Below are 288,358 nucleotides of genomic sequence, written 5' to 3' on the forward strand. Positions count from 1 at the left end.
TTCACATAAGGCTATTCTTACCAATACACTGAGTGTAAGATATTTAAAATAAGAGCACTGAAGAAGCAGATATTTTTTATTTAAAACTCAAAATACGTTTAAGGTTCCAAAAAAATAATTATCAGTTTGAAACTGCATTCTGCATTTAAGATACACTTACAGAAATAAACACATTCTAAATAAATAACACCCCATTGCAAAAGGAAATCACATGACATGGGGTTTGATATACATCTGGAAATTTCCAATGAACTTATAATTATGTTTTCTTGCTGTTGATTATAAGGCATTCAGTCAAGCATTCATAACTAAATCAATCTTTCCCACCAGTTTTAAGTAAATTTCCAGATTTACTGTAAGACAAGCAATATTCATGTATATATATATTTTTTTAATGAGTGTGTTTACATTTTTCCTCTTCATAGATGAACTAATTTTTCTTTCATTTATAAAATCATTTAAGAATATGGTATGCATTTTGACAAATACAATCATTTAATGTGTGAATTACTTTCTACCTAAACTCTATTCACAGGTCTATTATTCATAAAAATGGCAAGGAACTTTGAAGAAATAATCAGAATTCTGCAAAACTGAATAGGCTTCATACAGAACTCAGAATCAGTAAGGTCTTCTTCCATCAGTTCTACATATCTCATGTATTCATTATAATGTGTAAGTACAGCTGGTCCAGGGTCACAATCCAGGGACTCCTGAGTTAGTAGTATTGGTATGGGGCCTTAGATTAACCATTCCTGTGGTAGGATACCCTTCAATCTCAAAATTTTTTGGGGTCCACAATTACCAGTTTTCTTTGTTTCTCTTGAATCTTCATCTAACCTGTCTGTTAAATATAAACAGGATTATTTTAATATTTAACACAGATTAGATGAAGATTAAAATAATATTAAATTATTAAAATAGTCCTATTCTTTACATATCTTTCAAATAGTTTCCAAGAAACTTTATTATAGGTATTATACACCTCCTGCAATCACAAACACAATGAAGAAAAAAATAATTCATATACATTGCATCCATTTATAAAATTTGAATACATTTCACTTAGAAAATTGAAGTTGGGAAATTTGAACAACTGTGTTATGGGCAATTTTAGTTTTCTTTTAAAAATATTTCAAAATGTGCAAATATATTCCATAAAATCTTTAAGAAAATTAAAACTGTGTAAAATAAATGAATGATTCATCTTTCTTTTGATTTACTGTCTCACGTGCTTCTGGCAAATATGCTCACCTGTACACCCCAGTACCTGTAACATTGGTTTGACTCAATGTATGAGCTGAAATGTTAGCCTCCTTTCTCATCTCATAAACTCCTGTTCTTACTCATCTCTATCACTTCTATTCACCACATGCCTAGGTCAATCTCTGGCACTAACATGATTCATTAAATCACCATTTGCCCAATGAGGCCATGGTTTGGGTTTGAAAAAGAAAATATCTGTCATCTTTTCAGAGAATACCCAGGCTTTAGGAAAGCTGGAACCAACTCTTGTAATGGCTGGAAAGAGATTATTTATTGATCCATCCCTAACTTGCCATGATTTCTCAAGAGTCCTATATAAATTGAATTTAAGCTCAGATATTTGGATACCTCCTGAAAGCACATGGAATATCCACATCAAAAGGAGTACCTCCCAACTGCTGGCAACAGAGGTGCAATTTCAGTTAAAGAATTTCACACTCACATGTGATTGCATTTTCAATACCTCAGTTGGCACCTATTTTCCTCTGGATTTTCACTCACAACCAGAGAAACAGAAGGTGGGCAAACCTGAGAATGCAGAAAGAAACCCTAAGATTCAATCTTGACTATAATCTTCAAGTCCACCTGTCATGAATGCCAGCCCTTGACCTGGGAGTAATCACAGTAGAATCAACAACAGGAACATAAAGAGTGTTCCAAAAGAAATAAGGTGGGGACTCTACCATCCCAGGGTCAAGAGTCTGGAGGTCTTATCTTCTCTTGCTAATAAAGGTTATATTGTTATCTTCATTGTACATGTAACAACATGAAAATCCATGAATTGTATTTATTAAGTATTGCATGATGTTCGGACACTTTTAATTCATCCCTGGTTCCAAAACATAGGAATCCCTGATCAAAATCACAACTGGAATTAGGTTCTCACCACTGGAGATAGCAGACTGGAATTTCTCACTTATAGTTATTCTTGGTTTTTGCACTAGCATTAGTTCTTTTACAATCATTTCTGTGTTCTGGACTTTCAGTCCATACTAATGAGAATTGAAACACCAAGCTTTTCTTGATATTAACAAAAGTAGAAACTAGAGAAACTCCCAAGCCCATTCCCAGAGATCTCAACTCAATGATTAACTTTCTTTTTTTTTTCAAAACAGCCCATCTAAAAGCTGTAAGAAAATTGACAAAATGGAGGCAGATTTGAGATTGGTTAGATTCTTGTCTGCAACCAATGAATCCACTTTTCCTTCTTTCATAGTTTGGTTTGTTTCTCAATTATGCCATACCCCACAATAAGCCTGTCGGGCATTCTTGTTATCTTCAATTTGGCAGTCCAAATGAGATGGGTGTTCTTGTGAGAATGCGGCTACTCAAGAGCGCCCTGGATCCTGAGGTAAGACATTTATGGTCTCTGGCTCTGTGGCTATAGGAGTATTTTATTCCAAGTGTTGGAACAGGAGTCTCTTGCCTTAGGCATGTAGGATTCCTAAAGCGGCAGACTATGAAGGAAAGCAGGTCCCCTTTTGTGTGTATTATGTATGCGTTGTACTGATCTTTTTCTCAGTGGCCCAGTAGACCTTGCTGAAACTGTAAGTTACAGTTTGTCATGCTTGGTATTGAGCTTGGAATAGGAAAGGGAGCAGCCCTTGGCATAAGGAGGTATTGCTGAGACTGGGTGCTTAGGCTTTCCTTTCTTGGTACTTGTTTAGCTAAACAACTGAAATGAGAAATAACAAATTCTAAGTTGAGAGAAAACAGCAACCCACTAAGTTGCATTATTAAGCATTGGATTGGTTGACAACTTGGGTATGAAATTGTGACAAAAAAGAGAATGACCCATCTTTGTAAGGAATTTTGCCTCAATATGCATTATAGGATGAAGAGAAATGATGAGCACAAGGGTCCACAGAGTATAACACTACTTTGCAATTGGATCTATTCTGTATAAGATTAAGCAAATGGGATGAAATTCCTTAAATTCAATTTTTTTTTTTTTTTGAGTTAGCACACAGTGACAACCTTCAAAGAGAATGTTTTGTACACAGTGTACTGCCAGTTAGTCATCTTTTGGGTTCCCAACATAAAAAAGTAAAAAAAGGTGAGGGCTCATGACCCCAATCATCTACATTATTGGTTAATCCTCTGAACTAGAGAAGGAGTTAAATAGCTGTAAAAATGGATGAGTAAAACAAAAGCCCTCCTTAATTCTATCCTCACTGATGATGTTTTAGATACTATCATTATTTTAATTCCTTAAGGTGTGAGGCTGCCATTGCTCCTGTATCTCCTCTACCCCCATAGCAGGGGGAGGGAAATTAATCTGAATTACCATTAGATCCCCCAGAAATGGTCTGCCCCCACCAAAACTAGAGTTGTGTAACATTTAGACATGGTGTCTTTATCTTGGGAGAGCAAATTCAGGAGTAGTTCCCTCTCTGAAAATACCTGCAGGAATAGAAGAACTAGGATGACCAATGGATTATCTAAATTTTCACACTCAATTTTCAACATTGGATCTCTATAATTGGAAATGCTAGCTATATAAATTCCAAGCTATAAAGAAGATGCCAGAAAGATGGAAAATCTCTTCAAATCTATATTTGGAACCCAAACCCAAATTTGATAGATATCCAGTCTTTACTGAGTGTAATTTTAAAAAATTAATTTACTGAAGTACATCACTCACACATAAATATATATAAATAATAATTGCATAATAAGAGTTACGAACTTATAAAACAAACATTTATAACATCATACAGGACTCTCATAATTCAACCCTACCCCCTTATTTTGCATTTTTGTTAAACTTGCTTAATCATTATAGAGCATTGTCAAAATACTACTACTAACCAAAGTATTTTCCTGAACCAAGCTTATTATTTTCTTTATATCATTTATATATAAACATACACAAACAATTAATTTTATAGTAAGAGTTCTAAACTAACAAAGCAAACATGCATAACATCAAACATGTGTCTCATACACCAACTCTCCACCAACACCTTGCATTGTGGTGAAAGGTTTGTTACAAATTATGAAAAAATATTGTCAAAATCTTACTACTAATCATAGTCCTTACCTTACATTTAGTGTGTTTTCCCCCAACAAACCCTATTATTTATTTTAAATTTTTGACCGAAGTTGTAAACTTTTAAAATAATCATGCACATGTGCAGGTTTCCCAAACAACAGCCCCCCATAAACACACCACTCTGATGGAATATTTGTTACAGAAAACATAAAATCATCTGATTGTTACCATGCCCATAGTGTACATTTTGCTCATATTTTCCATACTGCATCATTATTAACACAGTATATCTTTTACATAGATAAAAGAATATATTTTTACTGCTAACCACAGTTCACAGATTACTCCAGCTGTATTTTTCCCATGCTTCTCCACATTTGCAAAACCCTGCATTAATGATGTACACTTGCTCTAGCTCACAAAGTTCACTCTTTCATCTGTGTCATCAACCACAATTCTCATCCACCTCTTGGTTTTTGCTATTCAGTTCCTAGATTATTCTCTAGCATTCTGTCAATTGGCATTTACATACCTAGACAACCATTTTCAGCCTCATCCCCATTTATAAACAAGCTGTTAATCAATATGTATTACCATCCACTCTTTACATTTCCAAACTTTTACAGTAAAGCTAATTAAAACTTTTACATACATTAAACATAAGTAGTTCATCTCAGGCCTCCTCTTAACTCCTTTAAGAATCCACCTACCACCAGGTCTTGAAGATATTTTCCTACAACTTCTAGAAGTTTCATGGTTCTTGCTTTTATTATTAGGTGTTTAATCCATTTTGAATTAATTTTTGAATAAGATGTAAAATAGGTGTCCCTTTTTCTTTTTTTGACTATGTATATACAATTCTTTCAGCACCATTTGTTGAATGCACTGTTTTGCCTGAGCTGTGTGGATTTGACAAGTTACTAAAAAATCACTTGACCATATATCGAAGGTTTGTTTCTAAACCATAAATTTGGTTCCCTTGGTCTATGTGTCTGTCCTTATGCCAGTACCATAGTGTTTTTACCAGCATAGCGAAGTAATATGATTTAAAGTCTGAAGATGAAAGTTTGCTTTACTTTTTATGATGTTTCTGGCTATTCATGACCAGTTACCTTTCCAAATAAATTTGATGATCATGTTTTCAATTTTTTAACGTTTTTGCCTCCCTTTATTTTTTTGTAAAATGTTATATTCAAAAAATATAAGAGGTCCCCATATAAACCCCACTGCCCTCACGCCATGTATCCCACAACAACAATCTCTTTCATCATCGTGGGACATTCATTACATTTGGTGAATGCATTCTGGAGCACTGCTGCACCACATGGATAATGGTTTACATTGTAGTTACACTCTCCCCCAGCCCACCCAGTGGTCCATGCTGGTGGAAATTTTATCATGGTTGCATTGAATCTGTATATCAAATTGGGTAGAAGTGACATCTTAATGATATTTAGTCTTCCAATCCATGAACATAGAATGTTCTTCCACTTATTTAGGCATTTTTAAATTTAACATTGAGTTTACGTTCTCTGAATACAAGTGCTTTATATCATTGGTTAAGTTTATTCCTGACTATTTTTGTTATATCTGTTATGATTTATTTTCACCACTCTTGACAATTTTAGTTACTTTTATTGATATAATCTTCATTTCTAGGCTCTCTTCCAGTTCTCTCTCTCTCCTGTTTTTTCAGACTCCAGCACACCCTTTAGTACTTCCTGAAAATCTGGTCTTTTGCTTAGAAATTCTCTCAGATTCTGTTTATCTGTGAATATTCTAATTTTGCCCTCATTTTTGAAAGACATTCTTGCTGGATATATGATTCTTGGCTGAAAGCTTTTATCTTGTATCTTAAATGTTTCAGACCATGGTCTTCCTGTTTCCAAAGTTTCTGGAAAGAAATCAGCACTTAATCTTATTAGGTATCATTTAAATATTATGCATTGCTTTTCTTTTGCTGTTCTCAGAATTCTCTTTTTCTTTGTCTTCTATCATTATTTCTTCAAATACTCCTTCTGCCCCTTTTCCCTACTCTTCTCCTTCTAAAACACCCATGACATATAGGCTTGCATACCTTTTACTGTCATTTAGTTCCCTGAGACCATGTTCAATTTTTTTCCATTCTTTCTTCATTTATTTTTTGGTATGTTCACTTTCAGAGGCCATTTCTTCTAGTCATCAATCCTTTCTTCTGCATCCTCAAATCTGCTAATATATGATTCCAAAGCTTTTTATTAAATTATCATTTTTAAAGATACATAGATCATAAAAAATGTTACATTAAAAAATATGAGGGAAGCAGACTTAGCCCAGTGGTTAGGGCATCTGTCTACCACATGGGAGGTCCACGATTCAAACCCTGGGCCTTCTTGACCAGTGTGGAGCTGGCCCATGTGCAGTGCTGATGTGCGCAAGGAGTGCTGTGCCACACAGGGGTGTCCCCCATGTAGGGGAGCCCCACGTGCAAGGAGTGCACCCAAAAAGGAGAGCTGCCCAGCGCAAAAGAAACTGCAGCCTGCCCAGGAATGGCACCGCACACACGGAGAGCTGACAAAACAAGATGATGCAACAAAAAGAAACACAGATTCCTGTGCCACTGACAACAGAAGTGGACAAAGAAGAAGAAACAGCAAATAGACATAGAGAACAGATAACTGGGGCAGGGGGAAGGGGAGAGAAAAAATAAATGAATAAATCTTTAAAAAGTATATGAGGTTCCCATTTACACCACAACTCACATGCCACTCCTCCCACATCAACAACTTCCTTCATCATTATCGCATATCACATATTGAGAAACACATTTTGGAGCATTGCTGCACCACATGGATTTTAGTTTACATTGTAGTTTACACTCTCCCCCAGTACATTCAGTGGGTTATGTCAGGATATATAATGTCCAGGATCTGTGTAATATCATCTGGGACAACTCCAAGTCCTGAAAATGCACCTACATCTCATCTCTTCTTCCCTCCCACTGCACTCAGGAACTACCATGGCCACTTTCTCCAAATCAATGCTAAAACTTTTTTCATTACTAGTCACAAGAGTTCTATAGTAGAATACCAGCAAGTTCACTAAAATCCATATTCCATTCCTCCATCCTGTGGACCCTGGGTTAGTGATGTCCACTCCACCTCTATATCGAGAGGGGGCCAGTGTTTTTTTTTTTTACATTTCATTCATTGCATCTTTCATTCCCATGAGATCTGCTATTTTTTATGTATACTTTTAAATTCTTATTTGTGCTCATTCAGTGTCTTCTTAATATCCTTAATCTCTTTAGCCATCTCACTGAATTTATTAAGTAGATTTGTTTGAACATCTATGATGAGTTGTCTCACCTTCTTTATGTCATCTGGAGGCCTGAGTAGAATTGCAATTTTTAGTCTCTGCCATCCAAAAGTATGTGCAGTTACCTGGATAGGCTGGTGCAGGGCCTACCAGCCTCCTCCCTGCCAGAGGCAGGGAAGAAGCCTTGTCTAGGGCTGCAGACCAATCTGGGTGACAGAAACTGGTTCCTACCATCACTTACTTTTTGTCAGGTGCACTTCCCCTTAGGCTGAGGGCAGAGTCAAACTAGTGGCCACCAGGCTCCTTTCAACTTGGGCAGATTCACACTCAAGTTGTTCCCAGGGTTATATCTTAGCCATTTGAGTCTACCAATCGGTAGCTGAAATCAGCAGGTAACCATCTCCTCCTCCCCTGTTTTTGGGAAATGGAGGTTCCAATTCCAGCCACAGAATAGCTCCTGGGGTGGCTCATGCCACCAGAGTAGGATTGGCTGGTAATTTCCCAGAGTCTGTTACAGGTCCACACATCTTCCTCACTTCTGGAAGTGGCACTGCAGCTTAGGCTAGAGCTACAATCTGATTTGGATGGAAAGAAGCCAGGCCCCCCACCACTGTGATTGACACTTCACCCCACTTCACCTCGAGCCAGGAGTAGAGTCAAGATGGTGGCTATCAGCCTCTTTCTGAATTGGACTGGCTCAAACTTTATCTCTTTTCAGGATTATACCTTAACCCACTGAGTTTACAGAACAGTAACTCAAGTTGGTGCCAAACTATCTCTTCCTCCCCTGTTTTTGGGAAGTGGAGCTTTCAGTTCCAGCCACAGAAGAGCTCCCAAGGTGGCTTGTGTTTCCAGGGGAGGATGGGTACTGGCCTCCATAGTGTAGAGCACTCTACGTATGAGTCTTCTCCGCAAATGGGCAGTCTCCTCCTTCCATTCTTCAAGTATGATGCAAAAAGCTCTTCTGGGCTCCTGGAGTCCACAAACAGGTGCTTTAGCCAGCTCAAGATAGCTCAGGGTGTTTACTAACTGCCCCGTAGCAGAAGCTGACTCTATATGAGTTCCTTATTCTGCCCTAATATTGCTGGTCATCTACTGAATGTAATTTTAACCTCAGAGGAAAAGCAAACTGAACTAGAATAGGTTGAAGATCATGATGATTTTCAAGGCAATAGTAACCACCACAAAACAATTCATTTCTTGTGGAGTTTGGCAACTCCAATAGTTGACACCAGTTCATACCCAAATGAACAACAGGACAGAACTAAACTGGAGCATTACAAAGCTTACATAACTGATGACATCCTAAAGCAGCACAATGTAAGTAAAATTCAGGAAATTGTTCAAAAGTCAGATAAGCATCTGCATTACTCAGGGTTCTCTAGGGAAACAGATATCTGTCAATAGTATGTGATTAAATAAGAGTCTCTCATGCAGCCATGGGGATGCAGATGTCCAGGTTACATAGGCAGGCAATGAAAGTCCAATGAAGGTTCTTGACAAGTTCTGGGAGATGTTGGCTGTTCAAAGATCAGCTGGGAAATTCTCTCATTGCTGTAATTACTTCCCCTTTTAAGGATTTCAACTGATTGGGTTTGCCATCATTCATTATTGATGGTAATCTCCCTCACTGTGTAATTATAACCAGGTATCTATGATTTACCACTGCAATAAAGTCAATGGTGACTAAAGTCCATAATGGTCCTTGCATTATAGTTAGCCCAGTGCTTGCTTGACCAAACAACTGGGCACAATTAAGTGGCTTAGGTGACACAATAGCCTAACCATAACAATCCACCCCTTCTCACCTCAGCAACCATATACATTACCTTAAACCATACTTAGCCTCTAAATAAAAACAATAACAGACATGTATATATATATTTCTGCCTAACAATGTTCAACTTTCCTGTGTACAATTGGAAATGCATGAATTCCATACAGAATAGGGTGCAAGTTCTTAGGTAATATTTACTCTCAAACTTGATATCCTCAAATATTATGACATGAAATGGATACAACTTGTTATAAGATAAGGGGGAAATTTGGGGAAGACAAAGAAATTCATTTTGCATACATATACAACCATAATCATAATGAAACAAGGCAGAAAGATTCATGACAACTATAGTCCTTGTTTCTATAACTGGTCATGTGGTTGAAGTTCATATATACATATTTTAAAGACTTATTTATTTCCACCCCCGTTGTCTGCTCTCTGTGTCCATTTGCTGTGTGCTCTTCTGTGTCCACTTGCATTCTTGTCAAGTGGCACCAGGAAATTGTGTCTCCTTTTTGTCACATCATCTTGCTGCCTCAGCCCTCTGTGTATGTGGTGCCTCTCCTGGGCAGGTTGAGCTTTTTTCACATGGAGTGGCTTTCCTTGCAGGGTGCACTCATTGCATGTGGGGCACTGCTACACTGGGGACACTCTTGCATGGCATGGCACTCCTTGAACATGGCAGCACTGCATGTGGGCCAGCTCACCACACAGGCCTGGAGGCCCTGGGTTCAAACATTCTGCCTCCCAAATGGTAGGCAGACACTCTATCAGTTGAGCCACATCTACTTTCCTGAAGTTCATATTTATACTACTTTCTTCCACTACCTATTTCATGTTCCCATTACCCTCAGCAAACACTTCAGCTGCCCGTGATTCTTGGCCTAGTGGGATGACCCAGACTTTCATTCTTGAAGATTCTGGGCCATTGTTAGTCCTGCTTGGATTGGGTTGTTGCAATTTTCCATTGACTTTAATCACAGGACATGGCAATAATAGGAGATCCCCTAGAGGATTTCTTGTATTCCAGGCAAATTCTTCTTTACCCCTATTATGTAGATGCAGTCCTATTTCCCCTTGATAGTCAGATTCAATCACCCCAGCCAGTACAGCAATTCCCTTCTTTTGACTGTTGATTCAGAGGTGACAGGAGCTCAAAGTGGCCAGGTGACAGTTTTAACTTCCAGTTCAATGGGATCGTTGTGTTCCCTCGTGACAGTACTCCTCCTTTTGGGGAATAAAACCTTCAGACCAGCAGAATTTGATATTGCAGGAACAGGAAGCAAATATTTTCCTAGTGGGTCACTAGGGGTAAGAGTGAATGGTGCCACTGCCATTTCCACCTCTTGATTTCTGTACCCATGGATCCTGGTTATGGGAGAAATAGCACCATAGAGTGGACACTGATTTAAAACAAACACAACCTCCTGGAGAACATTGTCCCAGGCCTGCAAAGTATTGCCACCTAGTCTGCACCATAATTGAGTCTTCATTAGGCCATCCCACAATTCTATCTATCCAGCTTCTTCAGGGTGATGGGGAACATGGTAAGACCAGTGAATTCCATGAGCATGTGCCATTCCTGCACATCATTTGCTGTGAAATGAGTTCCTTTTTCAGAAGCAATACTGTGTGGAATACCATGGTGGTAGATAAGACATTCAGTAAGTCCATGGATGGTAGTTTTGGAAGAGGCATTGCATGCAGGAAATGCAAACCCATATCCAGAGTATGTGACTATTCCAGTTAAAACAATTCATTGCTCCTTCGATAGTGGAAGTGGTCCAATGTAGTCAACCTGCCACCAGGTGGCAGGTTGGTCACCTTGAGCAATGGTGCCATATCAGGGGGTGCTGGCAGATTGGAAACTCTGCTGCTGGCAGATTGGACACTCAGTGGCTGTAGCCAAGTCAACCTTGGTAAGGGGAAGTCCAAGTTTCACATTGCCTGCATAATCTCCATCCCTACCTCCATGGCCACTTTTTTCATCAACCTGCTGGGCAATGACAGGGGTGTCTGGGGAAGAGGCTGAGTATTAGCCACAGAGCAGACCACCTTGTCCACTTGATTATTAAAATCTTCCTCTGCTGAAGAATATCTCAGTCTACATATAATAACAGGAGTTAAAAATGCTTTTTGACCTGAATCAAGGGGGAAATGAAAGGACAAATGAGTTTATATGGCTATGAGTCTCCAAAAAAGAGCTGGGAGGGTATCAGAGGGGTCACCCTTATGCACACCTCAGCAGAGTCGCAGAGACAGATAAAGTAGATACAACCCCGGGTATTGGTTCTTCTGAGGCCTACAGAGACCCACAGGTTCTATGGTCATGGCAGATGGAGTTCAATGCCATGTCAGTTGGCCCTTCCTTGGAGTTTGTGTTTCTGTGTGATGGAGCTGGACTCAGATGTGATATTTTTTCACAAGCCTTTCCTGTAACTTTACCAAAATTGTAGTTGGTGCTGGGGATTAATATATACCCAGGGGATGTGAATCTCTGAACTGTACATGTGATAGTCAGGCCCTGAGCCTCAACAGACTTCAGCTCCTACACTCTGGTTTATTGGACTTACCCCACTCAGCTAACATTGAGTTGAAGGTCAACCACCATACCATGGAGCCAAGAGTGCCTACAACTGAAAGCAGGAGGATTGCATCCAGCATCCATGTGGAAACTAAGCACCCTCTTGTTATAGATGTGGAGTGGACATAACCAATCCAAGGCCACAGGATGGAGGAATAGAGTATGGATTAGAGTGGACTTACTGATATTCTATTCATGAACTATTGTGACTAGTAATTGAAGAATATGTGGCATTGGTGTGGATAAAGTGGCCATGGTGGCTGCTGGGAACAGGAAGTGAGAGGAAGAGATGTGATGTGGGGCCATTTTTGGGGTTTGGAGTTGTTCCTGGATGGTGCTGCAGGGACAGTTATCAGACATGGTATGTCCTCTCATGGCCCACTGGGTGGACTGTGTGAGACTGTGGGCTAGGGTGTGGACCGTTGGCCATGGGGTGCAGTGGTGCTCAGGGATGTGTTCACCAGGTGCAGTGAATGTCTCATGATGATGTTGTGGGGGGAAGGATGGAGGAAGGTGGGTGGGGGGTATATGGGGACCTCATATTTTTTTAACGTAACATTAAAAAGTAAAAAAGACAAAAAAATACCATAAGGGATTTAAAAAGTAAAAGGATGAAAACCAAAGAAACAGGGAAAAAATAAAATAAATAAAAGGCCATATATGTGAGAGGTTAGGAAGACAAACATGGAAATGGCAAAAGGAAGATAGAAAAGACGGGAGAAAAATGAGAGAACAAAAAAGGAAAAATTAAGAGTTAGGAAAGATAAAAAAGAAAAAAGAGAGTAAAAAATAATAAAGAAAAACTTAAAAGGATGCCAGAAAGAAAAAAGAGTGAAAGACTAAAGAAATGGGAAGAGAAGAAAGAAGAGAAACAAGAAGAAATGAAACTAAGAAGAGGAGAAATAAAAGTAAACAAGCCAAATGAAATAAAAGGAAACAAAATCTGGGTCTCCCTCTCAGACCACTAGGATAAGCGTGACCCTCCTCACAGGCTGCCTGTTCTGACCAACAACTCCCACACACACACACACACAATATTGGCCTCCCTCTCAGACCACCAGCGACTCACCAGTCTATTTCTCTGCAACTGCTTGTACCTGCCAATCAATCATTCCATATCCAGCCTCTTCATCAGTACTTGGATGAAGTTTAAAAAAGAAGGAAATAAGAAAGAAAAGAGGGAAACTCATCTGACTAACGTTCCCTCAGTTATCTCTGTGGCTCACTGGTCTCTCCCCAGCCCAATGTAGGTGATTGCCATTGTGATTGCTCCTCAGTATCTCCAGGTTCTTCCAGGAGAATTCATGGCCCCTCTTCCCCCAGGGACACCTGGGTGGTTTTCTTCTCCTCTTGGGCTGACTCCCAACTTCTACAGGGCTGGTGGGGTGGCTCCCATTTTCCTTAGTACCGAGCTGGGACTTTTTCCTCTCCAGGTACTCTTTCCTAACACCCAGGTTTTGCTTATTCCTGGCAAACCTCCCTACATTTCCACAGCTTCTAGAGAAAGATTGCAGCCAGCCATTCCCTACTCCACCATCTTGAATCCCTTCAGTGTGATAAATCCTTTGATTTCCATTGTCTTCTGAGATAGTCAATCAAAACCAGCTTATACTGGTTTAACTCAGTGAAGAGAAATCACACTCAGCCTTCCATTGCACCCTCCCTCTACTCCAGGAGGAATATGTCATTTACCCTATCCATTAGCTTCTCAGCTGCAGTGTTTACTGAGGCTGCTTTCCATGGGGTGGGATGGGTGTCATTCCTACTCATGGGGCCAGCAGCTCACAATTTTCCTTTGGGCCTCTTAGTCTCTGCATTTCCAGTCCCACCTGAATGATGTGTGCAGTACTTTCCTTGTCTGCACATCCCTGGTATGACTTCTTTGCTTTCTCCCTATGCTGTAAGAGAGCTTCACCCTGTCTGAGCTACTGCAATGCTATCTTCTCAGAACTCCCCATTGGTTCTTGTTATTGGTTTTTGCTTTTGCCCAAAACTCTAATTTCTCTTTATTTCAGGCCTTTAAGGATATCTATATCACATACTGAATTTTACAAAGCTTCCCATTGGCCTTTTCTATATTTAAAAGGAACTATGTGTCACCTTCATATTAATGAGGATTCTGTATACATGAGACCCTTCTATGATATTTTTCCTCATGAACATGGATTTTCTATCTTGCCCCCAACCCATTAGTACTAGAGACCAGATTAAGACAGATACTTTCCTTTATTGACAGATTATCATACAGTTCCATCATCTGTTAAGTGACCATTTGTTATGGGACACATTTAAACCTAACTCCCTACCACTTAGTAATGTTCCACATTTTTCAGGATATAAGAGATGGATAGTTAATCTTCCCTCCATATCTCTTTAAATTTAATTAAAATTTAAATTATTGCTCTGGGGCAATTTACATTAATTTGTGTACCACCAATATGGGAGATAAGCAAATCCACTTGGTAAGCAATAGTCAAATTAGAAAATAATGGGGGAACAAAAAACCCATCCCACCATGGTGAAACCAGAAAATATTACCATTATTATTATTTGTAATATACTTATTGGTAATAATTCCTGCCAATGTGAAGGGGAGCAGCATAAAACAAGGACAAGCCTATTGGATGCAGCTCCACAGCATTCTTTAGGCTCTTTTGGGGAGATGCCTGGGTAGTTTCATTGGTTTCCAATCCATAGGGTCAAACCCTCCAAATAAGCCATTCTCTTAGCGAAAAATGCTGAGGACTACATGCCATCAAATTTGGCTAATAAATAACTGTAGCCCAAAGACCTTTCTAGCTTGTCTTATCTCCAATTGAATCAACAATTGAGGCAAATGACCCATAGGAATTGGATAAATTCAGAGAGCTGACTACAGGATAATGCTTGATTTCCAACTCCAGTCATAAGTGTTCTAATTACCAAACAATGTAACACTTTATTAGCAATGTGCACCCAAACCAGGCCATATGCTTTATAACCTATTTGTGGGAAGTGGATGTGGCTCAAGTGATTGGGCTCTCACCTACCACATGGGAGGCCCCTGGTTCAATTCCTGGTGCCTCCTAAAGAATACAGCAAACTGGAATGACTGGCAGGTGCAGTAAACTGATGCAGAAAGGGACACAAGAAGAAAGCCATACTGAGAGAAACAAACAACAACAACAACAAATAAACAGGAAACAGATGTGCCCAGTACCTCCTAAAGAAGATGAGTAAGACAGCAAGCTTACAGAATGGGCAGCATGGCATGCTGGTGCAACAAGATGATGCAAGAAGAGACACAAAATTAAAATATAATGAGAGACACAACAAAGCAGGGAACAGAGGTGGCTCAAGATATTAGGTGTCTCCCTCCCATATCAGATGTCCTGGGTTCAGTTCCCAATGCCTCCTAAAGAAACAAGGAAAAAGAACAGATACAGCAAGGGCAAACAACAACAGGGTGGGGAGAAACAAATAATAAAATAAATCTTTAAATTCAAAACCTATTTGCAACAGAGTCCTTCTCATCCATCACTTCTCTGAGTAAAACTGTGGACTGTTTGCAACTTTTACATACAGGAACCATCGGTTGTGGTTTTAAGCATGCTAACTGGGTCCTGGCTCTTTGGGCAAGTTACACCAGCATCAGATTTGCTAGTTTTGCACCCACAAAGCCCCTTAGTTTAATAGATATTTGCAAGTCAGACTCTCTGTCTAATGCTGCCTTCAAATTGCACAAGCAGTTAGAGTTCAGGAGAAGTGTACCACTGGCCCTGTATGAGAAGTGTTTGGGCATGGACCCTGGCACCCATGTAGGGCTGATCCTGCCCTGGCTACTCCCCTCTCTGGTGGACAATCAGTCTTATCCCCACCTGTCAGTTTACCCAGTCCTGCCACAGATGGTGTCTTGGTGCAGCACCTGGAGATCTAAGCCCTGAGGAGTTGGGGGGCTCAGCAATACTGCTGGACAGTGGTGGCTCCCATTGAAAGGTGGTGGCACCAGGTTCCTCTGCAAGCTGCCCATACCCAAGTTCAGATCCTATCTCCCAATATTGATATGTTTAATTCAGAAACAAGGATTAAAAAACTGAAGCCATTCCTTTTGCCAGGAGAAATGGTAAATGAAGTTAATTTTGTACATAAATGCATTGTGACAGACACAAGTCAATGTTATTTGTGGGAAAAGCTGATATACAGCAACTTCAAAATTTCCTTTAACACAGATGATCCAAAGCCATTACAGAAATTCCATTATAAAAGCCTCCTTCCTGGTGAAATAATGTCCCTTTAAGATGTATTAAGCAATTTGTCACTATAAATGACCATAAAAGGAAGCAGAAAATCCTAGGTTCGAAGCAGAAACTGAAATTTAATCCAACACTTATTTAAGTGATAATCCAATTATTTATTGCAGAGATTTCAGGATTGTCAGATTTCACTTTGATGATTCAGATCCCAAAAGTGCCAAAATGTTATGCCTTGCAATTTGCTCATTATTCCCAGCCAACAGATCTGCAGCTAATCCATTTGAATACATTGGCTAAAAATATGCCAATTCAGCTAAAAAACTAAATGGCTAACATCAGCAAACAGGGAGGTGAATATGGTTAACCACCATAACAAGAAACTGAGAGGCCCTACAACTTCAAGCAGGAGAATCATATCCATCAACCATGTGGGATCCAAGCCACCTCTCAATATAGAGGTGGAGAGGGCATCACATCTCAGGGTCCCCAGGATGGAGGAATAAAATCCCAGAGTCCACAGGATGGAGGAATAAAGCATGGATTAGAGTGGAATTACTGATATTCTACTATAAAATTATTGTGACTAGTAATGGAAGAAATTGTATCATTGATGTGGAGAAAAAGACCATGGTATTTGCTGAGGGCAGGGAGAAGGAACAAGAGATGTGATGTGGATTTTGCAGGAATTGGAGTTATCCAAAATGACATTGCAGGGGCAGATGGTGGACATTATATATCCTGCCATGACCCACTGAATGTCCTAGGGCAGAGTTTAAGCTACAATGTGAAGTATAATCCATGCAGTACAGCAGTGTTCTGAGATATATTCACCAAATGCAATGGATGTGATGCAATGGTGGAGGTTGTTGATGTGGGAGGAGTGGGGGTATGTAGGAACCTCTTATATTTTTAATTTAACATTTTTTGTGATTTATGCATCCTCAAAAAATACAATAAAAATAAATGTTCCTATATATATATGAAAAAAATCTAAATGGTTCCCATCAGGAGGTGGAGGAGGAGGTGGTGGTGATGGTGGTGGCAAGAACCCAAAACGTCTCTGTTGAAACTTATTCAGATTGGGGCTCAGAAATCAAGAGGTTAGGTGCTGCTGGGTGGATAGTTTTTCCCATGAATGTGGGTTACATGATATTGATTTCCCTTCCAGAATACTTTGTAGTGCCAAATTCTGTACCCAACCGAGACCTGAAGATCTTTTCCAATTGTTTTGTTGGAAGAAGGGTGCCTCTTCTGTGTTGGAGGCACACTAATGATTGTTCCTTGGTGAGAATGGCCCTCATATAAGATTTGTTGCAACAGAAAAATTGATCAAAGTTCTGTAATGCAGTAAGTAAAAGTCATCAAGAGAGAAGTGATTTTTCAAATTTTATTTGAATAAGACCTTGCCTAATAGCCAAGAAATACAGACTGTGTTTGTAAAACTTAAGCAATCATGTGTTAATGACCCTTTTGAAGAAGCTGAAGAGAAATGGCTATCTTCATTGGAAAGTACTCAGTGGTTAGAATATGTAAGGCCATTCCTTAACCATTCAGTAGAACTTGTATATATACTCCAAAGGAAACATCTTTCTGTAATCATTCAAGAGGAAGAGGGAAAAGATTTGTTTCATAGCTTCTCTTATTCAAGTGCTGCTGGAAGCCTATTTTAGGACAATTACTCTATTTCAGAGTCAGATACAGAAGGAGTGGCTCACAGCTGGCTATTAGTTCCTGGATAGATATAGCCAATTAAAGAGATTGGAAATAGAATTTCCCTTATTTTTGCTATTCTTGGATGCCACATGGCAACTGTTAGAAAAATATCCAGTGGTGTTCAAGTTCTCTGAAACTTCTTTAGTGATTCTGCACTGACAGAACCCACATTTTACTCTTAAGTGGATTCCTTTTCAACTGTCCTTGCAAGTGGGTAAAGCAAAAGAGTTTGTTATAAATGAAAATATCCAATCGGGTGATGAAAATTGTTTAAAATTCTCTTCTATTTAGAATTGGTCTCTTCAGCAGCAAAGGATTGCACTCTTTTCCATAACCCATTTTATGTTGGGAAGAGTTTGCCTTATGTACAGAAAGGCTCTGTGAAATATTTTAAATGGACAAGAAAACCTACAGCTCCATGCTAAGAGGACTGCTATCCTCCTTTAAGAAGGGACTTATTCTTAAAGAACTGCTTCCAAGGAGAATTACAATTAAATTGAAGTCACACCTTCTTCAGCACATGGAAAGCGAGGATGGCAGCTTGGAGTAGTATTTTAGGGAATGGTTTTCCAAGCATCTACCTGCATGGTGTTCTGTATTCTTCTGCCATGACTCTCTGGAACATGTGTGAAACTGTGGAAACTGCCAGGTTCCCTGAATTCCCAAAGCATGGATCAAAGTTGGTACTTCATCACTGCCTTCCACAGACTCTCTTTGCTGCTGGATGAAGTCTACCTGCTGGGTAGGATGCTCCAGCAGCATAGGGGTGGCCCTTTGCAGCCTGAAGCACAGAGCTGAAGCAGAGAATCATGTAATTCTGAACCAGCAGGCCATGCAAGACCTTGGGGACTCCAGAATATCTCTTATCGGCATTTCCATTTTCTCTTGCAGGGAATGTATGCAAATGATGCATTCTAGGAACACAGTATGCACATTTTTAAGTGGGATCCAAATATGTCTATCTACTGAGACACTAGCAAATGAACACTAACTGTAATATATTTTGAACATTTTGAGAGAAGTTGCATTTTTCCCTCTAAATTGTAATCGCTAACTTAGGCATTTGAAGCTCTAATAATTTTAAATGTAGAATAATAGTCGAAAAAAGAATAGTTGAAATTTTGACTATTTAAAAACCTGCTGAGTCATATTTCCTTCACATTTTCTAAATAGGCATAAATTTTGGTTTTTATGTCTCTTTGCCATTGGGTCCTATTTATTTTTAGATAATTTGCAGGCAGACATCCTCCTATTTTAACTGTGGTGGAGCTTACCAGATTTTGTTACTGGATTTATTATTTTTTTGCACCCATTTTTCCTATGACCTACTAACAGTTACATGATCCTTGCTCAGATGAGCAACCCAGAGAAGCAGACAGCAGGAAATGAACAAGTTAATTTTTAGTACTTTTCCATAAACAACTGCTAACTCCCTCAAAAGGCAATTAGGTTTTCTTCTTTTCTGATTATGTTCTGATATCTCAAATGGGAATCAACTGCTTTATGTTCAGCTTTCCAAAGCCATACTTTATTATTCTACATCACCTTCTTTGGGACTTTAGATCACTTTTTAAAATCATGAATTTGCTTTTACTTCACCAGACTAATTTTAAAGTGACAGGCAGGGAAGTGGCTGTGGCTCAACCAGTTGGGCTCCCATCTACTATATGGGAGACCCTGGGTTCACATCCCAGGGCTTTCTTGTGAAGGCAAGCTGGCCCATGTGCCACAGAGGGGTGACAGGCCATGTGCCAAGGAGAGGTGATGACCTGTGTGCTGCAAAGAGCTGATGGCTCATGTACCTTAAACAGCTGACGGCTGGTGTGCGATGGAGATCTGTTGCAGCATGATGACCCAACAAAGGGAGACAAGCTGATACAGAAAAAATGTGCAGCAAATGGACACAGAGAAGAGACAGCAAAGAAAGGAACAAGCCACAAGAGGGGAATAAATAAATCTTTTAAAAAAATAAAGTGATAGGCACTGTTCCCATTAAGGCCTTTGGTGTATATAATATAATTAAACTTAGATGTACCTCTGATGTTGATATTAAGGTATGAATAAGAGTGAAACACAATTTCAGTTTTCAAAAATAGGGTGTGTGGTAGTTTGATCTTATTTATGAATTCTGAAAGACATCTAGATTATGTCTGTAAGCTATTCTGTTTTTTGGACATGGCACCCTTTCATTGTACTAGATTCATTTGAGATAACTGATTTAACTATGTAAGATTATGGCTTTGATTCAACCATTTCATTAGACTGTGACTCAGCATTGTGCCCCAGCCAACTTGGGCTGATAAAACACTCTCACTTGGAAGTAGCCACACACAGAAGATACACAGAGGATCCTGCAGCCCCAGCAAGAGAGATGAGTCTGATAGTCTACAGCTGACCCTGTGAAGAAACCAGAGCCCCTGAGCCCAGAAATTAATGAACCCAAGGGAGAGACAAACCTTATACCAGCCTACAGCTGAGATCAGAAGTTGGGACCATAGAACTTAAGAAGGAAGCAAACCCTCACAGACATCACCTGCAATCTTTGCTGCAAACCAGCTCAGTGATAGGTTGGCTCAAAGGGAAGGTGATGCAGAACTTTACAAAATAACAGGATAGAGAGACACAAGAGAGGAGATAAAGTTGGGACCAGGGGACTCATAGATTCTGGAACTGAGAGTCTCGACCCTAGTTTCCACCTTGTATTTATTGGAAACTCCAGCAGCTGTTTGCTATCTGAACTGCAACATCATCTACAATAATAGGGAACAATTGCAACATCTAGAATAAGGCAACATCAACAATAGAACAGGTGAAACTCTTTTTCCCACAATCTTATTACAACATGTGATGATTGACTTTGGGTAAGAATGTACCTCTTACAGTACCTTGACTTGGACTCTTTAGGGCCTTGTGTCTGTAAGCATCTACCCCAAATATATATCCTTTGTAATAGCCAAGAGAGTTCCGGTACTTTGAATCAGCACCCCTTTGACTGATTATTACAGGCTGTTAAAACCCCACTGCATATTGGAAACAGTCTTTGCCCCAGAGCCCACATTCCTTTCCTTCTGAAAGTCACCAAAGACACAGAAGGACTATAGGTGTTATTCTTAGAGACTCAGGGGAGCTGCCCCTTTGGCTGAGAGTGCTGTTTGCACTGGGAACATGCTCCTTGAAAATACAGGACTTGCTTGGAGGCACTTGGGCTGGCCTGAGTAAATGTCAATTTTACACTCTGGTAAACTACCCTTGGCATTTGCCTTGGAAACAGTGGAGGCCACAAGACAGGTCACTTGCATAGAATTTCCTCTTCTCCCAGACAAGATTATTAATGCTAAGGAAACAGAAAAGAGAACAGGAGAGATAAAAATGTACTTCCCAGAATACTGCCATATTTTTAATAAAGGGAAAGAGAAGCCCCCACCACCCCATTCCTGACTTTTGACAGCAATATTAACAGAGACTGAGAAACAGACAAAGGGGTCATCTTAAGTCTGAATCATCCTTGTTTTCAATGTCTATGTTTGTCTATGTTTGGGAGCATAGACAAAGCTGTGGGTGGAGAAGCCTAAGCTCATTACCATAATCACATTTAGCACCATTCCTTCCCCTCCCCACTGCCTGTTTCAAAGTTAGATGTTTTCAAATTTGGTTTTATTATTTAAATTTTATTAAATTGCCATCTTAATTAAGACTGTAAACATATTTATAATAAAGTGTCCAGTTTATTTCCTTTTCTAAAACAAGTGTTTTTGAAAATACCATGTTTTACCTTTATATGTAAAGAAAAATGGGTACTATTTGAATTATTTCCCTATAGAAAATTGTATTATAATGCTCTGGGTTGAAGAAACAGGAGATTATATTTTTAAAATGTCTTAGGAAATTAATCATCTTGATAAAGCCAATGTTTCTGTCAACTGTTACCTATAAAGTAGGGATTATTTTCAATTTATACAAATAACATTATTTATTGTCACTAAACATTTAGAAGACCTTGATTGGAAATTTGCTCCAACCCCTGTAAAATATAACAGCATATCCTGCCTTGAAAGTGTAATATTTCTCCCTTTTTCTTTAAGCTGTTTTTTATTAGAAATTTTTCTATGATCTTTATTATTTTTTTGCTGGACATTTATTTGTCTATAATTTTCTTCCCTCACATATTCATTTCAACTCCCTTAGTAATTATTTCATTAATTTACAAAATTTTTTTTAAAAAATAGGTACTGTGTAAAAATACCTATAAAATTAATAATGTATTAAAAATAGATGTTCCTATTCTTGAATGACAATCAAATGTAAAATATATTTGTTTTATTTTTGCTGGTCAGTTTTTATATCATGATTATTGTACCAGAATTTATCATGCATAATATGGAAAACAACTATAAGCAGCCTTAAATCTTGCCTATTGTAAAACTGCTTGGCAATTCTGCTAGCAAAAAGGACATTGTGGTGACAGAAACAATGCATGTGGTTGTGTGCACTGTGCCAAAGAGAGCTCAACACTCAACAAAGCAAAGCCTGTGAGTGAAGTCTATAATCCCAAAATTCCTCCAGGTGTCTAATGGCTTTGAAATTTGAGCTTGAGTTTAAATATGTACAATGTCTTACTGTTATTCTCCAATGAAAATCAATTTTAAAATAAAAATGTCTAAATTTTTAAAGGAAAATTATATTAATTTATACTAACTGATAGTGAAAACTTCAACATATCCTTCAACAAAAATCTGCTTACTATAGCAGTAATATCAAGTAGTTAAAAATTGATTGTGAAAGAAAATTAAAACCTTTGTGCCTAAAACTTTTATGACTAGAGTTAAAGTAGGATGAGCAGGAAGGCAAACTATCTTGCTGTTCAACAAGTGATGAATGTGATGAATGTGAAGGAGATTCTGAGCACTAAGCAAAATGTCCACAGGGAAAACATTCTACTAGCAGCTCAGCCTCATTTTAATGCCATAGAGCTAAAATCAGACACTCATCAATTCAAATGGGTCTCTTTCTGGGTACAAACCCCTTGCCCCACATCCAGATGATATCATCCCATTCCAGAAGCTCACTGCTACAGCTGACATCAGTTCCCCAACCTAAGAGGTCACTGATGCAGTTCATTCACTCCTGATCCCTAACCAATTGTCAGGAATCAAAACTACACCAGAAGAGGAAAGTCTCACCACTCATGAAAGACCCCAGATACTCTCAATTTTTCAGAGACTAATCACACTGTCAACTTCTGTTTTAAATAGAGATCCACCAGACTGCGAAATTTCCCAGACAGTTCAGTTTTCCATGTGACCCAAACTTGCTTGGTGATATCTAAAAAATTGTAATTTAATTTATGCCCATTATGATTGTAATACTACTTTTATCATGTTAAGTTCCTGTGGGGCTCATTCTAATAAATGCACAGTGCTCCCAAAATTAAGGTTCTTGCTAATATCATCTCTCTTGTCTAATGAGTGGTTTTACTGAGGTGTCCATTCTACATGCTCTCCCTGGTAAAACAGGAGAATTTGTCTGACTTCATAATGTGCTATTTTTATCTCTCACTCTCTTTCCCTCTACTTCTGTCATTATTCGTCATACATATTCTGTCCTCAGGCTTTTCTGTACTAATAATACCTGCCCCTCTAGCCCTCCAAAAGACTACATGATAAAGTAAATCCAAACCCATCATCCTAGACCCTTGGGTACATACACAGATTTCCAATCTATATATACATTAATCGAACTAGTCTCTTATGCATTGACTATAACTGATATATTTATCATCATTCTGCTTCCAAACATTTATCCAGTTCATATATGACCCAGAGATGGAAAATATTGGGAAATTAAAACTTCTTCCAAACTGCCACCTCCCCTGAATTTGTGATGCCCACTACCTCATGGCAGCTGGTTATTGCTGTCATGTTTCCTCAATAAATAGCACACATAAGTGACCTAATGGACAACTCCACATACTTTTGGCTGACTTTTTTGTCACACTCCTGGGCATGGCTGTCATGAGGGAATATATTTAATTAGCATCCACTTGAGTCAGGAATGAATCTGAACAAGTTCTCACTCCCAGGAATTTATGATCTATACCAATCACCACTGGGGATACTTAGAAGGAAATTACAATTTACAACTGCAAATGTGGACATAGAAAATATATGAATATCATAATTTTTCTGCATTAGTTCAAAGGTCAGTGTAAAGAAGGGAGAAAAGATTTGCAGATTTTTGCAAATAATGCTAAGAGAAGCAATTTTATATTTCATTTGTTATATTATGACATTATTTTAAATATCTTTCATAGATGAATTATTTTCCTAAGTAATTTAAGAACAGACTATAGCTATTTTCCAACCAATAAAACAGTTCCACTAAATGTACAAACTTACCTAAGATCAGATGAACCCATGCCCCATTCATTTGCTGTGGGAATAAAATGCAAATTCATAAAATTTTGAAGAAAGCATTTACATTGACCTTATACAGAATTCAAGACCATTTTTAGTCCATTTAAAATAATGGCACCTAATGCATTGTAAGAAAACAGGCAAAATAATGGAATGCATGAAGCTCTCTTCTATAGTTACCCATTTATCAACCCTATGCAGTGCTCTTGTTACCATTGCTGTCATCTCCTTTCATATGTAGGAGTTCCTTTAGTATTTCTTGTAGAAGAAATCTTAATCTCTTTGTGGTATTTAACATCTTGGAATGTGTTTATTTCACCTTATTTTTTTAAGAAACACTTTCTATTTTGAAACAATATTATATTACATAAGAAATAGCTTACATAGAAAAGTTCATATAATGTTCCCAATTTCCCTTTTACCAGTGATGTGGGCTATGGGTGGGAGGCTCTTTGTCTCTTTGGAGATAACTGTAACCTAAGCTGTCTCTCCTGACTTGTGGGTATGGGTTAATGAGAGGCTGCAGTCCTGCCCTTGGTGATCATGGCAATGACTCCAGTCCCAGGAAACAAACCCGATGAACTTTAAATATTCAGGGGAAATGCAAACCAAATTTGCTAAAAGCTTATCTAGAATTTTTGAAGTCCATGCTAAAAGCTTATCTAGGATGTGGAAGATATATGCTAATTCAAGTCTATTGAGAACTGAAACAAAAGAACCATTTGGCCTTTCCTCTCTATATAAAAGGGACTCAAAAATCTTGTTAGGGGCTAGAGTTTGAAACAGAAAGCTCCCGAGTCCAGCTGGCCATCAATAAACCATTTTTCCTTCTCAAAATCATTCCCAAGTCCTGGCCTTTCTATATACAAATAATTGAAACTCTCTCAAATTCTACAACATTTTGGGGGGCTCTCCTGGGATTGCAAACAAAGGCCAGAGACGGTAGCATTTTGCTGCCCCTTCCAAACCCCTGAGAAAGCCAGGAGGACTCAGGTGAACCCCAAATCTGGGCACTCCTGGATTAAATTTAATCCAGGAAAGATGTGGGCTTCACCAGAATCTTCCCAACAAAAATCAAGGGCAATGGAAGGTCTGAAGAGAAGTATTCTGGAAACAAAAAAGAACTCCAAACATGGAAGATGGTAAGACTCCCTGGGTGAGCACAGTCTGGAGAACCCTAGCTTTAATTTCTAGGAGGGGAAGGCTGATCACCTCCTGAGAGAACCCTAGCAGCCCCAGAAAATTGGGGGGAAGCCATTCTCTCTAGGTCTGGAAAAAGGAAAAGACCAGGAAAAAGCCTGGGGTTTTGGGTTTGTCTAACTGCATGTTAGAATCTGGTACTGGTCTTATATTCACTGAAGGAGTGAAGGCTTGATTTTAATAGGAAGGACTATTTATAGGTTCAAGTCCTAACATCCTGGAAATTGGTCTGGATTTTTAAAAAATCTTGGCTACAGGAAAATGTATCAGCTTTTCTAGTGAAGCTTGATCTTGGTGTAAAGTTAAACAGTGAAAAAGGTCTAGCTGGAATCATTTGTTATGGTGCTGAATTGTGAATGAATTGTCTTTATACCAGATGTTAATGTTAACTGTTCTCTCTAAGGTTTGTGATGGCTGTGGGGGCAGCCATGCTGAAAAATATATATATAAAACTTGGGGATCAGATTAGTGACCTTTGTACTTCTGTCTGTGTCAGCTCAATGCTCATGTTGCAGTTGTGTGGTTATGTAAAGTAGTGAAATTTAACTGAACTGGAACCCTTCCTTGCCATTGGCAAGGGGTGAATTGATTATGAGGCAAAACTGAGGAGTCTGGATGTTTGCAGAGTCTAGATGTGACCTTTGCCAGGGCTTGGAGGCCATCTGTGTCCATGCCACACATCCAGATTTGTTGGGGCTGCCCCAGTCAGAATGGCTGGGTCCCTGGGAGGGGTGCTGAATTTGAGTAGGTTCTGTCTGCCCATTTGGCAGAAAGCTGGAAAGGGGGGAGCGGCTTCCCCCTTTCCAGTGAGTCCACACCTTCTATTCAAAAGCAACATTCCTATTTGATTGTTGTGCATCCAACTGCCTGGAAGGTGGAAGATGAAGGGGATGAAAACCAGAATCAAAATAAGTGCAGTAAAATTCCCTCCTTAGGGTGTCGAAAGGCAGAAAAACGTTTGAATTCTGCCCAGGTTGTTTACTTTTCCAAATCTCTCTCTCTCTGTAACACCATAAAAATACTTTAAAATGTTTTAGAACTGTAAAGGTGTCTGAAGAAAGGAGGTTATCATTTGAAACAATAGACACCTAATAACTTGATAGCCTTTTCAATGGTCTGGCTAGGAACTCCAGGGTTGTGAGTCTGTAGAGGGAAAAGAAAAAAAATGAAAGTCCACTTTGAAATCTATGTTTGGCTTTTGTCAGTTGCTGGCACCTAAAATTCACAGTAAAAAGGTAAAAATGTAGTTTAAAATGAATCTTTAAATGTCAGTACTCTCTTGCTGGTGAATTAAATGCATAACTTGCAGATGAGAATTCATTCCATTACTAAGAAAAGGCATGACTTCAAAGAATTCTTACTAATAAAATTCTTGTAGCTTAATTAATAAAGGTATCCAATTCACCTTAAGGTTTAAAAATTAATAAAAAATGTAAGAGTTAAGATCATTTATAGATGCATTTATATTATAAAACAGCAGAAAAATAATAACTGAAATTATAACTGAGTGAATTTAGCCTGAAAATATTATTGTAAGTGTAAATTCTAAACTAACCTTTCCTTTGTTTATGGTTACTTCAAGCCTAACCTCACCCCCTTGCCTTTGCCTATGGTTATTTCATAATAGCTTCTGCCCCTACAGCCCAGAAAAGAGCTGGGACATCCCTGTCTCCTGTCCTGATATTAGTAACCCTGCTTTCTCTCATGAATCCAAGTGTAAACTAAATTGCTGCCTGGCGGAATTCTTAGCTGTCAGAGTCGATGGACCCAAAGGGTATCAGGAATGAAAGACAAAGAGAGAAGGGAGAATGAAACAGGGAAAGAAAGAGCAAGAGAAAAAGAATGAGAGAGCTGAGATCAGGGGATCTGCGAGTAGAGACTCATCAGACAACTTTATAGATTACAAGGGGCTCTTTATATACCACAGTGTACGTTTCTACAAGCAGGTCCACAGCAGCCTATGTGCCATTAAGCATAAACATTAGTATTAACATAGCATACATGACATTAAGGAGCAACACTATTAACTATCAGCATTACCTATAGTCTAAGGAATTTTAGAAAAAAACCTTATCTCAAGGTACAAAGTCTAAGTGTTCTATACATTACAAAAGGTATGAGCTCATCTTTTCTTTCAGCCTTTAACAGCTTCAGCCCATTTGCTGGGAACTCCCAATCACTGCATTCCTTAGGTTGCAAGTGTAGTCATGGCAACAGCAACAGCATGGAGACAGCACATCTCTCCTTGAGAGGCCACTGTGCCTCAGTTTCCAACACTTAGCCCTTAGGGTTAAATGACCACTGGAGTTTTACTATCTCCAAGACTGGAAGGAATAAAGGAAGTCTCCTGCTTTAACTGTCAGTGTTCCTAAGAGTGGCAATTCATGAGAGAAACCAGTCTGTCTCCCTGAGGCTTCAAGAATTAATCTTGTTGCTTATCCAAAATTCTGCTAAATTCAAGGTAAAATATAAAGTTCTGAAACAAAAAAAGAATTGTTAAAGCATTGGGAACATTTTCGTTACAAGCCATTTGTTAAGAAACAAAATTATTGTGCAAAACTGCACATTCATAGTGCAAATTAAGAAAAGTTTCAGTCGTGGGAAAGTGTGGGCTATGGTGTGGAACATGGGACATGGGGTGCAGTGATGCCCGGAGATGTACTCACCAGATGCAATGGATGTGACATGATGAAGGGGGAAAGTGTTATTGGGGGGGGAGTGGTGGGATGGGGGTGGTGGGGGCGAATGGGGACCTCATATTTTTTTAATGTAATATCTTTTAAAAAAAATGAATAAATTGAGTAGAATTTGGAAAAAAGTTTCAAGAGTCTTTGAAATGTTTTGCAGTCACACATATTTTGTAAAAAAGAATGAAAGTTTTAAGTAACTAAGCTTATGTTTTTGTGTCAAACTATTCATGTCTGCCTATTTGCTCAAATTGTTGAAGGTAAATATGCAGTTGTGTAAGTAATATATATTTCTGGAACCCAAATTAAGCTAAACAGTGTATAAAACAATGCCAATTATAAGTAACATCAATGAGTTGTGTTTCTGTGTCTAACTCTATTTGTGTCTGCCCATTTCCTCAGTGTATGTCTTCATACATCAGGACTATATCAAATTAACAAGTGAAAATTCCTAAAAGAGCTCTATTCAAATAGTTAAAAATTAAATATGCAGTTATATATGTGAATAAATATTCTTGGAGCCCAAATTAGACTAAGCTGGATGAAAAAGTCATATAAAAATCTGACTATAGGAACTTTTGGGAAAGGGCCTCCTTTGCAAGAGCTTTGAAGGCAAGACTAGGTGTGGCAGATTAAACCTACCTACTAGACTGGGGAATTAAAAATCAGTTTGCCCTGTAATTCCTCAGTTTAAACCTTTTGTCAGCCATAAAATAAAGGTAATTAGTGGCTCTGCTGACAAATTTCAGTAAGTAAAGAAAAATCCATAAAAACTATGGAGAGATCTTTCCTGGATTATGATTACACAAATTAGGTAATTGTGTAATGTGTTTTGAAACATGGTAGTCAGTATGCTCTTAAAAGTTATTCATTTTCATAACTTAAACAAAAAAAAAAGTTTTAGTTTCCTGTAAAGAAAAAAAGAGAACATTCCTTGCATAAACTATAATGGTTTCAATTTTATTTAGCTTGAATATAATCTCCCATAGTTAACTTATCAACTAAATTAACATTATATGTACAAAATCTTTAGAGTAATAAAAATTGTAAGTTCACATTAATAAAATTAAGCTAAAGAAAAAAGATTATAGATATGCTCTCAAATAAATAAAGTAAATTTCTTTGGTTAGTAATTGTAATTTAATAAGTTTATTTAAACATAAGGTAACTAGTCAATGTGGTTGTAGTCAATTATAAAGAGTTTGTAAAACATCTTCCAAACTGAAAATGTTTAAATAATTCTAGTTCTAGAAGTCATTGTTAACTAAAAACTTGGATTAGTATTGATTGCAAAGAATAACTTCTTGGTAATAAAACCTGTCTAAAGCCACTGCAAGGTGCATATTTAAGTAAATGGTAATAAAAAGTTATCTTGATTCTATTGGGAATCTCCTGTTTTCATTTTAACAATGAAATATAGTTTTTTCCCCTCTATTATGAAAGTAAAATACCTACTATTATCTTAATTTTAAAATTGTATAAGTAGTCAACTGATATATGACGTGTTGCTTTAAATTGTTTAAAATATATATAAGAACAAGAAATATGCTTTAACATTGTCAAACTCTTTTGTGCATTCAAACCAGGCCTTGAAAATATTGCAGGTTGCCTCTCCATGTGAGTTGTTGGCTAGGCTGGTCACTGACCCCTCAATTAGAAATATTTGCTATATCAGCCTCTGGTTCTACTCCTGAAGTCAATGGAAACTACATTGCAGTTTCAAGCTCCTGCAGCAGCCAATGATGACTCAGTACAGCCAAGTGTACAATGAATATCACCTCCAGACTGGCACTGTTCCATAGTGCCAGAGAGCACTATGCACCAGGCTGGAAGAATACTGGAAGCTCTCTCTAGGATCAATGATGCTGCAACTTGCTTATTTTGAAGAACATGCTAAGTGGAGCCATGATACCAGGATACTGTTAGTCAAACTTAAACACAATTGGCATTATGGCCTCTCCCATGGAGAGATAACATGTAAAGTATTACAATCCTGAAATTTAAAACTATTAATTGCAACTCAGAATCCTAATACATTAGTTAATATTAAAGTGCTGTACTTTTATCCTGTACTAAATATATGCCTAATAATTATAACATTATCTTTTCTATTTTGAATCAACTGCAAAAGTACATTAGACATGTTAGATTCCTAGTAAATTCATTTTCTAAACAGTTAATAAACATGTCTATGGAATAAGGTGGCAGTCTCAGCCAGGCTCAGTCAACTTACTATTATACTGTACTCTACTGTGTAGAAAAAATGAGGCTCGCTTGCTAATAATGAGTCATCAATTAAACAAGTCAAAATTACCAGAAATTGTAAAACCAAAATGTAAAAAAAACCTTTATTCTGTAGTTCTGATCACTCCCACAGCTAAAAACTAGGAAAGTTTCCAATTTGGTGTACTAATCCTGAATGAAACCAATTACCCAAACGGTGCCAGTTCACCAGGAGCATCTGACAGAGCACATGAGTGCCAATCATTAAACAGCTTGAAATGTGTCTTCAAACAAAGCTAAGTATCTATTGTAATTTCTCTCTGAAAATAAATAACTTAGGAAATATATATATATACTGTTCCCACCAGTTTTTAAAAAGGGGTGCCATCTTTACAGGCACCTAACCTTGTCTATCTCTGTAATCCAATGTCCTCTTTTAAAAATGGGTATTCCAAAATTTTAATTGAGCTTGTTTCTTTCAGAATGAACATCTTATTAACCATATGAAAACTTCATGCAACTTCGTGCAGAAGGCCAGATCCATCTTCCTCCAGTTAAAATAAAATAAGAGTTTTACACCTTGTTAGGTAATGACTATAGCCTTTCTGTACAGCAGTTACAGAAAAGAGATCATCTCCCTTCAGCACCCCTTTTAGATTAAAGGTGTAAACTCTTTAAGGGTAAAACAAAAGTAATAGAAGGATCTGGAACCTGACTGGAAATCCATGTGAGTGCTCGTGGCCCCAGGATGACTGCAGGGGGGCCCCCACCCCAGGATTCTGCTGCCCAGAATGAAAACTTCTAAACTTCTAAAAACAAAGTCCTGGATGCTACACTAAAGATTGATAAATAATCAATCAAAACAACAAACAACCATCCACCTCATAGCTCCAACAATAATTATGCCAAAGCTTAGCAAGTTCAACTTTGGCAAAGGGGGGAAATGATGTGGGCTATGGGTGGGAGACTCTTTGTCTTTTCAAAGATAACCTAAGCTGTCTGTGACTTGTGGGTGTGAGATGGTAAGAGGCTGCAGTCCTGCCCCAGGTAACCATGGCAATGACTCTAGTCCCAGGAAACAGTTTAACAATGCAAGGTCTATAAACTTTAAGTATTCAGGGGAAATGCAAACCAAATATGCTAAAAGCTTACCTAGAATGTATCAAGTCCATGCTAAAAGCTTACCTAAGATGTGGAAGATATATATGCTAATTCAAGCCTATTGAGAACTGAAACAAAAGGACCATTTAACCTTTCCTCTCTGTATAAAAGAAACTCGAAAGTCTTGTTTGGGGCTCAGGTTTGCAACAGAAAGCTCCTGAGTCTAGTCAGCTATCAGTAAACCATTTTTCCTTCTCAAAATCATTCCTGAGTCCTGGCCTCTCTATATGCAAATAATTGAACCTTTCTCAAATTCTAAAACACTACCACGATACCTTTTAAAACTTGCCATTTCCATTCAAGTTGTTTTACATACTTTCATTCTGATTTTATGAAAACCAGCCATCTTATCTTAGGACAAAACATACTTTTGAACAAACTTATTAAATTTCAGTCATTACTCTTACAAACTTTTTACTTCTTTCAATACCTTACATTTTATTCTGTGAAGAAAAATAAACTTCATTTTAATTTAGGCAAGAACCATCATTTAGGAAGAGATGTGTAGCAATTTCATCAGTCAAGACTTACAATATTTATTACTCATACTTATTTATTAATATAAGTGCTTGTTTAATTTTTGACCATTTGAATAGAGCTCTTGTAGGAATTAATATTGCCATCTGGAGATATTAAAATATATGCTGGCACTGAACAAACAGACAAACACAAATAGAGTTATGTCACGTGGATCACGTGGACAGAAACATAAAGTTCATTAATTTGACTCATAATTTTTAGTCCTTTGGCATGGTTATTTTCCTGCCTTTAAGCTTTTTTGGAATCAGTGCTGCTTGAAATATGCAACTTTGTTTTTGGAAACATGTTTATTAGTAATAGCAGCAGTTAGGAATATTTAAGCATGATAAATGCAGGTAAACTTTAGTTTAACAGTTTAGATAGATATTTAGCACATATATTTTAGACTAAGGAGTCAGCTGAAAGCTTACTTGTAAGAGGCAAGCAATTGTAGGTTAAAGAAAGTTATTAGGGACAACAGGGTATTGGTAAGATGTGAGGGATCAGAAGAATAAGGTCTGAGTAGGTATCTGATTTGGGAGAGAAGGGGATGTGTTTTCTGCCTCAGACACTTCCTGGAGAGGGAGAACAGGAGCTAGGGGAAGGAGCCTGGAGAGTGGAGCTGGGCTGGAGAATGGATGGTAGTAGGGGAAAAGGGAGCAGTTTTACAGGGAGATGTGGGGGAACTGGAGGAGGATGGAACAAATTGGGGGTGCTGATGAGGCATACAGCAGTAGAGGAAGGGCATGATCAAAGAGATCTGAGTTGGAAGAAAGGTTTACTGTGTACCTATGGCAAGGAGGGGTGGGGAGAGAAGGCAAGTTCCAGCTGTACCTATATGAGAAGGGGAGAGAGTTGGGATGGAAGGTGGTGAGGACCACAGGGGGAAGAAGAGGAGTTAGTGGACATGATATTGAGGAATATATGGAAGAAGAGCAGGGGAAGTCTGATCAGTTAAATCAAAGTCGAGGTTTTTGGGGAGATTTGGGGGCATAAAAGAAGAAGAAGAAAGCTTTTGAAGAGGTTTTTGGTATAAAAAAAGAACAGGGTACAAAGATGAGAGAAGGCCTGAGCATATGGAATCTCAAATGTATGCCACTGCTCTGGATAAAGTTTATTAAGTTTTGGAGAACTTGGGAATTAAAAGTGCATTTATTTTCATTGCCCAATTGGTATTGTGGCCACACAGAAGTTGAAAAGATAATGAGGTTTTTTTTGGTCTGATGTCTCCTTCTGGGTGTGATGTGGGCTATGGGTGGGAGGCTCTTCATCTCTTTGTAGATAACCTAAGCTGTCTGAGACTTGGGGGTGTGGGAGGGTAAAAGGCTGCAGTCCTGCCATTGGTGACCATGGCAACAACTCCAGTCCCAGGAAGGAGTTTAACAATGCAAACACTATAAACTTTAAATATTCAAGGAAAATGCAAACGAAATGTGCTAAAAAGATTATCTAGAATGTATAAGATCCATGCTAAAAGCTTACCTAGGATGTGGATGATATATGCTAATTCAAGCCTATTGAGCACTGAAACAAAGAAAAATTTGACCCTTCCTCTCTGTATAAAAGGAACTCAAAATTCTTGTTTATGGATCAGGTTTCAAACAGAAAGCTCCCGAGTCCAGCCAGCCATTGATAAATCAATTTTCCTTCTCAAAATCATTCCTAAGTCTTGGCCTTTCTATATGCAAATAACTGAAACTCTCTCAAATTCTACAACATTTTGGAGGCTCTCCTGGGATTGCAAATGTAGGCCAGAGATGGTAGCATTTTGCTGCCCATTCCAAATCCCCAAGGAAGCTGGGAGAGCTCAGGTGAACCCCAAATCCAGGCACCCCTGCATTAAATTTAATCCAGAAAAGATGTGGGCTCCACCAGAATCTTCCTGACAAATATCAAGGGCAATGGAAGGTCTGAAGAGAAAGATCCTGGGAATGAAAAGGAACTCTAAACATGGAAGAAGGTAAGACTCCCGAGGTGAGCACAGTCTGGAGAACCCTAGATTTAATTGCTAGGAAGGGAGGCTGATCTCCTCCTGAGAGAACCCTAGCAGCCCCAGAAAATTGGGGGGAAGCCATTCTTTGTAGGCCTGCAAAAAGGAAAAAACTGGGGAAAAGCCTGGTGCTTTGGGTTTGTCTAACTGCGTGTAGAATCTGGTACTGGTCTTATATCCACTGAAGGAGTGGAGACTTGATTATAATAGGAAGGGCTATTTATAAGTTTGAGTCCTAATGTCCTGGAAATTGGTCTGGATTTTTAAAAACTTGGTTACAGGAAAATGGATAGGCTTTTCTAGTGAAGCTTGGTCTGTGTAAAGTTAAACAGTGAAAAAGGTCTAGCTGGAATCTTTTGTTATGGTGCTGAATTGCAAATGAATTCTTTTTATACCAGATGTTAATTTTAAGTGTTTTCTCTCTAAGGTTTGTGATGGTTGCAGGGCCAGCCATGATGAAAAATATATATATAAAGAACTTGTGGGTCAGATAAGTGACCTTTGTGCTTTTGTTTGTGTCAGCTCAATGCTGGTGTTGGAGTTGTGTGGTTATGTAAAGAGGTGGAATTTAATTGAGCTGGAACCCTCCCTTGCCATTGGCAAGGGAGTGAATTGATTATGGGGTAAAACTGCAGAGTCTGGATGTTTGTGCATGCTCTGCTGTCTCATCTCTGGTCCACCCCTTTGCTGGGGCTTAGTGGCTGTCTGCGCCCAGGCCACACACCCAGACTTGTTGGGGCTGCCCTTTTAGGGTGGCTGGGTCCCCAGGAGGGGTATTGAATTTGAATAGGTTCTGTCTGCCCATTTTGGCAGAAAGCTAGAAAAGGGGGAGCTGCTTGCTCCTTCCCAGTAAGTCCACACCTTCTATTCATAAGCCACATTCCTATTTGATTGTTGTGCACCCTATTGTCTGGAAGGGGGAAGATGAAGGGGATGAAAAGCAGGATCAAAATAAATGCAGTAAAGTTCCTCCCTAGGGTGTCAAAAGCCAAAAATACATTTGCATTCTGCCCAGGTACTTTACTTTTTGGAATTTCTCCATAAGACTGAAGAAATACTTTGAAATGTTTTAGAATTGTAAACCTGTCTAAAGAAAGGAGGCTATCCCTTGAAACAATAGACCTCTAATCACTTAATAGCCTTTTCAGTGGTCTGGCTGGGAACTTCAGGGTTGTGAGACTATCAAGGGAAAAGAAAAAAAAAGAATGAAATGCCACTTTGAAATCTATGTTTGGCTTTTGTCAGTTGCTGGCACTTAAGAATTCACAGTAAAAAGGGAAAAATGTAGTTTAAAATGCATCTTTAAATGCCATTACTCTCTTGCTGGTGAATTAAATGCATAACTTGCAGATGAGAATTTGTTCCATTACTAAGATAAGGCAGCACTTCACAGAATTGATACTAATAAAATTCCTGTAGCTTAATTAATAAAGGTATCCAATTCACCTTAAGGTTAAAAAATTAATAAAAACTGTAAGAGTTAAGATCATTTATAGATGCATTTATATTATAAAACAGCAGAAAGATAATAACTGAAATAACTGGATAAATTTAGCCTTAAATTATTATTGTAAGTGTAAATTCTAAACTAATCTTACCTTCGTTTATGGTTACTTCAAGTCTAGCCTCACCCCTTGCCTTTGCCTATGGTTATTTCATAACAGCTTCTGCCCTTATAGTCTAGAGAAAGGCAAACTTGGGGACATCCCTGTCTCCTGTCCTATGGGTATTGTTGTAGAATTTGAGAGAGGTTCAATTATTTGCATATAGAAAGACCAGGACTCAGGAATGATTTTGAGAAGGAAAAAGGATTTATTGATGGCCAGCCAGACTCAGGAGCTTTCTGTTTCAAACCCAAGCCTGGAACAAGATTTTTGAGTTCCTTTTATACAGAGAGGAAAGGCCAATTGGTCCTTTTGTTTCAGTGCTCAATAGGCTTGAATTAGCATATATCTTCCACATCCTAGGTAAGCTTTTAGCATGGACCTATACATTCTAGATAAGCTTTTAGCACATTTGGTTTGCATTTCCCCTGAACACTTAAAGTTTATAGAGTTTGCATTGATAAACTGTTTCCTGGGACTGGAGTCATTGCTGTGGGAGTCAATGACCCGAGGGTATTGGGAATGAAAGACAAAGAAAGATTGGGTTCAGGGGATCTGAGAGCATTGATTTCTCAAGCTCATCAGACAACTTTATTGAGTCGAGGGGCTAGTATATATACCCCTAACATACGTGACATTCAGCACAAAATCAAGTTACCTATTACCCTTACCTCATTCTATATTAACTAGATGAACACCAACAAACTTTACTGGAACTATTATTATAAAAATCAGTAAATGTAATCATAAATCTTGTTACTCAGGTCATTCTGTTCTATATGTTATTATTCTGCCTGCAGGTGTGTTTTCCCTGCCAAGATTGTGATCCGCACCGATAATCACAAGGGACAGTTTGACTCAGTGGTCAAGGAAGTAACTTGCTTCCATGGAAACAACATGCCTTTGTTTCCCACAATTGCCATGGTTACCAAGGGCAGGGCTGCAGCCTCTCATCTTCCCACACCCACAAGTCAGGACAGGCAGCTTAGGTTAAGGTTATCTCTGAAGAGACAAAGAGCCTCCCACCCATAGCCCACATCAATGGTGAGCACAAAGAGTGTAGCTACACATTAACAATACTCATAAATGAAAGAATGTATCTCAGAGTACAAAGATTCAGTATTCCTTTCAAACTGCAAAATAAGTTTGCTCATATTTCTCCCTGCCACAGGCAGTTTTGTCCTGTTGACCCAAAAAGCTTAATTGCTGCATTCCTATGTTAAAAGCATAGCCATGGAACAGCATGTCTCTTCCTACAAGATCGCTGTGCCTTTGTTTCCAACAGTAAATTTTATGTGGTCAATCTGTCAGTGTTATATACTGCCTTTTCCCCCTTTCCTTTTCAAATACAGTAAGTTTTCCTGCACCCCTTGTGTTAATGAGCTGTTTTTTGTTTTTAAAAATAATCATTAAATATATTTCCCAGCAAAGTGGCAGCTGCAGCTCTACCTGAAAACATCATGGCAGGGGTGGGAGGGCTGCTGGAGGTGGGGGTACATAGGGTTTCTGGACTCATGCAGGGACTGCTGGGAAGCCTGGGGCTGCACCTTGCTGATGTCTGCACCTCAGATGTTCTCATTCACAACATTGGGCTGGATTAACCAAAGTGTATAGTATGCAAGGTACAGCTGTAGAGATGTTGGAGTACCTGAAGACACTTTTGTGGACCAAAAAACCCATTTCTAAATTATCTGACAAAGCAAAAAAAAAAAAAAAAGTTTTTAGGTCTATTCTAAACCTGAAAGAATAGAACAGTATACTATTTAGTTTCTCTGTTGAGGCACTTCCAAATGTTTCCTAAAATATTTAATGAACAGAAGTTTATGATATGAATAAAGTATGATTTAAAATTTTATCTTAGGAAAGTGTTGGAAAGTATTGAATGCTTCATATTATTTAGTCTTCATATTGAACATTGTCTTTGGAGATATTTCAAAGTGGGACCCTAATAAGCTCATTAAAAGTTCTGTGCCTGTGGGTGAGTTTTCTCAACTGTGGGATTCAGTGTAGAGTGGGATAACTGGACTCTACCCTGAGGAACTTTCCTTGTCAGGATCTTTATGCATTTCTCCTTGGGCTACTCATATTCCCCAGAGAAGGCTCCCTTGCAGAGGTCATCTTGGACCCCCATACTCTCAGAAAGAAGTCTGAGGCCTGATATTTATTAGGCAACTCTTCACTTATTCCATCCCAATTTAAGTATTGTTTTCCTGCTTTCAAGTGTGGCTACTGATCCCCAGCTACCACCCTCTTTTATGTAGAATAAAACTTCAGTATTCTACAAGGATGGGGGTGGGGTAGGGTGATCTGCAGTGTTGGAGGGGCTCCAGGGATCCAGTTTTTTCTTTTTTTTTTAAGATTTATTTATTTCTCTCCCTTTCCCTCCCCCCCCCCCATTGTCTGTACTCTGTGTCCATTGGCTGTGTGTTCTTCCACATCCACTTGCATTATCCGGTGGCACTAGGGAACTGTGTCTCTTTTTTGTTGTGTCATCTTGCTGAATCAGCTCTCCGTGTGTGTGGTTATGCTCCTGGGAGGGCTGCACTTTTTTTTTTGCATGGGGTGGCTCTCCTTATAGGGCACTCCTTTCATGTGGGGCTCCCCATGCCACACATAGAGGTCCCCTGCATCATCACAGCACATGGGTCAGCTCACCACATGGGTCAGGAAGCCCTGCATTTGAACCCTGGACCTCCCATGTGGTAGGTGGATGCTCTATCAGTTGAGCCATGCCCGCTTCCTCAGTTGTTTCTTGAACAAACTTTATTTTTTTTTAAAAGATTTATTTATTTATTTCTCTCCCCTTCCCCCCTCCAGTCCGGTTGTCTGTTCTCTGTGTCTACTTGCTGCGTCTTCTTCTTTGTCTGGTTCTTTTGTTGTCAGTGGCATTGGAATCTGTGTTTCTTTCGGTTGAGTCATCTTGCTGTGTCAGCTCTCCGTGTGTGCGAACCCATTCCTGTGCAGGCTGCACTTTCTTTCATGCTGGGTGGCTCTCCTTACAGGGTGCACTCCTTGCACATGGGGCTTCCCTACATGGGGGACACCCCTGCGTGGCAAGGCACTCCTTGTGTGCATCAGCACTGCACATGGGACAGCTCCACATGGGTCAAGGAGGACCCGGGTTTGAACTGTGGCCCTCCCATTTCATAGACAGAGGCCCTAACCACTGGGCCAAGTCTGCCTCAATGCTTTTTAAAAAAAATAATTGAAATGAGATTATAGCAAGATGGCAGTAGAGTAAGGAGCTCCCAGAGTCAGCTCCTGCTACAGGGCAGTTAGTAAAGACCCAGAACTCTCTGGAGCTAGCTGAAGTACTTGTTTGGGGGTTTCAGGAGGCCAGAAGGGCATCCTGCAACATTCTTGAAGGAATGGAAGAAGTAGGCTGCCCATCTGCAGAGAAGACTCATAAGTAGAGTGCTCCACGCCCTGGAAACCATGCCCATCCTCCACCAGAAGCTCAAGCCACCTTGGAAACAGTTCTGTGGCTGGAATTGAAAGCTCCACTTCCCCAAAACAGGGGAGGAAGAGATGGTTGGGCACCAACTCCAGTTACTGATGAGTAAAATTCAGCAAGCTATAGTATAATCCTGAGAACAGCTAAACTTTGAGCCTGTTCAAGTCAGAAGGAGGCTCTGGGAGCTGCCATCTTAACTCTGCACCTGGCACAAGGGGAAGCAGGCTGGACTGAAAATCCCAGTACTAGTGGGGACAAGCTTCATTCCATCCAGGTCAGATTGCTGATCTAGCCTAAGACCCAGTACCACCTCTGACAGGGACGAAGCTGCAGGAACCTGTGCCAGCCTCTCCAGGAAATTGCCAGCCAAGCTGCAGAGGCCAGTGATTGTCCTACTCTGGTGGTGCAAGTCACCCCAGGAGATATTCTGTGACTGGAACTGGAAGCCCCATTTCCCAAAAACAGGGGAGGAGGAAAGAGTTGACTACTGATTTCAGCTACTGATTGGTAGACTCAGATGGCTAAGAAATAACCCTAGGAAGAGTTGGGGTGTGAATTTGTCCAAGTCGGAAAAAGCCCAGTGGCTGCCATTTTGACTCAACCACCAGCCTAAGGGGAACCTGGCCTGATCAAATATCACAGTGATGGTAGGAACTGGTTTCTTTCACCTGGATCAGCCTTCAGCCGTAGCCTAGGCTTCTACCCCACCTTTGGAAGGGAAGAGGCTGGCTAACTCAGCACCATTCTATCCAGATAACTCAGGGTACCTTTGGCTGGCTCAAATTGAATAATTGAAAGTATACTCAGACAACTGCTGCCATCTTGGATCTGCATTCCATAGATTTCTGCCCACACCTGCAGCTCCATCCATGCCCCAGGCAGGGGAGAAAGGGGCGTGAAGCTTCATCAGTCTCTGGTCAACTATAGTCTAGGCCTGCACAACTTGGATTATTACACACAACTGTGACTCTGTCCCTACCTCTGGGAAATGAAAAAGTTAGAAGATTCATCCATCCCTGCGGCAATGAGTACAGTTTGAGCCTCCATGATTTATAGCACCAATTACATCCTTGGCTCCAACTGCACAACCATCCTGGGAGAAAGGGCAGGAAGCCCTAACCTAAAGAGAAAAAACTGCACCCAGAAAAAATATTTTAGTAATCCAGATGCCAAAACACCAACAAAAAATTACAATCCACGCCAAGAAACAGGAAGATATTGTCCAGTTAAAGGAACAAGGTAAGCCTCCAGATGACATAAAAGAGTTGAGAAAACTAATATAGATGTTCAAACAAATCTCTTTAATAAATTCAATAAGATGGCTAAAGGCATTAAGGATATTACAAAGACATTGGATGAGCACAAAGAAGAATTTGAAAGCATGCATAGAAAAATAGAAGATCTTATGGGCATGAAATGCTCAATAAATGAAATTTAAAAAACATTGGAATCATATAAGAGCATATTTGAGGAGGCAGAAGAAAGGATCGGTGAGCTTGAAGAAATGGCCTCTGAAAAGGAACATACAAAAGAACAGACGAAGAAAACAATGGAAAAATTGAACAAGTTCTCATGGAACTAAATGACAGCCAGAGATGTGGAAACATACATGTCATGGGTGTCCCAGAAGGAGAAGAGAAGGGAAAAGGGACAAAAGGAATATTCAAAGAATAATGTTAGAAAATTTCCCAACCCTATTGAAGGACATAGATATCCATGTCCAAGAAGCATAAATACTCCTATCTGAAAAAATCTGAATAGACCAACTCCAAGCTACATATTAATCAGAATGTCAAAAGCCAAAGAAAAAGAGAGAATTCTGAGAACACTAGGAGAAAAGCAATGCGTAACATATACAGGATACCCAATAAGATTAAGTGCTGATTTCTCACCAGAAACCATGAAGGCAAGACTGTGGTCTGATATTTTTAAGATATTATGAAAGAAAAACTTCCAGCCAAGAATTTTATATCCAGCAAGACTGTCTTTCAAAAATGAGGGCAAGATTAGAATATTCACAGATAAACAGAAACTGAATTTTTAAGCTAGAGTCCAGATTTTTAGGAAATACTAAAGGGTGTGGTAGAGACTGAAAAGAAAAGACAGGAGAGAGAGGCCTGGAAGAGAGTCTTGAAATGAAGATTATATCAATAAAAGTAACTAAAAGAGTCAAAAGAGTGGTGAAAATAAAATATAACAGACAAAACTCACGTAGTCAGGAATAAACTTAACCAACGTTGTAAAGCACTTGTATTCAGAAAACTGCAACCCAATGTTAAAAGAAATTTTAAAAATGTCCTAAATAAGTGGAAGAACATTCCATGCTCATGGAGTGGAAGAGTAAATATCATTAAGATGTCAATTCTACTCAAATTGAAATACAGATTCAATGTAACCCTGATAAAAATTCCACCAGCATTTTTTTAAAAATTGAAAACACATTTAGCAAATTTATTTGGGAGGGTAAGGGGTCCTGAATAGCCAGAAACATCATAAAAGGAAAAGCAAACCCCATCTCCAGACTTTAAATCATACTACCAAGGTATAGTGGTAAAAAACAGCATACATAGACCAATGGAACCAAATTGATGGCTCAGAAAAGACCCTCACATGTATGGTCAAGTGATTTTTGACTTACCTATCAAACCCACACAGCACGGGCAGAATAGTCCATTCAGCAAAATGGTGCTAAAAGAAATGGACATGTATAGCCAAAAGAAGAAAAGAGGACCTCTATCTCACACCTTATCTAAAAATTAACTCAAAATGGATAAAAAACCTAAAAAATAAAAGAAAGAACCTTAAAAGTTCCAGAAGAAATTGTAGGAAAATATCTTCAAGACCTGGTGGTAGGTGGTGGATTCTTAATGGAGATAAGAGAAGGACTGAGATGGACTACTGATGTTTACTGTATGTAGAAATTTTAATTAGCTTTACTGTAAAATGTGGAAATTTATAGAATGGATGGTAAAAATAGTAATAGCTGGTTTATAAATAGGAATGTGGCTGACAATGGTAGTCTAGGGATGCAAATGCCAATTGACAGAATGCTAGAGAATAACCTAGGAACTGAATATCACAGTAAACCAAGAGGTGGATGAGAATTGTGGTTGATTGTACAGATGCAAGAGTGTCCTTTGTGAGCTAGAACAAATGTATATCACTACTGCAGGGTGTTGGGAATGCATGGGAAAAATACAACTGCAATGACCTATGGACTGCAATTAGCAGTAATAATATAATATTCTTGCATCTATGCCAAAGATGTACTGTGTTAATAATGGGGCAGTATGGAAAATGTGAGCCAAATGAATACTATGGGCATGGTAAAAGTCAGACATTATCTTATCTGTAACAAATGACCCACCACAGAGTGGTGTGTTGATAGAGGGTTGTTGCTTGGGAATTCTGCACATGTGCATGATTGTTTTATAAGTTTACAAATTCTGTCATAAAAAATATATTTAAAAAATAATAAGGTGTATGAGAAAACACACCACATGTAAGATAAGGACCATAATTTGTAGTAAGATTTTGAAAATATTATTTCTTAATTTGTAACAAACATCTCACAACAATGCAAGGTGTTGGTGGAGGGTTGATATATGGGACCCCTGTGTGATGTTATGCATGTTTGCTTTGTAACTTCACAACTTTTACTATACACTTAATTGTTTATGTATGTGCATATATAAATGACATAAATATAATAATAGGGAGGGTTGGGGGAAAATATTTTGGTTAGTAGTATTTTGACAATGCTCTTTAATCATTAGTTAAAAAGTTTAACAATGTAAGGTGTTTGTGGTAAGGTGAGTTATGAGAGTCCTGTATGATGTTATATATGCTTATTTTGTAAGTTCACAACTTTTACTGTACACTTAATTGTTTATGTATGTTCATACATAAATGACATAAATATAATAATAGGCAGGGTTGGGGGAAAATATTTTGGTTAGTAGTATTTTGACAATGCCCAATATTTTGACAATGCTCTTTAATCATTAGTTAAAAAGGTTTAACAATGTAAGGTGTTGGTGGTAAGATGAGTTAGGAGAGTCCTGTATGCTGTTATATATGCTTATTTTGTAAGTTCACAACTATTACTATACACTTATTGTTTATGTACGTTTGTGTGTGGGTGATATATTTCAATAAATTATAAAAAGGAACTGAAGTATATCACTCATACATGAACATACACAAGCAATAAATGCATCATAATATTTGTGAACGTAAAAAAACAAACATACATAATATCATAGAGTTCATACCTTACCCTACCACCAATAACTTGTGCTGTTGATAAACATTTTTAACAATGATTCAAGAGCATCCTCAAAATATTACTACTAACCAAAGTATTTTCCACTGTTGTAGAAAAATTGGGTGTATGCGGTATTGAAGGCCAGGACACCAGAACTCTGAGAAGGAAGTTGATTTATTTTGACTGGCTGGACTCGGCGGGCTCCTGTCCTAATAAAAACCGAGCCCCAGATAGAATTTTGGGTTCCCTTTTATACAGAAAAGATATAAGGGTTAGGAGTTAAATGGTGCCCTTTTGAAAGAAAACGACTTTCCTGTTATTTAAGTGTTTTTCTTAGCACTAGCTAGGTTTTCAATTAAAGTACCTCCCATCCCCATTTCAGGTGAGCTTGAATTAGCATATCCTCCACATTTCAGGTGAGCTTGAACTTAGCATATCCTCCACATTTCAGGTGAGCTTGAATTAAAATCCCCACCCTCCCACACACATTCTATCTGGATGCAACCTTGAATATACATATTCAGTCTTACATCCTTTCTGAACATTCAAAGACTGTAGGGCCTATATTACTTATTTGGATTTCTAGAGAATAGGTGCACTTAGAAACAATTTTGAATTTATGCACAGGCTATATTACCACCAATCCCCAACCCACCATATTATTGTTATTATTTTTATACCTTTTATACATGAACATACATAATAAGTATATAGTAAATGTTGTGAAGTCACAAAACAAACATGCATAACATCATACAGTGGTCCCATACATGAACCTTTCACCAACACCTTGCATTTTTCTAAGATATTAGTTAGAAATTATGAAGGAATATTGTCAAAATCGTACTAGTAATTATAGTCCTTATATTACATTTGCTGTATTTTCCCCAAGCCCACCCTATTTTAATTTTTTAAAATATATTTTTATGAGAGAAGTTGTAAACTTACAAAACAATCATGCACATGTGCAGAATTCCCAAACAACACCGCTTTATTAACACACTACACCATACTGGAGCATTTGTTACAGATTATGAGATAATACCATCTGATTATTATCAGGTCCATAATGGATATTTATTACACATTTTCCATACACCTCCATTATCAAGACAGAACATCTTTTGCATAGATGCAAAAATATTATATTATTACTGTTAACCACATTCCATAGGTCACTCCAATTGTATTTTTCCCATGCTTCTCCACATTCCTACAAACCTGCAATATTGATGTTCATTTACCCTAACTCACAAAGGACACTCTTGCTTCTGTACCTTCATCCACAATTCTAATCCATCTAATCCTGTGCTTTTCAGTCCCTAGATAGTTCTCTCACATTCTGTCAGTTGGCATTTACATCCCTAGACTTCACTTTTCAGCCACATACCCATTTATAAACCAGCTGTTACTCACTATAATGTGTTACCATAAACTGTACACTTCTGCTCTTTTATAGTAAAGTTAATTTAAACATCAGTCCCTCACAGTCCTCTTCCTATCTTATTAAGAATGCACCACCTACTACCATGGCTTAAAGATACTTTCCTACATTTTCGTCTAGAATCTTCATGATACTTGCTTTTATATTTAGGTTTTTTATTAATTTTGAGTTAACCTTTGTATAAGGTGTGAAATGGGGATCTTCTTTCCTTCTTTTGGCTATGGATATCCAGTTCTCTCAGCACCATTTGTTGAATGGACTGTTCTGCATGAGCTGGGTGAGTTTGACAGGCTAGTCAAAAATCACTTGACCATACATGTGAGGGTCTGCTTCTGAAACACCAATTCAGTTCCATTGGTCTATATGTCTGTCTTTATGCCAGTACTGTGCTATTTTACCACTGTATCTAGAAAATATGAGTTAAGGTTTGGAAATGGGAGTCCTCCAAATTCACTTTTCCTTTTTAAGATGTTTCTGGCTATTCAGGAACCCTTACCCTTCCAAATAAATTTTATAATTGTTTTCCATTTATTTAAAAAGTGCTGGTGAAATTTTTATCAGGATTGCATTGAATCTGTATTTCAATTTCAATAGAATTGATGTCTTAATGATATTTAGTCTTCCAATCTATGATCATGGAATATTCTTCCAGTTATTCAGGTCTTTTTAAAATTTCTTTTGGGAAGCAGACTTGGCCCAGTGGTTAGGGCATCCATCTACCACATGGGAGGTCCATGGTTCAAACCCCAGGCCTCCTTGACCTGTGTGGAGTTGGCCCACACACACTGCTGATGCATGCAAGGATTGCTGTGCCATGCAGGGGTGTCCCTGCATAGGGGAGCCCTACATGCAAGGAGTGCACTCCATAAGGAGAGCCACCCAGCATGAAAGAAAGTGCAGCCAGCCCAGGAATGGTGCCGCACACACAGAGAGCTGACACTGCGAGATGATGCAACAAAAAGAAACACAGATTCCCATGCTGCTGACAACAACAGAAGTGGACAAAGAAAAACACACAGCAAATAGACACAGAGAACAGACAACTGGCGGGGGGGGAGTGGGGCGGGGAAGGGGAGAGAAATAAATAAATAAATCTTCTAAGAAATAAAATAAAATTTCTTTTGAGAATGAGTTGTAGTTTTCTGAATACAAGTGTTTTGCATAATGGTTGTTTATCCATGAATATTTGGGTTTTATCTGTCCTATTTTATTTTTGCTGCTCTTTTGAAACTTTTAGGTACTTTTTCTGATATACTATTCATTTCTAGACCCTATTCCAGGCCCTCTCTCTCCTGTCTTTTATTTTCAGGTTTTAGCACACCCTTAAGTATTTCCTGCAAAGCCAGTCTCTTGGTTACAAACTCTCTGTTTCTGTTTATCTGTGAAATCCTAAACTTGTCCTCATTTTTGAAAGACAATCTTGCCAGATATAAAATTCTTGGCTGGAAGTTTTTCTCTTGCAGTATCTTAGATATATCATACCACTGTCTTCTTGCCTCTGTGATTTCTAGTGAGAAATCAGCACTTCATCTTATTGGGTATCTCTTATATGTTATGCATTGCTTTTCTTTTGGTACTCTCAGAATTCTCTGTCTATGGCATTTGTTATTCTGATTAGTATGTGTTTCAGGTTGATCTATTCAGATTTTTTTTTCAGATGGTACTTCACTGTTCTTCTTGGACTTGGATATCTAAGTTCTTCGATAGGGTTGGGAAATTTTCTACTGTTATTTCTTCAAATATTCCTTCTGACAATTTTCCATTTTCTTCTCCTTCTGGGATATGAATGACATGTATTTTTGCATGTCTCTTGCTGTTGTTGAGTTCCCTGAAAACTTGTTCAATTTTTTCTATTCTTTTCTTCAAGCTCACCAATCCTTTTCTCTGCCTTTTCAAATCTGCTCTTATATGATTCCAGTGTGATTTTAAATTTCATTTATTTCAACTTTCATTCCCATAAGATCTGCTATTTTTCTATGTTTGCTTTCAAATTCTTCTTGGTGCTCATCCAATGTCTTCTTAATATCCTTAATCTCTTTAGCCACCACATTGAATTTATTAAGGGGATTTCTTTGAAAATCTATGGCTAGTTGTCTTAACACCTTTATGTCATTTGGATGCTTATCTTTTTTTTCAACAAACCAATTTTATTGATACATATTGATAAAGCATAAGTCCATCCAAAGTGTACAATCAATGGTATTCAGTATAATCACATATTTGTGCATTTATCACATCATTCTTAGAGCACTTTCATTATTCCAATAATAATAATAAACAAAAAACAAACAAAACTCATCACCTCTCAATCTCCCTATGCTTCCTCTTTCATACATAGTTACTATTCTTTTTCCTTCTTTCTAATATATTTGTATTTATATTTTGTAAAATCAGTCTTACATAAGCATTATCACTCTTTATGGTAATTTTAGCAAGCATTTACTCAAGATGAAATTAAGAAGGTTAACTTATTTAACTGATAATTTCAATATACACAGTTACTTCAAAGGGTTAATTTACACTTAGCTTTTAAAAAGTGAAAGAAATACAGAAGAAAAATAATGATGTGGTAAACATCTTAACCATACATTTTTACTCATAAAAATTTATAAGCTTGTACAACTTTTAGCTTTGTATTATGGAAATGAATAGAATTGTCTCAAGAAACATCAGCACAACATGCTTTTGACTTTTAAAAGTAAATAACGGGCAAGTGGTAACAAAACACACCCACCCACATACACATACCTCAGACTTAACCAAATCAAAGAAGACTGAAAGACAAAGGCCTAATTTGTTTTTAAAAAGTACTTTTTTTAATTATCAAAAGTTATTTTCTGCTTTAACAGCAAAGTTTTTGACTTGTAAAAATTGCTTTACAATTTAAATCAATGACAGCAACACTAATAAAATAAAAAAATACAATTGACTATTTGGATATCTAATTTAAAAATACATACTACCAAACTAGAGAAGTATATAAATAAGGAAATACATTTCAAAATCATTAAAACATACCAAATGATGACTATTTAAAAATAGATATTTTTAAAGGTAATTATGTAACATTATACTTAATCATAAAATTTGTTAAGCAGTCCTTGTGATTTATAAAATTACAAAAAAGAAAAATTTTAGCTATATTAACAACCATACACTTTTACCATTAGCTTAACCTTTAATATATCATATACAATCACTTTCTGGAATTTGTGGTAGCTCAAGTAAGACTATTTCATCAGTTCCCATTGGACATATAACCTGAACTTTGACAAATAATCTCACTGAAAATTGAAGATTAGTTTAATTTCACTAACTTCTGGACACAATTACCATAGAGAATGACTACTTAAGCTCAAAACCATTCAATGATTTATCCATATCAAACTAGGTTAACATGTTCAACAGATTTCTCTGATACATACAGATATCTACTTCCTGGGACTAAATTATAATCTCCTGAATAGATATCAGAGAAAAATCCAGAATGACTCTGTAAGAGAGTCAGAATTAGAGACCAAGGTCAACAATGACCCCCATTTGGTCAAATCAAGCAGCAATTCTGTAATATCAACATATTCAGACTCTCAGCACATCTGACATAGGTTGACACTCCCTTCTTGAACCACTTTCTTCTTGAGACTATTGTAACAACATAATCTCTTAGTTTTCCTCCTTCCCTGCTGGTTGCTCCTTCTCAGGCTCTTCTTCTGGTTTCTCCTCTCCCCTGAATCACTGATGTCTAATCCCTGAATATCACAAGGCCCACGGACCTCCAGTCTCCTCTAGCTACACCTCTTCTACAAAATGAATATATTCAGTATCATGGCTTTAAATATAATTAGACATTGATTATTACCAAATCTATAAATCCAGGTCTGATCTCTCCCTAGGTTCTTTTATCCAACTGCCTCCTCAATAAGTCCACTGGAATGTTTAATAGGTATCTTAACATGTTCAAAACAAAACTCATCATTTTCCACTATAGCCCTGTGCTCTTCACCAGTATTCCCTGCAGAAGCAAATGATACCACCATTCACCCAGCTGTTCATCTTTTTTTCTTCACACTCTACATCAACCAATCAGCAGTATTTACTTTTAAAACATTGCACCAATCAGTGCACTTCTCACCTGTATGTTTAATTACCTATAGACTTAGGTTTCTTTAAGAAAGAAAAAGAGAAATTGGTCACAGATGCTACAGCATTTATACACATTGAAAGACTGAAAGTTTCTACAGAAACTATTAAAGGTGCTTCCTTAGAAGTGCCCTAGATGCAACCATAGAAGAAACATAAAAACCCCAAAGAGAAGGGTAATAGAAGCTACATAATAGTAAAGAGTCAATTTAGAAGCAACTACGCTCCACAAGTCTAAACCCATCTCATCATCAACCTTTACCATTTGTGGATGAGTCCACCAGTTTCTCAATAAGGAAAGGAATAACATGAGAGAAAATGACATTTGGCAAATACATTTCATTTTATTTTAGTAGCATATTCAAATATGCTAAGAGAAATAGAATATTCACTTAAAAACTAAAAGAGAGACATAAGAATGATAATTAAAGTATTACATACTGTACAGAGATCTTTATATTGTAGCTTTTAGAATTTTGTATCTGTGTTTCCTGCACATAGTTCCACATAACCAAGAACAACTTGAAACACAGTATTGTGGATGGCTTGGGTGAAGGGCATATGAAGTTGATTCATTGCTGTCTGTGTTATTCCAAGAAGTCAATAAGCTTGTTGAACTTTGGTATAATGGTTAATGTCAAGATATTTGCAGATTTTGGAAAGAGCTACATCCAACTGTTTCTCAGTTTGTTCTAAAGTATCTTGCAGCTTTAAATTCATTTCACTTATACAACTGTAATGTTTAAAAGTGCTGGCAGCTTTCTGACATTCCAGGCATAACTGAATAGCTCCTGGATAGTCTTCCTCCTCCAGCATTTCACTTAAGTTTACATCTGTTCTTTGCAATGTTTTTATAGTTCTCAGAAATTTCAGAAGTCCAATCAGCAACTGGCATTTCCTTTGATTTGCAAGGCCTAAAGTAGCTTGAGTAAAACCTTCCTTTGCAATATTCAAGTGCCTCCTCCCATTTGTGCAGATAACAGCAGCTAATTGAAGATCTGTCTGTAATGAGGTAACTTTTTCAAGTTCCTTTACATAAGCAGGCTGTTTTTCAAGGATTAAATCTACTCCTTTTTTAGAGACTGCAGCTTGCTGTTGTTTCAATTTGTCTCTGTACTCCTCTAATTCTTGCAAATTGAGAACAGGAGGGATCTTCTCTAGCTCATACTTAACAATATCAAATAAGTCCGTAGAAAAATATACTTGTTCAATATTATTAATTAGTTTTTGTTCAGCTTGAGGGTCACTTGGCTGTTCTTGAAGTTCTCTGAATTCTTCCTTTCCAGGGACCTGGAGACTCTCAATGGTACCAAGATCACTGAGGCTCTCTGAGGGCTTTTCAGACCCTGTCTGGTCATGAGAGATTTGATTTTTTGCATGTCAAAATCATAAAGGGGCACTCTGCCTCTAAGAACGAACAAATCATGAAGGACCACCTGAAAGCTGGTCCAGACAAAGCTATCATGGGTGGTCACCTGGATGCTTATCTTGTTCCTTTAACTGGGCCATATCTTCCTGTTATTGTGGGTTGTAATTTTTTGTTGGTGTCTTGGCTTCTGGCTTACTAGAGCATTTATTCTAGGTGAAGTCTTTCTCTTTAGTTTAGGGCTTCCTGCCCATTCTCCCTTGATGCTTGTGTAGTATGAGCCAAGGATGTAATTGGTGCTATAAGCTGTGAAAGCTGAAGTTGCCCTGATTGCCCCAGGGACAGACGATGCTTCTCCCAACTTTCTCCTCTGCCAGGGGTTATGAAAGAGAGCTGTGTGGTATAATCCAAGTCATGTAGACCTACACTGCTGTTACCCAGAGAGACTGATGAAGCTTCATGCCCTTTTGTCCCCTGCATGCTGTGGAGATGCAGCTACAGGTGTGCATAGCAATATATGCAGTGTGGGTCCAAGATGAGCACAGTTGCCCTGGCAGACTTCTGATTATTCTGTCTGTGCCTGCCAAATGTACCTGCAGTTACCTGGATAGCCTGGTGCAGGGCCTGCCAGCTTCCTCTGTCCTAGAGGTGTTGCTGAAGCTTAGACTAAGGCTGCAGGCCAATCTGGGTGAAATAAATCAGTCTCTACCAGCACTGTGACTTCCAGTCAGCATGGCTTCCCCTTATGCTGGGGGAGGAGTAAAAATACAGCTACTGGCCTCTATCCAACTTGGACAAGTTCAAACTTTAGTTTTTCTTAGGATTATACAGTAGCCAGCCAAGTTTAATAAGCACTAGCTAAAGTCTATCTCTCTTCTTCCCTTGTTTTTGGGAAATGGCATTTCCAACTCCAGCCTCAGAATTGCTCCTGAGGTGGCTTGCACTGCCAGAGTAAGATCATCACTGGCCTCTCTGGAGCGGACTGTATTTTTCTTGAGAGCCTGGGATAGGTCCTTTTGGCCTCCCCCCTGCTGGAGATGGAGCTGGGGCTTATGATAGAACAGCATTCTATCTGGATTGAAAGAAGTTAGTCCCTAACAGCACTGTGATTTTGAGTGAACCCCACTTCCCCTCATGCCAGGCATGGAGTTAAGATGGCAGCTACTGGCTATCTCTTTCTGACTTGGACAGGTTCAACCATTAGCTGTTCTCAGGATTATACTTTAGCCCATTGAATTTACTAATCACTTGCTGAAGTTGTTGCCCTACCATCTCCTCCTGTCCCATTTTTAAGAAGTGGAGCTTCCAATTCCAGCCATGGAATAGCTCCTGAGTTGGCTTGTGCCTCCAGTGGAGGATGGGCACCAGTCTCCAGGGTGTGGAGTGCTCTACTTAGGAATCTTCTCTGCAGATGGGCAGTCTCCTGCTTCCATTCTTTCAAGGATGTTGCAGGATGCTCTTCTGGTCTCCTGGAGACCCCAGGCAGATGCTTTAAAGAGCTCTGGTTGATTACTAACTGTCCTGTAGCATGAGCTGACTCTAGGATCACCTTACCCTGCTGCCATCTTGCTGACTGTCTCCCTCTTGTTTTTTTACTCCTGCCTTCACCCCCATTTCTAGATGTATTTGGTGCTGCCTATTTCTGAGCCCTTTATTCTGTGATATAACCTGGATTGCATTTCATCCTCTCCCACTGCAATTTAGGGTTTAGCTTTCTTGGAACTGCTAAGTGAGTTACCACTTGCCTTTTACTTTTCAGCTTCCAACATTTTGTTGCCATTGTCTCCTTTCCTGTTCTGTGTTCCTGGAAGGTTTATGTCCTTTAAAAAACAAATCCCTATAACAATCATTTCACTGGAATTTGAAGAGAGAGCAGAGGCCAGATGCACCATCCAGTCAGTCAACCTTTCACTGGCAGTATGTCCCCGGTTCCTAGCATATTGCTTAGCACATGGTAAGTACCCAATAAATATTTGTTGGTTGAAAAAAGTATTATTTAGCATCATTATCTTTCCCATCTTTGAGAAGTTAACAGAGAGAAATCTTTTAAATTACAATTTCCTTGGTTATGATATTCACCACATCTAGCTTGCAGCTCTGAAGACTATCTGAATTATATATTAGACAACAAAGCATAGTGAAAAATGCTGGATTCTAGATACTAGGAAACACTAATTTGTGTGCCCTTGTACAAACCATTTCTACTCTGGAGGCTTCTTCCCCTCATCTGTAAAAGGGGAATGTATTAGTCAGCCAAAGGGGTACTGATGCAAAATACCAAAATTGGTTGGCTTTTATATAGGGTATTTATTTGGGGTAGATGCTTACAGATACCAGGCCATAAAGCATAAGGTACTTCCCTCACCAAAGTCTGTTTGGAGCAAGATGGCTGCCAATGTCTGTGAGGGCACAGGCTTTCAGGGTTCCTATGTTCCTGGGACTTGCTTTTGTCTGCATTCAAGGTTCCTTTCTCCCTGGGGCTGGATTCTGTTTCCTCTGTGTGCTGACTTCCTGGAGCTCCAGTTTAAGTCTTTAGCATGAAACTTCAGCATCAAAATTCCAACAGCAGAAACCCTCAACTCTGTTCTTCACTAGGCCTTTATCTGTGAGTCCCCATCCACCATGGCATGGAGACTCAATGCCCTGAACATAACTCAATCATGCCCAGGTACAGATCAGATTACAAGCATAAGCCAATATTTCTTCTTGGAATTCACCAATAATATTAAACTGCTACACTCTACCCTCTGAATTCCAAAAAGACATTACAATATTAAAAAAAAAAAAAACTTTACATCAGTTACAATGCAGGTACTGTCATATCACAATCAATTTAAAGAAATACAGTTTGTCTTGGGGCAAAGTCCTGTCTGCTATAGACCTCTGAAACTTACAAAACAATTTATCTGTTACCAATACAGAAATAGACAGTGGATAAACCTTTTCATTACAATAAGGAGAAACTGGGAGGGAAACATGAGAAAAGGGTCTTCTACAATTCAGTAAAGCTGTCAGGCATCTTCCATTTGATTTCAAAGTCTGAAAGTCATTCCTAAGAAGATGGTTTCTTCTCCTTGAGGCCATATTGGGACCCTTCCTTTCCACTGGCTTCCCCAACAGTTGTTTTCTTGCTTCTACCCTCATCAAGCATCTAGGTGCCCATCAAGCTCCAGAACTCTCCCTCCAAGAGTGTTGGGTTGATTGCCATACCTTACCCAATATTTGGGTTAGAGTCTTAACCCCCCTAGTACAGTGATGTAAAGACAACATTACCCCTAACCTTTGGCATACAGGCTCAAGATTGTCAGAGCAATGAGTTGGTCACCTGGTCTTCCCTAACTTTTGGGGGACAGGCCCACCTCTCTCAGACCTGTGGGGTGCTGACATTAACTGCCCTAATCCTTGAGAAATGTGCTCCACCCTCTCTGCACCCTGGGGCAGCAAAACTCTTACAGAACATTGGACAGGAACATCCACTGTCTTTAACTGCTGGAGCAAACTCACCCTCTATGTATACATTGGTGGGGTTCCTCTCATGGCCCAAAGTGAAGTCTTAATTCCAGATCTTAGCTTCCATAGTTGTCCTCTTAAAGCTGTTTCTCTTTCAATTTCACCTTTCCATGTTCTTTTTATTCCAGGATGACAGTGGTTTTGTTTATATAGCTCTCTCAAAAACCTTGTTGGTTTAGCATGCAGGAAGCAAGGGTCTAAGCCATCACACAGTAAGACTTTCCACAAGTCTTTCCTAGATAACTGCATTTTTAATCTTGATTTACCAGTTTCATGTTTGGTTAAGTCCTCCAGTGGGGCACTTTGATCTGAGAGCTTAATTTCTAGAGGCTTGGAATTTCCAGAATCAGTTTCTGTTTTCTTTGTGCCCTACGGTTCAGTTTTTGGCATTTCTCCCTCATCTAGCATTTTGCTATAAGCTATAAGCAGAAGCCAAGTTGCATTCTCCAGGTTTACTTCTACTTTGGAAATTTCTTCAGTTAAATGCCCAGGCTCACCATTTTCAAATTCTGCCTTCCATAGAACATCAGGAGTTAATCTTGCTAAATTCTCTGCAACTTTAAAACACAGATTGCCTTTCCTCCAGTTTCCAATAATAGTTTCATCATTTACTTCGAAGGCATCATAAAAAGTCTCTTTAGAATCCATATTGTTATTAACAATCTCTTCAAAGTGATCTAGACCTCTTTCATCAAGCATTTCACAATTCCTCCAAAATATACCCCTTATCCATTTATAAAACCATTCCAGCATTTTGATAATTGCAAAAGCTCTTACCCACTCCTCAGTACCAAATTCTGTAATTGGGTGCTGATGCAAAATACCAGGAATTGGTTGTTTTTTATAAAGGGTATTTATTTGGGGTAGGAGCTTATAGATATCAGGCCATAAAACGTAAGTTACTTCTGTCACCAAAGTCTGTTTGGAGCAAGACGGCTGCCGACATCTGTGAGGGTTCAGCCTTCCTGGGTTCCTATGTTTCTGGGGCTTGCTTTTCTCTGGGATCAATGTTCCTAATTTCTTGGGGCTGGCTTCTCTTTCCTCAGGATGCTGACTTCTCGGGGCTGCAGCTTAAGTTTCAGTATCGAACCCCAACATCAAAACTCCAACATCAGTAACCCTCAACTCTGTTCTTTTCCCTACCTTTTATCTGTGAGTCCCACCAAGGGTGGGGACTCAATGCCCTAATCATAACTTAATCATGCCCAGGTACAGATCAGGTTACAAGCACTGTTGTAGAATTTGAGAGAAGTTCAATTATTTGAGTATAGAGAGGCCAGGACTCAGGAATGATTTTGAGAAGGAAAAATGGTTTATTGACGGCCAGCCGGACTCGGGAGCTTTCCGTTTGAATCCCAGAGGTGAACAAGATGCCAAAGGGTCCCTTTGTTTCAGTTCTCAATAGGCTTCAATTAGCATATATATCTTCCACATTTTAGGTAAACTTTTAGCAAGGACTCCAGATATTCTAGATAAGCTTTCAGCATATTTGTTTTTTGCATTTCCCCTAAATACTTAAAGTTTATAGCCCTTGCATTGTTAAACTGTTTCCTGGGACTGGAGCCTGTAGCTATTGTCCCTAAGGGCAGGACTGCAGCCTCTTACGCGTCCACACCCACAGCCTTCAGTTTAGGTTATCTCTGAAGAGACAAAAAGCCTTCCACCCATAGCCCACATCAGCATAATCCAATATTTCTTTTTGGAATTCATCAATAATATTATACTGCTACAGGGAATAATAATAATGACTTCTTCAAGTACCTTGCTCAGAGCCTAAAGCTTGGGAAAGTTTTGACTTTGTGGTGTGCAAGGACTCAACATCAAAGAAACAATTCTTAGAAAGCCAGTGTTTTATTAAGCTTAAAATTATCCTTCACTCTTTATGGGATTTGCTACTTTTTTGCACCTATACTCTAAGTTTGGAATTATTTCAAAATAAAAATGTTTAGACATGAAAATTTAAAAAACAACAAAAATTTTAAAAATTAAGTGTTTTAATAAATGTAACCAGAGAATAAAGCTTTATTCTTTAAGAAAAAAAAATTAGCCTTCACACTTAATTTGCTAATTGGTCCCTAATTAATGCCCTTCAGCATAAAATTTGTGTTTAATCCGACTTGATGTTTTGAGATAAAACCTTTTTAGCTAAAAGAGGAAACTAACATTAATTACTAAACTTCACTGTGTGTCAGCGCCCCTCCTCAGTCATGCTGGCAGATTCACTAATTTGGATGTTATTCACATATATTTACAGTATGTCTGTCATGCAGGCCTTGTTCTAAGCGACCCACACTCATTCTTACACCTCATCCTCTCCTACTCCTGCCCAGGCTCAACCTCAGAACTGGTTTGTCGTAAGGTGCCTAGTGAAGGAGCCCAGATTTTCTTGGGCCTCCACAGAATAAATTGGGTCAGCAAGCTAAGCAAACAATTCTGTGTCCCCTAGGTTCATCTCTGGCTCCCCCCAACTCAGATTTCATTCCTTCCCAGGCCCCTGACTCCTTCCAGCGCATGCAGGGACCATCCGAAGTGGAGGAGCAGCCCAGGATTTGCCTGGCAGCGCGGGTGAGAGGGGCCTGGGGATAGAAGGACGTTCCCTGTCCCCTCCCCCCACACCCCGAGGCCCCGAGGGTTGGCCCCGCCCCCACCACCTCTCCAAGCTTACCACGCCGCGCAGCAGCGAGCTGGCGTGCTCTGGCGCCTCCCTTTCCGGCTGTCCGGCGCGCACTCCTGCCTCCTTCCCTTCCGCTGCTGAGGAGGCGGGAGCCGTGTCTGCACCGACCAAGCTGAGGTCTTGGGCAGGAGTCGGCTGGCGAAGTAGAAACTCCGGTAGCGGGGCGGCAGCGGGGGTCAATCAGGCTGCGACGGTGTTGCCGGGGCTCCGCTGAGCCCGGCCGCTCCTGGCACCGGGAGCCTGCGGTGTGAGGTGGCCGGAGGAGGCAGCAAGTGAAGCTGTGAGATTAAGGCTTCCAGGGCAAAACCTCGGGCACCTCCATAATCTCGGGCTCCAGCCGCCGTTACTAGCCCACCATCAAGCCGACCCCAACTACTTGTGCAGCATGCTTGGCCGCCTCAGGATCGTCCAAGTGGTAGGTGCCATGTGGGGCCCCACGTGTCGGGCGAGAAACCTAAATGTGTGCCTTCCCTACCCGCTCCAGCTCTGGGGACACGGGCCCTGAAGCCTTGACTCTGCATGCGCCTCATGGGCCAGAACCCTGCTCCTGCACCCCTTCTTCCTAGCAGTGGGACCTGGGCAGCTCTTCATCCTGTGCTGGGGATCCCTTCCCTGGCCTGAGATGGCCAATCTCCTCCCCAGACCCTCAGAAATGGAGGACTTGACATTTGGACTTTGTGATGCATGCAGCATGGCACCCAGCTCTTGCTGTCCATAGGGGCACTAAAGATCTAAATAACTTGTGGCATATTTTTGTGCTGCACAACTTCAACCCTCCCAAAGGGATATTTCCCTCTCAGTATCTACCACTAGGGATTGGGTCCTGTTTCCTCCCCAGCACCTAGAAAAGTGTGGGGCATATGATAAATACCCAACAATTATTTGTGGAATGGAGAAAGGTTGCTGAGAAGCAGTAGGACAGCCCACATCTTCCACAAAGTCTCCAGTTTATATTGTAGAGTTTTGACTCCTCATAATTAACCTAAAGACAGAAGTTATTCTTGAGCCCACTGCCACAGCACAGTGACTTGAATTGCCCAATTGGTACCCAGAGTTAAATGACTTGGGGAGGGCAGCCAGTGTTGGAGGTAGCAGAAACAGAAGTTTCTGTTGGACTTGTCCATAGTACAGCCATTTCACAGAGTATTTCTGCTCTGCCCCTGTCTTGTGGTTTTGTGGCAGGCATCTCTGGGCAGTTGCTTTGTCAGTTGTGGATAGGGAATACTCCAGTTTAGAAAAAAACTGTGTGCAACCTAAGTTCCACTCCCAGGTAGGCCTTGCTCTGAGGTCTGTCAACAAAACCTCTCATTCAGAGGTAAAGTTTGCACAAAGCTGCAATGTATGTGTATTTCGTTTCTTCCAAGCATTTGTCATCTTGTGCTTGAGTGCACAGATGAACATTCCTTGCAAATAATATAATGTACTGACAACCTTTAAATAAAGGTCTCAGTGTTTGTAACTCACAGAAGCATAGATTGTTTTATATTTCTCCTGGGTGAAAGGCTTGTTCTGCTGATGACTGGAGAGTAGTTTTGAAGGATTCTAAGGAAGGACAAATGAAGCAGGCTATCCCTCTGTAGAATTTTAAACTGATCTTTTTAAAATAAATTTTAAAAATTTGTCTTTTTCTAAGAGATATATAGACCACAAAAACTGTTACATTAAAAATATAAGAGTTTCCTATATACCCAATGCCCCACAAATCCTTCCACATCAACAACCTCTTTCATCATTGTGGCACATTCATTGCATTTGGTGAATACATTTTGGAGCACTGCTACACTGCATGGATTGAGTGGATTATGGGAGAATTTATAATGTCCTACATCTGTCCCTGCAGTATAACTCAGGACAACTCCAAGTCCCAAAAATGCCCCCACATCATATCTTTTCATCCCTCTCCCTGCCCTCAGCAACTACTGTGGCCACTGTTTCTACATCAATGATAAAATTTCTTCCATTGCTGGAGTACAATAGTTCTACAGTAGAATTCCAGTAATGCATATTTTATTTCTCCATCTTGTGAACCCTGGGATGGTGGTGTTCACTCCATGTCTAAATTGAGAGGGTGCTTAGATCCCACATGGCTGATGGATGCACTTCTCCTGTTTGCAGTTGTAGACACTCTCAGTTCCCTGGTGTGGTATTTGACCATCTTCACCTCCCTGTTAGCTGACCTGGATAAGTCCAATGAACTGGAGAGTGGGTGTTACAACACTCCTGAGGCTCAGGGCCCAGCTGGCACATAGCCAATCCAGAGATTCAGGTCTCCTGGATACACACAAAACCTAGCACCATCCACACGTTCAGTGAAAGTGACAGAAAAGGCATGTGTAGAATGATAACATCTGAGTCCAAATCCATCACACTCAGGAGCACAAATTCCAAAGTACAGCCCACTGGAAAGGTATTGACCTCCAGAGCCATCTGCCATGACCATAGAGCCTGTGTGTTTCCGTAGCCCTCAAGGAGCAGCAGTACCTGAGGTTGTATCTATTTTGGCTGTCTTTGGAAACCTGCTGAGACATGCATAAGTGCATCCCCTCTGATGACCTCCTGACTCATTTTCAAGTCTCTGCCATATAAACACATTTGTCTTTACCATTTCTACCTTTTATTCAATGTCTTTTTCTAGTTGCATCACCAGCTGGTGATTGGTAGTAATCCCTTGACACCAGGGAGGCTCATCATGGGAGTCATGGTCACACTGGAGGGAAGATAAGGCATTTACATGCTGAGTTTGGCTTAGAGAGTGGTCACATTTGAGCAGTATGGAGGCTCTCAGGAAGTAACTCTTAGGTACCTGCAGCTCAAGGCCTAGTTGAAATTTCAAGCACACTGGCTCATAAGAATAGTAATCTGTATCAAGGGCCCATCATGGGACCATCCTTCTCCACTGGTGTTTGTCCTCATACTTGGGGGATTGTTTCTGTGCCATGTGACAAATCTATATCTAGTTTTTGAGGAACCGCCAAACTGTCTTCCAGAATGACTGGATACTTCTGTATTTCCACCAGCAGTAGATGAGGGTTTCCATTTGTCCACATCCTCTCCAACACTTGTAGTCTTCTGTTTTTTTAATAGTGACTAGTCTAATGGGTGTAAGATGGTATCTCACTGTAGTTTTGATTTGCATTTCCCTAGTAGTTAGTGATGTTGAGCATCTTTCCAGGTGCTTTTTAGCCATTTGTATTTCTTCTTTGGATAAGCATCTATTTAAATCTCTTACCCATTTTTAAAATGGGTTGTCTTTTTATTTTTGAGACATAGCATTTCTTTATATATGCTGGATATTAGTCCCCTATCATATATCTATAATATATATGGTTACCAAATATTTTTTTCCCATTGGGTAAGCTGTCTTTTCACTTTCTTTTTTTCCTTTTTTAGATTTATTTTATTTATTTGTCTCCCCTTACCCCCCTGCCCCAGTTGTCTGTTTACTATGTCCATTTGCTGCATGTTCTTTTTGTCTGCTGCTGTTGTTGTCAGCTGCCCAGGAATCTGTGTTTCTTTTTGTTGTTGTTGTTGCATCATCTAGCTGCGTCAGCTCTCCATGTGTGCGGCGCCATTCCTGGTCAGGCTGCACTTTCTTTCGCATTGGGCGGCTCTCCTTATGGGGCACACTCCATGCGCTTGGGGCTCCCCTATGCGGGGGGCACCCCTGCGTGGCAGGGCACTCCTTGCGTGCATCAGCACTGTGCATGGGCCAGCTGCACACGGGTCAAGGAGGCCTGGGGTTTGAACCACGGACCTCCCATGTGGTAGACGGATGCCCTATCCACTGTGCCAAGTCCGATTCCCTTTTTACTTTCTTGATGAACTCCTTTGAGGTGCAAAAGGCTTTAATTTCGAGGAGGTTCCATTTATCTATTTTTTCCTTTGCTGCTCTTGCTTTGTTTGTGAAGTTCATGAATCAGTTTCCTATTACAAGGTTCTGTAGATGCTTCCCTGCATTTTTGTCCAAGGCCTTTATGGTCTTTGCTCTTACATTTAGATCTTTGATCCATCTTGAGTTGATTTTTATATAAGGTGTGAGATGGTAATCCTCTTTCATTCTTTTGCGTACTCATCCATTGCTGGTGGGAGTGCAGATGATCCAGTAATTCTGGAGGACAGTTTGGTGGTTCCTCAAAAAACGAGCTATAGGTTTGGCATATGACCCAGCAATTCCACTGCTGGTTATATACCCAGAAGAACTGAAAACAAGGACACAAACCAATATATGCACACCAATGTTCATAGCGGCATAACTCACTATTGCCAAAAGTTGGTATCAACCGAAATGCCCATAAATGGATGAATGGATAAACAAAATGTGGTATATACCTACATACAATGGAATATTACTCAGCTACAGGAAGAAGTACAGTACTAATACATGGAATAGCATGGATGAATCTTGAGAACCTTATGTTGAGTGGAGCAAGCCAGGCATTAAAGGACACTTATTACATGACCTCTGTGATATGAATCAAGCAAATCAAACTGTCTTAGAGAGCTAGAGACTGGCTACTTGGCTTATAGGAAGTTGGGGGGAAAGGAAAGTTGTGAACTTACACCTACATGGGTGAAATCTATTATAAATTGGAGCTAAACTGACCTTTTGCAGTAAGTTAGAATGCTTAGGTGTTGCTGTGGACAACGTGAGTGGGGGAGTTGGGCCCAGGTGAAATGCAGGGCCTTCACTAAACTTGCTCTGTTTAGGCTGTGGCCTTTTATTAAACATTTTATTTAAAATAATGTGTACTAAAGATACATTTTTTTATACCTAAGAATAATAAAATATAGTTTGTAGGTGGATTTAAGTAATTTACATAACTGTGGGTGGACCTTCACATGGATACTGTTCTATGTGAAAAGTTTTGTTAAATGTTTTGATATTTTGTATGATGATATCCAGTTAAGGGCCTTCTGAAGAGCAAACTACAGGGCAGAAGTAGTCAAGAATCTGAAGTTATGACAATTTCATAGTAGCAAGGTTTTTTGTAATTAAGATCTATGAACTTTACAAAGAAAATGTTATTCTAAAACCTTTTGCACAGATATTTCACCTCAATTATAGCTCCTTATTACTGTTAGAAATAGTCTATTTTTCTCAGGCACCCAGTCATTTTCCACTACAGTGCTCTGTTTTCCTCAACAGTCTTGCATTCTTCATGGTACATCTACTAAGGGTGAAATTAGTTCACACAGATTTCCAGCCTCCTTGAAACATCTACTGTATTTGTTCGAGGAAGTATAAGGGCCAAAAGAGGGGCCAATTGAGAAAAGCTTAATTTTCCTGCACGAGAAAGATATTATGTATTCAAAACAAACTAAGAAATATTGGTACTGGTCATCTTTGTCTATCTCTGGTAATAATCTTTCAGAGGTGCCTTTTAAAATGAACCATCATATTTGAAGCATATTACATATATTTAGAAGTACTCTTTAGGCAATTCTATAAAGTTTTGAGGAATGGGAATTGCCACTAGATTTCTTTTGCTTTGTTTTTTCCTTTGTATTCTTAAAGCATTTATATTTAAACACCAAGACTATCATAAAGAAACCTATAATTAAATGTTTTTCAATTTAAATTTCAAACAATAATTATCCTATCAAATTCTACAGGAGCCAATGAAATGGAATTATTCAGAACAGCTATAGAAAACAAATATTTACTTGTAAAATGCTACCCTAGCTATTGTAGTAATATAAAATTTCAGTAAAAGCACCCATTAAATGACAGCAGTTAAACTAAAATGAGATAAATCAAAATTACTTTTTAAAGCAGAAACTCAGGCATATGTCTTACTGTAGTTGAGAAGGGGTAGAAGTCAGCAGCTTTGAAAACTGAATCAAAGATGCATGCTCCTGAAGTTTGCAGTTGGAACATCAGAAATAGTAGGGCCACTTGGAAAAAATGAAGTATCAATTCTACTTTTGACAATATTCTCAGTTGTAATAATTTTTCTTTCTTAGCACATTGTGATTTCTCTCAGTGGATACATCTTCCTGAATTTTCTGACTGTGAAGGTACTTGCTCATTCTGTAGACTTTTGATGCCCCCTCTAATATCTTCAGTCTCTTAATTTTCTTCACATACTTTAAAAATATTGTTTTTCTCCTTCTGACCTTTTAGAAGAAACATTCACAAAATTAATTATTTTATTTTTAACACATTTTTTCTTGAAGTTAATAGATCACATAGAAAATACTAATAATTTTATTCAAATTAACTTCTAATTGATATACTAGGTGTTCTCCATTTTCTGATTCTCTCTTTTTCCTAATTCCAAGTTGCTGTCACCCATGTAATCTTCTCTAAAGTGGTGAGACAAATTTGTGCTCTTCACCTGAGTTTCATTGAGAGATTTTACCTGGCACTCTTTATCTTCCACAACCTCTTTCATTCTTTATTGAAGTGTTCCAGCACTTTCATCTATTTTTAGTTTAGTTTTTTTTTTAAGTCCTTTCTTCTTTTGCTTCCATCCCACAGCTTCTTGGGCATTCACTTGTATATTTTTCTGAAGAAAAGTGTTTTCATTCACACCAGTTGTTATTTTCTTCTGAAGTTGTTCTTCATTCATTTGAGATGCTTTTAAGGTCTTTATGTTGCATCAGTCACTTGGAATTGGAGGGATTCTGCTGGCTTGTGAGAGACTGAGTCTGTTCTTGATGGTGAGCCAACATCATTCCATTAGGCTGTGACCTTATTAAAAGTAAATAGAACTTGGCACTAACAAAAGTGAACCAAATTTTGTTGCAAAATATTGCAATATAGTAATTTGTAGAATATGTTATTTCATTGCTGGGAGTTTCTCACCTAAGGTCAGGGATGAAAGCCAATGGCTTTTATTGCCTTTCTGTAAGGTACTGTTTTGTTGTAGGGCTTTACTTTTCAACTGGAAGTAATTTTGGGCCCAGCTCCTAAGATTCTGCCCAACTCTGCCAGTTGTGTAATCTCTAGAAATTTAAAAGTGAGAGGTTCTGTGTATGTGAGAGATTAGAAAGGACCTGTTTGAAGGGTGTGGCAATGTGCCACAGTTTTCTCTGTACTTGGCTTTTAAGCCTTAATAAAAATCAGGGATGGAGTAGATATGGCCCAAGCTGTTGAGTTCCTGCCTTCCACATGGGAGGTCCAGTTAAGTTTGGTTCCCAGTGCCCCCTGAAAAAAACAAAAAAGTGAACAACATGCTAAAACAGATGTAAAAACCACTGAGGGAAGCCAGTGTGGCTCAGTGGTTGAGCACTGGCTTCCCACATACGAGTTCCTAGGTTGAATCTCTGGCCCTGGGTACCTCAAAAAAACATCAGGGGCTTTAGGGGACACTCCCTGTGTCCTTTCCCTGGAAAACTCCAAGTAATTTGATTCTATATTTTAACTGAAAAAGAAAACAGGTTGTTATAAAATCATCCTAAGGTCTTAGAAAGCTCAGAATCCCATCATGATATATGAATATTTCTAATACAAATCCTGTAAATTTTTTAGAAAATTTTGATTTAAAAATTTGAGTTTTTAAAAGACTTTTTGCAGGTGTGATTTGTGGCCTATTAGAACTTGTTGATCCTTGCTATCAATATGTGTACCATATACTAGCAGCCTCACCAAGTGAGAATTTATTAGAAATGCCTCACCCCAGACCTTCTGAATCGTAATAGACATTTGTACAAGGTTTTCCAGGTGATGCACATGCCCATTAAACTATGAGAAGTACATATCTGGAAATTTTTGTGCTAAAAATCTCAGATGGATGAGAGCCATCAGCTCTCAGAACCATTTAATAATCTACTTCAAGGCTGAGATATTTCTGGAAAAGGAGGTTGCACCTCTATCAGGGATTAACTGATGAGATAACCTATAAAAATAGCACCTAGCTTCTTCAATTGCCATGTAGTAAATGTTAGCTATTACTATTGCTAATTAATATTCTCTGTCTCTAAAGAAATTTGGTGAAAATGTCACCCCAAATCATTAAGATATATTTCAGTTAATTATACCTTGTTCCCTAATGATTTAAAATTTAAATAGACAGTTTAAATGGGATGTTATTTGATAGTAAAACAAATCTGAAATATGAAAACTAATCTTTGGAATAACATAGATTATATCTTTAGAAAGTGAGACCTATGCCTGTCTCTTAGTTGTGAGAATGTCTACTGTGGACAATAGGAATGTATTTTTTTGTGGAAATGAGGTGATTTAAACTAGTTTACATTAGCTTCTTCCTACTCATGAGTCTGAATTGTTTGAAAGCTTATTGTATTTTAGCACCCATATATCATTTTATGAAATAATTAATGTAAGTCTTTTGGTTTGAAAAATCTAGATACTTCCTGTTAGTTTTATAATGTTGATTGAAAGCAGAATTTTGCTTTCAAAAGGGGGAATACTATCATATATACTATGATATCAGGCCCTGAATTGGACAAGTCTTTCTGAACAACAGTAATAACAGCTATCATTTAGTGTGTGCTTTCCTTACTGTTGTCACTTTATGGATGAAGAAATTACACAGCAGCTGTAGTTCGTTCAAGGTTACATGGCTAGTGGATAGAAGAGTTGGAATTTGAATCCAGGAAGTCAGGTTTCTGTGTGCTCTTCAGTGCCTTCTGAATGCATTGTTTTGAGTTGTTCCACATAGTGGTACAGGAGTCCCTGAGCCCAAGCATGTTTCTGTGACCTTTGGGCCAGCATCCAGGCACCTGTATTGCTGACTTTTCACATGCCAAAGTGACAGAATGACAAGAATTTCCATTTCTTTGTAGGCATGTGGTCTTCTCAGGTATGCAGCTCCTCAGCGGACAGGCCAGCCTTCTTCTGGTGAAGGAGAGGGCCAGCCTTCTCAAAAGTGCCCAGGGGAGAATCAGCATTTCATTTTGGAAATGGTCCTTCAGGGAGCTCTTGCTGCTTCAGATCTCTTCCTTGAATGACAGATGTGTAGTGCCATGTATCTGTCATTACAGTATCATATAGAACAATTCCAATGCCTTGAAAATGCCCTGTACAGCCATAAAACTACAGCACAAAGTGAAATCATAATGTAAACTATAGAACTTGGTTACTAGCAATGCTTAAAATTGGTTCATCCATTGTAACAACCGTACTTCACTAATATAAGATGTTAATAATAGAGGAAATCATATAAGTGTTTTGGGTGTTATATGGGAATTCTCTGCACTTTGATGTAACTTCTATAATCTAACACTTCTCTATAAATTTTATTATTAAAAAATAAAATAAGAAAAAAAGCAAAGCATTAGAAGAAAGAAGAAGGAAAAAACAAATCTGGGTGCTAGGTAGCTAATTGCTATTGGGTTGTCACTGCTTACAGGTCTTCTCAGTGGGCAGAGCTAAGGAATATATGAATGTTTATACTGTATTTATATATCTATACATACATACATACATTTACATAGACAATTATATATGTTAACATCTATATATATTGAAAACCGCAAATCCACATAAGACCACCTACTTAATTTACAGGACCCAGTAAAAATGAAAAGTGGGACCCTTGTTCTAAAAGCAGGAAAAAATGTGCCAATAATGATACAAAAATACAAAAATTTTTCATTTCTCTCACAGTATCTCTACTTTTCATGGTATTTTTTGCTTACTATTTAATACCATTCTAAGTAAAGAAAAAATTAAAAGTTTAAGTGATTAACATGAATTTTACTGTTCTTTTTTATTGTACAGTCACTTTTAAATGCAATAAGAGCATTTAACTTGTATGTAACATCACGCAATTTCTATTTCAAATTCTTTCATTGTGCATGTATTTTGTTCTTAGAATAGTTGAAACCCTGCACAAAACTAAAATGGTTGTTTTTATTTTCCTTTTTGATATGTGCACATTTGTCCAACATACTCTACCTTTTGCTTAGAGATAAATATGTAAAGACTTAAGGAAAGTTGCGCTATCCTTCTGTCATCATTTCCCCTGTAAGTGGTTGGCTAACATAAGGGAACACATGTAACAAAGGGTATGATAGGGTTCCTTGGTTGTTTCGTGTTTTAGAAGGTAATTTTCTTCCTTTTATCTTGGAAATAAATTCTAATTTGAAAGGAAAGGTTGACTCTTTGGAGTGATAGCATCCCCTTTACTCATAGAGGCAACATGCGTATCTTTGTACACACACTAAGTCTTGCTGAACACCCATCCATCATATGTTCACTGTAATTTTGTGCTGATGGGATGTTGTGAATGCAATAGGTTAATAGGGTAGCACGTAATGATAGATTTGCATATTGCACCTCCTCTTCTCCACTGCCCTGTTGGACTTAACTTACAAAACACAAGTTAAAGAAAAATGGTTAAGAATTTTAGAATGCTGAGAACAGAGCATTAAACAAAACAGAGCCCTTCTGACAGTGGGTTCCTGTGCATCTGCACAAGTTATGGGTCCAGGAAGCTGGCCTTCACAGTGGCTTCTGGCAATCCAAATAAAATCCAATTAAAATCTGCCACTGAAGATGTCATAGGTTTACTAAGAAAAACCTCACATTATACATGTGTAAGTACTGATACATGGAAAAATACTCACTATTCATTTTGTAAATGTAACAAAATTTGGTTAGTGTATTTATCCATGCATGGTTGGGGAAAGGCTCCAAATAGGAAGCTTCAAAATATGTCCAAGGTGAGTTACTATGAAAAGTCAATTTGAATTCTCAATGAATAGTTCTCCTTTTCTTAGACAAGAGTTTATGTTTCATGTTCTATTTCCAGATCATTTATGGTAACCTTTTTTAGGTTAGTATCGTGACATACCCAGTGTTCAGACATTTTACTGAGGACCTGAGTGGGTGTTGAGAAACACTGTGTGGATGTCAGTCATGATGTTTCCTATTTATTTCTTCCACTTACTGCCAAGGAGTTTCTTTCAATATGAAGGTAATCTGATTTGTGTGGGTTCTGATTCTCAGTTTCCGCTTCATAAATCTTTCAGCTGTTCATCTCACCTCTTATTCTGAAAAATAATAATTCCCCTTATTATAAATAATTATAAATAATTATTATAAAATAATAAAATCCCCTTATTATTTTAGAGTGGATGAAATGATACCTCTTCTTGACTGTCCAGGGAGAGTTGATCTTTCTCTCTGTGTTCTCCTCTGCTTCTCTCAGTGTGGAACTTAGCGGTTTATCAGGTAATAATGGATTTCTAAGTCTGTTTCCTCAATAAGGATTTCAGATTTCCCCAGGGTAGCTTTAGGGTCTTTTTCCTTTCTGTTCTCTGATGCATATCACAGTGTCAAGCACATGGTCAGCTTAAAAAGGGAACACTTAACAGCTCTTTATTTTTTGGATATTTTCTTCTCATATTTTAGTCCTAGCATTTTTCTCACTTGAGATGGCATATTTGTTTAGATATTGAAAACGAAATGAAAAGCATGATCCCATATGATTATGATATGGTTTTATTACCAATAGCTAGGAGTTGTCTGAATAGACAGTTATTGTCTGAGAGGATAATAATGTAAATAATTTCTTCAAAAACTGAACTATTTTAGTGGCCCCTTTCTAACCATTCTGCATAGTTTAATTCATTTAAGCTGCTTGATATTTCTGGCTCTTTGCTAAATTACTTAAGAAATCAACATTACTTTATTTAATGGCACAACCAGAATTTGATAAAATATTTTTAAAGAAACTTCCTTGTAAGAATTAACATAGGGATCTTTATCCTTAATGGTCTCCATCTGAATTCTAAGTGTCCAATTGTCTGTGGTTGAAGTATACCTAGAATTGTCCCTTGGAGATGTTAAGGCACTGCCTCCAGTCATTCTTTTGGCCACGTCCACATGGAGGCAGTGACCTTCTGTTCATGTGCATTGTAGTTCATCCTACAAACCCTACCTGAACTTAACTCATGATCAGGTAGTGTGAACTGCACATAGATTGCAATGTGGTATTTGCACTTAGCATAGTTGTCAAAGCAAAACTGCAAATGATCTCCTGACAAATACTTATCAAAATCAAGACAGAATATTTATAGAAGTTGGTCTGATGCAGGGCAGCTTTGTGTATCCCCTGTCAGTCTGTCAAGAAATAATAGAATTTTCCCACTCACCATCATGTGCTTCTTCCTCTGTATTGTTAAATTGTTGTTATACATGTAGATAAATGTGATCTAGTCCATTTGTTCTCTATTTTTGCCAGAACCTCTGAAAATCCTTCTTAGACCAGGCAGACCATTGGCTTGCAGCTGACATGCACCACATTATTGTGGTCTTCTGTAGACCTGAGTTTATGGAATGGGTAAGTAGTATAATTTGGAAATTGAGAGCTTGAGGTTTGGTGACACATTCCTAAGTCCCACTGTTGTCTGGGCTGTTCCTTGGCCACTGTATGTCCACTGTGACTTCTGACCATTTTAAAGTGCAGTTTTCCCTTCCATCTGTAAAATAGGGTAAGATGACTCCTCACAGGGTTGCAGAGGCCATTAAAGGAATTATTCATGTATACCACTTAGCACAGTACCTGGCTATATTTGTCAGCCAAAGGGGTGCTGATGCAAAATACCAAAAATCTGTTGGCCTTTATAAAGGAATTTATTTGGGTTAGAAGTTTACAGTTATGAGGCCATAAAGTATAGGTTACTTCCCTCACCAGTCTGTTGCCATATGTTAGAGCAAGATGGTTGCCAATGTCTGCAAGAGTTCAGGCTTCTTCTTCCTCCTAAGGCTATCTGGTCTTAGCTTCTTCCAATATCAGCTGTAGGCTGGGATAAATCTCTTCTCTTCCTGGGGCTCATTTTTCTCAGGTCTCAGCTGCACTGCTGTTCCACAGTGCCAGCTGTAAACTATCAGGTGAAATCTCTCTTCCCTGGACCTCTACCAGGCCTAAGAAACCCTTTTCTCTTTCCTCACATATCTGATTCTCTGTATATTTAATTCCTAGGGCTCCAGCATTAAAACTCCAAACTCCACCTCTGCCATGCCATTTTCTCTGTGAGTCTCCATCCAGTAAGGACTAATCAAAGCCTTAATCATAATTTAATCAAGTAGAAGTGAAACCTCTGAATCCAAAACAATATAATATGCCCAGAAGAGACCAGTTCACAGACATAATCCAATATCTATTTTTGCAATTCATAAACAATATCAAAGTGCTACAGTGACCCATAGTAAGTGCTCAGTGTATACTTAAAAAAATATCTTAATGTGATTTTTAAGTGCACCTTGGTGTATTGCCTTTGATATTCGTGGCATAACACTATATGACAGAGACAACCTTGGCATTGCAGGGATCTTCATTTATTTAACAAGTATTTGTGGATGGTCTGTTTTGTGCCAAGCATAATTCCTCTTGTGAAAATAGAGCAATAATAAAATTGGAAATAATTCAGTCCTGAAGGAGCTTATATTTTAGATGGTGGGGATATATATAATATATAAGCAGATTATTAATATACTTATTAATGGGCAGGGATTCATCCTGGAGCCTATGAGAAATTGAGAGTGCTAGAGAAATAAAGTGAGAGCAGAATAGTGGGTGTGGGGAGTGTTGGGGAGAATAATGTATTTTTAAAAGTTGTCATCGAGGAGGGCATCACCAAGAAGGGTCACTTGAGAAATACTTGAAGGAAGATAAGTGAAGCACGCAGATTTGTGGGGAAGAAGATCCCATCAAAACATTTGATATGGGAATTAGTTTGTGGTGTATTCTAGGAATAATCAGGGTACTAATGGGGCTGGAGAGCAATTGAGTGGTTATTCAGTGATGAGGTTGAAATTGGGAGTGGGCAAAGGTGGGACTGGGATGAGGTGGGGAGGGGGAGCTCACTTAGGCCTTGGGTTCTTCTCATAGTGAGATGGAGCCATTAAAAGGTATGGGTGGAAGGCAAGTTGTTCAACTTGTATATATTACAGTGTGTTCCTTTCTCCCTCCCTCCCACCCTTCTTTTCTTCCATCTCTTTCCTCCTCCCCTTTCCTCTTCCCATTCCTTTCCTTCCACTTCCTTTCCTTCCCTTCCTTTCTCTTTAATACCTGTCTCTCACTCTCTATATCCTTCTGAGATAAACCCAACATCTGTTGGCATCTGTTGGCATCTGTTGGATTTTTTTTCATTCAAGTTGACAATTTCCTTATTCTTGGTATGACCAGTGGTATTTCATTGTACCTCATACAGTGTGGTTAGGAGATTCTGGATCCTATTTAGCCTTCTCCTTTGCAGGCAGTTGCCCTGTTGAAGTAAAGGATGCAGTCCAGATAGAGGTGGATTTTTAAATCCATACTGGGCTCCAATAGGTACCACCCCAGCAAAAATGAAGCAACAGCTGGCCTCACCTTGTCTTGCCAATTGGCATCCTCTCTGGCTTGTTGCTGCCAGCTGGGGTGGATATTCAATTGTATGTTAAGACCAACTGGCAACTATTGGGTGGGTATTATTAGAAAAGTTTTGTTGTGCCTTTTCCTGGTCCTTTGATTAGAGAGGCAAGCCTCTTTGTCTGCAGCAGTTGGTTTTGGATTGTGTTCTTTTGTACCCTATTTGGGTATATGGAAAGCACAGAGAACTCACCACTACCATTTTTCCTCAAGGTCTGAGGTCTTTGGCTAACTTGCTTTCTTCCTTCCACCCATCCCTGTCTTCCTATGTTTATTGTATCCAAGGACTTTTTATTTTAAGAGGGAGGACTAGCAAGCAATGTGGCTACTCCATCTTGCCTGGGGCCAAGCATCTGATAGTTGCATTTAGCAGACAAACTGCCACTTTTGAGACTGAAAGAACCTGATGTCTGGATGCCTGAGTGACAGGCACAAAACAAGATATGGTCATTACATCTGTTATGCTTGTCCTGGGCTAATCTCAAATAGGAATCACTTTGTTACTTGAGTTTCAACCACTTTTTCAAGGGCCCCGTATTATCAGTTGGTGTGGAGTTTCTTGATTGCTTATCTTGGCTACTACTTGTGGGATTTCTAGTCAACACTTTTTTTTTCCTTCTCTGTAATTAAAGAAAGATCAGGAGATATAACACTAGATATAGGGAGGTATGCTGCCCATAGCCTACACTTTTTCTCATCAATTTTGATTTTTAGGTGACTTCCAAGGAAGGTCACTAGCTGATAGGAGTTTGTGCATCAGTGCCTCCAAGATTCTCTGCCTTTGGTACTCACTTTGTGTGGCAAGAGATATTTCTAACTACAGGCCTCTTGTGTTTCCAGGTCTCAGAAATATCTAAGTTTTTTTGTTGCTTATTTGTTCCATTCATCAGTTAGTCTCTGTCAGATGTTCTAGGGGTTGCTCCAATGTGAATCCTGCCTCATTCTTTACAGTTACCTCCCAGACCTTTTCAACCTTCTGGGTCCTGATTAGAGGTACTTTATCTCATGGTGATTATTTATGCTTTCTTGAGAATAAATTCCATGCAGAAGATCACCCTGCCATTTCCCTGAGATATAGCTTAGTCTTACTTATCTAGGTAATGGACTTCTATGGATCCATGGGGAACTGGTTTTTCAGACTTAAAGCAACTTTGTTACTCCTCAATGTCCTTCACTTTGCTGTTATATATGAAACATTTTTAAATAGTTGTTGGTACTTTTGGACAAGGGACAAGACTTCATGTGGTTACCTAAGGTTTTGAGGCATCCTGGATGGAGCATATATTTAAGTGAAAACTTACGAGTAAGAATTAAGTTTAAATCTGGACAGAGTGTAGTAGTGACTGTATTTGGGTGGAAGACATTTTGGACTGGATATCCATATGGCATATTATTCCTCTTTTGCACAAATATTTGTGCCCTTGAAGAATTAAATTTAAATCTGGACAGAGTGTAGTAGTGACTGTATTTGGGTGGAAGACATTTTGGACTGGATATCCATATGGCATATTATTCCTCTTTTGCACAAATATTTGTGCCCCTGATGTATAGGAAATAAGCGGTCAAAAATGGTTAATTTGTATTATTTCTCAAGAATTCAATTTATATTTTATTTTGATCTCAAAGAGGCAGAATAATATAGTGGTTAGATCATGGACTCTGAAGTCAGAAAGGCTGGATATTTTTTTAAAAATTAAGATTTATTAATGTGTTTATCCCCCCTTATTGTTCTGCACTCTCTGTCTGCTCTCTATTTCCATTCACTGTGTGTTCTTCTATGTCTGTGTTCTCTTTAGTCAGCACTGGGAACCAATCCTGGGACCTTCTGGAGTGGGAGAGAGGTGCTCAATCTCTTGAGCTACCTCAGTTCCCTGGTCTACATCATCTCTTACTGGCTTTCCTCTGTGTCTGTTTCTGTTGCATCATCTTGCTCTGCCAGCTCTCTGCTCCAGCCAGCACTCCTGCATGGGGCAGCATTCCTTCATGGGCCAGCACCCATGTGGAGAATGGCTGGGTTTTAATCCCAGCTCTGCCTTTTACCTCTGTGTGTCTCTGATTCTTCACCTAAAGTAAAAGCAAAGTACCTACCTGATCAAGAGAACACTTATATGTGTATTTATATAATGCTTAGAATAGGGCCTAGCCCACTGGGTGGACTGGGGGAGAGTGTAAACTACAATGTAAGCCATTATCCATGTGGTGCAGCCGTGTGCCAAAATGTATTCACCAAATGCAATGAATGTCCCATGATGATGAAAGAGGTTGTTGATGTGAGAGGAGTGGGGTAAGGGGATGGGAGTATATGGGGACCTCTTATATTTTTTGAATGTAACATTAAAAAAAAATAGGGCCTAGTGTGAAGTAAGTGATGCTTTTTAGTTAGTTTTATTATTTTTACTTATTTGAATAAAAATGCATATTATATGAGTTTATTCACTTTTGTCAAATTCATAAATTAATTAAAAGTATTTTTTTGTGTGGAAAAATGAAAGTAATGGTACATGAAAGCATGGAAGGCTATTCAGAGAGACTGAGAGAGACTGCCTGGCACATGGTTTCAAAGAAATCTTGTCAGACTAAGCATTGAGTGAGGAGTTTAAAGACATTTTCTTTTTTGCTTTTTATTTATTTTTAAAAGATAGATAAATTACATAAAATGTTACTTAACAATATAGTGAATTCTCATATGTCCCACTCCCCACACCTCCCACTTCCTCACATCAACATCTTCTTTCATTAGTGTGTTATAATTCATTGCAATTGATGAACACATTTTGGAGCATTTATGCTCCAGGGTGCAATTCCCTCATAGAATTTTGAACAACTGACAAACTCAGAAATATCATCTTTCTCAAATCTCTGGTAATGGGTTAAAGTGCTGCAGTAGCAGGGTGATTCCTGAATCGAGACAGTACAGGTTTAAGCTTGGTAGCAGCCCATGGCACCTTCTGGCCTCTCCCCTCTCAAGTTCCTGGTATGATAGGGAGCTGGCCTGTACTCCCATTGTGAATTCCTGGCCCTGTTTAAGAGAGAACAGAGTAACCCATTTGCACAAATTTGGGCACTTTTATGTCAGCGCCAGTTTCCACTGGTTGGGAGCCTGAAAAGCTAACCAGGAAACTAATCTGTGGCATGGTCTCCTATAATTTACCCTGGAAGCAGTAGCAGATTGCAGTTATCTAATACAGTGTAATAAACAATTAAGTCAAAGTGGTCTAGGCAAAGGATTACAGGTTTTAAGAAATACAATAGAATATGAATATATAGAGGGGGGAAATGCTAATTCACAGGGTATAGTAGGTCATATGGATTGCTGTAAATGGGGGAATTCCTAAGATCATAAGTGAGCACAAGTCCGGACCAAGAGAAAGGTTCAGAAAATGCAGAGAAGAACCTCCACTTCACTTTTTAAAAAATATATTTTTTATTGAAGTATATCATTCATACATGAACATGCATAATGATAAGTTTATAGTAAAGGTTGTGAACTTACAAAATAAACCTGCAGTACATCATAAAGGGACCCAAATAGCATCCCTCCAGCAACACCTTGCGTTGTTATGAAATATTTGTTACAAAATATGCAAGAGCATTGTCAAAATATTACCACTAACTATAGTCCGTATCTTAAATTTGGTGTTTTTCCCCCAACCTACCCAATTTTCAAAAAATATTTTTTATTACAGAGGTTGTGAACTTAGCAATCATACACATGTGTGGAATTCCCATACAGCATCCCTTCACCAACACACCACACCATGGTGGTATATTTGTTACAGATTATGAGAATATATCATCAGACTATTACCACCAACCATAGTCCATAGTATATATATGACACATTTTCCCATACCCACTCATTATCAACATAGTACATCTTTGGCATAGATGTAAGAATATTATAGTATTGGTGTTAACCACAGCAAAGAAGTCACACCAACTCTATTTTTCCCATGATTCTCTACATTCCCTCCATCCTGCAATAGTGATTAACATCTGCTCTAGCTCACAGAAGGGCACTCATGTATATGTACCATCAACAATAATTCTCATCCATCTCTGGATTCACTGTGTTATTCAATCTATATTATTCTCTAGCTTTCTTTCAATTGACATTTACTTCCCCAGACTACCATTTTCAATAACAATCCAATTTATAAACCAGCTGCTAATCACTAAAATGTGTTACCGTCAACTCTATCCATTTCCACACTTCTACAGTCAAGTCAATTAAAACTTATACATACATTAAACATAAGTAGTTCTTCTCAACCCTCCTCTTATCTCCTAATAACCTGTATTCTAGGTTTTAACTCCATACATGTGTTCTTCATATTTTGTTCATATTAATGAGACCATGGAATATTTGGCCTTTTCTCTCTGGCTTATTTCACTTAGCATAATGTCCTCAAGAGTCATCCCTGTTATCATATGCATCCCAATTTCTTTTCTTCTTACCGCAGCCTAGTATTCCATTGTATGTATATACCACATTTTGTTTATCCTTTCATTGGTTCACGGACATTTGTGTTTCCAACTTTTGGCAATTGTGAATAATGTCATTATGAACATTGGTGTGCAGATATCTGTGTCATGGTTTTTAGTTCTGAATATATTCCTAATTGAGGAATTGCTGGGTCATATGGCATTTCTATATTTAGCTTCCAGAGGAACTGCCAAACTGTCTTCCACATAGGCTGCCCCATTTTACAGTCCCACCAACAGTGAAGTGTGTTTTTATTTCTCCACATCCTCTCCAATGCTTATTGTTGTCTGTTTTTTTAGTAATGGTCATTCTATATGGTGTTAGATGTTATCTTGTTTTGATTTGCATTTCCCTACTATCTAGTGATATAGGACATTGTTTCATGTGCTTTTTGGCCATTTCCTCTTTGGAGAACTGTCTGTTTAAATTTTTTGACCCTTTTAAAATTGGATTGCTTACTCTTTTATTGCTGAGTTGTATGATCTCAAGGGAAATCAAACCCTTATCAGATATGTGGTTTCTAAATAATTTTCTCCCATTTAATGGGCTGCTTTTTCACCTTCTTGATGAAGTCCTTTGAATCACAGAAGTGTTTAAGTTTGAGGATGTCACATTTATCCATGTTTTCTTTCATTGCTTGTGCTTTCAGTAAAAGGTTTAAGAACCCACCACCTACCATCAGGTCTTGAAGAAGTTTCCCTCCATTTTCTTCTAGGAACTTTATGGGTCTTGCTTTTATATTTAGGTCTTTCATCCATTTTAATTTTTGCATAAGCTGTGAGATAGGTATATTTTTTTCTTTCTTTTGGCTAAGGATATCCAGTTCTCCCAGCACCTTTGGATGAATAGATGGTTTTGGCTAGCTGAGTGGGTTTGACAGGCTTGTCAAAAATCACTTGGCCATAGATGTGAGGGTCTGTTTCTGAACCATCAGTTTTGTTCCGTTGTTCTATGTATCTATCTTTATGCCAATGCCATGCTGTTTTTGTTTTTGTTTTTTTTGATCAGCCACTGTAGCTAGGTAATATTTAAATTCTGGAATTGAGAATCCCCAACCTCACTTTTTCTCTTTAAGATGTTTTTGGCTGTTCAGTGCCTCTTACCCTTCCAGATAATATTGTTTTCCATTTGTATAAAATTGCTAGTGGAATTTTTATTGGGATTGCATTGGATCTGTATATCAGTTTGGGTAGAATTGACATCTTAATGATATTTATTCTTCCAATCCATGAGCATGGAATGTTCTTCAAATTATTTAGATCTTTTTAAAATTTATTTTATCAATGCCTTGTCATTTTCTGAATACAAGTACTTTACATCCTTGGTTAACCTTATTCCTAAATATTTGATTCTTTTACTTGTTGTTGCAAATGGAATATTTTTCTTGACTTCTTCCTCAGATTGCATGTTAACAATTGTATAGACACACAATGATTTTTGCATATTGATCTTGTAACCTGACAATCCCCTGAAATCTCTTATTTGCTCTGGCAACTTTGTTGTAGATTTTTTGGGACTTTCTAGATATAGGACCATGTCATCTAAGAATAGGGAAAGTTTTACTTCTTCCTTTCTGATTTGGATGTCTTTTATTTCTTTTTCTTCCTGTTTGCTCTGGCTAGAACATTTAGCACTATATTGAACATCAGTTGTGGCAGTGGGCATCCTTGTCTTATACGTGATCTGAACAGGAAAACTTTCAGTCTTTAACCACTGAATAAAATGTTAGCTCTGGGTTTTTCTTATATGGCCTTTATAATGTTGAGAATGTTTCCTTCAATTCATATCTCATTATATTTTTCTCTAGAAAGGATGCTATATTTGTCAAATGCCTTTTCTTCATCAATTGATAAAATTGTGTAAATTTTCTTCTTTGATTTATTAATGTGGAGTATTATGCTGATTGATTTTCTTGTGTTGAACCATTCTTGCATGCCTGGTATAAAAAACCCAATTGATCATGATGAATAATCCTTTAATGTTTTGTTGGATTCAATTAGCACATATTTTATTGAGGATTTTTGCGTCTCTATTCATTCGAGAAATGGGTCTATAATTTTATTTTTGGAATCTCTTTATCTGGCTTTGTTATTAGGATGATATTGGCTTCATCGAATGAGTTTGATAGCATTTTTTCTGGTTCAGATTTTTGGAAGTGATTGAGTAAGATTGTTATTAAATCTCTTTGAATGCATGGTAGAACTCACCTGTGAAATTGTCTGGGCCTAGGCTTTACATTTTCAGGGATGGATGATGACTCTTTCAATCTTTTTTATTGTAATTGGTTTGTTGAAGTCTTGTATTTCTTCTAGCATCAGTGTAGTATGTACATTCCTAGGAATTTTTCCATTTCATCTATATTGTCTAGATTTTGGCATAAAGTTGTTCATAATATCCTATTATTATGTTTCTTAGTTCTGTGTGTTAAGTAGTAATCTTCCCATTTTCATTTTTATTCCATTTATTTGCATCTTATCTCTTTTTTTCGTAGTCTAGCTAAAGATTTGTCAGTTTTGTTAGTCTTGATCAACCAACTTTTGGTTTTGTTAATTCTACTTTTTTTTGTTGTTGTTGTTGTTCTCAATTTCACTTTTTTCTGCTCTGATCTTTGTTATTTCATTTCTTCTGCTTGCTTTGGGATTAGTCTGCTATATCTTTTTTCTTCTTCCCCAGCTGTGTAGTTAGGTCATTGATTTTAGCTCTTTCTTTTTTAATGTACTTATTGAGGGCTATAAAATTCTCCTCAGTACTGCCTTTCCTGCATTCTCATAGATTCTGATTTGTGGAGTTCTCATGTTTATTCATCTTCAGATATTTATTGATTTCTTATGAAATTTCCTCTTTGACCCACTGGTTAAAGTGTGTTCTTTAATCTCCATATGAATGTGAATTTTCCCTTTAACTGCCTTTTATTGATTTTCACCTATATTCCATTATGATCACAGATTGTGCTTGTATAATTTTGATCTTGTTGAATTTATTGAGATCTGCTTTTTTTTTACACACTCAAAGGAGATCTCCTTTGTGACCTAACATATGGTCTATCCTGGAGAAAGATCCTTGAGCACTAGAATATAATGTATATCCTCCTGTTTTGGGTGGCATTGTTCTGTATATGTCTATTAATTTTAGTCCATTTATCATATTAGGCAATCTCTCTGCTTATTGATCGTCTTCTCAGATTGCTGAGAGTGGTGTATTGAAGTCTCCAAGTATTATTGTAAAGATGTCTATTTCTCACTTCTGTTTTGTCAGTGTTTGCCTCATGTATCTTGGGGCATCCTGCTTAGGTATGTGTACATTTATGACTGTTATTTCTTCTTGGTGAATCATCCCTTTTATTAATACGTAATGTCCTTCCTTGCCTCTAATAGTTTTTCTTTTAGAGCCTATTTCATCCAATATCAGTATAACTACCTCAGCTTTTTTCTGGGTACTCTATGCCTGGAATATCTTTTTCCAACCTTCACTTTCAATCTATTCACTTTCACTCTAAGGTGAGTCCCTTGCAGATAACATATTGAGGGCTCATATTTTCTTATCCATTCCAGGAGTTTGTATCTTTTGATTGGGAAGCTTAATCCATTAACAGTCATATTACTGTAAAGCCAGTACTTATTTCATCCATTTTGACCTTTGGGTTGTATCTGTCATTTTGTTTTCACTACCCTTGACACTTTTAGTTACTGTTGCTGATACAATCATAATTTCTAGTCTCTCTTCCAAACCCCTTTCTCCTGCCTCTCTTTTCCATCTGTAATACTCCCTTTAATATTTCCTAAAAAGCTGATCTTTTTGTTATAAACTCTCTCATTTTCTGTTTATCTGTGAATATTGTAATTTGCCCTCAGTTTTGAAAGATAATCTTGTTGGATACAACATTTTTGGCTGATAGTTTTTCTCTTCCAGTATCTTAAATATATCATAACACTGTCCTTTTGCCTCTGGTTTCTGATGAGAAATTGGACGTAATCTTATTGGACATCAATTATATGTTATTCATTGCTTTTCTCTTGCTGATGTCAGGATTCTTTCTGTCTTTGGCATTTAACATTCTGATTAGTTTGTGTCTCAGAGTTGGTGTATTTGGATTTATTCAAACATGTGTATGATGTGCTTCTTGGACATGCCTATCTAGGTCCTTCAATAGGGTTGGGACATTTTCAACCTTTATTTCTTCAAACCTTCTTTCTGCCCCTTTTCCTGTCTCTTCTTCTGGGACACCCATAACATGTATATTTGTATGTCTCCTGCTGTTATTTAGTTTCCTGAGATCCTGTTCAATATTTTTCAATTTTTTCTTCATCTGTTCTTTTGTATACTTACCTTCAGAGGCTGTTTCTTCAAGCTAATGAATCATTTCTTCTACCTCCTCAAATCTACTATTCTATTATTGCAGGATATTTTTAATTTCATTTATTGCACCTTTCATTCCCATATAGTCCACTGTTTTCTAGTGATGCCTTCAAATTCTACATTTTGCTCACCCAGTGTCTTCTTAGTATCTTTAATCTCTTTAGACAGCTCATTGAATTTATTAAGGAGATTTATTTGAACATCTATGAATAGTAGTCTTAAATCCTTTATGTTATATTCAGGTTTACCTTTTCCTTTAACTGGGCCATATCTATCTGTTTCTTGGTGTGGACTGTAATTTTTTGTTGGTATCTTCATGTCTGAGTTACTAAAGTGTTTATTCTGGGTACAGTTTCTCCCTTTAGTTTAAGGCTTTCTTGCCTTTTCTGCCTTTCTGATTGTATAGGAGGAGCTGAGGATGTATTTAGTGCTGTAAAGTATGGAGGCTGAAGTTGCCCACCTTGCCCCAGGAATTGCTGAAGCTTCTTCCACCTTTCTCCTTTGCCAGAGGTAGGGACAGAACTGTAGGTGTGTGTAATAATCCAAGGTATGCAGGACAAGACTGTAGTTGCCTGGAGAAACTGATGAAGCTTCACACCCCTTCATCTCATACCTGAGGCAGGGATGGATCTGCAGTTGTGGGAAGCAATCTATGCTGTGTAGTTCCAAAATGATCACAGTTGCTCAGGTAAATTTCTGTAGCACCAGTCCCCCTCCATGCCAGGGGTGGGGATGTACCCTCTGGAGTGGCTAACCCATGTGGAACAGATATGCCTGCAGTTGCCCTAAGAGGCTGAGGAACTGCTGACCCTTCTGCCATTTAAGTGGTGGAATTTAAACCACCAATGCCCAACACTTCAGTCCCTTTAGGCCAAAAGCACCCACTGTTGTCCAGAGAGGCTGAAGGAAACTGTTCCCTACTATCCTTTTGGGTAGTGGGTGTGTATCTAGGAGTGTCCAACAGTTTAGTCCCTTTAGGCCAAGAGTACATATCATTGCCTGGAGAGCCTGAGGAAATACCAGCCCTTATCTATCCTCTTAGGGCATGGGGTTGGATCCACAGACACTCAGCAGTTCAGACCCTGAAGCCAAAATGTTCCTACCATTTCCCAGAGAGGCTGTGGAGACTCCAGACCTCACCTATCCTGTTGGGTGTGGAGGTAGATCCTTAGGCATCCAACAGTCCAGTCTGTTTAGGCTGAAAGTGCCTGCCTTTGCCTGGAAAGTGTGTGGAAACACCAGCCCCCTCCTTTCCTCTTGGGCTTGGTGGTAGATACACAATTACCCACCAGTCCAGGCTGTTTCAGTCAAAAGCACCTGCAGTTTTCCTGAGAGACTGAAGGAACATCATCGCCTTCTGTCCTATGAGGGGCAGAGATGCAGATGGACTCGGAGGCACTCAACCCATTCATGTGGACTTACAATGTCTATAGTTGCAAAGAGAGGCTGAGGAAACCCAGCTTCTCTCCTATCTTATTGAGGTGTGGTGATACAGCCTTAGGTGTTTTGACTAGTCATTCTTTGTTGGCTGAAAGCACCTGGAGTTTCCTGGAGAGCCTGGGACTGGTCCCTCCAGCTTCTTGTCTGCTGTAGTTAGGGCTGGAGCCTAGGCTAGGGATGCCATGCAGTCTTGGTGGAAAGAAGTCAGTCCCTAACTTCATTGTAATTTTCAGTCACCCCACTTCCCTTCATGCCAGGGGCAGAGTCAAAATGGCAGCTTCTGCCCTCTTTCCAACTTGGACAGTTTCAAACCCTAGATGTTCCTAGGATTATACTTAGGCAGCGCAGACAACCAATCAGTAGCTGAAGTTGGTGGATGACCATGTCTTCCTCTCCAATTTATGAGAAATGGAGCTTGTAACTCAAGCCACGGAATAGCTCTTAAGGCAGCTTGTGCCACTAGTGTAGGTTAGACACCAATCTCAGCAGTGTGGCTTGCAGTTCCCAAGAGAGGTGGTGCAGGTCCCCTATCTTCCTCCCTGCTGGAGGTGGGGCTGGGGTTTAGGCTAGACCTGCAATCCGGTCCGGGTGAAAAAAGCCAGTTCCTACCAGCACTGTGATTTTTAATCAGCCCTGCTTTCCCTCATTCCAAGGGAAAGTTAAAGTGGTGGCTACTTTTCTGATTTGGGCATGTTCAAAGTTTAGCTGTTCTCAGGATTATACTTTAGCCTGCCAAATTTACTAATAGGTAGCTGAAGTCAGTGTCACACTGTGTCTTCCTACAATGTGTTTTGGAAATGGAGTTTCCAACTCCAGCCATGGACTATCTCCTGAGCTGGCTTGTGCCAAGGCTGTTGGCCTCTGCCAGTATGGCCTTCTCCTTCCATACTTCCAAGGTTGTTGCAGGATATTCTTCTTGTCTACTGGGGCCCCCAAACATTTGCTTTTGATAGCTCTGCATGTTTAAGTGTCCTGTAGGATAAGCTGATGCTTGGAGCTCTTTACTCTGCCCCGATTTGGCTTTCTCCTTCACATTTTCCTCTCAGGGATCTTCTTGATGGTAAGGTAAAACTCTGAAGGAGAATAGCAACCAAAGCAAAGTCAATTTCCGAAGTCTATAGAAGGTTTTTTTGCACTGATATGTTTTTGTTAGCTCCTGGTATTCTGTGAAATCCCTAGCTGGATACAAACTTAAGGAAGAAACAACTTGGAATATATTCAGAGTTAACTCCTTAAAATGTCCATTGCTCAACAAAAGATTGCAAGGCAAAGAAATAGGAAATGGTGGCCCATTTAAAGAAAAAAGATAGTCCCAAAACCATCAACAAAGAACAGACTTTGGGCATACCAGAAAAGGAATTTTTAAAAATGATCTTCATTGTGGCCAAGAATATAATGGAAAACATGAAGAAATGTCTAAAATATATCAGGAAAACCAAACATGAATAAAATGAAACCTCAGGAAAATGAGGTGAAAACCATTACAAATGAAACAAAATATTCCTTAGGAGGGCTTGTACAGGACCATGGCACTGGCAGAAGAAAGCATCAGTGAACTTGAAGAAAAGACAATTGAAATAATTTCAGGAAAGCGGACTTGGCCCAGTGGTTAGGGCATCCATCTACCACATGGGAGGTCTGTGGTTCAAACCCCAGGCCTCCTTGACCCATGTGGAGCTGGCCCATGTGCAGTGCTGATGCGTGCAAGGAGTGCCGTACCACACAGGGGAGCCCCACGCGCAAGGAGTGCGCCCCGTAAGGAGAGCCACCTAGCATGAAAGAAAGTGCAGCCTGACCAGGAATGGCACTGCACACACAGAGAGGTGACACAACAAGATGATGCAACAAAAAGAAACACAGATTCCTGTGCTGCTGAGAACAACAGAAGCGGACAAAGAAGATACAGCAAATAGACATAGAGAACAGACAACTGCAGGTGGGGGGAAGGGGAAGTAAATGAATAAATAAATAAATTTTTTTTTAAAAAAAGGAATGATTCCAGCAGCATAGCAGAAAGAAAGAATTAAGAAAAGTGAACAAAGCCTGAGAGAACTGAGAGAAACAATAAAGCAGACCAATACACATAATGGAAGTAACAGAAGGAAAAGTGAGAAAGGGGCATGATGAATATTTGAAGATATAGTGGCATAAAACTTCTAAAGTTTAACAAGAGACATGAATATTGACACTCAAGAGCCCCAAACAGGATGAAATTGAAAGAGCCATGACCAAATACATGATAAGACTGGTGAATGCTAACGACCAAGACAGAATTCTGACAGCTGCAAAACAAAAGCAACATGTCACATACAAGGGAGCCCCAATAAGGCTAATGCAGATTTCTCATCAGAAAGCAGGGAGGCAAAAAAGGCAATAGGCAGTGGGGTGATATATTTAAAGTGCTGAAAGAAAATAATGGGCAACCAAGATTTTATATCCAGGTTGTGATAGACTCAAGTGTCATCTTGGCCAGATAATTGTGCCCAGGTTTTTCACCATTCAAGCATTGTTCTAATTGTTATTATAAGGACATTTTGTGGACTTAAATCACCAGTGAGTTGATTGTATCTCTTGCTGCCTTCATCTACAATCTACTGAGGAGTTTACCTTCAGCAACGAGAGAAATCTCACCCAATCAGTTGAAGACCGTAAAAGGAGAAAAGATTTCGGCAGTCAGAGAGAGAATTCCCATCTCTACTTTAGAAGCCAGCTTCTCCTGGGGACCTAGTTCATTGAGCACCTTCATCACAGTTCCAAGCTTGCAGTCAGCCCTACAGAATTTGGACCTGTGAATCCCCATGGTGCATGAGACAATTTTATAAAATCTCCTTAATACGTGCAGGTATCATATATCAGTTATGTTTCCCTAGATAACCCTCAATAATAAACAGTTGAAATTAATTTATCAAATAATCTTGGTCATTATTCATTCAGGAGGTTAAATATAAGCCCCATATAATCACAAAACAAACATCTGAAAAGTATACACAGAAAGAAATGACTGAAAATGGTTCACTACAGAAAAAATCCGGGCGGTGGACTTGGCCCAGTGGTTAGGGCGTCCGCCTACCACATGGGAAGATGGTGGTTCAAACCCTGGGCCTCCTTGACCCGTGTGGAGCTGGCCCATGCACAGTGCTGATGCGCGCAAGGAGTACCGTGCCACGCAGGGGTGTCCCCTGCATAGGGGAGCCCCACTCACAAGGAGTACGCTCTGTAAGGAGAGCTCTCCAGCACCAAAGAAAGTGCAGCCTGCCCAGGAATGGTGCCGCACACATGGAGAAATGACACAACAAATGACGCAGCAAAAAGAAACACAGATTCCCGTGCCGCTGACAACAACAGAAGTGGACAAAGAAGATGCAGCAAATAGATACAGAGAACAGACAACTGGGGTGGGGAGGATGGGGAGAGAAATAAATAAATAAATCTTTTTTAAAAAATTCAATCATTAGGAAGGTAGGCAGTAATGGAGGAATTGAGGGATACAAAATATTTAAGACTTACAAAGTTAAATGGCATAAGTATACTATATTTCAAAGAAGTTTTTAAAAATCATATTTGGACTTCTCTGTTTTCTCCCATGAGATATCATTGGATATCATGGGAGAAAACATGTCCACTTCCCTGACAGTACTGCTAGACTGAATAAGAGTGACACAGAGCACATAGAATGTTGACGTAAAGATGACAGAGTAGAAGACATGCTTTCATAATGCGCAGCTTGACTCTCTAAGTGTAAAGATGGAAAATGGCTATATTAGTGAGATCTCTGGTCTGTTGAAGGTATAAACCTACTCCAAAGAAACTGAGCCCAACTGTAAATAAGAAATGTAAATATGAGACCTATCTTTCCGTCAGCATTATAGATGCTATAATTTACCTTATTATGCTTTAAGCAACAGAACACTTCCTTATGGAACCCTGATCTCACTTAAGTTGAGACATCACATTGAGTCTAATCATACAGAGTTTCAGAATAATGCATTGTATATTTAAAATGTTAAAATTATGTGCTCTTTCAAAGTTATAGATCATTTGTTTTCAAAGTAGAAATATAGAAGGTAATGGAGCATTCTAGGTCTGTTAAGGGGAATATAGATAGCTGTAACCCACATAAACACAAAAACTCTTCGAGATCCCCAGTATTTTGTTAATAGTGTCAAGAGATTTTGAGATCAAAAAGTGAGGAGAAACCAATGAGGATGATCCACAGCCTGATTGTTAAATTTCCTATGATGCCTTTACAAGGAACCATTGTTATGGAACTCCAACCCCCTAGATAAGTCCCTTGATGTTGGGTTTGGGGTCTGCTAACCCAGGAAGCTGTTTTTGGTGACCTGTAAGATTAGGATTGATTTTAGTTTCTCATTCTTGTGGATTCTTTTTTGTTCAGTATATTTTTCTTTTTGTCCTTATTCTTTTTTCTCAGATTTATAACAATTCTTTGCTTTTTAATTAAAAAAATCCACTTCTTAATGTTTTGTTTGAAGTATGAATTTATTTTTTCTTTTTAAAAATAATATATATTCTTATTTTTAAAAGATAGATTAAATAAATGTTACACAGAAAATATACGGATACCCATATACCCCACTCCCCACACCTCCCTCACCCTCCCACATTAACAACATCCTTCATTAGTGTGGCACATTCATTGCAATTGATAAATACATACTGGTTCATTGCCACTGAGCATGGACCATAGTTCTCATTATAGTGTACACTTTCTCCCACACAATTCTGCATGTTATGAGAAGATATAAAATGGCCTATATCTGTGGTTGCAGTCTCATTCAGGACAATTTCCAAGTCCCAAACAAGGCTCCATATTACATGTTTTTCCCTCTCCCTGTCCCCAGATCCTCCAGTGGTCACTGCTTCCACATCAGTGTTGTAATTTCTTCCATTGCTAGAACCACAATAATTCTATAGTAGAACTCCAGTAAATCCACTCTTGTGCATAGTTCATTCCCCAATCCTGAGGATTCTGGGAGGGTGATGTCAACTCCACCTCTAATTGAGAGTGGTCTTTGATCCAATTCCATACAGCCAGTGGATGGGACTCTTTTTCCCTTGGTATGGTGATTGTCAATCCTCACATCCTTGTTAGTTGTCCTGGGTGAGTCTAATGAACTGGAGAGTAGGCCTTGCAATTCTGCTGAGGCTCAGGGTCCAGCTGGCATATGGACAGCCCAAAGATTGCAGTCTCTTGGATATATACCTATAAACTTCAGCACCAAGGGTAGGTTTAAATAGAAGGAACAGATGAACTGTGTGTAGGGAAGCCATAACTGAGTCCAACTCTGTCACTCACAGGAGCAGAAACTCCAAAATAGGGTCCACTGCCAAGGCACCAATCTCTGGAGCTATCTGCCCTAACCAGAGGACCTGGGTGTCTCCAGAGCCCTTAGGAGCCCCACTACTTGAGGTAATGTCCTCTTTGGCAGTCTATGATTTCCTCTTGAGATGTGCATAAGTGTTATATCTGTGATAACTTGCTGTTTACTTTGAAGTCTCTTACTCATATAAACTCATTTGTCTTTATATTTTCCCCCTTTTATTTGAGATCTTTTTCCAGTTTCATTAATAGTTGGTACTTGGTAGTAATCCCTCAGCGCCAGGGAGGCTTATCCCTGGGATTCATGTCTCTTGGTGGGGGGAACGTAATGCATTTATATGCTGAGTTTGACTTAGAGAGAGACTACATTAAGGAAGAAGGAGGCTCTCAGGAGGCAACTTTTAGGCAACCTACAACACTAGGTTACGTTTCAATTTCAAGAGCAAAGACTCACAATCATAGTCGTCAATATCAAGGGCCCATCAATGGACCATCCTCCTTCAGCAGTCATTGCTCCTTCACCTTGGGGACTGTTGCTGCTCCATTAGAGAACATGGGAGAGCTCTCCAGGATGGGAATTCAGTATTCTCTTGGTTTTATGTGTGTCTCCACACACTGTGACAGTGTTGCATGCACATTTGAACATATTTATATACTTTACATGTATACCCATATACATATATGGATATATGTATAGCACTTTTGTTAAAATTGATATACAAATAGTGAAAAGTAGCTACTAACCATGGTCAATGATTTACATTATGATTACATTATGATTACATTTACATGGTCAATGGTTCACATTTTAGACTGTACGCTTTTATTAATTTGGATATTTAACATGGCCTGCATCCATCATTGTAAGATGATGAGGAACACTTCCATTGTACACTAAATAGCCCCTGTTCCATCTATTCTCTTCCTCCCTTCCCCTCCCTTTATGGCCCACAGCCCCTCCAGCTTCAGTCCTTGGATGAGAAGATTCATAGTTACTTGCAACAACCCTGAGGTCTTGATACACTGGTTTGTCCTCACCTATTAAAAACCATCCATGCTCTTGAAAGACTCCCACCCCTATGTTTGTGAATACATTGGTCCTCCCCAGGATGGGAGTCACAATCCTTCCCATCCATTCTGTGGGTCTCCTCCAAATGATACAACACATTATGAAAAAATGATCAGTCACACACTCCCTAGAAGCTGCTCTAGGTGCACCCTGTCCCAAATGCTCTCCCATCCAACAACCTAAACAAGTAACCCCTCCGTGTCATATTACCATAAGAGTGTTCCCAACTTAGAACTTTCAACCAAATACCTTCTAATCCCCAGTGTTCACCTAGTCCGTCTCCCAAACCTCCAGCCAGTTCCATGGACATTCCAACCCTCCACATTCTACCCATCTGTCAAACCTGCACCATCCAACCCAATAGTATCACTACCCTCCTGTCATATCCCTTCAATGGCCAACTGCACACTTTCACCTTATCATTGATTACATCCTTATAGGCATTGGCTCACAACCTTCTCCCTGTCTATTCCTTGTAAATTTATCTTCCAGACAATAACTCTCTGAGTCTGCTTGATTTACTTAATGCATATCAGTGAGGTCATGTAATATTTGTCCTTCAATGCCTGGCTTGCTTCTCTCAACATAAGATCCTCAAGATTCATCCATGTTATCCCATGTGTTAGCACTGTATCCCTTTTTGCAGCTGAGTAATATTCCTTTGTATATATGTACCACATTTTGTTGATCCATTCATCTGTTGGTAGGCATTTGGGTTGATTCCAGCTTTTGGCAATAGTGAATAATGCTGCTGTGAACTTTGAAGTGCATATGTCTGTTCATGTCCTTGCTTTCAATTTTACTGGGTATATACCCAGCAGGGAATTGCTGGGTCATATGGCAGGTCTGTTAGTTTTTTGAGGAATCAGCAAATTGTCCTTCACAATGACTGAACCATTCTACATTCCCACCAGCAGTGGATGAAAGTTACCTTTCCTCCATATCTTCTCCAACAATTATTTTAATTAATTTTAAATTTACTTATTTTTTCTTTCTATTTTTAAATAAATTCTTTTACATTCTTCTTTTATCTGTTTCTCTTTTTAAGAAAATTTCTTTTTTCTTTTTCTCTTGTTTTCATTTTGTTTTTTATTTTGATGTTTGGATTTGTTCTTTTTTTCTCTAAAATTTGGTTTTTAAATAATTTGATCATTTATTCATTTAGACTTTGGAATAGTTTGTGTTTTTGGTTATTTTGACTAATTGTCACCAGCTCTTTCCATTTGAAAGTCTACCTATGGTCACTGGGTCTCCAGGCCAAGAGAAATCCAACAGACTGCACACTCTTTCAGTCATGTGTGCTGAGGAGGAGACCCACATTGGGAACAATTGGTTCCTGAGAACCATTGGAAAGTGTGGCTTTTCCTTTGTGAAATTAGCACAGACATCCTCACTGAACACTAGGTAGCCATGAATATCATCCATAAAAATGAACATAACTCTGCTGGCCTCCACATGCTTTCCTGAGAGATGTCCATTTTGAAGGTCTGCAAACATTCAAATGTAATCAAGTTATTGAAGTCATCAAGAATGACAAAACATGGGAAACGGACTTTGGCCCAGTGGTTAGGGCGTCCGTCTACCATATGGGAGGTCCGCGGTTCAAACCCCGGGCCTCCTTGACCCGTGTGGAGCTGGCCCATGCGCAGTGCTAATGCGCGCAAGGAGTGCCGTGCCACGCAAGGGTGTCCCCCGCGTGGGGGAGCCCCACGCGCAAGGAGTGCGCCCGTGAGGAAAGCCGCCCAGCGTGAAAAGAAAGTGCAGCCTGCCCAGGAATGGCGCCGCCCACACTTCCCGTGCCGCTGATGACAACAGAAGCGGACAAAGAAACAAGACGCAGCAAATAGACACCAAGAACAGACAACCAGGGGAGGGGGGGGAATTAAATAAATAAATAAATCTTAAAAAAATAATAATAATAAAGAATGACAAAACACTATCATAATGAAGTATGCTAGTGGAGGAGATCTCTTTGAATATCTGATGGCTCAAATCTTTAAAGAGGAATAAGAAGCTTAAGCCAAATTCTGCCAGGCAGTATCTGCTTTGCAGTATTCCCACCAAAATTTTACTGCCCACAGGGACTTAAAAAAAGAAACCTCCTCCTGGATGCTGATGGTAATTTCAATCTTGTCAATTTTGGTTTGGATGCTGATGAGAATATCAAACTTGCAAATTTTGGCATAAGCAAAAGTTTTATCAGTGACAAGAAGCTGGAAACCTTGTGTGGCAGTGTCCTTTTTATTACCCTCAAAATCTTTCAGAGACAGATGGCTCTGCTGTCATTGTCTGAAGCATGGGAGTGATTCCTTATACTGTGGTGAGTGAGCACCTACCTTTCAGTTCCCTGATCTTCCAGGACCTGTGGAGGCAGGTACTCAGTGAAGAGCTGATGTTCCAGTGCTCTTGTCTATGGACTGTGTTACTCTTATTTTAAAAAATGACTTAGCATACACCTTTTTCCCCCCTCTTCTTATTTATTTATTCATTTATTTATTTAGGTTTTAACATATTTTTTAACTTAAAGTTAATAGGTCACATAGTATGTTACATTAAAAACACTTAAGATACCCTGGCCAGCTGACAGGAAGGTGAAGAGGGTCAACCACCACACCAGGGAGCCAAGATTGCCTATAACTGCAAGCAGGAGAATTTCATCCATCATCCATGTGGAATCTGAGCTCCCTCTTGATGCAGAGGGTGACTGGACATAACCATCCCAGGGTCCACAGGATGGAAGAATAGAGTATGGATTAGAGTGGACTTACTGGTGTTCTGCTGGGGAACTATTGTGATTAATAAGGGAAGAAATTGTAGTAGTGATGTGGAGAGGGTGCCCATGGTGGCTGCTGATGGTAGGGAGATGGAAGAAGAGATATGGTGTGGGGGCATTTTCAGGATTTGGAGTTGACCTAGGTGGACTAGGGGAGAGTGTGGACTACAATGTGGACCACTGTCCATATGGTGCAGCAGTGCCCCAGAATGTATTTGCCAGGTGCAGTGGATGTTCTGCAATGAGGGAAGAGGTTGATGATGTGGGAGGGGTGATGTGGGTGGGGGGGGGGTATATGGGGACCTCATATTTTTTGAATGTAAAAGAAAATAAAGAATTAAAAAAAAAAACACATAAGAGGTTCCCAAAGAACCCACTCTTTACCCTGCCACCCCCATCATTTTGGTAGATTGCATTTTTTTGAAGATATAGACATCACAAAAAAGGTTACATTAAAAAAAATGTAACAGGATCCTGTATACCCTCCACCTCCCCACCCCATTCCTCCCGCACCAAGATCCACTCCCATCATTGTGGCACACTCATCGCAGTTGGTGAACACATTTTGAAGCACTGCTGCACCACACAGATAATAGTTGACATCGTAGTTTACACTCTCCCCCAGTACATTCAGTGGGTTATGGCAGGATATATAATGTCCAACATCTGTCCCTGCAATATCATTTAAGACAACTCCAAGTCCCAAAAACATCCCTGCATCACATCTTTTCTTCCCTTTGCCTGCCCTCAGCAACTACTGTGGCCACTTTCTCCACATCAATGCTACAATTTCTTCCATTACTAGTCACAATAGTTCTATAGCAGAATATCAGTAAATCCACTCTAATTCACATTTTACTCCTCCATCCTGTGGACCCTGGGATGGTGATGTCCACTCCACCACTAGATCAAGAGGGGACTTAGATTCCACATGGATGATGGGTGCAATTCTTCTGTTTGCAATTGTAGGCACTCCTGGTTCCCTGGTGTGGTGGTTGACCATCTTCACCTCATTGTTAGCTGACCTGGGTAAGTCCAACAAACTACAGAATAGGAGTGGCAACTCTGCTGAGGCTCAGGGCCAACTGGCACATGGGCAGTCCAGAAATTCAAGTGCCCTGAGTATTTACCTACCCTAGTGCCAACCACATGTTCAGTAAAAGTGACAAAAGTAGCATGTGTAGAAAGGTCACATCAGAGTCTAGCTCAATCACTCTCAGGAGCAGAAATTCCAAAGTAGGGCCCATTGACATGTCACATAACTCCAACTCCATCTGCCATGACCATATACCCTGTAGGTCTGTGTAGCCTTCAAGAGAACCAGTACCTAGGGTTGTAACTACTTTGGCTATTTCTGGGGTCCTGATGAGGCATGCATAACTCCAACCCCTCTGATGACCTCCCAACTCTTTTTTGAAGACTCTTAGCCTTATAAACTCATTTGTCTTTGCAATTTCCCCGTTTTAGTCAAAGTCAAAAAGCCAATTTTAATGCATGATTTTCCATGTAGGCTGAGATATTCTCCTGGTCTGAGTTGACCCTTTTATTCAAGGTCTCTTTCTAGCTGCATCACCAATTAGTGATTGGTAGTAATTCCTCGTCTCCAGCGAGGCTCATTACTGTGATTCAAGTTCCATGCTAGGGAGAAGGTAATGGATTTACATGCTGAGTTTGCCTTAGAGAGTGGCCACATTTCACCATCATGGATGCTCTCAGGAGGTAACTCTTAGGCACCCTGCAGCTCTAAGCCTACTTCATATTTTAGGCACACAGGCTTATAAACATAGTCATCAATATCAAGGGCTCATTATTGGACCATCCTGTCTTGTTGGTCTTTGCTGTTGCACTTGGGGGATTATTACTATTCCATTGGGGAATGTGACAGAGCTTCCCTGAGTAAGAACCAACACTCAGTTGTCATTTGTTATTGTAACTACTATGAAAATACAGAATATGCATCAGAACATTTTTATGTCCCCTGTATACATGCTCTTGAGAACTCCCTCCCATCCATGTGCCCCCCATCAATAACACCCTACACCAGTGTTCCTCCCTAGCCATAGATGAACCTCTCTGTGGTCCAAAACTTCTTGAGACAGTGAATCCTAATATATTACCAAATTCATTTAATAGGAAAATGAAATATAATGATGGGTTTAAAGATTAGAAATATGCATATTAAATTTGGAACTACTAAAATAAAGTAAAAATAAATTGGTGCATTAAAAAAATGAAAAATACTATAAAGCTATTGGTGTTGCCCTGTTTGTACAGTGGAAAGGTACTTTCTTTCATTTCTTCCTCAGTGTCTACATCTTTTCTTTCTTTTTTGTTTTAATTTTTAATTTTGTATTCCAAAAATTTTAGATTGCAGCAATTGTCATATGCAATATAGGGGCCTCCCATATATCCAACATCAAACCCTTTTCCCCCTTCCCAGCAGTGATCTTTTTACATGTTCATGTTACATTTGCTGCAGCTGATGTACAGATTTTGAACCATAGTTTTCAAACATGGTTTCATTTTGGTTTACATTATGGTTTATATTTTAGACTGTACAAATTCTAAATTTTTAGTTTCCTTATGCTTTACATTATGGTTTACCTTTTAGCTTATGGACTTTTATACATTTTTGGTTTACATTAACATGTCCTGTATACATTGTTACAGCATAGACCCTTGTAAGAGAATAATGCTACAACATATAATGTGTAATCCCTGAGTAAATGCGGGCTATGAACACCAAGAACTGAAGCCCTATGTGGATCCTTTACTGGATTACCAGGACCCCCACTAGATAGCATTCATGATGTCCTTGAGATATAACCCTGAAGAGGTAAGAAATCAGTGACTCATGAAAAGCATGATAAAGTCATGGCAACCTATGTGTTCCTGGGCTACAATAGATAAGAACAGGTTTCCACCGTGGCCCTGCAGTCCCAGCCCTCACCTGATCAGAAACACAATTCTGCTCCTTCCACACACCACATGGAAGAGCACAGAATGCCTGCCAAGTCCATGCCACTAATATACAGTGAACCTGCACATCTCCCTTCTGATTCCTGATCCATAAACATTAAGGAATACAGGGAACTCCAGTGCACTAAGGGCCAGAGTTCATGGTGAAATGCATGGAACATGGCCAAAATTGATCCGTCTTCTGCCAGGCCAGGTTGGGCAAAACTTACCTCTGTCCCTTTGAGGTGCAGACTCCCTTCCAGCACTAGTCAATCATGTTTTATTCCTCTTTTGGAGAGAAGCAGCCTTAGCCAGGCCTTCATTCAGAAGGGCAGAGAAAGCCAAAGCATACCAGAGTTGGGGGCATCCAAGATTTCTGCTTCATTTACAGAGTCACTGTCCATTGCCCCCAGTGCACCCGCAGCCTGATGGCCTTGGTGCAGGCCATCCAGGCCTCTGGGTTGTGCCCCAAGGTGAATAATTAGGAAGGCCCCCACCTTGGCTCTGGGACCTCCCCCTCTGACCACATCAGCTGCAGTGGAGATGGAGATGCTGAAGAAGTAGTTCCCCCCTAGCTCTTCCCAAGGGAAATAGAGGGGTCAACATCAAGTTTAGGGCAAGCAGCAGAATTTACTCTGTCAGAAGAGGCCAACCTTCACTTCTGGCAACAGCCAGGGCCAGCAAGGGATATTTTGAGGCATTTCATGACATTTATTTGAAGTAATACATGCTTGTGGTGTGAGGGTAGGAAGGCAGACCAGTGGTAGAGGAAATAGCAAGGAAGCTCTCAGGAGGCCCAGCCAGGCTTATAGAACTATAGATGAGGGAAGAGTATCACGAACTCCCTGAGGCCCCAAGAGATGATGCAGGAGATTTTGCATGGTGCTTGATGCACTTGGCTGTGAGTGGGACCTGACTGAGTGCTACCAGCTGCTTTTCATGAGCAGCACACCAGTCAGGAGGACTTCTTCAGTGAAGGATGGAGGTGTCCAGACTGGCATAGTGCAGTGCCCATGGAGTGCAAATAAAAAGACTATCTGGGGTTTTGGGAAGAGGATGTGACTCAACCACTTGGGCCCCACCTACAACATGGGAGGTATCCAGTACCTCCTAAGAGAAAGGAGAAGATGCCACCTCCCACTGCAACAGAGCCAGACATGTCCTCTCACCACAACAGACATAGATGGCACTGCAACAGAACTAGATGCCTCCACAACAAATCTGGACACTACTTCCCACTGCAACAGAGATAGATGCTGCTACAAACAAGCTAGATGCTGCTCCCACCACAATGAGCAGAGGCCACATGCCCAAGGATGCCACAGCCTGTGGGAAACCAATGTGGCTCATTCTAATGGGCACTCCCCTCATGTGGGAGGTCCCAGGTTTAGTTCCTGGTGCCTCCTAAGAGGGTGAGAAAAAAATGAGCAGACAGATGAACAAACCACCTGGGGGATGGGGGGTAAATAAAGTAAAATATTAAAAATAAATAAATCTTTTTAAAAAGGTTATCTGGAACCTCCAGGGCCTTTAAAGATATTGTTACTAAACTCACAAAACTGCTTCAGCTTTAGGCAGCTCCCAGGAGCAGACTGCTCAACCACCGGAGTCTGCAGACCCTCACTGCCAGATAGCCTCTCCATAAACCACCTGTGTGGAAATCCAGAGACTACACTCATTTCCCCTGCATCATTCTTTCCCTCTCCTGTCCTCTCAGTCTGGTTTTGATAGGGGCTGGTGACTATCATCTTGACTCCCACATGTCTCCTGGAAGCCTCTTAAAGCAGAAGATCTGTTATTAGTTTAGTGGTAATGATTTTGTAGGCTATGAAAGTGCTTGAATCCTCCTCATTGGAACCCTACTGGGACCCCACCATGGCATCAACACACCTCCATCCTTCCCTATGCAAGTCCTCCAGCCCATTGTGACCCATGTCTCAGGATCATTTATTTGTTGTTCATGTCCCACTTATGGTTTGTGTTTAGCACCTACCAATCACCAGTGTCATTTCTGGGCTCCATGAAGGTCTTGGACTTCGTCCTCCATGGTAAGTCTAGTGAGTTTACCTTGGCTTCCTGAGGATTACGTCTCCTAGTTATTTGTTTTGAGGTTCATTGAGGTACCTCCTGGCAACCTTGACACATATATAACTGCATTTAACATTGAAGAAGTTCCCTTTGGTCCTTGGTGGCCCCAGCTGTTGCTAGAGTAAGAGGCTCAGGCTCCACTGCAGGAAAATTTTCCTGGTCTCCTGCCTGTGGGAGCTGCCATAGGAGAACAGAACTCTCTTTGAACTTAGCCTGGGGAAAAATGGTTCTCTTTTGGATTCCATCCCTGGTGCTGATGTTGTAGGGGAGGTCAGGCCATTGGGCCAGGAGGCAGGACTTACAGGTTCACAGTCTCCCCCCTTTTTCTCTGTGGGGCCCATTCCAGGGAGCCTGATGGCCTGCTGTGAACTGTCTTGTGTGCTGTCTTTGATTCCTGGTGCTGCTGGTTGTGTCTGGGAGATGGCAGCAAAATCAGAAATCTGTATCTATAAACCTACAATGAATAGTCCAGAAAGCAAGTTAATAAAGGAATTTCATATATGATATGAATTGAAAGAATAAAGTCTTAGGAATAAATTTCACAAAGGAAATTAAAGATTTGTATTCTAGATACTACAAAATATTCTTGAATAAAATTAAGGACCTAAATAAATGTAAGGGCAAACTGTAATCAAGGATAGGAAAATTTGTACTGTATAATGTCTTTATTACCCAAAGAAATGTTATGGTTTCAATACAATCTCTATCAAAATTCCAAAAGCCTTTTTTTAGGAGTTGGACAATCAGATCTTCAAATTTATTTGAAATTGCAGAAGGTTCTGAGTAGCCAAGACAGTTTGCCAAAGAAGAATCAAGTTGGAGGACTGACAATTCTGTATTTCAAAAGTGACTATAAATCTACACTAATCTGAACAGTGTTGTATTGGTCTATGGACACATGTATAGGCCAAAGGAGTAGAATTGATGATTTAGAAATAAGCCCATATACTATTGGGTAATGATTATTTGAAAAGTGTGTTAAGTCCACTCAATGGGTAGGAACAGTCTCTTTAGGATATTGTTATTGAACACCTGTATTTCCGATATAAAAATGAAGATGGACTGACTTTATGCTATGAACAAAGATTTACTCATAATGAATCACTGACCAAAATATATGGCCTACATCCATAAAATTCTTACAGAAAAATGTAGGAATAAACCTTAATGCCCTTATATTTAGTAATGGATGTGATATCAAAAGCACAAGCAACAAAAGGAAAACACAATAAATGGAATGAGGAAGAACACACCAATTCCCTCAGGGAATAGCAACCTCAACACCAGCAGAAATCAAAGCAGGAACTCCTGACTGCTGGCAAAGCCAGCCTTATCTAGCCTTATCCTCCTAGAATGGCAAAGACTTCTGATCCCAGGTGCTGCTCTTACTAAACTTTCCATGGAGGACGTAGAAAATAGGGTACAAGGAACCTGAAAAGATGATGTGTGAGATGTGCATGTGCTGGACACAAAGAGCTGTAAATTGGACCTAAACAGGAGTTTCACACTGCTGGGATTGATGGTCATGCCAGGCTGGAGGACTTCAGGCAGTGGAGGATGAAGGTAGGCATCAACTGTGGTGGGGTCTTCAGAGGGGTTCACCTTCAGATTATATCCTTACCTACAAGGCCTTCAAAAGCATTTCCTCCTAAGTATCCAAGTGGCTTCAACTTCCAAAGTTGAATGAAACTGCCTGGGGCACCAGGGAAGCTCGAACTGCCTGGTCGCCATTTCCCCCAAATACAGGCTGCAGAAACTGGCCTGTTATGTTTCTTTTGGGGTGCTGCTCCGGCTCCTGCCTTTCTCCAACTTTTCTTCTGTTTCTAGGAGTGTGGAGTTGATTCTGGAGAAATAAAGATAATTCAAATGAACCCAGAGGCTGTGTATTCAAAGCTGGCTATAGCAAGGTGTGAGTAGCCATCTCTTGTTTTTCACAGAGACCCCAAAGTAGGCAAGACCAGGGGAAAGCTTCATAGTGAACAGTACATTGGCTCAGGTGTGTTCCATTGTAGGTTGTTGGCAGTGAAGCTGGAGGGTGTCTACATAAAAGGCATCTTATGTGATTATTGAGGTGCGTATTTCTTTTCCCCTGTAGGCCCTTATTTGGAAGAGTGGATGACAGCAGGACAGCTGGTTATCATAAACCAAATTCTTCCCCTCCTGGGCCTGATGCTTATAGAGATTTTGGGTCTTTCCCATCTTTTCATGCCCACATGTCCCCGCTCCCACCCTGTCCCCTACAGATGTGCATGAAAGTGGAGGAGGGGAAGGGGTAACATGGATCTCCCACGAAACAGGTTGCACAGAATTTCCTCTAAACTAACAAATATCTATATAACTAAAATTATATGGTCTGTTTTTTTTTTTTTTCCCATTTCCATGTGTAAAGTAGAGGCTTGATCTTTGTGGGTTGCTGGGAGGCTGACTCAGGCTGAACACTTTCAGATCTGGTGGTGTGGTACCCTATTAGCCCTTCCAAGACTCACATAGGCTTCTACCATCTCTTTCCTCCCCCTTCAAACAAATCATCAAGGCAGCCTGTCCCTGACCTCAGGACCTTGGGATCCATGCCTGGGCATCTGTGGACTTGACCTGGTACAGCTCTAAGCATAAATGGCTCACAGCTGCTCTAGGATGTAGAAGTGAAGGTAAGGGGTTATGACCTGTCTCCACACTGAAACCTATGCCTGGCCCTCTTCCCCACAGCTGGGCATGTTATCCCCAAGCTGCTGTGCAGGAGACTTGTCCTCCAAAGAACCTCTGCCATCACCTCCCACAGTTCTCCAAGGTAGAAATAAGGGCTGACCTAGGCTGGGGATGATCAGAGGGCTGCAGGACTGATGGACTCCCCCATGCCATCAGAAAGCTGCTCTGTCTGCTCCTCTCCATGTTGATGGGTCACTGAGACTTCTGTCTTTCTGGAGAGCCATTGCCTGAAAGAATCTACCCTGCCTCTCCTCTCCCCAGGGGATGCCCTTGGCTGTGGTTAATCCAGCTTGTGACACACAGTGACTTCCTCCCACCCCATTCCACCCCCCTGTCCCATCTCTGTTTCCTTGCTTTCCCTTCCCAATAGTATGGTCCTGCAATAGCTAAGGTATAGGCAGGACAAAGAGACTCCACCTTTCTTTCCTCAAGGCCATTGTGGGAGTGTCAGTTGTGGGCACTTAGCTAGTGATAAACAGTATATTCTTATTTTTTTCTCTGTTGTCTTGATTTGTTTGAGATAATAGGGAAGGGATGCATATACAGAGGTGCCCCCATTCCCACCTGCGCTGTGCATTTTTGGGGAAGTATTTTTTCCTTCTTAATTTAATGGATTCACGGTGAATCCACAACCATTAATCTCATTCCAGGCTCTGAGGAAGGTCAAAACCCTAGAAATGTGGGAAGTGGACTTGGCCCAGTGGTTAGGTCGTCCGTCTACCACTTTGGAGGTCCGTGGTTCAAACCCTGGGCCACCTTGACCTGTGTAGAGCTCGCCCATGCACAGTGCTGATGCGCACAAGGAGTGCCATGCCACGCAGGGGGGTGCCCTGCTTAGGGGAGCCCCACACGCAAGGAGTGCACCCCATAAGGAGAGCTGCCCGGCGCAAAAGAAAGTGCAGCCTGCCTAAGAATGGTGCCTCCCACATGGAGAGCTGATATAAAAAGATGACGAAACAAAAAGAAACACAGATTCCCATGCCGCTGACAACAACAGAAGTGGACAAAGAAGAACATGCAGCAAATGGACACAGAGAAGAGACAACCGGGGTGGGGGGGGAGGGGAAATAAATAAATAAATCTTAAAAAATAAAATAAAAAAAATGAAAGAATACAACCAAGAAAAATATATTTAAAAAAGACTCTAGGAATGTGAAGGAGGCCTCGGCAGCTTCAGCCCTCCTGCCCTACACCCACTGAGCACAACTCCCTCCTCCCTTCCTGCCTGTGAAACAGACCAGATGATCTGAGGGTCCGTAAGGGACTTAGCTTAGTTCATGCAGTGGGTGGGGGTCAGGGTTACTCCAAAAAGTAGACCCTCCTCTGTAGCTTCCCATCCTGCTCTAGCTTGAATGAGTGATTAAATACATGGTCCAATAATGAGCCCTTGATATTGATGACTATCCATATGAACCTGTGTGCCTGAAATATCAACTAGGCCTAGTGCTGCAGAGTGCCTAAGAGTTACCTCCTGGGAGCCTCCATATTGCTCAAATGTGTCCACTCTCTAAGCCAAACTCCGCATGTAAATGCATTACCTTCTCTCCAGTGTGGGACATGACTCCTGGGGATGAGCCTCCCTGGTGCCAAGGGATTACTATCAATCACTAACTGGTGATTGAGACCTTGAATAAAAGGGTCAACTCAGACCAGCAGAATATCTCAGCCTGCATATTGGATCAAGAGTTAAAAACTGCTTTTTGATCTTGAATAAAAGGAGGAAATGGCAAAGAGAAATGAGCCCTATGTGCTGGTTCTTTTGAAGGCTGTGGAGATCCACAGGGTATATGGTCATGGCAGATGAATTTGAGTTGTCCTAAAAGATATTGTAGGGTCAGATGCTGGACTTTATATATCCTCCTTTAACCTACTGAATGTACTGGGAGAGTGTGTGAACTACAGTGTAAACTATTATCTGTGTAGTGCAGCAGTGCTCCAAAATGTGTTCACTGAGTGCAATGAATATGCCAAATGATGGAGGGGCTGTTGGTGTGGGAGGAGTGGGAAGGGGAATGGGATTATAGGGAATCTCTTATAGTTTTTAATGTAACAATTTTTTGGTCATGTATATATCTTCAAAAAATGCAATTTACAAAAATGATGGAGTGGGGGTATGGGAACCTCTTATGTTTTTTTATGTTTTAAAAAAATTTTTTAATATAACATTCTTTGTGATTTATTAACTTTAAAAATTGTAGAATTAAATAAAATGAAACAGGATGTTTTATAAATCAGGAATAGATACAATACAGTGTTGTCTAGACTGGTTATGCAAGAATAACATTCAAATTAATTCTTCTAATCTTGCCTTTAGGGCTTTCTGATTGATAAAAGAAAGTGAAAACCAGCAGAAGCGATGTCACCCTCTATCTGAGGAGTCTTCAACTAGTCAGTGTACCTCTTTGAACTTTAACTTCCTCATCTAATAAGTAAGAGATTTTGAAGAGCTGAAAATGAGAATTTTTTAAGTGATAGTGGATTTTGAACCCAGAACCTTATAAATGGAAAGGAGGCACTCAACAACTGAGCCTCATCTGCTCCTTCAGATTTTTTGGGAGGTAAAACCATGTGGTACCTTACGGTTCATAAAGACTTTTACCTGATAAAATGGGGAGGTATGGAGGGTTTTCATTAATAACAAATACAATTGGATGTATATTTTAATGTTTATGGAAAGAAGGAGGTGGATACTAGGAAATATTGCCTTAACCAGGTGTTGTTGCTCTACTTGATCAGTGAGGCATCGGTGGAAGAGGAGTGTGTCCTGTGACTGGTAGCTTGCGCCTGATGCATTGACCATGAGCTGACCCAATTCATGATGGACGTCCAGAAGGGCTCTGCCTCCCAAGCTCAGTAATGCATACACTCTTCTTTCCATCTTGTTTTGAGCTAATACCAGGGGACTCAAATAACTGAGTCAAAAAACTAAGATAAGGATTATGATAATATGGAATTAGAAAAGAGAAAATCAGAGGAAGAGATGGTTATCCAATCAGGGGGCTTAGTTGCAGGTAACCAGATAAACTCAGGTTGATTTCAATGGGAAATCAATCTATAATGATATTGTGTAGATTGCAAAATTGTGAGACTGGATGGAGAATCAGGTCTTATGAAACTCAGAATTCATGCCACAATGCCATAGCACAACTCTTCTACTGAGGACATTCCCATCCACCCCACTAATGAAAAGATTCTAGGATTGTACCACACCACACCACTAGTTCTGGACACTGACACCACCCCTACACCATTAGTCCAACTTTCCTAGGAACTCAATCCAATTGAAATTTCCCAGTCTCTAGCTTTCTGGATCACTGGATTCTGCTTCCAAGGCTGAATTTGATTAGTGAAATGTCCATCACTTGTCCATGCCCTCTCTGCTGAAGAATCTGGGAAGAAAAAATGCCTTGCACTTCCATCACCATTTTGGTGAGGCATTCTCTGGCTCCCAGTGTGATTAACAAAATTGGGAAACCCTAAACCTAAATGGGATTACAGATGCTAAGTAGACTAAAGACCACAAATGCTCCTTAAGAAAAGTATGTCAGAGTAGAACTAGGAAATGTGCTTTGAGTATAAAATGAACATGCTTTCCTTTTGTGGTATTAATCTACAGGACCAGAAGGAAATTCTGAAAGTAAAATCACAAAAATATTTCATTCTTTCCTCCTATGAATTAGCCTCTGGAGGGAACAATGTCAAGTGATGAGACTTGTTTGGATGCTTGTATAAATATTAGTGTCAAAAATGTAAAAGTTATATATAAATCATAATTATATATACCTATATACATATAAAAATTCTTTTATATATATATATGTTTAGCTGTACCTATGGCTGACCAGTGTCTCAGAAATCCCATGTTTGCATAAACATTAGTTACCTTCTGCGTTACAGTTAGTATGCAAAGAGTTTTTGTCATTTGCATCTAAGACAGTTTGGAATATATACCCAACCATATAAATACAATTGAACTTAACTCTCAATTTTACTTTTTGCATTACTGACTTAAATATGCATAGGTGAAACTATGTGTAGGTACTATAAGAAGGAAATGTGTGGTAAAAACTGAAATTTTAGATTTATTTTTATAATCCTCTATATTTTTTCAGTTAGTTTTGAAGGTTTAATTTTCTCTTACTGTGTGGCAATGAGACACAAACATGTTTGACAAAAAGAAGATAGACTTCTGTTGTATTTAGAAAATTTATTTTTAAGTTCCAATTAGGGCAGTTTTTAATCAGTCTTTGAATGTTACTCATTTGACAAAGATTTAATATTATTTGCGAAAGAAAGATCCTAAATCTTACACAAATTTAAATTGTGAGGGCAAAAGAATAAGAAAAATTATATTTGGGCTTAAAAAATATTTTATGAGCATAAAATTTAGGCTCCACTAAGAATCTGAGTCCAGTGCTCTTCCTCAGTACACAACACACAGGCACATCATATTATCCTTTAAGGGTTCTAGAACATTAAATTAAACATTTGTAAAGAATTTTACAATAATCACTGAGAATAAACATGGACTTTTGACTTTTTTTTCACATAACTTCACTGATATGATAAAATGATTAACTTTAAAGATTGAACCACAAGGATAAATAAACAGATACAGAGAAAAGAATAAAATTTTGAAAGCAAGAATTTGGATATATGACTAGTAACTTGTTAGCATACAGTAGAAAACCCAAACCTGAGACACCAGTGGCAGAAGCACAAGCATGTTGATTTTTGCTGCTGATCCCTGCAATGCTCTAACCTGGAGACACTTCAGGTCTCCTGTGGTAGAAGAGATGGGGTAAAAATAGGAGGATTACCTGGAACTCAGGGTATAGAATGGTGAAGAGGCGATACCTTCTCCCCACTGCAGAAGACAGAAGGTTTACTCACTGGAGATGTTGTTTAAGTGAAGCACTGGAATTAAGCAACCAGTTGCCTGCATGGGAATATGTAGAAGTCTACTTGTGAAACAGAGAGACTTCTAGTACTGAATATTGCATTGTTTACAATAGTTCTTTACTAGAAAAAAATTGTGTGGTGAGCAACCCTGAGAACATACTGTCTTTCCTCCTCCTGCATATTTTCTGTGTAAATGCTTTTTCATAATCTATTTGGTAAGAGTGATTTCCCAAGTGTGATAAAATTTGGTGAATTGAAGAAAAGATTGTGTTTTTTAAACTATTGCATTCCTTTGTGTTTTAAGACCTTTGATTGCATTAGATTTGGTTAAAGGACCTTGATTATATCATGTGACTTTTTCCATTTGATTGTATTACATCAGTGATGTGTGCCCCTGGTTCAGTTTCCAGCCTCTTTCTGGACCTTATATAAACAGACACAAAGAGGAGACACAGATAAACGAAGCCGAAATTTTGACCCTGCTATGTAAGAGAGGACTTGTGAATTGCTAGCAACTGAAGGTGAAACAAAAACACTCCCAGGAGGCCGAGTCTTCAGTACTGAAGAGACAATCTATATGCCTGATCACCCACAGCTGAGCTCAGGGAAACGGTAAACTTTGAGGCAGGGACCAAGACAGATAGCTGCCAGTTTGCTTCACCACATGGCAGGATGCCAGGATCACCTGTAATTGAGTTTTTAGAAAGCATCTATAATGATGCTTTGATTTGGACATTTTCACAACCTCAGAAATGTGAGCATTTACCATAATAAATTTCCCTTTATAAAAGCCAACCCATTTCTTGTATTTTGCATTGGCAGCCCTATGTCAAATTTAAACACTAAGTTTTTCCATTTCATTTTTCTTTTTACTTATATTTTAAAATTTTTTATTTAATTGCCATTTTTATAAAGAATCACAAAAATTATTACATTAAAAAATATGAGGTCCCCATATACCCCATACCCCACCCCACTCCTCCCATATCAACAACCTCTTTCATCATTGTGACACATTCATTGCATTTAGTGAATACATTTTGGAGCATTGCTTTACCACATGGATAGGGGTTTACATTGTAGTTTACACCCTCCCCCAGTCCACCCATTGGGCCATGACAAGACATACAATGTCCAGCATCAGTCCCTGCAATACCACCCAGGACAACTCCAAGTCCTGAAAATGCCCCCACATCATATCTCTTCTTACCTCTCCCTACCCTCAGCAGGAACCGTGGCCACTTTCTCCACATCAATGCTACAGTTTCTTCCATTACTAATCACAGTAGTTTCATAGTAGAATATCAATAAGTCCACTGTAATCCAAACTTAATTCCTCCAGACTGTGGACCCTGGAATGGTGATGTCTACTTTCCCTCTATATCAAGAGGGGGCTCAGATTCCACATGGATGATGGATGCAATTCTCCTGCTTGCAGTTGTAGGTACTCTTGGCTCCCTGGTGTGCTGGTTGACCTTCTCCTCCCTGTTAGCTGGCTGGGGTAAGTCCAATAAACCAGTGGGTAAGAGTTGCAACTCTGTTGAGGCTCAGGGCCTGGCTGTCACATGGACAGTCCAGAGATTCAGGTCTCCTGAGTATCACTAATCCCAGCACCAACCATAGGTCTGGTTAAAGTTACAGAAGAGGCATGTGTAGAAAGATCATATCTGAGTCCAAGTCCATCACACTCAGGAACACAAACTCCAAAGTAGGGCCACCTGACATGGCACTGAACTCCAGAGCCATGTGCCATGACTGTAGAAGCTGTAGGTCTCTGTAGCCCTCAGGAGAACCAGTACCAGGGCTTCTATCTACTTTGGCTGTCTCTGGGACCCTGCTGAGTCGTGTGTAAGCATTACCCCTCTGATGACATCCTGACTCTTTTTTGGAGATTCGTAGTCACATGAACTCATTTGTCTTCTCCATTTCCCCCTTTTATTCAAGGTCAGAAAGCAATTTTTAACACCTGATATTACATGTAGGCTGAGATATTCTGCTGGTCTGAGTTGACCCTTTTATTCAAGATCTTTTTCTAGTTAGATCATTAGCTCGTGCTTGGTAGTAATCGCTTGGCACCAGGGAGGCTTATCCTTGGGAGTCGTGGCCCACACTAGGGGGAAGGTAATGCATTTGCATGCTGAGTTTGACTTAGAGATTGGCTAAATTTGAGCAACCTGGAGGCTCTCAGGAGGTAACTCTTAGGCACCCTACAGCCCTAGGCCTAGTTCATATTTCAGGTGCACAGGCTCATTCGTAGCCATCAGTATCAAGGGATCATTGTTGGACTATTCGTTTTTATTGGTCTTTTTTTTTTTTAAGTGGATTGGTTTTTTTTTTTTTTAAAGATTTATTCATTTATTTATTTCTCTCCCCTTCTCCCCCTGATCCAGTTGTCTGTTCTCTGTGTCTGTTTGCTGCGTGTTCTTTGTCCGCTTCTGTTGTTGTCAGCGGCACGGGAATCTGTGTTTCTTTTTGTTGCGTTATCTTGTTGTGTCAGCTCTCTGTGTGTGCGGCACCATTCCTGGGCAGGCTGCACTTTCTTTTGCGCTGGGTGGCTCTCCTTACGGGGTGCACTCCTTGCACGTGGGGCTCCCCTGCGTGGGGACACCCCTGTGTGGCACGGCACTCCTTGCGTGCATCAGCACTGCATGTGGGCCTGCTCCACACGGGTCAAGGAGGCCCGGGGTTTGAACCTCGGACCTCCCATGTGGTAGACAGATACTCTAACCACTGGGCCAAGTCTGCTTCCCTTTATTGGTCTTTGCCATTGTACTTGGGGGACTTTTGCTATTCCACTGGGGAATGTGATAGTGATCCCTTGGCTAGGAACTCAGCATTCCCTCAGTTGTCGTTTTTAATGGAAACCACTATGAAAATATCCAAATATTTTTATGTACCCTCTATACATGCCCTGGAGAACTCCCTCTCTACCATGTGCCCCTGTCAGTAACACCCCATGCCCATGTTCCTCCCCTGCCATTGTTGAACCTCTCTGTGGTATGTAACTTCTTTAAAAATGAAGCCTAATATATTCCCAGGTTCCATTAATAGTAAAATGGAATATAGTGATGGGTTTAAAGGTTAGATATAGAATACATACTAATTTAGAAAAATTACATAAAGTAAAAATAAATTGAGATATCAAAAAATGAAAAAATGAAAAAGCTTTGTTTTTGACGTTTTTGTCTTTCATCACCGCTATAGGTGTTGCCCTGTATTTCCAGTGGCAAGGCAGTTTCTTCCATTTATTCCTCAGTGTCTGCATCCTTTCTTTTTTGTGTTTTTTTCTACTTATTAAGTTTGTCTGCTCAAAAGTTTTAGATCACAGTAATTCACATATACAGTATATAGTACTCCCACATATCCAACATCAAACCCTTTGTCCCTTCCCCAGCAATGATCTTTCTACTTGTTCATATTATATTTTCTATATCTGATGTACAGATATTGAAACAATAGCTACCAAACATGATTCCATTTGGGTTTACAATTTGGTTTATATTTTAGACTACACAATTTTCTAAATTTTTAATTATGTTATGTTTTACATTATGGTTTACATTTGAGCCTATAGACTTATATACATTTTTGGTGTAATTTAACATGTCCTATATCCATCATTGCATGATCTTGTGGAACACTTCCATTGCACCACAGTTACACTGATTCCATGTACTCAATACCTGTTTCCCTCTCCCCTCAGGACCCACAGTGACAATTAGTCTTCATTACTTGAAGGGCCATATTCAGAGATACTTGAAACAGTGTTGAGAGCTTGACATACTCGAGTGTCCTAACCCACTGGGAGCCACCGGTCTTCTCGAGAGAAACAATTCCCTCTTAGAACATCAGTCTTCCTCGGGATGTGGGTATACCTTCACTGTTATTGTATGGGTCTCCACCCTAGTTTTGAAGTCTCAAGTTTCAAAACAAATTAAGTCAAAACATTTTTCTTTTAGAATTCAATGTTGAATGTAGACTTTATGATTTGTAAACAGTGTTGATGAGAGCATTGTTAATTCTGTGTTCCGTGTGTGTATATATGTGTGGTATGTGCATGTGTGTGCACAGTTTTGTAGTTGTGGGTTGAAAATTTTTGGATGCTGCGATTGGAATCTTTTATAAACAACAGTAATGTGACTTTCATGGAGCTCAAGGAGGAGTCATCCATTTTCTACTTGTATATATGAACAAGGCTGTAAATTTTGGCTAAACAGGCAATCTAGAAACTTTAAGTAGTCTGTTTGATCATGATTTGTATTGAACTAACAAATATATGCAGAAACTAGTGATATACATAAAATATTTTTACACCTGCTAAGCTTTAAGATTTCAAGAAAAGTCAAAGTTGTAATTTTTATGTATTTCTGCTTTAAAAATTTTTCATAGAACAGAGGAAAGAAAGGGAGAAAGCAGTCCTTCACTAGGATTTTCATTGTTCCTCCCTATTAGATCTTAAGAGACTTGATGCAAACTAAAGATTTTAATCATCCAGCATAATAAGTGACTTTATGGTTTTGTTTAGACTCATTTTCCAAATATGAAAGGAACAGAAGAAAATAAAATTGCAGTTTCTTCTATAAAGGAATATTGCTGCTCATCTGAAAGTGATTTTTATGACTAATCAGCAGTGCCTGCTCTATTCTTGTACTTGTTTACAATGTCTAGAGTAATCAGTGTTGTATTTTTTGATAGGCTGTTGGGTAATAATTAAACTGATGCAGAGCAATTTCAACATTACTAAACACTCAAATCCATGGTCTTAAAATGAGGTGTGAACAAATGTAGCATCAAAACCATAAATTTTTAGTAAGATTGATGTGCACTGTGATTTTTAGCCAAAATTATTTATAGGCATAAGTTTCATTTCCTATTTTAATTTTAGGGTTATTACTGTTTAGCAAAGTTATTCAATTTAAAAATTATTTCTTCTCATTGTCAGTTATGCCATAATGAACACAGCAAGCTGATGTTTTGTATTCTAAGATATTTCGCAAAACTAGTAACCAGTAAAACTCCTACAAGGTCATGGATTGTTTTCATGTAGTCATTCAAGAATCAATTATTTTCCTAATGTAATTGTGTAATTTCCTGACTGTTATAAAATAATGAGTCAATCATCAAAAGAAGTTTGCATATATGTGTCAAAAACTAAATAAATGTATAATACTTTATCATTCCTATCACTAATGTAAGTGAACAGAAAACAAGATAAGGAATAGGACTTTTACTATTAAATCTCAGAAAGATCATGACTATAGATCCAGTGATATTTTTAGTAACACCAATATAGAATATGAAGGCATACTATTTAATACACTAAATTATTTTGTTCTCAATTTAAACATAATGTTGTCTTAAACCACACATAAAACATTTTCTTGATGCTATTAATGCTATGAGGAAAAAGGTCATCAGATTCTATCACAGAATGTATTTCATGTATATTTCTGGGCTAGTGGTATTTCACATATTGTGATAATCAGGAGGCAAGAAGTTACCTAGTGCCACAGTCCCTGGAATCTGAGTGTATTCTTCTTGAAAGAGAAGGGGAAGTTAGGTTGGCATGAACTGTGCTTGATGAAATCATGGTGGCTGGTATTAATTACAGGGTATAAGTAATGATAACAAGAATGCTTCTGCTGTCAAGATGCCTTTGGAACACAATAAGGTGATTTCAGGTTACCTTGGAAAAGGGAACCTGAACTAATGATTTTTTTCCTGTTTTAAGGTCTGCTCAGCATTTAGTTTCAATGTGTCCCAAATGCACCTAGATTTTCTTTTAATGCCCACCATAATGGAAATCACATGTGTCACTCTGTTCTCACTAAATGTGGGTTCCATGAAGGCTCAGGCCATAACATTCTGGTTAATGTGTGTCCCTGGAACTGAGCACACCATTCAGGTCCAATTAAAATTATTTATTGACTGATATGAGTTAATATAGTCATCATAACATTGCCAGGAAAATACATGTTTCATTGTTTCATAAATGAAGGGCTGCGCAGTAGTACTTAACCTATTAAAAACTGTGCAGATATTTGACAGCCTGGCTTTTGTAAGCATGAAGGACTCATGCTCACTCCTTCACCTGGCTGTGGCCTTTTTATAAGGTATGGAATCAACAATGAATTAGGAATTGTGGGACCTGGGTCCTGGTCCTGGTGGTCTCATTAAGCACATGGGTGATATTGGTCAAGATGCCTGATTGGGACTATTGACTAAATGTCATTGCTTTGACAGTACCACAAAATGGGTTGGCTTATACAAGGGGAATTTATTGTCTCATTTTTGGGGTGGCTAGTAGGCATGATTTTTCCTGGGGTTGTAAATATTCAGGTATTTGTTTGGGAGAAGCCTTGAGGTTCTTTGTTTTCCCATCTCATGGTGATGTTTTCTTCTTTCTCTTTTGAGTTCCTACTGGCTTTCAGCTTCTGCCTCCTCCTTGTGGCTTTCTCTGACTCCAGCTTCTCATTTCTTTCTCTTTAAAGCCTCCTAGCAATGTTGATTGAGGCCCAGTCTCATTCAGTTGGCCACACTTTAATTAAAAATAACATCTTCCAGAGATCCTCTTTAAAATGAATCCATACCCATAGGAATATGTATTAATATTAAGAACAAATCTAAAATGAGGCTCATAATATAATCTACATAACTAAGACTTTAGTGGATAAATTACACTGATAACTGTTATCTAGACATGTCATTTACAAATGGCCTACAGCTTTTACCCTTTAACCACGGGATTTCCAAATATTAACAATAGAATACTTGCTGGAATTGCTCACAGCCAGCACCCATTTTCACTGAGGAAAATGGAGGATGTCAGGAGGGAAAAAAATCAAATGCACTGGGAAGTAGATGTGGCTCAACCCCTTGGTCCCCCATCTACCACATGGGAGGGCCCAGGTTTGGGTCCCAGTGCCCCCTAAAGAAGATGAGCCAATGCCACCTCCTGCCCCAATGAGCTTAGATGCTATCCTCTCCTGCAATTGTCTTAGATGCCATCTCCCTTCACAGTGAGATAGACTCTTCTTCTACCACAACAAGCAGATGCCACAAACCATTAGATGCCACAGCCCAAAGGGAGTGGATGTGGCTCAGACTGTTAGGCACTCCCCTCTCATGTGGGAGGTCACAGGTATAGTCCCTCATGCCTCCTGGAGATGGTGAGCAAACAATGAGCAGAGAGACAAAATGATTATTTGGGGGAGGAAGATAAATTAAAATAAATTAAATATTTAAAAACCTGAATCTCTTTATTTGGTCCCCATCAGTTGTTAAGTGCAGAATTACCAAATGATCTGGCAATCCCTCGAATAGGCATATACACAACAGTATCGAAAGCAGAGACTCAGATATCTGAACACTGATGATTTCACAATTGCCAGAAGATAGTAGCAACCCGTGTCCATCAATCAGATAATGGATAAACAAAATGTGACATACATATATACACAATGCAGGGTGCTAATAATAGGATGGAATGTTGGGATAAAATTACAATGTAATGTAAACTATGCAGTATTGTTAATACTACAATTATAATTCTCTTTCATCAACTGCGTTGAAGTACTACACTATTGGAGTATTAGTAATAGAGGGGGTATAAGGGAAACTTGTATTTGTTACAACACTTTCTGTAAACCTACAACTATTCTAATTTTAAAAATTAAATTAACATAGCCTCAAGAAATCTTATTCCCAATTCAGTGTCACCTAGATTTTCTCAATTATTTTCCTGCAGAGTGTTTATGTTTTCATTTTGTATTCAGTTTTATGATCCATTTCAGTTCATTTTTGTGCAGAATTTAGGTATATAACACATTAATCTGTTGTGATTAATTTAGGTAATCTGTGATCTTTTCTCCATTCTTCAGGTCATGCAAGAGTTCATAACACATATATATTTTGTTTTTGTCAGTGTTCACTCTAAAGGGGTTGTATTTTTTTTGCTGTCCTTTAATCTCTATTAGCCTCTGTACATCAGTCTGTCCTCAAACTCATTTACCTTAAAGTAGGAAAATGATTACAGTGGGTGACCTCCCATGCACATTACTATTCTTGGCCTCATTCTGATTACACCTATTTAGGGCCTGCTCCCATCAATGTTGCCAGGAGAGTAGATCCTCTAAATGACAGGAAAATCATGGTCCACCATTTAGTCAAACCAGACAATGAATAAAGGATAGAATGGACACTGGGGGGGACTGGGGGGGGGCGTGAATGGAAATGTTAAGGGACATAATGTCCCTTAACAGATGAAAGAAAAAAGATTGAATCTACAAGAGATTGAAACTACAAAAAAATAATATATTAAAGCATTAAACCAAAGAAAACAGTTTATATGCCTTCGATTTCATTGAAAAGTCAAAAGACCTTTTGACTTTTCAAATGCAATGGCATCTCCACATGAAGAAGGTAATACCTGGTTTCTCACTGCAAAAATTCCTTAGACCAATTACCCTGATGAATGAGAAAATTCTCTATTTTTAAATTAGTAGAACTAAAATAGCTGCCATGCATGATGGATCAAAAGAAATAACAATATCTCTGTTTAATTTTATACAGAAACATAAAATTCACACATTTACCTGGTGGTTTACTTCCTTTATAACCAGCTTGGTGAAAGGCCAAGGGGCAGAGCAAGCTGAGCAAGTCCCAGCAGCTGCACCCATCCTTCCCTTTACCAGTTCCCAAGCAGAGCACAGCTAGATTTTAAATAACCCCCTGGGCGGGTGTTGTACCGCCTTAGTCACCTTTGTTCTTGAGGTGACAGCAGGCAGAGACACAGTCAGAGCCACAGTGCACCTCATCCATCCATGGTCTGATCAGCTGCCACCACCTTTCACCTCCAGGCTTGCACCATCTCCTCCTCCCCTCCCCATCCTCCTCAGCTCAGCCACCTGGGTGGAATGGAGCCTGAAACCGGGTGTGTGCACACTTGTAAGCCTGTGTGTGTGTGTGGGTGTTGGATCTGCTCCCCTGCCCGGGGCAAGACCCTCTCCCGGGATCACATCACACATCGAGTCCCTCATCCTCCACCACCAGGTCGCCAGGATTTCTGTTAATTTTTCTCTGAATATTTAGTACAATTCACCAGTGAAGCCAACTTATCATGGACTTTTATTTGTTGGGAATTTGTTTTAATTATGGAGTGAATCTCTTTATTCGTTAAAGATCTGTTGATAGATTTTCTATTCTTGTGTTTACCTGGGGAGTATGCGTAGATCACTTAACACAATGCCAATGTAAAGAATACACACAGTAGAAGCCTTTGGTGCGATGCTGCTAACCATGAACACATCTTAGCAGAAGACTTTCTGTTGAACTTTATAAAGTAGCTCCTTTAGTGGTCACTGTCAGACTGACTTATTGGGAATGTATGTGTTGGCCTTTTTATTTGTTATGGAGTATTAAATTGAGTGGATGTATAGAAACCGACCAGTTAGGATGAAAATATGAATAGGGCCATGAAGATGGAAAAGTTCTGATATAAGACAGCATGGATGAACCTTGAAGACATCATGTTGAGTCAAACATGTCAGGCAAAAAGTACAAATAGTGTATGATCATACCTTTCTTGAAACAACTAGAATATATCTGAATATGGCTAAAGAGGAAAATTTTAACTTGTGTAGGTGGTAAAAGAATAAAATATTTTTAAAATCCATAAAACTGAACTACACACACACAGTGAATCCTATGTTAAACCATACTTAATAGTATAATTATAAAAATGTGCCATCATCAATTGTAAGAACTATATTAATACAAAGTATTAATAATAGGGTGGTGTGTGGGAATGCTGTATTTTATGCATGATGGTTTTGTGACCCACAATTTTTCTAATAAAGTATATATTTGTTGAGAGCAAGATCACATGTATGAAGATACTTTCAGTCTTTTTAAAAGCTTCATTCAGCAAAAGTCCATCAAGTAGCTTGTATTAGTATTTTGTTACCAAATGGCAACTTACCACAAATGTACTGGTGTTAAACAACATCCATTTATCATGCAGCAGTTTCTGTGGGTCAGAAATGTAGGTTAGCTCAGGATCTCCTCTGCTAAGGATCTCACCAGGCAGAAATTGGAGTGTCCCAAGGACTGCATTCTTCCCTGAAGGTTCTAGGGAGAGTCCACTTCTAAGCTTAGTCAGGAACTTGGCATAATTTGTTTATTTCTATATGCTGTCCACATCTACCTCCATCTTCAAAACAGCAGTGGCAGGTGGAGTCCTTCCTGAGCTTCCAACCTCTGCATTTGGAGGCTCATGTTACTACAGTGGGCCTCATCTTTTCTTTAGATTTTTAGAGCAAACAAAGCTACACCAGCCTGCAGCAACTTGACAGCTGTCCTATCCCAGCTGACTGTCCTTTGCCTCATGCCTTCCATTTCACAGCTCACCAAGTATATAAGACATGTGTCTATGATACCACCATGACCTATATCCCAATTGTCATTCTTGGGAAGCCTCAAATATCTTTCTTCCACATCTAGGGTCTTTCTCAGCCCAGATCTCCCCACCTGGAGGGACCTATCTCCGTGTGTCACTCCCTACTTATTGAGAGCTTGTTTGGAGGTTCTAACAGGGGAGCACAACTACTTATATACCATTGACTGAAGAATGATCCTCCCCTAGCCTGGAAGGTCATCCTCTTCAACTGAGTGTGCAACTTCGGGAGGCATGCACATGGAGCAGTGAGAGAGGAAGGGGACACCTGTCTAGCCAGCCAGATCAGCGGAATCAACCCTGGTGATCAATGGGGTGACAGATGTCACAGCCAGATCATCCTCACATCCATTCTCCCTACTTCTTAAAACATCTCCTCACTGGCTTCCTGACTTCTTCTTCCCAGATGGTTCCTCTCCTGCTTTGTTCTCTTACCCCTGCTTCCTGTCTCCAACATGTTTACAGACTCCAGCGGGGACCACACTCCATACTCTTCTCCCTCTTCCTTCCTTGAAGAGGTCATGGGGTCCAGTGGAGATCACTCCACCCACTTGTAAAGGAGCCCACTGACAGGATGGCCCAGTGGAGCCAGGGGTAGGTAAGGATAGGGGAGACATCTTTTTGCTGTAAACCATGACACAAGAAGCCAGTTGAAGCTTTACCTACATATTTTATGTGTCTAGTATACTCACTAGGGCTCAAACAGACTCCTAGGAACTGATAGCTTCTGAGGTTCTGCAGATTAAAGGGAAACCTAAATAATCATGCTTGTAGGATGCTTTGCATCCTTCACAGCCTATTTTTGAGTTATTTCCCTGGAGCAAAAGTCCTTCTTAAATGCTATGTGTACTTTCTATATTCCTTGCAGAGAGAAGTCCAAAGAGTTATCACCCTGTCTTTGGAGTACAATTCTGAAGTCCATCAACAGTGCACCCTCAGGATTTCAGGTGAGGAAAAAATTACTGTGATGTAAAAACGGGTGGGTGGGCAGATGCAGTCTTATGACCCTCCAAGTGCAAGCTCAGAGCAATGTTCAGAATTCCTTAACTCATGTTAAACCTTTATATGGCGCCCAAGAACTCAACAATGTTTTATGGGGAAGAGAGGAAAAATAAAATGAGAGGAACATAAATTGTTACTGTGGGAATGTGTGTGTGTGAGAGGGAAACGGGGAACCCAAGTGGATGTTATGGATGAAGTCACAGGTCACAGATACTTCAGCACAAAGCGCTAAAATTTTCACTGGCTTTGGAATGCACCAATTAAGAACTTTTGGATGTGTAGTTACATCACAAGGACACATGTCAAACTGCGAACCATTACAGAATATAGGTGTTTGTTCTATAGCTATTTTTGTGTGATCTTTTTAACTTTTCTATATTTGAAAATGAAATGGGAGCATAACTGTGTGTGGGAAACAGATGTGGATAAAAATGGTATGCGTTCGTATGTGTAGCTGATGGTCTAAAGATGAGACATGTGGTGAGACCCAATGACCCTCACAGAGAGGACAAAGAGAAGTGGTCTGGGGCATGATCTACCAAGGTGACAGTGAGAGTAGGACAGTGAGGCAGGTAAGTGTAGATTTATAATGGTATAAATGTCCCACCATAAAGCACTTTCCTGCATCGTACAGATTTTATTTTGTAAGAGAATTGTTATCATTCGGTTCTAACCATGTCATTTCATTTATCACTCAGGAGTTATTTACCAGGGTGTTATTTAAATCCTAAAATATGCAGAGATTCTTGTTCTTTTTGCTAATGACTTATAAATTAATTGTGTTTAGACTAGAGGACATGATCCACATAATATATATTTTTAAAATTTGTTAACGATTTCTTTATGGGCCAGTACATGAGAGTTTAGGTGTTTTGTTTGGTAAATTTTCTGTGAATACATACCAAAAAATGTATAGTATTTCCTTACAGGACACAAAACTCTATTTGTGTGCGGAAAAGATTTTCAATGTGTTCTAATTTTCTAGATATTTATTAATGTGTTTCCTTGAAATTTTTGTTAAAAACAACACCTGTCTCGTTTTCCCTGTCATTCTATCAGCTTTTAGTTTTTAAAATATAGTCATAAATGTTTAAAATTGCTATTATTATTGAAGAATTGAACTTTTATCATGTCATGCTGGAATACCAAGGAGAAAAATAAATTTTAAAAAGTAGTTAATTTCATCTTAAAAATATATTTCATTTTGCACAGTACATATAAAATGTTATCATTTCAACATTCAACAACATTATGTATCATTCAATGTACATTTGGAAGACATAGTATGAATAAAAGAATGTAAGGTTCCCATTAATAAACTTGCTATGCTGACTGCCTGCTGCAATGATAGTATTTTAGACATTGCGTTTCAAATATATCAGGAAGAATAAAATTTATTTTGGCTATATCAGGTCAAATAAATTTCACCTTGGTCCTTTTACTTTTTGAACATGGCTTCTATAATATTTACAATGGCTTCTGTGACTCACATTTAATTTCACTTGGACAGCACTCCTCTAGGTCATCTTCTTGTGGCATAAAGGAGATGCTCACAGAATGTCAGGGCCTATCCCAGTGAGAGAGAAGTTACCTGGTCAGACTCCACTGGTCAAGTCTGGGGTAGCAACTAAATAATGATCTACTACTCCTCGACCTAAATTGTACCCCAGGAACCTATGCTGATGCACAGAAAGTTGCCAATAGACAGGGGTCTCCTGAGGCATGGGATAGGGACACTTTTTATTAGGCCAGTGGAGGGACCTCCGAGTGGAGTAGTGGAGAAGCCTGCTAGGCAGCCAAGCTGGATCACTGACAAAGGATAGCCTTGACTTCCGCAGAACCAATGAAAACAGTGGTCCTGACCATATGCTGGGCACAGTGAGGAGGACAAAGCACCTCAGTGCAAAGGTCCAGCCAGAGAGACTCACTGTGTCACCCAGGAAAGAGTGGCAGACAGGCCCCCTAACACCTAGGATGTGACTGACCTTCAAAAGGGCCAAGTGAGCCAGAGGAACTAACTCTGCCTCAAGGAGACCACAGGCAATGGTGCTTTTGATTTGGGCTCCCCTGTGAGATAGGACATCCTAAGGCAAATGGTGATCCCACATGGGGCATGAAGACTGGATGGTGGCAGTGCATCAGTGTTATTTTCTTCATGTGGATGGCAGTTCCGGGGTTATGCCAGCAAATGTCCTAGTATGTAGAAAATATATAGTAAGATATTGAAGCTGGTGTGGCATTGGTCCTAAACTTACTCTCAAATGCTCATGAAAAATGTTCTGTCTCCTGTACCTGAAACCTTTCTGAAGTTTGATTTAAAAAAATCAGTTCTGCACAATTCTGAGTATACTGAGAGCCATTGATTTTTACACTCTGGAAAGACTTTAGGTTGTTGGAATAAAACTATTTTAATTTTTAAAATCCAAAATAAACTTCCCACAAGCCAGGAATAACATTTCATTTGACAAGCAGTGCACTTCACTTTGGGATAAATGGCACCTCTGTTATGGGGTGCATGACCCCCCTTGTTGCCTCCTGGAAAGAACCTGTAAATTTGTTCCAGGCCCTCACAGGCTCTGGACATCAACCACCTCCACTACTCCAGTTTATGCTCCTCCATTATCTGTTCATAAGGCTGCAGGCACTCCCTTCTGGCTCACACATGCAGCCACAAGGCTGGGAACGTAGCTAATCCAGCAGAGGCCTCATCTCCCACATACAAGCATGCTGGCCCTCTCTACCTCCTCCTGCCTTCTGCATCAACCCTCCATCTGGATGATTCATAGAGCATTAGCAGGAGGGTAGAAAGGATTGCTTCAATCCCTTTGTTCCTCAAAGTATACTTCTTAGTTATAATCATATGAAAAAGATGCTTTTATTAAAATAAAAAGCAAATGTAAGCCAAGGGGAATGGATGTCTCTCAAGCAGTTGTGTGTCTGCTTCCCACTTGGGAGGTCCTGGGTTTGAACCCTGGTGCATCCTAAAAGACAAAAGCAAACACAAGCGAATAAAGAAAACAAAACAAAAAAGCAAAAATCTCAGGGGAGTCAATGTGGCACAGTGGTTGAGGGCTGGCTTTTCACATAAAAGGTCCATCTAGTTTCAATTCCCCCAGGCCAAGTACCTCAAAAAAGTAAGCCAGGACAACATTCTCTATTTTTCATGTCTCACTTAAAACATTTCAGCCAATTTTAGGGAAACAAGGTGATTATGGGCCTTGCTGGTTAAAGTGTCAATAGAGTTTCCAGTGGAAAAAAGTGACAAGAATTCTGTTACAGGTGAAGGGAACATGCTTGCAGCAAGTGCTGGGAAAAGGCAGAGAGGGCTCCAGGATTTGTGGTGGGGATCAACTCCACCGCAGTCACCAAGGAAAAGCTAGGTGGATGCTCTGAGCCTTCAGCAAACGGGACTCAGGCTCCCCACAAAGTAAGGTTTTCAGTTCAAACAGGTGAGAGGCATGGGGGTGACCACCCTGATACAGGTGAGGCAAGTGACTGCATTCCAAATCACTGACATCCAGGTCAAGATTAAAGATCCGTACCTCTTAACCAACCCCAAAGAAGAGGATACAGCTTTATCATGAACAGGTGCAGAGAGAGGTGTACCTGGCAGCTAAGCACACAAAGCGGGTAGCTGGGACAACTCTAGAGCAGAGGAACAAACACTGTGACAACAAGGTCAGAAGGAAGGGAGCACCTCATTCACTATGAGGGATGTTTTCTGTTTAGGCATAAAATACATAGAATTACCTCTTGTTTAGTCTGATAGAAGGTTTCGTATTTTCTTCATCATTTTACAACCTGCATGAATTATCTTCTTGTCTAACTTGTATCATACCATTATCACAGAGCAGTTTAAAATCTTCCTGAAATGGAAAAAAGAAAGAAAAGAATTCAAGTTCAAAATACCACTCAGAAAACAGCAAAGAATCCTAGATTTCTGTCAAATGAAATAAAAAAGACAGTTCTGAAGTTCATTAGAAAATATTGAGCCTGGTTCTTGGATTTTATAAGTAATTTTAAAATGTCAGAAACATACCTATAAATGATACTTGATTTGAACTTGAATGAAAACATTTCCAATTAAGGGTTGGCCAAGATTTGTAATTTCTTTGTAAATCTAATGGGCCCAATGTATAGGAGAAAAAGCAGGATTTCCCCTGGTCCCTTCCCTTCTCCAGCCATTGTCACTCACTTGGGAGAAACTCAGACATAAAAGGCAGAGAATGAACAATTGTTTTCTTGTCATTAAGACTGAGGTATGAGTTGAAAAATGGGGCTCATTGTCATCCTCTCCTTTCTGATATTTCTACAGAATAGAATTTGAAATATTTGTCAAAAGATAGATTTTTTAATACTAGTAGAAAGACTTTCCCTAAAATAAGGAGAACCTCATTGGACTCTAAATTATCTTAAAAGTAAATTACATTAAACCTTTGTCTTCTTTTATAGTCATCTTTTTTGGCACATACTTGTCACCCGAGAACTATGAGTCATGATGGAGAATGACCACAATGGGTGTTTTTATTTTTGTCCTTGTAAAATGCCTCCATGAAGGAAGCAGATATGGCTCAAGTGATTGGACTCCCATCTACCATATTGTAGGCCCTGTGTTTTGATTCCCAGGGACTCTTGGTGAAGGCAAGCTGTCACACCATGCCATAGAGAGCTGATGGCCTATGCCTCAGAGGGCTGGTGCAGTAAGATGATGCAATGAGGGGGAGATACAGGGGAGAGATGGAATGAACACACAGTGAATGGACACAAAGCAGACAGCAAGCACACACAAAAAAAAACAAAAAAACAAAAACAAAAACAAAAAAATAAGGGGAAGAGAGAAATAATTTAAAAAGCCACAGTGAATTATGTATGTATTTGGTGTCCTTATCCTATCACTTTTCCATAGTGTCACTGCTGGCAGTGTGCCACAGAATCTCCTCACATAAGAGAGGCCATGACACATGATGGGGTGGATGCATTCCTATAGAAGAGCTGTGGGTGTACGTTCTGCCTGGCACTCTGACTCTTGCCATGCCTGGTTCTCCTGAGCACATGCTCCATCTCTCCTACCCATTGTCTGTCTGCCACATGATGTCTCTGGAGTCAGGAATACCTTCCAGGCCATACCTACAATAAATAAATAGGAAAGTCAAGATTTCCCTAACAATCTCCCTTCATAAGACTTTCATGCTAATGTGCTGGAGGTGCAGTTAATGTTGGGGTTTAAGATATATTTAGGGGATTTGAATCTCTGGACTGACAATGTGATAGCCAGGTCCTGAGCCTCAACAGACTCCAGCACCTACAATCTGTTTTATTGGACTTACCACACTCAGCTAAGATGGAGTTGAAGAAGGACAACCACCACACCATGGAGCCTAGAGTGATTACAACTGAAAGTGGGAGGATTGCATCCAGCATCCATGTGGAATCTGAGCCTCCTCTTGACATAGAGGTGCAATGGACACAACCAATCCAATGTCCACATAGAAGAGGTGGCATTGGATTGGGAAAAGTGGACATGGTGGCTGATGGGTATGGGGAAAGGCAGGAAGAGATGAGAGGTGGAGGCGTCTTTGGGACATGGAGCTGCCCTGGATGGTGCTTCAGAGGCAATCACTGGACATTATATATCCTCACAGGGCCCACTGGATGGAATGGGGGAGAGTATGGGCCATGATGTGGACCATTGACTATGAGGTGCAGAGGTGCCCAAAGATGTACTTACCAAATCCAATGGATGTGTCATGATGATGGGAGGGAGTGTTGCTGGGGGGGGGGGGGGAGAGGTGGGGTGGGGGGGGTGGGGTTGAATGGAACCTCGCATATATATTTTTAATGTAATATTATTACAATGTCAATAAAATAAAAAAATAAAAAAAAAAAAAGATTTCCCTAACAGTAACAGAACCATAGAAAGAAGCATAATGCCTTTCTCCATACTCTAGAATACAGTATGATTTCTACTGTTAGCAATACCATACTGAGCTAAACAGTGGACTGGGAAAAGTATAAAGGTGGGTGAAATATTTCAAAGCAGCTTGAAGGCATTAAATAAACCAAGGCAGCTTGGACATGTGGGGCCACTTTTGTATAAATGAGAAATTCACAAGAACAAGCCTCGTCAAGCACATGCAAGACAGCCTATGCTCCCCAGCCAACAGCTAATGAATCACAGAACAGAATCACCCAGCTAAGACACAGTTGACTGCAGACATGAGAGGGCACCCAGCCAAGACCACAAACATACAGCTGAGTTCCTGTAAAATATCAGCTAACTCAATCATGAGACCTCATTATTTAAGCCACAAAGATTTCAAGGTGGCTTGTTAAGTGTCAATAGTTAACTGATACATAGTAGTCCAATAAAGAAAATGTCCAATATATTCAAAACATGTTTGTCAGTAAATTTTTATATTTTTTCATAAAAGTTGTTTACATTTTTTAAGTTTATTTGAATGAGTTTTTTTGTACATCTGTATTTGTTGATACTATGAATGACATTCGTTAATACCTATTAAATGTTTTAACTGTTATGGCTAGAATATCACTGCAACCTCTATCAATAAAACACAACAAAACAAACAAACAACAGTGTTCTTTCACCAATATGATAGCCTCATGCTAAGACATTTAAAGAGAACATTATAAGAAAGCTTAAGCAGTCCTATCTCATAAATTTTCATGACTAAGAACTTACTAAATAACATACACTGTATTAATTAAGCCATATGACATGGATAAATATCAGATTGGCTTTTTTTAATGCAGTAATTCTCAGACACCATACATTAAGTAGAAGATATTTAGTTTTCCAAAAACACAAAATTTCCAATGTAGTTGCATACAATCTGCATGTCAAAAGAGAAATAGTACTAAGATGACAGAATAGTTCTAGTGCCCTCTTGGACTGAGGGTTACCTGGAACTCAGATGATAAAATGGATGATAAAATCCTGGGTAAAAATGAAGCATCTGTTTCACATATTGGGAGTGCGATACCCCAGAAAGAAAGAATCCCACATATCCACACATACAAGGTCCTTGTAAACACTTGACATTTACATCTGGAGCTGGCAGAGGAATTGCTTTAGGAGTTGCTGAATGATTGTAAAATAGATCTCATTTTAAGCTGACAATTAAAAATGAAAATAAAAAAAAATAGTGTAAAATAATTTAGGTATCATTCCTTTTTTTTTTTTAAAGATTTTTAAAAATTTATTTCTCTCCCCTTCCCCGCCCCCTCCCCCCACAGTTGTCTGTTCTCTGTGTCCATTTGCTGTGTGTTCTTCTGTGTTCGCTAGTATTGTTGTCAGCAGCACCCGGAATTTGTGTCGCGTTTTGTTGTGTCATCTTGCTGCTTCAGCTCTCTGTGTGTGAGGTGCCATTCCTGGGCAGACTGTACTTTTTTTGCGTTGGGCGGCTCTCCTTACAGGGTGCACTCCTTGCGTGTGGGGCTCCCCTACATGGGGGACACCCCTGCATGGCACGGCACTCCTTGCGTGCATCAGCACTGCGCATGGGCCAGCTCATCGCATGGGTCAGGAGGCCCTGGGTTTGAACCTTGCACCTCCCATGTGGTAGGCAGACACCTATCCATTAGGCAAAATCTGCTTCCCATAGGTATCGTTTCATTAGGGACCTTCAGTTGCACAGCACTGATTTATCAGTTTGATGTTTCATAATATTTTATGCTCAAGCAAGACCTGGTATTAAAGCATAAATGAGATTGAGCCTCTGCACCCATGAAGTTCAACTGAAGGAAAGCCCACACATAGGATCAGTCACAAAAATACTTGAAAATGCCCTGTTATCCCTTAAAACATCAATATGGCCTATCATTTACCAATTGCTTTCAACATATATTACAGTTGGACTTAGTTAAGTCTGACACAGTATGAGAACTAAGAACCAGACACACAGCATTCCAAAAATTTCATTTAGGGAATCCAGGATAACTCATGTGTGTTTTGGAGGTCTGAATAAACAATTCTAGAACTGCCAACCTGTCTCTGATGTCGTGCATATATGCACTACTGCCTCAGCTTCTCTGCAACCTGTGAGGTATACCATAAACAAAGAAAGTTTGGGTCACTGGAAAGAGGCACCCTTTATGGTAAGTACAAATGTCCCCACTTAGTTGTAATTTCTGTGAATTGTTTATGACATGTAATGGGGAGCGGGGACCAAAAGACAAAAGTTTACTGATGAGAATTCAAGCCAAACATCATCCCTTGAACACGGTGATCTCTTCCAGTGATCATGACAGAAACTTCACTTATCCCGCACTGGCAACAGCCATGAATTTAAATACATCTGCCTCTTTTCTATGGGGAAGAATATCTAATTTCCTTCATTAGCAATGGATCTCCCAGTAAGTTCAGAGCCATCTTTTGGGCCTTTAAGTGGACTTGACACAAGGCAGTAATGACCTGAGCATAAATGAGACTAAGCTTTTTCACAAAGGGAATCACCTTCAGTCTGGTTCACAAGTCTCTCTCTTAAGAGTCTGATTAAACTGGAATAGTCTTCTAGAGCTGATGAATTTTGGGTGTTAAAGGCCGATAAATTCAAATTTCTAGACAAGGGGAGGGCTATTTTTTTTTTTTTTTTTTTTGTCTAAAGGCCTGATAGAAAATAATGTAGACTTTGTTGGCTATATACAGTGAACCTCTGTGGCATACTCTTTCTTTTTGTTTAATAAGTCTTTAAAAAATACATGAATATCCTTAGATTGTGGTTTGTTAAAAAGAAAAAGAGGGTTATAACTGGAGCCTGTGATGCAGGGAGACACTTGGTGAGGCCCTAAAAGAGAAAATGAAAGGCCTATTGTCTTCATTCCCTTGCTTCTTCCTAAAAGCTAAAGTGCACTATGTCAAACCTCATGTTAAAATGACAAGATCGGATGCTCTAGGAACTTCTGTGTGAAATCCTGACACTAACCTGTTTGAATCCAGCTGGCTCTGATTATCTTTTGCCTTCTTTCCAGGATGAAACTAGGTGAACTCTTTCTGAGTCAGGCTCCTTTTCTTATTTCCCTGTAAGGCATTCAAGGTAATGAGAGCAATGGAGCAGCTAGATTCTCATCCCAGACTGGCAACAGCCAGGAATTTAAAAATATTCACCTTGTTTCTAAGGAAGAATAAAGGTATGAGACAAAATTCTTCTTCCAGAGACATTTGTCACTCCAGATTTTCTTACAAGTCCCCACCTAAGGTTGCGGCAACTTGCTCGGTCGGTAGAGGTGGGGTCTGGCTGCGGACGAGGGGTCGGTCCAGCTCTGGACGAGGGGTCGGTCCCGCTTGGGATGAGGGGTCGGTCCCACTTGGGACGAGTGGTCGGTCCGGCAGCAGACGAGGGATCGGTCTCACAAGGGGTTGCGCGGTTCGGCTGACGGGGTCGCCCGGCGAAGCAGGCGACGAAGGGGTTGCCCGGAGAAGCAGGCGACGAACTGGGGACAAGGGAGGCCAGGCCCTTGTCGGGGGCTCTCAGGACTGGAGGGCGCACAGCAGAAGAACTACCGCAGAGACAAGGTAAACACGCAAGTCCACTTTACTGAGGGAGAGGCAACAGTTTTATAGGGGCTGGGGAAGGCTGATTGGTCGAAGCCACGCCCTGTTCTGATTGGTTGCCGGCGAAAGGTCAGTGGGCGGTACTGGACGGGGGAGGGGTGGTGGTTAGGGATTGGCTGTTGCTGTTGCTGGGGGAAGGGGCAGGGTTTAGGGATTGGTGGCTGCTGTTGCTGGGGTGGAGGGCAGACTGTATTTTTCCACCCACGCCTGGCTGTTGCTGCTGTCGGGGGAAGGGAAAAGGGCAGACTGGATTTTTCCGCCCACGCCTGGCTGTTGCTGCTGTCGGGGGAGGGGAAAAGGGCAGACTGGAATTTTCCGCCCTGCGCCTGCGCAGGGAGAAAGAAGAAGGGTGCCGCCCCACAGGCATCGTGTGGCGCCATCCGGGAGGAGGGGCGGCCATGGAAGCATGGCTGCCGAGAAGGGGAGACCCGAGGGCACTCTGCGCCCATGCCAAGCTCCCTTCAGGGGTGGCGGTGAGTCCGACCAGCCACCCTATTATGGGGGCAGCGGCGTGGCCTGCCACGGCCGCTCCCCCGCCAGGCCAGCAAACCACACTTCAGCCCGAGGGGTGACCGCATTTCCCCCTTCTTTTCAAATAAGGGCCAGGATGGCAGCAGCAACAAGTAGCCGAGGCCCAAGAGGCAGTAAGCAATGAGGGAAGCGGGGCTGAAGAGGGAGGTGAGTATGACAGGGATATAAATGTACAATTTAGGGGGCGGTATCTTGTCGTTGCAAGCAAGGGTGGCCAATGTCCAATTTTTGTTGATCTCGGCGGCTATAAGATCCATCTGTTGTTAAAAGTCCAGGATGACAGCGCGTTGCAGGTAGTTGATCTCTCCTTGGCAGCGAAGACATTGTAGGAGAGGATTACTTTTTCCTGCCAGAGGCTTACTGTCCAATTAAAAGGCTGATGGCTGGGGTTGGTGAGTGCAATGGGGAGTGTGAGGAAAAGAAGGGTGATGGTTTTGGACAAGAGGAGGCTTGGTGAAGTCATTATGGGAGGAAGATAAGGAGTAAAGCATAAAAGAGGATAATAAACAGAAAGGCGATGGAGAGTAGAATTCGTTGGCCGAGGTTCCAGTCTTCTGGGGTGGTAGCGGCTAGACAGATGGCAGAAAATATTATCAAGAAAGCAAAGGTTATGAGGAAGAAATAAAGTATTAAAGGCTGTGGGGGAAGTGAGAAGATCATTTAGAGGATAGGGTTGAGAATGGTATGTTTAAGACAGAAGCTTTGTGGTTTGTAGGAGACTGCTTTATAAACGAAGGAGAATGAGGGCAGTAAATATAGTGACGATAGATAGGAAGATGACAGTGAGGAGGAGTCTTTGTTTAAGGTTCCAATCGTCTGGCGCAACAGTGGCTAGGCCGATAGCGAGGGGTGTTGCTAAATAGACAATGGCTGCAAAGACAAAATCATATTCTGTTTCCTTAAGAATAACTTTTCTTGAAATACTTAGTAGCATGCAATATTAGAAACCGTTTCCTAAAAGCAAGTTGGCAGGGGAGCTTGGTTGCTGTTAATCTTTCCTGTTATAAAATTACCTTTTATTATTATTACCATCAATTCAGTTTTATATATATATATTTAAGAATGACCTTTTGGAATTAGCCATTTAATACCTTAATGTAAACTATTGAAGATAAATTTTATCTTTACAGAACACATTCCCTTACGTAAAGTTATCACAATACCTTTTACACTTGCCGCATGCAAATTAAGTTTCAAGAGTTTATGAAAAATTAGCCATCTTACTTTAGGATAAAATACGTCTTTTTGCAAAACTTATTACATTTCCGTTAGCAGTTTTACAAACTTTTAACCTTTTTAATATTCATATAAGTTTTCCATTCTTTATATTATCCTATGAAGAAAAATAAGTTATTCATTTTAATCTAGGCAAGAACAACTTTTTATGAAGACGTACAGTTAATTTTGTTAATTAAGACTTACAATTTTTTTAATTGTAGATATCTTATTAACATTTAAACTTATGTATTAATATAATAAACTTAAGTATTAATATAAGCGCTTATTTAATTTTTGGCCATTTGAATAGAGCTCTTTTAAAGATTTCTAGTAATTTATATTTACCATCCGGAGGTATCACAATATATGTTGACATTGAACGAACAGACAAACACAGAACAATTACAACACATTAACAGAAATATATAATTTATTTACAGTTGACTCATAACTCTTACTTTCTTGGTATAGCTGCTTTTAAATCCTTTTTTATATAGCATATCATAGATTATACCCTTCAAGATTTCTTCTGGACTTCATGTTGCCTGTAATAAGCCAGGAGGGAATCTTTTACCTTCCTGCTCCACAGCAGAAGTGACCCTATCTATAAGGTGAGTATAGTTGTCCGGGTCCCAAAGCTAGACACGTGGTAAGCCACGGATTAAAGGGGAGAAGAAGGTCCCAATATACTTGAAGCTGTTTGAAAGAGATCTTACACCAGTGAGTGTCTAGGAGACCAGCAAGGGCCCGAACTTGTGGGGCTTGCTTAGCAGATAGGATGTTACCCATTGCTAATGGCCTTTTGGAGCCGATAAGAAAAGGGGCCCTTACCTTGAGAGCACGGCGATGGGAGCCGAGGTGCGCGGTGAGACGAGGGGTCGGAGCCGATGGGACTCCGACGGTGGTCGCGGGCCAAGAGAAGGCCCCGACGAGTGGAGGGCGGGACGACGAGCAGTGGAGCAAGGCAAAGGGGAGCAAGCACGGAGAGGAGGAGGCAGAGGTGAAGGCAGGGGTGGAGGTGCTCAGGCACGCGCTCCTGAGAGTTTTATTGGCGCCTCTTAATCATAGTGGGTCGGTATAAGCCCCCGACATGGAAGGAGAAAGCCATCCAGCGATTCCCCCAGACCGCCGTGGATCATATGAGGTCACCAAGGTTCAGGAGCAGCAATGCAGAGCGAAAAGATAGGGGTGAGAAAAGAGGAGAGTGTAGGGCTATGGTAGGGTTACTTCAGACGTGCAAGCTCGCGCTCCCGAGAAATCCAAGGCTCCTCTTAATCATAGCGGGTCAGTATAAGCCCCCGACATGGAAGGAGAAAGCCATCCAGCGATTCTCCCAGACCGCCGTGGATCGTATGAGGTAGCCAAGGCTCAGGTAGCAGCAATGTTGCACGAGAGAAGTCTCAAGGTGAGAAGAGAGGAGGGCGTAGGGCTGTGGTAGGATTACTTCAGACATGCAAGCACGCGCTCCCGAGAAATCCAAGGCTCCTCTTAATCATAGCGGGTCGGTATACGCCCCCGACATGGAAGGAGAAAGCCATCCAGCGATTCTCCCAGACTGCCGTGGATCGTATGAGGTAGCCAAGGCTCAGGTAGCAGCAATGTTGCACGAGAGAAGTCCCAAGGTGAGAAGAGAGGAGTGGGGGGGGCCGCCAGGTTATGGAGTGAGGCTGTGGTGGGGTTGCCTTGCCCCACGTTGGGCACCAGCTGCGACGGTTTGCTTGGTCGGTAGAGGTGGGGTCTGGCTGCGGACGAGGGGTTGGTCCAGCTCTGGATGAGGGGTCGGTCCCGCTTGGGATGAGGGGTCGGTCCTACTTGGGACGAGGGGTCGGTCCGGCAGCAGACGAGGGATCGGTCTCACAAGGGGTTGCGCGGTTCGGCTGACGGGGTCGCCCGGCGAAGCAGGCGACGAACTGGGGACAAGGGAGGCCAGGCCCTTGTCGGGGGCTCTCAGGACTGGAGGGCGCACGGCAGAAGAACTACCGCGGAGACAAGGTAAACACGCAAGTCCACTTTACTGAGGGAGAGGCAACAGTTTTATAGGGGCTGGGGAAGGCTGATTGGTCGAAGCCACGCCCTGTTCTGATTGGTTGCCGGCGAAAGGTCAGTGGGCGGTACTGGACGGGGGAGGGGTGGTGGTTAGGGATTGGCTGTTGCTGTTGCTGGGGGAAGGGGCAGGGTTTAGGGATTGGTGGCTGCTGTTGCTGGGGTGGAGGGCAGACTGTATTTTTCCACCCACACCTGGCTGTTGCTGCTGTCAGGGGAAGGGAAAAGGGCAGACTGGATTTTTCCGCCCACGCCTGGCTGTTGCTGCTGTCGGGGGAGGGGAAAAGGGCAGACTGGAATTTTCCGCCCTGCGCCTGCGCAGGGAGAAAGAAGAAGGGTGCCGCCCCACAGGCATCGTGTGGCGCCATCCGGGAGGAGGGGCGGCCACGGAAGCATGGCTGCCGAGAAGGGGAGACCCGAGGGCACTCTGCGCCCATGCCAAGCTCCCTTCAGGGGTGGCGGTGAGTCCGACCAGCCACCCTATTATGGGGGCAGCGGCTTGGCCTGCCACGGCCGCTCCCCCGCCAGGCCAGCAAACCACACTTCAGCCCGAGGGGTGACCGCATAAGGTGTTGTCCTAGTAAAGAAAAATAATAAGCTCAGACCTTAAGCAGTCAATGTTCCTGGTTTACTTTTTGTTACAAACCACTCAATTTCCTAGGGGGAAGAGCAGGCACATACTTGAGTTCCTCCCCAGCCGTGTGAGGACCAAAATACCTTTCCACCTTTCACGTCCCCCTCTCATCTTCATAATGATATTTCACCTCTGGAATTTTTCTTCCTTTCCTTTTCTTTGGGCCTTTCTTTTGCTCATGGTCTGACTTCTCATTGTAGTACCTGGAGTTGTGACTGGAACCCCAGATTTCAGTCACTTCACTTTAAACTTGGGAATGAACTTCCATGGCTTCTCCAAAGGCATCTCTGCATACTGTGAATTCCCAAACTGACAGTGGATGTCATTACTCTATTCTCGGGCTTGAGTCAGGGGAGGTGATGACATCCACAGGTCTGGCACCCAGGTCTCAGAACATGATACACCCTCCACTTGGTGCCATCCCCTAGGCTTCCTTACCCAAGCCACATCCCACACACACACCTCTCCTGTCCCACATCCCAGATGACCCTCTATCTGCTAAGGCTCAAGGAATCCCAGGTGCCACGGGGACCCAAGACATGATGCACAAAGTGGTGGAATATGGTACGTGGGCCAAAACGGCATGTGCTAGAGACAACCTGATCCCATCCCTCAGAATGCCACAGGGCTGGGGATGAAAGTGTGCAAAGGAGTCTGACTCAGTGTGGTTGTGGCCCCCTGCATCAAGCGAGTTCACATTAGGGCAGCATCAGCATGGACCTCTTGCTTTGGTCATTGAGGGCAGCAGCCTCAGTGCATGGGGACCAGAAAGGTTGCAACCAGGGTGGGGGCTGGAACCCAGATGAAGGCAAAAGGCAGGAGTTGTACTCTTGACAGAGGCCAGGGCATGGCTGACCTTTTCTAGGTCCTCAGTCTCAGGCTTAGGGCTGAGGTTTGAGCCTGTGGCTGTTAGTCCTTAAAAACAACATGGAGACAGGACAAGTGAGTTCAGGCTGAGGTTGGGAGTGGGACTAAACAAACAGAAACCAGAGGTTCCTGTGACACCTAGAGGAAGGAAGAGGAAATGGTGAGTGCAAGGGAATTGGGCACCTTAGCCCAGTGTGGGCCTGGACAGGAGACAGGCCTATCCTGGGCACCATGTCCAGTAGCTCCATTCAGTCAAGCCGGGTGAGTCTGTTCTTTGCCTGCCTCACCACTGGAGGACAAAGCTTCCTGGTCCACCTCAGTAAGCTAGAGTTACCCCTTTCCAACCCAGCAGGACCCTTCTCAATCCCCACATTAGCTCAAGTCCTTAATTCTCCTGGTCCCTTGTCACTTGTGCAAAAAGTCACAGTCCTGAATTTCTCTTCAGATTTCCCCTTTTCTTTTCTAAGGAAAATTGCTGATTCCTAGCAGTCCCCAGTGCTCCATGGATGGGGATGTGAGAGACAGGTTCAGAGCCTGGGGCATGGATCTAAGCCTTCGGCCTCAGCAAAAGATGGTGGAAGTGGCTGGAAATATTGCCCATTCTGCTGGATGTTGGGGCTGAGGGTGCAGGGTGACTCCTGAGAGGAAATCAACAAAACCAAAACAGGTCCTTCCTTTAGGCTTCTTAAAGGAGGATTCCTGGTACTACTGAGAGACACACTCCTAGGAGGAAGGGTGGACCTTTAGGAGGCTTCTAGCACCCCTGCTCTGGTCAAGGGGAGCTGAGCCATGACCCCAAAAACACACCTGCAACCCATACAGACACCTATAGAATTTGTTCTTACCCTGTGGTAGCATATCATCCCAGTCAGAAGTGTAAACAGGACTCCCAGTGTGTGAAGGCACACTCTGCTAAAACTTGCACTCCAGGTAGGTCAAGAAGCCCTGCAAGATAGCCAGGAAGGTGGGGGCTGAAACAGAAGAAGGATGATGAATGTTGAATTGTAAAAACAAACCATCAGGCCATGTTGGCCACTGCGCCCCTTGGAGCACCTCAGACCTCACCAAATATCCATGAGGTCCTGAGTCTGCCTGCATTCCTCACACCCCCACCTCATATCCATTTGCTCCTAGACCTGCTCACGTTCTTCTCAGCCTGTTGCTTTCTTATTTCTCTGAAATGCTTCTAAAAAGTTTTTACTTCTGTCAAATTTTTGGTTCATTGAATAGTTCCCCACTCCAAACACCGTCAACTGAGAAGATAATAAGTCAGGGAGATGAAGAGGAGAAACAGGGATGTTTGATCCTTGAGGTCAAACTCTTCCATGTGTCATGTTTCTGTTTTATTTAGTTTGAAGCTTGGGGCTGTGCTTGCTTTATGTCACACATGGCAATAAGAACTGCTGTCACCCTGAAGATTTTATTAACAATAAAATAACAGAAAAAAGAAATTTGCTCCTTATTGGGTTCCTATTATATAGTATTAGCCAAACACAGATTGTTTACTCAATTTTTTCATAGCACATACAAATGTTTTTGACATAAAGGCAGTGATTTAAGCAATTGAAAAGTTGTAATGGGGAGCAAGCTTCAATCTTCCAGTGCATATATGTGTCAGCTGGGAATTAGATGCATGGGAGATGAAGGGGGAGGCAGGAATGGTGCTTGCAGGACCTTGAGCAAATCCTCTACACATGCTCCCTGAAGACCCAAGAACTAGAATGGAGGGGCCAGGACAGAACAGACTATGCAATCAGAGACATGGGACAAAGGGGAACTATGCCTTTTCTCAGGCCAGGGGATGCTCTGCTGGACACATTAGTGAGGGGATCCCCAGTTCTAACAGGAGGAATCATACCAAGGAGACTAGTACTAGTTGCATTGAACAGATTTCATTTTTTACTTCTCAGATATGGTATTGCCTAGCAGGGAGACCATTCAGCCAACACTTAGTTATAAGATCACCTGCAATTTTGGCATGAGGTCATACTTAAGCTGGCAGAGTTTATCCTTCCTAATATAATTGCATGGTAGCTGCTGGTGTGGGCATTTCAACCATGGACAGCTAACCTATGGCTCTGTATTAAGGTGACTACACCTCAGCTTCGAACTCTACTATTAATGGTGCATTAATGAGACTTCGAACTTTACTATTCAGTCTCCAGCTGTTGGCAACCTACCTCATGTAAGGTCCACAAAAGGCTCTGCCCTGTGAAGTGCACCTTTTACTTTCTGTCGAATGTTTTCCCCAGTGTTTATCACATTTGTTTACATCTGACTGGATGCTTTCCTGCTCCTTTCTGCTCCTTCTGCCTCCACTTCTCAGAGTCCTCTGACTGGCTTCTTGAACAAATTCTGTACATTATGGTTGGAAGAATGAAGGACCAATAGAGGAAGGCCCAGTTTGCTCAGATTCGCAGTCCACAGCCTCCTGTGGACCCCTATGCTCATGTCCCCAACTTGTAGCAGACTGGCTTCCTTGCTTCCCTCCCACCTTTCCCCTGCCTGGCCATTTTTGGCTCTGAACATTGAGTCCAGTCTTGACACTGACCCAGGCAGGTGTCAGTAGAAAACCAGGGATATCCTTGGTCCTCTCCAGAGTCTTGGGTGTAGATGAAGGGATGGAGAGTCTGGTTTACTGGGAGATTCTGGGAGGAGGATGGGGTTTCTGTTCATGTATAGGAGGGAGCAACCAGTTTTCCTGGATTGTCCCCAGGCTCAGCCCTCTAAGTCCCATGCAACTGTACTTCTGCTGCCATGGTTTCTGGTATTTTTCACCTGTTTGCCTCCACTGCCATTGGCCCTCCATGGTGGCTGTCTGTCTTACTCAACATGAATTAAAGAAGTCCAATGTCATACATTTCTTGCAGACAGTTTTCCATTTCAGTGACTGTGACAGAGTAATTGGAAGTTCATCCTGGACTAGGTTAGCTGAGCAGCTATCCCTCTACCATGTGTCTCACTAGGGACCACCATGTCAGAGAGTGAGAGTGAGTGAGGAAGCAGAGAAAGTGAAAAATGATAAGGTCAGAGGATGTATGTGCCCCCTCAGTCCATGTTAAGGGGTGGTCCTTGCAGATAAGTTAGGTGCATGAAGCACCTCCACTGGTGGTGTGGACAAATAAGGCTGGTAATGTAAGTCACCAGTCTCTGGGAAGGAAGAGGGATGTGGGCCAACACCCTGTGCCCTGTGTATTTGTCAGGCAAGAGGATGGCGTGTTCTGTGCTTGATGTGTAATTCTCACATACCTGCATGTACCACATGAGGGCTCCATTGTCCTGTCCCTGTGGTCCCCATCACTGGGAGTTGGGCCATGCCATGACACTTTGTCTAAGGGAGGGGTGTTTGACCCATTGCACACTACCATCTCCTTTTAATATCTGGTGGGTGACTATAACTCTCCTGGGAATCACAATAGAATGGTCCCTTCTGAATATTTTTACTCCCTGAAATGTTTTTAATGGATATGAAGATTATATACCTCAATATGCATGACTATTAAGATTAGAATTCAAAGAGATTTGGGAAATGCACACACCCATGTAACCAATTCCTGACTCAAAACCTAGATTATTTACATAAACCCAAATGGCTCCCTCATTCTCTTCTAATTTCTCTCTGCCTTTCTCAAGCAACCACTGTTTGATATCCCTCACCACAGTTTAAATTTTCTGTTCTTGAACATCATGTCAGTAAGTCATAATGAAGAACACTGGGGTGTGGTTTATTTCACATGTCTTCAATGTACATCCATATTATATGGGTTAACAGTTTAAATGTTTGTGTTGCTGAGGACTATGACATTTATGAATAGATAATGAGTTGTTTAGTCATTACCCTCTTGTATATTTATATTGATTATATTTTGGGGTTGGTAAAAAGAACTAAAACAAAATAAGAGTTACTATTGCCAAGAGTTTAAGAAGAGTTGGAGGACGGCAGACTTGGCCCAATGGTTAGGGCATCCATCCACCACATGGGAGGTCCATTGTTCAAACCCTGGGCCTCCTTGACTTGTGTGGAGCTGGCCCATGTGCAGTGCTGATGTGCGCAAGGAGTGCCCTGCCACGCAGGGTGTCCCCCGCAGAGGGGAGCCCCACGCACAAGGAGTGCGCCCTGTAAGGAGAGCCGCCCAGCGCGAAAGAAAGTGCAGCCTGCCCAGGAATGGTGCTGCACACATGGAGAGCTGACACAACAAGATGACAACAAGATGATGCAACAAAAAGAAACACAGATTCCCGTGTTGCTGACAACAACAGAAGCGGACAAAGAAGACACAGCAAATAGACACAGGGAACAGACAACTGGGGTGGGTGGGGAAGGGGAGAGAAATAAATAAAATCTTAAAAAAAAAAAGATAGAGTTGGAGGTCATTCTGGAGATTGCTCTTAGTAAAATATCAGCCAGATAACACAAACTGCCAAAGTATGAAAAATCTCAAGCGAAAATGTTCTTCGAAATCCCAAGGACATCAGGACACCATAAACAAGCCACAAGATAAAGAACTCAGTAAACTCATCAAACACAAGTTATATAATCTTCTTTCTCTTTAAAAACCCTTGCCTGGAAATGTCAAGACTGGACACAATTTGGGTTGCTACCTGAATTTGTGCTCCCCAAATTGCAATTCTAAGACGCCCAGTAAATGTCTTCATTGTCTTGCAGCTCATTTTATTTCTCCATTGACAGAGTGGCTGAGCTGGAATTTTACAAAGAACTCCTTCCACTAGAAACATAAAAGAGCTGAGTAAAGAGACTGGGATTAACTATGTGGAAACCCTGGAACCACAGTGGACTTTTAGAACAACTTCAGGAGGGCCAGATGAAGCAAGAGGCTGCTGAATTCAGCTTTTGTAAGTGAAAGCGTGCACCAGTGCCCAGTCCCCATAGCCCAGCCCTGTAGCAGCTACAGCAGAAATAAGTGTTGTTGCTTCTTGGGCAATCCAGCTTTCAGGAGTAGCCAGGTAGGCCAGGACTAGCAGAGGAAACATCCTCCTCCCGAAGTTGGGATAGAGGGTTGAGAACACTTGGTGAATCAATGAGGGACCAGCCCATGTAAGCTGGACTCAGTTTTGGCACTGTGGGCCGTGGTACTGACAGCCTCTGAATAGCATCCACCTGGACATAAAGTACTAGTGTGAGAAGTGGATGTGGCTCAACTGATAGAGCGTCCACCTACCATATGGAAGGTCCTGGTTTTGATACCCAGGGCCTCCTGGCCCGCATGGTGAGCTGGCCCATGCACAGTACTGCTGTGCACAAGGAGTGATGGGCCATGCAGGGGTGCCCCTCGTGTAGGGGTGCCCCCCGCGCAAGGAGTGCACCCCACAAGGAGAGCCGCCCTGCGCGAAAAAAAGCGCAGTCCACCCATGAGTGGCACCGCACACATGGAGAGCTGATGCAGCAAGATCATGCCACAAAAAAGGGACACAGATTCCTGGTGCCACCTGACAAGAATGCAAGTGAACACAGAAGAACACACAGTGAATGGACACAGAGAAGAGGGGAGAGAAATAAATAAAATAAATCTTAAAAAAAAGAGCTAGTGTAATTTTTTGCTTCTGTGCATGGACATTTTCTGTTGTGGTATGATATAACGGTGTAAATTCTAAATGTGGCTTCATCCTATTAGCAGAAGGTACTTCTGGCTTCACAGAAGCATCCACTAGGACTTAAAGATCCCATGTACTTTATCATTTACTGGGTTCTTTCTTTCTCTAATTGAGTTGCTTATTTTGGCAGATCCCTGAGAGCTCATTCCTGATGTTAACATCAAATTCCCTCAGAAACCCCTTAGCCACCTTCTTCTGGGCCTACACCAGCATCTATATGGTCATAAAGAAAAAGTGCATTTCTTTTTCTTTTACTTTACTTTTGGTGTGCTTATGCCTTTCCCTGGTTTATGGTTTTGATTGTGGCAGATCCCTAGAGGATGAGCAAAGATGCTGGTCTAGGTTTTTTCCTTAAAAGCACAGCTTCCATCTTCTCACCAGAACACAAGAGATTTGACAGACAATACACTTCATTTACCCCTTTTTGTGTGGGTGTTTAAAAAATCTAATTGTTAGTACTTTTTCTTTTCATTTTGTTCTCACTTCTCTTATTCTCTTATTCTCTTACTCTTTATTTCCTTTTTTTTTTTTTTTCCTCCTAGACAGTGGACTGAAGACTGGGAGAAACAGTTTTCCCAACTGACCAACACAGCATAGTATCCAGAATGTTCCTTTCTCAACCAAATTATAAAAAAATATACAGAAGTAGAAAAGTATCCCCAATCAGAGGAGAAAAATCATTTCATAGAAAATATTACAGATGGTGTACTGTCTCTGGAATTACTTATCAAAGATCTTAGAGCACCCTTCATAAATAGAATCAATGAGTTAAAGGAAAAGAAGTACAAAAACTAAAGGAAATTGGGAAAATATACAAATGAAATAAAAATTTCGTTCTTAAGATAAAAATTACAAAGAAGAGCCAAATGGAAATTTGGGAATTCAAATGTTCAATAAGTAAAGTGAATAATTGAATAGCAGATTGAATTGAAATTTAAGACACATTGGAGGAGGTAGAAGAAAGAATCATGGAAATGAAAAACCAAAAATTGAAATTGTACAGCTAAGGAACAGAAGAAAAAAGAATGAAAAAAAGAAAAAAAAGCTGAACAGATCATAAAGACCCTGTGGAACAAAGTCAAGTACATAAATATATAAATAATAGGAGTCTCAAAGGGCCGAAAGAGATAAATGGCCAGAAAAAATATTTAAAGACACAATGGCAGAAAAATTCTCAAATCTGATGGAAGGCATGAATACACAAATCCAAGCAAAATAAAGTCAAAGTAATCTACATCAAGATGCTTTGTGATTAATCTAAACAATGCCAAGGACAAAATAGTATTTTGAGATTTCCATATAGCACAGTGTAAGCAAAATCCAGTTCATAGTAAATGTCTATTACTGCAAAGTTCCATTTTTACCTCCAGGGTTTACTGGAATCTGTTTGATTTGCCATAAACCTGTGGCAACTTTCTCCAGGTAATCTGCCCCTTAGCCACCTGCTTTTTCTCTATTGTTGGCAGATAGAACAGGTCATCTTGCCTTTGGGTTCTTCAGAAAATACAGAAAGATTATTAATAAATTAAGTTCATTTTTGCATACTGCAGCCCCCCAAAGTTCACTCATTTCTTGGACTCAGTGGACAAATCAAGTGAGCATACTGATATAATCTATTCATGGATTCCAATCACATTCCAATCCTGGAAGATTGTTCTTCTGATTGGCCTTGAAATCTCTGACTTTAATGGATGTCTCAAATTCCCATGGTGATTCCCAAGATGTAATGCCTCATATAGGTGTGTATAAAGTTATAAGATATTAGGTGTGATTATAGCAACCCAAATACACTTGGAAAAGTGAAAGTCAGACATTTTTATTAAATATAGCTCCAAATAAGAGGAGGCTGCCCCGCAAGGCCACACAGAAAATTGCAGCTAAGAAGAGGATAACCGCAAGTGGGAGCGATCGGGGCAGTTAATTATAGCAGTCAAGGTAGGATTAGCTAGGACTAAGGGCTCTCTGTATTGGTTACTCTGAATTATTCTGTGGGTTCTGGGGAATAGGGCTTACTGAGATATTTGATACTTAGTCCTGCGGAGATTAGGGTAAGTACATAGTGGCCCTAGAGTATGATGGCCTGATAAGAGAGGTTATTGTTGTGTGGGCATATTGAACTGCTCCAGCTAATATTTAGCTACTCCAGCTAATATTTAGCATAAACCATACATTTGTGCTAAATGCATGGTTTATGCTTTCTATGGTAATGATTTCATGTTCCTGGCTTTTAGTAAGAGTGGGCTTTTGACCAGTGTTAATCCATATATAACAAATACTAACTTTATAAACACCAACTTGATTATCTAAATACTTACTCAAGGGCCACTCTGTTGTCAAAAGCTACTTTTACAAGTGTTATCTTGCCATGAATAAGCAGGCCTAAAATTTGTTATCTTTTAGAAATTTGAAATACTAGAGTTGTAGACATCCATATTTAGGCGTCAATGATTTTTAATTGTTGATTTAGAGCAATGGTCCTTGTATTAGTCAGTGTTCTCCAGGGAAACAGAATATACAAGGGATATCTGTCAATAGTAAGAGATTTATCAGAGTCTCTCACACAGCCATGGGGATGTACAGGTTTAGGTTCTGCACATAGACTAAAACCAGGAGCTCTGTGAAAGTCCAATGAAGATTCTTGACGAGATCTGGGACATGTTGGTTGTCCAAAATGGGCTGGCAAATTCGCTCTCAATGCTGGAATCGCTTCCCTTTTTAAGGGATTCAACTAATTGGGTTAAGCATCACTCACTGCTGGTTGCAATCTCCCTGACTGATGTATTTATAATCAGCTATCTATGATTTACCACTCCAGTAGAGTCAAAGGTGACTGAAGTCCATAAATGTCCTTGTATTACAGTTAGCCCAGTGCTTGCTTGACAAAACAAGTGGGCACAATGAATTACCTGGCTGAGTTGACACAATAGCCTAACCATCACAGTCCCTGAAGCCATTTCAGCAAATTTCAAATGGGTTGCAAATACCAACATTACAGGTATGACTGTGGCATGTCAATAATATTTGTCTGTGTTGGGGGGAGAATGATTAACATTTACATAACTTGGAAGGCTAAGGGAAGCTGGAAAATCTGTTTGTGGCTTGGGGATTGTGGAAGAGCATAGTAGAGATTAAGACCCATTTTTATGGGGCTACAATTACATTTCTATGACATTATCTTTATTTATTTTTTGTATGTTATATGAATTCTTTTTATTTTTTTTCTTCATTTTCTTTTAAATGTTACATTAAAAAAATGTGAGGTCCCCATATACCCCCCACCCCACCCACAACCCCCCTCCCACATCAACAACCTCTTCTATCAATGCGGCACATCCACTGCATATCCACCGCACCTGCCGAATGCATTGTGGAGTACTGCTGCACCACATGGACAGTGGTCCATATTGTAGTCCACACTCTCCCTCAGTCCACCCAGTGGGCCACGACAGGACACACAATGTCCAGCATCCATCCCTGCAGCACCACCTAGGACAACTCCAAATCCTGAAAATGTCCCCACACCATATCTCTTCTTCCATCTTCCTACCATCAGCAGCCACCGTGGCCACCCTCTCCACATCACTTCTACAATTTCTTCCCTTACTAATCACAATAGTTCCTCAGCAGAACACCAGTAAGTCCACTCTAATCCATACCCTATTCCTCCATCCTGTGGCCCCTGGGATGGTTATGTCTAGTCCCCCTCTATATCAAGAGGGGGCTTAGATTCCACATGGATGATGGATGTAGTTCTCCTGCTTGCAGCTTAGGCACTCTTGTCTCCCTGGTGTGGTGGTTGACCCTCTTCACCTCCCTGTCAGCTGGTCACGATAAGTCCAGGAAACAAGAGGGTAGGAGCTGCAAGTCTGCTGAGGCCCAGGGCCTGGCCATTCAGAGATTCAGGTCTTCTGAGTATATACCAACCCAAACACCAACCACAAGTCCAGTAGAAGAAACAGAAGAGGCATTGTGTAGAAAGGTCATATCTGAGTTCAGCTCCATCACACTCAGGAACACATCTTCCAAAGTAGGGCCAACTGACATGCCCCTGAACTCCAGAGTATGGCATTATGTTTAGATTGGAAAATTGTACACAACCTTGAGTAATGGGGTATTGCTAAAGAAGAAGAGTGGGGAATAGAGAGATTTTGTTGGTCATAGAGTGAGGGTATGGAGTTGTCCGGAGGTTACTTCGATGTGCTATGTATTGTTGAAACATGAGAACAATCACCATTTTAGGGCATCCCAGATTCAGTGGTGATGGCAGTTTGAAAGAGATTTTAATTTCTCAATATTTTACATCTCTGGGCCAGATATGAGCTAGATACATGTTTGGAAGTAGGATGATGGCAAATCTAGCAGTTGTGATTTGTCAATGCATGAGTGACTAGCTCAGTGAATATGTGTATAGACTGGAAATCTGTGTAAATATGCAAGGGTCTTGGGTGATGTATTTGGATTTAATTTTTCAAATTTAATTTTGGAGGTCAATAGGTGCAAGCACTGTTAGGGTAGAGAGACAGAAGTGAAAATATGGATGATGAATAATGAGAAAGGGAGAAGGAAGGAATTGAGGGGATTGAATAGATAGCACATTAGGAGGCCTGCAGAATTCTGTTTTACCAAGGAGAAAACAAGATATGGATACCTCAGTAAGGCCACCTGTTAGGAAAGATAGGTGATATTAGTGGGAATCATAATCTTGGAGACATTCCTCATGGATTTATTGCTAAAGGCCCCTAATGCACTCTAAGAAAAATTAGTATTACAAGTATGAGGAGTATATATTAAATTACAGTTTTACTGGTATCATCAAGCAAGGTTGTGTCACAGGCTGAGTAAACTGGACAGTCTGGAAAATCACTCACCCTGATGGGTCTCACTTTTTAAAACGGGACTTAACAGTGTAATTAGTCCCTGAAAATTTGAGGGTATCTGGGGTCTTTCATGGGTGGTGAAACTATCCCAGCTCCAGTATAGTTGGGACCTCTGATAACTGGTTAGGAATGTTATGCTGGAAGTAAAAGAAACAGACTGAAAAAGGAGATGCAGAGCATGTTTATTGAGCAAAATTTACATTAATATAGGAGCAGCACCAAAAAAAGGTTTCTGCTCAAAGGGGTGAGCTCAGCAAACAGCTTATATGGCTGCTTGAAATGAAGGAAAGTTGTGGGGGAATGGGGATGGATAAAAGGGACATGAATTGTGGTTAGTATGAGCATTCTGTGAACAACATAGACAGTAGGGGCTGTGGACTATTTGGGCAGGGCATCCTTGAGGCCTAGTTCATTAATTAGCAAGCAGAATGTTGGTGTAATATTGTGGCCATATAGTGAATATCTGCAGACTTTGCTGGTGTCAGCCTGAACTCTTTGTTACAGTTCTTCCTTCCGGGCTGGGGAGGGGTTTTATTAGCAGTGAAAAGTATTATTTGTATGTCAGCCTGCTTCAGTTAACCTCCGTTTCTTCTTTATCATTCCCTGAATAAAATGGATGCTCAAGGAAAACAAGGTGGTTAGTAAAATCATTTATTCCAATTCCTCATTCCCTCATTTTGGTTGAGGGAGTCCTTTGACTGCCCCAAGTTTGTTTATGACTAGTTTGGGTCCTTGTAGACTAATATTTTAAAAGTACAGACAACAGGAGGAAAAGAGTGGTGTCTGTGAGGTACCAATGAAGTTGGTGATGATGCAGATGAAAACAGGTCCAAGGAGAAGGATGATGACTAGCATTTTAGTGCCAAGATTATGGAATACAATCAAGAGGTGTTAGGCAGAAAGCCCTTAATTGATTTTGATATGTCCTTTGGTTGCAGGTTGATGCTGTGAAGCCATTTGGCTTGTTTGAAGATTTCTTGGATGTTGGTCTCCACTTGCCTGGCATTGTTGCTCCATGTACAACAAGTTGTGTTGACAACAGAACAGATGCCTCCTTCTTCTGCCATAAGGTAGTCTAAAGCTAATCAGTTGTCCAGTTGCTGTGAGGAAATTGAGAATGGTGTTTAGTCCTTGGTTTTGCCCTCTTTCTTGACCTATGTCTTCAAGGGTGGCACTGAGGTTGCAGATAGCATGTTCTTGATATTTGAAACTTATTTAGGGAACTACAGGTCCAAGCCTGAGCCCTTTTCTAGCAAGAAGTAAACTGATAGCCCTTTGATTTCACATGGGAGACGTAAAGTTATAAGGGTAGAAGTTGAGGTCTATTACAGAGTCCATTGTACATTGCTCACCAGGCTCTGGCTCAGTGAGAAAGCAAGTATATGCTACAGGCCTTAGAATGGTATTTTATAGAAAGACAAAACCTGAGGGAAGACAGAAAAGTATTTGGTCCATGAGGGACTAAGTAAAAGAATAGGGTCATTTTAGTTAGACAGTGAGTCTAAGCAAGGTAATATTTGCCACAATGTAGATGAAGATATTGGAGTCAACCACAGCAAAGACTAGAGTTAATGAGGGACCCTAGGGGAACAGTCAGGGTGTTCTTATTCTCAGGGGAGAACTATGCATGAGGTAAGAAAAGAGACAAAAGGAATTTTAAGTGTACTAAGCCCATATTCAGAGATTGGAGAGGCCGATGCCTAGTGGCCTGCTGCTTATGCACCCTGTGGAGTCACAGGGTCAGGTCTCCAATGCTTTCAGTGATCCACTCTGGTGATGGAGGTGGTTTTAGGTGGAATAGGTGAATCCAGGAGTCATTCACTAAAATGTTTCCAACAGAGGGGGTGGTAAGTAGTACTTGAAAGTGTCCTTTTTACCAGGGCTCAAGTTCAGTTATTGAAGATTTCACTTCCAATACATCCAGTTACCTGGTTGCACAGGAGGTGGAGAATTGGGGATATCTGTAGAGTGAAAATCTGAAACAGTTTTGTGGGGTTCAGAAAAAGTTTGTAAGAGTTTTAGCAGGAGGTAGCCAGTAAGGAGCTAACTTCAGCAGTTTGTGACTAGGGTAATAAGTGTGCTGAAGTAAGATGACATGGGATTCCTGTAGGTTCGTGGCTCTGTTACATAAAATAATTTAAGAACATGCCAGTTTATTAAGGCCAGTAAAAGAGTTTATTGAAAAATAAGAGAAAAGAACTACACACCAAGATGTGGATGTGGGCTCCTCCAGCAAAGAGAGAGCATCTGGGGTCAGGGACCTGCCTTTATTGACTGTTCTTTCCTCCTCTTTCCTAACGTTGGCGAGGGGCCTCAGCTATTTGCTGATCTGACTGGTTGCCTTTTGGTCCCCACCAGTTAGCTCACAGGGCACCAATGATGAGGCATTTTGTTTGGGGTTATTTAGGACCAATGGGAACCTGTTAGGAGTTATTCAGGGCTTCCCATGATGTGAGAAAGAATTCTGAATGGAACTCCATGGCTAGCATCTCAGTGGATTATTTTGAGCTTTGTTCTTAGTAGCAGCTTCCCTCAGGGGGTTTCTCAGTGGGGTTTCCCAGCCATGTTTCTACTGGATCCCAGCTGTGACTCAGTCTTATCTCATTTCCTATCCTAAAATGTCTCAGAATAGGTTTTCCAGTAGCTATCTTTTACAGGGAAATTGGAAAGAACTGAAAGGGCATCCCTAAAAGTTGATGAGGACTAGGGGAGAACTTTAATGCAGAGGATGGAAAATTGTTTTAGTAAGTTTCCCTAGCTGTGTTTTGATTAGGCCATTGGTGCATTTAATTAGCCTCTGTGTATGGGGGTGATAAGCACACTGGAGCACTGTAGGATAGATGAAGTTGGTAGAAATTTATACAGGGTTTTCCCTATAAAGTGGGTGCCATGGTCACTATGGATTTCTCAAGGAAATTCCCAACAAAATTTTGACTACGGATGTGCCAGTTCCTTGTCTTACATGAAAAGCCTCTGCCCACAGAGAAAATATACATATCATGATGAGGCAATATTTATATCCTAGATGGAGATTTTGGATGAAGTTGATCTACCAGATCACAAAAGACCCTTGAGGCAGTGGGAACTTCCCAGAGGCAGGCTAAAAGGGTTGAGTTGGGTTGTATTGAGGACAAAGGCTGTAGCTTGCAGATGTTTCTTGAGCTGCAGATTTTAAATTTCCCTGTCAATACTTTCTTTTAAGGTTTTCAAGCTTACTAGAGAGCCCAGTGGGCTTGAGAGTGAAGGTATGTCATCACTGGGTGAGTGAGGACATCTGGAAGGATGCATAGATCATTGGGGCTGACTCAAAGTCCAGTCTGTGGATTTTTATGTCCCCCTTGACCCTCAAGATTTTTGGGAGCTTGGGTGGGCATAGTCTACTGGGCTTGTGCAAAGTCATTTAAGAATGGCCATTGGGGCATCATTGGCATGGTGCAGGGAGGGAAGGCAGACTGGTTTGGCAGGTTCCAATAACTCACTAGGTGTTTCATACCTGCACCATGACAAGATGCAGTGTCTGCTAGCACATTTCCTTGGGCTTCTCCTGAATCATTTCTATTATGTCCTGCAGTTTTCACTACTGCTACTGCCTTGGGGAGCAAGAGACTTTGGAGAAATTCACTTATCTAAAGTTTGTTTCTGATGGGCTGGCCAGTGGACTTTAGGAAAACTTGGTGCTTCCTGAGCATGCCTGTTGTAGAATTTGAGAGAGGTTCAATTATTTGTGTATAGGGAGGCCAGGACTCAAGAATGATTTTGAGAAGGAAAAATGGTTTATTGATGGCCGGCTGGACTCGGGAGCTTTCTGTTTCAATCCCGAGCCCCAAACAAGACTTTCAAATTTCTTTTATACGGAGAGGAAAGGTTAAATGGTCCCTTTGTTTCAGTTCTCAATAAGCTTGAATTAGCATATATATCTTCCACATCTTAGGTAAGCTTTTAGCATGGACTTCATACATTCTAGATAAGCTTTTAGCATATTTGGTTTACGTTTCCCCTAAATACTTAAAGTTTATAGACCTTGCATTGTTAAACTGTTTCCCTTAGCATATTTGGTTTGCATTTCCCCTAAATACTTAAAGTTTATAGACCTTGCATTGTTAAACTGTTTCCTGGGACTGCAGTCCTTGCCCTAGTCACCAGGCCCCACACCCACAAGTCAAAGATAATTTAGGTTATCTCTGAAGAGACAAAGAGCCTCCCACGCATAGCCCACATCAAGTCTAGAGTTACTTCAGAGACTGCCTGGGTCAAAGACCAGTGGCAATAACTGGGCATAGGCAGGAGGGATTACCAGAGTTACTACAAACAAATTCTGTCTGTGACAGCCTATAGGGTGATAATGATCAGCATGTCTTTGGGTTAATATCTTACATGCATTCCCTCCCTTTTCATTCACAAACAGCTGGAGGGACAGGGAGTATTTAGAATCCCCAGGGAAGGGAGATTGAACAATGATTGCTGCAGAATGCTGGAATGTTGAAATGGTAGGATCAGAGAGTGAGAGAGGTTCAGGTTGGGAATATTTGAGGACCTCATAAAGTGGCATGGAATGGAAAAGAAACAGTAAACCCACAAAGGGCAATATTCAGTAGGCCTAAGAAACACATGGAATTGTCTTCTGGTGGTGGGTTGGGGGAAGTTCAGGATGGCCTTGAGTCAAGAAGAGTCCACTGAGAGTCCTTGAAAGGAGACAGCATGACCATGGAATTTAACCAGATGTTTGGGCAAATTAAAGTTTTCTTTGGAAGCTTTGTGCCCTTTCCCTTTGAAGCATAGGTTTTTCTCAACTTGGCCCTTAAGGAAAGCTGAGAAAATTTTCCTTATAGAACCGTTCTCCACCTATTTTCCTTAATAATAAAAAACACCTATATACTTTACATGCTTAAGTTACTAGTGTTATTTTGGGACTATCTTTAAACCTTTTGCAACATACAATCACCATAAATATCAAACTTGTCAGTAGAGTGACTCAATTCAGCTAAATGCAAGCATAATTTTTCTTTTTTCATTATAAATATTTAATAGATGCAACCTTAGCTCATATGATCAATACATTTGTATAGATTTAGGGAGAATATAATTAAGTAAACCAAAATTGTTAGAGATGTTGCATTCTTCAGTTTACTCCTTTATCAGTATTTCAGTACAAACATTTATGAAACATTTATAAAGACACATTTCTGAAACAGCTCTCTGGAGGAAAGTTAGGAGGCTGGTTGCTATAGGACTAAGCCATGATTTAACTGCGTGCTTACAAAAGCAGCCAGTATTTTTCATTTTATAAAGTTATTCAGTTTAAAGGTTAGTAAACTTTAAGAGCACTAATTTTATTAATGTGGATATCCAGGTTCAATTTGATTTGAAATAGAAACAGAACAGAGAATATTGGTGTTCTTATTTTTTTACTATTATTCCTTATATTTTTTCTAGGTAATATAGTGCAATTATACAAATGAAACTATGAACATTCATTTTCTTCTAGCATATTTATTGAAATACTTAAAGCACATTTTAATGCACTTTAAGAAATTTTAGTTAATATACTTAAAAACAAGAATATATATATATTTAACATGGCTTACTGGCACATATAGTTATTACACTGGTTCCAAGAAATGAAACGTAATGCATACAATTTACTTCTGTAAGAATTTTTAAACTTAGGAAGGTATTTTTTCTCTACAGTTTTGTTAAACTTTTGTAATTAGGCATACATACAAATTTTATTTTTAAAACATTGGAGAGGTTTTTCCTTAAATGAATTATTTTATTTATTAGCACATAAAAAATAAGTATTTAAAGTATTTATTTTAGGTTATACTCTGGTTTTATTATATGATTCTTTGATTGCAGTGTATTGAAAATCACCCTTGCTTGTGACTTCTACCAGCAACGCTATAAATTAATTGGCAAAGGTTTGAGTATCCAGACTTATAAACTGAATGATAAGATGGAATTCATTATAAGAGCCACTGATTTTTCATTAGGATTTGTGAAATCTTACAGTTATAAAAGGAGAGAGAAAATAAAGTTAGAACACAGGAGGGGAAGACAGAAGAAAATTTTAAAGAGCATCAGAAGCTTGGCTTCTCCAATTTCTGGGACTATAAGTGTGTTAATTTATTATAAGTCATTTGAATAGAGCTCTCTTAAGAGCTTTCATTTGTTAATAAAGCATTGCCATACAGAGGTAAGAAAATATACATTAAAAAGACAGACACAAACCACAGAAAGAGCATAGAAAATATAAAACTTCCTGTTTTCCACAGTCACTGTAGAGAAACAGTAAAGGAACACAAACAGAATATAATACTTTTACTTGATGGATACAAACAGAGGCAATAATAGAGGACATAACCAGACTTGAGCTCAACAAACAGATTTTTGAAAATCATAATCTGACACCCAGATCATGGATAATGGGGAAAGGGAGAAAAAAAGAAAAAGAAACAGATGTGACTTCAACTGCAGTTTGACATGAATTCAAAGATCTAAGAGGGGGCTAACCATGAAAGCCAGGAGACAACCCAAGAGGATATAACACAAAGGATTCCTGCAGGTACTTTGTTCCTCTCTAAGATATCAGAGTTGTCATCCCAGCATCAACCTTTAGATACCACTTCTGTACAGCAAGTACTGTTATGCTAAAAGTGAAATAAATAGACATAAAAACAGGGTACAAAGAATATTTATTGAGCCAAAGTTGTATTAATGCATAAGTAGGATCAAAGCATTGAGCTGAAAGAGCAATTGTATGGTTGCTGGAAACAAAAGAAATGTATGGGGGACTAGGAAGGGATAAAAGAGACATGAATTATGTTTAGTATGTACACTCAGCAAACTACATGAACTTTTAGGGCAGGGTGTCCATGAGGCCCAGTGTATTAATTCACAAGCAGAATGTTGGTGTAAGCATTACTGAATTTCATTTAGGTTCTTGACTATGCTGCAGAAATGAATTTCGAGAGCACATTGGGTGAGTTAGGCCAGTGATTTATTCAGGTAGGGAGGGAAAAGAAATGGGAGAAAATAACAGATCAGGGATCCTCGGTGGAGAGGAAGGCCTGAAAAGTGATAAAGAGGGCTGATTTATGGACTACAATTAATTCCCCATTATAGTTTATAAATCTCAAGGTTTACTTGTGTAGTGATCCAAGTGGGGAGAAGGCAGACAGTTGGGGTCCGGAGGGAAGAGAGACAATTCAGGTCTTGTCTGCTTTTTTTTTTTTTTTTTAAGATTTATTTATTATTTATTTCTCTCCCCTCCACCCCCCCCCCCCACATCCCAGTTGGGTTGTCTGTTCTCTGTGTCTGTTTGCTGCGTCTTCTTCTTTGTCCACTTCTGTTGTTTTCAGTAGCACAGACATCTGTTTCATTTTGTTGCTTCACCTTGTTGTGTCAGCTTTCCATGTGTGTGGCACCATTCCTGGGCAGGGTGCACTTTCTTTCATGCTGGGTGGCTCTCCTTATGGGGTGCACTCCTTGCACGTGGGGCTCCCCTATGCCAGAGGTCTTGTCTGCTTTTTGAACCATTAATTATTCCACCCCTTTGCTAATGGCATAGGTGGAGTCATAGTTGTTTGTGTTTTGATTGATAACCCCACTCATCAATTCCCCATGAGGCCTCAGTGATGGTGTCCTTGGGGAATGAATATCTGGGACTTCTCCTGGCTTCCTAATGAAGTCTTTGTTCTAAATGGCAACATCTTGAGGAGGATCTTCCAGGAGCAGTCTTTGGGGTTATTGATGTCCATATGTACTCTCTGTCAGGTTCCAGATACATTTATTGATTCCCTATCTTATCAGGCTGCTTCATAACATTGCAGTTACCTGTGAAGATCAGCAGACTTTGCTGGTATCAGCCTGAACTCTTTGTTACAGTTCTTCCTACAAGGCTGAAGCAGGGATTTTTATTTTTCCAATTAGTAAGGGGCTTTTGCCTCAGTTTGGTGATTCAGTTGGTGATTGACTAAACAGCAAGGTTTTGGGTAGCAGGGTTTGTATTAGAGAAATTTGATGGAATGTGGACCTCAGAATTTGCCATTTTTGGTTGAAAGTGTTGCTTATTTGGAAGGTTTGCGTCTTTGGATTGCAAATCAATGAATTCCCCCAGACTGATAATAAAAAACAAAAGTCAACAGAATGGTGTGGACCTGCACCCAAAAGGGTTCTTATTTTATGCTCCTTCCCCATCCTCACCTTGGCATTAATTATTAGCAAAAATTATATTACAAATAATAAAATGGATAATATTGTCTGGTTTCATCATGGTGGGGTAGGGTTTTTGCTCCTTCATTTTTCTCATTCATTCATTCATTCATTCATTTATTTTTTTTTTTATTTCTCTCCCTACCCCCCCCACCCGGTTTGTCTGTTCTCTGCATCTGTTTGCTGTGTCTTTGTGTCTATTTGCTGCATCTTCTTTGTCCCCTTCTGTTGTTGTCAGCAGCATGGGAATCTGTGTTTCTTTTTGTTGTGTCATCTTGTGTCAGCTCTCCATGTGTGCGGCACCATTCCTGGGCAGGCTGCACTTTCTTTTGCACTGGGCGGCTCTCCATATGGGGCGCACTCCTTGCGCGTGGGGCTCCCCTATGCGGGGGACACTCCTGCGTGGCATGGCACTCCTTGCGCGCATCAGCACTGTGCATGGGCCAGCTCCACATGGGTCAAGGAGGCCCGGGGTTTGAACCGCAGACCTCCCATGTGGTAGATGGATGCCCGAACCACTGGGCCAAGTCTGCTGCCCCCCTCATTATTTTTAAATGTTACTATCATTTACCAAGTGGAGTTGTTTATCACCCTTCTTGATGGTACACACTTCATGTAAATGTCCTGGAGCAGTAATTTAAATTTACTTGATGTGAATGGGGAAAGATAAATTCCTCATCCCTTATACCCTGAAAAAATGTAGAACATTCTTAGTGGGTGGAAATTTAGGTTAAAGGAAATCCCATCAACAATGGTCTCATAACAGATGCTTGGACTGTATGATAATCTGTCTTTAATGGGTCCCAGGAGAGTATCTTCACTCAGTCTGGGCTCCAGTCCTTATGGGTTGGGGATTTGAGAGAAAATCCATATTTATGGGGAAAAAAAGATATTATTGAAGGGTCTCTTGTATGCAGAATCTTCTTAAACATAAAGATGGACATGCACCTTTGAAATACAGAAAAGGGCAACAGAAATGCTTGTAAAAATTTAGTATGTGATGTAAACCTTCCCAATGGTATCAAGAGAAATTACTTTTACGCAAAAGTGAAACCCAAGCAACAAAAATCAATGTTAAGTCTTCTCAGATGATGGCATCAGAGTAGCTTAGACAGGGTGCAGCTCCCTTATGAAATAGGGAGAAAACATAGAAATCATCACAGAGAACTGCTTTGGGGACCCGCTGAACCAAGTGTGTTACACACAACATCCAGGAGGGGCTGGGGATGGATTGAATAAGAGGCCAAAAGGAAAACTGTGAGCTGCTTACCCCATGGCTGAGAATGGCAAACATCACCCCACACTTGAGGCAAACAGCCTCAGTAAAACCTGTGGTTCAGAAGCCAAATGAGAGGGGAAAGGAAACATTCCTCCCAAGGAAGAAGGATTGTGTGGTAGAGGGCTGAGTGTGGTTTCTTCACAAATTTAATCAGCACAACCTTTTTCTTATCCTCTGGCTTAAAGACTCAGGTCAGTGGAAATTGAAGGATTAATTTCAGAGGACAGATTTGCCAAAGGGTGCCATCTGGTGGGCAGCATGGAAGGTGAAGCAAGACAAGACTTGTCTCTGCCTTTCCCAGGTACCTTAGATCTGATCTATACCCCATTAGTGGCTCCTAGCCCCTGTTTTGATAACTTAAACTGAGCAATCTTAAAGCTTCAAAAAAACTGAACCAAATCTTATAGTAGCGTGAGAAATTAAACCAATAGCCAAGAGAGAGAAATTGATCAACAGAATAAAAAGCCAACAAAATGAGATGCCTACATGTCAACCAAAAATTACAAGCCATACTAAGAAACAGGAAGTTATGGTCCAGTCAGAGGAACAACCAAGATTCTATATGAGACACAGGAGTGAAAACAAGTAATCAATGTTTCCACAAATCTCCTTAATCAGTTCAAGTAGTTGAGGGAATCTATGACTAAAGAGTAAAAGGATATGAAGATGACACTATGTGAACATAAGGAACAATTTGAAAGCCTGCAAAGAAAAGTAACAATGCTTATGGAAATGAAGGCCACAAGGGGTTTGATTAAAAATACTTTGGACGCATATAGTAGTAGATTTGAATTGGTTGAGGACAGAATTAGTGAATTGGAAGACAGCATATGAACTTGAAAAGAGAGAAGTGAAAGTGAGAAGAATGTAAAAAACTGAACAGAGTCTCAGAAAATTGAATGATAGAGTGAAATAAAATCATATGCATTACAGGTATTTGAAAAGGAGAAGAGAATGGACAAGGGGCAGAAAGAATATTTGAGGAAACAATGACTAAAAATTTTCCAATCCTTATGAAAGACATGAACATCAACATTCAAGAACAACATACCCTAAGCAGAATAAATCTGACACATCAACTATCCAAAACACCAGAGATAAAGACAGGTTTCTGAGGGCAGCAAGAGAAAACTGTAAACTTATATGGGAGCCTCAATAAATCTAAGTGTTGATCTCTCATCAGAGACCTTGGAGGCAAGAAGAGAGTGGTAAATACATATTAAATACTGAAAGAATAAAATATTGCTAAGAATTCTTTATCCAGAAAAATCTATCCCTCAGAAGATGAAGGTGAGTTTAGTGCCTTCACAGACAAAAACTGAATGAGTTTATCATGAATAGATTCGAACTACAAGAAATGCTAAAGTGTGAATTATAGAGCACTTGGAAAAGACCAGGAAAAAAAGGCTTGATGAAGAGTATAGAAATAAATATTATAAGTCAGGGTAACTGGAAGGGTTAAAATACAGAAAAGCATAAGATATGGTAATGGAAATTCAAGGGATAAAATGGACAAAGTACATAACGCATTTACATTAATAACATTGAATGTTAATGAATTGAACTCCCTAATCAATAGATGTAGAATGACAGAATGTATGAAAAAATAAGAGCCGTGTTTTTTTTTGTCTACAAGAGATACACCTTACACACAAGGACACAATCAGCATGAAAGTAAAAGGTGGGAGAAAGATATTCCATGTACAAGTAGTAAAAAAAGATCTGGAGTAGTGATATTGATATTGACTGTTAATCAATATCAGGCAAAATATTTTTGTACTGATATTGAGTAGTAATATCAGACAAAATAAATTTAAATGTAAAACTGTTAAAATAGTGTAAAAGATTGCTCTATGTTAATAAAAGTAATACTTCACCAAGAATAAATGATAATAAATATTATTCAATCTTAGATTTCCCAAAATATATGAGGAACATAACTGGCAAAAATGAAGGGAGAAAGAGAAGCCTGCAAATATAATTGAAGACTTCAAAACACTACTCCCAGCATTAGATAGAACAACTAGACAGAGTATGAATAAGGAAATAAAGAGCTTCAATAATATTAATGAAGACCTAAAAGACATTAATGGAACAGTATACCCCCAAACAGCATGATATTCATTTTTCTCAGGTGCTCATTACTCTTTCCCCAGTATAGACTTATGTTGAGACATAAATCAGATCTCAAAATATACTAAAAGTTTGAATTATAGAAAGCACTCTCTAATCATAAAAGAATAAAGTTGGAAAATAATAACAAGCAGGAAAAGGAAAATTTCACAAATATACAAAGATTAAACTATGCTCTGAAATAATCAGTGGTACAAACAATAAATTGCAAGAGAAATGAGTGACTATTTCAAGATGATTGAAAATGAGAAAACATATCAAAACTCATGGGAGAGGAATGGCTATGTCTTGAGAGGTTGAGTGCCTGCCCCCCAAATGGGAGGTCTTGGGTTCAGTTTCCAGTGCCTCTTGAGAAAACAAAAATAAGCAAAACAAACAAAAAAACAATTCAGGCAAGTCAATGTTGCTCAGTGGTTGAGCACCAGCTTCCCACATATGAGGTCCCCATTTCATTTCCCAGTCCCTGGTCCCTCAAGAAAAAATGATGAGATACAGCAAAACTAGTTCCGAGACGGAAATTAATAGCTAACAATGCTTACATTAAAAACAAAAACTAAAGAACTAAAAATCAAAGACCTTACCAAATACCTGAATGAAATAGGAAAAGAACAGCAAACCAGTCACAAAATAAGGAGAAACAAACAATAAGGATTAAAATAGAAATAAATGAAATGGGGAAATAAAAAGAGGGATCAGGAGAGCCAAAATTGTTTCTTTGAGAAGATCAACAAAATCAACAAATCCTTAGTAGAGTAACAAAGGAAAAAAGAAGCTAATAAAATCACAAATGAGTAGGGGGATATTACCACTGACACTGCAGAAATAAAAAAGATCTAAGAGTAGCTTTTAACAAACTTATGCCAAGAAACTTGACAATGTTAATAAAGTGGAGCAAATCCTAGAAACACATAAACAACCCACAATGACCCTGGAATAAATTAAAGACCTCAACAAGCCAACCACACGTAATGAAATTGAAACAGTTATCAAAAACCTTCCCAAAATGCAAATCCCATGACCAGATGGCTTCACAGGTGAATTCTACCAATTACTTAAAGATGACCTAATACAAATCTTGCACAAACTCTTAACAAAAATTGGACAAGACTACCCCACTCTTTCTAAGAAGACAACACCATCTTGGTACTAAAGTAAATAGGGATATTATGTAAAAGAAAATTATAGACCAATATATATAATGACTATAGATGCAAATATCCTGAACAAAATACTTGGTAACCTAATCCAAAAGCACATTAAAAAATTATACACTGTTATCAAATACATTTTATACCACATATATAAGTATGGTTTAACATAAGATGATGAATCAGTGCACAACAATAAATTGAAGATGGAAAATCAGGATCATCTCAATTGATGGAGAAAAGGCATTTGACAATACTACATCCTTTCTTTTTAAAAACACTCTGAAAGATAGGAAAAGAAGGAAATTTTCTCAATATAATAAATTACATATATGAATAACCGACAACTAACCTTGCACTCGGTAGCTTTCCAACTGAGATTGGGAAAAAGAAATTGATGCCCACTATCACCACTGTTACTTAATATTGTGCTAGAAGCTCTAACTCGAACAATTAAGCAAGAAACAGAAATAAAAGATACTCGAATAGGAAAAGAAGTAAAATTTTGCTCTTTGCAGATATGATCCTATTCATAGAAATGTATATGGGGTTTGTTTTACGAGATATGAATATAATCAAACTTTTTCCTCATTTTCTTCATTAACTAGGAGACCTTGATCAAGTCATTTAACCAATCAGTCCTTCATTTATATTTCTTTCTCAACACTGGAGAAACAATTGAATTACTTTTTATGGTAAAATAAGATAAATATGCCTGGAAAGAAGTTTGTAGAGTAATGCTTCCATAATTTGCTAGGTTGTCTTGTGTCTATTTTATTTTTTGAATTTGAAATAAAGTTTTAAAAAAAAATCAGTGGTGGAGAGGTGACATCATCAACATGGCAACAAAAGACATTCCATGAACAAAACTCTCCTGACATATTCAGTGAATATTAGGAGAAATTCCAGAATTGTGGAGGATGGTAGAGACTGGAGAAGGACTCCACAAATGCTGAATTGAAGAAAGATAAAAATATCAGGTAGGAAATTTCCATCCAGAACTTGCCAGTCCTCTTCTCTTCCCTCTGAATGGGTCCATGCAGAGCTTGGGAGATGTCTGGAGGTGGCAAGAAGCCTGGATCTCTCTCATGACAGAAAATGATTTTAATGTAACTCACAGCAGTGAGTTGGAACTCAGCACATATCCAGGCTGGAGATCTAAGCCAATAAAGACCCAGTGTGGCAAAGAGTCTGCTGAGGAATGCTGAAAACAAAGGGACCTCCAGTTGGGGACAGGGGTGGTGGCTAAGTGGTACACTCAGTCCAGTTACTGTCATTGGGACCACCTAAATGCAGAAAAGTCTGGAGGGACCCACCTTTCTGCAGTGACCCCATCTTACTCCAGAGGCAGGATAACCTAGCAGGGAAGAAACTTGAGGCAGAAAATACAGGAAAAATATCCCATAAATGAAATGTGTAAGGAAAATAGGGAATGAGTAAAGATGAGAATTTAAATAAATCAGAGAAACTGGGGAGAACATTTTGCACAAATGCAAATAGAAGAGATCCAGATTCCTAGAGGAGGAAGAGAGGACAAAAGCTAGCAAGTTATGACAGGTTGTTCTGTTTTAGGTTCTAGGAAAAGGAACATTTACAACAGTTAGGAACTTTATTAAGCTTCAGCTTGCTGTCAAAATTTATGGTGTTCACATGGGAGGTCCGTGGTTCAAACCCCGGGCCTCCTTGACCTGTGTGGAGCTGGCCCATGCGCAGTGCTGATGCGCACAAGGAGTGCCAGGCCAGGCAAGGGTTTTTCCCGCGTAGGGGAGCCCCACGCACAAGGAGTGTGCCCCGTAAGGAGAGCCGCCCAGCGCAAAACAAAGTGCAGCCTGCACAGGAATGGTGCCGCAACACGGAGAGCTGACACAAGATGACACAACAAAAAGAAACACAGATTCCCATGCCACTGACAACAACAGAAGAGGACAAAGAAGAAGATGCAGCAAATAGACACAGAGAACAGACAACTGGGGTGGGGGGGAAGGGGAGAGAAATAAATAAATTAATAAATCTTTAAAAAAATACTTACGGTGTTGAGCCCATTTTCTGTTACAACCTAAGGTCTTGGAGAAGTACTTGCATGTTGTTTTCATGATGGGCTCAAAGGAAGTTGTTGTCAGTTTTTCCTTGATCATCCTTTCTATGTCATCCCAGACATAAATCATTTTCTGAGGCACAAGTGGCTGGGGACACACATTCCAAACTCTTGAGAGGAAAGAAGTGCACCAGGGAGACTATAATGAATACTTATGGGTGATAAAAATGCATAAATGCCCACCTCATAGTATGCTGCTAAGCCCAAGACCCCCATGATTTGAAGCAACTGAAATCAAATTGATCAAATAAGGTCCCTAAGGAAGGACTACCTGTTTAAACCATGTGGCTTGTTTAATTGTTTCATGCAATTTTGTCTTAACTTCCCCAGAAATGTTAACTCAAGTACAACAGGTGGTGTTGGCAATGGCAAAAATGCCTCCTTGATCAGTTAAGAAGTAATCAAGTTTGGCAATGCTATTGTCTAAAACAAGTTTAGCTAATAAATCTGATGATATCCTATGCAGCTATTGCTCTATCAGTAGATTCAGTAATTCCTCATATTGTGATTGATAGATACCTAATCCTGTTTTCATTTGTGTTAGCCTCAAGCCACGGTATCAACAATCTGCCAAAAGAGGCAAATCCAACATCATTAACTCCCTGGGTAAATCCTGTTTTTGCTTGTGACTCTGGGTTGAGAGGAATAGTCCAGTAAGAAGTTTCAAATTGATTATATACCCCTGAGGGGCTGGGAGGAGACCAAGAGCACAGTTACCAGGACATTTACCAGCTATTAAGGCAATTTACTTCCCAGACAAATAGAAGATTTCCACAAAAAAATATGGCCTGACTGAACAGTGTAAATACAGATAAGGTGATGTTGTTTATAGATCCATTACAAGAAATACTGTCTTTTGTCCATATGATCCAAGTTTCTGTGTACAAATGAAGAGTTGACCAAAATTTATTTGTGTTGAGAATCTCTTGCAGATCTAGTATCAAATGTGAAAATGGACATGCACTGTTAAAGTAATTTGTAGTTCATGGAATCGTGTGTACTATCATAGTAAGTTTTCCAAGTTCTTCTATAATATTTGTATAATTCTCCAGACTACTTGTAGTTATAGTGTGGTCAATACTAAGCAAATGTAGGGTCTTTCTTCCCAATGCACTTTATTTTTTTTAAAGATTTATTTATTTATTTCTCTCCCCTCCGCCCCACCCCGGTTGTCTGTTCTCTGTGTCTATTTGCTGCGTCTTCTTTGTTCACTTCTGTTGTCGTCAGTGGTGTGAGAACCTGTGTTTCTTTTAGTTCCGTCATTTTGCTGTGTCAGCTCTGTGTGTGTGTGGCACCATTCCTGGGCAGGCTGCACTTTCTTTCACACTGGGCGGCTCTCCTTATGGGGCGCACTCCTTGTGCATGGTGCTCCCCTACTCGGGGGACACCCCCGCGTGGCACAGCACTCCTTGTGCGCATCAGCACTGCGCGTGGGCCAGCTCCACATGGGTCAAGGAGGCCAGGGGTTTGAAGCGCGGACCTCCCATGTGGTAGACGGATGCCCTCACCACTGGGCCATCCCAGTGCACTTTAAAGACCAATTTGTGAGACACTGGCATTCCAGAGAAAGAGTTATTTGCTAGTCTAGGAAAGAGGTCGTTGGCCCAAGGGCACCAAAATCTCTCTCCCTGATTTTAATAGTCTAGGGTTTTTATGGATTCAGACAGGGAAGGTTGATGGGGTTATCATCATAATACTAAATATATACAACCATGAACCTAGAATTGAAATAACCATAAATAAATCTAAGGTCAGTCTAGAATAATTGCTACAATAGTAACTATACACAAGGGTAAGCCTAGTGTTGAAATAACAATAAAAAATGGTAAGATCAGGCTAGAATAACCATCAAAATAGTAATTATTCACAGGGGTGAGCATAGTATTCAAATAACCATAAACAAATATAAAGTTAGTCTAGAATAACCACCACAAGAGTAACTATACACAGGGTAAGTCTAGTTTTGAAATAGCTGTAAAAAAAGTAAGGTCAAACTAGAATAACCATCACAACAGTGAGTATAAACGGGAGTGAGCCTAGTTTGACATAACATAAAGAAAGGTGAGCTCAATCTATCCAGTTTCAGTATTTTGGGTATCAACTTTTGACTATTCTATAATATACTGAAAAAGTGAGAAAAACAAAGTCACCTTTATAACAATCCTGTAACCATAAACTTTTCATAATTCTTAATTCTAGGTTACAGTGTTATAGGTCAGAAAGCTTAAAGCAGAGTAAAGAGATCTTGCCTCTAGAATTCATATTTATATGAAACAAATGGCAACAATTGAGCCAAAGAGATTGAAGCATTTGGGATAAGAAAGAAATTTGTTATGGATAGAACAATGGGGTCCCTTGCAGTGTACATAGATCAGAGTTTATGGTGACAAATCCAACAGTCTATGAAGTTACCTCCCTTTGAAATGTCTTGGGAGAAGCACAGACAATGGCATTGTCTTTCCAGGCCAGTACAAGGACAAAGCATAGAGAAATATGAAGATTTTATGTATTATTATTAGTAGTAAGGTAAATGTAATGCTAGTATTTGTTTATGTGATGTCTTGATTTGTCACTTTGGGAATAAGTAGTCTACTACATGACACTGTCTAATTCACTTCTTGGCTAGTTTGATTTTTAAGTCTCCAGAGTTAGAACAAGGCCAGGAGTCTGATGGAATTATTTTTAGTTGAATGATACAGTCCTATGGCTCAATACCCTGTAATAAATTGCAGTGTCAAAAGCTAGGAGTACTTGGCAAGGTCCATTTTAATGAGGATCTAGGACTGTCCTTTGCCTGTGTCAATTCCTGTATATCCATTATCCTGGTGTCAAATTATGATTAATGAGTATCTGTCATGTGGGACAGGAAAGGTGTCCTGTACCTGTTGAAGACAATTTGGCATAATGTATTAAAGATTTCCAAATTGGGTCCTGTCCTAGTGTGGGAAGAAGTGATCAGTTCTCAGATTTATTCTCAGAGACATATCTGCTGGTAACAATTTCAGGGGAGAGTTTCTATTTCCCAAAGGAAATGCTATGAATAACAAGTGCCAATGGTAAAATTATTTGGTCTGAGGAAGGCCAGGTTCTTCAGTTAATTTAGTCAGTTTTTAATTTACGTTTATAATTACAGCTGCTTTAGTAGTGGCTGCTGTCACATGAAAATATGCAAGAGCATTTAAAAAAATATTCAGTATCAGTCTTTATATGTGAGCTTCTAACTTAATGATGGCAACTATAGATGGGAGAAAAGTAAGAGAACAAATTATTTACTTGTCCACAATTTTCACTTGCCCTACACAATTTTCAACTGGCATGCCAGAAGTGAAAAGCCCTCTTTGTTTCCTTAGCATCCTGAAATAATGAATTGTAAGAAAAGCACTTCTGTTATTACTATAGATGTTAATATAATTTGCTTTAGATAGAATTCAGGCATTTGTAAATCCATAGAATTCATCCTCTTTGGCAGAAGAAAATTGTGGAAGACTACCTAATTCAATCAGAATAGCTTTTCTGGAATGTATCATTGAAATTTCTAGCACAAGAAACATTAACAAATAGAATGACATCTGGATTGATCATAAGAGCATGTATGGAGTTAATTTTGAAGTTAACAGTTTACTGTCATAGGGGTCACCCTCATCAGATAAAAATAAGAGAGTAGTAGGGTTAAGAATATTGCATCATTTTAGGGTTAAGTTTAAAAGGTAAACTAGAAGGATTTCTTAAGAAGTCATTTTTATGAATGAAAAATATTAGGTCTGCACTGAGTTAAGTTTGCTGAGACTTTAAGTAAATTGGCAGCTTCTGATACAGCTTTAAAAAAATTTGAATAAGTACAGGCAGCTGGACCAAGATGAGGGCTCTAATACACAACAGATTTGGAATTTCCTCTGTGTTCTTGAGTTAACATTTCTTGACTTGGTTATACAATTATTACTTTAACAATGCCATTGAGAGGTAATGAAAATGTCATATATGAAACATACACAGGGGTGTCCCCATGTAGGGGAGCCCCATGCACAAGGAGTGTATCCCGTAAGGAGAGCTGTCCCTCATGAAAGAAAGTGAGCCTTCCCAGGAGTGGCACAGCACATGTGGAGATCTGACACAGCAAGACAATGCAACAAAAACAGACACAGATTCCTGGTGCCGCTGATAAGAATACAAGCAGACACAGAAGAACACACAGTGAATGGACACAGAGCAGACAACTGAGGGGGAGGGGGGGAGAAATAAAAATCTTAAAAAAAAATGAAAATAAAAAATAAAAGATTAAAAAAAGAAACATACAGACAGATACAAATAGAGAGGTTATATCTTCAATTAAAAATAATTTATTCTTCAGAAACAAAAACATAGAAATAAGGCAAACAGAAATCCCATGAGCTTTTAATTTATTTGTCTTTTGCAAAGAGTCGTTTAATGAAAGTATTTTTGAGTCTTGCATTATCTTAGTAAATTTTGAGTACTGATTAAAGTAGGCTTTCCATCTAGCTGTTTAGTTTGGGAGCCCCTTTTCTATAGTGATGAGTTATTTCTCTACTTAAATATTTCCGAAACTTGACACAGAAATTCCAGGTTGTCTTTGGTGAGATTTTGCCATTTTGTTAGATTGATACAGTCTCCAGCCCCATAAATTTTAAACAGGTATGCCAGAGTGCCAGAGTATAGAGAATAATAGTTTTAGATAAATATGATTATCCATCTTTATCATTTCTCGTCTTACCTTGTACACAGGACAAAGAAGCAAGTATTAGCAAAATGAAACATTTCTGCACCAAATGAATACTCAGTCTCAAAATTTGAACTTTTTCATCACTAAGATTAGCCTAATAACCTTTTGAATAACAGCTAATGAGATTAGAGAGCACAAACTCAAAAAAGAAAAATGGAGCATAGTTCAGAGGGACACGTCCATGTACTCTGGAGATGGTGGGAAGAAAAGAAAACATAATGGATCCAGCAGACACTTTTGTCTTTCTTCTTGTCTCCAGAGTCATTAGTAGTCACCATTGGATCCTGTCCTCATAGCCAAAACTCCAAAGAATCCTCCCAAATCCAAAGGAAATTAATTTAATGAATCTCTTAATTGTTTAAGCATTTCATGGGTTGGACAGCATACAACCCATCAATTGTAATGGAGCATAGAAGAGTGAGAGCTAAAAAAGGCTTCTATAAATAAGACAAGGGAGTCTTAAAGAAAATTATTTTTATTGATTGGTGCAGAATAGATTTCCTTACTTGACTTAGCCTTGACTTAGAGATACGAAGTTACAGAAGAAAGTTCTGTTGAGTTATGATAGGTTGTTCATATGATTCAGGATCTGGAATAGGAGCACTTACAGAGACAAAACTTTGTTTAGCCTTGGTTTTCTGACATGGGTCTTAGAATGAGGGACTTAGACCTATGTAACTTACATATCAGCCCATAGGCTTGTATCTCTCCTTGTTATGACTATAAAAATCCTTTCTATTTTCTCAAAAGAAAGTAGAATTTCCACATTTATTCAGAAAGCAAATATTAAAATACCACAGCCTGAAAAAATCTTCCTTTAAACAGCTCATGGACTGATCATACAAATGTTTCATACAGTAGTATGGAGGAAAACATAAAAAATTTGAAAGTCAGAATAAAATTGGAAAATAAAGAGAATATGAAAAATATAATCTATGAATTTCAAATCAAGGGGAAAAACTCTTACAACCTTAATACAAATAAAAAAGTAAATCATGAATAATGATATTTGAACCCATTACATAAATTTACTAGTCACAAATATAAACCAGTATTCTTGAGATAATTAGTGGTCTTGTACAAAATGCTTATATAAACTAAAATAATTAAATGATATAAGCACTTACCAAGAAAAATTTAAAATAAACATTGTTGTGTTGTAGACATAGAAGAGAGTTATAGAGATGCAAAGAATAAATTATTTATAAATGGAAAAAATAGAAGAAATATTTAAGACTAAGTTCAGCATCCATAATAGTTCTTTCTTCAATAAAGATAGTGTTCTATGTCTGCACAGTCCATTACAAAAGCCACTAGCGACATATTGGGCACTTGAAATTTGATTAGTGCTACTAAAGCACTGAACTTTTAGCATTATTTAAATTTAAATCATTTAAATTTAATAGTCATATAGGTCTGTTACTTACATATTTTTAATTGGATTTTATAAAAATATTACATTAAAAAAACAAAATGAGGTCCCATTCAACCCCACCACCCCCACCCCACCACTCCCCCCCCAGCAACACTCACTCCCATCATCATGATACATCCACTGCATTTGGTAAGTACATCTCTGGGCATCTCTGCACCTCATGGTCAATGGTCCACATCATGGCCCATACTCTCCCACATTCCATCCAGTGGGCCCTGGGAGGATTTACAATGTCCGGTGATTGCCCCTGCAGCACCATCCAGGGCAACTCTGAGTCCCAAAGGCGCCTCCATATCTCATCTCTTCCTGCCATTCCCCATACCCATATCAGCCACCATGTCCACTTTTCCCACTCCACTCCAATGCCACCTTTTCTCTGTGGACCTTGGATTGGTTATGTCCGTGGCATCTCTATGTCAAGAGGAGGCTCAGATTCCACATGGATACTGGATGCAATCCTCCTGCTTTCAGTTGTAGGCACTCTAGGCTCCATGGTGTGGTGGTTGTCCTTCTTCAACTCCATCTTAGCTGAGTGAGGTGAGTCCAATAAATCAGATTGTAGGAGCTGAAGTCTGTTGAGGCTCAGGGCCTGGCTATCATATTGTCAGTCCAGAGATTCAAATCCCCTAAATATATCTTAAACCCCAACACCAACTACAATTCCAGTAAAGTAGCATGAAAGTCTTATGAAAAGAGATTCCATCTGAGTCCAGTTTCATCATGCAGAAACACCAGCTCCAAAGAAGGACCATCTGACATGGCAGTGAACCCCATCTGCCATGACCATAGAGCCCGTGGATCTCTCTAGCCCTCAAAGGAACCAATATTACATTATTGAACTGAAAATCCCTTGGATCTTAGGCAGCACAGTTAAAAGTAAAGAAATAGATTCAAAACAAAATGTAGAAGGATACAAATAGTAAAAAATAGGAAATGAGAATGTTGAGGGAAAGTGGATACAATAAAATGGAAGATATTTCTTCGGTAAGAAAGCATCTAAATATAGTCAAGACTTATAAAATGCAAGTAAATGTGTCCTCCTCACATCTGTTGTTTGGAGAACTATCAGAACCCCAATATTGGAAGAAATAGTGAGTTAAGCTAGGTTGTGAGACAGGTTCCAAAAGAAAACAGCATTTTCCTCTCTTCACAAATTCCTGCCCTGTCCAGTTTCTTCTTCTTAAAGTGAATATAGCTTCTATTTTTGTATGCCCTTTTAAATCAGTCAAACCACATAATGACTATATTCCAGGGGATCACACCGTGATAACGCAGATAATGAAACTAGTCAGTGCTTCATTCTGTAGGATTCATACTGTTCAGCTTCATTGGATTTGCCAGATAAGCTCAAAATTATAACTCCAAGATAATGTTCTATATATATGGCTAATGTGAAGAAAAGATTATAAAGATTCATTCATATCTTCATTCATAATTTATTTTGGTTGCATTATGTTTACTAATAAATATTCCAGGTTCTGGAGATTCATTAGGAATCCTAACACATGGATCTCCATAAATAAGAGGCTGTAATTCTCTGATATTAATTTGGAAATAAAAATAAGTGGAAGATGAATAAATACGAGCATTTTAACAGACATAATGATGTGACAAAAATTCAACAGGTTACTGGAATGAAGACTAGATAGTGGAACTGTTAGGGGAACAGCGACATAGTACTCTCTAGAATAGGCTAAAATCTTAGTAATCTGAAAAAATACTGGAAGCCAATTTATGTAAACAATTTTATATAGAAATTGAATTAATTATGTAAAAATTAAAGCAAATAACACAATGCAGGACATAATTTTGTTGCAATTTCATTTTCTATTGAACTGTACAAATATTTGAGAGGAATTCAAGGGTTTACTTTTAATTTGACATTTTTTATTTTCCTATGAAAATGGTATCATTTGTGCAGGAAAAACAAATAAAAGAGAATAAATATTTATTAAAATTTAGAAGTATTAGTGTTTATATTCATGTTTAAGCATTAAAATATGTGATTTTGTTTTAGAGAAAATGATTTCTTTGAATAAAATTGCATTTACTTTCTGTACTTTTTTGGGGATAAAAATCACAATATAAAATTAACCATTTTAAAAGTACTGTCAGTGGCATTAAGTACATTTACCATGTTGTGCATCAGCTTTATCTAATTTCAGAACTTTTTTTTTTAATTCCAAAGGAAACCTCATATAAACAAAAGGAGTTTATCCACATTCCCCACTCCCGTTAATCCTGGTCAGCCATTAATCTTCTTTCTTTCTCTATTGCTTTACCTTTTCTGGATATTGTATATAAATGGAATCTTCTAAAAATGTTACCTTTTCTATCTGGCTTAAGTTTTGAAAACACTTGGCATGTTTTCAAGATTTTTCCATAGTATAGCTTGTACCATTACTTTCTTCCATTTTATGGCTAAACAAAATTCTGATGTATGGATATAACATATTTTGGCTATACATTCATTAGGTGATAGATATTTGAGTTGTTTCCAACTGTTAGTTATTTTAAATAATGCTGCTATGAAAATTTGTATAAAGTTACTTGAATATCTTTCTGAAATTTGGGGGTATATATCAAGGAAAAGAATTACTATGTAATCAGCTAATACTGTGATATCTTACTGAGGAACTGCATAAAAATTATCTTATTGAGGAACTGCATAAAAATGTCCACATTGGTTGCCCCATTGTTTATATCTACCATCTATATAAAAGGATGTCAATTTCTCCACATCTTCACTATTTGTTTTAAATTTTCAAAAAAGTATAGCCAACCCAGCAGGTGTGAAGTGATGTCACATTGTGGTATTGATTTGCATATCCACAATGACTAAACATATTGAGCATCATTTCATGTGCTTGTCAGCCAATTTCATTTATTCCTTGGAGAAATGTTAATTAAAATAACTTGCCATTTTTAATTAAATTTTTTGTCTTTATGTTAAATGATAAGGGATTTTTAGAATATATATTCTAGATATTAAGCTCTTCTCACATATATAATTGGAAAGTATTTTCTCCCTTCCTGTAGGTTATCTTTTCACTTTCTGGAGAGTGTCCTTTGATGAAAAAGTTTTAAATTTTTTGTGAAATACAATTTGTCTATTTTTTCTTTTGTTTCTGCTGATTTTAATGTCCTATCTAAGCATCAGTTTCCACATCCAAAGTAATGAAGAATTATCCCTAATTTTCTTGTAAGGGGTACAATGTTTTGTGGTAACATTTACCTCTCTAAATGACTTAATTTTTTGTAAATATTATTAGGTAAGGATCAAAATTCATGCTTTCCAAAAAAAATTTCATGCTTTACATGTGCATATCCAGTTGTTCCACCACCACATGGTGAAGACTGTTCTTTCCTGAGTGCTAGACCTTGAAATCTTGTATGTTGAAAATTAATTGAACATAGATATATGGGTTTATTTCTGAAGTATCAATAGTATTCCATTGTTATAGATGTTTATCTTTATGCCAGTATAACTATTTTAATAATTATAGATTTGTATTATGCTTTGACATATAGAATTGGATAACTACTAGTTTTGTTTCTTTTTCAGTATATTTTTGTCTATTTAGGTAATTACAGGGTCTCTTGTAATTCCATAATTTCAAGCATCATGTCTTACATTTCTTGTGAAAAATGGGCTATGGGATTTTGATAGGTATTACATTGTATCTAAATATTTTGGTGAGAATTTCCACCTTGACTATATTAAGTCTGCCATTCCATTAAATGGAATGTCTTTCCATTTATTTATATCCTCTTTACTTTTTTCATTTTTATTTTATAGATATTATAAAAATCTTGCATACCTTGGTTAAAATTATTTATAGCAATGTTATTATTTTTGATGCCATTGAAAATTAAGTTTTATATAAATTATTTTGATTCTGCACACTTTGTTTCCCTGACTTCTGCATGTTAATCCTTAACCTGCAACTTTACTGCATCTGTTTACTAGCTCTATTAGTTAAGATGTGTGTGCACATGAGTGTAAATAGACATGGGTTTGTGTGACTGCTATAGGTTTTCCTACTTATAAGATCACATCATCTCAGAATAGAGATAATTTTACTTATTTTCCAAATAGCACTCCTCTTCTTTATTTTTATGTCCAAATTGCTCTGACAGGAATAACAAACAAAATGTTTAATAGGAGAAATTGAAAGTAAGCTTCCTTTTCTTGTTCCTGATGTTAGAAGGAAAGTTTCAGGCTTTCTCCATTGTTCATGATGCTACCTGTGGATTTCTCATGAATCTCCTTTATCAGGGGAGGAAGTTCCCTTCTATTTTTAGTGTGTTGATTGTGTGTATCATGAAATGACATTGCATTTTATCAAATGTTTTTTCTGCATCAAATTAGGTTATCTGTTTTTTCAATCTAATGTAGTTTATTACATTGTTTGATTTCTATATGCTGACACATCCCTTCCATTCTAAAATGGCCATGTTGTGTAATCCTATTAACATTTTGCTAGATTTTATTTGCTAATATTTTGTGAATTTTGGCATCTGTTGTCACGGGAATAATTGTCTGTAGCTTTGGTGTCCTTGTCTGGCTTTCATATAACGGCAAGCCTGGAATCATATAGTTGGTTAAGATATATTCCCTTCCCTTCTATGTTTTCAAGAGTTTGAGAATTGGTTCTAAGTCTTTAAATGTTTCATAGATTTCAACAGTGTGACCGTTTTGTATTGAATATTTCCTTCACTAGACCCTGACCATGTACTCTAGAGATTCTTTCCACCCTATGAGAGAATGCATCAGGACTCCCCAGGATGGGAATTCAATATGTTTTTGGTTGTTGTGTGGGTGTCCATCTACTGAGACTACACCCCTTGACCACTTGTCAATGAAGTACCTTATTGAGGGAACTCCTTTCAGTATCATCCTTGATGGCCTTATTTCAAATACCGCTCCAAGTATGAACAAATTGGAAGACTTCCTTGAATATTGAAGTCCAATATTGGTGCCTATTCAAAACTTATCAAAACCTCTGTGGTTTTACCAAAGTCTATCACATTAATAATACACTTTTCTTGACTGCCTCCTCCACCAGAAAATGAAACGCAAATAGTCAGTTGTCTTGTCTGTCATATCTTTCAACAACAATGGAAGTTTAGCATATGAAGCGGCTCAGAAACATTATTTGCAGAATGATAGATAATGATTTGTGTATTTGTTATTTATTAAAGCACAAGTTTGGGGATTAATTGTGAGTGAAGTAATTGAAGGGTTGTTAAGAAGTTAGTGACCATCCAAGGAATACTGGGGATAATTTGGATGTATATGGGGGCTACCTGTGTCAGATGCAAGGATGATTAATTAAAAGCCATCAGTGTTCATTGACCCAAACCCTTTCACAGAAACCTGAACCGAGATTGTTGATGATTGGAATATATATATATATATATATATATATATATATATATATATATGGAGAGAGAGAGAGATACCAGAGCCAGGGATTGAAACTGGGACCACATATGTGGGAAGCTGGCACTCAACCACTAAGCCTCAAATGCTTTCCCGAGTTGGATATTTCATTTGTTGGTTTGTTGATTGTTTCTTATTTTCAGTAGGCAAGAGGGACTGAACTTGGGACCTACCATTTGGGGAGCAGGTGCTCAATCATTTAAGCTGCACCTGCTCCCCATAATAAATTTTTGTCCAATGCACTGTAGGGGTCCTTTCAATTATTTCAAAGGTTTCCCTTTTCCATTTTATCAAAATCATTTTCATGTTTCATATCTAATTTATGAAGAATGTTTGCTGGATTACTTAGTCTAAATTATGGCATCTATTTTCAGTTATTTTAATAACGTTAGATTTTTTAGTATTGACAATAAAAGATTATCCATAGAATTGGTGGTTTTCTCAATTTATCCTGTGAGGTTTCTGCTGTGGTTAGAATTATTCCTTATAGGAATCTGTCACTGTGTGGGATGTTTTTGAATTTTTTGAAAATTTGGAAAATTGTGAACAATGCCCTTTCCCTTTCTTAGGATTGGCCTCTTGTCTATGATTTGTATATTATAATCAGTACTCAATGATTTCTATATAATTCCTTTGAACATGTATGCAGATTTTTCTAAATTGATAAATATCTTAGGGTTCAAACTTCATAGGTCTTATAGGACATGAATGGGAAGACCCTTGGTACATAGAGGGCTTCAGTGCCTGGAACCTAATAATAACAATAACAATAATAATAATAAAATAGCAAATAAAATATGATTGTTATATATAACCACAAGGGACTATATGAAAAATATATCCAGATAGAAATGAGAAGGGACTCAAAATTATGCAATATGAAAAACCAGATAAAAATGAAAGTAGGCATTAATGAAACAATCAATGGTCACAAAATGCTATAACACAGAGACTCAATTAAAAATGGCAAAAGCAGTCCTACATTATCAGTAATAACTGTAAATGTAAATGGATTTTATTCCGAAGTCAAAAGCAGAAACTTGCAGAATGGACAGCAAAGCATGAAACAAATTTATGTTTTCTACAAAAGACTCACCTTTCATTCAAGGACATAATAAGGTTGAAACTGAAAGGTTGATAAAATATGACATGAATGTACAAACCAAAGAGAGCTGGGGAAGTGAGACTAATATCAGATAAAATAGACTTTAAGGTAAAAGAGTGTTAAGTGGCAAAGTGTGTCACTAAATATTGGTAAAAGGGTCACCTTAACAGGAAAATGTAACAGTTATAAATATAAAAGCAGAGCCTCAAATATATGAAGGAAATATTGACTGAGTGGAAGGAACAAAATGATCATTCTACATTAATAGTAAGAGACTTTATTATTTTACCACTTTCGTTCATAAATTTCAAGATAGAAAATCAATATGGAAATTTAAAAAAGAACTTGAAAAAAACTCTAAACCCGGGATTCTTAACATTTTTTTTTTGCTCCATGTAACTCTGCCAGTCAGGTGAAAAGCACAGACCCCTTTTAGAATATAGCAGCAGATAGTTTTTGACACTCAACATCAATATGTCTTTAAATTAAAATGTTCAATTCAGGCTAACAGACCCCCTGTAATCTTTCCCTTGAAATCTTTCATGAACACTTTATGAGTCTGTGGACCCCTAGTTAAGAACCCCTGCAAACAAACTAGACATGACAGATGTGTATAGAATACTTCACATGACAACAGAATGCACATTTTTCTCAAGTGTACATGGATTATACTACAGGAACAAATATATGAAGGCTCACAAAGCAAGACTCAATAAAAAAAAATTGAAGCCATTCAATGTATCTTCAGTCATAATGGAATGAAGCTAGGAAGGAATACAATAAGCACAACTAGAAAATAGAAAAATATGTCAAAATTAAAGAACATACTCTTAGCCAACCAATGAGTTAAAAAGAGATTCACAGTGGGAATTAGGAAATAACTTGAGAATGAAAATGGAAATATAACATATCAAAATCTATGGGTTGCAAGAAGTGCAGTGCTGAGAAGTAAAATTATAGCTATAAATGTTCAATGTTTATATTACAAAGGGAGGAAGATTCCAAATCAGAGACTTACACTGAAAAAAACAAGATAAATAAGAACAAATAAAAACCTAGAGAACAGAAGGAAGGAAATACAAATATTACAACAGAGATAAAATAGAGAGAGAATAGTAAAAAATCAAGAGAATAATCAAAACCATAATTTGGTTCATTGAAAAGATAGGTAAAATTTGCAATCTTCAGCTATATTTAAGGAAAACAAAGGAGAGAGGTCACAAATGACTAAAATAAGAAATAACAAGGAGGCTATATTACTGAATTTACTGAAATAAAAAAGGACTGTAAGAGGATACTATGAAGAAGTGTAGGCCAAAATATTAAATATCCTATAAGGAGTGACCAAATTTTCCTAGAAACACATAAACTCCCTATGCTGAATCCAATGAAACAGGAGATCTCAACGAACCAATATGTTGTAGAGAAAAGAAATCAGTTATAAAATTCTCCTGTCTTAGCCAAATTGGTACTGATGCAAAATACCAGAAATCAATTGGTTTTTATAAAGGGTATTTATTTGACGTAGAAGTTTACAAGGCCCTAAAGTGTCCAACTCAAGGTACCATAAGAGGTAATTTCTCACACAGAGCCTTACCATGTGTTGAAACAAGATGGTGAGTGATGTCTGCAAGGTTTCAGTCTTCCACCCAAGGCTCCATGGTCCCAGCTTCTTCCAATCTCAGCCACACCCTGGGACAAGTCTTGTCTGTCTCCTGGGGCTAGTTTTTCTCCAGGTTCAGCCGGTCTATACTCTCTTCATAAGGGAGGCCAGCAGTAAACTGTCAGGCAAATCGTTCATTTCTCTTCCTGGTTCCTCCATGCATCTAATGGAGGCTTCTTTCTTTCCTCACATATCAATTTCTCTGTGTGCTTACTTCCCATGCTCCAGGATAAAAACTCTAACTTTCTCCTCTGCTATGTCAATATCCTATTGATGAGGCCCAATCAAAGCCTAAATCATTATTTAATCAAAAAGTGAAACCTCTGAATCCAATAATCTAATATGCCAAGGGAAACAGATCAGTTCACAAACATAATCCAATATCTCTTTTTGGAATTCATAAATGATATCAAACTGCTACACTCCACCCTCAGAATTCCAAAAAGATATTACAATATTCAAAAAACCTCATGTGAGTAGCAATTCTTGTACAAAATCACATCACATCTATTTATAGAAATTCTGCTTGTTTTGGGGCAAAGTCCCCTCTGACTTTAGACCTGTAAGACCCACAAAACAATTCATCTGCTTCCAATATACAAAGGGACAGACATAGGATAAACATTTGCATTAACATAAGAAGAATTTGGGAGTGAAACATAAGCCTCTGGTCTCCTAGAGTTCTGTAAACCTGCAGGCATGCTCCATTAGATTTCAAAGTCTGAAAGTCAATCTTAAGATTATAATTTCTTCTCCCTGGGATTTCATTGAGTCCATCCTTTCCACAGGCTTGCCCAGTTGCCATTTCCACCCTCATCACACATCTGGGTGGTGATCAAGCACCAAATCTCATCTTTTAAATGTGTTGAGGTGATAACCACACTTTTCCCAATAATTGGTTTGGAGTCTTAACAACCCTTTTCCAGTGAAGTGAAGACAACATTCTCCCTAACCTTAGGCATGCAAGGCCCATCCATCTCAGAGCAACAAATTGGTGACCTGGCCTTGTCTAATCAACAGGGGCAGGCCCACCCCTCTCAAACTTATGGGGTGGTGACCTTAACGTCCCTAATGCTTAGGGAATTTACTCCACACTCTCTATACCCTGCAGCAGTACTCTTCCTTAATAGCAGGCAGGAGCATCCACTCTCTTCAACTGCTGCGGCAAACTCACTCTTTCTGTAACATGCTTTGGGTTCCTCTCTTGGCCCAATGAGATGTCTTAATTCCATATCTCAGCTTCTATGGTTTTCCTCTTTACATCATTTCCCCTTCATTCTCTCCCCTCCATGTCCCTTTTAGTCAAGGCCGACAGTAGTTTTTTTCATATGGCTCTCTCAAAAAGCTTGTTGGTTTAGCATGCATGAAGCAGAGGTCCAAGACATCAGGCAGTAAGACTTTATACAAGTCTTTCATAGATTACTGCAGCCTCAATCCTGATTTACAAATTACAGATTCAGTTAAGTTCTCAAATGGGGCACTATCATATGGGGACTTGATTTCCAGAGGTTTGGAATTTCTGGAATCAGTTTCTGTTTTCTTTGTGCCCAATATTTCAGTTCTCAGCTTATCTCTCTCATCTAGCATTTTCTTATAAGCTGCAAGTAGAAGTCAAGCCACATTCTCTGAGTTAACTTTGGGAAGTTCTTTATCTAAATGCCCAGTCTTACCATTTTCAAATTCTGTCTTCCATAAAACATCAGGAGTCAATCTTGCTCAGTTCTCTGTGATTTTAAAACACAGATCACCTGTCTTCCAGTTTCCAATAAGAGTTTCATTAGTTACTTCTAAATCCTCATAAAAAGGCTATTTAGCATCCATATAATAATAGCATCAGTCTCTTCAAAGCACTGCAAGTCTTTTCTATGAAGCATCTCACAATTCCTCCATCAAATACCCATTTATAAAACCACTCCAGAATTTTGCTAATTGCAAAAGGTCTTCTGTACACCTTGGCACCAAATTCTGTGTTAGTCAGCCAAAGGGTTGCTGATGCGAAATACCAGAAATTTTTTTTTTAAGATTTATTATTTATTTATCTGACCCCCGCCCCCATGGCTTGCCTGCTATCTGCTCTCTGTGTCCATTTGCTGTGCATTCTTCTGTGTCTGCTTGTCTCCCTTTTGTTGCATCATCTTGCTGTACCAGCTCTCCATGGGCATGGGCCATCAGCTCTCCATGGGCACAGCCCAGCTTTCCTTCACAAGAAGACCCTGGGATGCAAACCCAGGGTTTTCCATATGGTAGATGGGAGTCCAAGAAATTGAGCCACAGCTGCTTCCCAATTGGTTGGTTTTTATAAAGGTTATTTATTTTTGTCGAAGCTTACAGTCTGAAGTCCCTGAAGAGACCAACTAAAATTACCTTAAGAGGTACTTTCTCACCCAGAGCCACATGTCAAAGCAAGATGGTGGGTGAGGTCTGTGAGGGTTCAGTCTTCCTTTTCTCCATAAATCTTGGTGGTCCCAACTTCTTCCAATCTCAAGTACAGGCTGGGACAAGTTTTGTCTCTCTCCCAGGGCTCATTTCTCTCTGTGGTCAGCTGCTCTGCTCTCTCACAAGGCCACCTGTAAACAATCAGGTGAATGGCTCATCTCTCTTCCTGGGGTCTCTGCCGTGTCTAATGGAGCCTTCTTTTCCCCCACATGTATCTCCTCCTCTGTGTGCTTACTTCCTGGGCTCCAAGATCAAAACTCTAACTTTCACCATGCCATGCCATTTTCTCTGTGCAGTCACCAAATGCAAGGAGTCAGGGACTCAACAGTTTACTAATATAGCCCAATCAAAGCCTTAATCATTATTTAATCAAGTAAGAAGGAAACCTCTGGATCTAGTCAAATCTAATATGCTCAGAGTAACTTACTAGTTCACAAACATAACCCATTATCTCTTTTTGGAATTCATAAACAATATCAAACTGCTATACCTCCCAACAAAGAAAAGCCAAGAACCACATTGCTTCACAGGAACATTTTAAGAAATATTCAAAGAAGAATTCATACTAATCCTACTTAGACTCTTCCAAAAATTTCAAGAGGAGCCAAAACTCCCTAATTCATTCTGAGGTTGACACCACCCTCATACCAAGGCGAGGTAAAACGTAACACATTAAAAGAAAATTACTGACCAATAAATCTTATGAATATTGTTGCAAAAATTATCAACAGAAATACTACCACCCAAATCCAACAGACTATTAACAAAATTATATACCATGACCAAGTTGGATTTATCCCAGATATGCAAGGGCCATTGAATATAAGAAAATCAATTAATGTAATACACCACATTAACAGAACAAAGCCAGTAAAATCCAGATGATCATCTCAATTAATGCAGAAAAGGCAGTTGAAAATTCCAGCCCCGCTTCTTCAAGGAAATGCATAGAAAACTAGGAAGAGAAGGGAAACTCCCTCAATATGATAAAGGATGTATATGAAAAGCACACAGCTAACATCCCACCTAATGGCAAAAGACTGAAATCTTTCCCTCTACAGTCAGGAAAATGCAAAGATATCCACTGACACTACTGGTATTCAACATTGCACTGCAAGTTCTTACCAGAGTAATTAGGCAAAAAAGAAAAATGAAAAAATTGAAAAAGACATCCGTATTGGAAATGAAGAAGTTTAGCCTTCCTTATTTTCAGATGACATGATCCTATATGTAGAAAATCCTGAAAATTTTATAACAAAAGCTACTAGAGGTAAAAATGAATTCAGCAAAGTTGTGGAATATATTATCAGAACTGAAAAACCAATAATAGTGTTTCAAAACATTACTATTGATCAATCTGAGGAGGAAGTCAAGAAACATGCCATTTATAATAGACCCTAAAAGAATCAAATATCTAGGAATAAACTTAACCAGAGATATAAAGTACTTACAGGCAGAAATCAGCCAAACATTGGTAAAATAATTCATAAAAGACCCAAATTAATAGAATGCTATTATATGTACATGGATTGGCCTTCTGGTTATTAAGATGCCATTTCTACCAAAAGAAACTTTTAGAGTCAATATAATTCCAACCAAAATTGCATCAATGGAAGTGAATGTGGTTTAAGCAGTTGAGCTCCCATGTACCACAAGGGAGGGTCTGGATTTGGTTCCCAGTACCTCCTAAAGAAGATGAGGTAGAGAGCAAGCTGATGAAACAGGCTGATGCAGTGAGCTCACACAACAAAATGATGCAATGAGATAGAGCAACAAAGAGACACAACAAGGAAACATAGTGAGAGACAAAACAAGCAGGGAGTATAGGTGTTGCAAGTGATTGCTTCCTCCCTCACACATGGGAGGTCCTAGGTCCAGTTTCTGGTGCCTCCAAAAAAAGTTGAGCATACAATGAACAGACACAGAGAGCATACAGCAAGCAGAAAAGCAATGAGGAGAGGAGAAATAAATAAAATAAAAATTTTAAATTTTAAATTTTTATTTTTCATCTCTTTATTTTTTTAATGTTACATTAAAAAAATATGAGGTCTGCATATACCCCCAACCCCCTCACCCCACTCCTCCACCCATAACAACAACCTCCTCCATCATCATGAGACATTCATTGCATTTGATGAATACATCTCTGAGCACTGCTGCACCTCGTGGTCAGTGGTCCACACCTTAGCCCACACTCTCCCACAGTCCACCCAGTGGGCCATGGGAGGGCATACAATGTCCGGTAACTGTCCCTGCAGCACCACCCAGGACAACTCCAACCCCCAAAAATGTCCCCACATCACATCTCTTCCTCCCACTCCTTACCCCCAGCAGCCACCATGGCCACTTTCTCCACAGCAATGCCACATTTTCTTTGATTACTAATCACAGTAGTTCATTAATAGAATATCAGTACGTCTACTCTAATCCATACTGTATTCCTCCATCCTATGGACCCTAGAATGGCCGTGTCCAATCCACATCTATGTCAAGAGGGGGCTTAGATTCCACATGGATGCTGGATGCAGTTCTCCTGCTTTCAGTTGTAGGCACTCCTGGCTCCCTGGTGTGGTGGTTGACCTTCTTCACCTCCATGTTAGCTGAGTGGGGTAAGTCCAGTAAACCAGAGTATAGGAGCTGCAAGTCTGTTGAGGCCCAGGGCCTGGCTATCACATGGTCAGTCCAGAGTTTCAGGTCCCCTGGGTATACATTAAATCCCAGCACCAACTAAATCTTTAAAAAATTACACCAACCTTCTTTGCAGAAAGGGAAATGCCAGTCACTAAATGTATATGGAAGAGTATGTATTTCCTAATGTCCAAAGCTATCCTGAAAAAGAAGAATGAAGTTCATAGGACTCATACTTTCAAATAAAAATCTAACAAAAACACAGGAATCAAAAAACATTGTACTGGCATGAGGTCAGACACAAATACCAATGGGATTCAATTGAGGGCTCAGAAATCAACCCTTACATGAATGGATAACTGAATTTTGATAAAAGGGCCAAGTTCACCTTTGGGGAAAGAAAAGTCTCTTCAGCAAATGGTGCTTGCCATTTGCTGTATTTCCATTTGAACTGTATTTCCATTTGAAAAAGTTTGGAGTACCCATTCCTTGCACCTTACACAGAAATCAGCTCAAAATGGATCAAAGTCTTAAATCTGAGCCAGAACTTTGAAATGTCTGGAAGAAAATGTGTGAGACATCTTTAAGAGATTGCATTAGGCAATGGTTTATTAGACTTCACATGCAACACACAAGCAACAAAAGAAAAAAAAAATAGATACATGGGGCCTCATAAAAATTTAAAAACCTTCTGGATCAAAGTATATTATCATAAAAGTATAAAGACAACTTACCCAATGGGAGAAAATAATTGGAAACTGCATTTCCAATAAAGCTTTACTGTCCAGAGTATATTTAAAAATCCTTAAACTTTTCAAAAACAAGAGAAACTACTTGTTTAAATTTTGGAAAATGGATCAGAACAGGCATTTCTGCAAAGAGGATATACAAATGAACAAAAAGGCCATGAAAACTTACTCAACATTAGTAATTATGGTAATGCAAATTAAAACCACAGTATAATGCCATTTCACACTGACTAGAATGGCTTCTATTTTAAAAATGTATAATTACAAGGTTTGGAAAGGATGTGGAAAAATAGGAACACTCATTCATTGTTGGTGGGAATGTAAAATGGTGCAGGTGGTATGGAATAAATATTGGCAGTTTACAGAAAGTTAAGTATAGAAATACCATTTGATCTAGCAATGCTATAACTAAGTTCAATTTAAAAATGGAAAGCAATGATATTTGCACACCGAGCATCATAGCAGAATTATCAAGTGTCAAAAGACGGAAGCAATCCAAGTGTCCATCAACTAATAAATGGTTAAATAAAATGCAGTAAGTACATAATACAGAATATTTATCAGCCATAAGAAAGAATGGACTTATGATGAGACAATGTGGATGAAGATTTAAGACATTAGGCTGACTGAAAAAAGTCAGATACAAAAGGACAAATATTGTATGATCTCATTGATATGAAGTAATTGAAACAAGAAAACTCATAAAATCTGAATCTAGAATATTGTTTACCATAGGAACAAGATAGGGAATGAGTTAAGTCTCAAATTGTACAGTGTTTCTATTTGGGTTGAGTGTAATGTTTTTGTAATGGAATGTGGTGATGGTATTACCAATTGTGATTGTAATTAACAGCACTGAATTACATATTTGTATGGTATTAAAGGGAAATAATAGGTTCTGTATATGCTATCGGAATAAAAATTAAAACACATAGAACTGTGCAGTAGATTCTCTGAGCACTTTTGTAAATAATATAGTTGATACAAATTTCATTATGCTCTTTGAAGAAATGTAACAATTCTGCCACAGGAATACAAGGTGTTAATTGTAGGGTGATACATGGGAACTCCGCATTTTTTGCATGATTGTTCACTAAACCCATAACTTCTCTAATAAAATATAAATAGAATTTTAAATATTGAAATTGAACAAAAAAGTGCATTAAGTCATTCCCACATAAATAAAAGTGTGTGAGTCTGTGACCACTATACATCCCCTACAAAAAAGGCAAAATAAATTTCTTCAGATCAAAAGGAAAGGACAGTAGACAATAGATTGAAGATTCATGAGAAAATAAAGATCTCCCATAGAGGAAATGAGTGAAAATAAATGCCATTACTATTGCTTTTGGGGGAGGTTATAATTCCACATTTTACATTCTACATGATCTAAAATGCAAATGCATGAAAAGAAAATGACTAATCAATTGTTTTTTCTTACATGTAATTAGGTAATTTGTGACTATAACTGCATAACTGTGGAGGGATATAGGAGTATAGGAATATAGCACACATATCATATTGAAATAAAAAATGAGATTGTTAATAGCTTTAGGAAGGTAAATTTTAACCGCAAGGTGATCACAAAGAGACTAGTGGAAAAATATGCACATGAAGAAATGCGAAGATTTTCCCAAGTGCTCTCTATCAACATGGGAAAAGAACTTGAAAAGATAGGAGCTGCATATATGACCAATGAGCATAAATTAAAGTATTCAATTCCATTGACAGTTGGGGAGATTTAACTCAAAGCCACAGTGAATTACCACCTCACATCCCCTAGAATGACTGTTTATTTAAAAATGAAATGTAGCAAGAGCTGATAAGGACACAGAGATGGGAAACAGTACAATGTTAGTGGTATTGTGACAAGATGCAGCTTGTGTATGAAAACAGTGTGGTGGTTCCTAAGGGAATTGAATATAGAAATGCTAATTGACACAGCAATCCCAAGTCTAGATGTATACCAAAGAATTGAAAGCAGAGTTTGGGATAGATATATTTATTCAAATATTAATAGCAGCATTGTTTGTAATGCCAGGTGATGGAGGTAATCATAAATGCTATATTCAAAGAAAATGAAACAAATTACAAAATTATGCAAGGAAAATCATTGTACTAGCTGTATACACAGCTACATTTAGCACTAAATATTTGGCAGATTTTCTCTGGGAGTAAGGAAGTGTTTTTATTTTAGGTATTTTTTAGGAGAAATAAATTTTAAAATGAATGTATTTAACTGAAACATGGTGATGTACACAAAAGAGTTAATGTATATAGAAATTTTTTCTACATCTTAAAATGTAGAAAAAATAGGACAAACTCCTTTCACTCTATATTTGGCTGTATTATACAGTATTTTAAACAAAGAATAATTTATTTTGAGGTACAATTCAAAGCAGGGGAAAGACTTTGGGAAACTGAACTTAGCAGCAGAATCAGGTTACCTGAATTATTATAGTGTAATCAAAATCCCTGGGAGTTTTTATGAAATGGCTACATTTGCTCTTTACATCAGTGATTCATTCATTTGGATATGAAACTATTATCACTAACTATAATCCCTAGCATACAATTTCTCTATTATCAACACTGTACATCTTTGGTATTGATATAAGAATATTACAGTATTGTTGTAAACTATAGTCCATAGGTTGCATTAATTGTATTTTCCCATGCTTGTCCACATTCCCACTGCCTTGTAATAGTGACATACATCTGTTCTATTTCACAGGACATTCTTACATTTATTCCCTTAACCACAATTCTCACCCATTTGTGGGTTCACTATGTTATTCAGTCCTGAGATTATTCTCTAGTCTTCTTTCAATTGACATTCACATCCCTAGACTACCCTTTTCAGCCACAACCCCATTTATATACTAGCTGCAACTCATTGTAATGTGTTACCATCAATTCTATCCATTTCTGCACTTTTATTGTAAAGTTAATTAAAACTTCTACACACATTATGCATCAGTTCTCCTTCTCAGCACTCCTATCACTTAAACCAAAGACAGCTCTGGTACCAATAATAAACCCAAAAGCCTACAGAATAGTGTTCTTGTGCACCAAATAGGCTTATCCTTGTTTTGTGCTGCCTCTCTACCGCCATCTTGACATAAATTATTACCTATAATTATATTACCAATAATAAAATTGAAAATATTTCTGGTTTTGTCATGGTAGTATAGGATATTTGGTCCTTCATTATTTTCTAAGGTGACTATCATTTACCAAGTGGAGTAGATTTTCTCCCGTCTTAATGGTACATACTTTATGTAAATGGCCCTGAAGCAAAAATTTAAATTTACTGAAGGAGATTCATGAAGGATGATTAAATATCCATCCCTTTTATCCTAAAAAATGTGGAACATTCTTATGTGGTAGAAATTCAGGTATATATGAGTCCCATAACAGATGCTGGAAATATATGATAAAATGTCATTCCTGGGCCCTACAAGAGTATCTGCCTTCTATCAGCCTCCAGTCCTGGTGGGTTGGGGCATGATAGAAAATCCATATTCATGAGAGTACATATTTTTAAAGGATCTCTTTTACATACAATTCTCAAAAACATGAAGATGGACATGCTCTGTTTAAATACAATAAAGAGCAACAAGAATGCTTGTAAAACTCAATAATTTCCAAAAGTGTGAAATTAAGAGAAATTAGAGTTTGGGGCAAAAGTGAAACCCAAGACCAAGAATCAATGGTGAGACTTCTGAGATGATGGCTTCAAAGTAGTTCAGACAGAGTGCAGCTCTCTTACAAAATAGGGAGAAAGCAAAGAAGCCATCCCAGGAAACTGCTTTGGGGACCTGCACACCCACCAAGTGCTGTACACATCATCCAAGAGGGACTAGGGATGAAATACTAAGAAGCCAAACAGAACAGTGAATTGCTGAACTCATGGCTGGGAATGATATCCATCTTCCCATCCTTTAGTCAAACAGTCTTACTAAAACTTGTGCCTGAGAAGCCAAAGGATAGGGGAAAGAATATATTACTCCTGAGGAAGAGTGATTGTGCATCAGCGGGCATACTGTGCTTTCTCTTCTTTTGTATTTAGCCATCATAATCAGGTTTGAATCTCTGGCTCTGAAACTCCAATCAATGGTTATGGAAGGCTTCATTTCAAGAGAAAAGCCTGTCAAAGGGTGACATCTGGTGGAAAGGAGGAAAAGTGAAAGAAGACAAGGCTTCTGTCTCTCTTTTATTGCCCAGGCAGCTTAGATCTGGTCTATACTCAATTAGTGGTTTACTTTCCCTGCTTTAATAATGTAGGGCAATCTTAAGGGTTCAAAAAATGAACCAAAACTCACAGAAGAGCTGAGAAATAAACCCCTAGGTATGAGAGAGAAATTGACCAGCAGAGTAAAAAGCAAACAAAATCAGTTGCCTGCATGTGAACAAAAAATTAGAAGCCATACTGTGAAACAGGAAGATATGGCCTGGCCAAAGGAGCAAACCAAGATTCCAGATAAGACACAGGATTAAAGGCAACTAATCAATACTGTTTACACAAATCTCCTTAATTCTAGTAGTTGAGGGAAAATATGACTAAAGAGATAAAGAATATTAAGATAACACTTTGTGAGAATAAAGAACATTTTGAAAGCCTTATGGGAAAGAAGACACAATGGATGATATTAAAAGTATAGTAGAAGTGAGAGCTGACATGGCTCAGTGGTTGAATGCCAGCTTCCCACATATGAGGTCTGCATTCATTCCCCAGCCCCAGTACCTAAAAATAAAAACAAAACAACAAAACCATTGTGGCATATAGTAGCAGATTTGAAGTGGTTGAGAATACAGTTAATGAATTGGAAGACAGAGCATTTTAGCTTGAAAAGGCAGAAAAAACAGAAAGGCAAATGAATGGAATAAATGTAAAGGGTCTCAGGGAATTCAATGATAGTGTGAAATACACGAACATGTGCATTTTTGGTGTCCTAAAAGGAGAAGAGAATGAGAAAGTCCCAGGTGAGATCAGTGTGCATGCTTTTGAGATCTGTTCTCTTAGAGTCTGTAATGCAATATGAGAAACTTCTACATTAAACATTCAAATATTCATAAATACAACAACTGGATATTTTTAATGAAAAGATTTATTTTCATATATAGTATAGGTTTATATATTTCACAGTGATTTTATAGTGAGATTTGCAAATTCATATTTAGATTTTTTAAATCCACTGAATTAGGATATTAATTTAAAAACCCTTTAATTCCATTCAAATATAAATTCAAATTCATAGTAAGAAAATAATAACTTGCATAGTAACTGTGTTAGGTACTTAAATATTAATTTTTGACCTACAAATCAAATTAATGAAACCAGCTTCTCATTTTATCTAGGAGAGTTAGTGAAAATAAAATTCCCTAGTGATTTCTATGTGGCTTCTCTGCTAATATGCCCCCCACCCCACATGTTCCTTCTCACTAACCTGCTTCATTTTTTCACATTAATTTCTATCACAAGTTTTCACATTTCTTCCTTCTCACTTTATTTTTTTTTCTAGGCTTCCTCCAGAGAATTAAAGTACTTTTCCCCAAATAGAACCAGTATATCTGGTTCCCTGTTCTATCTCTAGGAATTTGAAATATGTCCTTTTACAAAGAATGAACAGTAAAGTATTTATGGAATTAATTAATTAAGCAAACTTTCAATCATCATTCTCAATGTCCCGTGTCTTCATTTCTAACATCATAAGAGGATTTTAATTTTTCCATTATCTTTTAAGTGCAAACAAGGTAAACAAAACACATCTCCTTCAGTGAAACCCTGATTTAGTTAATATCAGCAGTCTCTGCAATCAGGGATTGGACCATTTACTGGATTTATTAAGTGTTTTCCCTATACAAAGGGAATACAAATAGAGGTTGCATTGTGACATAGAAAAAGAAGCTGAACTTTGGAAGAAGAAGAAATTATGGCTTTTCCACGGAACTTACCACAGAATTGAGTAGACATCAAGGTCCTTTCTTATTTTTTGTATTCTGGGGAGTTCTGCAAACTATGAGATGACCTCACCTTCCCCAGTTACTATTTATAAATATTGTCAATTTTCATATCTTGATTCTATCAAAATACTATCTTGAAATATTTAAATTTTATTGGTATGTGATTTTCACTTCCCCAGTTATTCAATTCTCTTGTCAGTTGAGGAAAATTTCTTTTCAATGAGCTGCAATTAGTGAGTTTATCCTCACCTCCTGCTCACTCTTCAACGCACTCAAATACAGCTTACAACTTCTTCACTTTTATACATTACCCTTAAGAGGCTCTTTACCTCCATCTCAATGATACCACTGAATGCCTCTTCACCTTACAAGATTCCTCAGCAAATTCTCTGATTTCCTCCTTCTGTCATCCATTTCTGTCCTGGCTTTCTAGGTAACAATCTTGGATTTTTTCTGGCCCCAAATTCTATATATTTTCAAAGCTATTTCTGAAACATTATATGTTGAGCTCCTCAGAACTCAGTCCTAGCCCATCCTTTACTTCTCTTTTTCTGTGTAGGCAATATCTTTCCTTCCTTTGACCTCATTTATCATCTATGTTTATTGAAAATCTATATCAAAATATCACATCTGAGTTCCACATCTGAGACTATATTCTGCAATGAGTTTCTTATTGTTTAATCACCAGTAACTTTGACTCATTGCCTTTTGAAAATATTGCTCTTCTTTAATAATCCAAACCAGATTGAATGAAATTACCTGTCACACAGTGGCTCAGTAAAGAAACTTTGGAGTTAATTCTTCATTCAAATATCGTTATTTCTATGAGTGATTTTCTATCTCCAAAAATGAAATAAATCCATATTATGTATGCAAAGTAACCTTGCATTTTTTCCTTTATATTGTCTCCTAAAATGTCTCTCAAACCCCAGAGACACTCTGTTTATGTGCTAATATAACTTCATGCTGTTGGACAGGCCTAGTTCAGAGTTGACATCCAACAAACACACATTTATTTGAAAAGGTTATTACTACGGTGAAGAATATTGTCTTTCAATGAGTGATCACAACAATCACAGATGTAGTTCTTGGCACATCAGAATAGACACACTGTACTAAGCCAGGAAGTAAAAGTGTCTTTATTGGGAAGTGGAGGACAGGAGATCTAATTCATCTAAAATCTGCCTCTGAATTTAGGAGTTTTACTACACCTTTAAACAGATTCGAAATAGAGAAAATTAATCACTGACCTGAGATCTCTGGGAGGGACTGGGGAGTTTCCCTAGTGTTCAGCTTTGCTTAACATCAAGATGCATGTTTTTTAGAATTCTAGGAAGTTGGCATCATTGTAGAAAGGCAGGGCTCAACTGTCTCACAAAACAGCAGAGAAGGCTCCAAAAGCTGGCTGAGGGACCTAATTTTGGAGTTAGCAGACCAGTACAGTGCTGTAAATATCCCAGGTGGATGAGTGACAGAGAGATGAAGAATCTAAAACAAGAAATATGGCTTGCCAAAACCCAACAGTTGCTGGGGAGGGCCTCTTCCCCCACCATTGACATTAAGCCTGGACAAAATTCCTGGCTCACTGCAGCCAAATGAGAAGGAACAGATATCTTCCTCCCTGTCAACTGTCACAAGAAAAGAGGGGAGGGCATCAGAGAGTAGAGTTGTTTCTCTTTAATAAATTCAGATAGCAGGGTTTGCTTTGAATCTCAGGTCTGGCCAGGCCAGAACATTGGGAAAGTAGAGGTTAAAATAAATATTTTCCTGGAAAATTTCATTGATGAGTACCATCTGCTGATGGCAAGGAAATTGCAAGGAGAAAAACTGCATTTAAGTCTCTCTTTAACCTCTATTTTTGGATGAAAATCTGTGCCCCATTAGTGAATCCCTGGTCTGATTTTAGTAACAGAAGCTGGTCAATTTTAAAGACTCAGAATAAGTTGAATGAAAATCAAAGAGCTGTGGAAAAAAAAAAAGCTAGAAAAGATAAAGAAATTGACCATAAGAGAAAATTCACCAACATCAGCTAAATACTACAAACTGTATTAGGAGACTGAGAAGAGATGGCACAACCAAAGGAACAATCCAAATATTCTGATACACAGGATTTAAGATAACTAATCAATGATAATCACACATATCTCCTGAAGCAATTCAAGTGATTGAAGGAAAATATGACTAAAGAGATAAAACATATTAAGAACACTCAGGGTGATCATAAAGAAGAATTTGAAAGCCTTCAAAGAAAAGTAACAGAGCTTATGGAAATGAAGGACCCGATGGATGAGATTAAAAATATATTAGGGGCATGTTACAGCAGATTTGAATTGTTCTAAGACATAATTAGTGATATCAAGAAGAGAATATCCAAACTGAATATTACAGGGGAACAGAAAGAGAAAATAATGGAAAGAATGGAACTGAGAGAACTGAATGACAGCATGAAATAGGCAAACATATGTATTATCAATGTCCCAGAAAGAAAAAAATGAATGGAAGAGAGGCAGAAAGAATATTTGAGGAAATGACAGAAAACATCCCAACCCTTATGATAGACATTAATATCAATATCCAAGAAGGAAAATGTATCCCAAACAGAGTAAAACCAAATTGACCTACTAGTCTGTGGCATGTGCTATTTAGAAGGACAAATATCAAAGATAAGGAGAGACCTATGAAAGCAGTAAGAGAAAAATAATGCATCATATACAAGGGAACATCAATAAGATTAAGTGCCCACCTCTCATCAGAAGCCACGGAAGGCAAGAAGAATGTGGGATGACATATTTCAGGTATTTTAAGAGAGAAACTGCAATACAAGAAGGGTTATCTGGAAAAACTGTTCTTCAAAAATGAGCATGAGTTTAAAGTCTTCACAAATGAACAAAAATTCAAAAAGTATGTTATAAAACGACCAAAATTACAAGAATAACAAAGTAGTGCTGCTGTCTGAAAGGAAAAACAAGGGCAGGATACTTGAAAAAGAGAGTAGAAGTGAAGAATATTGGGAAGGGTCAATTAAAGGTAAAAAGACAGACAAGAGTAAGATATAAAACAGAAAACCAAAGGATAAAATGAACAAAATTAGTAAAGCCTTTATATTAATATTAAATGTTAAAGGCTTGAACTCCAAAATTGAAAGACATACACTGATAAAACAGATTGTTAAAAATGAGTCATCTAAATGCTGTCTACAAGAGACTCACATCAAATGGAAGGACACACAAAGGTTGGAAGTGAAAAGGTGACAAAAGATATTCCATGCAAATGGTAACCAAAAAAAAAAGAGCTGGATAGAGATACTAATATTAGACAAAATATATTTTAAATGCAAAACTCCATAAGGGATGAAGAAGGTCATTATATATTAATAAAATGAGCAGTTGAACCCTCACAGAAACTGGCAGCCCTCTTGCTCTAACACATGGTAACAGACTTTGGTGAGGGAATTAACTTACTTTTTATGGCCTTGTGACTCCAAGATTCTACCCCAAATAAAAACCTTTTATAAAAGCCACCAGATGTCTGGTACTTTGCATCAGCAGCACTTTGGGCTGACTAATACAAAGAAGAAAGTATTAAAATGGAAGATCTAAGTGCACACACGAGGAACTAGAAAAGATCAGCAAAGTAATCCAAAACCAAGTTTTAAGGGAAGAAATAGTAAAGATCAGAGAAGAAATAAATGAAATCAAGAACAAAAAAAAAAACCAAAACAATAAAGAGAATCAATAAAACCAAAAGATTGTTCTAGGAGAAGATCAGCAAAATAAAAAAAATCATTAGCTAGACTGACAAAAAAAGAGAATATAAAAATAAATAAAAGCAGAAATGAGAGAGAGAGAAATGAGAGGGGGGACATTACCAGTGCCCCAGCAGAAATGAGAAATCATAGGAGGACAATATGAAAAAAATTTGCCAAAAAACTAGACATTATAGACAGGAGGGACAAATTCCTAAAAATGTATGAACAATGTACAGTGACCCTAGAAGAAATACAAGGTCTCAAACCAGTGAAGAGATAGAAAGTCTTCAAAAACCTCCCCAAAATGAAAAGCTGAGGACCAGATAGTTTCACAGGTGAATTCTACCAAGCAAAGATGATCTAGTACCAGTCTTGCTCAAGCTCTTTCAAAATTTTGAAAAAGAAAGAACATTAGAAAACTCATTCTATTAAGGCAACATCACCCTGATACCAAAACCAAATAAAATACTATCAATAAAGAAAATTGCAGACCAATATCCCTACTAAATATAAATGCAAAATTCCTCAACAAAATACTTGTAAACACTATCCAACAGTACACTAAAATAATATACAAAATGATCAAGTGGATTCTATGCCAGATATATAAGGGTGATTCAACACAAAATCAGTTCGTGTAATAAACCACTTTAGTAAATTAAATTACATGATCTTGATTGATGTAGAAAAGGCTTTTGACAAAATACGGCATCCTTTCTTGATAAAAAATAATCTGAAAGATAGGAATAGAAGCAAGTTTTCTCAATATAGTAGAGTGCATATATGAAAAACCTGCAGCTAGAATTGGCCTCAATAGTAAATGTTTGAGAGTTTTCCCACTGAGATGAGGGAGAAGGTAAGGATACCCACTGTCACCACTGTTATCCAATATTGTGCTAGAAGTTCTAGTTTAAATCATTAGACAACATAAAAGGAATAAAAGTCTCCCAAATAGGAAAGGAAGGAGTAAAACTTTCACTATTCACTGATGATATGACCTTATAGAAAGAAAATCCTGAAAAATCCACAACAAAATTACTAGAACTAATAGATGAGTTCAACAAACTGGTAGGATACAAGATTAATGTGCAAAAATCAATAGCATTTCTATACACTACTGATGAGCTGTTTGAGGAAGAAATCAGAAAAAAAATCCATTTATAGTAGTGAACAAAAGAATCAAATATTTATGAATAAACTCAGCTAAGGGCATAAAGGATCTGTATAGAGAAGACTGCAAAACTTTGCTAAAAGAAAATGAAGAAGACAAATAAATAGAAGGAAATTCTGTCCATGGATTGGAAGTCTTAATATCATTAAGATGTCAGTTCTACCCCAACTGATTTACAAATTCCAGGCAATCCCAATAAAAATCACAATAGCCATTATTGCAGAAAAGGAAAGCCAATTATCAAGAACATTTGGAATGGTAAGGGGTCACAAAAACCTAGAAACTTCTTTTAAAAGATCTAAATTGGAGAACTCTCACTTCCTGTACTTATCTACAGTGGTAATACTGGCATGCAGATGGACACTTTAACCAATGAAAACCAATTGAGAAATCAGAAATAAAACTCACATATACAGTCAAGAGATTTTTGGAAGGTTACCACTCACATTCATCTGGGCCAGATCAGTCTCTTCAACTAATGGTGCTGGGAGAACTGGATATCCATATCCAAAAGAAAGAAAGAGAAACCCTTCCTTATGTCTTGTACAAAAATTAACTCAAAATGGATCAAGGACCTAAATAAAAAACTGACAACTATAAAACTCTTTGAAGAAAATTTAGGAAAAATCTTCGTGTTCTTCTGATAGGTGGCATTTACTCAGCTCACCATGCAGGCACTGGCTAATGATGTGGGGACTGGCTCACCACCCAGAAACTTATGTGGGCACTTGGCTCACCACATGGGCATTCATGCAGGCTCTCAGCTCACCATGTGAGCACTTGCCTCACTGCATGGGCACTTGTCTCACCATGCACACACTTTGATCATAATGTGGGCACTGAATCACTGTGTATGCATGCTTTCTCTTCTTTTTCACTAGCAGGCCACAGGGATTGAACCTGGGCCCTCCCACATGGTAGGCAGAGGCCTTATCACTTGAGCCACATCCACTTCCCTGTATTTCTTCTTTGGACAAATATCTATTCAAGTCTTTTGCTCATTTAAAAATTTTTAATTTTTAAAAAAAATTTAACAAATCAATTTTATTGATATATATGAATAAAGCATACAATTCATCCAAATTGTACAATCAATGTTATTTGGTATAATCACATAATTGTGCATTCATCATTTCATTATTAGAGCATTTTCATTATTTCAATAATAATAGACAAAAAAAACAGACAAAATTTCTCACCTCTCAATCTCTCTGTTTCCCTGCTGTCCATAACTGCTATTTCTGGATATTCAAGAACAATTATTTATTTGTTTATTAAGCATTTTATTGAGATATATTCATATACCATATGATCTATACAAATTCTTCAATCATTCACCTTCAGCATAATCTCAATGTTGTACATTCATCACCTTAAAAATTTCAGAACAATATCACTACTCCAAAAAGAAAGACTACATAACCCTAACATTCCTACCCCAGCCCAACAAAACCACTGATCTCATTTCATCTCAATAGTCTGATCTATACTTACACTGTACATAAATGAAATGATATAATATGCAGCACTCCAACTAGTCTCCTCCATTCACTACAATGTTTCCTTTTTCTCTGATATTAACATTTTGTAGTATTAATGTATATTTGTTCAGCTTCAGAGAAAAATGGTCTTCTATATGCAATTCTACCTATATTCTTATTTCACTTAAAATATTTATATTTCACATAATCTAGTTCATAATAGTATGGTCATAGAGTATTTGTCTTTTTGTGTTTGGCTTGCTCAACATAATGTTCTACAGGTTCATCCATGTTGCCATATATTTTATGACTTCTTTTTTTTCTTCTTACCACTGCATAGTATTCCATTGTGTGTACACAACACAATTTGTTTAGGGATTCATCACCTGATTTGTTTCAAACTTTTGGCTATTGTGAGTAATGCTGCTCTGAACATCAGTTTGCAGATATCTGCTCATGTCACTGTTCTTAGTTCTTCTTGGTATATACCTAGTAGTGATATTGCTGGTCCCCATGGCAAGTCTATATTTAACTTCCTTAGGAACTGCCAGGCAGTCCTGCACAGTGTCTGTACCATACTACATTCGCACCAACAGTGAATAAACTTTCCTCTCTCTCCACACCTTCTCCAGCATTTACATTATACTGACTTCTTAATAGAACTTTTGCCCATTTTTTCTTTGAGTAGTTTGATCTTTTATTATTGTTGTAGCATTATATATAATGGATATGTACATATACATATCCATTATATAGCATATATACCATACATATTAAACCCTTATTGGACATGTGATTTTGGAATATTTGCAACCATTAAGCCAGCTGCTTTTTCATCCTTTTGAGAAAGTCCTTTGACATGCGAAAGTGCTTAATTTTGAGGAACTCTCATTTATCCATTTTTTCTTTTATTGCTTATGCTTTGATATGTGGTCCAAGAAATCACCACATTATCACAGGTATGTAAGATGTTCCCTTATATTTTCTTTTACTAGTTTTATGGTCCTTGCTTTTATATTTAGGTCCTTTCTCCATTTTGAGTTGATTCTTGTATAAGAGAGTGAGGTAAGAGTCCTCATTCATTTTTTGGTTATAGATACCCAATTAACACAGAACCATTTGTTGGAAAAACTGTCCTGTTAATACAGATTTGGTAGGTTTGACAAAATCTAGATGGGCATAGATGATAGGGTTTATTTCTGGACTTTCAATACTATTCTACTGATTAGTGTGTCCTTATATCAATACCATTGCTGTTTGAACACTAGTATTTTAATATGTTTCTGGGTCAGGCATTGAAATTCCTCCCACATTGCTCTTCTTCTTTAGAATGCATTTGCCTCTTTGGGTGCATTTTCCATACCAAATAAATTCAGCAATTGCCTTTTATATTTCTTTATAGTAGGCTATAGGAAATTTGATTGGTATTGCATGGAATCTGTAATCAATTTAGGTAGTGTAGCAGTTTGATATTGTTAAATTCCAAAAAGAAATATTGGATTATGTTTGTAAACAGATGTTTTCCTCTGAGCATATTAGATTATATTTGATTCAGAGGTTTACTTGATTCATCAGGTAAACCTCTTATGCCAGTAGAACATTGAGTGAGACATGGCAAATGACAGAGTTGAGAGTTTTTGATGTAGGAGTTTGATGCTGAAACCTTAAGCTGGAACCCCAGAAAGTAAGTACACAGAGGAAACAGAAACACGCCATAGGAAGAGAGGAACACTGAACCCATAGAGAAGACACTGAAAGGGAGGAACCCAGGAAGCCTGAACCCTCACAGACATCGGTAGACATCTTGTTCCAACACATGAAAATAGAGTGGTAAGGGAAGTGAATAATTTTCTTTATGGCCTAGTATCTGTAAGCTCCTACCCCACATAAATACCCTTTATAAAACACAATCAATTGCATCAGCACACCTTGGCTGACTAATACAGAATTTGGTACCAGGGAGTAGGGAAGTGCTTTTGCAGTTACTGAAGGGTAACCATATTTTTTGTAGAAACTGTGAGATGCATGAAGGAAAAGACCTAAATTCTTAGCACCATTATGGAGTCTAAAGTTATCTTTGATAAGGCCTAAGAAAGAAATAATTGTGAGATGGAGGCTAAGGTGACTTTTTTATGAGTCCTTAGAAGTTAATGATGAAACTATTCTTGGAAAATGGAGGAAAGGCGATCTGTGTTTTAAAGTTACATAGAACTTAGCAAGATTAACTCCTGGTGTTTTATAGAAGGCAGAATTTGAAAATGGTGAGCCTGGCCATTTAGCTGAAGAACTTTCCAAAGTAAACCTGGATAATACAGCTTGGCTTCTGCTTTCAGCTTATAGCAAAAATGCTGATGAGAGATATATGCTGAAGACTGAACAATCAGGCAAAAAGTAATCCAGAAACTGATGCTGGAAATTTCAAGTCTCTGGAAATCAAGCTCCCATATGGAAGTGCCCCATTGGAGAACTTAGTTAAACTTGGAACTGGTAAACCAAGATTGAAGATGCCATTATCTAGGAAATGCTTGTGAAAAGTCTTACTGTCTGATGGCTTGGTCCCCTTCTTCCTGCATGCTAAACCAACAAGGTTTTTGATGGAGCTCTATGAACAAAAGCACTGTCAGCCGGTAATAAAAAAAGATGTGGAAAGGAGAGATTGAAGGAGAAACAGCTTTAAAAGGAAAACCATGGAAGCTGAGATCTGGAATTAAGACTTCATCTTGGGCCAATAGAGGAACTCAAATGTGTACAGAGAGAGAGAGAGTTTGCTGCACCAGTTGAAGTGGGTGGATATTCCTGTCTAAAGTTCTGAAAGAGTTTTGCTGCCCCAGGGTATAGAGATGATGGAGCACATTACCCAATTATTAGGGCAGTTAAGGTCAGCACCCCACAGTTCTGAGAGGGGAGGACCTGTTCCCCAAACATTCGGGAAGATCAGGTGGTCAACTCATTGCTCTGAGAGAGTTGAGCCTGTATGCAAAGGCTTAGGGGGAATGTTGCTTTCACATCACTGTGCTAGTGAGGTTAAGACATCCAAAGATTGGATATGTTGTGGTAATCATCCCAACAGTCTTGGAGGGAGAGGTCTCTAGTTTGCTTGACACCCAGGTGCTTGATGAGGGTGGAACCAAGAAAATGGCCATTGAGCAAGATGGTGGAAAGGGTCGGTTTTCATATGGCCCCAAGGAGAAGAAACCATCTTAAGAATGACTCTCACCACTGCTGGGTATATACCCAGCAGAACTGAAAACAAGGACACAAACCAATATATGTACACCAATGTTCATAGCCGCATTGTTCACTATCGCCAAAAGTTGGAATCAACCCAAATGCCCATCAACAGATGAGTGGATTAATAAAATGTGGTACAGTGGAGTCAAGCTGGAGATTTGCAAGGGACAGAAGCCCAGATTTCACACCACGATTTGGAAATTAAACAGCACACTCTTAGAAAAGCAGTGGGTCAAAGAGGAAATCTCAAAAGAAATCAATGACTACCTTGAAACAAATGATAATGATAACACAACATACCAAAATTTATGGGATGCAGCAAAAGCAGTACTGAGAGGGAAGTTTATAGCCATAAATTCATATATCAAAAAAGAAGAAAGAGCAAAAATTGAAGAACTAACTGCACATTTGAAGGAATTAGAAAAACAACAACAAAGCAACCCAACAGGAAGAAGAAGGAAGGAAATAACAAAGATAAGAGCGGAACTAAATGAAATAGAAAATAAGAAAGCACTTGAACAGATAAACAAGACCAAGAGCTGGTTTTTTGAGAAGATTAACAAAATTGACAAACCTTTAGCAACACTAACAAAGAAAAAAAGAGAGAAGATGCAAATACACAAAATAAGAAATGAGAAAGGCGATATCACCACTGACCCCACAGAAATAAAGACTATCATAAGAGGATATTTTGAAAAACTATATTCCAACAAAAATGACAATCTAGAGGAAACGGACAAATTCCTAGAAACACATAAACAGCCCATATTGACAAAAGAAGAAATTGATGATCTTAACAAACCAATCACAAGCAGAGAGATAGAATCAGTTATTAAAAATCTCCCAACTAAGAAGAGCCCAGGGCCAGATGGCTTCACAGGTGAATTCTACAAAACATTCCGGAAAGAACTGACACCAGTCCTGCTGAAACTATTCCAAAACATCGAAACAGAAAGAACGTTACCCAACTCCTTCTATGATGCCAACATTACCCTAGTACCAAAGCCAAACAAAGACATCACAAGAAAGGAAAATTACAGACCAATTTCTCTAATGAACCTAGACGCAAAAATACTTAACAAAATACTTGCTAATCGTATTCAACAACACATTAAACGTATTATACACCACGACCAAGTGGGATTCATCCCAGGTATGCAAGGATGGTTCAACATAAGAAAATCAATCAACGTAATACACCATATAAACAGATTGAAGGAAAAAAATCACATGATTATATCTATTGATGCAGAAAAAGCATTTGACAAAATACAGCACCCTTTCTTGATAAAAACACTCCAAAAGGTTGGAATACAAGGGAATTTTTTGAACATGATAAAGAGTATATATGAAAAACCTAAAGCCAATATTGTTTACAATGGAGAAATCCTAGACTCCTTCCCTCTAAACTCAGGAACAAGACAAGGATGCCCACTGTCTCCGCTACTATTTAACATGGTCTTAGAAGTACTTGCTCGAGCACTGAGGAAAGAACCAGAAATAAAAGGCATTCAAATTGGAAAGGAAGAAGTCAAAATTTCATTATTTGCAGATGACATGATCCTATACATAGAAAACCCTGAGAGATCTACAACGAAGATTCTAGAACTCATAAATGAGTTTAGTAAAGTCGCAGGTTATAAGATCAATGCGCAAAAATCAGTAGCATTTCTGTACACCAATAATGAGCAAGATCAGGAGGAAATCAAGAAACAAATACCATTCACAATAGTAAATAAAAAAATCAAATACTTAGGAATAAATTTAAAGAGGTAAAGAACTTATACACCGAGAACTATACAAGATTGTTCAAGGAAATCAAAGAAGACCTAAATAAATGGAAGACTATTCCTTGTTCATGGATAGGAAGACTGAACATTATTAAGATGTCTATCCTACCAAAACTGATCTACACATTCAATGCAATCCCAATAAAAATCAATGCAGCCTTCTTTAAGGAACTAGAAAAACTAACTATGAAATTTATTTGGAAAGGAAAGAGAACCCGAATAGCCAAAGACATACTGAAAAAGAAAAACAAAATTGGAGGAATCACACTACCTGACTTCAAAACATACTATAAAGCTACGGTGGTGAAAACAGCATGGTATTGGCATAAGGAGAGACACATAGACCAATGGAATCGAATTGAAAGCTCTGATATAGAACCTCACATATACAACCACATAATATTCGATAAAGCCACCAAACCCTCTCAACTGGGAGAGAGTGGCCTATTCAACAAATGGTGTCTGGAGAACTGGATAGCCATATGTAGAAGAATGAAAGAGGATTACCATCTCACACCCTATACAAAGATCAACTCAAGATGGATCAAAGACCTAAATATAGGAGCCAAGACCATAAAAACCTTAGAAAGCAGTGTAGGGAAACATCTACAGGACCTTGTAATAGGAAATGGATTTATGAATATCTCACCAAAAGCACGAGCAGCAAAAGAACTAATAGATAAATGGGACTTCCTCAAAATTAAAGCCTTCTGCACCTCAAAGGAGTTTGTCAAGAAAGTAAAAAGGGAGTCCACACAGTGGGAGAAAATATTTGGCAACCATATATCTGAAAAGAAACTTATAACTTGCATATATAAAGAACTCCTATATCTTGAAAATAAAAAGATAAACAACCCATTTAAAAAATGGGAAAAAGACTTAAACAGACACTTCTCCGAAGAAGAAATACAAATGGCAAGAAAGCACATGAAAAAATGTTCCAAATCTCTAGCTATCAGGGAAATGCAAATCAAAACTACAATGAGATACCATCTTACACCCATAAGATTGGCAGCTATGAAAAAAACAGAAGAATACAAGTGCTGGAGAGGATGTGAAGGAAGGGGAACACTCATCCACTGCTGGTGGGAATGCAGAAGGATCCAACCATTCTGGAGGACAGTATGGCGGTTTCTCAAAAAACTAGCCATAGATTTGCCATATGACCCAGCAATACCACTGCTGGGTATATACCCAGCAGAACTGAAAACAAGAACACAAACCGATATATGTACACCAATGTTCATAGCAGCATTGTTCACTATTGCCAAAAGTTGGAATCAACCCAAATGCCCATCAACAGATGAGTGGATCAATAAAATGTGGTATATACACAGAATGGAATACTACTCGGCTGTAAGAACAAACACACTACAAACACATGTGATAACATGGATGAATCTTGAGAACCTTATGTTGAGTGAAGCAACCCAGACATTGAAGGACAAATACTACATGACCCAATGATATGAAATAAACAAGCTGCCCTAGATAGCAAGAGACTGAACGATAGGCTTATAGGAAATCGGAGGGTGGAGGAAGGATATGAGCCGATGTCTGCAGGGGTCGAATTTAAGACGAGATGGTGGTAAGTATGAACACAAAGAAGAGATAAAATGGGGGCAAGGGTTGCCTTTGCTTGGGGCTTTGCGGGTTTGAGGGTGGCTGGGGAGGGACGGATGGGTAACGTTGCCCAAAAGTGGGGGCAGGGAGGGGTAGCATACGAACCAGGAGAGGGTCAGGTGTTGGTGGAGAGTAAAATGCCGAGAAAATCATATCAAAATATAATAAAGAGGGTTACCTGTTTAGAATGCTCGGAGGGGAGGGTCTGATGCAGGACGGGCTCCTGGGGAATGTCTAAATGCTCATTCTGCCAGAGTGGGTGACACCATGGGGTAGAAACCCAAGTAGTGAGAGTGGGGGTGGACCCACATCCTGGGGAGGACTAATGCCATCAAATAGAGGGAACTGTATCCCTCGAGAGAAAGGGTGGCTCCCAGGGCATTGGGGCAGTTGAGTAAGTTAGGACCTGAACACTATTCCATCTATCTCTGGAAGTGGCTCCTCAGGAAACGGAGGTTGGCTATCACTGAGGACACCAAGGTGGAAGGCAAAATGGACGTTAAATGTGTGGAACCAAAGTAAATGGGGGGTAAGAGAGGAGTTTCTTGAGAGTACACAAGGATGGATATAAAACATGTAATATTACACTATAACATATAGGAGATGGCAGACTGATAATGTAAACCATAATGTAAAACATAGGATAACTAAAAATGTAAAGAACTGTGTATCCTAAAGTATGCACCACAATGTAAGCACAGATGTCACCTTGTTAGAAAGCTAATGTCTCAGACTCTGTACATCACTTTAAGTAAATATGATATGAATAGGGCGTAAGAGTATCACTGTGGAAGGGAAAAGGTTTTCTGGTGGATGTGTGGGAGTGCTGTATATTATATATATACATTGCTGTGGTCTAGGACTCCTGTGAAGAAAAGCTGAATAATTGGGGGGGGGGGAAGAAAAAGATAGGATGTGGAATTTTTTCAAGTCAACATTCTTTATCTAAGTTCTTTATCTAACTTTATCCAAGTTCTTTATCTATCCTTTAAGCTCATCGCTATATGCCATTCCCTAGTAAGGGACCATGAAATTATATTGGGCTTCAAATTTCGGGGAGTTCTGGATCACAGAGTGTTTCAACAATGGCAATGGAGGGATACTGGTATGGGGTACCAATGACAGGTGATATATGGCTGACAGGGAGCTGTACAGAACATATGTCCAGGGTGCATGGTAATGTTTGGATATACTCATAGTGGCAACAATTAAAAACCACAGTAGGGGGTACTGGGTTCCTGGCCAGTGGTGCTCTGTCGTGGTCCCTAGGGGAGCAGCGACAGTCTCCCAGGTACAGTGGCGGGGACCGGGAGGGAGTGAGGGTTCAACAGTGAGCCCCTGATGCTAATGACTATGCTTGTGAGCTGATAAACCTAAAATAAGAACAAGGCCTAGAACAACTTTGTGCCTGGGAATTTCCTCCTGTCAGCCTTCATGTTACTCAAATGTGGCCAGTCTCGAAGCCAAACTCAGCATGTAAATGCAATGCCTTCCCCCCAGCATGGGACATGACACCCGGGGATGAGCCTCTCTGGCAACGAGGGACCACTATCAACTACCAACTGATGATGCAACTGGAAAATGACCTTATACGGAAGGTTCAATGCGGATCAGCAGAATATCCATGTCTACATAAAATAACATGACTTTAAAATGCTGTTTGACCTAAAGTAAGGGGAAATGGAAAGGAGAAATGAGTTTATATGGCTACGAGTTTCTAAAAAAGAGTCTGGAGGCTGGCAGAAGGTTTGCCCTCATGCACAACTGAGCAGAGTCAGAGAGACAGATAAAGCAGATACAACCCCCAGATATTGGTTCCTTTGAGGGCTAAAGAGACCCACGGGAGTTATGGTCATGGCCGATGGGGTTAACTACCAGGGCAGATGGCCCCTCTTTGGAAATGGTGTTTATGTGTGATGAATCTGGACTCAGATGGGATCTCCCTTCATAAGACTTTCATGCCAATGTGCTGGAGGTGCAGTTAATGTTGGGGTTTAAGATATATTTAGGGGATTTGAATCTCTGGACTGACAATGTGATAGCCAGATCCTGAGCCTCAACAGACTCCAGCACCTACAATCTGATTTATTGGACTTACCACACTCAGCTAAGATGGAGTTGAAGAAGGACAACCACCACACCATGGAGCCTAGAGTGATTACAACTGAAAATGGGAGGATTGCATCCAGCATCCAGGTGGAATCTGACCCTCCTCTTGACATAGAGGTGCAATGGACACAACCAATCCAATGTCCACATAGAAGAGGTGGCATTGGAATGGGAAAAGTGGACATAGTGGACGAAGGGTATGAGGAAAGGCAGGAAGAGATGAGAGGTGGAAGCGTCTTTGGGACATGGAGCTGCCCTGGATGGTACTTCAGAGGCAATCACCGGACATTGTAAATCCTCACAGGGCCCACTGGATGGAATGGAGGAGAGTATGGGCTATGATGTGAACCAATGTATATGAGGTGCAGAGGTGCCCAAAGATGTACTTACCAAATCCAATGGATGTGTCATGATGATGGGAACGAATGTTGTTGAGGGGGGGAGAGTGGGGGTGGGGGGATGGGGTTGGATCGGACCTCAGATATATATTTTTAATGTAATATTATTACAAAGTCAATAAAAAATAAAAAAATTTAAAAAAATGAATAAAAAAAGTAAAATAAAAATAAAATAAAATAAAATGTGGTATATACATACAATGGATTACTACTCAGCTGTAAGAACAAATACACTACAAACACACGTGATAACATGGATCAATCTTGAGAACCTTATGCTGAGTGAAGCAACCCAGGCATTGAAGGACAAATACTACATGACCTCAATGATATGAAATAAGCAAACTGCCTCAGAGAGCTAGAGGCTGGAAGATAGGCTTACTGGAATTCGGGGGGTGGAGGAAGGATATGAGCTGATATCTGCAGGGGTGGAATCTGTGATGAGCTGGCGGTAAGTATGAGCACAAAGAAGAGATAAAATGGGGCAAGGGGTTGCCTTTGGGTGGGGCTTTGCGGGTTTGAGGGTGCTGGGGATGGGTGAATGGGTAATATTGCCCAAAAAATTGGGGGGAGGGAGGGGCAACATACGAATATAGAAGAGTGTCAGGTGTTGGTTGAGAGTAAAATGCTGAGAAAACCGTATCAAAATATAATTAGGAGGGTTACCTGTTTAGGATGCTCGGAGGGGATGGTCTGACGTGGGATGGACTCCTGGGGAATGTCTGAATGCTCATTTTGCCAGGGTGGGTTGTACCATTAGGTAGATACCCAAGTAGTGAGAGTTGGGGTGGACCCACATCCTGGGGAGGACTAATGCCATCAAAAAAGAGGGAACTGTATCTCTCAAGAGAAAGGGTGGCTCCCAGGGCATTAGGGCAGTTGAGCAAGTCAGACCCTGAACACTGTTGCAAGTATCTCTGGACGTGGCTCCTCGGGAAATGGAAATTGGCTGTCGCTGTGGGTCCCAAGGGGAGGGGAAAATGGATGTTGAATGGATGGAACCAAGGTAAATGTGGGGGTAAGAGAGGAGTTTCGTGAGAGTGCACAAGGATGGATATAAAACATGTAATATTACACCCAAAACATATAGGGGATGACAGACTAATAATGTAAACCATAATGTAAAACATAAGATAACTAAAAATTTAGAAAACTGTATATCCTAAAGTGTGGACCACAATGTAAGCACAGATGTCACCTTGTTTGAAAGCTATTGTCTCAGTGTCTGTACATCAGTTTCAGTAAATATGATATGAATAAGTTAAAAGATTATCGCTGTGGAAGGGAAAAGTTTTTATGGTGGATGTATGGGAGTACTGTATATTGTATATATGAATTAATGTGATCTAAGGCTCTTGTGAAGAGAAGCTCAATAATTAGGAAAAAAGAAAAGAAAAAGGATGTAGAATTTTTCCAAATCAATATGTATTCTATATCTAACTTTAAACTTATCGCTATTTTCCATTTTACTAGTAAGGGAACCTGACATTATATTGGGCTTTGCTTTTCAGGAAGTTTTGGATCACAGAGTGGTTCAACAATGGCAGCAGAGGAATACTGGTATGGGATGTTATTGACAGGCGATATATGGTTGACAGGGAGTTATACAGGGCATATGTCCAGGGTGCATGGTAATGTTTGGATATACTCATAGTAGAAACAATTAAAAACAGCTGGGGGGGTACTGGGTTAGTGGCCGGGGGGGGGGGGGGAGGGCTCTGTCATGGTCCCTAGGGAAGCAGTGGCAGTCCCCCAGGTGCAACGGTAAGGACCAGGAAGGGATTACGGTCCAACAGTGAGCCCCTGATTACTAATGACTATGCTTGTGAGCCTATACACCTGAAATAAGAAAATAAGAACAAGGCCTAGAGCAGCACTGTGCCTGGGAGTTTCCTCCTGACAGCCTTCATGTTACTCAAATGTGGCCAGTCTCGAAGCCAAACTCAGCATGTAAATGCAATGCATTCCCCCCAGCGTGGGACATGACACCCGGGGTGAGCCTCCCTGGCACCAAGGGACCACTACCAAGTACCAGCTGATGATGCAACTAGAAAATGACCTTGAATTAAAGGTTCAGTGCAGACCAGCAGAATATCCCTGTCTACATATAATAACAGGAGTTTAAAATGCTGTTTCACCTAAATTAAGGGGGAAATAGAAAGGAGAAATGAGTTTATATGGCTATGAGTCTCTAAAAAAGAGTCTGGAGGCTGTCAGAAGGATTGTCCTTATGCACACCTGAGCAGAGTCTCAGAGACAGATAAAGTAGATACAACCCCAAGTACTGGTCCTTTTGAGGGCTAAAGAGACCCACATGTTCTATGGCCATGGCAGATGGGGTTCACTGCCATGCCAGTTGACCCTTCTTTGGAGCTGGTGTTTCTGCATGATGGAGCTGGACTCAGATGGGATCTCTTTTCACAAGACTTTCATGCTACTTTACTGGAATTGTAGTTGGTGCTGGGGTTTAAGATATATATAGGGGATTTGAATCTCTGGACTGACAATATGATAGCCAGGCCCTGACCTCAACAGACTTCAGCTCCTACACTCTGATTTATTGGACTTACCCCACTCAGCTAACATGGAGTTGAAGAATGTCAACCACCACACCATGGAGCCTAGAGTGCCTACAACTGAAAGCAGGAGGATTGAATCCAGCATCCATGTGGAATCTAAGCCCCCTCTTGACATAGATGTGGAATGGACACAACCAATCCAAGGTCCACAGGAAGGAGGAATACAGTAAGGATTAGAGTGGACTTAATGATATTCTATTCATGAACTATTGTGGTTAATAATCAATAAAATGTGGCATTGGTGTGGAAAAAGTGGCCATGGTGGTTGCTGGGTGCAGGGAAGGGGAGGAAGAGAAGAGATGAGGCATCTCGGGACTTGGAGTTTTCCTGGGTGGTGCCCCAGGGACAATTGCCAGATGTTGTATGTCCTCCTGTGGCCCCCTGGATGGAACAAGGGAAAGTATGGGCTATGGTGTGGAACACGGGACATGGGGTGCAGCGATGCCCGGAGATGTACTCACCAGATGCAATGGATGTGACATGATGATGGTGGAGAGTGTTTTGGGGGGGGAGTGGTGGGGTGGGGGTGGTGGGGGCGAATGGGGACCTCATAATTTTTTTAATGTAATATCTTTTTTAAAAAATGAATAAATTGAGTAGAACTTGTGGAAAAAAAAAAAAGATTGACTCTCAGAATATGAAATCAAACATAGGATTCCCTGCAAGACTACAGATCTGTAGAGTAACTGTGACCCATGTTTCTCTCCCAATTTCTCCTTATTGTAATGAAAATTTTTATCCTTTGTCCTTTTGTGTATTAGAAGTAGATGAATTGTTTTGTAAGTTTCAGGGGTCTGTAGCACACAGAATTTTGCACCCCAAAACTGTATTTCTTTAAACTGATGTTGATATGATTTGGTACTTGCATTGTAACTGATTTAAGGTTTTGTTTTAAATATTGTAATGTCTTCTTCAAATTTAGAGAGTGGTGTGTAAGAGTTTGATATTATTGATGAATTCCAATAAGAAATATTGGATTATGTTTGTAAACTGGTCTTTTCTGCTGGATATAGTAGATTATATTTGATTCAGAGATTTACTTGATTAAGCAATCAAGTAAACCACTTGTGTCAGTAGGGCATTGAGTCCTGACTCCTTGGTGGGGGGGACTCCCAGATAAAAGACATGGCAAAGGACAGAGTTGAGGTTTTTGATGTTGGAGTTTAATGCTGCAGCCCTAAGTTGCAGACCCAGGAAGGAAGCACACAGGAAAAAACAGCACACCCTGGAAAGAGAGGAACCCTGAACCCAGAGAGAAGAAAGAGCTCAGAAGGGAGGAATGCTCATTGACCTCAGCCATCTTGTTCCAACATGTGAAAATAAACTGGTGAGGGAAGTAACTTATGCTTTATGGCCTGGTATCTGTAAGTGCCTATCCCAAATAAGTACTCTTTATAAAAACCAACCAGTTTATGGTATTTTGCATCAGCACCCCCTCTGGCTGACTAATAGACTTAGGATTGATATCTTGATATTTTGTCTTCCAACTCTGGAAGACAGAAAGTCTTTCCATTTGTTTAGGTCTTCATTGATTTCTCTTAACATTTTTAAAATACTTTTCTGTACTTCTTTGGTTAAATTGATTCGTACGTGTTTGAGTCTTTTGTTGTTATTGCAAATAGAATTTTTCCATGTTTTCTTCCTCAAGCTCAGAAACATTATTGATTTTTCCAAATTGATCTCTGTCTTGCCACTTTACTGAACTCATTTAATAGCTCAATTCCAAACTGAACTCCTACTGAACAACCAGAAAGGGAAAAAGGGCAGAAAGCCCTAAACTAACAAGAAAAACTGCACCCAGAATAAATACTCTAGTACGCCAGATGCAAATACACCAACAAAAAAATTACGATCCATACCAAGAAACAGGAACCTGTGGCCCAGTTAAAGGAACAGAATAAGCCACCAGATGACATAAAGGAGTTGAGAGTACAAATCATAGGTGTTCAAGCAAATCTCCTAAATAAACTCAATGAGAAGGCTAAAGAGATTAAGGATTTTAAGAAGACACTGGATGAGGACAAAGAAGAATTTGAAAGCATACATAGAAAAATAGATTATGGGAATGAAACGTGCAATAAATGAAATTTTAAAAACCATTAAAATCATATAATAGCAGATTTGAGGAAACAGAAGAAAGGATTGGTGAACTTGAATAAATGGCCTCTGAAATTGAACATACAAAAGGGCAGATGAGGAAAAGAATGGAAAAAATTGAACAAGGCCTCAGGGAACTAAAGGACAGTAAAAGGCATGCAAACATACATGTCATGGGTGTCCCAGAAGGAGAAGAACTGAAAAGTGGCAGAAGGTATATTTGAAGAAATAATGGTAGAAATTTCCCAACCCTATTGAAGGACCTAGATATCCATGTCCAAGAAGCAAAATGTACTCCCATCCAAAAAATCCAAATAGGCCAACTCTGAGACACATACTCATACTCATCAGAATGTCAAATGCCAAAGACAAAGAGAGAATTCTAGGATCAGCAAGAGCAAAGCAATACATAATATTTAAGGCATTCTGTCTAAGAATGTGTGCTGATTTCTTGTCAGAAACCATGGAGGCAAGAAGATAGTGGTCTGATATATTTAAGATACTATAAGAGAAAATCTTCCAGCCAAGAATCTTACGTCCAGCAAGACTATCTTTCAAAAATGAGGGTGAGATTAGAATATTCACAGATAAACAAAATCTGAGAAAATTTCTAAGCAAAGGTGAGACTTTCAGAAAATACTAAAGGGTGTGCTAGAGCCTGAAAAGAAAAGACAGGAGAGAGAGGCCTGGAAGAGAGTCTAGAAATGAAGATTATATCAATAAAAGTAAATTTGTCAAGAGTGGTGAAAGGAAAATATGACAGAAAAACCTCAAGTAGTCAGGAATAGGCTTAACCAATGATGTAAAGCACTTGTATTCAGAAAACTGCAACTCAATGTTAAAAGAAATTTTAAAAGTGCCTAAATAATTGGAAGACTATTCCATGCTCATGGATTGAAAAACTAAATATATTAAGATATCAGTTCTACTCAAATTGATATACAGATTCTATGCAATCCTGATAAAAATTCCACCAGCATTAAAAAAAAAATTGAAAATACAATCATCAAATTTATTTTGAAGAGTAAGGGGTCCTGAGTAGCCAGAGGCATCATAAAAAGGAAAAGCAAATCCTCATCTCCAGACTTTAAATCATATTACCTAGCTTTTGTGGTAAAAACAGTATGTGGACAGTCACAAGACCAATGGAACCAAATTTATGGTTCAGAAACAGACGGTCACAAGTATGTTGAAGTGGTTTTTGACTAGCCTGTCAAATCCACACAGCTTGGGCAGAACAGTCCATTCAACAAATGGTCCTAAAAGAATTGTATATCCATAGCCAAAAGAAGGAAAAGAGATGCCTATTTCACACCTTACCCCAAAATTAATTCAAAATGGATTAAACACCTAAAAAATAAAAGCAAGAACCATAAAACTTCTAGAAGAAATTGTAGGAAAATATCTTCAAGCCCTGGTGGTAGGTGGATTCTTAAAGGAGATAAGAGGAGAACTTAGATGAACTGCTGATGTTTAATGTATGTAGAACTTTTAGTTAGCTTTACTGTAAAAGTGTGGAAATATATAGAGTGAATGGTAACACATAGAGATGAACTAGTTTATACATGGGGATGTGGCTAAAAATGGTAGCCTAGGGATGTAAATGCCAGTTGACAGAATGCTAGAGAATAATCTAGGAACTGAACAGCACAGTAAACCAAGAGGTTTATGTCCTTCGTGGTACAGAAGCAAGAATGTCCTTTGTGAGTTAGAGCAAATGTACATCATTAATGCAGGGTGTTGTGAATGTGGAGAAGCATGGGAAAAATACAGCTGGAGTGACCTATTGGCTGTGGTTACCAGTAATAATATAATATTCTTGCAACTATGTCAAAGATTTACTGTGTTGATAGTGAGGCAGTATGGAAAATGTGAGCCAAATGTACACTGTGGACATTGTAACAATCAGATGATGTTATTTTATCTGTAACAAATATTCCACCACAGTGTAGTTTGTTGATGGAGTTGTGTTGTTTGGAAATTTTCTACCTGTCCATGTTTGTTTTATAAGTTCACTTATTTCATAAGAAAATAAAAATAAAAAATAATAGTAGGGTAGTTTGGGGGAAAACACACTAAATGTAAGGTAAGGACTATGGTAAATAGTACAATTTTGACAATAATCTTTCATAATTTGTAACAAACATCTCATGACATGCAAGGTGGAGGGTTGATGTATGGGACCCCTGTATGATGTTATGCATGTTTGCTTTGTTCACAACTTTTACTATATACTTAATTGTTCATGTATGTTCATATATAAGTGATATAAAAATAATAATAGGATTGGTTAGAGGAAAATACTTTGGTTAGTAGTAATATTTTGGCAGTGCTCTTTAATCATTAGTTAAACAGGTTTAACAATGATGCAAGTTATTGGTGTTTGGGTGAGTTATGAGAGTCCTGTATGATGTTATATATGTTTGTTTTGTAAGTTCACAACTATTACTATACAATTATAATTCATGTATTTTTTCTATGAGTGATATACTTCAATAAATTCAATTTTTAAAATTATATTCAGTAAAGACTGGATATCTTTCTAATTTGGGTTTGGGTTCCAAACATAGATTTGAAGAGATTTTTCCATCTTTCTGGGACCTTCTCTGTAGCTTGGATTTATATTGCTAACATTTCTAATTATACAAGTCCCATGTTGAAAACTGAGTGTGCATATGTAGATAATCCATTGGTTGTTCATGTTCATCTATTCCTGAAGGTATTGTCAAAGAGGGAACTATTCCTGAATTTGCTTTCCCAAGATAGAGACACTGTACCTAAAGGTTGCACCATTTTAGGTGTGAGGTGGGCAGGCCATTTCTGGGGGATCTAATGGTAATTCAGATTAATTTCCATCCCCCTGATTTGGGGGTAGAGGAGATATAGGAGCCTGGCAGCCTCAAATCTTAAGGTATTTGAAATAATGATAGTATCTAAAACATCATCAGTGAGGTTAGATTCAGTGAGGGTTTTTATTTTTTCACCCATTTGTTCAGCTATTTAACTACTGCTCTAGTTCAGAGGATTGATTTACTCCTTAGCTGATTGGGGTGGTGAGCCCTCACCACTTTTGGCTTTTTTATGTTGGGGACCCAAGACATGACTAATTGACAGTACACTGTGTCCAAAACATTCTCTGTGAAGGTTGTCATTGTGTGCTAACTCCAAAAAACATTGAATATAAGGGATTGCATCCCATATGTTTAACCTTCTACAGATCAGATCCAGTTGCAAACAGTGTTATACTCTATGGCCCCTTGTGCTCATCATTTCTGTTCACCTTCTAATGCATATTGAGGCTAAATTCCTTATAAACATGGATAATTCCCTTTTTTTATCATAGTTTCATACCCAAATTGTCACCAATCCAATGCTTAATAATGCAACCTAGTGGGTTGCTCTTTCTCTCAACTTAGAATTCTAGTTTTTTCTCATTTCAGTTGTTTGCCTAAACAGATATCAAGAAAGCAAAGCCTACGCAACCAATCTCAGCAACACCTCCTTATGCCTTTCATATTCCAAACCCAAATACCAAGCATGACAAACTGTAACTTAGAGCTTCATCAGGGGCTTCTGTGCTGCTGAGAAAAAGGTCAGTACAACTTTCATACATAATGCACACAGAGGAGAACCTGCTTTCCTTAATAGTCTGCCACTTTAGAAATCCTAGATGCCTAGGGCAAGAGACTTCTGTTCCAACACTTGGAGTAATGTACTCCTATGGCCATAGAGCCAGAGACCATAAATGTCTTACCTCAGGATCCAGGACTTTCCTGAGCAGCAGCATCCTCACAAGAACACCCATCTCATCTGGGTCACCAAATTGAAGATAACCAGAATGTTCCACAGGCTCATTGTGGAGTATGGCAGAATATAGAGACAAACTAAAGTATGAAAGAAGGAAAAGTGGAGTCATTGGCTTGTTGCAGACAAGGATCTAACCAATCTCAAACCTGCCTTCATTGTGTGGAATTTTCTTACAGCTTTTATATGGGCTGTTTTGGAAAACAGAAAGTTATTCATTGAGTTGAGCTCTCTGGGAATGGGCTGGGGAGTTTCTCTAGTTTCTACTCTAGTTAACATCAAGAAATAATAGGCTTGGTGTTTCTAATTCTCATTAATAAAGAGTGAGAGTCCAGAGCACACTAATGCTCGTGAGAGAACCAAAGTTAGTACAAAACCAAGAATAATCATAAGTGAGAAATTCCAGTCTGCTTTCTCTGATGGTGAAGACCTAATTCTGATGTGATTTTAGTCAGGCATTCCTATATTTTGGAATCAGGGATGAATTAAAAGTCTCTGAACATCATGGGATACTTTATAAATACAATTCATGGATTTTCATATTCTTATGTGTACAATGAAAATAATCATCCTTATTAACCAGAGAAGACAAGATTGGGCTATGTTTACTACCAGGTTAAGGGTTTGGCATTCGTGACAGGTGGACCAGAAAATTTTAGTCAAGACTTGAATCTTAGGGCTTCTTTCTCCATTCTCAGGTTTGCTCACCTTCTCTTTCTCTAGTGAGTGAAAATCCAGAGGAAGGTAGGTGCCAGCTGAGGTACTGAAAATGCAATCACAGGTGAGTATGAAATTCTTCAACTGAAATTGCACTTCTCTTGCCAGGAGTTGGGAAGTACTCCAATTGGTGTTGATATTCCTAATGATTTCAGGAGCTATCCAAGTATCTGAACTTAAATTAAGTTGATTCAGGACTCTTGAAAAATCATGGCAAGGTAGGGACTGGTCAATAAATAATCTCTTTCCAGCTATTACAAGAGTTGGTTCCAGCTTCCAGAAAGACTGTGTATTCCCTGAAAAGATGACAGTTGTTTTCTTTTTTCACACCCAAACCATGGCCTCATTGGACAATGATTTAATGAATCATGTTAGTGCCTGAGATTGGCCTAGATATATAGTGAATAGAAGTGATAGAGATGAGTAAGAACAGAAGTTTATAATCAGAAGGGAGTCTAATTTTTCACTTGGTACATTGAGTCAAACCAATGTTACTGGTACTGGGGTGTATGGGTGAGCATATTTGCCAGAAGCACATGAGAAGGTTAGTAAATTAAAAGAATGATGAGTCATTTATTTTACCCAATTTTAATTTTAATATTTTGATGGAATGTATTTGCTCAATTTGAAATACTTTTTAAAGAGAAAACTAAAATCCCCCCTAACACAGTTGTTCAAATTTCCCAACTTCAGTTTTCTAAGTGATATTTATTCAAATTTCATGAATGGGTGCAATGTATAGGAAGTATTTTTTTCTTCATTGTTCTTTTGAATTCAGGAGCTGTATAATAGCTATAATGTGTGTAGGAGAACATTTGAAGATTTGTAGGAACAAGAAGTAATGAACAGGATTATTTTAATATTTAACAGATTAGATGAAGATTCAAGAGAAAGAAAACTGATAATTGTAGGCCCCGGAAAAATTTGAGATTGAGATGTATCCTACAACAGGAATTCTCATTATAAGGCCACATACCAGTACTATTAACTCAGGAGTCCCTGGCTTGTGACCATGGACCAGCTATACTTACATATTGTAATGAATACATGGAATATGCAGAGTTGAGGGAAGGAGACCTTACTGATCCTGAGTTCTGTATAAAACCTATTCAGTTTGCAGAATTCTGGTTATTTCTTCAATGTTCCTTGCCATGGATATGAAAAACAGATCTATGAATTGAGTTTACATGGAAAGTAATTCAGACATTACATGATTGTATTTGTCAAAATGCATTCCATATTTTTAAATGATTTTATAAATGAGAGAAAAATGAGTTCATCTATAGAGAGGAATAATCTAACCATACTCATTTTTTTTAATGATGTACATGATTATTGCTTGCCTTACAATAAATCTGTAAATTTACTTAAAACTGGTGGGAAAGATTGATTTAGTTATGAATGCTTGAGTGAAATCATTATAATCAACAGCAAGAAAACATAATTACAGGTTTACTGGGAAATTCCCAGGTGTATATCAAGCCCCATGTCATGTGATTTTCTTTTGCAAAGAGGTGTTATTTAGTCAGAATATATTTGATTCTATAAGTCGGACTGAAAGGCCAAATTCAGTTCAGGATTGATCTTTTTTTTTTTTTTTTTTTTTGGAACCTTAAACATATTTTGAGTTTTAAATACACAGTCTCTGCTTCAGTGCTGTTATTTTGAACATCACATTCAGGACATTGATAAGAATAGCCCTGTGTGAACCCAAAATTCTCTCGTGTTTTAGGAATTAGTGACCTTCCAAGATGTGGTTGTACATTTCACCCAGGAAGAGTGGGATATGTTAGACACATCACAGAGAAAGCTGTTCAGAGAAGTGATGTGGGAAAATATCAATCACCTGTTCTCAGTCGGTGAGAGTCTCAAAATTTTTCTACCATCTATATCTGTCTCTACCATCTGTCTATATATTTTTCATACATCATTTTCCATTTATTCAAATATCTAGATCAGGTTCTTCACTTTGTTGTATAGGCTGTATTTTTCTCATATATATTATATTTTATAACTTTAATACTTTTTATTTTTTATAAAACATACAACTGCTTAAATGAAATTTCTTTCCTTATTTTATTCAAAAATCAATTATATTGATACATATTAATGAAGCATAAATCCATCCAAAGTGTGCAGTTATCCCACATAATCCCATATTTGTACATTCACCACTTCATGCTTAGAGCAGTGTCGTTATACCAAAATAATAACAAACAAGCAAAACTCATCACTTCTTGACCTCTCTATAATTCCCCTACTGTATGTAGCTGCTATTTTGTTTCCTTCTCTGTAGTACATTTTTATTTATATTTAGTAAACATCTTATTATGCAGTATCACCCATATTTATGTTTTGCATGATTTTAACTATCTTATAATATTTCATTTTTCATTTGTACTTTGTTTAACCCAATAGAATTTAATCTTGACTACAATTTATTGCATTTCTTGAATCTCCATTTCCAACGCTCAGGGGTATGCTGAGAACTTAATGAATACGTTTTGAATAGATAAATAATTGAATGTGGTGAAATAATTATTCTGCTCCAAGGGCTATGCTGAGGCTTCAGAACACCATAGGAAGAACATTGCATATATCATTTTCCACATAGAATTTAAATCATTCTGGTGTGTGTTTATTGGATCATTTCTGAACATAATCACTATGGAAACAGATTTCTCCCCATTTAGAATATAAAGAATTGTGAGTCTTTCTTTGCTGCATGTGTAGCAACAATCAGTGGTTCTCATTGAACTGGGCAAAAGGTGAAGAGTTCCATCTTTCTGTTGATTTCTGATTTCAAGCTATTTCTGCATTGCTGACCTTCAATGCTTATCTCATTCTTTGGTAACCAGCCATGTACATCATGATCATGCTGTGTTACTATCACAATTCAAAGTCTAGGTAATTTTATTTCACACAAACAGGATCTCAAGTCTGCAAATCTTATGCACTTTCTCAGTTGGAACAAGTGTGCGCAGAAGGAAAAGGATTTCCTCAAAACCAGAGTCCAGGTGAGCTCTAAGAACCTGTGCATAAGAAGAGGGGTCTCATGGTATATTGAGAATGGGCTTTAATATATTGACTTCAGGATTCCTTGAGTGAGTTATGATTTCTGAAATGTGGCTAAGGATATTTTGGAAATTTTATTCACATGTGTTTATTCCATTCACTTCTCAAGGCTATTCAAGTGTCATTGACTTGGGATAGGAATATTCATTTGCTAATGTAATTAAACTTTCACAAAACCTTGTCTTGTTCCTATTTTTGAAAAAATTCCCTTCTATTTTTACTTCCCTTAATCTCAGCTTCTTTTCTCATATTCCATGCCTGAAAATCTTTTCTGATTGTAATATCCTATAGTGTTTTCTTCTGCCTAGAGTATTCATTAATTTGATACTCTTTCCCAGATAATTGTGAATGTTGGAAACATACTGTGAGGAGTAATTGGAATGTTACAAAATCCTTCCCCTAATGCGACTCTAACAATTTATTCTCTTTTTATTACTATAGGGAGAAAAGGTGCCTTTAAAACATGGGAAATGATAGAAAAGATATCCAACCATCCTATCTGTATGAAAGACACTTCAAAAACCATATTGGTAAGCTTCATTGTGTGAACCCTATTATTCCAAATAGATAATCAAGGATGTAATAAATTAGGGATTCAGTAAAATTATGAAATTATAATTAATTTTGGGAATAATGGCTAATTCAGCAAAAATCTGTGATATTTACATTTATTGAAAAATTAACCTGAACACAAAACTAACCAGAGTTTATATAAAAAATTAATTTTTTCATAAACAGTTTTCACATTTATAATCTTGGAGACATCATGAAACTCAAAATTGATGAGATAGTTCTGTAGTTAGATTGATATAATAGAGTAAATCTGTATGGAGTAGAATAATGTTTCTATGAAACTAAATGGAAAATAGTTTAATTGGAGACTATCACTAGTGGGTTAGTGTAGATTTCATATGAACAGAAATGAAGTGATTGATGTATATAGACAAATGTTTTACAATCTGTAATCTATTTCCCCACTCCAGAGATCTCATACACAAAAGAATTCCTTCAGAAGTAATTCTTTGCAAGAAGATTCCTCTCACACATCCATAGTGACTGAACATGCATTAATTCCCATGACAAAGAAACCCTATTTCAGAAAGCCTCTTCCAACAGTCTTTAGTGGCTATTTTTCTTTTAATCAATATAAGCATATTCACTCTAAAAGTAAAACGTATGAATGTCAACAAAGTGCTAAAACCTGTATGCACCCCTCTAACCCCCAACAATACAAGGGAAATCACACTGGAGAAAAACCCCATGAATGTCACCTGTGTGGGAAAGCATTCAGTCGAAATTCTTCTCTTAAACAACATGAGTTTACTCACACTGGAGAGAAACCCTATGAATGTCATTTATGTGGGAAAGCTTTCAGTCAACAGTCTAGACTTAAAGTTCATGAGAGAACTCACACTGGAGAGAAACCCCATGAATGTCACCTATGTGGGAAAGCATTCACTCGAAAATCTTTTCTTAAACAACATGAGTTTACTCACACTGGAGAGAAACCCTATGAATGTCACCTATGTGGGAAAGCATTCAGTCGAAATTATTCTCTTAAACAACATGAATTTACTCACACTGGAGAGAAACCCTATGAATGTCATTTATGTGGGAAAGCTTTCAGTCGACATTCTAGACTGAAAGTTCATGAGAGAACTCACCCTGGAGAGAAACCCCATGAATGTCACCTACGTGAGAAAGCATGCTGTCAAAATTCTTCTCTTAAGCAACATGAGATTACTCACACTGGAGAAAAACCCTATGAATGTCATTTATGTGGGAAAGCTCTCAGTCGAAATTCTTTTCTTAAACAGCATGAGTCTACTCACACTAGAGAGAAACCCCATGAATGTCATCTATGTGGGAAAGCATTCAGTCGAAATTCTTCTCTTAAACAGCATGAGCTTACTCACACTGGAGAGAAACCCCATGAATGTCACCTATGTGGGAAAGCATTCAGCCAAAACTCTTCTCTTAAACAACATAAGATTACTCACACTGGAGAGAAACCCTATGAATGTCATTTATGTGGGAAAACTTTCAGTCGATATTCTGGACTTAAAGTTCATGGGAGAACTCACACTGGAGAGAAACCCCATGAATGCCATCTTTGTGGGAAAGCCTTCATTCAGTCCTCTGTCCTTAAAATACATAAGAGAACTCACACTGGAGAGAAACCCTATGAATGCCATGATTGCGGGAAAGCCTACATTCATTCCTCTTCCCTTAAAATACATGAGAGAATTCACACTGGAGAGAAACCCTATGAATGCCTTCATTGTGGGAAAGCCTTCATTCATTCCTCTTCCCTTAAAATACATGAGAGAACTCACACTGGAGAGAAACCATATGAATGCTATCTTTGTGGGAAAGCCTTCATTCATTGCTCTGCCCTTAAAACACATGAGAGAACTCACACTGGAGAGAAACCTTATGAATGCCATCTTTGTGGGAAAGCCTTCATTCAATCCTCTGCCCTTAAAACACATGAGAGAACTCACACTGGAGAGAAGCCATATGAATGCCATCTTTGTGGGAAAGCCTTCATTCACTCCTACACCCTTAAAATACATGAGAGAACTCACACTGGAGTGCAACCCTATGAATGTCATTTATGTGGGAAAGCTTTCAGTCGATATTCTAGTCTTAAAGTTCATGGGAAAGCTCACACTGGAGAGAAACCCCATTAATGTCACCTTTGTGGGAAAGCATTCAGTCGATATTCTTATCTTAACATGAGAGAATTCACACTGGAGAGAAACCATATGAATGCTATCTTTGAGGGACAGCCATCAGTTGATCCCCTGCCCTCAAAAAAACTGAGAGAACTCACACTGGAGAGAAAGCACATTAATGTCACCTAATTGAGAAAGCCTCCCATCAATATTCTAATTTTAGATGATATGAGAGTTCTCACATTGGACAGACACCCTATATATGCCATCTGTGTGGAAAACACTTCTTTCATTGTTCTTCCCTTAAATGACCTGAGAGAACTCACATTGTTGAGAAAACCCAGGAATATCATCTAACTCAGAAAAGCTTCATTGACTTATCTTCCCTAAAATAACATAAGAGGAACCACACTGGTATGTAACACCATGCATGCTATCATCTTGTCAAAGCCTGTGTTGTTTGCTCTTCCACTTAACAACATGAGAGAACTCGCACTGGAGAGAAACCCCATCACTGGTAGTTCAATCCTCCAGCTGAATTCATGCTGAGAGAATTCATGCTGGACATAAATCATAATATTTTGTACATGGGAAATACTAATTTTTCTAACCTTAGACAAACTCAAGATTATTCAACTCAAGGACATTCCTATAAGTGTCAACAATTTGAGAAAGCCTTCAGTCAATATTCTGACCTTAAGTGAATTGAAATAACTCACAAGGTAAAGCTCTTGGATATGAAAAGTACTTCAGCCATAGGTTTAACTTTTAAACATACCAGAGAACTCACTTAGTGAAGAAACACTATGTAGTCAGTTTGAAAGTTCCTGTAGCCAACTGCAGTAATTCATATATCTAAGGACATTCATACAGGAGATAATCCATATGCATACTGCAGCAGTTTGATATCCTTAAGAATTCCAAGAATAGATACTGGATTATGTTTGTAATCTGGTCTGTACCTGGTCATGATTAAGTTATGACTAGGACTTTGATTCTGCCAAGTCATTAGGGTGTTGGGTCCCCACCCCTTGGTGGGTGGGAACTCAGAGATAAAAGGTATGGCAAAGGACAGAGTTGAGTGTTTTGATGTTGGACTTTTGATGTTGTAGTTTGATGCTGAAGTCTCATCCTTGAGCCCAGGGAAGTAAGCACACAGAGGAAAGAGAAACAAGCCCCTGGAAGAAAGGAAACATGAACCAAAAAAGAAGCAAGACCCTAGAAGGGAAGAACTCATGAAGGCTGAACCCTTGCAGCCATTGGCAGGCATATTGCTACAACACAAAAATAGTCTTTGGTGAGGGAAGTAACTTATGCTTTATGGCCTGGTATCTGTAAGCTTCTACCCCAAAAAAATACCCTTTATAAAAACCAACTTCTGGTATTGCATCAGCACCCCTTTGGCTGACTAATACACAATTTGGTACTCAGGAGTAGGGAAGCGGATTTGCAATTACCAGAATGCTGGAATAATTTTATAAATGGGTAAGGGGTATTTTTTGGAGGAATTGTGAGATGCCTGGATGAGAAGACCTACAGTGCTTTAAAGAGATTTTTCACTACAATATGGATGATAAAGAGACTTTTTATAGTGCAATAGAAGTAAATGATGAAACTGTTATTGGAAACTGGAAGAAAGGAGATCCACATCTTAAGTTGCAGAGAACTTAGCAAGATTAACTCCTGATGTTTTATTGATGGCAGACTTTGAAAATGGTGAAACTGGGCATTTAGCTGAAGAACTTTCCAATGGAAACCCAGAGAATGCAGCTTGGCTTATCCTTGCAGCTTATAGCAAAATGCTAGATGAGAGAGATGTACTGAGGACTCAACTGTCAGGCACAAAGAAAACAGAAACTGATTCTGGAAATTCCGAGCCTCTAGAAATCAAATTCCCAGATGAGAGTGACCCATTGGAGGACTTAGTTAAACTTGGAACTAGTAAACCAAGATTGAAGATGCAGTTATCTAGATAATACTTATGGAAAGTCTTACTACCTGATGGCTTGGACCCTTGCTTCCTGCATGCTAAACCAACAAGGCTTTAAGATAGTTGTAAGAACAAAACCTTTGTCAGCCTGGAATAAAAATGACATGGAAAAGAGAGATTGAAGGAAAAACAGCTTTATGAGGAAAACCATGGCACCTGAGATCTGGAATTAAGACATTACTTTGGTCCAAGAGAGGAATCCCACCCATGTGTACTGAGAGGGTAAGTTTCCCCCAGAAGTTGAAGAGTGTGCATGTTCCCACCCAATGTTCTGGGGGAGTTTTTCTGCCCCAGGGTACAGAGAGGGTGGAGCACATTCCCCAAGGATTATGGTGGTTAAGGTCAGCACCCCACAGTTCTGAGAGGGGTGGACCTGTCCCCCAAAGGTTTGGGAAGGCCAGGTGATCAATTCATTGCTCTGACAGGGTTGAGCCTATATTCCAAAGGCTAGGAGATTGCTGTCTTCACATCACTGTACTAGGGGGGTTAAGACTAACCCAAAGATTAAGGTATGGCAATCACCCCAACACTCTTGGAGGAAGAGGTCTGGAGCTTGGTTGACATCCAGATAGTTGATGAGTGTGGAACCAAGAAAATGGCCATTGGGCAATCTGGTGGAAATGGTGGGTCCCCATAAGGCACCAAGGAGAAGAAACCATCATCTTAAGAATGACTCTCTCTCTAAAAAAGAGTCTGGAGGTTGTCAGAAGGAATGCCCTTATGCACAACTGAGCAGAGTGTGAGAGACAGATAAAGTAGATACAACCCCAGGTATTGGTTCTTTTGAGGAATAAAGAGACCCACGGGTTCTATGGTCATGGCAGATGGGGTTCACTGCCATGGCAGATGGCTCTTCTTTGGAGCTGGTGTTTCTGCATGATGGAATTGGACTCAGAGGGGATCTCTTTTCACAAGACTTGCATGCTACTTTATTGGAATTGTAGTTGGTGCTGGGGTTTTAGATATATTTAGGGGATTTGAATCTCTGGACTGATAATATGACACTCAGGCCCAGAGCTTCAACAGACTTCAGCTCCTACACTTTGATTTATTGGACTTACCCCACTCAGCTAACATCGAGTTGAAGAAGGTCAACCACCACACCATGGAGCCTAGAGTGTCTACAACTGAAAGCAGGAGTGCATCCAGTATCCATGTGGAATCTAAGCCCCCACTTGACATAGATGTGCAATGGACACAACCAATCCAATGTCCACAGAGAAAATGTGGAATGGGTGTGGGAAGGGTAGCCATGGTGGCTGCTGGGTTTGGGGAATGGGAGGAAGAGATGAGATGTGGAGGCGTTTTCGGGATGAGGAGATGTCCTGGGTGGTGCTTCACAGACAATTACGGGACATTGTAGATCCCCCCAGGGCCCACTGCATGGAACGTGGGAGAGTGTGGGCTATGATGTGGACCATTGACTATGGGGTGCAGTGATTCTCAGAGATGTACTTTCCAGGTGCAATGGATGTGTCATGATGATGGGAGAGAGTGTTGCTGTGGGGGGAGTGGGGGGTGGGGGGGTGGGGTTGAATGGGACCTCATATTTTTTTAATGTAATTTTTAAAAATAAATAAATAATTAAAAAAAAAAGAATGACTCTCCGACTGAAATCAAATGGAGGATGCCCTGCAGGTTTCCTGAACTGTAGAGGACCCATGACTCATGTTTCCCTCCCAACTTCTCCTTATTGTAATGAAAATATTTATCCTTTGTCCATTTGTGAAATGGAAACAGATAAATTGTTTTGTGCATTTCAGAGGTCTATAGCAAACAGGAATTTGCCCCAAGAGAAACTGTATTTCTTTAAATTGATTGAGATATGAATTAGTACTTCCATTGTTACTGATTTAAGGTTTTTTTTCAAATATTGTAATGCCTTTTTGGAATTCAGAGGGTGGAGTGTAGCAGTTTGATATGGTTGTGAATTCCAAAAAGAAATATTGGATTATGTTTGTAATCTGGCCTGTACCTGTGTGTGATTAAGTTACGATTAGGGTTTTTTTGGTCCATGTCATTAGGGCATTGAATCCCTATCCCTTGGTGGGTGGGGACTTACAGATAAAAGGCATGCCAAAGGACAGGGTTGAGGGTTTTTGATGTTGTAGTTTGATGCTGAAGTCTTAAGCTGGAGCCCCAGAAAGTAAGCACATAGAGGAAAGAGAAGCAAGCCCCAGGAAAAAAGGAAACTTGAACCAAGAAAGAAGCAAGACCCTGGAAGGGAGGAACTCAGGGAGTCTGAAACCTCACAACATTTGGCAGCCATCTTGCTTCAACATGTGAAAATAGACTTTGGTGAGGGAAGTAATCTATGCTTTATGGCCTGGTATCTATCAGCTCCTACCCCAAATAAATACCCTTACAAAAACCAACCAATTACTGTTATATTGCATCAGCACACCTTTGACTGACTAATACACATGTCATCTAAGTAGCAAAACCCTTACTAGGTATTCCCCATCAGAAAATTCATAAGGTAAATATAATGTAATTAGAGAGTCCTCATCTAACACTCCAACTCGTAAGCTCAATAGGGAAATCATATGTAAGGGTTTCTATAGTTGCACTCAGTGTAGCATGCCTTAATTATCATTTAATTATTTAAATAAAATATAGGAACTCTGCAAGAGTGAAATTCCATGTCTATAAACTGTGCACTATAGTTCAGTCAAACAAAAGCCCTGGTGTGCTAATGGAAACAAATCATGAAATAAGACTTTATTAGGAAGATCAAATTACTTTCAGGGGTTTCCATTAAATTGATGGTGGAGAATGTCTTCAATGAAAAATTGGAAATCATTTATTCAGAGATTGGTGTGGTTGTATACATCAGTAATTATGTTTCTGTGAGGGTTATTTTCTGATGGATTTCAATAAATGGATATCTGAGGGCTGATTTTATGGATCTCAGTGATGGAAATATAGGTTTGAGGATGGAGAAAGTGAGAAGTCTGTGATTTTGGTGTCTTCTAAGGTAAATGAATTCATTTATCTGGTTGCCTCTCTTGGGTCAGTGATTAAATATCTGAAGAGTAGGAACAGATAAGGTCACTCTGTTCCTGGACTTAGAGAAAACAATAGTTCACCTAAGTGACTAGAATATTTATCAGTTGTGAGATGCATGCACACTCCAGTACACTGGGCCAAGAGAGGTCCAGATCATTCACTGTCCCTTGCTAATTTCTCAGGAGGGATTATCAGTCAAAATGCACTACCATAATCACCTTGTTAATAAATAGCTAAAATTCCCAAACCAGCGTATCTGAGAAGCAATACCATTACACTGGTTGACATTTGGAAATCCTGTCTTTGACATTACTTATTTAAAAATTAATATCTAGAGCATGCAAATGTGAAAACTTACACCTAATTTTACAAATACATTTAAAAGACTGCTGATATATTATGCTTAATTTTTAAAGAAATTTCGGACTACAGAGGAATTCAACTATGGCAGGAGAGAAACAGGGGTATGGGGTGTTACTGATATGGAAAACATGATTGGGAGGGAGTTCTCCAAGGCATGTTTTTAGGGTATATAAAAATGTTCATATATTCATTGGTTATTTTCATAGTGGTTACAGCTACAAATGACAACTGAGGTAGTGCTGAGTTCCCAGACAGGGGAGCTCTATCACATCCCCCAAAGAAACAGCAACAATTCCCCAAGTGCAAGGTCAAAGACCAGTGAAGAAGGATGGTCCAATGATGAGACCTTGATACTGAGAACTATGCTTATGAGCCTGTGTGCCTGAAATTTGAACTAGGCATAGAGCTGTAGGGTTCCTAAGAGTTACCTCCTGAGAGCCTCCATGTTGCTCAATTGTGGCCACTCTCTAAGCCAAACTCAGCATGTAAATGCATTTCCTTACCCCCAGCATGGGACATGAGCCTCCCTGGTGCCTAGAGATTGCTACCAATTACTAGCTGGAAATGCATCTAGAAAAAGACCTTGAGTAAAAGGGGAAATGGTAAAGACAAATGAGTTTATATGGATAAAAGTTTTCAGAAAAGAAGAGATCATTAGAAGGGTCATTCTTACACATGCCTCAGCAGGATCATAGAGAAAGCCAAAGTAGATACAACCCCACATACTGCTCCTGAGAGCTATGGAGATATAGGTTCTATGGTCATAGCTGATCACTTGAGTTCATTGCCTTGGCAGTGGACTCTTGGAATTTGTGTTCATGAGTGTGATGGGGATGGACTCAGATGTCACCTTTCTACAAATGCCCCTTCTGTCACTTTTACTGAACCTGTGGTTGGCACTGGGGTTGGTGTATACTCAGGAGATTTGAATCTCTGGACCATCCATGTGCCATTTGGGCCCTGAGCCTCAGCAGTGTTGCAACTCCTCTCCAGTTCATTGGACTTACCCAGGTCATCTAACAGGGAAGTGAAGATTGTTAACCACCACACCAGCGAACCAAGAAAGTCTACAACTGCAAGCAAGAGAATTGCATCAGTTAACCCCATGGGATCTAAGTCCCCTGTTGATTTAGAGGTGGAGTGGACATCATCATTACAAGGTCCATATGATGGAAGAATAAAATATGGATTAGAGTGGACTTACTGGTTTCCACTATAGAATTATGATTATCAGTGGAAGAAATTGTAGCATTGATGTGGAGAAACTGGCCATGGTAGCTGCTGAGGGCAGGCAGAGGGAAGAAGAGATGTGATATGTGGGCATTTTGGGACTTGGAGTTGTCCTAAATGATATTACAGGGACAGATGCAGGACATTATATATCCAGTCATAACCAACTGAATGGATTCAGGGAGAATATAACTTACGATGTCAACCTATAATGCATATGGTGCAGCAGTGCTCCAAAATGTATTCACCAAATGCAATGAATGTGCCACAATGATGAAAGAGGTTGTTGATGTGAGAGGAGTGGTGTGAGGTGGGGTGTTGTGTATATGGGAACCTCATATTTTTAAGGTAACATTTTTTGATCTATGTATTTTTTAAAATGAGGCAATTAAATTTAAAAAATTTAAATGCAATTATAATTGATAATGAAAAAGTGAAAAAAAATTAAAAATTTAAGAAATAAGACTGCTGAATGTTTTCCTACTAAAATTGGAGCCACTATAGGTATTTCTGTTCTCTACCATTTCACCTTATCTTTTATGTAATACTGACAGAATGGTCTACTCTGTAGATGCCCCCCCAAAAAAAAGTTTTCTCTCACCATTTCCATTTATATTTAGATTTAATTCCAGATGGATTAAGCTTGTCTGATCCATTAGTGAACAAGCACTCAGCCACGGGTGTCACTAGGATGCCAATGCAGGGAGGATAAGGCCTTTATTAATGCATCTGGATTATTGGTAAGGGTGTCTCAGCACCCACTTATGCATGTGTGTCACACCCTAGGGGACATGACAAGCATTGTCCTAAATTTAATCCCTTATTAATTTTAAATATGTAAATAAATGTATAAATATATAAAATAATAAAGTTTATAAATTTACCAATTTATATTTGATGATACCCTGTCATTGGGTAATGCCTAAGTGTTCTGATTACACATGAGCCAGCATGAAATGGACTTTTCTGGGCTCAGGAATTCTAAATTCTCTTGGTACCCCATTTCCAACAAGGCTGAAGAGCACACAGCATTGCCTTTTGAAGTTGTAGTGCTGGCTCACCCACAAAACCTTTTGCAAGTTATGTAACATCTTTACTCCATCAGAAGGATAGGTGACAATGCAAGATGGTGTGAGCATACCTAGGGTATTTAGTCTGTCACACCCCGAAACTCAAAGGACAGAATTTGTTGTGATGGAGAGCATACAATTTTAGTCATTACTGGGATGTATAGTGGTGCAGGATCTATTTGTATAGAAACACCTTACATTTTATGCATTAATTATGGATTAACTATCCCCACCCTGTCCTCTGTTCAGCTATGTTATGTATTTTCCATCTATGACTATGAAGATTATAATTATTTCATATCACTTTTTCCACACTTTTTTTTCACTTTTGAATCTACCTTATTACACTCAATATATCTTGGGTGCATACAAGTTGCATGTATCTGAACTTCATTTCTTTTTCAATGCTTGAAAATATTCCATTGTGTATATAAAACATGTTTTATTATGCATTCATTGGTTGATGGGCATGAGTTGCTTCTAACTTTTAATAATGGAAAATGCCACTATGAACATCAGTATGCACATATGTGTTTGAGCTGCTGCTTTTGGTTCTTTTTGGTATGTACTTAGTGTTTGGATTGTCAACTCATATGCTAGGTCAATACTTACTTTTCTTAGGGAGCACCAAAGTGTTTTCTACATTGGATGTCACTACATTTATTGCCACTAACAATGAATGAGTGTTCCTCTCCAAAACTTTTTTATTTTTTAATAACATCTAATGTGTGTGAAAGAATATCTTGTTTTGATTTGCATTTCCCTAATGGCTAATGATGTTGAGCATCTTTTCATGTGTTTTCTATTTCTATGTTTTCATTGGAGAGATATCTGTTCAAGTCTTTTACCCAGTTTTTGAATTGTGGTGGTCTTGTTGTCTTGAAAGATTTCATTATATATACTGGATATTAAATTGAGACACATCTGTTCACAGGATCCAACTATGGCCCTATTATATTTGAGTAAGTATGGTAATGAACTCTCACTTTCATTTCTATTTTCATTATTTGTATCTTCTCTCTTTTCTTTGTCAGTCTAGCCAAATGTTTGATTTTTTTTATCTACAAATAATCAACTTATGGTTTTATGAGTGCTTTACTGTTTTCTTCTATTTCAATTATCTCTGCTCTTTGGCATATCCTTTCTGCTTGCTATTAATTTAGTCTGATAACCTCATTCTTCCATTTTGATGTTACCTCACTGGTTTGAATTTCTTTAATTTTAATAAAAGCAAATAGAATTATAAATTTTTCTCTCTCAACACTGCATTCACTGTATCCCAAAAGTTTTGTTATGGTGCATTTTTCATTTCATTCACCTCAAATAGTTTTCCAATTATGGCCCTGATTTCCTCTTTATCCCATTGGTAGTTTATATTGTTTAATTCCCATATATTTGTGAATTTCCTATTTCTTCCTCTGATATTGATTTCTAGCTTCATTCCATTGTAGTTGGAGAATACAGAGTATATGATTTCAATAATTTTTATTTATTGAGACTTGTTCTGTTAACCAACATATAATGTATCCTAGAGAATAATTCATGTGCACATGAGGAGAATATGTATTTTTTTTGTCAGGTGCTGTGTTCTATATATGTCTGTTCTAGTTGGTTGAGCATATCATTCAAGACCTGTATTTCCTTATTAATCTTCTCACTAGATGTTCTATCCCTTAATGAGAGTGATGTAGTAAATTCTCCTACTATTAATTTAGAGCTGTCAATTTTTCTCTTCAAATATGTCAGTATTTGCTTAATAAATTTTTGGGCTCTTCTGTTAGTTACACCTCCCAATTGGATAGTCCCCTTTCTCAGTATGAAATGATCGTGTTTGTCCCTCATATATGCTTTTGTTTTAAAGACTGTTATACCTAATATTAATATAGGCACTCAGCTCTCTTTTGGCTACAACTTGGATGTACATATTTCCCATTGCTTCACCCTTAACTTGTTTGTATTTTGAATTTATGTTAAGTTTCTTGCAGTCAGCACATAATTGAGTCATGCTTTTAAATCCATTTTGTCTATCTCTACTATTTGACCAAAGAATTTATTGGGTTTACAGTTAAAAGCACTACTTATAATATAGGCCTGTTTGTATTGTACTCTTTTGTTTCACACTCTGTGTGTTAATATTTAAAATGTTAACTCTAGGATTTATGCCCTTGGATTTATTTTATTTCTGGCTTTCTAATCAGCTGGTAAGAAGACAAAGATTTTCTTAATTTTTAGGCCTCCTATCAAGAAGGTCTGCTCAAGGCAAATGCAGTGTGCAGGGTTTTCACTGTCTTTCTCAGCCTCTGTCTTGTTGTGTGCTTTTGTTAGTTGTTTTGGAGTTCCACTGTTAACAGGAGTTTGGTTGTATGCTTTTTACTAGGATACCTCCTATTCAGGAGACCTCCCTCTCCTGAATAACTGAAGCTGGAATATCTTTCTCTGAGACTGTCTTCCTCTATAGTTTTCTACACCACTTTCATTGTCTCATGCTGCTTTTGCCTAGCATGCAAATTCTAGTAGGAATGTCACTGTGGTGATGCATTTCCTTGCTGTTCTTTCCCAGCCAAAACAGGACCAGGAACCAATGAAGGGGTAGCTGACCATCTTCAATGTGTCCTGTGGAGGACAGAAAGGGCAACAAATCTTCATTGACTCCCTAAAGTGGAACTTTCCTAGCCTGCCAAGCAAATGGAGCACTTCAACTTCCTGTACCCCACATCCCAGAATGACTGCATCTTTAAATGACCACGGCCTCTGCTGCTGTCCAGAACAAGTTGAATCATTGGCTGCTATTACCTGTGCCCAGAGCAGAATGAAACGATAACTTCCCTGAGTCAGTATCTAATGATCTAAGTTCAAAAATTCAAAGCTGTGATCAGTGAGCAGCTGTGCCTCTCCTTTTCCTGGGGAATAGGATTTTTATGTCTTTTTCTTTCAGTGGTACCATTGAGGCCTTCTGTGTTACTTTTGGATAGACACCAGTAGGTGTCATTTGGAGATAATTACAAGTGTTTATCATAGTTTATTGGCTTCTTCCTCCTTCCCTGTTTGCCATACAGTATTCTTCTAGTCTGGACTTTCAAAATAGATGTTTCAGACAGTCCTTTCCTGTTTTATACTTGTGTTGGAATGATTTTGTACTGGAGCTCCCGACTCTGCCCTCGTTCTCAATGTCTCAATTTTGTTACCACCTCCGTGTCACTATCTTAAATTCTAATACTTTCCTGAATAATGACTGACCTTATTTTAACCACAAGATAGTCATGGTGGCCTGATTGTAGGTAATCCTGTTCCCAGAATAAGAAGAGATATAAGAAGCCATGAGCCATGTGCATGTATGCCAGGCATTGGAAGGCCCAACCGCATTGGTTTCAGGATGAAACCAGCAAGCTACCCCACCCCCGGAATTCATGGGGAATTCTCAGTGTCCCATTTATTTCCACCCTTCCTTCAAAGGATGTAGACAGTATGCCACAGGTAATCCAACTGTGGTTCACTTCCTCTTCCCAGCATGGTAGAAAAGAAGCAAATCCTCAGTTTAGCCCACAAATCCATAAGTCCCATTTCACTGAAGATGACAATTCAAAAGGCATGAAAGATGAAAATAATTGGCAAATATCACTTGGCTATTCCATAATTCAAAAGGCACTCTGCGGCACAAAACTCAGTGGTGCAAAGTGCTCTATAGTGCATCTTGGGGACACAGGCTCAGTCACAAAAACTTTTTAGTCAATAAACAGTTTAGCACAAATGGTCCAAAGAGCAGGAGAAAATATTCAATCATGGTCAATATTCCAGGGAGGCCATCAGCTCAGTCATGCATTGGTAGATGGCTGCTCTACGTGCCCTACTTCTCATCAGAGAGAAGAGACACTGCTGCTTGAATGTTAAATATTTATATACTCCAGAGGGAAGACGACAATAAGTCATGTTACCTTTGCTCTTGTGCCCTTCAAAATCTGGAATTATATATATTTATGAACATTGAATAACTGGTGTGTTATTCATGATCAACCTCACAGTGCTTTATTACCAGTATGCCTAATTAAATGCCAGGAAAGATAACCACTGTCCACTCATGGAGCTGAAGGAATTAAATGGTTTTATAAATTATATACGTTGATAAGTAGCAATGCTTCAATATTGGCTCAACAATTGTTATAAATGGACCACACTAGTCTAAGATGTCAATAATAGGAATAACTATGTGTGGGTGCATGCAGCGGGTGGTATATGGAAATTCCCTATATTTGGTGTAATTTTCTATAAATATATATATGTAAACCTTTCTAAAAATAAAGTTTTTAAAACATAACCATGCTAAAGGTGAAAAAGAATAAACCTAAAAATTACTATTATGATCAGTAATAAAATATGGGATGTTTACACAGATTTGCATTTAGGTGAAGAAATGAAGCAACTGTCAAGCTTAGCTCTGAAAAATGAAAAGGAGTCAGCAATGTAAAGTGCTAAGGAAAGAGGAATCCCAGCAACAGTCACAGGAAGGATAAATGCCTAAAATGGGGAAAGCCATTCCCATGTCCAAGAAGCAGAAGAGAGAGTGGAGAAATTGGTTGGGGACGCAATTGGATACCTGGGAAGAAGGCCAACCAATTGCAGGTTTGATAGGGCAGCATAAGTTTGGGCAAGTAAATTTAAGTTTGTTAAAGTGGGGGAATTGGTTTAAATATTCTAATGGTCATTGAAAATATCCCAGAAAGGAACACAGTATGTAAATTTTAAATACTGAACTTCTGTTTTTCACTAAAAACCCATTAATATCTCATATAATCAGTATGAAAAATGCTACTGACTGCATTTGGAACAAGTTATAAAACTTGCTAGTATATGCTTTGCTCCTTGATTCTCCACCTCTGTCTGTGGTACCATCCATTCATTCATTTACTCCTTTAATTTTTCGTTAAAAACACTCATTGTGTATCAAATGGGCATTCACATGGAGAACATGCTCTACATTCAAATTTGTAAATATGTGATCAAAACATTCAGGATAAATGCTGTGAACTTGGCAGTGTACAGCAGGAGGAGCTAAGTTAAGGGAGATCAGGAAACATTAATGTTGCACCCTCATTTTTTATGGGGATATAGGCTTCAGAGTTATATTTCAGATATTTTGAGACTTAAGTGTTAAGTGTTAAGTGTGCACTCTTGTATTTTCTTGATATTTTTATCCTTTTATTATGAAGTATCCTTCATTGTCTCTGGTAATATATCTTGTTGTAAAGATTATTTTGTTTGATAAAAATATAACTACTCCAGTTCTCTAATGGTTACTATTTGAATTGTATGTCTTTTCCCATCATATTTTTTTTCACCTTATTTGTGTCTTTGAATCTAAGGTGGGTCTCTTGTAGACAGTATATAGTTAGATCTTACAATTTCAACGAGGGAAAATCTCTAACTGTGATTGTGCTATTTAGGCAATTTACTTTCAGTGGAGTTATTGGCATGTCTGGATTTAGATATCCCACACTACTAGTTTTTAATATGTCTTCCCTCTTATTTGTTCTTTTGGTCCTCTTGACTGTCTTCATTTTTGCAAATTATTTTTAGTGTGCCATTTAAATTGACTTGTTTATTTTTAAATTTTCCTTTTGTTATTCTTTAGGAATTCTAATGGAGAGATTGGTGTACACTGTATTTTATGACAATCTAATTCAGATCAATGATAACATTATTCCAGCAATATAGAAACTTTGCTCCAGTGTATCTTCATTTCTTCTCCCTTTTTATGCTGTTGTGATATATATGTTATAACTGCATTATGTAATGTTTTAATGACTGATTTATACAATTTTACATCTTTTAAAGAAATTTTTTTTTTTAAAGATTTATTTTTTTATTAATTTCCCCCCCTCCCCTGGTTGTCTGTTCCTGGTGTCTATTTGCTACGTCTTGTTTCTTTGTCCGCTTCTGTTGTTGTCAGCAGCACGGGAAGTGTGGGCGGTGCCATTCCTGGGCAGGCTGCACTTTCTTTTCATGCTGGGCGGCTCTCCTTACGGGCGCACTCCTTGTGCGTGGGGCTCTCACGCGGGGGACACCCTTGCGTAGCACGGCACTCCTTGTGCGCGCATCAGCACTGCGCATGGCAAGCTCCACACGGGTCAAGGAGGCCCGGGATTTGAACCGCGGACCTCCCATATGGTAGACGGACGCCCTAACCACTGGGCCAAAGTCCATTTCCATCTTTTAAAGAAATTAAGGCAAGAAATGAGAAAAGATATACAGAGAGGCTTTTATATTAACACAAATATATATCATTTCTTGTGATCTTTATTGCTCACCATATGGATTAAGTTCTTTTCAGTCTAAAGTAATTGCTTTCAGATTTCTCATAAGGCATATGTGATAATTTGAATTATTTGTCCTCAGAACTACCACATTCTTTTTCTTTATCTGTGTTACCTTGGGTCTGAACCTATTTGTAAATAGGACACTTTAAATATATATGTATTATCAATTAAGGTGTGGACTCATTTAGAATAGGATTTTGTACTTTCCTGTTTAGGTGTGACCAGAATGAATCAGGGTAAGCCTTAATTTTTATTACTGGATCCTTTAAAAGCAGAACTGATTTGGCAAACATAAATTGGAAAAGGTCATAGGACATCATCATTTGATGCAGTACATTTCTCACCAGAATGGCTCCAGGAGACACCATAGCCTGGTTGACATCTCATTACTTAATTATTGTTATTTAAGCCAAGCCATTAAATATTTGGTATTTGTCTATCTTGGATTGTCTTTATTTCCCTTTCATTTTGCTGAATATAGATATCATGGCTGACAGTATTTTCCTTACGCTGCTATGACCATGCACTTCCACTGTTTTGTGGCCACAGTTGATTAATTTTATTGATACTCCTCTCTATTTTATGACATAATTTTCTCCTGCTTCTTTCAAGATTTTCTCCTTGTATTTGATTTTCATATTTCATGATGTGTGGGTTTCTTGTATTCATCCTACTATGGTTTTTGAGTTTCCTAGATATGTATATTGCTTATCATTAAATATGGGTAATTTTTGTTCTTTATTTATTCAAATATTTTTCTTCCTCTTTCTGGGAGTCCTTTTTACATAGCAGTTGGTATATTTGATGTTTCAAAGATGACTGAAGTTCTATTTATCCTCAGCAATTTTCTGTCGTGTACTGAAGAGTGAATTGTATTTATAAGTTCAATAACTATTCTTTTTCCATCTCGATTCATCTGTTGATTTCCTCTACCGAATTTTTCATGAAGTATTGTTTCACTAACTAAAATTTTCATGTTTCTTTTGAAAATATTTTCTGTCTTTTGAGAATTTCCAAATTTGTTGCCTCATCGTTGTCATACTTTCTTTTCATTCATAAAATATTATCTACTTTAGTTCTTGAAATATATTTATAATAGCTATGTGGCAGTTTGGTATTGTTTGTACATTCCAAAAATATGTTTTAGGTTGTGTTTGCACACTAGTCTGTTTGTCTGGGCATATTAGATTTTATTAGTTTCAAAGGTTTCAGTCTTACTTGATTAAATTATGATTAAGGCATTGAGTCAGCCATGTACTTGGTGGGTGGGGAGAACAGAGAAAGTGACAGGGAGGAGAGAGTTTGACTTTTGATGCTGGAGTCCTGGGGAGGTTTCCTAGACATTCACTTGATAGCTAACAGCTGGCCTTGTGGAGAGAGCAGAGCAGCTGAACCCAGAAACAAGCCCTGGGAAGAGACATCTGCCTTATGCCAGCCTACAGATGAGATCAGAAGAATCTGGGCCTACAGAGTCTTAACAGGGATTAAGGATTACTGAACCCTCACAGACATTGTCCACCATCATGTTTCAACATGTGGAAGCAGGCTTTGCATGAGGAAGTAACTTTTCACTGGTCATTTTATGGCCTTGTGAATGTAAGCTTCTACCCCAAATAAATAACCTTTATAAAAGCCAAGAGATTTCTGGTACTTTGCATCAGCACTCCTTTGGCTGACTAATACGAGGTGTTTGATATCTTTGTTTATCAAACTTCTGGAGATAGTTGTGGGCCACTCCTATTCACTGCTTTCCCCCATTTATGGATCACTTTCCTCTTCTAAAAACTGGTAATTTTAGATGACTTTTTTTTTAAGTACTCACTGTTTGTTTGTTTTTTAATTTCTCTCCCCTCCCCCCCCCAGTTGTCTGTTCTCTGTTTCTGTTTGCTGTGTGTTCTTCTTTGTCTGCTTCTGCTGTCAGCGGCATGGGAATCTGTGTTTCTTTTTGTTGCATCATCTTGCTGCGTCAGCTCTCCATGTGTGTGTGCCATTCTTGGGCAGGCTGCACTTTTGTGCTGGACAGCTCTCCTTATGGGGTGCACTCCTTGCACGTGGGGCTCCCCTATGTGGGGACACCCCTGCGTGGCATGGCACTCTTTGTGTGCATCAGCACTGCACGTGGGCCAGCTCCACATGGGTCAAGGAGGCCCAGGGTTTGAACCACAGACCACCCATGTGGTAGACGGATGCCCTAACCACTGGGCCAAGTCCGCTTCCCCAATGACAATATATTTTAGCATCTCTGGATAACTATTTTTACTTGTGATGGTTGTTAGATTTGCTGCTCTTGATTTCTTATTCATATTTTTATTTCAGTCATACTTGTATTAAATCTATGAATTCTTTCTTCCCTGTCCTATACAATAATATATGTCTCTGCTTGCTATATGTGTGTGCATATATATATGCATAAACACAAGTCATTGTATATAACAATATATAATTTTTGCTGACTTCCTCTGGGTTGCACCTCTTTCTCTGTAGGTTGTCAATTACTAACAGAACAGAGGTTGTGTTCAACAGTATTGGGCCACAAGGCTTCAGTACTCTGCTCATAGTTCTGTGTGGGTACAGGAGTATTGAAAGTTCATCCCATTTTTGTGTCTGCTCTGGCTTTTCCTTTCTTTGGACCCTTTCAGTGCTCCTATATGCCTGTGTACAGCCTCAGGATAAGCAAGGAGCTTATAGATGACTGGGGCTCTGTCGGTACTCTACTGCTCCTGCATGAGTCCTCAGCTGGGCATGTGCTTCCCCTATGACATGTCCCTAGGCTAGTAGAGTCCTGGTACTCCCCAACTTCCTTTCCCTGAGATTTTCACTTTCATTGATTATACTGCAGGCAATGTTTATGCCCTCTGCCCCGTATTTAATGAGCCCTTTTTGACTGTGATAGATACTCTTGGTCTCAATGCCTAACCTGCCTTGGAAGAACCTCCACAATGACCAAGCTGGGGTGGGGAAGAGAATGGTAGAAAACTCAGATCAGATGCCACAGATTTCTAGCCTTCTTAGAAGCATAACTGGTACTAATATTATTGTATGCCTTTGATCTCTTCTCAGATATCTCAAATGGTTTCTTTGATCAATTTTTACAGCTCAGTGTCATATTTTGATGAAAGAATGCATGGATCTTTTTAGATCACCTTAGTGTGACATCCTGGAGGTAGATTCTTTAGTTTAAAATGAATATGTCCTTTGGCAGAGGGTAGATGAGTTCACTCAAGAAATAAGTGGTGAAAGACTAAACAGTAGCACAAGGTGAGAAGTAGAGTGGTTGGAGAAAAGTTTCGCATATCCCATCTGAAATTGTCAGCTGCTTATGCTATTTGTGCCATAGAGTTTAAAGCAGAGTCCCAAATCAGCAGTTTGGGCAAAATGGCTTGGACAAGATTGAAAATCACTGTAGACCTTCCTGATATGAGAAGAAACAGAAATGAGAGGAAGACAGCTGGCTATAAGATACTGCTTAGGACTTTAATTTTAATGTACTAACTCTTCTTTCCTGTCCAAGAATTCTGATGTGTGACTGCATGATTTGTAATGTTACAGTCTACAACCCCTTTAAGAAGCTATGGTAGAAATTGAAGGAAAGATGAAAGCAATCACAAACTCTGGATTGGATAAAGAGGAAAACTGAGACACCCTCTCCTGCCAAACTGAAATATACTTTATGTTTAATCACATTATCCATTTTCTCAGCCCACTGTCTTGTGCTCAGTCTTGCACCTCTAGGAATCCTGTAAGCACTCTGCCCTGGACTCTGACGTCCACACACATCTCCTACACCTTTGCTGTCTGAGGGCTGGCTTTCTCAAAAAAGCCTTATGGCACATATATTTGGCCCAGGGGGTTGCAGTAGAGTAAGGGCTGATGCTGCCACACCACCCCACACCCCACAAGTCCATACCACCACATTCCCAACTGCACCTGGCCCTACCCCAGATAAATCTTGGTATCACATTGGATTCTGACCTTGACATTCTCGGAGATCATGAATGTCAACCCAGGGAGATGGGAACAATTTTTGTGCTCTTTCCAAGACTTTGCTAAAGCATAAGTTGTGGCACTTCCAGCAATTTGGGGGATGTTTGGTGGAGAAGCACTTATTCATTCTCCCCTGCAAGCATGCCCTCCCTCCACAAACCTCCCCTACACTAGAGTGACGCTCTCCTCTGTTTCCCATTGGTCTCAACCCACTCAACTCTTAAGTTCTATGAGAACAAGTTACTCAGCCTGCCTTTCTCTCATCCCCAAGAATGGATCCCAGCACAGGGCAAATTAGCCTGGGCCCTCTGATCCCAAGGGATGGAAGCCCAGGGATATAGCCAAATGAAGTGGAGGCCACAGACCTTGAATCTAGGCTCTCTTATCTGAGAGTGATGGACAAGGAAGAGACCTTGGAATGGACAGAGACTAATGAGCCAGGATCTCATTCTTGGGCTGGACCCCAGAGAAGAAGGCACTGTCCTGCTTACCTTCTGAGATTAGAGGAGATCAGTTGTTATCACATTACTATAGCCTTAGGTTCAGACTACTGCTCTCTGGAGCCTCAAGAATCATGCTGTGCAGTGGGCCCTGCAGAGCCTTGCCCAGTTACAGGGGGTCCCCAGTGCAGGACTTTGGGCCATGGGAACATAATCACCACCACCAGCACTCTTTATTTTTTTTATTTTTATTTTTTTTTGGAGCATGCACTGATTTATTTTTTTTTTTTTTGCTCCTAATAGTGTTATTTATTTTATTTTTTTTATCGACTTTGTAATAATATTACATTAAAAATATATATGTGAGGTCCCATTCAACCCCACCCCCCCCACCCCCCCACCCCCCCTCTCCCCCCCCAACAACACTCGTTCCCATCATCATGACACATCCATTGGATTTGGTAAGTACATCTTTGGGCACCTCTGCACCTCATATACAATGGTCCACATCATGGCCCATACTCTCCTCCATTCCATCCAGTGGGCCCTGTGAGGATCCACGATGTCCGGTGATTACCCCCGAGGCGCCATCCAGGGCAGCTCCACGTCCCAAATACGCCCCCACCTCTCATCTCTTCCTGCCCTTCCCCATACCCATCGTCCACCATGTCCACTTTTCCCAATCCAATGCCACCTCTTCTATGTGGACATTGGATTGGTTGTGTCCATTGCACCTCTATGTCAAGAGGAGGCTCAGATTCCACATGGATGCTGGCTGCCATCCTCCCATTTTCAGTTGTAATCACTCTAGGCTCCATGGTGTGGTGATTGTCCTTCTTCAACTCCATCTTAGCTGAGTGTGGTAAGTCCAATAGATCAGATTGTAGGTGCTGGAGTCTGTTGAGGCTCAGGACCTGGCTATCACATTGTCAGTCCAGAGATTCAAATCCCCTAACTATATCTTAAACCCCAACGTTAACTGCACCTCCAGCAGATTAGTATGAAAGTCTTATGAAGGGAGATCCCATCTGAGTCCAGATTCATCACACATAAACACCATTTCCAGAGAGGGGCCATCTGCCCTGGTAGTAAACCCCATCGGCCATGACCATAAATCTCATGGGTCTCTTTAGCCTTCATAGGAACCAATATCTGGGGGTTGTATCTGCTTTATCTGTCTCTCTGACTCTGCTCAGTTGTGCATGAGGGCAATCCTTCTGCCAGCCTCCAGACTCTTTTTTAGAAACTCGTAGCCATATAAACTCATTTCTCCTTTCCATTTCCCCCTTACTTTAGGTCAAACAGCATTTTAAAGTCATGTTGTTTTATGTAGACATGGATATTCTGCTGATCCGCATTGAACCTTCCATATAAGGTCCTTTTCCAGTTGCATCATCAGTTGGTATTTGATAGTGGTCCCTCGTTGCCAGGGAGGCTCATCCCCGGGTGTCATGTCACACGCTGGAGGGAAGGCATTGCATTTACATGCTGAGTTTGGCTTCGAGCCTGGCCACATTTGAGTAACATGAAGGCTGACAGGAGGAAATTCCCAGGCACAATGTTGCTCTAGGCCTTGTTCTTATTTTAGGTTTATCAGCTCACAAGCATAGTCATTAGCATCAGGGGCTCACTGTTGAACCCTCACTCCCTCCCGGTCCCTGTCGCTGTACCTGAGAGACTATCGCTGCTCCCCTAGGGACCACGACAGAGCACCACTGGCCAGGAACCCAGTACCCCCCCTGCTGGGTTTTTAATTGTTGCCACTATGAGTATATCCAATCATTACCATGCACCCTGGACATATGTTCTGTACAGCTCCCTGTCAGCCATATATCACTTGTCATTGGTATCCCATACCAGTATCCCTCCATTGCCATTGTTGAAACACTCTGTGATCCAGAACTCCCCGAAATTTGAAGCCCAATATAATGTCATGGTCCCTTACTAGGGAATGGCATATAGCGATGGGTTTAAAGGATAGATAAAGAACTTGGATAAAGTTAGATAAAGAACTTAGATAAAGAATGTTGACTTGAAAAAATTCCACATCCTATCCTTTCCCCCCCCCCTAATTATTCAGCGTTTCTTCGTAGGAGTCCTAGACCACAGCAATGCATATATATAATATACAGCACTCCCATACATCCACCACAACACCTTTTTCCTTCCACAGCGATATTCTTACATCCTATTCACATCATATTTACTTAAGGTGATGTACAGAGTCTGAGATATTAGCTTTCTAACATGGCAATATCTGTGCTTACATTATGGTGCATACTTTAGGATACACAGTTCTTTACATTTTTAGTTCTCCTATGTTTTACATTATGGTTTACATTATCAGTCTGTCGTCTCCTATATGTTATGGTGTAATATTACATGTTTTATATCCATCCTTGTGTACTCTCAAGAAACTCCTCCCTTGCCCCCCATTTACTTTGGTTCCACACATTTAACGTCCATTTTCCCTTCCACCTTGGTGCCCACAGTGACAGTCAACCTCTGTTTCCTGAGGAGCCACTTCCAGAGATAGATGGAATAGTGTTTAGGGCCTAACTTGCTCATCTGCCCCAATGCCCTGGGAGCCACCCTTTCTCTCGAGGGATAGAGTTCCCTCTATTTGGTGGCATTAGTCCTCCCCAGGATGTGGGTCCACCCCCACTCTCACTACTTGGGATTCTACCCCATGGTGTCACCCACTCTGGCAGAATGAGCATTTAGACATTCCCCAGGAGCCCGTCCTGCATCAGACCCTCCCCTCCGAGCATTCTAAACAGGTAACCCTCTTTATTATATTTTGATATGATTTTCTCGGCATTTTACTCTCCACCACCTCCTAACCCTCTCCTGTGTTCGTATGCTACCCCTCCCTCCCCCCACTTTTGGGCAACATTACCCAACCGTCCCTCCCCAGCCACCCTCAAACCCGTAAAGCCCCAACCAAAGGCAACCCCTTGCCCCCATTTTATCTCTTCTTTGTGTTCATACTTACCACCATCTCGTCTTAAGTTCCACCCCTGCAGACATCGGCTCATATCCTTCCTCCACCCTCCGATTTCCTGTAAGCCTATCGTTCAGTCTCTTGCTATCTAGGGCAGCTTGTTTATTTCATATCATTGAGGTCATGTAGTATTTGTCCTTCAATGTCTGGGTTGCTTCACTCAACATAAGGTTCTCAAGATTCATCCATGTTATCACATGTGTTTGTAGTGTGTTTGTTCTTACAGCCGAGTAGTATTCCATTGTGTGTATATACCACATTTTATTGATCCACTCATCTGTTGATGGGCATTTGGGTTGATTCCAACTTTTGGCAATAGTGAACAATGCTGCTATGAACATTGGTGTACATATATCGGTTTGTGTCCTTGTTTTCAGTTCTGCTGGGTATATACCCAGCAGTGGTATTGCTGGGTCATATGGCAAATCTATGGCTAGTTTTTTGAGAAACCGCCATACTGTCCTCCAGAATGGTTGGATCCTTCTGCATTCCCACCAGCAGTGGATGAGTGTTCCCCTTCCTTCACATCCTCTCCAGCACTTGTATTCTTCTGTTTTTTTCATAGCTGCCAATCTTATGGGTGTAAGATGGTATCTCATTGTATTTTTGATTTGCATTTCCCTGATAGCTAGAGATTTGGAACATTTTTTCATGACCAGCACTCTTTATACCCCTGCCATGGTGGTATACCTCCCACCTGGCTCCACACTGAGGGCCAGGGCAGGGGCCAGAATGTGAGCTGGACTTGGCAGTGTCCAACTATCTTTCTGGCTGACCAGAGGCCTCGAGCCCATCTTTGATTGACTTCTGACACCCCCACCAATTATGTCATCCTCTCGGTGGTGTTCCCTTGAGCCCTCAATGCTGCCCTACCCTGCCCAGGCTGGCTTTGTCCCTGGAAGGCCCACAAACGCCTTTTGATACACCACACAACCCAATCCTACCACATGTTGGCTCCTGAATTGACCACTTCGTCAGTAACATACAGTGACATGGCTTCTATCATGAGGGCCAATGGAACTTTTTGGCCTTATGGAAGTACAGGTCTCTGGAGTGCCTATCTACACAGATGGGAGTCTGCTGCAAGAAAGTGCTATTGGAGTGTACCAGCCTTTGAATTTTGGGCAATTAGCTTAAACACATTGGAATGCTTATCATTAATCAAGTGTTCCAGTGGTGTCTCACCACTTTAGACACATACTCTAAATATGGGACAGCAATTCACATGCATCATATCTATGCTGGGACCACTGTTGTGGCCTTGAAGAAAGAGTAGGCTATGTGATCTGGTGTACAAGACTCCAATCAGATCAATGTATCTCATTTACAGCACACTTGTCCCAGCAATGGTTGTTCTCACATTGTGTGATATTGGCCTTTCATGCTATGACCTCTAAGCAAACCAAGTGATAGAACATTGAAGTGGATGACTCAGGTAACAACTACACAAAGACCATCAGTAGGAACAACTTATATCTGTGGAACTCCTGTGTAATTAAAGGTATATGGACATTAAAGACCACTCACTGGAAGATAAACATGACCCTGCAACATATGTTGGGAAATACTGAGTTCTAATGGGGTGTAGGTCCAGATTGTCACTTGATTATCCTATGTCTCTAGAAAGGAATACAAATCTCAGTGTGCTCAATTGAGCACACAATTCTGGATGGTGATTTGTGATCTGGGTAGCAGTGGTGTTATTGAAAGAACCCCCAAATTCCACACTGGAGTTGATGCAGGTTACTTCCTCTTGTGGGATTCCATGGGAACGTGGGTAAGTGCAACAGAATGTCAAAGCACTTGCATCTTCTAGTTGTACCTGGAACTCCTGACCCATTGGTACAGGTGGGCAATATAATTGGTTCTGTCAAATTAGTTCAGGATATGACTTCCCACCTCAGATGGGATGATCAGGACTAGGTTAAAGGATGTAAAGGAAACCTGCAGAAATTGTGTCTTCAGGGCTCTGACAGCCTATCTTGGCATACCTCACCTCAAGTTATGGGGCAAGAACAGTCTCACTTCCAGGAGTTAAAATGAAGGGTTTAAATGCTATTGTCTCTCTCACAGTAAAGGACAGTCCTCTCATCAAATTGGCCCAATGATTCAGGCTTTTTCTGGAGCCACCAACCTAAACAAATCTGTCAGCTCTAGCAGCATTTAACCATCATTCTACATCATTCCAGCCAAATTGTCAACTTTGTGGACTACACTTGTCTACTGGATATATTACCTCAAGGAAATCATTCTGTAGACAAGTAGGATAGATCCCATTGGCCAAGGGAGATGTCTTTTGAAGGCCAAGAGCACCCCATACAGAATGCCCCAACCTTGGGGGAAAAATATGTTCTTTGTATTGAAACACTAAATGTCACCAGGACATCCCTGGGAGAAGTTCCTAATGACTACAGTAACAAAGTGATGTGATTCGATTCTGAGGATTTTCTTTTGAGACCACCAAAATTTAATATTACTATAGGCAACAGCACTATTTCAGGAATTTTAAAAGTAGCCAAATGTAAAATAACTTGCCTACAGTTGGGACACCAGAGAATCTAATATGCTGGGGAAGTCAAGGACAAACCTAGAGGCCATTTCCCACCTCTTGCCCTCTCCCACTTCTATTGTTTGCCTGTGCCTCAGTATGTTTCCATTCCACAGCCTGGTGCATATGGTAAGTCTAATTGAAAGACCTGACCATACCTAAAATCCAGAAAGTGGAAACATTCAGTCCCAGATGCCTATTGGGATGGGAACCCTTAGTGGCAGATCCCCTACTGGTTGGGGTGCATAAATATTGAACACCCAAATAGCACAGAGTCTCTTCTATCCATAAGAAGTGGGGAGTACAGGACTGCCAACTTCCAACACTGGCCAGAGCAGTTGACCTCCCTGGGAGAGTAGCCATGATTGAATCTTTTCCTCAGCTATTTTTGAAAATTTGTTCTTTGCAAGGAATAAAATGTTCATTAAAAGTTTTTGTGCCTAAGCCTGTATTTTTCTGACTCACCCTAGATCAAATTTCACCACAGATTTTGATGCTGCCAACAGAGTGTACATAGGGAAGTTTGGAAGGGAGTAAGTTGATTTTCATTGCTCTTGCATTCCTTTTCTACAGGAACATCTTGAACAAAACAGGGCTGATGTCTTTGTGACTAAAGTGAAGGTTCACCCCTGACCTACAAGAATGGGTAGAGGTAATGGCCCAAAGTTGTAAGCATTCTTTTTCCTTCCTAGGGAGCAAGGGTGGCAGTAAATGGGACCTTGAGAACCTCACGATAAATTTCAGGTTGTTGTATACCTGGTTATACAATGAGATAAATGAGGTTGGGGCTTCCACTACCAGGCACACACACATAGGCATACAGCTTCTTAAATCTGTTCTCATTCTGGAAGCAGACAGAGCTTCAACTAGGCCACACAGATTGATCTGTCTTGTGGTTAGTATGAGGCAGTTCATTATTCAGCAGACTATTAGAACTGAAGATGAGGACCAGGAGGAGTATATTAGTCACGGTTCTCTAGGAAAACAGAATCAGCAAGAAATATCTGTCAATAGTATGTGATTTTATAAGAGTCTCACACAGCTGTGGGGATGCACAAGTTCATATTCTGCAGGCAGGCTGCAGCCAGGGGATCCAAAGAAATCCAATGAAGGTTCTTGATGAGTCCTGAGAGATGTTGGCTATCCAAAGATGAGCTGAGAAATTCTCTCTGAATGCTGGAATCACTTCCCCTTTTAAGGCATTCAACTGATTGGATAAAGCATCACTCATTGCTCATTGCAATCTCCCTAATCTAATTGTAATCAGCTATCTTAAGATTTACCACTGCAGTAAAGTCAATGGTGACTAAAGTCCATAAATGCTCTTGTATTACAGTTAGTCAAGTGCTTGACCAAACAACTGGTCACAATTACCTAAGCCATACCATCACAGTTCACCCCTTGTCAACTCAGCAACCATACACATTGCCTCAAACCATATTTAGTCCCTAAGTAAAAACAATAACAGACATGCATATATATATTTCTGCCTGACAATGTTCAGCTCTCCTGCATACAATTGGAAACACATTACCATACAGAACAAGGTGCTAGTTCTTGGATGATATTCACTCTCAAATTTGACATCTTAAATATTATGATATGAAACTGAAAAACTTGTTATATGATAAGGGGAAAGTTTGGGAAAGAAGACAAATTTGTTTTGTGTACATATACAATCATCATAATGAAACAAGGAAGAAAGATTCATGACCATTTGAGCCCTCATTACTGTAATTGGTCACATGGTCGAAGTTTGTATTAATCACAACCTTCCACTAACCATTCCATGTTTCCATTATCCTCAGCAAGCACTTCAACTGGCCATGGTTCTTTACATTATGGCAGACCCCAACTTTTATTCCTGAAGATTCTGGGCAATTGCTAGTTCTGCTTGGATTGGGTTGTTGCAATTTTCCATTGAGTTTAATAATAGCATATGGCAGTACTAGTAGATGCCCTAGAGGACCTCCTGTATTCCAGGCAAACTCTTCTTTATTCACATTATGTAAATGCAGACCTATTTCCCCTTGATAGGGTGAATCACCCTAGCAAGTACAGTAATTCCCTTCTTTGACTGTTGATTCAGAGGTGAGAGGAGCCCAAAGTGGCCAGTGGCAGTTTTAACTTCCAGTTCATTGTGTTCCCTGGTGATAGCACTCCTCCTTTTGGGACTAAAACCTGTAGACCAGCAGTTTCAGGTTGCAGGGACAGGAAGCAAAAATTTTCCTTATGGGTCACTAGTGGTAATAGTGAATGGTGTCACTCTCATTTCCACCCCTTGATTCCTGGAACCATGGATCCTGGTTATGGGAGAAACAGCACCATAGAGTGGATGTGATTTAGAACATATACAGCCTCCTGGAAAACATTGACCAAGACCTGAGGTATTGCCATCTAGTTGGCACCATAATTGAGTCTTCAAAAGCCCATTCCATCATTCTATGAATCCAACTTCTTCAAGTTGATGGGGACCATGGTAAGACCAGTGAATTCCACAGGCATGGGCCCATTCCCACACATCATTTGCTGTCAAATGGGTTCCTTTATCATAAGCAATGCTGTGTGGAATGCCATGGAGAAAGATAAGACATTTGGTAAGTCCACGGATGGTAGTTTTGGGAGAACCTTGCATAAAGGAAATCCAAACCCATATCCAGAGTATGTGTCTATTCCACTTAAAACAAATTGCTGCCCCTTCCATGGTGGAAGTGGTTGAATGTAGTCAACCTACCACCAAGTAGCAGGTTGACCACTGCAAGTAATGGTGCCTTATCAGGAGCTGATTATGGGTCTCTGCTGCTGGCAGATTGGGCACTCAGTAGTGGCTGTAGCCTAGTCAACCTTGGTAGGGGAAGTCCATGTTGCTGAGCCCATGCAGAACCTCCATCCCTACCTCCATGGCCACTTTGTTCATGAGACCACTGGACAATGACAGGAGTGGACTTGGAAAGAGACTGAGCATTAGCCTCAGAGTAGGTCATCTTATCCACTTGATTATTAAAATCCTCCTCTGCTGAAGTCACCATCTGTTGAGCATTCACATGGGACACAAATATTTTCATATTTTTGCCATCTTAAAATGTCTATCCACATACTTCCTCCCCAGACCACTTTGTCACCTATTTTCTAATCATGTTCCTTCCAGTTCCCTTACCATCCAGCCAAACCATTGGGAAAAGCACATGTATCAGTGTACAAATGCACCTCTGGCCATTACTTCTTCCAAGCAAAATGAACAACCAGGTGCACTGCTCAAAGTTCTGCCCACTGGGAGAATTTTCCCTCTCCACTCACTGTCTTTCAGGGATGTCCCAGAAATGGGCTGCTGTGCTGGAGCTGTCCACTTTCATGTGGTACCTGCATATCATGTAGAACATCTGTAAACCAGGCCTGACTTTTCTCATCCTCAATCACTTGACTGTAAGGGACTCCTCAAGTAGCCAAAGCTGTGGGCTAGGAAAGAGAAGGTAACATGGCAGATGTGGTGACCACGGGCAATTGGGCTACTTCCTCATGTAACCTACTTGTCCCTTCAGTACCCACTCAAGCCCTATCTCATATATACCACTTCCACTTTATTATGGAGTGCTGCTGTGGATGCCTAACTTTATGGTTTTGAGGGTCAGACAATACCCAGCACATGATAGGCAACTCAGGTCTCATGGTAAATTGATCGCCCATGGTTAACCATTCAGTCTCTTCTAAGGCCCATTAGCAGGCCAAAAGCTGTTTCTCAAAAGGGGAGTAGTTTCCTGCAGAGGATGGCAGGACTTTGCTCCAAAATCCTAGGGGTCTACATTGTGGTTCCCCTATAGGGTCCTGCCAAAGTCTCTAGACAGCATCTCTATTTGACTGAAACTTCTAGCACAGTTGGATCTGCTGGATCATTTGGCCCAAGTGGTACTGCAACTGGAATAGCAGCCTGGATCTGAAGCAGATCCTCTTCTTGTTCCAGTCCCCAAGCAAAATTAGCAACTTTTCTGGTCACCCAGTAAATGGGCCAGAGTAGCACATCCAAATGAGGTATGTGTTGTCTCCATAATCAAAAGTAACCAAATAAGCATTATGCCTCTTTTTTTGGTCATAGGAGGAGCCAGATGCAACAGTATCCCTCACTTTAGAAGGGATATCTTGACATGCCCCACACCACTGGACACCTAGAAATTCACTGAGGTGGAAGGTACTTGTATTTTAGTTGGATTTATCCCCCATCCTCTCTCACACAAATGCCTCACTAATAAGTCTAGAATCTTTGATACTTATTGCTCACTAGGCCTTATCAAAATTATAGAGAACTAGCAAGATGTCAGCTGAATAAGATGCTCCTAGAATCAGCTCCTGCTATAAGACAGTTAGTAAAATCCAGAGCAACCTGGAGCTAGCTGAAGCACATTTTGGGGGCTCCAGGAGACCAAAAGAGCATCCTGCAACATCCCTGAAGGAATGGAAGGAGACTGCCCATCTGCAGAGAAGACTCCTAAGTAGAGTTCTTCACACCCTGGAGTCTGGTGTCCATCTTCCACTGGAGGCACAAGCCACGTCAGGAGCTGTTCCATGGATGGAATTGAAAGCTCCACTTCCCAAAAACAGGGGAGGAAGAAATGGCTGGGCACCAAATTCATTTATTGAGTAAATTCTGCAGGTTAAATTGTAATCATGAGAACAGCTTAAGTTCTCAGTCAGAAGAATTGTCCAAGTCATAAAGAGGCCAGTAGACACCATCTTAACTCCATGCCTCACATGAGGGGAAGCGGGGCAGACTGAAAATCCCAGTGCTGGTGGGATAAGCTTCTTTCCATCCAGATTATATTGAAGGCCTATCTGGGCTCCACCCCCACCTCCAGCAAAGAGGAAGCTGAAGGACCTGCACCAGCCTCTCTGGGAAACTACCAGCCAATCCACAGACGTGGTTGATTGTCCTACTTTGGCAGCAGGAGCCACCCCAGGAGCTATTCTGTGACAGGAATTGGAAGCTCCACTTCCCAAAAATAGGGGAGGAGGACATGGTTGGCCACTGATTTAAGCTACTGATTGGCGGCTTTGGTTGGCTAGAGTATAACCCTAAGAATAGCTAAAGTTTGAAATTGTCAGGTCAGAAAGAGGCCTGTAGCTGTCATTTTTGACTCTGCCCCCAGCCTGAGGGTAAGTAGGGCTTAATGAAAATCACAGTGATAGTAGGAACTAGTTTCTTTCACCCAGATCAGCCTGCAGCCCCAGCCTAGGCATCAGCCCCACCTCTGTCAGGGAGGAGGCTGGTGGGCTCTGTACCAGCCTATCCAGGTAACTGCAGGTACATTTGGCTGGAAAAGACTGAGAAATTGGAAGTCTATCAGGGCAAATGCAGTCATCTTGGACCTGCATAGATTGCTGCCCATGCCTGCAGCCCCATCCCTACCCCAGGGAAGGGAGAAAGGGATGTGAAGCTTCTTCAGTCTCTCAGGGCAACTAACCTACATGACTTGGATTATTCCACACCTCTGTGGCTCTGTCCCTACCCCTGGCAAAGGAGAATCTTAGGCAAAGCTTCATCATTTCCTGGGGCAAGCAGGGCAGCTTAAGCCTCCACAGCTTATAGTACCAACTACATTCTTGGTTCCTACTGCACAACCAACAATGGAGAAATGGTAGGAAGCCCTAAATTAAAGATAAAAACTGCATCCAGAATAAATACTCTAGTAAAACAGGTGCCAAGAAACCAAAAAAAGTTTAAACCCACAACAAGAAACAGGAAACTATGGCCCAGGTAAAGGAACAAGATAAGCCTGCAATGACATAAAGGAGTTGAGACAACTGATCTTACATGTTCAAGAAAATCTGCTAAATAAATTCAATGAGATGGCTAAAGAGATTAAGGATATTAAGTAGACACTGAGCACATAGAAGAATTTGAAAGCATACATAGAAAAATGGCAGATCTTATGGGAATGAAAGGTGCAATAAATGAAATTTTAAAAAAAACAATGGACTCATATAATAGATTTGAAGAGGCAGAAGAAAGGATTGGTGAGCTTGAAAAAATGACTTCTGAAATTGAACATACAAAAGAACAGATGAAGAAAAGAATGGAAAAAATGGAACAAGGTTTCAGGGTTCTAAATGACAGTAAAAGATGTGCAATCATACATGTCATGGTTGTCTCAGAAAAAGAGAAAGGAAAAGGGACAGAAGGAATATTTGAAGGAAAAATGGTAGAAAATTTCCCAATCCTTTTATAAGGACATGCATATCCATGTCCAAGAAACACAATGTACTCACATCCAAAAACTCTGAATAGACCCACTCCAAGACACATATTAAGCAGAATGTCAAATGCCAAAGACAAAGAGAGAATTCTGAGAACAGCAAGAAAAAGCAATGCATAGCATATAAGGGATACCCAATAAGATTACATGCTGATTTCTTTTTATTTATTTATTTATTTATTTATTTATTTTTATTTTTTTATTGACTTTGTAATAATATTACATTAAAAATATATATGTGAGGTCCCATTCAACCCCACCCCCCACCCCGCCTCTCTCCCCCCCCCCCCCCCCCCCCCCAGCAACACTCATTCCCATCATCATGACACATCCATTGGATTTGGTAAGTACATGTTTGGGCACCTCTGCACGTCATAGTCAATGGTCCACATCATGGCCTATACTCTCCTCCATTCCATCCAGTGGGCCCTGTGAGGATTTACAATGTCCGGTGATTGCCTCTGAAGCACCATCCAGGGCAGCTCCATGTCCCAAAGACGCCTCCACCTCTCATCTCTTCCTGCCTTTCCCCATACCCATCGTCCACCATGTCCACTTTTCCCAATCCAATGCCACCTCTTCTATGTGGACATTGGATTGGTTGTGTCCATTGCACCTCTATGTCAAGAGGAGGCTCAGATTCCACATGGATGCTGGATGCAATCCTCCCACTTTCAGTTGTAATCACTCTAGGCTCCATGGTGTGGTGGTTGTCCTTCTTCAACTCCATCTTAGCTGAGTGTGGTAAGTCCAATAAATCAGATTGTAGGTGCTGGAGTCTGTTGAGGCTCAGGACCTGGCTATCACATTGTCAGTCCAGAGATTCAAATCCCCTAAATATATCTTAAACCCCAACATTAACTGCACCTCCAGCACATTAGCGTGAAAGTCTTATGAAGGAAGATCCCATCTGAGTCCAGATTCATCACACATAAACACCATTTCCAAAGAGGTGCCATCTGACCTGGTAGTTAACCCCATCGGCCATGACCATAACTCCCATGGGTCTCTTTAGCCCTCAAAGGAATCAATATCTGGGGGTTGCATCTGCTTTATCTGTCTCTCTGACTCTGCTCAGTTGTGCATGAGGGCAATCCTTCTGCCAGCCTCCAGACTCTTTTTTAGAAACTCGTAGCCATATAAACTCATTTCTCCTTTCCATTTCCCCCTTACTTTAGGTCAAACAGCATTTTAAAGTCATGTTATTTTATGTAGACAGGGATATTCTGCTGATCCGCATTGAACCTTCCATTTAAGGTCATTTTCCAGTTGCATCATCAGTTGGTATTTGATAGTGGTCCCTCGGTGCCACGGAGGCTCATCCCCGGGTGTCATGTCCCACGCTGGGGGGAAGGCATTGCATTTACATGCTGAGTTTGGCTTCGAGACTGGCCACATTTGAGTAACATGAAGGCTGACAGGAGGAAATTCCCAGGCACAATGTTGCTCTAGGCCTTGTTCTTATTTTAGGTTTATCAGCTCACAAGCATAGTCATTAGCATCAGGGGCTCACTGTTGAACCCTCACTCCCTCCCGGTCCCTGCCGCTGTACCTGGGAGACTGTCACTGCTCCCCTAGGGACCATGACAGAGCACCACTGGCCAGGAACCCAGTACCACCCCTGCTGTGGTTTTTAATTGTTGCCACTATGAGTATATCCAAACATTACCATGCACCCTGGACATATGTTCTGTACAGCTCCCTGTCAGCCATATATCACCTGTCATTGGCATCCCATACCAGTATCCCTCCATTGCCATTGTTGAAGAAACACTCTGTGATCCAGAACTCCCTGAAATTTGAAGCCCAATATAATGTCATGGTCCCTTACTAGGGAATGGCATATAGCGATGGGTTTAAAGGTTAGATAAAGAACTTGGATAAAGTTAGATAAAGAACTTAGATAAAGAATGTTGACTTGAAAAAATTCTACATCCTATCTTTTTCTTTTTTTTTTTTTTCCCCCTAATTATTCAGCTTCTCTTCACAGGAGTCCTAGACCACAGCAATGCATATATATAATATACAGCACTCCCATACATCCACCACAAAACCTTTTTCCTTCCACAGCGATACTCTTACACCCTATTCACATCATATTTACTTAACGTGATGTACAGAGTCTGAGACATTAGCTTTCTAACAAGGTGACATCTGTGCTTACATTATGGTGCATACTTTAGGATACACAGTTCTTTACATTCTTAGTTATCCTATGTTTTACATTATGGTTTACATTATCAGTCTGTCATCTCCTATATGTTATGGTGTAATATTACATGTTTTATATCCATCCTTGTGTACTCTCAAGAAACTCCTCTCTTACCCCCCATTTACCTTGGTTCCACACATTTAACGTCCATTTTCCCTTCCACCTTGGTGCCCACAGTGACAGCCAACCTCCGTTTCCTGAGGAGCCACTTCCAGAGATAGATGGAATAGTGTTCAGGGCCTAACTTGCTCAACTGCCCCAATGCCCTGGGAGCCAACCTTTCTCTCGAGGGATACAGTTCCCTCTATTTGATGGCATTAGTCCTTCCCAGGATGTGGGTCCACCCCCACTCTCACTACTTGGGTTTCTACCCCATAGTGTCACCCACTCTGGCAGAATGAGCATTTAGACATTCCCCAGGAGCCCTTCCTGCATCAGACCCTCCCCTCCGAGCATTCTAAACAGGTAACCCTCTTTATTATATTTTGATATGATTTTCTCGGCATTTTACTCTCCACCAACACCTGACCCTCTCCTGTGTTCGTATGCTACCCCTCCCTCCCCCCACTTTTGGGCAATGTTACCTATCCGTCCCTCCCCAGCCACCCTCAAACCCGCAAAGCCCCAACCAAAGGCAACCCCTTGCCCCCCTTTTATCTCTTCTTTGTGTTCATACTTACCACCATCTCGTCTTAAGTTCCACCCCTGCAGACATCGGCTCATATCCTTCCTCCACCCTCCGATTTCCTGTAAGCCTATCGTTCAGTCTCTTGCTATCTAGGGCAGCTTGTTTATTTCATATCATTGAGGTCATGTAGTATTTGTCCTTCAATGTCTGGGTTGCTTCACCCAACATAAGGTTCTCAAGATTCATCCATGTTATCACATGTGTTTATAGTGTGTTTGTTCTTACAGCCAAGTAGTATTCCATTGTGTGTATATACCACATTTTATTGATCCACTCATCTGTTGATGGGCATTTGGGTTGATTCCAACTTTTGGCAATAGTGAACAATGCTGCTATGAACATTCGTGTACATATATCGGTTTGTGTCCTTGTTTTCAGTTCTGCTGGGTATATACCCAGCAGTGGTATTGCTGGGTCATATGGCAAATCTATGGCTAGTTTTTTGAGAAACCGCCATACTGTCGTCCAGAATGGTTGGATCCTTCTGCATTCCCACCAGCAGTGAATGAGTGTTCCCCTTCCTTCACATCCTCTCCAGCACTTGTATTCTTCTGTTTTTTTCATAGCTGCCAATCTTATGGGTGTAAGATGGTATCTCATTGTAGTTTTGATTTGCAATTCCCTGATAGCTAGAGATTTGGAACATTTTTTCATGTGCTTTTTTGCCATTTGTATTTCTTCTTCGGAGAAGTGTCTGTTTAAGTCTTTTTCCCATTTTTTAAATGGGTTGTTTATCTTTTTATTTTCAAGATATAGAAGTTCTTTATATATGCAAGTTATAAGTTTCTTATCAGATATATGATTGCCAAATATTTTCTCCCACTGTGTGGGCTCCCTTTTTACTTTCTTGACAAACTCCTTTGAGGTGCAGAAGGCTTTAATTTTGAGGAAGTCCCATTTATCTATTAGTTCTTTTGCTGCTCGTGCTTTTTGTGAGATATTCATAAATCCATTTCCTATTACAAGGTCCTGTAGATGTTTCCCTACACTGCTTTCTAAGGTTTTTATGGTCTTGGCTCTTATATTTAGGTCTTTGATCCATCTTGAGTTGATCTTTGTATAAGGTGTGAGATGGTAATCCTCTTTCATTCTTCTACATAAATCCAGCAAGATTATCTTTCAAAAATGAGGATGAATTTAGAATATACACAGATAAACAGAAACTGAGGGAATTTCTAACTCTTGTTAGAATTTATTTAGCATATTTGTTTGAACATCTAAGATTAGTTGTCTCAACTCCTTTATGTCATCTGCAGGTTTATCCTGTTCCTTTAACTGGGCAATAATTTCCTGTTTCTTGTTGTGGGTTTAAATTTTTTGTTGGTTTCTTGGTACCTGGTCTCTTGGCCAGATTTTCAGGAAATTCTAAAGGATGTGCTAGAGTCTGAAAAGTAAAGAAAGATGAGAGAGGTGTAGAAGAGAGTGTAGAAATGAAGATTATATCAATAAAAATAACTAAAAGTGTCAAAGAGTGATGAAAATAAAATGACAGATAAAACTCAAATAGGAATAAACTTTACAAATGATGTAAAGCCCTTGTATTCAGAAAATTGAAATTCTACATTAAAAGAAAACAAAAAAGACCTAAATAACTGCAAGAACATTCCATGCTCATGGATTGAAAGACTAAATATCATTAAGATGTCAATTCTACTCAAATTGATATACAGATTCAATGCAAATCCAATAAAAAGTCGACTAGCATTATTTTTTAATTGAAAGCACTATTATCAAATTTATTTGGAAAAGTTGTGGTCCTGAATAGCTGGAAACATCTTAAAAAGGAAAAGAAAACTCTCCTCTCTAGACTTGAAATTATATTACCTTGCTATAGTGGTTAAAACAGCATGGTACTGGGATAAACACAGACACATAGACCAATGGATCCAAACTGATGGTTCAGAAACAGACCTTCACATGTATGGTCAAGTGATTTTTGACTAGCCTGTCAAACCCACACAGCTCAGGCAGAACAGTCCATTCAACAAATGGTGCTGAAAGAAAAGGATATCCATAGCCAAAAAAAAAAAACAAAAAAAGGAAAGAGGACCCCTATCTTACACCTTATCCAAAAATTAACTCAAAATGGATCAAAAACCTAAAAATAAAAGCAATAATCATAAAGCTTCTAGAAGAAATTGTAGAAAAATATCTTCAAGATCTGGTGGTAGGTGGTGGATTCATAAAGGAGATAAGAGGAGGACAAAGATGGACTACTGATTTTAATGTATGTAGCAGTTTTAATTAGCTGTACAATAAAAGTGTGAAAATATATCAAGTGGATAGTAACTCATAGTAACAGCTAGTTTATAAATGGGAAAGTGGCTGAAAATGGTAGTCTATGTATGTAAATGCCAATTAACAGAATATTAGAGAATATTCTAGGAATAGAATAGCACAGTAAACCAAGAGGCACGTGAAAATTGTGGTTGATGGTACAGATCCAAGACTGTCCTTTGTTAGCTAGAGCAAACATGCATTACTATTGCAGGGTGGTGAGCAAGCAGAGAAACGTGGGAAAAATACAATTGGTGTGACCTATGGACAGTGGTTAGCATTAACATAATATTCTTGCATCTATGCCAAAGATGTACTGCATTGATAATGGGGCAGTATGGAAAATGTGTTCCAAATGTACAATATGGATGTGGTAACAATCAGATGATATTATATTATGTGTAACCAATGTTCCACCACAGTGTGGAGTGTTATAGAGGGGTGTTGTGTGGGAATTCTGCACATGTGCATGATTGATTTATAAGCTTACAACTTCTGTCAAAAAGCCTATTTAAAAAATAATAACAATAGGGTGGAAAAATACACCATATATAAGATAAGGACTATAATTAATAGTAAGATTTTAACAATATTCCTTCATAATTTGTAACAAACATCTCACGACAGTGCAAACTGTTGGTGGAGGATAGATGAATGGGACTCCTGTATGATGTTATGCATGTTTCCTTTGTAAGTTTGCAACTTTTACTATATGCTCACTGTTTATGTATGTTCATATGTAAATGATATAAGGATAATAATAATAATGGGGGGGTTGGAGAAAACACTGGTTAGTAGTAATATTTTGACAATGCTCTTTAATCATTAGTTAAAAAGGTTTAACAACAATGCAAGGTACTAGTGGTAGGGTGAGGTGCAAGAGTCCTGTAAGATGTTACATATGTTTGCTTTGTAAGTTCACAATTATTTCTGTCTGCTTATTGTTTATGTATGTTTAGGGATGAGTGATATAATTCAGTAAATTATTTTTAAAAAATTTAAATTTATATCATCAATATAATGGATCAGTAGTATGTTTGTGGGGGGAAGAGACGATTAAGATCCCTGCAAACAATATGATGACATAGGGCTGGAGAGTTGATATACCGCTGAGGCAGTGAAAGTATACAGTGAAAGTATAATACTGGCCATGCCAGCTGAAAGCCAACTGTTTCTCTTGGTCCTTACAAATAGCAATTGAGAAAAAATGCATTCCCCCAGCAAAAGCTGCATACCAGGTACAAGGGAATGAATTGATTTGCTCAAGCAATGATACCACATCTGGGACAGCAGCTGCAATTGGAGTCATCATCTGGTTAAGTTTAGATGAACTATTGTCATCCTCCAAGATCCATTTGTTTTCTGTACGGGCCAAATAGGACAGTTGAATGGGGATGTGGTGGGAATCATCAGCCCTGCATCCTTCAAATCCTTGATGGTGGCAGGAATTTCTGCAGTCCCTCCAGCACTTCAATAATGCTTTTGGTTTACTATTTTGCTAGGTAGGGGCAGTTATAGTGGCTTCCACTTGGCCTTTCCAACTATAATATCCCCCACTCAACAGGTCAGGGGTCCTATGTGGGGATTCTGCGAATTACTGAGTGTATCTATTGCAATTATGCATTCTGGAACTGGGGAAATAACCACAGAATGGGTCTGGGGACAGACTGGAATAACTGTGAGATGGACCTGAGCTAAAACTCAATTAATCACCTGACCTCCACAAGCCCCTACTCTGATTGGTAGGCCACAGTGACTTTTCTTTTAGTTTTATATTTTTAATTATATATTTTTTTAAAATTAATAGATCACACACAATGTTACATTAAAAAACATAAGAGGTTCCCATAAACCCCACTACCCACCCACACCCCATCATTTTTTAAAATTATATTTCTTTGAAGATACATAGATCACAAAAAAGGTTACATTAAAGAATACAAGAGGTTCCCATATACCCCACAACCCCTCACACCCTGCTCCTCCCACATAAACAACCTCTGTCATTATTGTAGCACATTCGTTGCATTTGGTGAATACATTTTGGAGCAATGCTGCACCACACGATAATAGTTTACATTGTACTTTAAACTCTCCCCCAGTCCATTCAGTGGGTTATGGCAGGATATATAATGTCCAACATCTGTCCCTGCAATATCACTTAGGACAACTCCAAGTCCTGAAAATGTCCCCACATCAATCTCTTCTTCCCTCTCCCTGCCCTCAGCAAATACCTTGGCCACTTTTTCCACATCAATGCTACAATTTCTTCCATTACTAGTCACAATAGTTCTATAGTAGAAGATCATTAAGTTCACTGTAATTCATATTTTATTCCTCCATCCTGTGGACCCTGTGTTGGTGATGTCCACTCTGCCTCTATATCAAGAGGGTGTTTAGGGAAGCAGATGTGGCTCAACTGATAGAGCTTCCACCTACCATATAGGAGATCCAGGGTTCAATACCCAGGATCTGCTGGCCCATGTGGTGAGGTGGCCCATGTTCAGGGCTGCTGCATGCAAGGAGTGCCATCCCATGCAGGGGTGTCCCCTGCATAGGGGTACCTTATGCACAAGGAGTGGCCCCTGCACAAGGAGAGCCATCCTACATGAAAGTGCATCCTGTCCAGGAGTGGTGCTGCACATGGAGAGCTAATGCAGCAAGATGACCCAACAAAAGAGACACAGATTCCTGGTGCTGCCTGATGAGAATGGAAGTGGATACAGAAGAACACACAGAAAATGGATACAGAGAGTAGACAGAGGGTAGGGGGATAAATAAATAAATAATTTTTTAAAGAAAGAGTAGGCTTAGATTCCACATGGATGATGGATGCAATTCTCCTAATTACAGTTGTAGGCACACTTAGTTCCCTGGTGTGGTGTTTGACCATCTTCACCTCCCTGTTAACTGACCTGGGTAAGTCCAATGAACCAGAGAGTAGGAGCTGCAATTCTGCTGATGCTCAGGGTACAACTGGCACATGGATAGTCCAGAGATTCAAGTCTCCTGAGTATACGCCAACCTTGGCACCAAACACAGGTTCAGTAAATGTGATAGAAGAGGCATGTGTAGAAAGGCCACATCTGAGTCCAACTCCATCACACTCAGGAACACAAATTCCAAAGTAGGGCCCACTGACATGGCACAGAACTCCAGAGCCACCTGTTATGACCATAGAACCTGCAGGTATCCATAGCCCTCAGGAGAACTAATACCTGGGATTGTATCTACTTTGGCTGTCTCTGGGGTCCTGCTGAAGAAAGAATAAGTGTGACACCTCTGATGACCTCCCAAATCATTTTTGAAGACTCTTAGCCATATAAACTCTTTTGGCTTTGCGACTCCCCCCTTTCATTCAAGGTCAAAAAGCAGTTTTTAACACATGATCCTACATGTAGGCTGAGATATTCTGCTGGTCTAAGTTGACCCTTTTATTCAAGGTCTCGTTCTAGTTGCATCACCAGTTAGTGATTGGTAGTAATCCCTTGGCACCAGGGAAGCTCATCCCCAGATGTCATATCCCATGTCGGTGGGAAGGTAATGCATTTCCATGCTGAGTTTGGCTTAGAGAGGGGCCACATTTGAGCAACATGGAGGTTCTCAGGAGATAACTCTTAGGCACACTGCAGCTCTAGGCCTAGTGCATATTTCAGGCACACAGGCTCATAGCCATAGTTGTCAGTATCAAGGGCTCATCATTGGGCCATCCTTCTTCATTGGTCTTTGCTGTTACACTTGGGGGATTGTTGCTTTTCCATTGGGGAATGTGACAGTGCTCCTCGTGGTAGGAATTCAGCACTCCCTAAGTTGTCTTTGGAATTATAACTACTATGAGAATACCCGACATATATCTGAACATTTTTTGTAACCTATATACAAGTCCTGGAGAACTCCCTCCCAACCATGTGCCCTCCATCAATAACACCCCACACCAGTTTTCCTCCCCTGCCATAATTGAGCCTTTCTTTTGTCCAAAACTTCAAAAAAAAACCCAATATATTGCCAAATTCAATTAATAGGAAAATGAATATAGTGACACCTTTAAAGATTAGAAATATAATACATAGTAATTTTGAAAAACTAAAATAAAGTATAAATAAATTGGGATATTAAAAAATGAAAAATAATATAAAACTTTGTTTTTGACATTTTGCCTTTCATCACTGCAATAGGTCTTGCCCTGTATGTACAGTGGTAAGGCCATCTGTTTCATTTCTTCCTCAGTGTCTACATCTTTTCTTCTTTATTTTTCTAATTCTTAATTTTGTCTTCAAAAAAGTTTAAGATCACAGCAATTCTCATATACAATATAGGTAACTTCCATATATACAACATCAAACACCCTTTCCCCTTCCCCAGCAATTTTTATATATGTTCATGTTATATTTGCTGCAGCTGATGTACAGATATTGAAACATAGCTACTAGCTATGGTTCCTTTATGGCTTACATTGTGGTTTATATTTTAGACTGTACACTTTTCTAATTTTTTGGTTACATTATGGTTCACATTTTAGCCTATAGACTTTTATACATTTTTGCTGTAATTTAACATGTCCTATATCCATTATTGCATGATCTTGTGGAACACTTCCATTGCCACCCTGTTACCCTGCTTCCATCTATTCTATACCTCTCTCCCTCTCCACTCAGGGCCCACAGTCACAATCAATCTTCACTATTTGAAGGATCAAATTCACAGATACTTGCAACAATGCTGAGGGCTTGACACACTAGACTGCCCTAACTCATTGGGAGACACCTATTCTCTCGAGAGACACAATTACCTCTGTTTGAGAATATCAGGTCTCCCCATGATGTGGGTACACATTCACACTCATTGTATGGTTCTCCACCCAACGATATAATATACTATGACAAAATGAGCACTCACACTCATCCTAGAAGCCTTCCCCTGTGTCAGATGCCCCCCTCTAAACACCTTAGACAGTTAATCCTTGCTTATAATTTCTAAAGAGTTTTCTCAACCTTACAGTTTCAGCCACATCCCTGACAATCTCACATGTTCAACTCTTCCCCCAGCCCTCCTCCCAATTCATTGAGCCATGTGACCCATCCTTCCAACCCTAGACCCCTCAAGCCACAAAGACCCACCCAAAGGTACCTCAGTGCTCCATCTTATCCCTTCCCTGTACAAATACTTACATTCTGCTTATCATAGATTTCACCCATGTAGGCATCAGCTCACAATCTTCCTCTTCCCCCCACCCACCCCCAAATTCTTTTAAGTCTGTCATCCAGTCTCTAGCTCTCTGGGACAGCTTGGTTTGCTTATTTCATATCACAGAGGTCATGTAGTATTGGTCCTTCAGTGTCTGACTTACTTCATGCAACATAAGGTCCTAGAGTTGTTCGAAATCAGTAGCTGTTAGAGAAATGCAAATCAAAACTACAATGAGATACCATCTTACTCCCATAAGACTGGTGGCTATCAAAAAAACAGAAGTCTACAAGTGTTGGAGAGGATGTGGATGTACAGGAACACACATTCACTGCTGGGGCAAATGCAGAAGGATCCAACCATTCTGGAGGACAATTTGGAGGTTTCTTTAAAAATCTAGGTATAGCTTTGCCATATGACCCAGCAATTCCACTACTAGGTATATACTCAGAAGAACTGAAAACAAAGACACAAATCGATAAATGCACACCAATGTTCATAGCAGCATTATTCACTATTGCCAAAAGTTGGAATCAACCCAAATGCCCATCAACAAATGAATGGATAGAATGTGGTATATACATACAATGGAATACTACTCAGCTATAAGAAGGAATACAGTACAAAAACAGTGACGTTTTGGGTCTCTTGGAATTAATGTCAAGTCTAGTCAGTGTCTAATAATCCCTGAAATGTCTGATCATTTCTTTTTCCCTAATGCACAGTAACTCTGGTAAAAGTCCATAGATCTCCTTGGAGAAATGTGGGATCAAAATTAACAGTATAAATTTTGGGTAGTTTAACAAGATCCTTCCCCAAGGAGAAAGACCTGGCCTTCTCTTCATTCAATGGGATCTGTGTCTGTAAACTGTCTCAAGTATAGGAATTGATTAAGGGACTGTGATTATCTGCACCTGTAATTTGAATTAGGGTTTTGTTCACTTGATTAAAGCTCTTCTGTTTAAACAGATCCAGAAGAAATTTAGTATACTGCTCATCTATTTCACTACTAGGTACCCCTGATTTATTAACCAACCCCATAACTCTATGCTACTCAGACTATTTTGAGTACTTTTTTGAATCTGCCTTTGATTGCAGTATCCATGCCCACCTTGACTTTGGTGAGTAAATGCCAATACTTGACTTTTACCAGACTGACATTTGATCATCCCCATAATGTTTAAGTATTCTAATTCCATCTCATCCCTCTGTACAGTAATATGTGGACTACAGAGAAGAGGAACCACTGAGCTCTTCAGGAAAGATGGAGTTAGCCTTATAAATTTATTCTTCACAGTCCTGGTTAAAGATGTGTCCTCTGGACATTCCTGGGGTGGGTGGACAGCTCTCAAATGGCATATCCATTCTAGCATTCCGATTTACCTAAACATTTGAATTCCGTCTTCTACTGTATACCTGGGCAAATGAGGCATCTCAATCTCAGACATGCTAGGCCATCTTTTAGTGCATGTTTCAGTCAGCCCTACAAACAAACTGTTAGAATCCTTCCTAATCCCTGGAGCTACAGCACTGAATCCAGAATTTCTGCTTAGTGGGCCCATATCAATAAATTCAACCTCTTCCAACTTTATATTCCTTCCACCAAATCCCATACACTTATCCAACCCCACATATATTCCCCTGATTTCTGTCTATATAAATTGGAAATCTCATGCAGCTCTTTCTGAGTATACCTTACTTCCTCATGGGTCACTTATTATTTCACCTTTGGGGGATTGTTGTGATTTTAGTCTAGTAATAGGTCTCAAATACAAGAAAGGTACTGGGGTTAGGTAAGGAGAAGAATTAGAAATGCCTTTTAAACTACTGACTTCAGGGCATTCATTTGCATTTTCTGGTGAGAAAGGATTAATATCTTGAGGCTGGGTTTGGAAGGCAGTTTCCTTGGGCAGACTAGAAGCTCAGCAGTGCATTCTGGAGTTTGGCTGGTATGTGCCTCATACCAGCTCAGGGGAGGTCCAGACATAATGGGCCAGACCAGAGGCTGGACAGGGCTGGCTTCAGTATGGCTGGTAAGCACCTCAGGCCTGGAAGTTGTTTCAGACTCCCTGGGGAATGCTGGAAGCTGGATGATAAAAGGTTAACAAGGTTTGGACTCCACAGGGCAGGCCATAGCAGATTGACCAGTTTAAGTCTCAACAGAATTCAGGGTTCCAATGTCTCGATTGATATTACCATCATCCTACATATCTCCATCTCAATTCTATTGATTCCACTCATTTCCAATGAATTCCTTAACTTTAACTGCAGAAATTCTGTGAAGTTGAGATTTTAGTTTCCTTTGTAACTCCACTACTCATACAATGAGAGTTTGAGTGTGGTTCTCAGATATTTTGGGCCTGTGGCTACAAAAGACAAGATTTTCTTTCAGAGCGCACATAGAAACTTTTGCATCATTCATGCAGTGTTTAAGTTTCAAATTTGAAGCCTTTAACTAACTCTTTCTCTTTTAACAGTATCCAGAGTATCTAGGATGAGCCAGCCAACATTATACCATTTGACTACACAAAACTCTGTTAAGGTGTTGAAAACACTCTCACCTAGATCCTTGCTTCTTATAAGCATGGAAGTAAGGGAATACAGTCATGATATTTTGTGTATCTTGGTTGCCAGCTCATGCCATGGACTATTAACAGCCTCTTCATTATTGGAAAGGAAGTCATCAGTACCCTTGAATTCAAGTAGAGAAGAGAGCCAGTTGCAAAACTCCCAGAACCACCTCAGACACCCCATGTTTAAGTCTCTGTTCCTTGAGAATTACTCCCTGTACCAAGCTGTATTAACCAGAGGTCTCTAGGAAATCAACAAGAAATATCTGTCAATAGTATGTGATTTTATAACAGTCTCTCATGCAGCCATGGGAATGCACAAGTCCAGGTTCCACAGGCAGGCTATACCCAGGGGCTCTGATGAAAGTCCAGTGAAGATTCTTGACAAGTTCTGAGAAGTATGTCCAAAGACGTGTTGGGAAATTCTCTCTCAATACTGGAATCACTTCCCCTTTTAACGCATTCAACTAATGGGATAAAGCACCACTCATTGCTGATGGCAATCTCCCTGATTGATGTAATCGTAATCAGCTATGATTTACCAGTGCAGTAAATTCAGTGGTGACTAAAGTCCAATATATCCTTGCATTACAGTTAGCTCAGTACTTCCTTGATCTAACAATTGGGCATAATTACCTGGCTAAGTTAACACAATAGCCTAACCATCACAAGGAGAAAATGAAATTATGGGATTTTACATAGGAGATATGGGATATAAAAGAAAGGTATTGTCAGAAGCATAGAGAGGGTCTTCCATCTTTGTTATCCTGATTTTACAATGAGGATACCACTACTACCATGATCACTCAAGAATGGAGACATCTTGACTGCAGCACATCAGAGACAGTCCTCCAACAAACTTTCATCAGTTGGAGTTAAGAGAGGGTGAGGAATGGGGAAGGAGAAATTGATGGTGCAGCTGCAGTCTCTATTTGAAGGAACACTTCAGGGAGTGGAAAGAACATATATCACTCAGGGTGACCTCCCTCTGAACTCCAACTAGGACTTGGAGTAAAGAGGATGAAACTGTGGTCATGCTCAGTCAAGAGAATTTTGGCACATGGTTATTCCATACCCACCAGAGGGATTTTGTCCCTTCCTAGGTTCCACATTTATGATAGGACACTGATGGTTTTAATAGAAATTATACTCCTGAGTGGTGCCAAAGCTTTTTTTCCCCCTCAACCCAGTGATTACACAGGGAGACACTATTGAATACCTTCTGTGATCCTCATTAAGGGTGGCCTCTAAAATAATTGACAAAGGATCCAGAAATGTGCAGGAGGCACTTGCCTGTTAACCCAGCAAGTGCTGAGATCTACAGGATGCCTCAGAAGCCTCACCTTCCTTGGGGACCCTCTCAAAAAGCTATATTTGTGTGGTTATTTAAGCAAGGAATTCCACAAGACAATATAGACAGGATGTCCAGTGAAGAATTTTGGGAAAAATATAAACTAGATGGAAGGCTGTGCACCCAATAGAGACCATTTTCCTTCTCCAATATCCCTTCCCCTCAATTGCCAGATATGAGTAACAGAGGAGGAGAAGGAACTTGGAAAGCTCCTGCCTCCATCTTCAAATCTGAGGAGTCTGGCCCCTATAAGAGACCTCTTTGCCCAGATATGACAAAATTGCAAATGTCTATGGAGTGAGGCCAAAAGCCCCAATTATCCTCCAGTGACCCTAGTCCATATGTTCCAGTGCATATACAATTTGGGGTCCTAGAATAAAGCTTTATAGAACCCAGGCCTCTATCATTCCATTAGATGCAAAGGGGAGGAGTTGCAATGTTTTGGGCATTACACAAGGTATAGGGATTGGAGGTTATTGTTATCCTGGTCTTTGAACATGGTTCCTTCCAGCAAATACATTGTAGCAATTAATATCCTGCATCATTGAATACCCCAATGGTGACTACAATATAAGCTCCCCAATTCCAACAATTTCTAAACATCAATATTTAGGCAGAGAGCTGAAGTACCACCAGCGCTTCCACCTACTTGCATTATCCAACATTGGCAATATTGACTTACTGGTGGAGAAAAAGAACTCATAAAAGATCTGTTTGGAGCTGTCCTCTGCACCACCATCTCCACCTTTAATAGCCTGGCATGGCCAATTGAACAGACAAATGCATCATGGTGACTAATACAGACTATTGGCATTAACACATAAGTTCTGACTTTAGCACCTGCAGCTCCAGATACTGTGGCTTGCTTCAAAACCAGCTTTTCCTCCACTCATGCTTGATATGCAGTTGATCTGGTGAATATCTATTTTGCCTTTCCACTCTTATAGGAGGACCAGGATCAATTTTTTTTCCAATGGCGAGGCCAACAGCTACCTTTACAGAACTACCACATGCGCATGTTTTTTTCTTCCCCTGCCCTGCTGTTTTTGCTATCTATATCCATTTTCTGTGTGATCTTCTGTATCTATTACTCTTTTTGTCTTCTTTTCATGTCTTTCTCCTCTAGGATTCACTGAGATTCAATCCTGGGGACATCTGATGTGGAGAGAGTTTCCCTGACAATTGTTCCACCTTAGTTCCTGGTCTCTGCTGTACTTCACCTTGACTCTCCCCTTCATCTTTCTTTTGTTGCATCTTGCTGCAAGACTCACTTGCATGGGCACTGGCTCACTATGCAGGCACTTGGCTTGCTGCATAAGCACTCAGCTTGCCACATGAGCACTCAGTTGACCATGTGGACACTCAGCTCACCACATGGGCACTGGCTTACCATGCAGGCATACTTTCTCTTCTTCTTTTTCACCTGGAGGGCCCAGTGATTGAACTTGTGTCCTCCCATACCGTAGGTGGAGGCTCTATCACCAGAATGACATCTGTTTTCCCAACATGTGTATTTAAATTCACTCACTATCTGCCACAAGTGAGTGCAGTAGTCTTTGAGTAAGCTTCCCTTGGCCATAGAAGTCCAAGTTCTCCATTATATTGATGATTTCATATTGGTGGGCCAGTGTGAGGAATGAATTGCCTAGGGATTACATGCATTGCTGAGATTCAACAATCCAGTTGGGCCATAAATTAAACAAGATGCAAGGGCCAGTTCAGCAAGTCACTTTCTTCAGTAATATATTGGGCCAAGTAAGCACTGAATTCCTAACCTAGCACAAAAGTAACTACTGTCCCTAAAATCATCCACCTCCAAAAAGGAAGCCCAGTGTGATTTTAGGTTATTTTCATTTTGATGTTGGCATATTCCACATTATTATGTCATCCTGACACCTCTATAATGAGTCATATGGAAAGAAGAGCTATGTGTTTTTAGGCAACAAGGTAACCAGACACAGCCCAGAACTAGTCCTTTGAAACTTCTATTGTGCTATTGAACCTTGGTGGAAATGGAAAGAATAAAGATTACCATGAGCTCTCAGGCCCTCCTGTGTCTAGAAATCCCCATTATATACTGATTTCTGGGTAATCTGAGCACTTATCTAGGCTATGCCCAATGGCAGAGTATCATTAAATGGAAGTGATAAATACAAGACTGTGCTTATCCAGGCCCCCAAGGAATGACATGTTTGCACAAAGTGGTGGCAGAAGCATCCCTCAACAATGATCCTGTTGCAATTTGAGATGAAGCCCTTCCCCTTACTGAATTGGAATCCAGAGGACCCCAACTCAAGGATGTCCAACAGATCCTGGTTCACAGATGGATAAGCCAAGCTAAAGCTGTCTGGCATACATTGGGCAGCAGTCTCTGTTTGCTTAGCTAGTAAAATGAAAGTTAAAAAGTGAAAGTGAAAAAAAAATCCAAGATAAAGAATAAGAGAATGTATTGCTAACAAATGTGCTGTCTTGATTTGCAAGTCTCCTATGACAAATATCACAGTGTTTAGCTTAAATGATGAAAAATATTGCTTCATAAGGTCAGAGGCTTGCATTCCAAAATCAAGATATCAGCAAGGCTATGCTTTCTCCTGGAGTCAGTCCTTCTGGTGATGGCAGTACTTCAAGTATTTATATCCTAGATCTCTTTGTGTGACTTTCTCCAGCCGATGTTGGACAAATTCTTTCTGCTTATAAAGGACACAGTAAGTACTAAGGCCAACCCTGATTCATTTGGGCCACACCTAAAAAGGAACTTAGAATTTTGTATTCTCAAATGAGTTCACATATTACCTGACAATACATCTTCAAATGGTCCTACTTGCAAGTAGATTCATGCCCATGGGAACATTGATTAAGATGAAGAACTTTGCAGTTATGGGTATAAATAATGCAATCTCTTATACATGACTTATGAGAAATCTGAAAGCAATTACTTCAGACTGAAAAGAACTTACTCCATAGGGGAGCAATGAAGAACACCAAAAATTAAAAATATGGGGGTTAATATAAAAACCACTCTTTATATACTTTTTCTCATTTCTAGTTTAAATTTCTTAAAAAGATGTAAAATTGTATAAAGCAATAAGTGTAACATTATATGTTCCAATTTAACAAATCACAACAACATGAAGAAAAGGGGGAAGAAATGGAGATACATTGGAGCAAAATTTCTATATTTCTGGAATAATGTTTGCATTGATCTGAAGTAGATTGTCATAAAATAAGATATATGCCAAACTTTCTACTTGAATAATTAAAGAATAACTAAAGGGAAAGTTAAAAATAAACAAATCAATTTAAATGACATTAAAAATAACTTACTAAAACAAAGACAGTCAAGATGAACAGAAGAATAAAGAAAACAGGGGGCACAGAGAATAATTAGCAATTTGGGTTTTAGAAATCAAGGCATGCCAATAATGCCATTAAATGGGAACTGCCTTAACAGCCCAATAAAATTTAGATATTGTCAGTTTGAAAGAAATTTCAATATCCAACTACATTCTGTATACAAGAGATCCAACTTAGATTCAAAGACACAAATAGGGCAAAAATGAAATAATGGCAAAAGACATGCCATTCAAACAATAACAATTAGAGAACTGGAGTAGTTTTATTAATAGACAAAAGAGATGTTACAACAAGAAATTGTCCTACAGAAAAATGGGCATTTCTTAATAACAAAAGAATAAATACATTAAGAAAATATAAAAACTATAAATATGTAAACTTAACACTTATGCCTAAAAGTACCTGAAGTAAAACTCTGACACCTCTCAGAGATAGCCCTATACAAAAAAGGGGGCAAATTTCCTGTCTCTTGATCTCCTCCAACTCAGTTCCTCCCACTTCACACTACCAATTTCACATAACTTAGCCTGATTGTTTTACTCATATGTTTACTAATTTGGCTCACATAGAGCATGTTCTCTATCTGAGTGTACAACCTATATTAGTATTAAAATATACAATTGATGAACAATGAGTATTTTTGAAAGAAAAAAAAACAAAGGAAAAAATAAATGAATGGAAGGCATTCCAGAGGTGGAAAATCAAGGGAACATATCACATTCTAGGAAATGTTACAAGTTGTTGCAAATGCTTTCAGTGGCATTTCTCAAACTGAAATCCTAGAGATGTTAATACATTTTCAGTGAAAAATAAGAGTTCAGTACTCAAATTTCATCTTCTCCATTCCTTTCTTGGGTAGTCTTAATACTGATTACTTTTTAAAAATCCATTTCCTCTCTTTTGAAAATACAAACTTATTTTACTAGAATTTTATTAAAACATTGAAAATTGTCCCTCAGAAACCTGTTTGAAATATGCTGACCTCTATTGTAATATAGTTCTGATGAGTTGGAAGGGTATGAGTCTGGAGAGGTAGGCTGTGTCCAGGTCATGATACTTCTTGTATAAAATGTTGAAGAATTTGAACTTTATTATGCACACTACATAAACCATTGAAAGGTTTTAGATAAGGGAGTTATATTGTCCAGTTTTCACTTTAAAAGTATCCAAGCAAGAGTGATGAAGATAAATTGGAGGTTCAGGAGGGAGGAGGCAAGATGGCGGCTGAGTGAACTTCCCGGTTACTAGCTCCTGGAGGGAATCGGCTGGGAGGCGTCGGAGACTCTTTGGGACCGGGCTGTTTCGGGATTTTTCCTGGTCCCAAGGTGTTTGGACATCGATTTGGAGGGAAGGTAACAGAGAGGATCCGTCTGTGAGGAGGATTCCCTCCTTGGGTAGGCAGAGCCAAGGCAGCTAGCACCGTGCCGAGCCCCAGCGGGCGGCGGCCAGGGTAGCCTAGCTGGGCCGCGGTGGGCAGCGGGCGGGGGATCCGAGCCACGCCGCGGTGGGCGGCAGGCGGGAGAGCTGAGCCGCGCTGCGCCGCAGCGGGCGGCGGGCGGGAGAGCCGAGCCCAGCCGAGCTGCGGCGGGCGGCGGGCGGGAGAGCCGAGCCACGCTGTGCCGCGGCGGGTGGCGGGCGGGGAAGCCGAGCCCAGCCGAGCCCAGCCGCGCCGCAGTGGGTGGCGAGCGGGAGAGCCGAGCTGCGCTGTGCCGCGGCTGGCAGTGGGCGAGGGAGCTGAGCCCAGCCGAGCTGCAGCGGGCGGCGGGCGGCGGGCGGCAGGCGGGAGAGCCGAGCCGTGCTGTGCCGCGGCGGGCGGCGGGCAAGGGAGCCGAGCCCAGCCGAGCCTAGCCGTGCCGCGGCGGGCGGCGGGCGGGAGAGCCGAGCCGCGCGGTGCCGCGGCGGGCAGCGGGTGAGGGAGCCGAGCCCAGCTGAGCCTAGCCGAGCCACGGCAGGCGACGGGCGGGAGAGCCGAGCCACGCTGTGCCGCGGCGGGCGGCGGGTGAGGGAGCCGAGCCCAGCCGAGCCTAGCCGCTCCACAGCGGGCGGCGGGCGGGGAAGCCGAGCCCAGCCCGCCGAGCCCAGCCGAGCCCAGCTGAGCCACGGAGGGCGAGGGGGCCGAGCCCAGCTGAGCTTGGTCGAGCCCAGCTGAGCTTGGTCGAGCCCAGCTGCACCACGGAGGGCGGCGAGCGGGAGAGCCAAGTCGCGCTGCGCGGCGGCGGGTGGGCGGGGAAGCCGAACCCAGCCGGGCCCAGCCGAGCCCAGCCAAGCCTGGCGGCGGGGTTTCTGTTCTTTGTTTTTTGTTTTTGTTTTTAATTTTTTATTTTATTTTATTTTTGTTGTTGTTGTTGTTGTTTTTAATCCTCTCTTTCCTGTCCCCAATATTCTTCTTATACTATTTTATCTTAACAATGCAAGAGGTCCTACAGGAAATACCTCACATTTGCTGGGTTTCCTCACCCTCCACTGCCTCATTTCTCTGTGAATAGATTTAGCCTATCTACACTATCCCCTTTCCCCTACAACTTGATATCCTCCACCATCTGCTATCTCTCCTATATTCCATCTCCCTTTCTTTGATCCACAAAGTGTCTAACTCTTAATTTCTAATACCTTTGTTTAGTTTTCCATCTGGTATTCATCCCTGAAACTATTACCTTTCTTTTCTCTTTCCCTCTCTCACAAAAACAATAGCCTCTTAGTACGTACCACATTCCTCCCATATTCAGTCATCTACCTCATTAAAGGTACTTTCCTACTACTATAACTCTACACAATTTACATGATCTAACCTCCATCCTCCCAGAACTCATATTGTTGCTTTGTTAACATATATCACCAATACTACTTCACACTTTTTCCTCCCTTACACAATTGCCTTTCCCCAGCACTAATACTTTCCTTTAAAGTGAGCTTAACTAGCAATAAGAAATTGGAATAAGAAGAACAAAGTGACAAAGAGAAGATATAACACTTAAGCAAAAACAACAGCTAATTAATCTCCAAGACTAGACAAAGAAGCTAAGGAACTGATTAAACCCGTCAAGAAAAAATGTTGACAAGACAGCAACAAAAATCTACAAACCAAACCAGTAATCAGGAAAACATGGCTGAATCCAATCAGGAAGGGGAGCAGGACTTCGCACAAGCAATGAAAGATCTCAGAACATTTATCACCCACAAATTTGATGAAGTAATGAAAGAGGTTAACAGCATGAAGACAACACTTGGAGGGGAAATTGCAGACATGCGCAAAAAAATAACAGATATGATGGAAATGAACACCACAATTCAAGAAATCAAAAATACACTTGCAGCAAATATCAGCAGACTAGAAGAGGCAGAACAGAGAATTAGTGATGTGGAAGACAGTGCATTGGAAATCAAACAGATAGTAGAAGTGGTCAATAAAAAGGTAGAAAAAATCCAGATAGGACTTAGGGACCTGAATGATAACGCAAAACGCTCAAACATACGTATTATAGGCATTCCAGAAGGAGAAGAGAAGGGAAAGGGGTCAGAAGGAGTGTTGCAGGAAATAATGGCTGAAAACTTCCCAAATCTACTGAAAGAGACAGATGTACATATCCAAGAAGCACAGCGCACTCCACTGGTCATAAACCCCAACAGGCCCACCCCGAGACATATACTTGTCAACTTATCCAATGCTCAAGACAAAGAAAAAATTCTAAAAGCAGCAAGAGAAAAGAAAACCATCACATACAAGGGAAACTCCATAAGATTAAGTGCTGATTTCTCATCTGAAACGATGGAGGCAAGAAGGCAGTGGTATGATATAGTCAAGGTACTAAAGGAAAAAAATTTCCAACCAAGAATACTCTATCCAGCTAAACTAGCATTCAAACATGATGGAGAGTTCAAAATATTCACAGATAAACAGAAACTGAAAGAGTATATCAACAAGAAACCTCCCCTTCAAGAAATTCTTAAGGGAGTTCTGCAGGAAGAAAGGAAAAAACAGGACAGTCAGAGATGGAGGAGAGTGTAAAAGCAACAAGAAAGACAAAAATAGAAGGGGAAAATAAAATACTACAAACAAAATATAACAAACACAAATCCAACCAAAATATGGCTACCATAAATAACTCTCTAAACATAATAACACTGAATGTCAACGGATTAAACTCACCTATCAAAAGATTCAGACTGGGACACTGGATAAGGAAATATGACCCATCTATATGCTGCCTACAAGAGACACATCTTAGACCCAGAGACTCATGGAGGTTGAAAGTGAATGGCTGGAAAACAATCATACAAGCAAACAACAACCAAAAAAAGGCAGGAGTAGCTATATTAATATCAGACAAAATAGACTTTAAATGTGAAACAATTGTGAGAGACAAAGAAGGATACTATATTTTAGTGAAAGGGAAAATCTGTCAAGAAGATCAAACAATCATAAATATTTATGCTCCTAACAAGGGCGCCTCTAAATATGTGAGGCAAACGCTGGAAAAACTAAGTGAAAGAATAGATGCATCTACAATTATAGTGGGGGATTTTAATACACCACTATCAACTCTGGACAGAACATCTCAAAAGAGAATCACTAAAGAAACAAAACATTTGAACAGTATATTAGAAGAGCTGGATCTAATAGACATATATAGATCATTACACCCAAACACAGCAGGATATACATTTTTCTCAAGCACACATGGAACATTCTCCAAGATTGACCATATGCTAGGCCACAAAGAAAGGCTTAATGAATTCAGAAAGATCGAAATCATACAAAACAATATCTCTGACCATAGTGGAGTGAAGATGGAAATTTGCAAGGGACAGAGACCCAGACTCCACATGACAATTTGGAAATTAAACAGCACACTCTTAGAAAAACAGTGGGTCAAAGAGGAAATCTCAAAAGAAATCAATGACTACCTTGAAACAAATGATAATGATAACACAACATACCAAAATTTATGGAATGCAGCAAAAGCGGTAGTGAGAGGGAAATTTATAGCCATAAATTCATATATCAAAAAAGAAGAAAGAGCAAAAATTGGAGAACTAACTGCACTTTTGACAGAAATAGAAAAACAACAACAAAGTAACCCAACAGGAAGAAGAAGGAAGGAAATAACAAAGATAAGAGCAGAACTAAATGAAATAGAAAATAAGAAAGCACTTGAAAAAATAAACAAGACCAAGAGCTAGTTTTTTGGGAAGATCAACAAAATTGACAAACCTTTAGCGAGACTAACAAAGAAAAAAAGAGAAAAGATGCAAATACACAAAATAAGAAATGAGAAAGGTGATATCACCACTGATCCCACAGAAATAAAGACTATCATAAGAGGATACTTTGAAAAACTATATTCCAACAAAAATGACAATTTAGAGGAAATGGACAAATTCCTAGAAACTCATAAGCAGCCCATACTGACGAAAGAAGAAATTGATGATCTTAACAAACCAATCACAAGCAAAGAGATAGAATCAGTCATTAAAAATCTCCCAACTAAGAAGAGCCCAAGGCCAGATGGCTTCACAGGTGAATTCTACAAAACATTCCAGAAAGAACTAACACCAATCCTGTTGAAACTATTCCAAAAAATCGAAACAGAAGGAACACTGCCTAATTCCTTCTATGATGCCAACATTACCCTAGTACCAAAGCCAAACAAAGACACCACAAGAAAGGAAAATTACAGACCAATTTCTCTAATGAACCTAGACGCAAAAATACTTAACAAAATACTTGCTAATCGTATTCAACAACACATTAAACAAATTATACACCATGACCAAGTGGGATTTATTCCAGGTATGCAAGGATGGTTCAACATAAGAAAATCAATGTAATACACCATATAAACAGACTGAGAGAAAAAAACCACATGATTATATCTATAGATGCAGAAAAGGCATTTGACAAAATACAGCACCCCTTCCTGATAAAAACACTCGAAAAGATTGGAATACAAGGAAACTTTTTGAACATGATAAAGAGTATATATGAAAAACCAAAAGCCAACATTGTTTACAATGGCGAAATCCTGAAATCCTTCCCTCTAAACTCAGGAACAAGACAAGGATGCCCATTGTCTCCGCTCCTATTTAACATTGTCTTGGAAGTACTTGCTCGAGCACTGAGACAAGAACCAGATATAAAAGGCATTCAAATTGGAAGGGAAGAAGTCAAAATTTCATTATTTGCAGATGACATGATCCTATATATAGAAAACCCTGAGAGATCTACAACAAAGCTCCTAGAACTCATAAATGAGTTTAGCAAAGTCGCAGGTTATAAGATCAATGTGCAAAAATCAGTAGCATTTCTGTACACCAATAATGAGCAAGATCAGGAGGAAATCAAGAAACAAATACCATTCACAATAGTAAATTAAAAAATCAAATACTTAGGAATAAATTTAACTAAAGAGGTAAAAAACTTATACATCGAGAACTATACAAGATTGTTCAAGGAAATCAAAGAAGTCCTAAATAAATGGAAGAATATTCCCTGTTCATGGATAGGAAGACTGAATATTATTAAGATGTCTATCCTACCAAAATTGATCTACACATTCAATGCAATCCCAATAAAAATCAACACAGCCTTCTTTAAGGAACTAGAAAAACTAACTACGAAATTTATTTGGAATAGAAAGAGGACCCGAATAGCCAAAGACATATTGAAAAAGAAAAACGAAATAGGAGGAATCACACTTCCTGACTTCAAAACATACTACAAAGCTACAGTAGTGAAAACAGCATGGTACTGGCATAAGGAGAGACACACAGACCAATGGAATTGAATTGAAAGTTCAGATATAAAACCTCATGTATATAGCCATATAATATCCGATAAAGCCACCAAACCCTCTCAACTGGGAGAGAATGGCCTATTCAACAAATGGTGCCTGGAGAACTGGATAGCCATATGTAGAAGAATGAAAGAGGATTACCATCTCACACCTTATACAAAGATCAACTCAAGATGGATCAAAGACCTAAATATAAGAGCCAAGACCATAAAGACTTTGGAAAGCAGTGTAGGGAAACATCTACAGGACCTTGTAATAGGAAATGGCTTCATGAATATCACACCAAAAGCACGAGCAGCAAAAGAACAAATAGATAAATGGGACTACCTCAAAATTAAAGCCTTCTGCACCTCAAAGGAGTTTGTCAAGAAAGTAAAAAGGGAACCCACACAATGGGAGAAAATATTTGGCAACCATATATCTGATAAGAGACTTATAACTTGCATATATAAAGAACTCATATATCTTGAAAACAAAAAGATAAACAACCCATTTAAAAAATGGGAAAAAGACTTAAACAGACACTTCTCCAAAGAAGAAATACAAATGGCTAAAAAGCACATGAAAAAATGCTCCAAATCTCTAGCTATCAGGGAAATGCAAATCAAAACTACAATGAGATACCATCTTACTCCCATAAGATTGGCAGCCATGAAAAAAACAGTAGAATACAAATCCTGGAGAGGATGTGAAGAAAGGGGAACACTCATCCATTGCTGGTGGGAATGCAGAAGGATCCAACCATTCTGGAAGACAGTTTGGCAGTTTCTCAAAAAATTATCCATAGATTTGCCATATGACCCAGCAATACCACTGCTGGGTATATACCCATCAGATCTGAAAACAAGGACACAAACCGATATATGTACACCAATGTTCATAGCAGCATTGTTCACTATCGCCAAAAGTTGGAATCAATCCAAATGTCCATCAACAGATGAGTGGATCAATAAAATGTGGTATATACACACAATGGAATACTACTCAGCTGTAAGAACCAATACACTACAATCGCACGTGATAACATGGATGAACCTTGAGAATCTTATGCTGAGTGAAGCAACCCAGGCATTGAAGGACAAATACTATATGACCTCAATGATATGAAATAAGTTAACTGCCTCAGAGAGCTAGAGTCTGGAAAAGTGGCTTACAGGAAATCGGGGGGTGGAGGAAGGATGTGAGTTAATGTCTGCAGAGGTGGAATCTGTGATGAGCTGGCGGTAAGTATGAGCACAAAGAAGGGACAAAATGGGGGCAAGGGGTTACCTTCGGGTGGGGTTTTCTGGGTTTGAGGGGGACTGGGGATGGGAAGAGGGGTAATATTGTTCAAGAAATAGGTGGGAGGGAGGGGCAACATACGAATATGGGAGAGTGTCAGAAGTTCGTTGAGAACTAAATGTTGAGTAAAACGTATCAAAGTATAAGTAGGAGGGTTACCTGGTTAGGACGCTCAGGGGGTATGGTCTGATGCGTGATGGACTCCGGAGGGAATAGCTGAAGGCTCATTTTGCCAAGGTGGGTTCTACCATTAGGTGGGGTGGACCCATATCCTGGGGAAGACTAATGCCATCGAATAGAGAGAACTGTATCTCTCGTGAGAAAGGACGGCTCCCAGGGTATTAGATTGGCAGGCGTTGTGGGCACTAAGGGGAGGGGAAAATGGATGTGGAATGGATGGAACAAAGGTAAATAAGGGGGCAAAAGAGGAGTCATGTGAGAGTACACGAGGATGAATATAAAACAGCTAATATTACACCAAAAACATATAGGGGATGACAGACTAATAATGAAAACCATAAGATAAAACATAGGATAACTAAAAAATTTAGAAAACTGTACAGCCTAAAATATGGACCACATAGGAAGCACAAATGTCACCTTGTTTGAAAACTATAGTTTTGGAATCTGTACATCAGTTTCAGGAAATATGATATGAATAAGCTAAAAGATTATTGCTGTGCAAGGAAAAGGTTTTATGGTGGATCTGGGGAAATACTGTATATTGTATATATGAATTTCGGTGATCTAAGACTCTTCTGAAGCTGACATTATGTTGGGATTCACTTTACGGGAAGTTTTGGATCACAGAGTGGTTCAACAATGGCAGCGGAGGAATACTGATATGGGATGTTATTGACAGGATATATATGGTTGACAGGGAGTTATACAGGGCATATGCCCAGGGTATATGGTAATGTCTATATATACTCGTAGTGGAAACAAAAACAACAGCTGGGGGGTTACTGGGCTCCTGGCCGGGGGGTCACTGTTGTGGGCCCTGGGAGAGCAGCGGCAATCCTCCAGGTGCAACGGCAAGAACCAGGAAGGAAGGAGGGCCCAACAGTGGGCTCGTGATACTAATGGTTACACTTTTGAGCCTATACACCTGCAATAAGAACAAGGCCTAGAGTAGCATTGTGCCTGGGGGTTTCCTCCTGACAGCCTTCATGTTACTCAAATGTGGCCACTCTCACAGCCAAACTCAGCGTGTAGATGCGATGCATTCCCCCCAGCTTGGGACACGACACCCGGGGATGAGCCTCCCTGGCACCGAGGGATCACTACCACATACCAGCTGAAGAAGCAACTAGAAAATGACCTTGAATTAAAGATTCAATGCAGAACAGCAGAATATACCTGTCTACATATAATAACATGACTTCGGGAAGCTGTTTGACCTAATGTAAGGGGGAAATGGAAAGGAGAAATGAGATTATAAGGCTGTGAGTCTCTAAAAAAGAGTCTGGAGGTTGTCAGAAGGAATACCCCTATGTACAACTGAACAGAGTCTAAGAGACAGATAAGGTAGATACAACCCCAGGTATTGGTTCTTTTGAGGGATAAAGAGACCCACGGGTTCTATGGTCATGGCAGAAGGGGTTCACTGCCATGACAGATAGCCCTTCTTTGGAGCTGGTGTTTCTGTGTGATGGAATTGGACTCAGAGGGGATCTCTTTTCACAAGACTTGCATGCTACTTTATTGGAATTGTAGTTGGTGCTGGGTTTAAGATATATGTAGGGGATTTGAATCTCTGGACTGATAATATGACACCCAGGCCCAGAGCCTCAACAGACTTCAGCTCCTACACTTTGATTTATTGGACTTACTCCACTCAGCTAACATGGAGTTGAAGAAGGTCAACCACCACAACATGGAGCCTAGAGTGTCTACAACTGGAAGTGGGAGGAGTGCATCCAGTACCCATGTGGAATCTAAGCCCCCACTTGACATAGATGTGCAATGGACACAACCAATCCAATGTCCACAGAGAAAATGTGGAATGGGTGTGGGAACGGTAGCCATGGTGGCTGCTGGGTGTGGGGAACGGGAGGAAGAGATGAGATATGGAGGCGTTTTCGGGACGTGGAGTTGTCCTGGATAGTGCTTCACGGACAATTACGGGACATTATAGATCCCCCCAGGGCCCACTGGATGGAACGTGAGAGAGTCTGGTCTATGATGTGGACCATTGACTATGGGGTGCAGTGATGCTCAGAGATTAACTTACCAGGTGCAATGGATGTGTCATGATGATGGGAGAGAGTGTTGCTGTGGGGGGAGTGGGGGGCGGGGGCGGTGGGGTTGAATGGGACCTCATATTTTTCATAATGTAATTTAAAAAAATAAATAAATAATTAAAAAAAAGATAAATTGGAGAAAAGCTAGGCAAGAGGCAGGAGAACTCATGGTTAAATTGTGTCAATGATGCAGGCAATATATGATGAAGATGAGCTAAGTCTGTGACAATAAGAACAGGGAGAAGGAGTAAAATTAAGAAAACATATTTGAGAATTATAGTTGACATATCCTCATTCCTAATAGTATTAAAGATTGAGAGATCAGAACACATCAAGGAAAGTTCTAGCTTCTTGCTGAGAGAATTGGTGAGGCATTCATCTTGACAGGGAAAAGAAGGTAGAACATTGGGGGAAGATTTAGCTTAAGATACCCATGAGAGTAGAAATGGAAATTTAAATATGGGGCTTAGGAGAGAGTTGTTGGCTAGATGTGAACAGATGGGGTTCACTTGCATATTGATTCAGTTGAAACCTTAGTTTGGATGTGGTCACTGAGAGAGATTTTGTAAAGTGAGAGGTATATGGGAATGAACCTTAGGAACATCAACATGAAAGGGACAAATAGGGGAAGACTACACTGAAAAGAAAGAAACAAAGGGGGAGGAAGGAAATCCCTAAGGATGATACGGGTAAGTCAAAGGGATGGTAGAGTATAATATAATCAAAGCTATAAACAATGATCAGAAATCAGGAAGAAAAATAACAAAATGGTAAGAAAGGAATGTGTCCATTACATTTGAGAACTTGAATGTAAATGGAAACATTAGAAGAGCAGTTTTAGTGGAGCAGTTGGCTGAAGTGTGACAAGATCAGAGTTGGTTAATTGGAAATCAGTAAGTGGTACCATATAATGACCTAAGACTCATTTAAGAAGCTTAGTTGTGAGAGGGCAGTATTTGGAGTGGCAGGGTCCTTCAGGGAATCTGTTATCTTACTGTTGGGTGGGGCATAAAGAGAGGGGAGAGCATGCATATATGCCAAGGGGAAGCCAGAGAGGGGAAGTGAAGACATCTGAGGGGGTTGATAAGGTTGTTGGGGCAGGATGAGAAGTGACATAGTCAAGGCCAACTGCAATAGGTTAGCAAGAGTTTATTTTTCTAGTCTCTTGTCCAATAATTGGTAAATTTCCCTAAGACACAATATTTAGGATAGTTTCAGTAAGTTGGTAGAAACATCTTCTTACCCATTTGTGTATTCCTTACCACAGTAAATTATACTGAAATAGGGTTTTACTTGCCCACAAACTTGCTTTTCCCACCGGCTGAGACCAGCTCAGCAATAGGTTTGCACAAAGGGAAGGCAATGCAGAACTGAAGAAATAAGAGGACAGAAAGATGGAAGAGAGAAAAGAAAGATGGGACCAGGGGACTCAACAGCTTCTGGAACTGAGAGCCTCGACCCTAGTTTCCACATCATATTTATTAGAAATTACAAAGCAGTAGTTATCTAGGTTTATTTTCAAGACTGCTTGTTATTAAAGCTGTAGCAATGGTGTTGCTAGGGAGCAGGCCATAACAAAGTTCAAAAGTCTCCACATGCAAACAATTTTTGTGTTGACCAGACAGCATTCCATCTAGTCAAGGCTGATGTTCCTAAGCCTACACTTCTTATCTGTATTATGGAAATGTTTCAACTTCAAGCCAGGTTACCACATTCGAATTCAAGCTATTTTCCCACATTTCCACCGTTTTTGTTTTACCGAAGCAGTGAAGGCAGATTTGGAAATTTCTTGCTGCTTCATACCCCGGAGGGTTTGTCGCGTGCATCTAAGAACTAAATAGATACAAAACAGATAGGAACAGGTCATTAATATGCCTCCTAGAGACCCCTTCCCCAACTCTTAATCCATATCATAGGGTTTAGGGATCTTAATCCATCCACAATTCCTGTTATAGTTTGTGAGGCAGAAAGCAATTGCAAATGAGCATGTTGAATGCTTCTTATTTGGGCTTGTAATTGAGAAATATCTAAGCTTAAATTATTTTTATGACCACACAAATGAGTTTTCACTGATTTCTAAGGATATCACTGCTATTGTATACATCGGTAGTCACACGAAAACTAGTTATATTCCAATCACATTGTAGGCATAAGCACATATTTATAGTATGTAATTCTACCCATGCTCAAAACTGCATTTTATGCACAAGTACTGCAGTAGATTATACAACAACAAACAATAAGACTTCCAACTATCAGACATTTAATGAATAGTGCGGTCACCCCTCGGGCTGAAGTGTGGTTTGCTGGCCTGGCGGGGGAGCGGCTGCGGCAGGCCAAGCCGCTGCCCCCATAATAGGGTGGCTGGTCGGACTCACCGCCACCCCTGAAGGGAGCTCGGCATGGGTGCAGAGTGCCCTCAGGTCTCCCCTTCTCGGCAGCCATGCTTCCGCGGCCGCCCCTCCTCCCGGATGGCGCCACACGATGCCTGTAGGGCGGCACCCTTCTTCTTCTTTCTCCCTGTGCAGGCGCAGGGCGGAAAATTCCAGTCTGCCCTTTTCCCCTCCCCCGACAGCAGCAACAGCCAGGCGTGGGCGGAAAAATCCAGTCTGCCCTCCACCCCAGCAACAGCAGCCACCAATCCCTAAACCCTGCCCCTTCCCCCAGCAACAGCGACAGCCAATCCCTAACCACCACCCCTCCCCCATCCAGTACCGCCCACTGACCTTTCGCCAGCAACCAATCAGAACAGGGCGTGGCTTCGACCAATCAGCCTTCCCCAGCCCCTATAAAACTGTTGCCTCTCCCTCAGTAAAGTGGACTTGCGTGTTTACCTTGTCTCCGTGGTAGTTCTTCTGCCGTGCGCCCTCCAGTCCTGAGAGCCCCCGACAAGGGCCTGGCCTCCCTTGTCCCCAGTTCGTCGCCTGCTTCTCTGGGCGACCCCTTCATCGCCGGCTTTGCCGGGCGACCCCGTCAGCCAAACCGCGCAACCCCTTGTGAGACCGATCCCTCGTCTGCTGCCGGACCGACTCCTCGTCCCAGGTGGGACCGACCCCCTGTCCCAAGCGGGACTGACCCCTTGTCCAGAGCTGGACCGACCCCTCATCCGCAGCCAGACCCCACCTCTACCGACCGAGCAAGCCATCGCAAATAGATTTTCATTTCTCGTGGACTTAAGATTCCCAACCAGCAAAGCTAAATAGGCCAGTACTCGATCAAAAATGACCTCAGTTTTCCCCATTTTGTATAGCTTGAGGCATAGGCACTGACAAATTATTGTTAACTCCCTCATTTTGGGTTGTGGGACACCTGGAAATTTATCATAATTTCTTTTTTTTTTTTTAAAGATTTATTTTTATTTCTCTCCCCTTCTCCCCCCACCCCAGTTGTCTGTTCTCTGTGTCTCTTTGCTGCGTCTTCTTTGTCCGCTTCTGTTGTCAGCAGCACAGGAATCTGTGTTTCTTTTTGTTGTGTCATCTTGTTGTGTCAGCTCTCCGTGTGGGAGGCACCATTCCTGGGCAGGCTGAACTTTCTTTCACGCTAGGTGGCTCTCCTTATGGGGCGCACTCCTTGTGTGTGGGGCTCCCCTATGAGGGAGACACCCCTGCATGGCAGGGCACTCCTTGCACTCATCAGCACTTGCACATGGGCCAGCTGCACACGGGTCAAGGAGGCCCAAGGTTTGAACTGCGGACCTCCCATGTGGTAGATGGACACCCTAACCACTGGGCCAAGTCCGCCGCCTAACTCATAATTTCAATGACTTCATTGGTCTCACTGTTAGCATCTTTATTGGACCTGGGCCCACAACTCAGTGCTGAATTTAAACTTAGTCCATTGTTGTGAGAATTCATGTTCTAGTCAGAAAATAGTAGCTGTCTTGTTATAAGAGTCCCAATGCAATGTCTGCAGCAGTGAAAGAAAGCATACCTCATCCTTCCCAAGAGCAGGAGGAGACTAATGTCGCAGTCATTGAAGTGAGCACAATGGACACTCATGGGTGAAGTCAATGAGCTGTTGGCAAGTAACAGGCAGCTGGAACTGCTGGGCTAGGCACCACAAGGTCTGGTACTTAGGATGTTTACTTTTCTGGTGGAGCCTCTCTGCTTCTTCTCAGGTCTCAATCGTATGGCTCTGGATGTTCACAAAGGCATCTGCCTCAACAGTCCTGAAAGGGATGTTAGAGGAGTGTGCAGGGACATGAAAGACAGTTATCTATCACTGGTGGCAGGCATCTCAGATGTTCTTTCACAGATCTCTCCCCCAGAGGGTGAGTCACAACAGTCCATTGCTTCTGTCTTGCTTTTAGTATTTGCAATCCACCCCTAGATAGGGATGTCAGTCTTCAGAGTGACCAGATACTATTGGATTAAGGCTTTCACTTTCAGCAGGGCTTCCTATGCTGCACACAATTCCTTTTTTATAGTGTACTTTTGGTGCCCTCCCAGAATTGTGACTAAAACCCAAGGAGTACTTGTTTAGAATGCTGCCTTTGTCACAAACCCCACCCAAAGCCAATATTGGGCCTGACACGCAATTCACAGGCTAGGTCATTGTCCACCCTCTTCCTCTTTTTTTTCAAAAACAGCCTGCTGGCAGTCTTTCTACTCCCATGAAGGGCCTATCCTAATTAGCACATACAATGGTTCAAGGGATGTAAGATTTTTAGTATTCCAACAATATTACAAACTTCATTAACATGAGAAAACATTGTACTTTATCAATTACAGCAGAGGGTGTAGTTTTGTCTTACCCAACCAAATAACATTTAAGAATTTGTTAGAGCAGCAGGGACCTTGCAGTCTGTCCCAACTCTTTGCCTATTTCAGCCTCTAAAGATAAGGTACTATCGTCTCTGTTTCTTTTAATTCTGAATAAAGGATTGCTGGTTAACATCATGTCATAAGTAGGGTTTCAGCCACAGATTTCTTTGACACAGCCAGATTCTTTGCCACCAGGCCAGGGCAGATGGTTGGGCTATGCACACAGCCTTGGGGAAGCACTGCTAAAGTTCATTGTTGACTTTTCTACAGGTAGAAGAATGCAAGCTGGCTTGACTTGCCTAAGGAAATACTAAAGAAAGTCTTGGCAAGTTTTAAAACAAAGTGATACTGACACAATTGGATATTAATTTCCTGCAACAAATTAGCAATATTTGGGACTGCTGCATACTACAATGGTGTTACTTTAATTTACAGTAAGAGGTTGTTTCTGTGACACATACTATTAAATAATTACATCCATGATTAACAATATTGCATTTTTGTCTAATATTATGCTGAAACATTGGTAAATATCCAGGAATTTTATACATTCTTTACATATTCATATGAACTTTTTACTCATATAACTTTACTTAGCAGAGGGTTAAGTAATCCTTTTAATTTTATGACACTTTTAAACACTTTCCATTCAACTTATAACATATTAAAGGAACTTAACTGTTTTATTACTTTTATTTTTTCAAGGTAAAAGAACAAATTTTTTGCAATAGTTTAAAATAAAAAGATACTTTTCAGGGTCTGACTTTGGGAAAGCAGCTTTGGTCATTATGCTCCTTTAAAAGTGATGAGACTTGCTTCTTAAAAAACCACAGAAATGATAAGATTAAAGTACAAGAAGCTATTTTGATAAAACAGACTTTATTTGTATATTACTATTCAGGAGAAAAACTCTTTATAAACTTTTACTAAAACAAACTAATAACTTGAAAAACTTTGAGAACAAAATTTTAACTTAGCATCAATATACTATTTGATACTAAAGCTTTAAAAACTTTATAGATAGACCCATCAAATCTTACTCAACTTTAACCATAAAAATTCCTTTTCCATGAACCTTCTGCATTTTCGGTATTCATTCAGGTTTTGTCCCACATTTTACTCTTTCTTAATAACCAATCATTCTATCTTAGGACAAAATTATTTTCTGTTTGTTTAATGATAAAAGCACATTCTGTACACCCTACATACATAAGTTACCAAAATGATTTTGGAAACTTTCCAATCAAACCTCTTACAACATACAATTACCATTAACACTAAAGAAACTTTTAAAAATAATGATTTAGTTTGGTTATATGCAAAAATAACTTTATTTTAAATACCTGCTAGCATGCAATACTAGAAACAGTCTTTTAGAAACAAGTTGGCAGGGAAGGCTGACTGCCAACAACTTTTCCTGTTATAAAATTACTTTTTGTTATTATCAATTCAGTTTCTGTTTAATAATGACTTCTTGGAATTAGATATTTAAACACTTTAACTCAAACAGTGCTTCCACAAACTTCTTATAATTATTTATAACCATGTAGACTATAATTATATTATTTTAAGACAAATTTCAACTTCACAGAACACATTCTCTTACTTAAAGTTACCACAATACCTTTTACAACTTGTAATATGCCTTCAATCCTGTCCTGCATATGTTCATTCTGATTTTATGAAAACCAGCTATCTTATTTTAGGACAAAACACACTTTTTTGAACAAAGTTATTAAATTTCAGTCAGCACTCCCACAAACATTTTACCTTCTTTAAAATTCATTTACATTTTACATCCTTCATTTTATCCTATGAAGAAAAATAAACTATAGGCAGGAACTCGTTTTTATGAAGAGACTTATAGTAATTTTGTTAATCAAGACTTACAATTTTTTATCATTGTAGAGATCTTATTAACATTTAAACTTATGTATTAATGTAAGTGCTTATTTAATTATGGCCATTTTAATAGAGCTCTTTTAGAAATTTTCATTGTTAATTTATATTACCATCTGGAGGTATTAAAGTATACACTAACATTGAACAAACAAACACAAAAACAAGTACAATAAACCAACAGAAACACAGTTTACAACTTGACTCATAATTCTTACTTTCATGGTATAGCTGTTTTTAAGTTTTTCATCATATCACATCTTAGATTATACCACTTTTAAGATTTCTTTTGGAATCCATGTTGCCTGTAACATGCAAGCTTGTTCTTGGAAACACTTTTATTAGTAATCAGCAACCAGTTAGAATAACCTGAGCACCATAAATGCAGTTAAGCTTTTATTTAGCACTTTAGACAGACAGTTGAAACACATTTTTTTGATTACTACTCTTTAAGACTACACTGAGACTTGAAGTTTAGGAATAAGCTATTGATTCAAAACCAAAAATTCCTTTTAACAACTTGATAAAAAATTTTGTGCTGCTTTTATTAATTTGGCTAAATAGGCCCAATCAGAATCAGTATGGAAAGAAAACAGAATACCAGTGTTGCCATATTTTCCTCCTCTTCCAGCGGTTTAATTCTATTAGTCCCCCATTAGCCCACAGCCACATTATCATGTAGGCAGCAGGAGTTTGCAGAGTTGCTGCCAGAGTATTTTCCTTATCTTAGTCAACACTTTAACATAAAATTTTCTTACACGCATGATTTCACTAACAAGGGTCTTATTTAGTACTTTTGCCTGTATGGTACATTGTATTTGTGGCTTAACCTCTCCTTGCACGTGCAGCTCAACATGATTTCCCTCTCTACTAGCCTGCAAGATGCCCTATTTTAAAGCTGACAACTTTGGATGAGTGTTTCTGGGTATGGGAAGAGGAGGAGGAGTCAGCAGAGGGAAAGTGACTTTCTAAAGTCAATTAATGAGGGAGTTAAAGGAAAACTTTAGATTTAGTATCAAAACAGATTTAATAATAGTCCAAGTGGGCCAAATAATAAGAGGGAGCAAAACACCTTTATATGTAATTTCTTAACTCTTTTTTCTACTCTTTCCTAATCCCCTAATTCTAAACTTCCTAGTGCTGGTAACTATGAGCAATATTTTTCTATAATCTGTAAGAGTTCTAAAATATGAAAACTCACTGGCCTCAGCTCCTCTTGCTTTGAGGAATTGTTTTAGGAGACAGACATACGGGTGAACTGTCTCTGTTTCCCATTGTAACCCTGCTAAAATACCCAAGAGTGTCCTTACTCACTGAGGACTTGGAAGGTCTTCTAAATCGTTGGGCCACTGCACTGTGACAACACCTTTAGTTTCACTGGAAATGATTCTTCTTCCCCTCACATCCCTGTTCAGATGTCAGTAGCTGAGTCCAGCTCAGCAATAGGTTTGCACAAAGGGAAGGCAATGCAGAACTGAAGAAATAAAAGGACAGAAAGAAAGACACAAGAGAGAAAAGAAAGATGGGACCAGGGGACTCAACAACTTCTGGAACTGAAAGCCTCGACCCTAGTTTCCACATCGTATTTATTAGAAATCACAAAGCAGTAGTTACATATATTTATTTTAAAGGTTGCTTATAATTAAAGTTGTAGCACCAGCAATGCTAGGGAGCAGACCATAACAAAGTTCAAACATCTCTGCATGCAAACAACTTTCATGCTGAGCAGGCAGCATTCTTTCTAGTCAAGGCCAGTGTTCCTAACCCCACACTTCTTATCTGCATTATGGAAATGTTTCAACTTCAAGCCAGGTTACCACATTCAAATTCAAGCTATTTTTCCACACCCACACCATCATAATATTCCACTGAACCCATCTCCATATAGAGATTCTGCAAATAATATCCAAATATATGGTATTCCATCAAAGTCCCATATTATCTCCTTACCACCTAACTCTCCAATTGCATCCAAACCACTTTCCTACATGCTTTTCTATTCCTTGAAATGGGGAACCGCTTTCCCTCTTCTAGGTATTTGCCCTTCCTGTAACTGCTTTGAGGAATATTCTTTCCTTAGAACTTAGCATGGCTGCATCCTTCTCATTCTTCAAGTTTAATCCTGAAAGTTGCTACATCTCACTTGAAAGGAGACCTAGGCAAGCATCCTATCCTTTATTAGTGATAGTAATACTCTTAAATTCTTCAAATCCTTGAGTGGAACCATAGCTATCTTTACTTCTTTTAGTGAGACTTACTGTTATTAAAGCAAGGTGGCCATGATTTATCATAGGGCCATTTTTTCAGTGTTATTTTCAGATAAGGAAGAGCAGAGGTGATAAGGTTGATAGGTCCCTTCTCACTTGGGTGTATATATACTCAAACAGCACAAAGTCTCTTCTCTCTGATAAGTGGAGCATGCTAAGCAGCCAACTACTACCATGGCTAGAGGAATTGACCATTCTGGAATACTGGTTATGATGGAATCTTTCCTTTTGCTCTTTTGGACCCATTGTGGTAAGTAATAAAATGTTCATTTATTACAAAGCATTGTTGTACTTGAGATTGTGTTCACACAATGCACCAAAGAACAAATTGGTACACTGATTTTGGGTCTGCTACCATGGTGACTTCTGGAGCATGGAATGGAGTGGGTTGATTTTTGGCCATTATTTTCATTGTTCTTGCATACTTTTTACAGGTATTTCTTGAGAAAAACAGGACTAATGGCTTTGGGGGATAACATGGAGATTTGCCCTTACACCCTATCATCTTGAGTAGAGGAAATGACTCACATTTGGGGTACTTATGGCATGCTGTCTACATCATCTGTAGGAAGGGTGGAAATAAATGGGGCTTTAAGAATTGCACATGAGTTACAGAGACTTGGCTAGCTTGTTTCATCCTGAGATCAATGAGGTTGGGGCTTCCATTGCCCATGATACACTTCCCTGGTTCATGGCTTCTTGTAACTGTTCTCGCTTTAGAATGAGGGTTACCCACAATCAGGCTACCATGATTCACCTAGTGATTACTCTTAGGCTAGTCATTATTCAGGAGACTATTAGAACTGAAGATGGGTACCCAGAGGTGTAAACAAAATTATAAGACATGGGGGAAGGTGTCAGAGTTGGGAGCTCCAGTACTCAGTCCTTCCACAACAACTATGAAACTGGTAGGAAATGTCTGAAACAACTAATCTGAAAGCCCAGAGGTCAGGACACTGTAAAGCCATCAAGGAAGAGTGGGAGGAAGGGTCAGATAAACAGTGATAAACAACTGTAATTGCTCTTTCTCTTGGTGGCTACTGTGCCTATCTTCTCATTTCATGGCTAGCCCCAATTGGGTCAAATGCCTAGCTTGCTGTCAGTGACAGAAAAGGACATAAATATCCTATTCCTCAAGATACACCAAATATGAGATGTGGATCATGGTTAGTAGTAAGATTTTGATGATATTCTTTCATAATCTGTAACAATTGTCCACAAAAATGCAAGATGTTGGTGGTGGGGCGATGTATGTGGTCTCTGTATGATGTTGGGCATATTTGTTTTGTAAGTTCAAAACTTTTACTACACATTTACTGTTTATGTGTGTTCATATATGAATGTTTTGCTTCAAACATTTTAAAAAATCCTATTCCCAAGAACAGACATGGGCAAAGCTGATCACTGATCATGGTTTTTGATTATCAAACTCAGATCACTGGATACTGGCTTGGAGGGAAGGTATTGTTTCAAACTTCTCCTGACATAGGTGGTGGCAGTCAATGTTTCAACCCTCACCGGAAAGGAGCAGAGAGAGTATTAATTTAAAGATGCAGTGTTTCCTAAGGGTTGCAGAGAACAGTTATCTGAAGGGCAGTCAAGGAAATTCAGTTCTTTAGAACTATTGAATAAGATTTTGGTACCCTTCTTATCATGTTCCACAGGTACACTTGAGCCAGTTGGCAACCCCTTTGTGGGTCCCAGGCCCAAGTTTTGCTGTGAAAGTTATCCCTGGGATGACCATCCTACCAGAATTTATACTCCAGGCAAAAGCAGCATGAGACAATGGAAGGAGTGTAACAAACTAAAGTAGTGGACAGAATAGAGGAATAGAGTATGAATTAGGATGGACTTACTGATATTTTCTTCTGGAACTGTTGTGATTAGTAATGGAAGAAAATGTAACATCGATGTGGAGAAAGTGGCCACGATGGTTGCTGAGGGTAGAGAGAGGGAAGAAGAGATAAGATGTGGGAGCACTTTCAGGACTTGGAATTGTCTTGGGTGGTACAGCAGGGACAGTTACTGGACATTGTATGTTCTGCCATGGCCCACTGGGTGGACTTGGGGAGAGTGTAAACTATAATGTGGGCCACTGTCCGTGTGGTACAGCTGTGCTCAGAGATATACTCACCAAGTACAATGAATGTCCCAAGATGATGGAGGAGGTTGCTGATATGGGAGGAGTGAGATGAGGGATTGGGGGGTATATGGGGACCTCATATGTTTTTAACATAACATTAAAAAATAAATAAAAACAAAAAAAATTTTTAAAAAGTCTTAAGTGGTACATTTTCACCTACTGACAAGGAGTTTTCAGTGCATCAAACCAAAATGTATGAAAATAAACTATTTTCTGTCATTAAAAAGTACAGCACAAGACAAAGGCCCAGAAAGACAGGAAAATCCCTGAACAATGCATTTGACTTAAGCAGAACTTATGATAGGAGCACTGAAGCTCAAGAAAGTCTATGTCTTATCAACAGCTTGTTCAAAAACCAGCTGAAAAGACATGGCAGGGAGGAATAACAGTGTTAGCACTGTAAATACTAAGCTGTACAGTATGCAACAAAAGAGTACAAGACATTGTACCATGAGTGGGTGCAGGGGATGTTACATGGGAATTACAGGAAATTGGGGGGTGGAGGAAGGATGTGAGCAGACGTCTGCAGGGGTGGAATTTATGATACGCTGGCGGTAAGTATAAACACAAAGAGGAGATAAAATGGGGGCAAGGGGTTGCCTTTGGGTGGGGCTTTGCGGGTTTGAGGGGGGCTGGGGACGGGCGGATGGATAATATTGCCCAAAAAGTAGGGGGAGGGAGGGGTAGCATACGAACATAGGAGAGCGTCAGGTGTTGGTTGAGAGTAAAATGCTGAGAAAATCGTATCAAAATATAATTAAGAGGGTTACCTGTTTAGGATGCTCGGAGGGGATGGTCTGATGCGGGTCGGGCTCCTGGGGAATGTCTGAATGCTCATTTTGCCAGAGTGGTTGGTACCATTTGGTAGAGACCCAAGTAGTGAGAGTTGGGGTGGACCCACATCCTGGGGAGGACTAATGCCATCAAAGAGAGGGAACAGTATCTCTCGAGAGAAAGGGTGGCTCCCAGGGCATTGGGGCAGTTGAGCAAGTCAGGCCCTGAACACTGTTGCAAGTATCTCTGGAGGTGGCTCCTCAGGAAACGGAGGTTGGCTGTCAATGTGGGCACCAAGGGGAGGGGAAAATGGATGTTAAATGTGTGTAACCAAGGTAAATGGGGGGTAAGAGAGGAGTTTCGTGAGAGTACACGAGGATGAATATAAAACATGTAATATTACACCATAAACATATAGGGGATGACAGACTGATAATGTAAACCATAATGTAAAACATAGGATAACTAAAAATTTAGAAAACTGTGTGTCCTAAAGTATGCACCACAATGTAAGCACAGATGTCACCTTGTTTGAAAGCTATTGTCTCAACTCTGTACATCACTTTAAGTAAATATGATCTGAATAGGTTGTAAGAGTATCGCTGTGGAAGGGAAAATGTTTTGTGGTGGATGTGTGGGAGTGCTGTGTATTGTATATATGAATAACTGTGGTCTAGGGCTCTTGTGAAGAGAAGTTCAATAATTAAGGCAAAAAAAAAAAAAAGGATAGGATGTAGAAATTTGTCCAAGTCAACACGTATTCTATATCTAACCTTTAAACCCATCGCTATATGCCATTTTGCTAGTAAGGGATCCTGACATTATATTGGGCTTCAATTTTCAGGAAGTTCTGGATCACAGAGTGGTTCAACAATGGCAGCGGAGGAATACTGGTATAGGATACTATTGACAGGTGATATATGGCTGACAGGGAGCTATACAGGGCATATGTCCAGGGTGCATGGTAATGTTTGGATATACTCATAGTCGCAACAATTAAAAACTACAGCTGTAAGCTACTGGGTTCCTGGCCGGGGGTACTCTGTTGTGGTTCCTAGGGGAGCAGCGGCAGTCCCCCAGGTGCAGCGGCAAGGACCGGGAAGGAATGAGGGTCCAACAGTGAGCCCCTGATACTAATGACTATGCTTGTGAGCCTATATGCCTGAAATAAGAACAAGGCCTAGAGCAGCACTGTGCCTGGGAATTTCCTCCTGACAGCCTTCATGTTACTCAAATGTGGCCAGTCTCGAAGCCAAACTCAGCATGTAAATGCAATGCCTTCCCCCCCAGCGTGGGATATGACACCCGGAGATGAGCCTCCCTGGCACCAAGGGATCACTATCAACTACCAACTGATGATGCAACTGGAAAATGACTTTGAATTGAAGGTTTGATGCAGATCAGCAGAATATCCCTGTCTACATATAATAACATGACTTCAAAATGCTGCTTGACCTAATGTAAGGGGGAAATGGAAAGGAGAAATGAGTTTATATGGCTATGAGTCTCTAAAAAGGAGTCTGGAGGCTGTCAGAAGGATTGCCCTTATGCACAACTGAGCAGAGTCTAAGAGACAGATAAAGTAGATACAATTCCCAGATATTGGTTCCTTGGAGGGCTAAAGAGACCCACGGGTTCTATGGTCATGGCAGAAGGGGTTCACTGCCATGTCAGATGGCCCTTCTTTAGAGTTGGTGTTTCTGCATGATGAAACTGGACTCAGATGGGATCTCTTTTCATAAGACTTTCATGCTACTTTACTGGAATAGTAGTTGGTGTTGGGGTTTAAGATATAATTAGGGAATTTGAATCTTTGGACTGACAATATGATAGCCAGGCCCTGAGCCTCAACAGACTCCAGCTCCTACATTGGATTTATTGGACTCACCTCACTCAGCTAAGATGGAGTTGAAGAAGGACAACCACCTCACCATGGAGCCTAGAGAGCCTACAACTGAAAGCAGGAGGATTGCATCCAGCATCCATGTGGAATCTGAGCCTCCTCTTGACATAGAGGTGCAACGGACACAACCAATCCAAGGTCCACAGAGAAAAGGTGGCATTGGAGTGGGAAAAGTGGACATGGTGGCTGATGGGTATGGGGAATGGCAGGAAGAGATAAGATGTGGGGGTGCCTTTGGGACTTGGAGTTGCCCTGGATGGTGCTTCAGGGGCAATCACCAGACATTGTAAACCCACCCAGGGCCCACTGGATGGAATGGGGGAGAGTATGGGCCATGATGTGGACCATTGACCATGAGGTGCAGAGATTCCCAGAGATGTACTTACCAAATGCAATGGATGAGTCATGATGATGGGAGTGAATGTTGCTGGGGGAGAGTGGTGGAGTGGGGGTGGTGGGGTTGAATGGGACCTCATTTTTTTTTAATGTAATATTTTTACAAAATCAATTTAAAAAAATTAAAAAGCATAACCACACTGAAAAAAGAATAAATCTAAAGAAGACTATTATGATCACTAAAAAGCATGGTGTTTAGAAAGATTTCCTTTCAAGTGAAGAGGTGAAGTAAGTGACCTTCAGTCTTAGCTCTGAAGAAAAAGAAGGAGGCACCCATGCAAAGTGTTAAGGAAAGAGATTTCCTGGAAGCAGCCACAGGAAGGCCAAATGTCTAAAATATGGAAAGCAGGTCCTCAGTTCAAGGAACAGAAGAAAGAGTTGGAAAATTTGTTGGGTAGGCAACTGGAGAGCTGTGAAGAAGGCAGATGACATGGGGCTTTGGTAGGATACCATAATTTGGGGTTTTATTTGCAAAATCTCTATATGGAGAGGAGTGAATGAAGGACAGAAGCAGCAGGATGAGCAAGACATGTTTCTAGGCGCATTAATCCTTCTTTGTTCTAACCTACTGTGGTAGGGAATAGTCAAAAGGGTAGGAAGATGTTTCCATCTAACTTTCTGAATCTATCTTATATATTTTGTCTTAAAGAAATATACCAAGTGATGGACAAGATACTACAATAAGAAAATATTGGGTCTCTTTAAATTGGCCTTGACTATGTTATTTCTTATCTTAACAAACTTTCTCAGTCCCCTCAGATGTCTCCTCTCTCTCTCTCTCTGGCTTCCCCTTGGCATATAAGCATGCTCTCCCCTCTCTCTATCTCATCTAAAAACTGAGATCACAGCTTTGCTGAAGGCTCTCTCGCTCTTCTCTCGGGTTTAAGATCCTCAGGTGAGTTTAGCTCATTAGCTAGCACAACTTCCTGATTTCCAATAGATGCAAAGTACCTTAAATCACTTGGCTTTTATGAAAGGTATTTATTTGGAGTAAAAGTTTACAGTTACAAGGACATAGAAAGTCCACATCAAAGTTGCTTTCTCATCAAAGTCAGTTTCCATGTGTTGAAGCAAAAAGGTCGCTGATCTCTGGCTTGTTTCTGCCTTTCCCTCTGGGAGTTCCCTTCCTCTTGAGGCTCAGTGGGCCCAGCCTCTCGATGCTTCATGATTAAGTGAATTCCTCTCTCTCCTGGTTTGCGGCTTGTCTTTCAGGACTTCATATATCAGTCTGGGCTCTCTTGCTAATGTCAGCTCTATACTATCAGGCTAAATGGCTCATTGTTCCCTGGGGAATTAGCTGTGTGAATCTTCTTCTTTCTACCATATGGCTGGATCAATAGTGACAGTGTGAGGACAACCAGGAAGATGGCAGCAAGGTAAGGAACTCCTAGAGCCAGCTCCTGCTACAAGGCAGTTAGTGAACACCCAGAGCTAGCAGAAACACCAGTTTTGGGGCTCCAGAATACCACAAGAGCATCCTGCCATATCTTTGAAGGAATGGAAAGAGAAGACTTCCCATCTGCAGAGAAGATGCATAAGTAGAACACTCCATGTCCCAGAAGCAAGTGCCCATTCTCCACTGGAGGCAAAAGCCACCTCAGGAGCTGTTCCATGGCTGGAATGGAAACCTCCATTTTCCCAAAATAGGGGAGGAAGTGATGGTTGGGCATGAAGTTCATCTACTGATGAGTGAATTCAGTAGGGTAAGGTATAATCCTCAGAACAGCTAAAGTTTGTGCCTATCCAAGTCAGAAAGAGGGCAGTAGCCACCATCTTAACTCTGCACTTGGCACAAGGGGAAGCAGGGTGGACAGAAATAGGGGCCAGCTTCTTTCCATCCAGATAAGATTTCAGGTCTAGCATAAGTCCCAGCCCCACCTCTGGGAGGGAGGAAAATAAGGGGACCTGAACCAGTCTCTCCAGGAAATTACAGCCAAGCTGCAGAGGCCAATGGTTGTCTTACTTTGGCAGTGCAATCTGCCCTGGGATCTATTCTGCAGCTGAAATTGGAAGCTACATTCAACAAAAATGGGAGAAGGAGATGGTTGAACTCTGATTTTGGCTACTGATTAGTAGACCCAGATGGCTAAGGTATAACCCTAGGAACAGCTAGGGTGTGAATCTGTCCAATCTGGAAAGAGGCCAGTCACCACCATTTTAACTCCATCACCAGCCTAAGGGGAGGACGGTACTGAGAATTACAGTAGGAACCAGTTTCTTTCACTCAGATTGACTTGCAGTCCAACCCTAGACTTTAGCCCCAAATCTGGCAAGAAGGAGGCTAGCAGGCCCTGTAACAACCTATCCAGGTAACTGTAGGTACCTTTGGATGGCACAGATTGAAGTCTCTGGGGGGAAATGTAGTCACCTTGGACCTGTACTGCAATGATTGCTAACCACATCTAAAGCTCAATCCCTGCCCCAGGCAGGGGAGAAAGAGGCATAAAACCCCATCACTCTCTCTTAGCAACTACAGTTTAGGCCTCTACTCTTGGATTGTTCCACAAAGATGTGCCTCTGTCCTACCATTGGTAAAGGAGAAAGTTGGGAGTAGCTTCATTGGTCCCTGGGGTAATGAGGCAGCTTGAGCCTCCATAACTTATAGCAACAACTACACCTTGTCTCCTACTGCACAACCAGCAAGGGAGAAAGGCCAGGAAATTCTAAACTAAAGAGAAAAACTGCACCCAGAATAAAAACTCTAGTAAGCCAGATGCCAAGATGCTAACAAAACATTACAATCTGCACCAAGAAACAGGAAGATATGGCCCAGGTAAAGGAACAACATAAGCCTCCAGGTAACATAAAGGAGTTGAGACAACGAACCACAGATTTTCAAACAAATCTCCTTAATAAATTCAATGGGATGGCTAAAGAGAATAAGGATATTAAGAAGACATTGGATGAGCACAAAGAAGAATATGAAAGCATACTTAGAAAAATAGCAGATCTTATGGGAATGAAAGGCACAATAATGAAATTTTAAAACATTGGAATTATGTAATAGCAGATTTAAGGAGGCAGAAAAAAGGATTGATGAGCTTGAAGAAATGGCCTCTGAAATTGAACTTGCCAAAGAACAGATTAAGAAAAGAATGAAAAAAATTGAACAGGGCCTCAGGGAACTTAAAGACAGCAAAAGGTGCACAAAAATATGCGTCATGGGTGTCCCAGAACTAGAAGATCAGGGAAAGGGGAAAGAAGGAATATTTTAAGAAATAATGGTAGAAAATTTCCCAACCCTATTGAAGGACATAGATATCCATGCCCAAGAAGCACAACATACTCCCATCTGAAAATATCCAAATAGACTAACTCAAAGAAACATACGAAGCAGAATGTCAAATGCCAAAAACAGATAATTCTGAGACTAGCAATAGGAAAGCAATGCATAACATATAAGAGATACCCAAAAAGATAAAGCACTGATTTCTAACCAGAAAACATGGAGGCAAGAAGACAGTGGTATGATATATTAAAGATCTTATAAGAGAAAAACTTCCAGTTAAGAATCTTATATCTGCTAAGACTGTCTATCGAAAACAAGGGCAAGTTTAGAATATTCACAGATGAACAGAAGCTGAGAGAATTTCTCACCAAGAGGACAGATTTTCTGGAAATGCTACTGGGTGTGCAAGAGCCTGAAAGGAAAAAAAAGAAAAGAAAAGAAAGGCTTAGAAGAAAGTCTATAAATGAAGATTATATCAATAAAAGTAACAAAAAGTGTCAAATGAGTGGGGAAAATAAAATATGACAGATAAAATTCAAATAGGAATACACCTAACTAATGATGTAAAGCATTTGTATTAAAAAAATTGCAACTCAGTGCTAAATCCAAAAAGATGTAAATAACTGGAAGAACATTCCATGCTCATGGATTGAAAGACCAAGTATAAAGATGTCAATTCTCCTCAAATTGATATAGAGATTCTATGCAATTCTGATAAAAATTTCACCAGCATTTTCATAACAAATTTAAAGCATGATTATCAAATTTATTTAAAAGGGTAAGTGGTTCTGAATAGCCAGAAACATCTTACAAAGAAAAAACCAACTCCAACACCAGACTTTAAATTATATTACCAAGTTGTAGTGGTAAAAACAGCATGGTAGCAGCATTAGGACAGACACGTAGACCAATGGATCCAAACTTGTGGTTTAGAAACAGACCCTCACAAGTATGGTCAAGTGATTTTTCACTAGCCTGTCAAACCCACACAGCTAGGGCAGAACTGTCTATTCAACATATGGTGCTGAAAGAACTGGATATCCATAGCCAAAAGAAGGAAAGAGGACCCCTATCTCACATCTTATCCAAAAGTTAACTCAAAATGGGTAAAAAGCTGTATATAAAAGCAAGAAAAATAAAACTTCTAGAAGAGATTGTAGGAAAATATTTTCAAGCCTTGGTGGTAGGTAGTGGATTCTTAAAGGAGATAAGCGGAGGAATGAGATGAACTACTGATGTTTAATATATGTAGAAGTTTTAATTTGCTTTAATGTAAAAGTGTGGAAATGTATAGAATGAATTGTAACAATTAGTGAGTACCAGCTAGTTTATAAATGGGGATATGGCTGAAAATAGTAGTCTAGGGATGTAAATGCTAATTGACAGAATGCTACAGAATAATCTTGGAAATGAATAGCACAGTAAACCAAGAGTTGGATGAGTATTGTGGTTGATGGTACTGATGCAAGAGTGTTCTTTGTGAGCTAGAACAAATGTACATCAGTACAGGGTGGTGGGAATGTGGAGAAGC

General features: G+C 39.6%; 1 protein-coding gene and 2 pseudogenes across 8 annotated transcripts; 2 read left to right on the plus strand and 1 right to left on the minus strand.

The window, feature by feature from the left end:
• Positions 1-2,584: 2,584 nt before the first annotated feature.
• LOC101417302 (myotubularin-related protein 10-like) lies at positions 2,585-18,858 on the plus strand (annotated as a pseudogene).
• A 30,510-nt stretch (positions 18,859-49,368) lies between these two features.
• Positions 49,369-50,348, minus strand: LOC101416851 (syndetin pseudogene; annotated as a pseudogene).
• Positions 50,349-56,560: 6,212 nt separating this feature from the next.
• LOC101416425 (zinc finger protein 709-like) lies at positions 56,561-214,891 on the plus strand. 8 transcript variants are annotated; one of them, XM_071209967.1, is made up of 11 exons: positions 100,375-100,618; positions 100,797-100,913; positions 114,284-114,362; positions 140,710-140,841; positions 162,999-163,054; positions 204,488-204,623; positions 205,534-205,616; positions 207,285-207,411; positions 208,483-208,569; positions 209,069-209,157; positions 209,611-213,407. In XM_071209967.1, exons 7-11 carry the CDS (start codon positions 205,605-205,607, stop codon positions 211,318-211,320), a joined length of 2,025 nt encoding a protein of 674 aa, XP_071066068.1. In that variant the 5' UTR covers positions 100,375-100,618; positions 100,797-100,913; positions 114,284-114,362; positions 140,710-140,841; positions 162,999-163,054; positions 204,488-204,623; positions 205,534-205,604; the 3' UTR covers positions 211,321-213,407. The 8 variants fall into 8 exon arrangements, with proteins under 8 accessions (XP_071066070.1, XP_071066066.1, XP_071066067.1 ...); XM_071209965.1 differs by lacking the exons at positions 100,375-100,618; positions 100,797-100,913 and adding an exon at positions 56,599-56,934 and having other exon boundaries at positions 205,559-205,616; XM_071209964.1 differs by lacking the exons at positions 100,375-100,618; positions 100,797-100,913 and adding an exon at positions 56,634-56,934 and having other exon boundaries at positions 204,472-204,623; positions 209,611-214,891.
• The last annotated feature ends 73,467 nt before the right edge of the window (positions 214,892-288,358 follow it).

The sequence above is a fragment of the Dasypus novemcinctus genome, chromosome 19 (genome assembly GCF_030445035.2).
Source record: "Dasypus novemcinctus isolate mDasNov1 chromosome 19, mDasNov1.1.hap2, whole genome shotgun sequence".
Classification (NCBI taxonomy): domain Eukaryota; kingdom Metazoa; phylum Chordata; class Mammalia; order Cingulata; family Dasypodidae; genus Dasypus; species Dasypus novemcinctus.

Coding starts and splice junctions, on each gene's coding strand:
- LOC101416425 (XM_058281947.2), top strand. CDS start 100,876: ATGATGGACGTCCAGAAGGGCTCTGCCTCCCAAGCTCA. Junction 114,363..140,709: donor GTGCACCCTCAGGATTTCAG/GTGAGGAAAAAA, acceptor CTTTGGTTGCAG/GTTGATGCTGTGAAGCCATT. Junction 207,412..208,482: donor CAATCACCTGTTCTCAGTCG/GTGAGAGTCTCA, acceptor TCACACAAACAG/GATCTCAAGTCTGCAAATCT.